Source organism: Pogona vitticeps, chromosome 2 (genome assembly GCF_051106095.1).
Source record: "Pogona vitticeps strain Pit_001003342236 chromosome 2, PviZW2.1, whole genome shotgun sequence".
NCBI lineage: Eukaryota > Metazoa > Chordata > Lepidosauria > Squamata > Agamidae > Pogona > Pogona vitticeps.
Genome location: NC_135784.1, coordinates 198011647 through 198256927, shown reverse-complemented (window position 1 = coordinate 198256927; position 245281 = coordinate 198011647). Strand labels below are relative to the sequence as shown.

At 42.5% G+C, this 245281-nt stretch overlaps 1 protein-coding gene and 1 long non-coding RNA gene across 3 annotated transcripts; one reads left to right on the top strand and one right to left on the bottom strand.

Moving 5' to 3' along the window:
- Positions 1 to 63210: 63210 nt before the first annotated feature.
- SHB (SH2 domain containing adaptor protein B) lies at positions 63211 to 238882 on the top strand. The gene is made up of 6 exons (XM_072991910.2): positions 63211 to 64607; positions 138866 to 138983; positions 183479 to 183694; positions 205010 to 205184; positions 207774 to 207893; positions 236660 to 238882. The coding sequence occupies exons 1-6, from the start codon at positions 63828 to 63830 to the stop codon at positions 236841 to 236843; spliced, it is 1593 nt and encodes a 530-aa protein (XP_072848011.2). The 5' UTR covers positions 63211 to 63827; the 3' UTR covers positions 236844 to 238882.
- Positions 66146 to 91461, bottom strand: LOC144586497 (uncharacterized). Of its 2 annotated transcripts, XR_013541354.1 has the most exons (3): positions 85521 to 91453; positions 84963 to 85162; positions 66146 to 83635 (listed from the first exon to the last, which is right to left on the bottom strand). It is a non-coding gene; the product is annotated as an uncharacterized LOC144586497 (long non-coding RNA). The 2 variants fall into 2 exon arrangements; XR_013541353.1 differs by having other exon boundaries at positions 84963 to 91461.
- Positions 238883 to 245281: the final 6399 nt, after the last annotated feature.

Sequence of the window (245281 nt, the reverse complement as noted above, 5' to 3'; positions counted from 1 at the left end):
GCAACCAAGGGGACCCTTGCCAAGTGGCTTGTGTAGATTTTTATGATGCGTTAACTACCTTTGTCACTTACAAAGAAGATCTGCTCCGTGAACAACCACGAAAGGTCAAACTCTGTTTTGATAGATTTGTCAAGCAGAGTTGCACCGTTCAAACCAAGTTCTGGCACCAAGTATTAATGCCCCACTGAGCATCAGACCCAGCTATTGATTAGACAGAAAAGAATGGCAAAGCTTCCAGAGATATTTCACAGGCATTTACCCTTTCGAACAGACAGATAACAGAGCTGGCAAGCTGAACAAATTAATAATTTCTACTTTTACATAACTGGAGGGGAGGGGGAAGTACCAAAACCAAGCAGAATCAATAAACGGGTGGAGAGAGTCCTGGAATGGTAGAATGAACTGTACCACTATAGACTTGGGGTGGAATAGTCATCTTAAAAAGAAAGCCATGCACATTAAACGGGGGAAAGCAACTTCGTTGGGTCCTGGGGCTGATTTTCTGCCCGTAGGGCCCTCTGGGAGCTGTATTGGCCACTACAAAAGCTTTAAAAGAGGGACAAAGTCCCCTCTGTTAAGGGGACAGAGTTCAGGTCCAGTTTTGAAACACTGATTTTTTTTTTGTGCCCAAAAATATAAAAAAAATGGGGGTGGGGAAGCATAGTGATTCAACTGTTGTTTCTGCAGGTGGTGAGGCAAGGTCTTTGCTTCTTTTGGGCTTTTATTTTTTGAGTAGGGGGGGCTATTAGTACCAAAAACATACCATTGAGCGGCTGTGTGGGGTTCCAGCCTGCACTTTTCTTACCTCTGACATAAAACAAGGCTTCCTGCAAGTGAAAAATAGCAGTACACTGAACAAGGAAAAGACAAGAGTTACAAACATTCTCCCTGATGTTTATGGGCGATGGTTCTATAGTGCATTTCAATGAGAATGAATATTCAAATACACAATATGGTCCACCTGCTGTCTTAAGCAGAGCAGCCCCCTCTGTTGTCTTAGTCTTCTACACAGGTAGCACTGGTTTCCAAGGGGGGTGCAGAGAGAGAGAGGAGGCAACTTTATTTTGTCAATATTTTGCATTTGAAGAATTGGTGAGTCCAGATAAAATGTCCAGAGTATTTTCCCACATGATCTTCTTCATTACGGAGTCTGCTCCATGTTGCACCTGTATGTCTTTGTAACAGTGGCTCCTCTTCCTCAAGATGGCTTCTGCCATCGTAGGCCACAGGGTCACCTCATAGGATGCATTCCACCTGATAATGTTTACAGATGCTTTCAAGCAGCTGTGGCAAGCACTTTCATTTGGCATGGTGGGGCGGCTGCCACAAGCAAGAAGTGCTGAGGGAAGGAGAGCAGACACAGCTTTGCATGTTTCATGGCTTGTTCCGTACCTGTGAGGTATCTTGCTGTCCTCAGATGCAGTGAAGAGGTTCAAACACCCGGCCAATCGGCGTCTAGGAACTGAAAAGCAAGAAAAGGCAGGACTGGGTGGGGTGCCATCCTGTCCTTCACCTGAGGCAGCCAAACCCTTATGCCTGCCCTGAATGCAGCTGCTGTTCTTTCTTAGAAATTAGCATTCCTGTTTTTATTACAGCTGGTCCTGTCACCTTATTGTATCATGTTGGCATGCTGGTTTCCCATTAGATGTAAGGCAAAGTGTCAGAGCAGAACATGCACAAAATATTTAGGAAACTAAGCTCAGCAGTACGAGTGCGTGATTTCTGAATTTCTTTCAACTTGTTCCCCCGAAATGTATTCAGTGTGGTCCACTAAATGGTAATCCACTTCCACTGCATGTGGCATTTCTTTCCATGAGAACATTGGCCTCCCCCAGCTTGAATAACCACACATGCCTTTCTCAAGACAAGTAGCCGATGCAGAGGATAAAGGAAGGGACACTGAACTCTCTGAGATACTGTGGTTTGGGGCTGTTGAGTAATTTCTGTTCACTAATAACTTCAACAGTACAACTATGCATTGCTTCCAGACAGGACAGAACCAGGTACAAGACATAACCCTCACCTCTGCATGGAGTTTTGATTGGTTGCTTTCTTACAAAGCTTTAAAAAAATATTCTTTACAGATCTGACTTTGGGTGGCACCAGTCCTTATCTCAGCAAACACATGCTCCCAGCCTCACGCTTGATGTTTCCTAGGATGATGGAAATGCATGGGGGAAGGGTCTTACAGGAAGACACAGTGGATGGGAGTGGATGCTTAAGTTGTCCTGTACCCACTGGTTCTTCCTTGCAAATGCCTTTAGGCTCACTTTCTGCTCAGATGGGGGCGGGATTTGAAGGGAGGAAGCTAATTAAGAAATCCTCAGGGGTGAAACTGTGGGTGGGTGAGGATTAAGAAGCAGCTGTTGCTGGTATGAGACCCTGTCTTGTTTCCTTTTGCCTCTCCCCTTCCCAAACTCTCCACACTAGCCAATCAGTTGCATCCTTTTAAAGCTAGGTAAGTGGCACCATTGGCATGAGTGCATGGTAGATAATAGGCCTATAATTCTTCATAGCCACCCACTAGGTAGCATCAGTGAGTTGATGAGAGATAAAGGGTGAAGACAGATGTAACAGGACAGTTTGGAAAGCAACTGTGCCACATACAATTTAAAGGCGAATTTTCCTGTCCCAGGGCAAACACTGAAAAAAACGGTTCCACGTCTTTTTTCAGAGTGATTCATTTCAGCAAGGGAAGGCTTTGTTTTGGACAGGCTGACTGATTAGTGTCTGTGACATGACCCCCTTCCCCATTTCCATAGTGCTGTATGAAGGGCTTATATTTTTCTTAAATAATCAATAGATCAATATATAAGGCTGCATTACCCACTTACCTAGGAGTAAGCCCCGTTGGATGCATTGGGGCTTATGTCTAAGTCACTATGCACAGCCTCATACTGTACTCTAAATCACAAAAGGTACAGTTGTAATATTTTAAAGAGGCAAACCATCCACTGAAGCAAGGGGATGACTTGACAGATGAACCAGCATTCAGTTCACTTGTTACTATTTATGTCTGTCATGTCAGCTGCAAAGCTGGAAGATCTTGTGACAACATCAGTTTCAACTCTGCACCTATCTTTACCCAGAGGTGCTATTGAGGAACAAGTACACATGGACTGAAATCCAGCTGCAACTTGGTCCCCTCCCGAAAAGGTTCACATAAGCAGAAGAGGGGAGCATTTGTTGTTGGACTACAACTTCCATTATCCTTTACTAACGGGCCTGCAGGCTCAGGCTGATGGGAACTGCAACTGAAAAATATCTGGAAGGCCACCAGTTTCTCCCATCCTGGACACAGACAGGATCTGTCAACAGCAAGGGTGCTCAGCTCTTGAACTTTGAATATTAGTGCAGAAGGTAAGAATATTAGTAAGTACATCCCTTGCTGAATCTCCCTATTTTGCACAGCCTTTGCTCTTTTGCACCTGGGGATCCTATTGGTAGCACCCACGTGGTAAGGATAAGCACTGACTAGCTTTTCTTAATAATGTCAGATAACACTGACATTATTAAAGCCAGTCCTAATTCTCTCTGTTACTTTTGCGAGATTAGTTTGACTGAAACATACCCGTCTCTGCCTTTTAACCTTGGGAAAAATTGAATGGGCTTCCACCTCAAGATTTCTTCCAAGAATACTGATACCCATGAACAGCGGCCATCTTAGTCAAATGCCGTTAAGCTTCGAAGGAAGTTGTGTATAGGACTGCAGCCAATCAATAGAGTCATTTTCTGCAGTCCATCTCAGAGTGTGTGATACCTTTGCATAAAAATCAAAAATAACAGCATTGTTTACACATTCATTGTATGTGTGTGTGTGTGTGTGTGTGTGTGTGTGTACACACACAATGAATGTGTATACACACACACACACACACACACACACACACACAGAATGTGTATATATAGTGACTATATATATATATAGTCCAAAATGCACAATCTTGAATATGGACTATTTCAAACCTTAATTTGGAATGCAAGCAAACTTCAGCTTCTTCCTTCCTATGCCTGTAAGAGAAAAAGAGGTCTCTGTGTGTATGTGTGCTGTTCCTAATCCAGTTAACTGTTTTAATGGATTGGTTTTAGGTTCCCCCCTCTTCTTTACAGACAATAGGATAAAGCCCCAGTTTTACCACCAGTTACTTGTAAATGTGTTTCAAGTTCTCCAGTAAACCTGGGAGGTTCTAGAATGCCGCTGCCACGGCTGTGTAACACACCACAAAGTGTTACTTATTAAAACAGGGGTGTATCCTTATTAACTAAGTTCCTTGTTACATGATTTTAAAACACACACACACACAACAATGAAATCGAGTGAGAACAATGCACGTTTTCTTCCGCTTTCTTTATTGTTGTCAAAAGCCTAGAAAGTTTAAAGTTAATGCTTTCAAAATTATAGCTCTTGATCTCAGGGTCACTGCATGTTTGGTCTTGGATGGTTAGGCTGTTGCAATGATGCTGGCAGAAAGAAAAGAAAAGAAAAGCGAAACAATAATGTCACTAAAATGTGGGAGGATAGAACATGTTGGAGAAACGTTTGGGCCTGCTTTAGGATGGCAGGAGAGAGGAGAGAGAAAGGGAAGGTTCCTGCCCTGGGTTTTCACAAGCAAAATTATAGGGAAGACCTTCAGGAGCACAGACTCAGGATTAGAATCTTGATCCCATTTGAGGCTTGGCTTTACTCACTGACAAATCACATGGAAAGACTTGTTTCTCACAAACAATCGATGAAAGCACTGACTGTGCATTTTGTCTTATCCGTCTGCTTCTATAAGGGCTAGAGACTTTAAAATAATAATCATAATAAAATATTAGAATCCAGGTCTGATGATAATCCAAATGGGAGCCAGATAGCACCTCTGAAATCTAGGGGAAATCCAGCTAAATGGGTAATATGCTGACCCTAATTAAGCAAGGTGAAATCATATTTTCACCTCATTGATCTTCAAAGGCATTAGCAGTATGCAGTATTAGGAACTCTGTAATAATCTCTTTGGCTTCCATCTTGACAAGAAATTGATACCTGATAATTCATGGATCCTATTCTTGAAACTAAAGCTCTCCTCTCTTTCTCAAGGCGGCTGGGGAAATCAAGCCAATACCTCACGTTTGTGTGTGAGTTCAGCTGTTGAAACAACAGCCTTGGTGTTCACCTGGAGGAGGGTTGGGGAATGAGACCTTTGGCCACTGAAGGAACAAGGAGAAAAGCTGGCCTTTTTCTAGAACAATTAGGTATGAATTGAATGACTCAGGAGTAGACATGGGGGTATTCGTATTCGCAGTTCTACCAGTGGCTCCGCAGCGCGCGATCCACTCGCCATTCCTGGCAGGAGACGAGAGGACAAGCCTCGCTGCAAAGTCGAAGAGTGGCGAGCTGATCGTGGTAGAATTGCGTGGTCTGTGTCCGCGTCAGATTGGTGAGTGGACTCTCCGGCCCCATGGGGCTGGACCCTCATTAACGCCACCAGTGCAGGTGTATTCAAATTCGTATATACCCCCATCTCTACTCAGGAGTACTGAAGGAGAAGGAAGTTCAGAAGAGGAAGAAGGAGAACCACATCAGCCATGATGTGACAAAGGGATGTTTCCAGACTCTGAGAAAGCGGGTGGCTTTGAGTAGTGACCAGATAGGCGGGATAGAAATAGAACGAACGAACGAACGAACGAACGAACGAACAAACAAACAAACAAACAAACAAACAAACAAACAAATAAACAAATAAATAAATAAATAAATAAATAAATAAATAGTGGTTGGGAAGGAAAACCAGGCAGACCCCTGGGGACGGGCTTTCCCATCCTCGAACAGGGGCCTTTCGATGTCATCGGGTTGCCTTTCCCATTGACCCTCATGACTGGATGTGCTTGCCAAACTGACGAGAATCGCCATATGAAATTGTGTGTCCCACAAATCATTGGTAATTCCAATTCAGCCACAGGAATGTTGTGTCAGAGTGAGAATTGAAGGATAGGAAGACAAAAGGCAGTAATTTCTATTTTCTTGGATCCTAGGGTTGGCATCAACACATGACATGGCTGAGTAAGTACCAATGTGCCACACTGGTACGTTGGTACCAATGTTATGGCAGAGTAATCATGGCTGAACAATGCCAGAACATCTTTTTTAAAAAAAGGAAAGCATAAGGACTTAGCACTAAGCAGAGAAGGCAGCAAATGAGACAGCTTTTCCCTACCCACATGTTTCAGCATCACTCTTAATGTGTTATCCACCCTCTTTCCAAATGGCAGGCCACTATTTGAAAGCAGCATTTCTTTTAAAGATGCACTGTCCAGGACATTGAAGCCTTTTTTCTTCTTTGCCTCAGCTCCTGCTCTTGCTGTTGCAGATGAACTTTGTCAGCGACTGTGGCAACTCTCTCGGGTAGGAAATGCCAAAATGGTCTCCCGCACTTGCAGACTGGCAGGGCAGAAGGTCTAATTCCCCTTTAGAAAGAAAAGGAAGGGTAGACATTCTTTTAGGGGGATTCCCACTACATTGTGGCAATGTGGTTCTGCTGGTGGCAGCAACAGGCAGAAGCAGCAGGAGCTGTATAAAGAGCTGGTGGGGGGGCACACATACAGTCTGGAAGCTATGTGTTGCTCATACAGCTTGTTTGAAAAGCTGCTTAGACCAAATCTGGCTTAAAGATTAAGAACAATGGAGAGAGAGAGCAGCCATCAACACTCCTCATTTAGATTGTGTACACCTGAGCAGGCAATACGTACTCTTCATAACAATCTCCCTTGCTACCTTCAAAGGTATTGTGGGTTGTTCTTGATGTTGTTTAAATTAGGGGTCTCCAGCCTCTGGTCCGCAACCTGGCACCGGTTCATGGCCTTATGTAGGTGCGGGCCATGGACACAGATCTCCTGCCTCCGCGAGCACCCCCCCATGAGTGAGTGCCCATGCCCCTGGGCAAGTGTGCCATGCCCTGTGTGCATGCACATCAGCGTGCTATGCCCACCTGCGAGCGTGTCATGCTCCTGCATGAGTATGCCACACCCCCACGCACACGCCCCCCCCAACCGGTCTGTGGTTGGGAAAAGGTTGGGGACCACTACATGATAGAAGTTTTCAATTTGCAGCTAGACCTATAAACCAACATGTTTACCCTGTTTTGTCCCCCTTTTTTGAGAGCTAGATGTCAGGGGTTTGATTCCTCACAGCACTTCCTGGGTCAAGAGCCAGCCTGTGTGGCCTTGGCAGTGGCGTAGCAGTGACTGGGGGCTAATTTAAAATTTAAGTACTAATAAATTTAAAAATAGCCCACCCTGCCCCTCACAGAGAAAATCTCCCAATGTTCGAACTCCGAGCTCCCCTTTGCCCCAATCCCTGCTGCCAGCGATCAGAAGAGCATCTTCCCCATTTGGCTGGGTGGCACCACGTCACCATCTTTAAACATTCCTAGGGCTATCACTCCGCCGCCAACTCCGTCATCATCTTCACAGCAGCTGGTGTGCTCAGTTCCCTCCTGTCTCCTGAGGTATTGCTATCGGGCATGGAGAAAGTTCTGTGGGCTCCGCATGCTTGACCATTGCCCAGCTGCCACCTCCACGCTGAATGGCACAAGACTTGGGAGCTGCCCATTTGGCCTGACTGCCTACCTTGCCTTTGGGATCCTAATTTTATGGCCACCACCACCAGCAAAAGCAATGGATGGGAGCGGTGCGGTAAAGGGCTCAGTACTGGACTGGTGGAAGGGACTCCGGGAGTGCTAACGGTCCACAGATGAGGGGGTGCAATACTTGCCTTGCCCCAGGTGCGGGCAACCCATGCTACCTTGGGCAAGCTTTACTGTCCCAGGGCATCCCCAAAGAAGGGAATGGTGGACCACTTCTGAATATTCTCCACCTGGAAAACCCTGGAAAGCGTAACCATAAATGTCGAATTGGCTTGCTGGCAAATAATAGTTATTATCCACGCTACTATCCCCATCCCAACCAGGAAGTTTACTGTGGAGGATGAGCGGCCGCAGAAGCATTTAGGAGATGGAGGGCACCATGCCAGGGGTTCCCTCATGCCCCACATCAGCTGTGCTGCATTCCACTATACCTACCTCTGAACTAGCACATCTTCAGCTATCACCACCACCATCATTGCCATTTTTTTTAAAAGGAGCTTCTGATAAAACCTATATTACGTCTGAGCTAGCTGTTCCACACAGTCTGGCATCTCCAACTTCATTTTTTTTAAGCAGTGCTTAGTGCCCAGGTATTCTAAATATAAATCTGAAATCATTTTTCAATACTTTTGAACTGTGGTTAAGATACAGCCTTTAATAATTCAACCTACTTTACTGCATGCCAGGAAATGGTCTGCCAGGTGCTAAATTTAGTTAATGAGTTAATTAATCAAGTTACAGTTACATCTTAGATTTAGAACAATTTATACACCATCCTGTCCCTCAGGCTCAGAACTGAAATTGCACTGTATTTTCACACAAGAGAGGAAGAGATAAAATATTCTAGAATCTAAGTGTAAAGACCAGCCAAAAGTAAGTGCTGGGTGTCAGGAGAGGAGATTTAAGTGTGCTTTGGCACAGAAATCAATGGTGCTTTGAAAAAAAAAGTGTGAATCACCTTGAGAGGGCTGAAAATAAATAAATAAAAGTAAGTGTTTAACTTTAGATTCTGTCTGATACCTACTATTCAAAGCAGCCCATTCTTACCATCAAATACTAAATATCTGAAACAAAAGACGAAACACACACATCCACAAAAAGCCTACAGTTTGAAAGCAGAAACAAAAAGCAACCTACAGTATTGTGTTTTTGCAACAGTAAATGTATGGTAGTGAAAATGGAGGGTTGTCTAGTGTGGAGAGGAGTGGAAGTTCATCACATAACGTCCAACTACAATGCAATGACCAGATATCATTAATAATCCCATCTTTCCTGCAAAAAATACTTATGGCAATACATGTAACTAATTAACTCTAGGATACCCAGTGTGGTGTAGTGGATAGAGTGTTATACTAGGATTCAGGAGACTTGGGGTTAAATCTGTACTGAGCCATGGAAACTCACTGGGGGTGTGGAACTGGTAAAACCGCTCCTTAAATATCTCACTGATCTTGAGAGTCCTACAGTACAGTGGACCCTCTACTTAAGGAATTAATCCGTATTGGAATGGTGGCTGCAAGTTGAAAAGTCTGTAAGTCGAATCTCCATTGACCTACAATGCACTGAAAACCGATTAATCCCATAACCAGTGGTTTTTATTCTATTTTTATTCCATTTTGGTTTTTTTCTGGTCTGTAAGTCGATTCTCTGGCTGCAAGTCGAATCTAAATTTTGCAGCCAGCCTTTAGCATTCTAAGTACAGTACCGCACTAAACTGGCTGTCAAAGAATGCTCAGATTTTGAGGTTTTCCCTAGATGTTGCCATGTTTGCATACAAGTGTCGGGGGAGGGACACTGGTGTGTTGGAGTTCTGTTCATCCATTAAGAAAGGTATATGCACATAGCAACCCGCAAATCATCTTGATAGTCTTCATTGCATTTTAATTGTTTTTGGGCAGAAAGATTTGGTTCCCCCCCCCCGTATGAATATGCAATACGAATATGCATACGAATATGCAATGCCTTACTTGCAGCCTGAGATGTTACAGTGCAGCAAAGTTAAATTCTTGTGAACATATATGATCTAGGCCTCCATCTTCATTGTCATGTTTCAGAAGGGGAATTATTTTTTCATTGTAGCTGAGCCTTCAAGTATTCATCTTTCAAGATGGAGAATAGGATCACAGTCAAGTTCCTCCTCTGGAGTGGAAGAGATTTAAAAAAAAAAAAAAAGCACACCCACAACTTAAAATTGTATGCAAACACTTTTATTGATGAGCTCTATCTAGGTGCCAAGTTGTTCCTTTTGTGGGAGAAAGAGAGAGCTTAATTTGAAAATAGCTCATTCAGTACCTAGCCTTTCCACATGACTAACTTCACGCTTCATCTTTCCTCTCGTATATGAGATTTTATGTTTCCAAGGGCTAAATCGGAATGCAAGCTGCAAAGAAAATCAAATTGTTGTCTCAAGGAAAGGTGCATGTATAATAGCTTAGAGTCTTTATTGATGGCATGCGCATTCTGTGTCTCGCTTCAGACTCTCAAGTCTTCTCAGATAATTTATTGGGCTTCTTGTGTTTGCAGATGTGAAATATATTAACGCCTCCCAGAAACAATCCTTTTAAACAATCTCATAGGGAAGGAAAACGAAGGCACTGAATCTCGATTGGCTTCACAAGAAAAGGACAACAGTGAGTTATGTCCAAATGAACAAAGACAGGCTCGGCGCCTCATCTTTCCCCTTTTCACACAAGTCCTTGAATGTCAGTCCAGGAAGGCTCTACAAAACACAGAAAAAGTTGGTAACAAACCCAGTTCTAAAATTAAAAATACGGGGTTTAACTGTCCCCACGATGATAACATTTAAAAGGAGGTCAGCGCTTTCTGAGTCAGCTTCACTGTGTGTATAAAGTAAGAATGTGCATTTGGATTTGGAAGTATTGAGAATTCATTCAACAATGCCATAAATGTATAGTTCTGAATATATTGGAATCTAAATTTGAGAGTTCCGAATATCTGTAATAATAATTCCTAACATTTGGAATCCTTCTTCCTCCTACACATTAGAAAGCAAAAGGCTAGGTTTCTGCTTGCTAGAGGAAAACGTTCTCAGGCATCCGGGAGTGATTTTGTCTGAATGAAACTTAAAAACACTGAGGGTGTGTGTGGGGGGCAGAGAAAGTGAAGCCTCCCAAAGGGGGGGGGCTAACCCCTGCCCCTCCAGCTGCATTTTGCCCCACCAGTTGCTGGAACTAGTAGCGATGACAAGTTATGAATCCCTGATATGAACATAAAGTAAAAAACTGGAGCTCCCAAAAAGTCATCGGGAAGCATTTTCAACAGTGGCTGAGTGGATGCACAGCAAGACGGTGCTCAAGTGTGGGAAAATTGGGGCCATCTGTCCAACAGTAGCAGGCTCAGCCACCTGAAGACTCAGCACAGGGCGTTGCTGGTGGCAAATGAAGTGGGTACTGTGGCGATAAATGGCTTCCTTATTTTAAAGGGTAAGAGTCCTCAGAGGGCAGAGATTGAACCACCAGCCCAGGGAAGCACAGAGGTAGATGGGCAAATAGCAAGAGGTGGGAGGCAGCAAATGTCAGACCCACATCTTAAGAATAAATTCCAGGCTACTCTGGAGGAGCTTGGAAAGGTGCAGGAAAAGACCTTCTGCAAACGTAAAAATTCCAGGATTACTTGTCACCTAGGGAAGATGGTAACTCTGGATGACCAGCCATTGTCTCTGGTGCATAAGATTCATTTCTGCAGGTTATGACAGAACTGGCACACCATTACCAATTGTTATCTGAAATGATCCTTAGCTGCAGGGTGGTGCCAGATTTATATTGGGTTGCCAGGCAACTGGCACAGCAGCAATTGGCCAGGGCACAGGTGGTACATTTTACAAGTGACACCTGGGGCAGCCAGGGTGCAAAACATGCCTCTCTCTCCCTGACAGGACGCTGGGGGAAGGTGGAGGCATCAAGGCAAAGGGCAGCACACAAGGACAGGATACAGGTAGGCCCTGCTGAATGTGATTATGATGGAGGGTAGCCACATAGCTCATCGCCTTCAAGAGGCTCTGAGAGACATGCTGCAGCTGTGGAGTCTAGCTCCAGAAAGGCAAGGTCTGTTGCTCATGCTGGAAAGATGAAAGGGGTGCAGTGTATGGACCACACTCGACCTAGTAGCTCAGAGTGCTTTGCAGAGAGTGGGTCACATGCATGCTTAATATAGCTGAGTGGGCCAGAAAGGTGGCAGGGCATTTCCACCACAGTGCCCAGGGCAGTGAAGTGTTGCAGAAGAGGCAAGAAACATTGGGATTGCAACTGCACCACCTAATCCAGGATAGGTCTGGCAACTTGATGGAACTCCACTTTTCACCTGCTTGAAAGAGTGCTGGAGCAGCAAAGGGCACTCCATGACTTGGCCCTGGAGACTTCCATTGGGTTGGCTGCTCCTCTGAGCAGAAAAGAGTGGGGCATTATGGGCCAAGTGGTCTCTCTCCTCCAAAGGTTTGAGAGCACAACACGAGTCCTTCGGGAGGAGACATCCATCCTTCGCCAAGTGATCCCAATATTCCAGGGCTTGGTTGGCATGATGGAGGGCATTAATGAGGGGACAGTCTTGGTGGGTGGGGGATTGATTCCATAAAGGGAGAACAGCATTTTTTTTTTCTGGTCTGAAGTGGCGGACCCGGCCAGCAAGCTGAAGGACCTGCTCCGCTACAGGTTTGCCTCCTTGGGGAAGAAGGAGGAGTATGTTCTAGCAACCCTCTTGGGTCCCCAAATTAAACAGCAACTAATGGATATTAAGCAGCAGGGGGGAAAAGTAAAAAGGTAAAGGTTCCCCTTGACATTTTCAGTCCAGTCGTGTCCGACTCTAGGGGGCGGCGCTCATCCCGTTTTCAAGCCGTAGAGCCAGCGCTTGTCCAAAGACAGTTTCCATTGCCACGTGGCTAGCGTGACTAGGGAACGCCGTTTTACCTTCCCACTGAGGTGGTACCTATTTATCTACTCGCATTTGCATGCTTTCGAACCGCTAGGTTGGCGAGACGCTGGGACAAAGTGACAGGAGCTCACGCCGTCGCGTGGATTTGATCTTACGACTGCTGGTCTTCTGACCCTGCAGCACAGGCTTCTGCGGTTTAGCCCACACTGCCACCACGTCCCTCATGAAAAAGAGTAGGGGTGTGCAATGCCACCCAACTTTCCACCAGATGCTGCAGTGGCTAGTGAAGAAGGTCTGGCTAACACGGAGAGCAGGAAGAACCTAGCAGCGTTCATGGCACTCCAAACAGCTGTACCAGCAGTTGTGTTCTAGAGTTGAAATCCCTCACCCCTGCAACGACAGAGCAAGCTTTCTGTGACAATGTGTTGACAAGCATGGCAGAGGCCTGTCCTACATAGACCCAACCCCAGAGGAAGGACATGGCAGAGGCAGAGGAAGAGGCTTCCTTGCAGGAGCCCTGTAAGCCAAAAGAGACCGAACCCTTGTCTTGGTGGGTTGAGAAAGAGTCTGTTTGGAGAGGTCCACCCAAGGTGACTGCGGGACTGCTGTCTCACCCACCAAGTAGTGTGCCCAGTGAGAGAGTGGTCTCTCAGGCAAGGGACACTGTCAGCCCATACTGCTCACTCCTGGAACCCGGATCTGTAGCTAAATCTTTTTATTTCTTCTTTCCTTATCTTACCCATCTTGGTAATTTTTTTTCTTAAATTAATTGTTTTAATTAATATAGTAACTGTAATATAGTAACTGTTTTTAATTATTATATATATTTTATATTGATTTTTATGTTGTAAGCCGCCCCGAGTAGACATGGTCTAGAGGGGCGGGGTATAAATTAATTAATTAATTAATTAATTAATTAATTAATTAAATACATACATACATACATACATACATACAGTGGTGCCTCGCTTAACGAGCGCACCGTTTAACGAAGAATCCGTATAGCGATCCCTTTTTGGGGATCGCTATACGGATCAGCCCCAATCGCCGCACTCGCTTTGCGACGATTGGGGCCTCCGGCGGCCATTTTGGAGCCGCCGAACAGCTGATCGGCGGCTCCAAAATGGCCGCCGCATGACCCGAAATGGCCCCTATCAGTGTTTTCGCGCCCTCCCCTTGCTTACGGAGGTCGCGAAAATGCTGCGGGGGGGGCATTTCGGGCCATCCGCGACCATTTTGGAGCCGCCGATCAGCTGATCGGCGGCTCCAAAATGGCCGCCGGAGCGAAAACATCGCTGGAGGGGTAAGTTTCCACGCTTATTGGAACGCATTAAACTAAGTTTAATGCGTTCCAATAGGCTTTGCTTACCCGCACAGCGATGTTTTCGTATAGCGAAGGGTAATACATACATACATACATACATACATACATACATACATACATACATACATACATACATACATACATACATAAAAACCTATTTTCCGTAAGGTCAACCCACCATTACTGGACTTCCCTACGTCCCCTTTAAGTAAGAGAGAACGACACACTTTGCTCATAGTACTAGGCCTGCCCTGCTTCAGTCCGCTGCCCCCTCCTTCTGCCCCTTTCATTCTTCCAGCTGCTACTTCCAAGTTTGCGCTCACTCACTCAACTGTGTTCTGTCTCGTGCTGTAGGCACAATTCTCACCCACCACAGGCCATTTGCTGCTCTCGTCTGCCTGCCAATGCTGCCCAAGGTGTTTGCCTGTTCCTTAGTGCAACCTGTCCTCTGCTTTTCCAATGCTGCTGCTGGCGTTTCCTGCTGCCATTCCCATTGTTCAGGGTCCAATCAGTGTGCCCATTACAGTCATTTCCTAATGCCTAGGCACTGCTGGCTGTTGGTGTGCTACCTTTTTTTTTGGGGGGGGTACAATCCCTGGGAAGGTGTCTGTGAACCCTGCCAGCCCTGTCCACACTTGCAAGGGGCAGCCCTCTTCCATTCTTTGGTCCACAAAAGCACAACACAGAACAATCATCCTCACCAGGATTTACTGTAACATGGCTGGGGAGAAACAACTAGGTTAGGGCCCTTGGTCCTGGTTACCTTTACTAGTCCACAGTCTGTGCTCTTTGTTGCCCCGTGGTTCCCTTCGCCTTGAGGAGCTTAAGTCCCTTCGTGAGTCCAGTTCCCATCGCTAGGCTCCTGGCTAGTCCCATTGTTGAGGCCCCAGGGCTTGGGCTTCTCCACTTTTTGCGGCCTGGTTGTCCACCATGGGGGCAGATATGTAGAGATCCTCACTCCATAAACCCGTGCCTGCCCCAGCTTCTTAGTCCTCTCTTCTTCCTGCTCTTCCCAGCGCTCATGCTGCCGCTTCCTCCACCTGCATCAGCGCTGGGTCGGCAGGGGCTCTCCTGACCTAAGTTCAGTTTTTCCCCTCCTCATTCCACAGTAGGAATGAGGGTTTGGGGTTCTCATGTCTTTCTTCATCTCCATTGGGAACCTGAAGCTGAACCACCACCACCACTTTCAGGGGTCTTCCTTATAAACATAGTCTCCCACTCCCCTAAGGCAGTGGTCCCCAACCTTGGGCCTCCAGATGTTCTTGGACTTCAACTCGCAGAAATCCTGGCCAGCAGAGGTGATGGCGAAGGCTTCTGGGAGTTGTAGTTCAATAACATCTGGAGGCCCAAGGTTGGGGACCACTGCCCTAAGGGTTCTGTTCCTGGGGAGTCCTCTGCCCAGAATGTCTCAAACCACTTCTTTCAGGCGTCCCCTCAAGCTCCTTCACTGAGGTCTTCCTCTCCTTCCCCAGTGGACTCCAGTTCCCTTTCCCCAGGTTCCTCCACTGTGCCCTTCACTATTTCCCCTGGAGCCTCTGGTTTCTTCTCCTCAGACAGCCTCTTCCCTAGATGACTTCTGTGAGGTTTCTCCCTCCACTGGTGGCAAGGCAGTTCTTACAACCACCATCTGCTGGGGGTAGGTCACTTCCCTCTTTTCCTCTAGGGGTCATCCTCAGAGCCAATACTGCCATAAGGGCCTCGGTGTGGGTCCCTCTCTTGCAAGAGGGTTGGTTCTCAGTGCCGCCTTCTCCCTGCTCGGCATGGTGGGACACTCCATGAGCCATTGTTGTGGATAGGGCAGGAGACACAGGCCCTGGCTCACAGACAGTGGTGTCCATAGTCCTGTCCTCTTCACAGTGTCAAGGGACACAGGGAAATCCTTTTAAAAACCAGAACACAGAGTGCTGTCCTCTGAAGATGCCGGCCACAGAGACTGGCGAAACGTTAGGAAGAACAACCTTCAGAACATGGCCAAAGAGCCCGAAAAACCCACAACAACCCTTTTAAAAAGCTTTACTTGTTTGTGCTTTTTAAAGGGGGTGGGAAATAATGATTACATAGTATTCACATTGACTGTAAGAAAGTTCCAGATATCTCGAAATTCCAAATATTTAGCAAGCCAAATTCCAAATCTGAAGGACTGTAATTCAGAATCTAAATTCCCTAGTAGAAAGCACTTGATGCATGTAATGTTTTCTGTATTGTTTGGTAATGCTTTAATTTTAGGCCTATCTACATTGTATGGGCAGGGAGGGGTAGGCCAAACATGAAATCAGATTGTATGAATTTGTAACACAGGAAGCTGCGTTGAATCAGATCCAGGCCATTGAGTTGTGAAGTTTAACAATATGTCCACTACTTGAAAGAGATTTTCTGGGGCTTCAGACGGGAGATGCTATCGATTGAACCTAGAACCATCTACATGAGAAGCACATGGTGCACCACATAGGTATAGGCTTTCCCATAACATAACACCCATTTCTCCTCAAAAGCAAACAGAAATGTTCTTGGAGATCGCTCCCACTTCCCCCAGGGTTTCATTTGGAGGATATTTTTTTTCTCCCCCTATTCATGTGGACATATATGGGACATTACAACTTCATAGGTGAGGTATTGTATGCTGAATTTAAAGGAAATTCCAGGTTTAAATGTACCTGCGAGTCTGAAATGTTCAGTATGTTTTTTCACTCTCATGAAAGCTCACTTCTCCTTCTTCAGCAGCCCATTTCAATTTTTTACATTTTTGCATTAGAATACTGATAGGGGGTTAATTAAGGCTGCCAGGTCTTAATGGCTTAACACAGCCAAGAATTATTTCACAGTTCTAAAACTCCATGGGATACCAATGCGCTGACAAATGCTTCATTTTTCTCCCTTAAGGGATATGTGCTTACAGCATCTATACCATAACCCTTCCCCCCTCCCAGTTTTTATTCATTTTTAATAGGAATAGGGGTTGGAGTGTGGATACAGAGGAATAAGGAAGGGATGAGTAAGGATGGGGAAATGGTAAAATACAAGACAGCAAAAGAGTATTCTTACATCTGCTTACTTAATTGTGCTAAAAAGGGAAATCACATAAGTAAACAATTTAACAATTTTCTAGAATATGTATAGTTTCTACTCTCTCCATTCCTTTGGACCTTCTCGTACTTCTTTTATCTATACTTTCCAATCCATATTTCAGATCCAGTTATAAATCCGTTCCCATATTAAGTCCTTTTCGAGATGATCTTTCATTTAGTGCTTCTGTTAGTACATCCATCTCAGCAACTTCCAGTATCTTTTCTATCAGTTCCTCCAGAGACGATACCTCTTCTTTCTTCCAATATTTTCCATATAATAACCTCGCTGCTGTAATTACATGTATTATCAAATATGTCATTTCTTTATCTACAATTTCAGTCATAATATTCAATAGAAACAATTTCAGTTTAAATTGTATCACATAAGATAAGATTTTTTGTAACATTTCATGTATTGATCTCCAATAATTTTTTTGCTTCCCTGCATGTCCACCAGATATGATAAAGAGTACCCTCCTGAGTTATACATTTCCCTCATTTGTTGGAGGTATTTCCATACATTTTAGATAACTTAGTTGGAGTCATGCACCATCTATAAAACAACTTATGCTATATATTTTTTTCTTTAAAATTTACTGAATTTGTAAGTTTAGTATTCTTCTGTCAAATTTGTGCCCATTGTTCTAAGTCAATATTATGACCAACATTTTGTGCCCATTTTATCATGGGCCTTTCACCACTTGGCCTTCCATTTTCAAATTTAAGAGATATTCATACATTATTTTAATTATTTTATCATTTATACCATATCCCAAGTAAGAAATCTTTGGGCACGAGCAGGATATGCACTTCCTTTTTTAAAAACTTGAAAGCTACATTTCTGTACCCCATTTTCAAGTGTTCCACATTATCATGTATTCTCAAAGGTTTTCACGGCTGGGATCCGATGGTTGTTGTAGTTTTTTCGGGCTGTTTGGCCATGTTCTGGAGGTTTTTTCTTCCCAATGTTTCTCCAGTTCTAATTCCTGTCCTCTGAAGATGCCAGCCACAGAGATTGGTGAAACGTTAGGAAGAAAAACCTCCAGAACATGACCAAACAGTCTGAAAAACCTACAACAACCATCGTTCCACATTATCCTTTGCCATTTGTTTTCATCTTTATCCAAGTATTATCCTAACAGAATATTCTTACATTTAAGGCATATTTGAAGGCTGGGGGGGGGGACAGTGGGACTGCTATCATTCTTCAGTAGTGTTAGCTACTATGCGTATTCCATCACCTAGTATTAATCTGTAACATTATTAATACCACTCTACAGTAGGATTACTTGCAGTCTTTAAGAGTGAGACAACATGGACACAGGTGTTCAGAGGGCACTTATTCCTCAAATGTATTATTAGACAGGTGCACTACATTGTAGTCCTATGTACTGTTTATGCAGTCTATGTTCAGTGTACTTCCTTCCAACATCCTCTCCTTCAAACCAATTCCTTCAGATGCCCTTAATTGAGGTGTGCCTCCTGGCCAAAAATCATAACATTCATATATGAGTTCAGCAAGACTTGTTAGGAGAGGCAAGGTAAACTCATTTTGCAGTTAGATCACATGAACCAGGAATAGGTAGAAGAGAGATTTAGTTCTAGGGCTAAATATCTGGGTAACCGAAGTAGAGCAGCAAGATTTTAACTCCCAGTTGTTTAATAAGGCAATAACTCTCCCTTTTTCTCTCTGTGCCTCTCACACACACAACACACATTGAATTATCCTGCTCTGTTTAACAGAGCCTGTCAGGAATGGAAGGGACAGTGAGCTCTGTTTAGTTCTGCTATTGAATACATGGGGTTACAACACTTTAATTCTGATCGCTGGATGTGTTTTGCATCAGCCTCCTGTTGGTGAATCTCGAGATGCTTGTAAAAAGAACAGTCTAGATTCTGTGGCAAGCCTGAACTCTGCCCTTTCCTAATAAAAGATCCCAGGCCTGGATATTGGTCAATTTCATCATCATCATCATCTTAGAACTGCAAAGCTGGAAGGGACCCTGTGGATCATCAAGTCCAGCGCATGTGAAGGAAGCAACTTTCCAACCAGATGTTTTTGGAGTTCTTATAATCTCCATAATATGTTTACCATTTCCATGCCTTGGGAGGCAAAATGGATAGTCTCCAGTCACCACAAGGGAAGGTACCACCCCCCACCCCCCGTCTCCTCAGTTCTTCTCATCGTCTGGTTGCTGGTTTGTGTGTTACGTGCAGTATAAGGCATGCTTTAAGGAATCAGGAAATTGCCACCTGGGAGATATGGAGCTTCATGTTGTGCCAGTGTGGCCCCTCTGGATTACAACTCTATGCAATATAGCGGATAGTAAGGAATTATGGGATTTGTGGTGTAACAACATCCAGAATTCAATAATTGAAAACCCCAGTTTATCTTCTATCTGTGCCCCCCCCCCAGATGTTGAGGAACTACTACTCCTATTATCACTCAACATCTACAAGAGTGGTTTGGATAGAACTGGACTTCAATGACATTGCATCAAATCTATTTTTTGTTTGTTTTGCTGTGTACTGTTCTTGTAGAGCCCCTAATTCACCAAGAGAGTGTAATTTACTATTAGAATGTATGCTTCACATGTTTGAGGGCCGAAAACTGAACCATAACATCTTACGTTTTAAGAGCACTTGCTAGAAGCCATCTCTAGTACATGCCTTTTCCATGCAAAAGAGTTTTTTTATGACCTCTCTAATTAAAAGGACAGGGTAGATGATGAAAAGAAAGGCATTAGCCAGAGACTTTGTTGAGGCCTCACCAATCCAATGTGCTGTATGAAACAATGGTCTGACTCACTGTCAAGCAACCTCTCAAATTCATTCCAGGCCACTTTTAACTTACGCGGCCAGTTTCCATCCAGCAGAAGGGGTATGTTTCCATCTGTCACAATTAGAGCTAGCGGCAGATTTATGTCTGCCGATGCCACCATGACGGGAAGTTTTCTCATGGGCATCCCAACATCTTTATCTATGCCTTGGCTCCTTCTTGACAAGCCAGTTTCGTCTAGTTAGAAGCACACCTGGAACATATGGTTTATTATACCCTGCCTCAGAAAGAAATAATGCCACAGCTCCAGGATCTATAGGTCCATCCAGATCACAACCCCATAACTTACCTTCTCATTCTCTGAGGCACAGGATGATATATATGAGAGGTGACCAATCAACCACAGGCAGTACAGAGTCAAGATGCATGACGTCTGACTCTGTAACACAAGAGTGCTCACAAACACCTGAAATGGCCCTTTTACACCTCATCTGTTGTGTCCTGCTTGCTGTTGATAGGGAGTTCTTCTACTGGGATCCTTAAAAACATAAGAGATCTTTCGGATCAGTCGAAAGGCATCTCTTGACCAATATTTTGTTACCCACAATGGCCACCAAAAATGCCCATTGAAAACCCACAAGTGAGACATGAGAGCAGCAGCATCTTCCTGGTCTTGTTCTCCAGCAAATCTTGGACATCAGGACATTGTATCAAGCAGAGACTCCCAGCCTTCAGTAACCACAGTGTTCTTGGACTGTAATTCCACAAGCCTTCACCACCAGCTGTTCTGGCTGAGGTTTCTGGGAATTGCAGCCCAAGAACACCTGGGTTCCCTAAGGCTGGGTACCACTAGTATAGAGTCATGATGATGAGTAACCATCGACAACCTTATCCCCTATAAATTTGACCACTCCTCTGTTGGTAGCCATTCTATAATTTAACCATGTACTTGTGAACAAGGAGTGTCTAGTATCCTCTGTCTCAGTTCAGAATTCCTGGTTCCCAGCCTCAAGAGCACCGGCAGCCCACGATTAAACCAGGGACATGGGGCCATCCCTCAGTAGCGGGATAGGGCACTCAAGGGCTTGGACCACGGGCTGCCACCATTACCACCACCTATCTGTTGCCGACTGATCCCATAAGGCATTTCAAAATGCTTCTCCTGGTCCTGTTTTCCATCACAGAAAGTATATCATTCTGCTGGGGAATCTTGAGTAAGTTCCTACTCGCTCTGCAATATTTTAATGGTGCCCTTAAATTTCACTTGCTCGAGCACCTATCATTCGGGTTTGGCTCCTGGGCAAATGGCAGAGGTCGGGTTATTTTAGGCTTGGCAAGCCCACATGGACAAGAATATCGCTTGCCAATTTCAGGGGGCTGTTTTTAATAATGCTGTTCTCTGCAGTGCCTGAAGAGGACTACATACGCAGGAAAAGATGCTATTAGATAACCCGTAATTAGAAGAAGAAAACCCTGAAGGGTATTTATGTGAGAGTGTCACGACAGAAGCAGCTCCTGAAGTTAGCAAATTAGCTTGTTTTGTTTTGTAATTGATCAACAGGAGATTATTATATATGTTGTTTCATCTATTTCATATCATGCCTGTACTGACTCTCTCCCAGCACAGAGACCCACAATGGTTCACAAATGATTAAAAACCAGATACAAGTAAGACCACAATAAGTCACAGTATTTATAACAAAAAAAACTTAAACATACAATAGTTCCCAAAAAACTACAGATTTAAAAACAGTTTGGCATGCACCCACAGCAGTACAATGTGCATAATCCTGCAGTCAAATCCCTTTCTCATCGATCCAGTTCAGTTGCTAAAAGACTGCCTCAAGGGAATGTCTTTGCCATGCTAGTGAAACATCAGCAGATAAGGGGCAAACCTGGCCTCCCAAGGGACCGCATCCCATTCCCAGTTGGCAGCCACTGAAAAGGCCCTTCCTCGGGTTCTTGCCAGATATGAGGTGGTAAAACTGGGCAGGGTGCCTTCCATGGAGATCTGAAAACTGGGTTGGGTCATAGGGGGAGATGCAGTCCTTCAAATTGTTTGAGCTCAACTCATATAGCACATCGGTCACAACCACACTTTAAACTGGAGCTGAAAACAGATTGGCAGCCAGTGGACCTGTTGTAATGGGAGATACAAAGACAAGATTCCTTTGAAGTCTGTTCCTCAACACAAAGTATGCCTGAAGTGTGTTTCTTCAACACTAATATGTTTTCAGCTCTAATGATGGGCTCACGGTAGAGTTGCAGGTAGCTAAATCCCAACCGTGGGGGTCAAATTCCATGGGATGCTAAACATGTTGCAAGAATGGATTTGTAAAGTGTGACTCGGGGTGGAAAACAGGATCAGGGCTGTAGTGTATTGTGAAGATGATAGCCCTTCCTTCTTCATACAGTGGACCCTCGACTTACCGACAGCTCCACTTACAGACTTTTTGAGTTACAGACTTCTCTGGCTGCAAAATTTAGATTCGACTTGCAGCCGGAGAATCGACCTACAGACCGGAAAAAACCCAAAATGGAACAAAAACGTTGGGTTACGGATTAATCGGTTTTCAATGCATTGTAGGTCAATGGAGCCTTTTCGACCTCCAGCCACCATTCCAATACGGAGTAATTCCGTAAGTCGAGGGTCCACTGTAATCTGAAGGCACAGCCAGTTGCTCCTGCCCCCAGTAGGAAGGCTCCTGTGGATGCGAGTTGGAACCCTGCCTCTAGTGGCTGAACTGGCCGTGGGAGGTTTTCATCAGGACCACAGAAAAAGAGGAAGAAAAAAAGTTACTCCCAACTCCAGCTCCATTACAATCCTGATCCCACCCCCAAAACTCTAACCTAACATGTAAAAGCCGGCCTTACAACCGCAAATGATAAGGGAAGCGTAGTCCTCAGATGATCAGCTTCCTGATCCAAGAGCTGGAGCCTTTGATGGGGTTGGTGGGTGTGCTATAGCTCAGCCTTTCTCAAGCTGGAGTCCACCAGATGTGTTGGAATGCAGCTCTCATCATCCTCAGCCAGCTGGATCCAGACATGGTCCAGACATATCAGACAACCTCTCTCATCATCCCAGCTACTGCAGGGTGGGATCCAGGTGGCAGAACGCTGCACTAATCCCTTGAATTGTAATGCTTAAAGACTGGGAGAGGATATGGTCTGTGGAACTAGCCTCCAGACCTGCCAGGGTTGCCCAGCCCCCGTTTTAGATTAAACATAGAGGCACATTTCTCACATTCTCAAGACACACTCATGTGCTTTAGCACAGAGTTTGGGAATTGCTCCATTGTTGTGAGCATAGTTTCTGCAGGCCAAATTGTCCATGGAAGTAGAACCCTGTTGTCTTCAACTGGTGACATGACCTTGATCAGTCTGAACTCAGAGTCCATCTTTCTTTTTTGCAGCCCGACTGGGTTTGCAGAGCTCAGAAAGAAACTCCAAGGAGCAAACATTTCGCTTTGCATGCCAGCATCAGCACCTCTCATGCACATCAAATGTCAGCCTTGAACACACCCACATAAGCAGCCTCTGTTGAGTAAGAGAGCTGCCATACTTCCATTTCTACATCACCACCTAGGAGGAAGGCAAGGCAGGGAGTGAAAATCTACACACCCTCATTTGAAATCTTTAGTAACATCCTCTGCTGAAAGTAGTGAGGAATGGTTACTATTTTCTGACCTCAGAGCTGAACAAGCCGCTTCCTGGGTGAGCTCCGTAGCCTTCTTCCCTGACTGTTAATCAAATTTGACAAGTTAATTTCCAGGCGATGACAGATTGCAACACAAGCTCAGCTCCCTCAGAGTATGAGTTAGTTTCTTCTTCAGATGTGCCACTTATCTATGATGCCAGTATTTAGCCCTGTTTCGTACCTGACCTCGGCTCAGAAATATGACATGGGATGGGTTATGACAGGCTTTCTGGGACAGATCAGCAGAAGATTTCCAGAGGAGCAGCTGGGTTAGTCTGCTACGGCAAAAACAACTTTGTGCCATATTAAAGACAAGGTTTATTTGGCACATAGTTTTGTGGAGTGTAGTTCGTGAAATCTAAAATTTGAAACCATAAAAGTTACCTCAAAAGCTTATGACAAGTAAAACCTGTCAATTTTTAAGATGCCACAAGATTCATTGTTGCTCTCACCACATCTGTGGAAAGGAGTTCACAGCTGTTCTGTCTAATGTGGTGGACATAAAATAACTGCCTGAAGACCTTGCTTTGCTTAAAGTGGACAGAGCCCTTCTGAAAGAGAGTGGGACCAGGAGCACATTGAAATTCAGTGGGAGGCCTCGGGACAGTCACTCCTTTGCAGCTTGACCTGCCTCACAGAGCTATTGCAAGAATTAAGAGAGGAGGAAGAGAGTGAGGTATGCTGACCTGCACACATTGGATAAAAGGTAGGACACAATTTCATCTAACAGCAAATAACTAATAATGTAAACACCTGACTAGGAAGACCTCAAATGCCCTCAAACCCAGCTGGGCCATATTGCAGCTGGAGCACCAAAGTAAACATTATGTACGGGCTGAGATATATAATATCATTGTCCTGGAGCCATTTTGGAAAACAGAAAAGCTTGCCAGGACTGGAGAAGAGGTGAGGAGTTGACTTACTATCTATTGCATAGAAAGTCATTTTTACAATCATATTACCAATGGTTGTTGTGGGTTTTTCAGGCTCTTTGGCCGTGGTCTGAAGGTTGTTCTTCTTGACGTTTCGCCAGTCTCTGTGGCCGGCATCTTCAGAGGACTGGAGTAGGAACTCTGTCCATGCCAAAGAGCCCGAAAAACCCACAACAACCATTAGATCCCGGCCATGAAAGCCTTTGCGAATACATATTACCAATGCTTAAGAATAGTTGCTATTATAGTTACTGTTTTAAAAAAGAAACTGTTTGCTTCCCAGTACTCAAAAGTAATTAAATCAGTTATTGGTACTTTTTTAAAAAAAGGACATGCGAATACTATCATTTGTGGTACAAAACACCTGCTCGTCTCTCATCACCTCGTTGCCTCAAGACCCATTAGGAGAGCAAACGCAGAAGCGGAAAGCACAGCACAAGCCAGCACTTGAACTAGGTGTTACTACACCCTCACCATGTAGTAAGGCCACACTGCTCTAACTAAAAGTGGGTGGGTGGGAGTTCAGACAGATCACAAAAAGAGAAGTTATCCATTTCTTTATATAGGTTATGCCATAATGTAGTGCAATTATATCTTAGTTACTAGAACAAGTTACTAAATACAAGAAACATGTTTTTTATGAGTTGTTACTTGCAAGTTCTGATTTTGTCTCACCTTGATTGTGTTAGCATTGCAGATGCCCTTGCAGCCCACCTCCCACGTTAAATTTATTGGGCTTCTCCCTTTCTTGCCTATTGGAAGCAAGAGAGAAAGTATTCAGCAATTATCTTACCCTACCTTTATAAGGAAAATAAAAAATTAAAATTAAAAAGGGCAACTTCTGAAGAGATCCTCTCCTATCATGCTGAAGCACAGTGAATGTACACTCATGGACACACCACTCTATCTATATGAGACAACCCCCCCCCCTCTCTCTCTCTCTCTCTCTCTCTCTCTATCTATCTATCTATCTATCTATCTATCTATCTATCTATCTATCTATCTATCTATCTATCTATCTATCTATCTATCTATCTATCCTTAAGTGCTTGTGCACTTCAATGGGACTAATGAAACAGACATCTTTACCTTTTTTGTTTTCAGTATAATCAGATGCGCAGCTCATTGTTCGATGTCATAGCAGGGAAGAATGAACCCAGCAAGGTGAAGGGCCATCTTTCACACCTGCCAGTCATATGAGAGCCTCACACCCAAGTGTTTAACTGAAAATGTCCCCTCATGCTTTTTCAGTGGCTCAACCAAAATAAATAAATAAATAAATAAATAAATAAATAAATAAATAAATAAATGAATGAATGAATGAATGAATGAATGAATGAATAAATAAATAAATAAATAAATAAATAAATAAATAAATAAATAAATAAATAAATAAATAAATAAATAAATAAATTGGGGGTGGGTGGCGTGCCCTCAAAATCTGGCAAAATTGCCCCACGCCTCCAAAAGGACACCGGGGGAACAAGAGAGGAGGATACCAGAAGTGTTGGGGAATCCCTAGTTTCATAGGGAGGCGTTGCAGAAGCTTTTAATATTCTCCTCCACCCCACCCCAACCCCCGCCACCCCATTTCAGCTAATGGCAAAGTACCAGTCTTGTGCCAGTAGTGAAAGAATAAAGAGCTGGATGGGTGGGGAATCCTTCTTGCTAATATTGTGCAACTTGAGACTTCCCTTGCTCAGACGGATCCGGTTGTGTACGCAACCATTTATCACAGCATGGAGCAATGGCTGTCATCCTTTTTATCAGCAAGGAATCGAAGAATGTTCAGGCCGTGTTTTGTCTTGTACTATTACTTGCTACTTATCTTTATGCAAAGATCTTTCATCCTGAACATAACTTGTCTACATCTGGAATGTAAGCTTATCTATGGTGCTAACCTACAACGATCGGATACCATTAACTGGAGCCCATGGTTTCCTCCAAAGGAAGCTGAGAACTAATGTTTCACTGAGGGCACAGAGAAGTCTCTGCCAGAGGTCCCTTGCTCCCTTGCCCCCTTTCTCATGGAACTACACTTCTCAAGACTTCTTGAGGAGACCAAACAGTTAACCTGACCAAAGAGTGGTGGTGTCAGGATGGACATGAGGACCGTACTTGTGACTGGATTACCAAAGTTCCCAGACCTGTGGGCACCTCTGAGGAACTTTGAATGCACAGCAATCCAAGCTCTTCTGTCACCTTAACTGAGAGAGAGTGTGCCACCCTCCTTTCGCCCTCCCATTTCTTTGATGCCCACCAGCCAGGCAAAAAAGCTAGCCCCTTGACCTCCTTTACTTTAAAAAAAGGGGGGGCATTCCTCTGCCATCACAGGAAGAGTGTGGTGGATGGCAACACGCATACGCCCCAAGCAAGGAGGAGAAACCACCACCACCATCCCACTCTACCTCCTGCCACCTTAAAAAAAAAGGAGGCAGTGATGTAGGAGGACATTGGAAGCAAGTAGGTTGGTGGGTGACAGCGGAAAACTAGCTATTTTTTCCACCTGCTTCTTTTAGAACCAGTTATTTCTTTAATCAGTGCCTTGTTCCACGACTCCATGGAGTCCAGATATTTGGGAAGCGTGGGGGAAATTTTCTTCATTACCTCTCTCCTAGTGCTTTGGTTCTAAGAACCCTCAAACCGGCCATTGAAAAATAGCCATAACACCAGCTCTTATTTTTGAATATTGTCTTTTAATGATATGAGCTGCTTTGGGTCCTTTTAAAGGAGAAAAACAGTTTTGAAATATTTTAAATTAAACAAACAAACAAACAAATAATACAGTGGAATGTACTTCGGTTTTCACTTAAACCCTGAGGACTAGCAGTTAGAATCATATGCAAATTATTGTCTGGCAGGGGAACCACATACAAAATGGTAGTAAGTAGGTGGAGCTAACTTCTATGGCCCCAGGGATCCTACACTGAGATGGTTCTTATACATAATTAAATATCTATATCTAACTTATCACAGATCAGGGATTCTTACAGACTAATTGGGGATGGGGGAATCTTTGTTATTATCATTAAACAGTTGCTATTTGTCCACGAATCTACCTGTAGGTCTGGCTCTATAATCCGTTCACTTTTATGCTAAGGTCTGGTGGAGGTGTATTACCATGTTTGACTGAAAGTCCTTACTGATATCTTGATCAAAGATTCTGGAGCAAGTTATAAACATGTTCAGTGGAACACCATGCTAACCCTGTGCATGAAAATCTACAAGAGAGCAGGGTACATGGGGCTGTATTTGGGCTTGAGTGTACTGCCATTTGTTTTTCCTTTGCATATATAGGCTCAGTGTCTATATAGGGCTCCTGTGTCATAGGCATGCTCTATGTCACAATAGCCTGATGTTGATTATCAAGTGTAAGGAGGCATCCTTGGAGACCAAGGCCAAGATCATCCACTTTATTGCATTCCTGATTACCATGTACCAGTGTGAAAGAGGCATATTTCCTCTTGCAAAATGAAGTTTTCAACCTCTTCTCCTTGAGGTAATTAATTTCATCCTACGTGTCTCACCTCATTCATTATGAGTTCCTGATATTTCCTGATTCTATTTTAAAGCTCATCTTGCCACGTAAATGGAGTTCTTGAAAACAGCTTTCCTCTCCTTTGCCATCTTAAATTATTTCTCATTAAGCCCATTTTCCCCATACAGATGCAATTAAGCACGTTAAGATATTTAGAGAATGCCAGATTTCTCCCACCCCACCAATTGCTTCTCCTTTTCAAAAACGTGACATGGTTCAGCCTAGATATTGAATGTCAAGATGATATCCTGATCTTTTTACTCTAATGTAAATCAGACTGTCAGGTTCTCGGCCAGGCCTTTTGTCCAGAGGCAATTCAGGTCAAAAAATCCAACGTACACTGTGTAGCCCACATTGTACTGCATTTGTACTGCAAATTAGACTGGGTTCAGAAGTTCACAGTGAAATTCAGGCCACGCAATGATAAGGTAGGGCTGCCAAGCTCAGTCAAAAGCTGGCAGAGCAGAACGCCACCAAAAACTGAAGAAAGTTTGAGGCAATATTCATAGAATGGTAAGGCCAGTTTGGAAGCATCCCTGTTCCCTACAGCACAAATGTAACTCTCTCCCTGTAACCATGAAGATCAGTTGCTGATACAGACATGTTCACATATTCTGTGAACTTTGCTTGTTACATTTTCATTTATTGGCCAAAATCCTATTGCACAACTATGTACACACAACTCAGGATTGCATGTGGAATGTTTGTGTTGGCGCCAAGGCGGAAGTGTTATACCCAAAGTACTGTACTGTCACCCACGCATTGCGCAACTGGTCAGTGCCAGGGATGTACAATGGATTGTGCAATTCCTTGTTGCTAGCCGTAATATTAGGCACATTTATGCTGGCATAACTTTATGTTACGGGGGACGTGGTGGCGCTGTGAGCTAAACCGCAGAAGCCTGTGCTGCAGGGTCAGAAGACCAAGCAGTCGTAAGATCGAATCCACGCGACGGAGTGAGCTCCCGTCGCTTGTCCAGCTCCCGCCAACCTAGCGGTTCGAAAGCATGCAAATGCGAGTAGATCAATAGGGACCACCTCGGTGGGAAGGTAACAGCGTTCCGTGTCTAAGTCGCACTGGCCATGTGACCACGGAAGATTGTCTTCGGACAAAATGCTGGCTCTATGGCTTGGAACGGGGATGAGCACCGCCCCCTAGAGTCGAACACGACTGGACAAAAATTGTCAAGGGGAACCTTTACCTTTAACTTTAACTTTATGTTACACCAGCATGAATAGGATACTGGCCAGTGTATTGAATCCACCCAGTATTAAAAGTTATTTGGATAGATTATAAACGGGGGGGGGGGGGGGAGGCTACAACCCAATGAATACAAAATATTAAACACACACAAACACCAAACAAACAAAAAGCCATATAGTCCTTATGTAAAATCGAAAAACGAGGATAGGAGATATATTTTGGCTTTTTCCTTTTTAATTGCTCTCTTTTATTTCTTTTCAATAAAGATATAGAAATTGTTAAATACTTTGTACAGTATATCTTGGTTTAATTATCAATCCAAACAGAGATTGCAGCCAAGAAATCAGCTGAAAATTGAGACCTGGAAGGACAGCAATGAAGGAATTAGAAAAGATCATTAAGGGTGTGTCACTGGAGACCAAGGCCAAGTTCATTCACATTCTTTTATTCCTATCCACAATGTATAGATGTGACAGGTGGACAGAAAAGAAAACTGACAGGAAAAAAAATTGATTGATTTTAAATCAATAAATCAAACCTGAACTTTCTCTGAATCAAGATGAAATCAAACCTGAACTTTCCCCAGAAGCAAAAATGATATCCTTACACTTGATAATCTTTCACTAGATAGATTATAAAAACTCTGGTGGGGTCTGCTACAAATCACATACAAAATATTTAAAAGTATGTGCCATAGTTCGGGCACATCAAGAGAAGGCAAGGCTGTGGTTCAGGAAGCAGCATCTGAACCATCCTAATCTGGCTGGCAGGCAAGTAAAAACCAAGCTGGCTCCCTCTGGCTTGGATGGAGTACGAGACAAGATTTGTCACCTAACCCAAAAGGGAAAGTGGTGAAAGAAGTGTGGGAAAAATCTGTATCTCTATAAAATGCAAAGGGGATGGGGGAGAGCCACGGGTTACCTGAGGGGAGAGAGGGAATGACCTGAAAGAGCCAATAGGGCAGTGATCAGGGAACAGGGATAAATTACCCTAAATGGGATAAAAATGAAAATCCTGGGGGTAATGAGGACACGACCCTAACCCCCTTCCCTCCTCCTCCTCATCCTCTGCCCAGAGTGAGGTCCCCAGCTGCCTGATTGCCCCCTTCCTACCCCCCCGTCTCCGGCCCAGCTGCAACCGAGCCACAGGAGATAGCAGCCAGCGACGGGCTCCGGCCAGTGGCATATGGCAGACGAGGCGACAGGGGTGGAGCTGGCCATAGCGGAGGGCAAGGCCGGGGAGAGTGGCCGGAGGGCCCCAGCCAGGAGGGGCCTCTCCTTCCACTGCCAGGAGAGGTGGATTGTGGCGGAGGGGGCGGGCGCTGGGACGACACCGATGGCCCACGCCCTGTCCCTGTTCCCATAGCAGCCCGTTGGGAGGCAGCAGCGCTAGGCCGGCCACGCAGCTCCCTTCAGCGGTGCCTCCGTGCTGGCCGGCCAGGCCTGGTAGAGCCTCTTGCCCTCCATGAGCCAGCTGTCACAGCGCTTCGATGGCGAGGCCCACTGGAGCCCTGATACCAAGGCCCGAAGTGGCCGCCCCACCGAGCAGCCGCCGGTGCTGATGTTGGAGCAGGAGGCGGCCCCTGGCGGGCGAGCCATCTGCTGCTCTTCGATGGCTGCCCAGAAGCCACCTGTCGGCGGAGAAAGGCAGCCACCCCTGCGGGGCCAAGGACTGAGCGCGGCCCTGTCAGGCGGCTGCAGAGGCGGTCCAGGCGCGGGCGGCGAGGCTTCAGCACTGGCGCTCGACTGGTTTAAATCAAGGGGGCAATGTTGGCGTATATAAATTTTTTAGGGGGTAAACGGTAAAAGAGTTCCCTGGCATCTGCAATAGGGAGTGATCAAGAAGGTAAGAGTGGGTGATACCTGTTATTAGACCAATAAAAATCAAATAAATTGCAAGCTTTCATGGAGAAAATCCCAATCTTTCAGGCTTAGCGCACCCTCTTTGTGGATAGGGCAGAAAAACGTATACACAAGAGTCCAAAAACTGGTGGTACATGTCTCTGTGAGAGTTGATGTAAGTCCCTTGAGGTTGGGCTCTCAAGCCACTCTGCAGTAAGGTTTGGAATTTTCTTAAATATAATTTTTATTAATTTCCAAACTATTAAAAAAACCAAAATAAACACACTAACAAATCGATTTAAAACTAAACAAAACCACATCTATGACCCATGTGTAATCCTTGACACTCAGGACTAGTTAACATTTATATTTTTAATCATATTTCATACCGCCCCATTTATCTCCAAAAATACATTGATTCTTCTCCGGGTGTATTCCCCTTGTGTTTCTGAAACACAGATATCAAAAATAAATTCCCTATATCTGTCAAATATTACATTTCAATATTCCTTTTCTAATTTTAGTTTTAAAAGTTAAATTTATCATTAATAGCCATATTCCACATTTCTTTAGATCATTCCTCTATATTAAAATCGGTCGTTATTTTTCCAATTCTTTGCAAATATCAGCCTTGCCACAGTAACCATAATAATAATTCATTTTCCTCTTTATTTAATTGACTATTATTAACCATATTCAACAAAGCAATCATTGGAAACATTTGTACATCAATGTCAATTCTTTCTGTAATCTCCTTAAATACCATTGACCGTTCCTTCTTTCTTGTTTCACAAGTCCACCACATATGTAAATAGGTGCCTTTTTCTTTTCCACATCTCCAGTACAAGGGCAACACTGTACATTGTTATTTAACATATTCAGTTTCACCAGTGTTAGATATAATCTCCATATAACTTTATAACAATTTGCTTTTACCCTTATGAATGTATTTTTAATTATTATTTTATTCCAATCTTCTGCTTTGGTTTCCTCTGTCAACTCTCCATGCCAAATTTCTTTTAAATCTATTGTTTTATATTCTGTCAGTATTAACATCCTATACACAGTATTACACTTACTATCCCCTTTCTATTTTTGATAGTTCGTACTTCCTCTGTTTTTTCAATAATCCCTTCAAATATGCCTTCTCCTTTCTTTATTTTCCATTCTTTTGTCCAGTTGTCCAACTGAAATATATTTAACCATGAAACCCCCTCTCCTCTTGTTACAGCTCTTGTTTGCTTCCTGCTATTTGTTTTTTTTAGCCAATCCTTTATTCTAATAATTCCCTTATCAATTAGCACCTTCTTTAAATTCCTTTTAAGATCTGGGAAGTTCTTTAATTCAACCACCTGCGTCAAAGGAGAAATTAATAAACTCAATACTCCTCTGTAACTTTTCCAACTTTCTAATATACTCCTCGAAAAGGAGTTATTAATACTCTTAATCACATCCCTAATATTTCTCTAAAAATATATATTCTCCATAGTTTCCTCTCTTTTGTAAAATTCATAATCCCTCCAAATTACGTTTTTCTTTTTTGCTATAATAACTGGAACATGTCTCAACTGATATGCCATGTAATATAGTTTAATATTGGGTATACCTAACCCTCCTTCTTTTTGGGATATATACCATAACTTTTTATTAATTCTTGCTCTCTTATTTCCATTACAATACATATTAATCATTATTTGCCATTCTCTTAAGTGCTTTTCCGTAGGTTTTATAGGTAACATCCAAAATTTTAAAAAAATGAATACTTTTCATTTTACATAACAATCTTCCAAATGAAGAAATATTTAATTTCCGAAATTCCTTTATCTGCTCTTTAATCTGTTTTCTTACGTTATCAAAATTCAATTTAACGATATCCTGTATATTCTATGTAATATTTATCCCTAAATATTTAATCATATTTTTCAACCAACCCTCAAAACTAACTTTCATCGTTGCCTTCTCCTCATTGGCATGATTTAACAATGTACATTCTGATCTATCCCAATTTTTACACCCCTCTCCTAGGACCAAAAGGCTGCCAATTATTCTGTGATTGTCTCTCCCACCCCACGCACCATACAGCTTGCTTTGAAACTCTGGTTTCTTTTTAGCTGTAGGGATGAGGAAAACAGCACAAAAGCAGAGCAGCCTTTAGCACAACTTTGCGGTTATAATTTGGTTTATTCACCAGGAAGTAATAGCCAACCTAGAGACATCTTTGTAAAAATTCCCCTCCAGCTCTCTCCCGCTGGGCCCAGAGATATTCTCCTTGTCTGTTTTCTCCTACTTTATTTTGAGTTGCTTCCTCCAGTGTTTCATGCCATCCTGCTCCTGGAGAGTGTGAGGAGAAAATGCCATTTTTGTGAAGTCCCTGCATTGAATTTGTGTTAGATTTCAACCTGAAAAGGCTCACAGTATGTATACAAACTGCTTTTGGGGGTTCTCATTCCAGATCTTTTTAATCCAGGATTCTGAGCTCTCCATCCCATCTCGCTGGTGAAACTGAACTCTCAGCAGGCAAAAATTATCACAGTGGTATGATTAAATTATATACATATCTTTTTTCTGAGGGGGGGAGGAAGCCCCCAAAAACAGAGAAGTTGAGTCAGTGTGGTAATGAATATAAACTGCAGAGAAAGAAAACAATCCATTTCCATTAGTAATACTTGTCACCAAGAAGGAATTTTATGCCATGAGAATGATGATAAATTGCATTATTATTGTGGTGCTCACTGCAGAGTGCTACTTTTTTCAACAGAGAACTTCAAAAGCAATCTTCCCAGGGTGTCACAATTAACACTACACTGCTGTCTCTTGACTGCATTGTTTGGAAGGGGGTACTCATGTAAGCTGTATGCGTTGGCAGTGCCATAACTATTCATTTCTAAGATCAGGACCCCCCTCTCGATCTTCTCTCTCCCACACACAGAGCAAGAGAGAGAGAGAGAGAGAGAGAGAGAGAGAGAGAGAGAGAGAGAATGGGAACAACTTTAAAATATGGATGCTTTGAAGTACTGCAGCTTACATTTTACATTCACGATGCTCAGATAGACTGCGGCTTCCTGGAAGCTACTATGCAGTGTTCTGGCCCTGCTAAATACCTCATGTGTTCTTCTCCCTCACAACTTGCATTCAGCTGTGTGCTGGATGTCCGCTTGCACACTGCCAGAATAGAAAAACTATGTGTTTTTGGTTTTTAAAGGACAAAAGAATATGCAAATTTGCAAAAAGTTTGCATATGCCGACGTATGCATATAGGTGATGTGCATTTGGAAATAATTATTGTCACTTAAATGGAAATGAACTACATTTCACCATAGTAACTGGAAAGTAGGGCACCGAGTTGCAATATTTAAGGTGTTTGTAGTCCTCTTTGCACAGTTCAAAGCAGCTTACGGTGATGATTAATAAAACAGATAAAATATTATACAGTAAAACAAGTGGAAGTACAGGGGGTGGGGGTGGAAACCCAAACTAGCCAGATGAATAAAACCCACAATGAAACAGGTAATACTTTATAACACCTTCTAGAAGACGTAGGGAAGGTGTGCCTCGGGGGAAATAACTCTACAGGCATGGAGCAATTGAGGTAAGGGCTGCTTTTAGCTGTGACAGTTGTGGCACACAGAGTAGATCATAAGGCAGCAAATGCTATGTTCTGTGTCAAACCATCTACCCCCTCTCTATATATTGTTCTCTTCTGTGACTGAACATTCCATGCTTCACTAGAATATTTTCTTTGAGAGCTGAAATGGAATATGCCTGGCTTGGCTAGGAGTTACTTTGCTCTGTGATGTCATAACCCAGTAACCTTGTGCATGTCTAAGAGCATCGTGATGTTCCTGGGTGCTATGCATGGACATTGAAGTCAGCCATGGAGGGGCTCTGGGTAGTGGCACGATCAAGGCCGGGCTCCGAGACTGATGTTCAACAGAACTAGCAGGAGGGCTCCCAAGGACAACATGCCTAGTTTAACGGGCTTTCGAGTGAGTGAAATAATATATGTTATTACCATATTAACTAAAGGAGGAATAAAAAAAAACTTTATACCCATTGTCTTCAGTTCCCAAACACCACCACTTACAGGGAGGGCCATTTTGAAAAACGTGGGGCCTACAGCAAGGGTGGAGAACATTTGCCTTTCCAGTTACTGTCCTCTTACAGAACCAGATAACCCAGGTAGCATGGCCAATGGTAAATAATTATGGGAGTTGTAGTCTAAAACCTGTGCTGAGCCAAAAGTCCCCAACCACCGGTCTACATGAAGAGCTTTAAAAGATAGCCTGATACCTTGAAGTGAGTGTCCATGAATACCAGAAGCTAAGCTTGGTTTACCACGGCTGTATGTGTTTGTGTCTTCTTATATCTAGAACAAGATGTGCTGTGGCTTTTTGTCATTCCCAAGTCTTCTAGTTCATTTTAAAGCCTCTCAATAGGGATGCATTGCCTTATGCAAGGCAAAGACAACTTTGCTTCAGGCTTACACAAATACTGTATAAGAGTCAGGTAATACTTTTTATTGGGCCACTAAAAATAAAATCAAACAAACTGCAAGCTTTTCTGGAGAAAATTCCACTTCAACAAGCCAGGCATCATCGCTTCATGGATAGTGCAGAAAAATCAGAGTCCCAAAAATTCAGGAAGATGTCTGTGCCAAGTCCATTTCTGTGAGGTGAATTCAGACTCAGATTGCAAACATCATTTGAGGGGTGTGGTCTCAAGCACTATCCCTTGAGCATGGTTGGAATTCTCTCTCTCTCTCTCTCTCTCTCTCTCTCTCTCTCTCTCTCTCTCTCACACACACACACACACACACACACACACACACACACACACACACACACACACACACACACACACTTTGCCAGCTTACAAAACAAGTTTCTTTTTGGCTGTCAGGGCTGGACAACACAGAGACACAGCAACCTCGATTAGAAGGTTGGGGCTATAATTTGATTTATTCACCAGGTAGAAGAAGTTAATTACAGCCGAATTAAAGTTAAATTAATAGTTTTGCCTTCAATTAACAGTTTTGCTTCAAGCTGTTATTCTGAGTTCTTCTCCTGCTGCTGCTAACTACAAAGGGTAGTGGAAATGCCCTGTCATTTCCTAAGTTGACAATGACATTAATGTTTTGTTATTGATGCTTTATTTGCTTATGTTTTTCATTATTCATGCTTTTTACTGGACATGAAACTGTTCTGATTTTTCTTCAAGAAGACTGTATGTTTAATTATCTCACTGACTTTGTTGTGAATCCCTTTGAATATATTGTTTATGGGAAGGCCAGGCAGTATACAAATTGATTATGAAAGTTTACTATTATTCTCCGGCTCCTCATGCCCAATCTTGAAAACATGCTTAATTATTCCATGCTGAAAATGAAACATTAATGATTTAACATCACTTTAGGTAAAGGTAAAGGTTCCCCTTGACATTTCCAGTCCAGTCGTGTCTGACTCTAGGGGGCGGTGCTCATCCCGTTTTCAAACCATAGAGCCAGCGCTTGTCTGAAGACAGTTTCCATTGCCATGTGGCCAGCGTGACTAGGGAACGCCGTTTTACCTTCCCACCGAGGTCATACCTATTTATCTACTCGCATTTGCATGCTTTCGAACTGCTAGGTTGGCGAGGAGCTGGGACAAAGCGACGGGAGCTCACTCCGTCGCATGGATTCAATCTTACGACTGCTAGTCTTTTGACCCTGCAGCACAGGCTTCTGTGGTTTAGCCCAAAGCGCCACCACGTCCCTCCTAACATCATTTTAATCATGGCAATACACTGTGTAGTCTTGGATGCTCATTTGGTTGCTCCTGTCCAGGCTGCCATTACCACACATAGGGAGGCTTCTTGGGAGGGGGGGAAATCTTTGTGACGTGAGAGCTCTTGATGAGTTCTCAGGTGGCATCCCTTCCCTTCAGCTATGTGGTAGTGAATTCCCATGCTAGGAAAATCCACAAACTTTGCTATGGTAAGTGAATTGTCGGAATCACCTTAAAACAGCCATCCCTTGTCTGGTGCTTCCTCTCAAGGGTAGAGAGCAAGTCCCATCAACCCCAGAGAGTATGGCTAATGTTGTCTGGGGACAGAATTTCATGACTTGGTATGAAGAAGATAATGCCTATGGAGATTTCTTAAGTTTAATTTCCCCCTAAAATTTACGCCTTTCACATAACTGTGCAACAGGATTTTGGCCTGTAATTCTTGGAATTAGTTAAAATACTCTGAGACGTCCTCTAAAAAGACTGTGGTGGTTCCCCCCCCCCCGATGTTGAAAAAGCTTAGTGAGCTTAGGTTTTCCAATGTGTGAAAATGCTAAAGGCAAAAAGAATGCTAATAACAGTATCCTTCCCAGCTGTAGGAATTAATTAGGCAAAGACACTGCAGAATTCCTTTGTATTGGATCCTCCAAAGGTTTCTTAAACCTGAATCCTCTACTGAGGCGAATTGCAGTGATGTTAGAAATTCAAGACATGAGTGCTACAGTTTATGATAAATGTCTGTGTAAGTGGGCTGGAGAAACTTTAATTGCCCTGTGGAAATATATTCAAGGATGCTCTCCAGATTCCTGTTTCCTCCTCCACCTTTTGGCCTGAAACATTGCACTGGTGAATGTAATGGGCAAAGAGAGTAGATCTGGGAAAAGAAGGGGTGCAAAGGAGTGCAGAGGAGCATAAAAGATAGGCTGAGCTTGACAAACATTTTTAACAGGAACACCCTCTATGCTAAGGCAAACTCTATTTTCAAATGTACAGATAGCGGCTCTTCTGTTTTAGTGGTTCTCCACGTTTGGCCCTCCAGAATTTCAGCTGCCAGGAATCCAGTCAGCATGCTGAATAATCAGGTATTCTGCGAGCGGACCTCCAAAGTATCTGGAGGGCCAAAGATGGAGAACCTCTGCTCTGTTCGAAAGGGCGCTCTGTTTTTTTAAAATCCCTCAATAAGACCATGAGCAGCAGCAGACTTTCTGTAATACAGACGCCACATTTTTCCTTGATATGTGCAGGTACAGGTAAATGTTGGGTGGACTCTTGACTCGATCTTCCTTTCTCATTGTATTGTCAGTGTTAAGATACGAGCTTTGTAGCCCAACATCTCTGGAGAGCACCACGGTTCGAGAAGACTGCCTGAGGGTGAGAACTAAGTCCATGGTATGATGTGAGAAGCATAGCCTCAAGACAGTGTGAGGCTATTTTGGCAATGAATGTGCATATTTTTAAAAAGGCAAATATCAGCTGTACAGGTGTGGAAGTGAGCGGTAGAATGGGCAGGACGGCAGCAAGGGGGGAAAGGGGACTTAATCCTTCTTTTTTCCATTTGTGGTCCCAATTAAAATTGCTCCCTTGAAGCTGCTATTGACTTTAGGCGGGGATCCTAAAGTTTTGAATTGATTTTGAATCTGAGTATGTAGTTTTGTTGGAAATAATTTTGTTGAAAGCATTGCAGAAAACTGCAATGCCTATTTCAAGTAAGAACACAATGAAAATGTTTTTTTTTTTAAAAAAAAAAAAATCTGTATCATAGGACAAATCAGTGATTTAGGTATTTGCCTGTGGAGCCAGAGGTTGGGAGGTCGATTCTCCATGTTGCCTCCTGAGAGTAGAGGCAGCCAGTGTGGCCTTGGGCAAGCTGCACAATCTGACAGTACCCCTAAAAGAAGGGGATGTAAACCACTTCTCCACCTGGAAAGTCCTCAAAAAGGCTCACCATCAGTCAGAACTGACTTGACAGCACATGATGATGATGATGATGATGATGATGATGATGATGATGATGATGATGATGATGATGATGATGATGATGATTACACAGCTTAGGGGAGAAAAAAGCTTTTTTTAAAAAACTGTAACAGTTGGCTCACCACTCCTGGGATTAGGCAGGATGACAAGCCTCCTTGCCAGGTCGAAGAGTGGCTCGCCAATTGCGAGCTCCAGAGTGATAGGAAGGATCACGGAGCCAACAGCAGCCGCGGAATTGTGAGTGGGCAGTCTGGCCCTATGGGGCTGGACCCTCGTTATCGCCACCTGTGTGAGAGTATTCACATACAAATACAAATACCCCCCATCTCTAGTTTTCAATATTCTTGAACTTTTCTGCATAGAAGCAATACAGATGAATAAAGCTGGTTGAAATAAACAGATACTGCCTAGAATCATTCCAGCAGTGAAACTACTTATTTTACCTTGATACCTAGTTGACCCTTTATATGACTGGAAATAGATATCTGTTTTCCTACTGGGATTAACCCTTTTCCAGGGGTAAATGCCCACGGTGGGAACACAGGTGTCTCATTTTTCCTAGACATCTAGAAAGGTCTATAGAGCTCTTAGGAAGGTGTTCAGGCATCCGACTTCTGACAAACATGCAGAGAATCATGGCAGGGGCACCTTACATGTGTACAGTACCAGGAAAGGAATGGAGGAAATGCGATACTTTGGCTTCTGTTATAAACAAGGCCTCAGCCAATTAAAAAAAACTTTTCAAAGCTCTATGAAACCAGCTCTACAGGGCCAGCCCTAAGATTAGGTAACGTGGGACCATTCTTTCATGTGGCAGATACTGGAGGTATCAACAGGATGTTGAAAGAGAGTTGTGTGCCCCGTAACCTGCTTTGTGCCACCTGAGTGAGGATGGTGGCTACCCGTGCAGTGAATGATTCTGTCCCATTGGAAAAAAAATTCAGCTGCTCATCCATTTGACTTTTGTACACAGAATGAGAGTGACACTACAGTATTTTGTTCTCCTCCAGCAGCAAAATATCATGGGCTAATCTTCAGGCTTTATCCTACTACTTTTATTCTGCGACAAGCGTCTAGACATGCATGGCCTAGGTTCTTTAGCAAGTTTACTAATTTTATGCTGGCATACTTCACAGAACCATCAAATAAAAGAGCATCACTATTCCTGGATTAGACTTTTCTGGACTACAGTTACAGAACTGTGTGAAGGAAAATGTATACTCTTTATGCACACAGTCCTAGTGTCTTAAGAAATAAGCTAAGGAGGAACTCTCCCCCTCCCCCCCATTATTGAGAGAGTTATAGGTGGAATTTATACAGGGAGTACCACATAAACATGAAAATTCCTACCTTTCTCCAGGGTCATATGTGCTCTAGGCTTTGCATATGTGGGACGGATTCCTTCTGCCCTATTTCAGCTGGCTTTCTAACATTGTCTACCCTAACATTGTACCTTACAACTCCCATTGCCATGGGGGAAGGTGGCAGTGGTGGGTTGTAGACCAGCAAATTTGGAGGCCATCAGGCTGGAGAAGGCTGTGATGTTGCCCACTCCTTTGAAAGAGTTAAGTCTAGCAGTGGGGGGGGGGGGGAAATGAACCTGTGGTTACAATTTATTTCGCCTTCTGATAAAGTTCCTCGCATGCAGCCATTAAGGAAATGAAGTAACTCTGGAGTGGGAGTTTAAAAGTCCTCAGAGGGATTAGGAGGCCGGTTAAGAGATTGGAAGGAAACGGTGGGAATAAATGGCCCAGCCTCCTCCTCAGATAGGAAGGAGACTCGTAATGAGCTGAACTGCCTATGGGATCAGATTGAGGAATGCTGATGCTCAGAAACACTAATAACCTGTTCGACTGAATGAGTAGTGAGCTGGCAAATTTTTGCTGATGATGTGAAATTATCTAGGTTGCTTTAAATGGAGGAGATTTTTGAGGAAATCCCAAGAGGAACTAAATAACACAACTAGGCAACTTTGACAACAGGAGGGAAAGGAACTCTTGGCGACAGGAAATGCATGCTGGTACTGTATCTCGGCAGGACTCACAATTATTTTCCCAGGAGGGGAGAGAAGATATTGTCAACTGTGTGCGCATAGCAAGGCCAAGCCAAAACCATTTCATCTGGTTTGGACGTTGCTGATGAAAAACTCTTCCTATTATTTAACCCCTGATTGAACAGAATGTTTTTGGAGGCTGTATAGAAGAAGGATGCTAGAAAAGCAATTTGGTCCCTGCTAATCCATTTCGTTTTTGGCAACCCCTGCAGCCCCAGTTTGTCAGGATATGGGCCTCTGAGACCAAAAGACCATGACAGGGTATCGAGCTCATAGGATTACTGGAGGTGAGAAGACAGAGCATTTATAATGAATCAATTTGCCATAGCAGCATGACATTGGAAAGACAAAAACAATCCCATACAGAAAAAAGTGGAATACACAATCCACACATATCTATATATAGATCGGCCAAAGAAGTACATGTAAATAATAATAGCTTTCACTGAAATTGTAGAAACATTATTGATTTTTAGAATAATCATTACCTGTCCTACCAGGTGATATATTCAGGCTTTATCAGTACCCTACTGTGATTATCCTCTTCTTGGATACACATCTTGAAGGGGTGAGAGGATTTGAGTGTGTCAGAGAAGCCAAGAGCAATGTCCTGTTTCCCGCAAGTCCTTCTGTCTTTCCTTCTTGCCATAAAGGACAGGAAAGCTGGAATTGCTGCGTCATGGATTTGATGTGGTAGCGTGAGGAACTGTCCACCTGGAGACACTTTTAGTCTGAGTAACTTACAGCCAAAGGGGACCCAGTTGAGTGGCTGACCTCTTCTTCGTTCCAGGGGCTTTTTGTCTATCCAGTCTGTAGCCGGCTCAAGGTTGACTCAGCCTTCTATCCTTCCGAGGTCGGTAAAATGAGTACCCAGCTTGCTGGGGGGGGGGCAATGTGTAGCCTGCATAATTAACTTGTAAACCGCCCAGAGAGTGCTTGAAACACTATGGGGCGGTATATAAACAGCACACTTTGCTTTGCTTTTGCTTTTAAACTTGGCCAGCATTCAGATCAAAATGCCAAACAGTTGCATTGCTGCAAATTCATAGTCAGATGGCAAAGCGTCTGCTAATTCTGACAGGATGCACATGAAAGGGGCTGGGGATACTTAATGTAATGCCAGAGAAGATCATGAAACAAATTTTGGCTTGATATTTGTTGAATGAGCTATTTCTTCCCCTTCTTAAATCCCCCTGTAGTATTTTCTGGACTGTCTTCAGAAGACTGCACTATTTGGTCGTTCTTCTCTTGGCCCAATTTTGGAAATGTTACAAAGGCTTAAAAAGAAAGTCTATATGGAGTTAGCTCACTTAGGTAAAAGCAGAAATCCAAGAACGAAATCCACCTGCTAGTAGCAGCTGGATTAGACCCACTGCAGGATCTCGACCTGTTAAATCAAATTTATGAAAATCCTATTGAGTCAGTTGTTTGGATTTGCCTCCTCCCAGTTCTTAAGCAAGGCTACAAATTCTCTTGCAACATTAGTTTTGAAATCATCTGAATGGAAAAATGAAGCCTGTCTACTTGTACATTTCCCTGCCTGTCCATACGACTCCATTGGCTGTGCACCTTAACAGGAACATGGCATTCAGAGTTCAATGCAATACACCAATTCAGTTTTATTACTGGGAAGCAGTTGGCTGCAAATAATTAGCAGGTTGTGTTGTGATTGGTGTGGCGTAGCTTTGAGCAGTCACTGCAATACAAAAATTTGTAATTATACATTAAGATCAAATGTCATTTGCTTATCATCTCACAAGCAGATAGCACATCTCTGTGCTATACATTGCTAATGTTGGAACAATTCACAAGCCCAGGCCACCCTCGCAATCACCATCTTGACAGTGTTACTGGAGCTGAGGAAGGCATGCTGTTTTCCATTTTCAGTTTTTGAGCAGGGATGACACATCAGAACCTGAAGGATGTTTTCCCCTGATGCTCCCATTTATGAAGTCTCTCTCTGCAGATGTTTTTCCTCTCTCACCTCTATCTCTGGAGCATGCTTAATATTTATTTGTTTATTATTCATTTACTTATTCATTGTAACCACTATGCAATTCCTTGCTTTCTGTGGTTTTCTGGGTTTTTTTATGAATTTACGGTTTGTGTTGTGTGCCTTGCTTGCACATACTCCTCCACTGACTAAATAGTATTTAAGCAGTATTTTTCATGTGTCTGAAATATGCATATTTTCTATCCACACATTTCAAATGTACCTATTCCCCCCCCTCACCCTGATGCATCTGCAGTCAACCTCTGGGGCAGAAAAATTACACCCATCCTGTTGGTCACTCACAGGAAATGTAGACTGTAAGAAGCCTGTCAAATCTTAGATTCTGAAACTGGATTCCTCACACATGAGGCAGCCTCACTTTCTCCCATCCATTCTTTTCCAGGTTCTATGGCCCATTTTCCTTCCCTGCTTGCTGTAAGTAAAGAACAGGAAGACTGAAAAAAGAGAGTAGGTGACCGTGCAGGCTAAAATAAAAGGAAGGTAGATAATTGTGGCACAATCTCCTTTTCAAACATATCTAGGAAATTTAAAGAAAATCGTCACATTATTTAAGCTTCCGTCTGGCAAATCTAAGATTCTATGGGTGCTGTTAATACAATGAACCCACATCTTCAAGACTCTCAAAATATTTTGCCTACACTTGAGACACGTCTTCCCCAAAAAGAAACAGCTGCCACACAGTACAGTTTCACTTTATTGAGCTGTGTTTTCATGATTTTTTTACAAAAAGGCTGTTGGGTACAAATCATTTATTCAAACAGGCTGTCTAGGTGTTTGGACTAAACAGGCCTTCTTGAGAAACATATGGATACTTAACTCTGTTTTTTTCTCATTCTATGCTGTCAAGTAGCCCTTGACCTATGGTGACCCAATGAAAGATTGATCTCCAAAATGCCTTGTCCTCAACAGCCCTTCTCAGCTCCTCTAAACTCAAGCCTGTGCCTTCCTTTAGGGAGTCAGTCCATCTTATACTCGGTCTTCCTCTTTTCCTGTTGCCTTCAACCTTTCCTTGTTATTGTTGTTGTTTTCAGAGAATCCTGCTTCTCATGATGTGCCCAAAGTAGGACAGCTTCAGTTTCAATATTCTTTCCTCCAGAGCTAGTTCAGGCTCAATTGATCTAGGAGTGTCTGTCATCTGAAGATGCCGGCCACAGAGACTGGCGAAACGTTAGGAAGAACAATCTTCAGAACACGGCCAAAGAGCCCGAAAAACCCACAACAACCAAACGATCTAGGACTCACTTGATTGTTTTTTTGGCCATCTAGCGTATCCATAAAGCTCTCCTCCAAAATCAGTTGTTTTTTCCCCCCTTTCAACGTTCTTCACTGTCCAGCTTTTGCCCCCGTACATGCTGATTGGAAATACAAGTGTGTGGATGATGCTGGTCTTGGTCCCCCTTGGACACATTCTTACATTTGATGATCTTTTCTAATTCCTTCATTGCTGCCCTTCCTAGACTCAGTCTTTCTCTGGTTTCTTGACTGCAATCTCCCTAAGCAGAGGTACAGAAAGCAAGCAGCATTCATGAGCTACTATGAATCTTCTCAGTTCTTAGGCAGCCCTGCCAATTAAGGGTCTTATTACAGCTGTGGGCCTCTTTGCATTTAGTATGAGCAGTAGCACCTCTCATGATAGTTTCTTGTGCCTGTTTTCCTTCCTGTAATAAAAGGGGCTCAGCTTTCTCTTTTACTGTGTTCCTGCTTATTGCACGGAAGTGCAATCGTGTGAGCTGGGAAGCCCTTTCAAATCACACCCTTCTCAGGAATTCATTAAGTACCTTCACTTTCATTCTCTCCCCTTCAGCCTCCCCAGAAAGCCATCCCCATATATTTTACTCCCTGAGCAAATAGCGTCCTAGCCAGTCCAGACAGACACATAGTAGCTTTGTCCAGCCATGTTATTATGGCACCAAAGGCAGAAAATCCCCAAAGCACTTCTTTTTTTCCCCTTGGTAGAAATATGTAACAATAATAAATTAAATAATTAAACACTGCTGCCTTTTCACGAGGCCCAGAATCAGCGAGTCTTGTGGTAGAGTCAGGCCTACATTCCCAGAAGCAGTAGATTCATGGTAGTGACAAACTGACTATGGTTCTTTCCAGAATTACTGAGACTGTATCTGTGAAAAACATATTAATTCATACATAATGGGTATAAAATCATATTTTTATTAGCTATGCTAGGTATATTATTCTTAGCTATGTTTATTGTTTAATAAAAACAATAGCAGGTTCAGTTCAGTGTCTCTTCTGAGACAACATGGATTTCTTCCCAGCTGTAGAAAGGCATGTGGCACTCCTCTTTCCCTGTGGAGAAAGAGGAGTGCCCTGCTTCCAGGCAAGCCAACAGAGGCCTCCTGGAGAGTCAGGTAAAGGAGATCCAAAACCTGAGTCCAAGAGAAGTCTGAAGCTGAGCCAGTCCAACAATCACTGGAACTGGCAGTTCAACAAGAAACACAAAACAAAAGATGTTGTGGGTACCGTAAAGACTAACTGCTGTATTTCAGCAGGAAACACAAAACAGGCTAAAGTCAGTCCACAACAAAGATTAAGCAACACAGATAGCAAGACCAGCCAGAAGAGACCTTGGCTTCAGGAATACACCTACCCAGTCTGATCTTAAGGTATCTACATTTCTGGAGCCCCACCCAGAGCTCATATGCAGACATTTTACACAGCTGACAAAGGAACTCAGCTGTAGGGCCTGGGTCTCTCTAGGAGCAAAAAAATTTCCCTCAATGTGGGGGGTTTCCTACTCCTGAGGAGGCTTCTTCTCCAACACAGTTTCCCTGTAGCCAAGCATTTCACCGGGAGGCTTCAAGGCAGGCTTATTCCTTCATCTTGTTATGTTCCTGGGGAACAGGAGGCTATCGAGCGTCCACCTCTGATTCAGGCACAAAGTTGTCTTCTTCTGAAGGGTTTAGCCTCTTGGTTCCCTTCCCCCCCCCCCCAAGAGCCCAGGCGTGTGGAATCTAGCCTTTCCTCCCCATGTCTGGTTCTAGTTCATCCTTTTGAGGACTCATCTAGCTCAGCTCTGATGGGAGCACGGTGATTTTTGCCCATTTCCCTGCCTCCCACAACCCTTCGTGCCACTCCCCACACTGGTTTGGAAAAGTCTCCTGAGTTGCCTTCCCGAGCAGCATTTCAGAGAGCACTAAGGAGCTGGAGCAGAGTTCAGCTCAAGGGAGTTCAGCCAGCATCTTTCAAAGCACCCACATGCGAAAACGATGTCTGATTCATTTCGTACGAATTATTTCTCTTGCTGGTTTCCCACTAATCAAGGACAAAAGCATTTGCTCCCTGCATGTATGGGAATATCCAAACTGCAGCGCTAAATGGGAAAAATAAGGCATAATACGGAACTTCCCCACAGTTCAAAAAATCTGATTTTTTTACACAAGACTTCCACTGGCTGTGTGCAAACCCAAGCATCATGCTATTTTTAGGGATTAAGTCAAGGTATTTGGACATGCTGTCTTGGTGTACGTAATTAGACATTCTAAATTCTTCCTGCATTCTCTCTTGCATGAAGGTAGAGCTGGGGCTCCAATTGATTAACCTTGACTGTGGACTGTAAACATAGTTCCTTTTTTCATCTATTTAGTCAATGTTGCATTGAAAACTGAGATAGATAAACCATTCTCAGCCTTTTCCTGTTTCTTCTCCCATCTCTGGTGCTAGCAGTGAATGGGGAGCACTACAGAGTGCATTAAAAAGGCAAGTGCAGTAAAAAAATATTGGTTGCCGTGATTAGGGAGAAAGAGCACCCTGTGCAGAGTATATAGTGTGCAATTTAGGATCAGTGTGCATTTTTCACTAAAGTAAGCATGCAAAGCATCAGTCTGAATTGGGACCATTATAAATGGATGGATAAGAATGTAAATTTTTCCCCTACCTGTTTTAACATCAGAATTACTTCCTATGCAGAGACAAAAGGGATCTGTTGGTTTGAGCAAGGTTGGAGATAAGTGGGTTCGCCTACTCCAGTGTTTGGGAAGTTTGCATTTTGAGCCAACAGAAGAATTCTGAGAATTATCAGAAAGCAATTTTTCTAAGATCTGATTTCGAACCAATAAAAGAAGGATAAAGCACAACTGTGGAAATAGGCAAACATATTTCAGATGTCCTTAGACTAAAACTCCCAGAAGGCTTCACCACTAGCTGAGCTGGCCAGGATTTCTGGAAGCTGCAGTCCAAGAACATCTGGGGACCCAAGGTTGGGAACCACTGCTTTACAGAGAGGGAAGGATTGGGGAGAAGCTGTGTCCAGGAATGTAATAGACGTCGTATGCTTAATTAATTTCAGGATTCTATTGGTGTTCATATATAAAGATTGCATAGCATGCTGTGGCTGACTGACAAGATACCAGGATGCATCACGAATCCTCACTGAATCAATAGGCCCATTCAAGGGTTGTTTACTACTCTAAGGAACTGGATTTCAAACAATATGGCTTGATAGCTCTTTTCTTTTCCAAAGAAAGGTAGGAGATTCAGGATGGAAAGGGAGGTTTTAAAAAAGGGGGACAAGACAGAACACTAAGACCAACAGCACCTGCCATAGATTTATTTCTATTTATACGATTAAAGTATAAGACTGGGAAAAGGGGAGCAGAGGATTAGAATCCAAGCTCTTTGGAAGAGCTGTCAGCTCTCTGATAGTGCCTGTTTAACCAGACTAACCCTGGATTACACAACTTGGCTCTTGTGTACCCAACGCTGGCATGAACTTCATGCTACCATATAATTATGTGACTGTCATGTTCAGCCTAATGTTTGGTTGGTACAGACATGATTTGCAAGAGGAGAAGGGAGAATAGCTTTTGCAAATACGAATTCAATGTAAGTCATCCGTGTGCTCCATCATCATTAAAACCAATTTTCTCACCTCAAAAAAAATCACAGGGGCTGCTGAAAATACCTCTGATGGTTGAGCAACCCCAGGTCACAAAACAAAACAGAACAAACCCCTGCTATGAACACAGACTCGTAGAATTATGGCGACGGAAAAGACACCTAGGGTAAGCAAGTCCAATCTCCTGCCAAAGCAAGAAATCCATAGCTAAAGTAACTTGGCTGGTGACCATCTAAGTTCCATTGAAAAATCTCTAAAGGAGGTGAATCCACCATCTTCTGAGGCAGTCCATTCCATTATCAGATAGCTCTTACTTTCAGGAAGTTCTTGTTATTTCAGTCCATTTGTTCTGGTCCTACCCTCTAGAGCCAGAAGACAAGTTTGCTCCATCCTCTGTGTGTGTGGCAGCCCTTCAAATATCTGAAGGCAGCTATTGTATGACCCCTCTGTCTTTGCTCCTCCGAGCTAAATATGCCTAAACTCCCTCAACAAGAGCTTGATTTCCAGAACTTTTACCATTTTGGCCAGCATCTTCTGGACATGCTACATCATGTCAATATCCTTCTGAAACGGTGGGGGTGTGAAAACAGTATTCCAACTGAAGTCTAGCTGAAGCAGAATAGAGTGACACTGTTGACTTCCCTTGGTCTGCACACTACTGTTGAGATAGTTTAATGAGCCTTATACTTCCCAAGACCATCATATACTGTTGACTCATCTTTAGCTTATCATCAGCTAAGATCCTTTTCAGCCATTATCCTTTTCATCTTCCATGAGCATAATAGAAAGTATGTATGTTCATGTGACCATCTTTGCATTTTCTGATTTTGTTAAAAGGTCAGTTGTCTATGTAGTCCATTCCCAGTGAAGTGCCATCCTGTTTCATACGGATCTCAGTAAAAATGTTTGCTTGCTTGCTTGCTTGCTTGCTTGCCTGCCTGTCTGTTTAAAGGATTTCTTGGTTGTCCTTTAGCCAAAAAGAGAAGGCTTCCTACAGTATATGGCTTTCTATGATAAATAGTATGGGAGTCCCTGCATTTACACTTACAATCTAAATTTAAGCTGACATAGAAGGAAGAAGGAATGGAAAGAAAAAAGCAAATTCAAATGAGAATTGTTCTTCTAAGGACCACCTAAATGGACTCAGTTCAAGGAGCCTCCAGTTACTGGTCTGGTAAGTTGCTGCTAAGTGACAGTTTGTGGGGTAAGGCAGTTGAACTTCCAGAGCTGGTAGAACTGAATGGTCCAGTTCTCTCTCATCTGCTCCGTAGCTTGTAGGTATTAGTGCTATTCAGACAGATCTGTGAAGTTTAACAAGTGAAGTTGATAACTGTTCACACAGTGTAACACATACAGTATATTAACGTGATTTTCTATGTGGCTTTCAAGTACCTCTTTGATGTTGAAAACATCTGTTACTGAACCCACTACTAATTTCTGCCACCAAAGAGCCATTATTCCACAGTAATAGTAGTGGGCATCCTTCAGTCTCGAGAGACTGTGGTAACGTGCTCTGAACAGAGGTCTTGGAACAGCGTCTAGCATGGCTGAGAAGGCCAATTTGAGAGTGACAATCCCTTCCACACTGAAGACAAATACAATCTGTCCCTTGTCCAGCTCCCTGGTTTTGCTGGTTTCGGGACTGCCTCTTTGCCTCAGCCTGCTGAACAAGGGTCTCTTCAAATTGGGAGAGGCCATGATGCACCGCCTGCCTCCAGACTGAACGCTCAGATGTCAAGGTTTCCCATCTGTTGAGGTCCATTCCTAAGGCCTTCAGATCCCGCTTGCAGATATCCTTGTCTCACAGCTGTGGTCTCCCCCTGGGACGCTTTCCCTGCACTAATTCTCCGTACAGAATATTTTCTGGAATCCGACCGTCAGCCAGATGAGAGGGAAAATGTGGGACAACAAACAGCAGAGAGGAGCTTGGGTGGAAAGCTGTCTGAGGCCCAAGCTAGTGTATGCCGTGGTATTTAAGAATTCTTCTTGGGAGCCATCTTACCAACTCTCCTTTTTAAATTGAGTGTTTATAACACAAGAAAAATCAGATGATATGTGTATCGCCTCAAATGTTCCGCAGCGTGAAATAAAATGATTAAGGAAAAATGACTTTCACATTAATCTTCATTTTTGCTAACATAATTACTGCTTTTGTTCTCCAGTGACTCATGGCACTATACTTCACTGGCAGTTATGGTCCTGGTTGCCTGAACTGATGCACAAGCGAGTCACAGCTTTCTGGCCAGGGGAAGAAGAAAGGTGGGAAGTATTTGCAACTTTCAGTGATTAAAACTGAGCCTTCTGGTTGCAAAGGACAGGCAGTGCTCTTCAAAAGCCAGATGAGATGCAGCTTGTAGCAGTTACACAACTTAAAAAAAAAACGTCTTTTATATTCTGCAAGTTCCTCCAGGGAAGGTGTGGTGAGAGGCAGGCGATACTTAAGTCTAACACAAAATAATGCCACTTGTCTGTAATTAGCCTTTAAAAAGCATTAAAGACTGTTCCAAAACACAGAGACAGAAAGCATATAATGTGTCTTGCATAGCACTTGAGAGAGTTTCAGGATCGTGCACGGCTGGACAACTTGTGGCCCATCAAGTCAAACAGAAACCTCTCAATGTGGCTAGAGACAATATCTTGCCTCAAGCACACATGCCTGGGACTATCATTCGAGGGGGTTGTCAAACATCTAGCAGACCATAATAAGTGTCTGCTGGGGGTCTATAGTTGACTTAATGAGTAACATATTGTGGACACCTGGTACTCTGCTCATGTTGTGTATACATAGCAAGTAGGAGTAATGCTGTAGCTGAAGTAAGAAGCCCTTGGTTCAAGTGTCCATCTCAGCCATAAACTTAGTGGTAGCATTAAATGAACCAATACTGATGAGTGGGAAGGTGCAGTGGTGCCTCCAAAGTCTACATGGCATTCATGAGGAGCTGCAGAGGCTTAGTTAGACCTTTGACTGAGATTTGCTCTGAGCTGCTCTTAAATTATATATTTTTTCCTTGTGTTCAGTAAGACCTGGGTCTGGGAGCCATCACTATTTTAATTATCTCACAGCCCAGGGCCACTGTGGGAAATTTAAATGGCAATGACTTTTAGACCTAGCTAGTCATTGGCCTTTGGCACACATTTGCTGCTTTGCTATCACAAAGTAAGCCCAAAAGTAGATGAAGCTTTGGCCTAGAGGAGGGAGCTGTGACCAATGGACCCCCCTCAGACCTGGAGCCAGCCCTGACTATGGTGATACGTGGACGGGTGAAGACTGCTACATGAAGTGCTTTCAACAGCTGAAATGTGATATGTAAGTATATTACAGTATGACCTGGCAGCAAGGAAGAGCCCCCCCCCCAAGGAAGCTGAATCAATAAAACTGTTTTTCCTTTCATCTAGGAAAGGAACAATCAGGGTGAATCCCTTCTATTCATTCTTTAAAGTGCAAAAGAGATTAACTCTTTGTTTCTTTGGGTGTGATCAAACCAGCGGTAATGAGAAAATTAAGTATGTTCTCAAATCTCTCCCATTGTAGCTGATGAGGTCTTAAAATGTTTGCCTGGATTGCACCCTTTGTGACTCACCAGCTTTTTTTGGTTTTGTTTTGTTAGTATTACAGTAACCCCTAGAAGTTTCAGCAGGCATCATCACTGTTCTGCCCTGGCAGGGAGCACTCCATTAGCTGCTCTTGTCCTCTTCATTGAAATGCAGTTTGAGTTGAATGGGGATTATGGGTGGATACAAAAAAGAATGGTCTTCCCTTTGGTGCTACAGCAATTGTTTGATGTTCACACTTTGACACTTCAGCAAATGTTTGGATTAAGTATGGTATTCCTGTTTAACACCCTAGCTGAGGATGTTGTAGGGGGGAGTCATTCTTTAGATGCCGGGCTATTCTTAGTTCTCACCTTGTTAACTTTCAAAAGGGTCGTTCTCTGCTGCAGCAAAGAGAGCCCAGTGGTCTTTAAAGACTAACAGTTATTGTGGAATAAGCTTTCATAAGCTAAAACCCACTTAATTAGAAGCATAACAAGTTCCTTCCATTTACCTAAACACTGTCTGTATATAAATATAAATACATGTCTTCTTCTTTAATAGTAAACCTCTCATCACAAGGCAATGCTGTAAATATCTACTCAGGCCATGGCATTCAGTGGATCTGAACCACTGCTTGGAAGATTTATTTCTTGGTCTATAAAAAACAGAATTCCTCAGCCAGCATGGCTAATGCCGTAGTAATTGGGAGTCCAAAACAGAAATGTTCCTTAACTCCACGCTCTCCTCTGAACTGAAGATGAATAGAAATTATTCCAAGGAAATGTAAATTCAATTCCAGCCAAAGCTTCTGACCAAGAGTAGTCCAGCTGCAAAAGGCCAAAATCAGTACAGTATTAGGAAAATACTTTTATTAGGTCAATTATTTGCTGAATGGTCAAAATTCTACTGGTAATTTACACTTTTATAAGGGAAGTCATATAAGTCTTGGTAGCAACGCATGCTGGTAGCATTTTCTGGGTCTGAGTCCAGTTGCATAATTGGGTACATGCTGAGAAATGCAAGGAGCACTTTGTTAATGAGCAGCAATTTGCTGCCAAGACTTACGCAATTTCCTTTTACACATGTGTAAATCATTAAGAGGATTCTGGCCACAAACAGAGTGTGTGCCATCAAGTTAATTCTCCCTTAAGGTGACCCTCTTGAGGGTAGCAGAGTTACAAAGGGATGAAGTGAACACAGTTCAAAAGCAAACGTGACAATGAGAATGTGATTCAATAGCCAACGATTCATAGATCTATCAAAGAAATGTTTCTTATAGACCTGTGAAACACTGCTGGCAAGTCTCAACCAAGCTAGAAATCCATGAACAGAGGCTACCCTATAAAATCTGTGATACCCTTGATGGAACCTGCAAGAGGGGTTTCATTTCTTCCATCTCATCTCACTGTGGGGGAAGCGGAGGCAAAAGATAAGAGAAGCCACTCTCCTCATTGAATTGCTTTGAATATTCCCAGGTCCAAAATTACAAGGTACTTCCTTCAATGGTTTACACCTCCATAGACTACAGCTTAGTCCTCCAGAAGAGTAGCTATATTCAAAGACCATGAGGTGGATTCACACCTGCACTCTGAAGTGGGGCATCCAGGGCCTCAACTGTACCACCTCAGTGTTTGCAGCCGTTCTCAGAGCTTTGCAGTGTGCCATAGCAGGTGTACTTAGATGCTGCAAGAGAATGTATGTGCTGTGACAGAACAGTCCGCGCTTGATGAGAAACAAATGCGATCATCCACAGCTCATGTGCACCTGAAGTACTTACACAGGAGGCTGCTTGTTATATCACTGCAAGATCCATTACAGTGGCCTTGCGTACTTCAAAACATCTTCAGGGACTGCCGGGCTGATAGCATTTTTTGCAAAATACTGTTGGATCTCCGTTCCAACAATTAGGCTTTGGCTATTATGCTTATGCTTGAATCAAGAGCTAAATTGTCATTTGGCAAATAGGTTGACTAATGGGATTTTAAAAACAACAACCCAGAGTAACTCCCAAACTTCATATTGTCATATACATTAAGAAGTCCAGAATGACCCTCCCTGAGTACAACCTCACTCCCACCACCACCACCCTTGTAAGTATCTGTTTTTTGGGGAGAAAAGAAGAAGTCAAGAACACAGTGACTTAACCAGGAAACATGTGGCATTTTCTAAGGACATGTGATTCTACTTTGTTACTACATCAGAACGATCCCAGCACACTGAATACAGACATACCACAGAACTACCAGGCATCAAGGCTGATGACTGAAAACTGGTAACGACAGTGCAATAAATCATGCAGAGACACCGTAGCCAGACTCACTTGTGGACAATGACTTCATGCTGACAAGAGCCTTTGATTACTTAACTGTATATCTTCCAGCATCTAATTTTTTTTCTCTTAGGCTACACTAATATGCCTTGACGCACAGTATACTAATCAAATGCAGAAGCAGATTTATTAGAAATTATATCTGGCTATATATAGCTCTTCATCCAGGGCTAACGTTAAAAGCAGTAATAACTTACAACATGTAATTAAATTCCACATAATGCATTCTGTTTTTCCTAAAGAGAGATGCATACTTTAAATTTTTAAAAAGATTTTGAAAAAGAATTTTTTAAAAAATCAGTCTTCTTTTGCAACACCTGGGTAGAATACAACAAGATATTGTAACAAAATTAGTAATCTATAATTAGAGTTATACTACTTTTAATGGGGTACTGTTTGCCATAGTGCCTATAAACTCTGTGCAAGTTCAAAAAGAAAAAGCTCAACATTACTTTAATGATCTATGGGACATGGGTGGCACTGCGGGTTAAACTGCTGAGCCAGTGGGCCTGTTCATCAGAAGATGAGCAGTTTGCATGATGGGGTGAGCTCCTGTTGCTTGTCCCAGCTTCCGCCAACCTAGCACTTGTAAAGCATGCAAATGCAAGTAGATGAATAGGTACCACGTTGGTGGGAAGGTAACAGCATTCCACGTCTAGTCATGCCAGCCCCGTGACCATGGAAATGTCTATGGACAAATGCTGGCTCTTTGACTTACAAACAGTGACAAGCACCGGCCCCCAGAGTCAGATGAGACTGGCCTTAATTGTCAAGGGGAACCTTTACCTTTACCTACTTTGATGAACTAATGTTTCATGTATTTAATATATGGTGGTACATCAATGGATTTCAGATATGGATTTTAATTTAGAAGGCTTTTACAGTTATTGCATGCTGTTTTCTGTCAATCTAGATTACATATACAAACAATATGTTTTTCCCCAATAAGAGCTTTTGGCTTTATAAAGTAAAGTTTATTAACTCATACATACAAACCTTGAAGGCCTTCGTTCGTTCATTCATTTAGTCGTTTAGTCGTGTCCGATTCTTCGTGACCCATGGACCACAGCACACCAGGCCCTCCTATCTTCCACTGCCTCCCAGAGTTGGGTCAAATTCATGTTGGTAGCTTCGATGACAGTGTCCAACCATCTCATCCTCTGTCATCCCCTTCTCCTCTTGCCCTCACACTTTCCTAACATCAAGGACTTTTCCAAGGAGTCTTCTCTTCTCATGAGATGGCCAAAGTACTGGAGCCTCAGCTTCAGGATCTGTCCTTCCAGTGAGCACTCAGGGTTGATTTCCTTCAGAATTGATAGGTTTGTTCTCCTTGCAGTCCATGGGACTCTCAAGAGCCTCCTCCAGCACCACAATTCAAAGGCATCAATTCATCGGCGGTCTGCTTTCTTTATGGTCCAGCTCTCACTTCCATACATCACCACAGGAAAAACCATAGCTTTGACTATTCGGACTTTTGTTGGCAAGGTGATGTCTCTGCTTGTTAAGATGCTGTTGAGGTTTGTCATCACTTTCCTCCCAAGAAACAGGCATCTTTTAATTTCGTGGCTGCTGTCTCCATCTGCAGTGATCATGGAGCCCAAGAAAGTGAAATCTGTCACTGCCTCCATATCTTCCCCTTCTATTTCCCAGGAGGTGATGGGACCAGTGGCCATAATCTTAGTTTTTTGGATGTTGAGTTTCAGGCCGTTTTTTGCACTCACCCTCATTACTAGGTTCTTTAATTCCTCCTCACTTTCTGCCAGCAGAGTGGTATCATCTGCATATCGGAGGTTGTTGATATTTCTTCCAGCAATCTTAATTCCGGCTTGGGATTCCTCTAGTTCAGCCTTCCGCATGATGTATTCCGCATATGAGTTAAATAAGCTGGGGGACAATATACAGCATTGTCGTACTCCTTTCCCAATTTTGAACCAATCAGTTGTTCCATATCCAGTTCTAACTGTTGCTTCCTGTCCCACATTTAGGTTTCTCAGGAGATAGATAAGGTGGTCAGGCACTCCCATTTCTTTAAGGACTTGCCATAGTTTGCTGTGGTCCACACAGTCAAAGGCTTTTGCATAGTCAATGAAGCAGAAGTAGATGTTTCTCTGGAACTCTCTGGCTTTCTCCATAATCCAGCGCATGTTAGCAATTTGGTCTCTAGTTCCTCTGCCTCTTCGGAATCCAGCTTGTACTTCTGGGAGTTCTCGGTCCACATACTGCTGAAGCCTACCTTGTAGGATTTTGAGCATAACCTTGCTAGTGTGTGAAATGAGTGCAATTGTACGGTAGTTGGAGCATTCTTTGACACTGCCTTTCTTTGGGATTGGGATGTAGACTGATCTTTTCCAATCCTCTGGCCACTGTTGAGTTTTCCAAACTTGCTGGCATATTGAATGTAGCACCTTAACAGCATCATCTTTTAAGATTTTAAATAGTTCAACTGGAATGGCATCACCTCCACTGGCCTTGTTGTTAGCCAGGCTTTCTAAGGCCCACTTGACTTCACTCTCCAGGATGTCTGGCTCAAGGTCAGCAACTACATTGTCTGGGTTGTCTGGGATATCCAAATCTTTCTGATATAATTCCTCTGTGTATTCTTGCCACCTCTTCTTGATGTCTTCTGCTTCTGCTAGGTCCCTTCCATTTTTTTCCTTTATCATGTCCATCTTTGCACGAAATGTTCCTCTAATATCTCCAATTTTCCTGAACAGATCTCTGGTTTTTCCTTTTCTGTTATTTTCCTCTATTTCTTTGCATTGTTCATTTAAGAAGGCCCTCTTGTCTCTCCTTGCTATTCTTTGGAAGTCTGCATTCAGTTTTCTGTAACTTTCCCTATCTCCCTTGCATTTTGTTTCCCTTCTCCTCTCTGCTATTTCTAAGGCCTTGTTGGACAGCCACTTCGCTTTCTTTCATTTTCTTTTCTTTGGGATGGTTTTTGTTGCTGCCTCCTGTACAATGTTACGAGCCTCCATCCATAGTTCTTCAGGCACTCTGTCCACCAAATCTACAGTAGTTCCTTAAATCTGTTCTTCACTTCCACTGTGTATTCATAAGGGATTTGGTTTAGATTATACATACCTGAGTAGCCCAGTGGTTTTTCCTACTCTTTTCAGTTTAAGCTTGAATTTTGCTATGAGAAGCTGATGATCAGAGCCACAGTCAGCTCCAGGTCTTATTTTTGCTGACTGTATAGAGCTTCTCCATCTTTGGCTGCAGAGAATATAATCAATCTGATTTCGATATTGCCCATCTGGTGATTTCCACGTATAGAGTCGCCTCTTGTGTTGTTGGAAAAGAGTGTTTGTGATGTCCAGCTTGTTCTCTTGACAAAACTCTATTACCCTTTGCCCTGATTCGTTCTGAACTCCAAGGCCAAACTTCCCTGTTGTTCCTTTTATCTCTTGGCTCCCTACTTTAGCATTCCAGTCCCCTAGAATGAGAAGAACATCTTTCTTCTGCCTTGGATATTCGTATTGACATCATTCTATCATTTTTGAGATTGTATCCCATTACAGCTTTTCCCACTCTTTTGTTGACTATGAAGGCTACTCCATTCCTTCTACAGGATTCTTGCCCACAATAGTAGATATGATAATCATCTGAGCTGAATTTGCCCTTTCCTGTCCATTTTAGTTCACTGATGCCCAGGATGTCGATGTTTATTCTTGCCATCTCCTGTTTGACCACATCCAGCTTCTTAAGGTTCATGGATTTTCCATTCCAGGTTCCTATGCAGTATTTTTCTTTGCAGCATTGGACTTTCCTTTCACTTCCAGGCACGTCCACAGCTGAGTGTCCTTTTGGCTTTGGCCCAACCACTTCATTAGCTCTGGAACTACTTGTACTTGTCCTCCACTCTTCCTCAGTAGCATGTTGGACGCCTTCCGACCTGAGGGGCCCATCTTCCAGCGTCATATCTTTTAGCCTTTTGTTTCTGATCATGGGGCGTTCTTGGCAAAGATACTGGAGTGGCATTGCCAGTTCCTACTCCAGGTGGATTGCGTTTAGTCGGAACTCTCCACTATGACTGTCAGTCTTGGGTGTCCCTGCACGGCATATAGCCCATAGCTTCTCTGAGTTACTCAAGCCCCTTCGCCACGACAAGGCAGCAATCCGTGAAGGGGCTTGAAGGCCTAATGTAGTGTAAAACAAATTTTCAGGAAGACTTGAGGCTGCAATCCTTATACCTGGAAGTCCTACTATGACTGTTCTGTGAGGCTGATCTTGAAGAAAAAGACATTGCATTAAACAGGAAAGAACACTGGAAATTTCAGCTACTGCAGATTTAACTCAATTACTTATTTACTGATTAGACAGAAAGCAAAATGCATTCTCCCCATCCCACTAAACCTCAATATATTTATTTTTCCAATTTAAGCAGTCCCTACATGCACACTTTATGACACAAGTGGATGTGCAAGGATTTCTAATTTACAGTGGTTCTATAACAGCAACAGCCAAAATGGTATTTTAAAATCCAAAATAGGACATTCGAATTTGTGATCTATAATGATGTGGAAAGACATCTACTTGTATATGCAGATTATCAACCAATATGGTTTATGCGGTGCAAAGGTAGTCAGCTTCACTTTCTGAGCCAACATTTTGCATCTGAGCCCACCCTCACTACTATTTTGTACTTGGTTGTGGCTGTCTGGGGTGTGTGTGAATAGATGGCATCAATCCAAATGTTTTCCTTTCCTTCTTTATGCAATGTCTTATATCCAGAATGTTCTTGATTATTCTCCTGCATCAAAAAGCTTTGTTCCACATCCCATTTTCCTATAAAGTAACTGGCTAGAATCTGGAGCAAGGTCTTCTCTGTAACTATGTTTGAACTTCTGCATCTAGGGAGGTACACCAAACCTACTGGGGTTACCCCGTTAAGAGTTTTGATTGATTGATTGATTGATTGATTGATTGATTGATTGATTGATTGAATGTGATTTATCTGTTTATTTTAACTAAATTAGCATGTGCTATCTCTTTCTTTAAAAAAGTCACAAACAATGCATTCTAGAGCAAAGCTACCCTTTCTGTCCCTCCACATCCAGGCACTCCATGATTGTAGACGCAGAATCAAGCATCTCTACAAAACTCCTCCTAGTGGCCAAGGTAAGCATGACCGTGATTACAGCGTACATCTCACAGATACAGGTAACCTTTCCAACGACTGGATTGTCTGGTAAACCTACAGGTGAGAAGTGTTAGGTTTTTGAGATAGTGGTCCAAAAATTAACTTTCCCCATCTTTGGACAAACCAAGATGTATTCCCCTGCAGCAGAGGAAACAGCTTGATTTATTCAGAGCTTGCTTTTTAGCTACACTGGATCCCAACAGGTTACTGGGAACACAACAGTGTCTGGTCAGAAGCTGACAAAATTCACATCCAAATCCTCCATTACTCTCCAAATGCCCATCCAACCAATGACCCACAAATCAGCTTCCAACACCAAGCCACCCGGAGGTGGGGTGGGGGTGGCTTTCCCAGAGCCACCACTACATCTAATGAGGCTCCAAGGGAAAAGGAAGATCTCCTTCTCCCTACTTTTTTTTCGGTCCAGCATTACTGAAGCAGAAGCACAGTAGAAAGGTGCAATCTATAAGATAGCCATATTGTGAATCTCTCTGCCTCAGCTCTGTATTTCTGGCGGCTGCCAGCTGGGATGAGGAAGCACACAAAGTCCTGAACTCAAGAGAGAAAGCAGGTAATCCTGAATGTGATGATGGAAAGCTTACTTGGGAGGTGGGATGGGAGTATTTTCATTGCCACTTTTGTGGTGCGCTGATTGTGTAGCTGAGCCCCAGCAACGCACATAAAACATCTGAAAACAATCACTGCCCACAGTCCTGCAATGTATTCTAGGTTTTGCACTGACACAAAACTGTTTCTGTTCTTTGTATTAAAATAATTCTTTTTCGAGATTTGGTTGTATTTTCTTATATAAAAGAAAGAGCAGTTCCGACACGTTAAGGACTAGCCAGTTTTATTGTGGCATAGTGATGCATGTGATGAAGCAGACTTTACACTACAGAAGCTTATGCTTTAACAAAACCAGTTGTTTTTCTCAAGACTCTTAAAGCTGCCAAGCTGTTATGCCAGCACCACTCATACAGCCCTGTGCATTTGTGCTGCACTGAGTGGGACCTAAGCGCAGTGCAGATGGCCAGAGAGCATAACTATCTATTTCTTGTTGTTTAGTCATTTAGTTGTGTCCGACTCTTTGTGACCCCATGGACCAGAGCACTCCAGGCCCTCCTGTCTTCCACTGCCTCCCGGGGTTTGGTCAAATTCATGCTGGTAGCTTCGATGACACTGTCCAACCAACTCATCCTCTGTTGTCCTCTTCTCCTCATGACTTCACACTTTCCTAACATCAGCGTCTTTTCCAGGGAGTCTTCTCTTCTCATGAGATGGCCAAAGTATTCTCACCATCTGCAGTGATCATGGAGCCCAAGAAAATGAAATCTGTCACTGCCTCCATATCTTCCCCTTCTATTTGCCAATCTATAGCCAAAAGCTATTTGTATGAACTTATTCAAAGTAAGACAAATTGTGTTACCCACAGCACCATGATCCAGAATCCAAGTGGAAAGGTCTTTTATTAGCAACTGCTAATTAGTTCACATTGTGATCTCTTATTACCTATTTTAATACTCCATTTACATTGTGGCCCTTGTGCATACACTTCTTGGGTAGGATCTGTGCCCTCTATTTCTGCAGGGGATGGATATAAAAAAATACCCAAAGCATATTTGGATCTTAGACTCAAAAGAGCACAACTCCTGAGCAAACAATACCTTGGAGAAACATAGGTTGGAATACCACTCATGCAGCTGTAGTTCTAAGAGGTCACTCTTTGCTGCTCAAGGCCAGAATCCTGTTGGGAAAATCAACACATGGGAAGGCAGTCATGCAAGAGGTTCCTCTCTTTGGTGGGGCATTCATCATGTCATCAGTTAAGCTATTGGTTGCACAACCAATTCCATGACCAGTGCTCAGTCATACATTGGACTTCAGCCAAAGAAAGGAACTGCTTTCATGATTACTCTTCCATGCACAGTTTCTCCCAAAATGATTCTAGCCCAAGAGTTTGGAATGGATTGTGGCACAGTTCACATCCTTTCCCCAGACTCTTTGTATCTATATTGGGTTCTCATTTGTTTTATAGCCGTGCTGCTTTCACTTTGGCTTTAAACATGTATGCCTTTTTGGTTTTCAGTTGTGTTTCATGAAGTCTTAATGCTGCCTTAGCACACCATGGAGGAGCATTATCTCAGCAGCATGAGCTTCATTCCATCAAGAAGAGCTCTCGATCATTTCATTGTCAGGGACAGAGAAGCCCCGGGGAATGATGGGAAGGAAAAAGAGGCAGCTCCGATTGAGGTGACATTAACCCTAAAAGGCAAACAACATTGTTAGAGATGCTGCAGTGCATTGTATGTGTGAGAGGAAAAAGCAATCTGAAAAGCGGCATGACAGAGTTTGAATGACAGAGGTCTGAACATCCATAAAAAGTGAGCCCATATGGAATTATCACTGAGTAAAACTCAGTGTGCTTTTCAAGATACTGGCCAGAATCAGGCTGCAAAAGAAAAGGAGGAAAGGTCATCTGCAAATGAAATAGGAGGTGTCTATTAGGATCCAAAAAGCATTCTTATAAAGGTGGGGGGGATAGGAAAAGTGAGAGGTAGCATCTGGAAATCCATTTAAGTGTCTTTCTTGTCTGCAAATTATTATTCCACTTCTGGATCTGTTTTTTTGACAACTGTTCCACTGATCTTTTTTTTCCTTTTCATTCTCATCTTCCTTCCCTTCCCACCTATCTTGTTTCTACCAATGGGACATGAGTAGAGTTTCTTTTAAGCCTGGCTGTCTGCAGTCTTCTCCCTCCCATCAGAGTCCATCCCTGAAAAGCTCTACAGGCCCCTTTGCTGTTCAGTTTCATCCCCCGGTTCAATGGCCATTGCAGATGGAACTGTCACTTCCCAGCCAAATTTGATTTGCTGTCATTCCTTTAGGAGTGCCACTCTGAGGGATGATTAATGCCATCTGCCAGGTGTATGTCAGTGGGTCCTGCTGAACATGAAGAGTGAAAAAGAGATAATGTATCCCTAAAGCTAGAGAGAGAGAGAGAGAGAGAGAGAGAGAGAGAGAGAGAGAGAGATGTAGCGGAAAACTGCGTTTGGACAGCTGTGATTGTGTGTTTACAGAGCTCCTTGCTGCTTTTCTCTTTATAAATCCTGAAAAACACCAATGTAAGTACAGCAGGTATGTCTGTAAAAGGGTTATGTTTCTGTTTTTGCTATCCTGGGCAAATTATAATGGGGAGAGTCACAGCTCAGTGGCAGGGTATGTACTCTGCAGGCAGAAGCTCCCATGTTCATTCTTTGGCGTCCTTGGTTACAGTTGGGAAAACTGCTTTCTGAGAACCCTGGAGGCTCACAGATGAATCCTGAGGATAACTGAACCAGCAGCCTGGCTCAATATGAGGCATGTTCCCCGTGTTCTGAATGTTCTGTGGATGCCCATGTTCTCCTTAACTGGATAAACTAACGTAAGAACATACTGTACTGAAGACCAAGCAGTCACTGGAATAATGGCAATTCCTTGTTTATTCTAAATGAACTGTCATCTTTTTCCTTATGGCTATGCCTGTGGTTTGTAGATCAGGAGGGTATTAAGTCCTGCACATTTCACAGGACATCCATTCACAGTAGGCTGCTTCTTGAACCTTCAACCATGGCCTGGAGTCAGGCTGGGTTTATGTAGAAAAGGCAAATGTCACGTCACATGCATTTTTCGTGACAGTTTACTGTACACACCGATTCGCATCCCAGCTATCTTTTTGTTTTTACCACAACTTTGTGAAGTTGCCTGTTCGCTGTGACCCCCCATTTCACAGACAGAAGATGGGATCACAGGCTGAGAGGAGGTTGCCCAAGGTGATGAGGGACCATTAGCCAGCCAGTCCCTCCAAAGCAAGGCTTGGTTCCCTTTCTGCTAACTTCACGGGAGGTCCAGAAGGGGCAAGAAAATGAAAATAAACCAGCCCTGTGACAGCTGCCCACACTTACAGGGAAGGAAGAATTACCTCAAGGAGCAGCGCAGGTGCCTGTTCGCTTGGTCAAAGTGGCACTTGCGTAGTTCGTGGTTCCCAGAGATGTGCAGTTCTGAGGTAACCGAAAGGGGTGGAAGATTAAAATCTGCCCTTTAGATCGCCTCCCTTTACCAGTGGCACAGAAAGGCACAGGATGTTTAACAGGTGCGGTGGCGGAACATCCCTCCTCCCGCAGGGCCGTCTACTGCGTTAAACGCCCCCAACTCGTGGGTGCAACCTGGCAAGTCTACCTTTCACACGTGCGCATCAGGAGCGGTAGAAAGGCTCGAGCGCTCACCGGGTGGGGTGGGGTGGGGAGGGTGACACAGGTGGCCTCTGTGTGCGTGTGTGTGAGAGAGAGATAACTGAACAGGCAAGACTCCTATCCTGTGCTGCTTCTCCGTCGCGAGTCTTTCCAGTTCGGGGACGGAGGCTCCGCCCGACAAAGACTGAGCGGCCGTCGGCGTGGGCGCGGGGCGCCGGCCCCCTTTTTTGGGGATCTGCTGGAAATCCCTCTCTCACAATAGCGACGGAGCAACGCGACTGCCGGGAGGCCAAGCGCACCCGCGCCGCTCATTGGTCCGGCCTCTTCCCATCCCCGCCGCCGTGAGGAGGGCGGAGGGACTCTCGGCGCACAGGCGCCTCCCCGCCGGTGCGACGGCTGAGCTCCAGCCCGGCTACCGGCAGCCAGCGAGCGAGCGAGCGAGCGCTGGAGAGGCGCGGGAGGCGGCGGCGGCGGCGAGCACTGGCAAAGCGTCTCCTCGGAAGCCTGGCTAGGGCAGCCCGGGCACGGCCGCCGAGAGGAGGGAAGGGAAGGGAAGGGCAGGGCGCCAGGGAGGAGCCGAAGCGCGGAGGAGGAGCTGCCGTCACCCCAAGCCTGCGTGCGTCAGGTCCTGCTGGCAACTCGGCAAAGTTCAGGGGAGGCAGGAAAGCGGCGCCTTTGAGCCGAGCCGAGCCGAGCTGACGAAGCCCGCCGGGAGGGTCGGCGGGAGAGAGAGGGCTTTTCCCCCGCGCGCCCGGCGAGCGCGCAAAAGCGCCTCGTGAGGAAAAGTTGGTGGCGGGGCAGGGGCGCCGGGTCCCATGGAGGGACTGGAGCGGCTGTGGCAGCCGTCCGAGGCGGAGGAGAGCCGAGGGAGCGCCCGGCGGTAGAGGAGGCGGCGGCGGCGGCGAAGCACCACCACCACCAGCAGCAGCAGCGCAGTCCGGCGGGTCTTCATGGGCGCCGGCGGAGCCCCTTAGGAGGCGGGCGGGCGGGCGGGCGCCCTCCTCCTCCTCCTCCTCCTCCTTCCTCCTCCTCGCGGCGCCGTCATGGCCAAATGGCTGAACAAGTACTTCAGCCTGGGGAATAACAAGACCAAGAGCCCCCCGCAGCCGCCCCGGCCGGACTATCGGGACAAGCGCAACGGGACGGCGGTAGCGGGAGGCGGAGGGCACCACAACCACAACCATCACCACCACCACCACCACCACCACACGTCGCCCTGCTTCCCCCGCCACGACACCAGCGACCTGCTCCGCGCCTACCGCGCGCAGAAGGAGCGCGACTTCGAGGACCCTTACAGCGGGCCCGGCTCGTCGCTGCGCAAGCTCCGGGCGCTCTGCCGCGCCGAGTACTGCGCGCCCGAGGAGCTGCTGGCCGAGCCCGGCGGCCCCAAGCCCTTCTCGTCCCCGTCCTGCTGCGGCGGCGGCAGCAGCAGCGGCAGCAGCAGCAGCACCGGCGGAGGCAGCAGTGGAGGCGGCGGCGGCAGCAACCACAGCAGCAGCAGCGCCGCCGCCTCGTCGTCCTCCTCCACTGTCACCTCGGTCGCCTCCGCGTCGCCTCAGCTCTTCCGCAGCCAGAGCGAGCGGCGAGCCGCCACCCCGCCGGAGAGCGCGGCCGTCAAGTACATCTCTCCCAAGCACCGGCTGATCAAAATAGAGAGCAACGAAGCCTGCAAAGCGGGTAGTGGCGCCGGCGCCGGCGGCGGCGGGCCCATCACCTGGAGCCCTCCGGGAAGCGCCGGGCCCGGTCAGAAGAAGCTCAACAAGTGCGCGGAGCCAGCGGAGGGCGGCGGCGGTGGCGGCGCCTCCTGCGCGAAGAAGGAGAAAGTAAGTCACCGGCCTGTGACACGTTTGCGCCAAGAGGGTTAAAAAGCCCCTCGGTCTGGTTCGCCCGAGCACGTGTGACCCTTGCCTGCACAGGTTCGCACGTGCGTGCCAGGCACTTGCTTCCTGGGCACTCTTTGGTGGCCGCTCGGGGGACCGATTTCCGTGTGTTTGAAAGGACTTGGGAGCAGGCGCCTGCGGTGTTGTCGATGATGGCTCATTCCCACGTGCGTGGCTAAGCGTTGGCTTGTCTGGTTGCAGGAAACCCAGTTCTGCTGGAAAGGGCTCTCTGTTCAATGAGGCATGAAAGTTCTCTCTCTGATATTAAATCACTGCAGATCAGTTGTCATCTGTAAATCTTCCCGTTTTAATCTTCTTTAATTTATTGTTGTGCTTGTGTGAATGAGGGCTGGTGTGTCTAGTAGATGGTATAGTGCCACCCACAGTTTAGTGGCCTTAGAGAAGACCCGGGATAGAGAATAGGCTGAGGGTGGAGCATGTACAGTATTGAGAAAGTCTTGTCCTGGCTGTCTTGTGACAATAGCAGGCAAACATCCTCCTGCAGACAAAATTATGAGTTTCTCAGGACCACTGCAGGAGACTTCCTTCCCTTCCCAGGGCATAGACCTTCTCTTTAACTATTAAATCTGAAACCATCCTTCTTTGCCAAATTATCTCTTGAGGTTTACCTTGTATTTTGTTCTCACAGCCATTTTGGGGGGGGGGGGAGAGACCATGACTCTCCCAGAGCCACCTTGTGAATGTCACCATTGAGTCAGGATTGGAACACAGGGCTTCCCATTCTAGTAATCACACTTTCTCTTTCTGCTAAGCTCCTCCCTCAAGATGAGTATGCTGATGTAAGTGCTGTAAAATGGGATGCAGCCAGGCTCCCATGATGGGATCTGAAATAAGATGGGATCTGAAATAAGAAACAGTTTCTTAATGTGGGTGCATGTTACTGACTGACTGACTGACTGACTGACTGACTGACTGATTGATTGCATTTATACCCCGCCCATCTAGTCAATTGACATATCCATACGTGTCCAGCTTCAGTGTGCATTACACAGCTTTCCAGATTTCACACTGTTTGCATGCAGTGTGTTGGAGCCTGGAAGGAAGTTATTTAGTAATACTCCTTCTGGCTAGGCTACTGCCCGTATTCATTTCTCACATCAGAGACTGAACATCAGCCTTTTTGTTTATTTTTGCCAAGGGACCTAGGTCATAAAGCAAAGCTGTGATACTTTTCTTCAGGCAGGTACAATGTCTGAGCTTGGGAACCAGAGCTGGACATTGCAGGCTTGTCAGCTCTTCCCTTTGATTAGCACCTCTGTTTTTTGTTTTTGTTTGTTTGTTTGTTTTTTGGTTGGACAAAATATAGGTGTGGCTAGTTTTAGGTGGGGATTGTTGGCTGAGTTACCTCTGAATTCAGAACTTTTCAGCCATATTGTTTAGAGTTGCTGGGTAATGCTCCCTCTTAAAGGCAGTCTAGTTTGGGACTAAAAAAAAAAGAGGGGAGAGGTCACTGTCCGATGTTTTTGCCCTTTTCTCTGCAGCAGAACAAATCCCTGGTGACTCAGCTGCTTTACAACAGGGCTGCTGAAAGCCAGCATGACTTGCTGCAATTGTGTCAAGAGTAGACAACAGATAGTGATTGTGTTTTCAGATCTATAAAAGAGAGAAGATATTTTAATCCCTCAGATAAAGCACTCGGGGAAACTGGGTTTGTTTGTGCTGCAGTTTAGCCTGAGTCATATGCAAAGTGCTCCTAACTGCTTGAGTCAGTACTGACACTGTGTTAAGGGATTTTTTTTTCAAAGGTGTGAACCTCCAGACATTTTAGGGATAGGTCTGCCTATCACATTATTGTGTATAATTTTTTTGCGTCAGCAGTCTGTTGAGAACAGAAGAGACGTGTTTCAATCAGTTCACATTTTATATTAGAGCAGCGTGTGCAATCTTTTGTAATGGCAAAGAAAGTCTTTGAATCTGAGACATCTTTGGAGGAGCAGGTTCATTATTGTAGCACCTGGTTCTTGAGAAACTCTGAATTTCTCAAACCATTCTTATATTTGAGGAGAAGAAGCTTTCATGGTCCAGTGGCCCCAGTGTGGTTTTTTTTTTTTTTTTTTTTGGTGATTATGAAATGGATAAATAAGTGTGTCACAATCTGGAGTTCTGGAAGGTTTCATCACTGGCTCACCAGGACCCAGAAAGCAATGTTAGGCAAAGACTTGTGTATATATCGTCTTCTTTTCCACTTTGTTAAAAAACAGACTTTCTGCCTCTGCACTGTTTCTGTAAATCTTCCCATTTTAATCTTTGTTAAATCCTATCCTTTCCACAGAGACTCAGCTGCTGAGAAACCGCTACATATTTGTCTTGGAACTCCAATGCCTTGCAGGAGGGGCTCTTTTTTGCAGGTGTGGGGATGGGAGGAGTTACAGTAGTTCTGCTTTCCCTGCTTAGTTCACGCAGTACGATGGCTAGGGTTTGTTGTACAAGAGGACCTCTTTAGGTGCAATCCTTAAAACTTTTCTGCAGGAGAAAAATCACATAAAATCTAGGTACAGTTATGCCAGTAAGATCGTTACAGAAACTCATACCTGAAAAACATAGATCTCTTGCATGTTGTTTTTTGACATTTGTTTTCACAATATAACCAATGTTTTACAGTACTTGAAGGTTTTTAATTCTGATTTAGAATTATTCACTGGGTTGTATTTAATTTTACCTTGAGTGTGGTCCTGAAAAAGAATAATTAACCTCAACATTTCCAGTATAACTCAGAAGTCTGTCTCATGCTCAGTATCTTTGTTCCTGCACGGATGTCCTCTCTCCTTTCTTTAATTAGGCCTGTTGAATCTCACCACCGCTTCATGAGCACTGAAAATGTGCCCTCTGTAGTTTGCTTAGTACTCCCCTGGGGCTGCGTGCAGCAGAAGCATTGCAAGGATTACTTGACAGTGAGCAAACAAGGTGTCCTTCGCCTAAGCAGGCTCCTCTTTTCTGATCTTCTCATTGAGAAACTTCCGATAAGCTTCCAAGGAACATAATGAGTCCCTAGAATATCACTGGGGGGCAGGGAAGGCTACCCTGTCATAACTCCCTTTGAATACTCCTTTTTTGTTTTCAAAGACAGCTTGCCTCATGGCATAGCCGAGACTTTCGGCCAAGATACAGGAGTTCCAACACTTTCTTAACGAATATAACTAACTTGTGCAGCATTTCAAACTTCTCTATCCAGACCGGGCATTTCTGCAAGACAATTGTGACATTTCTTTATTGCACTCTCATTACTGGTAGTTGTATAAGCTTTATTTAGGTGCCACCTGAGCGTAGGGTGCTTGCCCACCTGCATTGTAACCCCATTCCCCCTCTGTCATCACTTTCAGCATGTGACATCATCATCGTGAAGAGGCAGGAGGCTGCTTTGTAAGTGTAGGCTGCCCTCATGAGCCAGGAATCGAAGGGAATGGAGCAGCTTCCCTGTGCACACCATGTTCACGTAACGATTGAGGCAGGGCTTGAACACTCCCCTCAACCTGTGTGAGCTCCACATGCTTCAATAACGCCAGAACAAAGCTATAGACATTTCTACAAATTCATCATGCTAAAACTGGGCACATAGACTATATTATGCCGAGTCAAGCCATACCATATTATACTGAGATAGTTGGGCTTATTAACTAGCCCAGTGTTGGCTGTTCAGGGTAGCAACACTTTCTAAGGTGACAAGTGGATGTTTCCTTCCAGATCTGCTACCTGAAAACATTCCAGAGCAAGTTGAATTGTAGTCCCCATGGGACAAGCAATCTGGTGCTCTTGAGAGGTTCGTTTGAAACTCGCTGGAGCCCCAGATAGCGTGGGATTATGAGAACTGTCGAAGTATCTACAGGTCACTAGGTTCACTGCCTTCCCTCTTCACTGAGTGGTGGTTCATTCCTTGTTGCTTTCCTTCTCAGTCGTTTTCCAGTACTCTGTTGGTACCTTTGCACAGATGCTTTCAAAGCAGTTCAAGTAGATGTAAACATGTGGGCACGGTCACTTAATGGAATCCAGCAACCATGGAAGCTTGGGAGTTAGAGCAGATAAAGCATAGAGAAGCAGATGGCAACGCATCTCATAGAAATATGTGTAAATAGAATAGGAATAAATTCGGTTGCAAAGGTAAAGCAGAGATCAAAGTTGAAAGAACTGTCACCAGTTGCAACATATTTATTTTGCAGTGGGCAGGCACAATTTCAAAGCAAGCAAATGCTAGAGGCATAAGTAAAAAAGTATTTCTACATGTTTACCAAATGTTGCAATCATCTTTGGGTCTGTGGCACTGATGTCCTCTCTGTGGCCTGGAGGGATAATGTTCTTGCTTGAGCTGTGAATATGCTGGTGTGTTCAGAATGGGAGATCCAGATAGTTTTATTTTTGAGGATTTTTGCCTGTAGAGAAATTCTAGATCCAGTTGTTTCTGAGCCTTGGAAAACCTAGCCTTATGCAGATGCCTGTCACTGAGAACATTAGTACTTATTTGTTAGGTGTTGCAGCTTATCCTGCCTAATTGGCTTAGATCAGTGGTTCCCAACCTTGGGTCCCCAGATATTTTTGGACTACAATGCCCATAAATCCTGGCCAGCACAGCTGGTGATGCAGACATCTGAGAGTTTTAGTCCCAAGAACATCTGAGGACCCAAGACTGGGTTTTTAAGACCATTGACTTAGATGTTAAAAGGTCAGGACCTGCCCATTATTTTCATGGAATTCTGTACTTTTCTGCCTTGCGGTCTCAGATATCCAAGAACGTCCAGAGAGTTGTTTGCTATTTTTTGTTTTAGAAACTGCAAGTGGAAATAGAACGTACATCTGAATGTAGAAGTTATTATTCATCGCTTCTGAAATCTCTGGCTAGCTGGCATAACAGTTATTAATCCAAGTGCTGGTTATTACTAGTTTCCTGGCTGGGAAATTAAATTGAAATTGCACTATACAGGAGTTGGGTTTCAGGTAGTCATCCATGCCAAAAGAGCTTAATAATAATTGCTCTGTCAGGTCAATTCCAACTTAAAGCAACCCTTTCCAGGATTTTCTAGGCTTGTAGAAAATGCACAGAAGTAGTTTACCATTCCGTTCTTCTGGGGTTGTCCTGGGACTGTGCAGCTTGCCCACAGCTACATAGGCTAGCTCTTCTCCCAGGAGGAGCAGTGGGGAGTCGAACTCCCAACCTCTGGCTCTACAGCCAAATACCTAAACTGTGGGGCTGTTTCAGCCAGCTACTAAAAGAGCTACAGAATCCAAGTTGGGGGTTTTTTACGTCCTCAATCATTGCAGCATTCCGCTGCAGAGCTCTTTCAGTAAATTACAGTTTAGACTAGAAGACTTTAATAACAAAACATACAACTTCAGTCTAAAACCAGCAACCATACCCAGAAACCACAGCCAATTTTAGGGGGAAAAAAATATAAGCAAAGAGTGCACTAATCCATACATACTCAGAATTAGAGAACAAAGCTTTTGTAAAACTTCGGTGGAACAGGCTGGCAGATGTTCACTAAAGTAATGTTCCACAAGATAGGTTCCTGCTTTTAATAAATGGTGGTCTATAGAGGTGTATTTTGGTGTGTGTGTTGTTTTTTAGCTCTCACTCTGAGAATTCTCTAAGAAAATCACCAGGCAGAATTTTGGGAGTTCCAGCTCACAAGTACACACCTGCAGACACCTCCATTTCCATTCACTTAGAGCAGGGCCTGAGGCTTCATTGGCTTCTTAGTCTTTCACTCCCTGTTCTTACTTTTGGGAAAGGAAGAAAGAAAATGGCTGTGGTCCTTCCTAGATGTTTTTGGGGAAATGCCCTCTCTAGAGCCCAGTGGACAGGAAGTCAGTGACCCTGAGAATACTGGGAGTTGAAGCCTTGCTGGCAAGTAGGCTCTACAGGAAAAGAGGAAGACCAAATACAAGATGGAATGACTACCTAAAAGAGACCATGGTTCGAGTCCGCAAGAGCTGAGTTGGACAGTTGAGGACAGAACATTTTGGAGATTGCTCATTCATAGGCTTGCCATAAGTCAGAGGCACCTTGACAGCACACAGCAGCAACAACAGTTTAGATGACTTTAATAACTGCAAAACAAGCTTCTGTCTTCAAACAGGCCCCAGTTTCTCAAAATTGCAAACATCTTCCAAGAACGTGGTAGATGATGGGTCATTTTGCATTACAAGTCTAGGGTCATTTCACCCAGTAAAGTGTTGAAATGTCAGTCAGAATGACTGCCAGTGGTTTCCCTCATTGGCTAAATCCACTGAAAAGAATTAGTGCAATTTATCACAAAGCAGCTGAGCAGAACAGTGCCTGAAAGTTTTGCGTCGTATCCTGGGTTCTACAATTATTATTATTAATATTATTATTATTTATTTAATTTATACCCCGTCTATCTGGTCAGTGAGGACCACTCTAGGTGGCTAGGGGCTTATTCACCTGCCCACTAAGAAAAGTGAGGATGTGGGTTGGTCCATGGTCCAAACTGGCATCAGGTGGCATGTCTAGAATCCAGGCAAACCCTGGCCAGTTGGGGACTATGGCAGTTCTGTATTACTTCTGCCTGTTCAGCTGCTTTTCCCAAGTGAGTGGGCAGTGGCAGGAATGACTAGGAGGACAGGAAGAGCAACAGACTCCGTTCACCTTGCCCTGTTCCTGTGGCACTGATTGATGGAAGGACAAGGCAGGTGAATGGGCAGCAGTAGTAAGTAGGTGGGGCTTCTTGAGGAGTTCCTGCCCCACGGCATCTTGCCTGGAGTCATCACTGGAGATGGGGGAAGCAGGAAAGGAAACCAAATATAAGAGGCACATGTACTTTAAAAAGGAGGTAGTTGTGTTAACAAAAGAGTATTATAATAACCATGTCCCATTAAGTCAATTCTGACTTATGGTGACCCCTTTCAGGGTTTTCAGGTAGAGAAAACTCAGAAGTGGTTTAAAAGAGACCTTTCTTCTTGGGGTGCCTTGGGACTGTGCCGCTTACCCAGGGCTGTACAGGCTGACTCTTCTCCCAAGAGGCACACTGGAGAATCAAACTCCCAACCTCTGACTCCACAGCCAGATACCCAACCCACTGAGCTATTCCAGCCAAAAGAATAGAGAGTGATTATTACAAGTTTGTGGAGGGACTTTGTTGTTGTTGTTGTTGAAATAACTATTAGAAGGGAAGACACTGATGCCTGATGAGGCCCCAAGCTCTTCTACCTCCTACCGGGAGACCCCATGGTAGGAGTGGGAAAGCAAACCGTTTCATTTTTAATAGATACAGGGGCTACCGTGGTGGAGAATGTGGGCAAAAAGTCTTGCTTATTCTAAAATTGTGACTGTGCATCACCCGGTATCACCGTGTTTTTAAAAAGTTCACTGTTGAGTGAAAAAGAAAGGTTAATTTTGCACGGAACAGTAAAGGAAAGAAGAGAACATTAGAGGCCTTACGGGAATGTTGAACTCGCCACTCCACTCCCCCATGAGACAGTTAGTGGTCCAGTGGTTTGTGGGGACATCCCTCTTGTGCAAGCCCTGTTGAAATGATTGAAAAATGCACAAGTATATGTTGTGCTCTTGCACACGCCTCTTTCATTTCAGTTGTGCTTAAATAGAGGGTGGAAGTTGTTGTGAGCCAACTTGTGTAGAGGTGTATAACATAGTTGAATTTGATAGTGATCTATTTCTGTGATAATTTTAAGTCGATAAATGATGTTCTGCCATTTATCGCCTTGTTAGAATGAAGGATTAAAGATCTGATTAAATATTTATTGCTGTGCAGTCATGCACTTTTGAGTCATCGACTGGAAATGCTTACTGGAAATGGAAATATTAGTTCATACTGCAGGGTGTTTTTTTTTTTTAAAAAAAAAAAGCAAACACCTGATCGCATAGTCCTAGTCTGTATTTTAAAGCATGGATTCATTATTTGGATCCTGAAATTTTCATGCATTAGCAAAAGACAGGAACAGACCAGGCCTCCAGAGGAGAGCAGAGGAAATGTGGTCTGTATACCAGGACTGCTGAGGCAGTGGAGGAAAGGTCTGCCTGGGGTTCCGTAAGCCAGATCTTTGAGTTGAATGGTACAGAAAGTCACCTTATTACTTATACATGGTATGCTAAGCTATACGTGTATAGTTTATTTTTATGTATAGTATTATTTAGAGAAGAGAGAAGTATTTAATATTGTATAAAAACAATTTTGAATTTTTTTGGGGGGTGAGTCTGAGGGTTCTGCTGATCCCCAGTGGAAGAGAGCTGGTGCTAGCACAGTCTTCAGTGCTATACAGTGGACCCTCTACTTACAGAATTAATCCGTATTGGAACGGTGGCTGCAAGTCGAAAAGTCTGTAGGTCGAATCTCCATTGACCTACAATGCATTGAAAACCAATTAATCCCATAACTGGCAGTTTTTATTCTATTTTTGTTCCATTTTGGTTTTTTTCTGGTCTGTAAGTCGATTCTCCGGCTGCAAGTCGAATCTAAATTTTGCGGCCAGAGAAGTCTGTAACTCGAAATGTCTGTAAGTCTGTAAGTCGAGGGTCCACTGTAATAGCTTCTTGTGTTATTTTCACATCATGAATTACAAAGCTGATTTGGGGGTGCATTTTGTACTGCTAGCCCCAGGGTGCCAAAATTGCTGGTTACAGCTCTGCATGTTCCCAATTCCCAACAATAATTAAGAGATCAGAAGTACTCATTCTGTAGTTGGATTTATGTATTTGCTATCATTAAAAAGAATTAAATAAATCATACTCTCGTGCAGTGTGCCATTTGCAAAAGGTCATTTGCTCTGAAGGTAAGAGTTTAATTTCAGGTACTGGAATAATACAATTTGAATTTCTGAAAGCAAGTAGTAAAAGAAATCAGGAAACATGTTAATTTCCTATATTGATAAGAGGAACCCAGAAAATGGAAATAACTCCTCCACTTTGCAACAATCACCAGAACCCTCAAAGCACCTTTTCTACCCTTCTTCTTTACTTAGCAGTGGTAGAAGAGAGTGCTTTTTTACTTTCTCCTTTCCCCCCTTCACTCCTTTTCATCTCTCTTACACTTCAGGGCATCAGAACTTGCACCACCCTTGGTCTGCATTTAAGTTTTGATGTGCCTCATTAAAGACTTTTTGTAAATGGCCTCTGACGTTTGATTGGGTAACCACAGAATTCGTTCCTCTGGTAGGAAAATACAAAATAAATAGCATGCCTGAAGTTTGTAATACTGAATTTTGTCCACTTCTAAAAATCTTATAACTTTGTACATTTCTATTCTTAACTTTTTGTAAACAAAAATGTGTAACAATCTGTGTTTGGTTTTTTTTACATGTTCTGATGCATGACTTGATTGGATTTTTATGATTTTCACTGTTGTTTTTGTTATTGTTTGTCTGATTTTATCATTTGTTAAACTGCCAAGAATAGTTCATTGCCCTAATGGAGTGGCATATAAATTAATGAAATAATTTATGAAATATTGCCTTGTAACACTTAAGGCAGGAAAGAAGAGGAAAAGGGGAAGCTCTTTCTGTCCTGTTTTGCACCATTTTAATTGTCATAAACATTGCTTGTGAGTGAAGGAAAGGGTGGAGAGCCTCCTTTGGAGACAGGGAGGACCAACGGGGACATAATGCGGGGGTGGGGTGGGGAATCCTTCCCTGACTCAGATTTTTATCTGAGCCAGACGACCATCCAGTGGACATTGGTTGGTCTCCTTTTTAAAGTCTAGCTATTAAGAGCTACTGAAATTTGTCCTTAGCTAGGCTCAGGGAAATTCAGGGATATCGGTAATTAGAATTATAAGTACAGTACAGGAATGTCTACCCAATTCAAATGCACATGAACATTGTTTGATTTCATATCTTGTGGTAGTAAACAAGTGATATTGTGACTGAATGTGTGCACTAACGGCAGTGGGAAGTATGATCATTATGTTTATGATGAGTGATCTGTGACAACAGCTCACTTGTGCATTTATGTGCATCACTTGATCACTCATCACAGTTCTGATTGTATCTCACCCCTGCTGTTGGTTTGTCTTTGTGTTGTTTCACATACAAAAAGGCCTTTTGCAGGCTACTCTGGTGGCTACTAGGACACCGAGAAATACTCTGAGATGAAATTATTATTATTCATGTTACGCATGTGTACTTTCCTTTTCTTTGGGACATGTAATTGTTGATCTCCTATGTTGATTCTCATGAGTCAATTGGTTATTCTGTTTCTCCTCATCCAGACTTGGGGGATGGGACTGGAGAATATATGAAGTAATTTGTGTTGCCTTCCTGAGATTCTTCGAAGTATGAATGGTATGAAGGCCTTTTGGGAAGATAAAGCCATAATTGTAGTGAAGACCTGCCTAACTGTCATGATTGAGGCATACTGTAGCATTCCGTTTATATTAGCCTTAGTCAACCTGGAGACTTGTTAAATGTAAAGTTTAAGTTGTTTTCTGTCTGTTTGAGCCTTTAGACAGATCGAACAATAGAACTTTCCTTATTTTCCTGTTCAGAGACTTCTGATGATATTTCCCTTAACTTTTGTAGGAGTTGACTTCCTGATTCTTAGGTTTCACAAAGGAGAACTACAAAGTGTTCCTTCAGTTTTTATCAGCTTCCTTCCCATTTGTATCAGAGAGATCTTTTTAGCTTTTCTGAAGAGGCAGGGAGGTTCTGAGAAGCACTGCCAAAGAGCAGGTGGTGATAAAATATGTTCTAGGAATGCTTCCACAGAGGCGGGACCCGGCATGGTATTTCCTTAATCACTGTAAAAATCAGGAGTGCTGCGTAAGTCAGAGAGAGAACAAGGTACTGTATACCACTGTATGCACAATACATTGTGATTAGAATACTGTGCAATTTCTTTGTCAAGAAACACAGTTCACTTTGTTGTTGAACTGCATACTCTAGAGCAGGGCTGGTGGTGTGTTGTAAGTCTTCCGAGGTATAAAAGGTAAAAAAAAATCATTCATCCATATTTGTGTAAAATTATTGTTATTTATCAACATTTTAATGCCCATTTTCTTTCAAGGAACTTTCCTTGATTTTATATCTTTAACAACACTGAGAGGTAGATTAATGTAGGAGCTGATAATTGGCCAGGAATCAAGTGTTTCTAAGTTTGTTCATTGCCTGTTCTGCTTAAATATCTTCTATGTATAGTTTTAGAAGAGGTAGCTGCATTATTTTGTGCTAGCATATCAGGCAAAACCAAGAAGACAAAAACACTGTGGCACCTTAAAGACCGTATTTTAATGTGCGTTTTCATGGACAAGTCCATTTAGACATACTGTAGGAGTTTATTTTTCTTTTGTTTTTACCTGATACCTTTTGTGTGATCTATCCAGAATCTTTCTTCAGGGATATACTCCTGTCTCACTGTGCTGTATCAAATATTTGAAAGTTCTTTTATAGGGTACTCATTTCTGCCCTGTTACTTGAAAGGCAGATCCTGCAAGTGCTGAGACAGGCAAAATATCTTCCGTTTAGGAATATTTCTAGCTTAATTTAGCAGTGGAAAAATTCATACCAATTTTTCACTGTCAAGCAAATTGTAGCTGCACAGGTTTATGCAGTGGCCTGGAATAACCCCGTACCTTTTATACAGGTAAAGAATCTAAACTTGTTGAGAAATGAAGTTGTGCAAGAAAAGCAGGTATTAAATAAATTACATCAGAACATCTCAGACATTCAAGAAAGAGACCCCAAATGTACTCACTTACATGATCTCCCTGTAAATGCCTCAAGCGGAATGTAAATGTAAGATTTCAGTCATAGAATTGTTGTTTGTTGCCTGTTTTGGATAAAAATGTTTGGAATTTATGTTGATTACCTCATTCAAGATTCCCTCTAAGCTGGGTGCACACATCTCTGCCTCACTGCCCGCAGCTCTCTACCTCTTTCATGCAGCAATCGCGTTAGGTTCTGGTCACAGTGGAACCCTGCGCAGGGGTAGGAGTCACGCACAAATTCGCGTGGGAGCCCCACCCAGCGTAACTGAAAATTAGAGGATATTTTAATCTCATTACTACTATAATTGAATACTGCTCTGTACTGAGAATGATGCTGTGGACAGAAGTATCTCAAAAAGTCCAGGGGTGAGTTTTCATGGAATGAGAAATCATGTGGTCCCCGGATGTTCTTGGACTACAACTCCCAGAAATCCTGGCTAGCACAGCTAGTGCAATATAAAAGGCTATTGGAGGCATATGCCAGGAATACTAACATGACTCTGGCTTTGAGTGATATATTTTCTGTAATGTATATCTTAGCCCATAGTTTCTTCCTACATCAGAGCAGGTAAGGCTTGCCACTCCTGGCAGGAGGCAGGATGACAAGCCTCTCTGCTAGGTTGAAGAGGGCCTCACCGAACGCGATCTCTGGAGCCATTGGAAGGCTCTGTGGCGGTCACAGTAGCAGTATAATCATGAGTGGACCATCCGGCCCCATGAAGCCAAACCCTCATTATCTCCACCTGTGTGTGTGTGTGGGGAAATAGTCATACAGTATTCATATATATATACCCCCAGCTTTAGTGTAGACCCTAAGGCTATATGCACTCCTCCTAAGGCTGTTTTTCAACCCTGATCCCTCCAGATTCCTCTATCCCCCACCCCCGCAAGTAAAGCTTTGCCAGCAACAAATGATACCATTACTGCTATAGGAAGTCTCCAGGAGCTGGTATGTACCTTTTCACGAGGTCATTGTATCATTTAACATTTTTTTAAAAAAAATACATTTTTTTCTCAAACTACAAAGTGGACTTTTAAAAATCTGTACAAAAAGTTATTAAGGCTATACTTGTCTATTTAATGTCATTTGTTAATCCCTATCCTATAAGAAACAGATCTGAAAATAACTGTTCCCATAACCTGACTGGTCCAGCCCAGCTATATGTGATTTTAAATCTGCATATACTGTATATCCAAATATCTATATCTGTATCTTTATCTACTGGCCAATAACTACCTACCATGTGAAAAACAAATACCTAAAAGTAAAACTAAATACCACTCCTAATTCCCTGTGACCACCACCCTCCCAGGTCCATAGAACAAAGTGCCTGGCTTCTTAATAACGCCAGGGATAGCTTTAAGTGATGGAAATGTCCACAAACTACTTCGCTTGCCCCACTGCGGTCCAGTGGGTTGTTTCCTTCCTCTTTCTGTGAGCCTGACATCATATCCTGGACGGGAGGTTGCTCTTTGGTGATTGGTTCTGAGACTTCCAATTTGCCAAGTGATGTTTTCCATGGGGTGAAGGTGTCTCCTTTGTATAGAGGAAAACAGGAGGCTCCATGGGATGGTGCATAACTACCATGGATGACTGGGTGTTTTTGGTGGGCCTCCATGGGTTTGGGCCAGCTGTGAGTGGCTTAGGAAGGGGACCAGTGTTCCTTCTGGAGGTGCTAGCTCAGGGTCCCCACCCACTGAACTCAAACAGAAGGGAGAATGGGTCATTTCCTTGATAGATGTGGGATAAGACTGGGAGACCGACTGCTGGTTTTGAACTACAGTGGGGTCTCTACTTAAGAACGTCCCTACTTAAGAACAATCCAACTTAAGAACAGCTCCATTTGCTAAATTTTGCTTCTACTTGAGAACAGAAATCCAAGATAAGAACAGGAAAAAAAAATTTTCCTGCTCTTTTTTTAACCTTAGGTCATCTTAGGTTAAAAAAAATTCTCCCCCTAGTGGTAGAGTACGTATTAACCAGCTTTGCATTAGTTCCTATGGGAACTAATGCTTCAATGTACGAACGCACCTCTACATAACAAAAAAACAGCCAGAACGGATTAATTGGTTTTCAGTCCATTCCTATGGGAAATTTTGCTTCAACTTAAGAACGTTTCAACTTAAGAACACCATTCCAAAACCGATTAAGTTCTTAAGTAGAGGTTCCACTATAGTTTCTATGGACGGAAAAGAGCAGATACGGATTAAATGGTTTTCAATGCATTCCTATGGGAAATGCAGGTTCAACAGAACTTTTCAACTTGAGAACCACCTTCCAATACGGATTAAGTTCTTAAGTAGAGACCCCACTGTAGTATTGAGGATGCCATGGGTTTGGATGATGATTGGAATGACAGTTGTGGGTCTGATTTGGGGGCAGGGATCTTTGGGATTCGTGACAATGGAACTTAAGGGTCCTCCCGATTTTCTCATCACTGGGAGTGACTTTGCTGGAGTGGAGGTAGCCAGAGGGAGCAGTTTGTTCAGTGGTACTAGTGGGAGCTTGTCCTTCCCCAGTGAGTAGAAGACATCAGTAGATTCCATCACATGCTATGCCAGATGGCTCATATGGATTGGCTTGCCATTTTGTCCTCTTTCTTTTTCCCTCTGGTGCCAGATAAGGGGGCACTCACCTTTGCCTTCCTGCGGCTTTGAAGTTGAGCCTGCTTTTTCTCAGGATTTGGTTCCTCGGGATTTGTCTGAAGGGCAGCCACTTTCTTTGGCCCCACCACAGCATGCAGTGAGCTCTTCATCATCATCTTCTTATGGGTCACTCCTTTTGACAGCTTGCTTGGGGTGAGATCTTTTACAGCCTTCAGACTGTTTGTCTTGAGAACCTTTTTACATGGTTTCCCTTCATTTGGTGGAGTTTTTCTTTTCTTTGTCTTAGCAGACAGTTTATACTCAGAGGGAGTCCGTGATGTTTTTTTCTTGTGATAGTCTTGGGATGGAGGCATCTTTCCTGAATTGTGGCTCAGTTGAAGTTCCACTGGCGGGAGCAGATGCCTCAATGGCTTGGGGTTCAACCTCCCTGATGACCCAAACAATGTGGTTGCCAGACGCCGGTGGACATTGGGACAGCCTGTGCTGTGGGACCCCTTTCTGCCAATGGGGTGGGAGCCAAAGTGGTGTGGTTGTAGGATTAGAGGCTGGCCCGATCCAGGAAGGTGAGATGATGGCTCCGGTCTTGATCAGGAGGTCAGAGGGGTACCAGCTGTAAGCTTGGCACAGACAGTGAAGGGGGGGTACCCATACATTTGTCCCATGGCAGTTGGAGGAAGCCTTCCATAGGGGAAGGCCAAAGGCCGATGGCCTGTTCCCTCTCTGTAGAGGAAAGAGGGAACTACGGAGCTGGACAATGGCGTCCAGCCTTGATTCCAGCAAACTCCACATGGGTCTTTTGTTGCTGGGGGCAGGTAGACTATTGGGGGGGTGGTCTCCTAGCTGAGTGGAGAGACTGGTGTCTGGAGGCATCAACCAGTCCAAGGCCTTGGATGGAGTGCTTCTTCTGATGCTCTGAGGGGTTTCCTCCTGGTTCACAGTGGCCTCCCCTGGTGAGAGGCTGTCCTGTGGAAGGACTCGGCCTTCTTTTGGCTGCATCTTGGGCTTCTAGTCTGTAAGGGAAATGAATGGGAAACACTGCTCAGCCTTACCAGGAACAAGTTGCTATATTATGGCTCTCCCTTAGCCAGATGGTATTCTGAAATGTAACATTTTACTACCGTATGCTTCAGAAGGAGGAAGCATGGCTGTGGTCTGTTGTTTTTCTCTCACATCTTCACTTCATCCCTGCTGCTCTCTTGTTTTTCCTCTTATTCTTCAACACCTCAAGGTGACCAAGTGAGCTGTCTGCCCTTTCTCCAGCCCTGTTCTAGAAGCTTCTAAATTCTGGGGGGCAATTTTAAGAGATTTATTTTATTTTATTTCTATTAATATGTTCTCCTCAGGACCCAGTTGTCTAACATTTAATAAACATCTGCCCCTCCCCCTGCAATAAAAAGAGAGGGTCCCCTTGGGCACTGCTATTCTATGCATTTTCAATGCTGCTTTCTCTGGGGTTGAAGCTTTCGTCCCATTTTTGCTGGCTGTCAATCACTGCCAAAAAGCCCCTGGCTCCCCCTCCCCCCCTTTGGACCGAGCCTTGTGCTCCTTTAACAAGATGTGCCAGATGCTAGAGCTGGGACCATCAACCTGCTAAGCTCTACCAGTGAGCCACTAGCCCTCTGTGTGAGAGTGTGGGAGCGGGTTTCTGAAAGCAATCACATGCCCTCAACCACTAATAGCCCTGATTAGCAATCAACTGATTGACGCTGCACATGCTCTGCAATCAAGTTCAGCCTGACTGCCATGCATTTTCACTGCAAAACACTGCTTTTTGGGGAAGATGGTTCTGAGAGGCTGGCTTAACTTAGACAGCAGGAAAAGGGAATGGTTAGGGCCAGGAGCAGAAATGGGCATGAACTGTGCTTTGGCAGTTCGGCCCAGTTTGGCACGATGCCCACACAGATGTGCTGCAGGCGCCTTCACTTCCTTCCTCCGCCTCCTTTGTGCGTTTGCTCACTCACAGGTGGCAGCACACTTCCCTTCTTTGCCTCTTCCAATGGTCGCTCACTCAGACAAGGAGGTGGGGCAGGGAAGAAGAAGGTTGTGCCCATCTGTAGCCAGGAGCATAGGAACAAGTGCTGCTGTTGCCATGGAAACCCCAGGTTTCTGAGACGTTTGGATCCGAAATGGAGTCTAGAATAGAGGGCAGTTGGCTTTAGCTAGGAGGCCAAGTGTCCGTCAAGAGCCAAAGGGTAAATCCAACCTAAACAAGCAAACCAAAATAAGCCCCCGTATATGGTCTGCCTGGTGAAGAGTTTTCCAAAACTGAGGTCTGAAGGTTTGGTGTAGACACAAACACTTGTCTAGAGGAGCCCCAGGCCATGAGTCAGACAAATTTGAGTCAGGTGTCCCCTTACAAGCTTCAGAGGCCTCTTAATCCCATTTCTGCTCCCAGAACAAAGCACAGAGACCTGCACAAGCCACCTAGACATCCCTGTAGACAGGCCTTCCCTGAGAGCCAGGCTAATCCTTCGCCTCCCCATTTTCAGTGTTTTCTTCTTCTTTAGGAAAGTTTTGGTCCCAGGCCCCATGGCTTCTCAGTCAAACCTAAGTCTCATGGAAGAAATAGGCCTTAGGCCCATTGTCATTACAAGGAGGCAATGTTTTAATGGAAATTGCTGGATTGTGCACTGCAGCCATAGAGTTGTAAATGCCTTATCCCTCCCCCTCAGTTTCTTCCCTTCTATATCCACATCCACTTTCATGTGGATCTAACTTAGCCAAATACTTTATGGCTTTCCCAGCTATGTATCCATAGGTTCCCAGTTGGCTTCCCAGTGACCCTCTTGGAAAAATAAAGGAAAAAAAAAGAGAGATTAATTTCAACATCCAAATAGCATGGCAAATAAGTTGATTGGATAAGTCTTTTTCCCAGTCACTGAAGAGAGCACTTCCATCACTCCTAACTGAATAAATGTCTGGTAAGGAGCAGACAATGGAATGGCAATAATGCAGTGTTGTTTGTGACAGTTCCTATGGTAACCTATAGGTTGGTGGGGCAGGGACAAGGAACTTAAAAGGCCCTCTCCCAGAGTCTCAATCAAATGCACCTGTGAAGGCAGTGGGCCTAGAGAAAGGCCTCTCCACTACCATTCACAAAGCTACGCCACACAAGATAAAATCCCCAAAGCTGACTTCTTTTTTCATCAGTTAACCACTTCTCATACAAACTCAAGGCAATCGTCAGGGCTGTTTTTCAAAAAGTGTAAATGGTAGTGTGCAGAAGAGGGTATCCTGTGTGGACCATCTTGACTGATGCCATTGGTGTTGTCAACATTCAGGCTGCCCTTTGCTATGGAAAGCTTGACATCTTTTTTTCTGCCGGCAACATGGCACAATGTTGTGCAATATTTGGCCATTTTGTGGCTTTTTGAATTGTGGACACAGAAGCGCAATATCCCGCATTCATAAATCAGGGTCTTTTAAAAATGAGTGAATATGGATTATAGTCAGTGAATCCACTATTCTGTAGAAAACTAGCCCTTGTCTTAAAACTTCAGAATTCATTGGATAAAACCCAAGCAACTGAAGACTAGTGTGATATGACCTGTGGGTTAAGTTTCTCATGTTGACTCTCATCATGGCACATAGCACACCTGTATATGAGCAGAGGATACTTTCCCTAGTAGGTTGTGACACAGCATTGTGGGTATGGGTGTGCTGAAGGTGAGAACCAGTTAAGGATCTCATGAGACATATGAGACATGCCCAAACCTGTTTTGAAACAGCTCTTCAGAGCCTGTTTCTTCTCTGCTTGGAAGTCTTGATTGTGGAATGAGACAGCAATCTATTACCCACTCACCTGGGAGTAAGGTCCATCAACCTCAGTGAGACATACCTCTAAGTAAACATATATAAGATTGCTGTGGATGTATGACTGATTGAGATTCTCTAGGCTAGCTTCTCTCAATCTGGGTCTTCAGATGTGGATTATAATGTTATCTCTGCCCATCACCCATACTTGTGGGGCTGTACTTAGTTGAAGTCCAGAATATCTGGAGGGACCCAGGAGAGGGAGGTGTTCATGATTGTTTATGGCTGTTTTCTGATGCAAAGATGGAGGTCAAGAATCAGTAGTACCAGGAGAATTGGCATAAAATTGATTTAACACTGACAAAGCCAAAACAATAGATTTCCCTCTCTTGATAATTGAGGTTTTTCTCCCTTCAAACTCATATCAGTAATCTTATCCAAGGTTAGTATACTACAGTACTTTTGATTTTAAAAAAAAATCTATCTGAAGAATGCTTTCTCTCTCTGCCATCTGTGCAATTGGCCAGATATGCCATGAGCAGGAGGGGCTGTCTTCTCTTCTGTTAAGTAATTCCACTAATGTGTGAGGGGTTGGTAAGTAATGTGGAAGATGCTCTTAAAATGGCACATGGCAGCTGTTGTTTGACACAGCCTACGCATTCGGCTATAACCACTTGATTAATGTAGAATTTTTTGGTCCCCTTCCTTCTCCTTCAAGGTTTGAGGCATGTGCATATTTTCCTTGATCCATTTTCTGCCTGGACTCTTATGTTGTCAGCAGCTGGCCTGATTTAGCACTGCAGCCGTTAGTCTCTTCTTGAAAAGATGTGGTAATTTGGGACCGATGTCAGACTTTCTTTGGATGGCATTTGCTTTCTCTGATGTTTGCAATTTCTGGAACATCGTCTGTAGCTTTAAGTGGTCCTATATAAATAAATCAGAAGGGGGTATGTTTCCTGAAAGACTGGAATTTCAGATTATTTCCAAACAGTACATATCATGGAACAACAACACAGATGTCGCCCTTCTTATGCTATTTCTTTGTTATGACTGAGTTTTTGCTCTTCTTCTTCAGAAAACATCAAGCTTTTAAAATTAAACTTGTCATGAAATTATTACAAACCATCCCCTGTTTGTTTATTAGCAATTATTCCCTCCTCATTCTCCAAAAGAATTTAGGGCAATGTATTCACGAAAGCTTTCACGGCCGGGATCTAATGGTTGTTGTGGGGTTTTTGGGCTTTTTGGCCGTGTTCTGAAGGTTGTTCTTCCTAACGTTTTGCCAGTCTCTGTGGCCGGCATCTTCAGAGGACTGGAGTAACACTCCTGAAAAATGTTTTCTCTCCTGTCCTCTAAAGATGCCGACCACAGAGACTGGTGAAACGTTAGGAAGAACAACCTTCAGAACATGCCCAAAAAGCCCAAAAAACCCACAACAACCAATTTAGAGCAATTCAGGATGTGGTCAGACGGGGAAACAGATCACAGTTTGGATGACTTGCAGAACAGTCCAGTGCAGTCTTACTGCATACAGAGGAATGCAGTCCAGACTGACCCCAATCCATTCCCAAACTGAACTTTTTTGGTCAAGCTGTACGGCTGATACTTTTGAGGGCTGAACTAGAGCAGCTGCCCAGCAGATCAAATAATAGCTTTAAGGGAAGTCACTCCCATCAAAACAACATTTTCTGGTATGATCAGGTACTTCTCTTTGCAGCTGATCACACTCTTAGAAATGCTTTCAAACGATTCTCTTTTCCAGACAGGTACAGCCCTGGGCAAAGTGCGGCCTGCCAGATGTTCCTGAGCTGCAAATCCCAACATTCCTCACTGTGTGGGCTAGGCTCAACTCTCCTCACACTATTGGCTGTGTGGGCTAGGCCCAAATCTCCTCACTATTGGCTGTGTGGGCTAGGAATTATGGGAGTTGCAGTTCAGCAACATCTGGAGGGCCGCATTTTGCCCACTCTTGGGTTACAAGGTCAAGCAGTAGAACTGTATCATGTGTAGGCATATCAGATTGCGCCAAACATTATGAGAGATCCGTGGAGTTCAGAAGGCCACAAATGTGCTGTATATGGATGTGTTTTCTGTATAGTGGTGGAGAGAGGGGCTATTTCTGGCGAAAATCCTCCCTCCTAATGCCAGCTATCTTGATTCTTGTTTTCTCCATTCTGTATTTATGGAGGAGAATTAGCTGGAATACAGCAGCGAAGAGCTTGAGCGCACTGTTCCTCTCCTAAAAGTGTACCTTGCATACAGAGAACATATAATTCCATCTTCTTCGTGGCCTCTGTGAATGCAAACAGTTGGGTTGTTCTGTGCCTGCGCTGAATGTCTCAAGTTTCTAGAGCGTAAAGACACATGGCTAGTGGGATGTTCCCCCTTGGAGCGCATACGCCACCTATCCTAGGTCCCCTCAGTTCCTTTTTTCCGCTGTGTTGAACAGACCTGTTCGGAGAAATAGAACACTATATTGAATCATATCTCCTTTTTCAATCATCATCATTTCTACAATCGTTTTCTTTATTTGACGTTTCCCCCTGTGAGTTCTTTCCAGTTTTTCTCTACCCGCGTTTTGCCTTCCGCTCTTCCCCTCCTACAACCGTTTCCCCCTCCTATCCTTCCCACTCTTTAAGCCCCCCAGGCCTTTCAATCGGTGCATCATCTGTGCAAACAAGATCCTGCTGACGGGCCTGACCACTGTCTCTTTTGCCTTGGGGAACAACATCCTACCCATTCCTGTTCTACGTGTAAGAGGCTAACTAAACGAGCCCTTAAACTTCACCTCCAAAGATTGAGGTCTTACCTCTGGGAGAAATCTCTCAACCCATTTGTGGCCTCCATGGAGTCTGCTCAATCTCCAGACCCTCAAATAGAGCGGCAAAATCTATCCATGCCTGTTTCCAGCTCCGTGACTCCTTCTCACCATCCTAAGGAGAAGTCGAAGTCCACCTTGAAATTGAAATCAGCGTTGAAGACCTTGACTTGATCTCTAGATTCTTCAAAAAAAGAAGAAAGACAAATCGACATAACCCCCCCCCCCAAAAAAAAGACTTCAAAATTGATACAGCTTGGTCCACCACAACCAACTCTTCCATCTCCCATTCTGGAAGAATTGTCCAGAGAGGCTCCAGGCTCTACATCTGACAGAGATGACCCATCTCTACCTCCGGCCCAAGCTCCAGTCTCTACCGGTAGCCTGTCACCAAGTGTTGGCCTTTTTCTGGCTGGTGTGCATTCCAGCCAGGCCTCGGCCCTTTCGAGCCCTGCATAATCAGGGCCGGCAATTCCAATTGAGCTCTCTGGTTCCGACTTACCTCATCACTCTCCGAGAAAACATCGAGAGAAACGAAAGCATCTATCACCTCCTCAGTACGACCCACCACATAGGAAGTATTACTATTATCCTCAGTCATCTCAATACCAATTTCAAGATGATATAAGAGAAGGATATTACCAATACAACCCTTATATCGTTGAGGATCCTCAAGACCACTTATATTATGAGGAACCCAAATGGGTCCAATATACCTTACTGCACCCCCTCGATATTCACCATCACTTTCTCCATCTCCTCCTCGACAGCGACACCAATCTCGGTGCTCGATAGCTACTCATTTTGCTCTCCCATCTAAACCAACTTTAAAACGTCCTTTACCAATTGTGCAACATTCCCAATCTAAATGTTCCAAACATTCCTCCAAGAATCTTCCCCAAACAACATTGCAAGTCACTACTACTTATAAAGGTCCCCCTCCTGTGCCTACCAATACAGAGAGACAATCCATACATGTGGCTCCTATGGCACAGCCTCCTTCCATACAAGCATTGGTATCGAGACCTTGAGACCTATCTCTCTCTGCATCATCTTCATCAATTCAAGACCCGGCTTCTGATACATCACAAGAATCACCATCAAATTTACCAACACCAACCTCTGATGTCACTGAGAATCATCCACCATCTCCATCAGAGGACTTCACCTCTTACTCTCACCTTGTCATGAGAATGGCCAAATCGTTACAACTTGCAGTCGAGAAACCACCACCACCTAAATAAGACTTGGTCTTTGACAACATTAATCAAGATAAAATGCCTCCTCTCAGTTTGACACTCATTCTGGCCATGCTTGATCTAATCAAAGAATCCTGGGACAAACCTCCTTCATCCTTACAGATTTCCAGATGTACTGAAAACCATTACAAGACACACAGTCCCGATACCAATTTTCTCACCAAACATCCCACACCGAACTCAATAATAGCAGAGTCCAACCAGTTAAGAGCCCGGAACAAATCCTCTATTGCTGCTACAAACAGAGAAGGGAGAAAATTGGATATACTTGGCAGAAGACTTTATTCCCTTACTTTGTTCATAATGCGAATGTCAAACCACCAAGCCGCAATGGGAGTGTGCCATAGACAACTATGGAACAAAATTCTACCCATACTTGAAGCAGCTCCTGAATCAGTTAAATCAGAAGCCATCAATATCCATACTGAAGCTTCCACACTCGCTAAGCAACAAAGAATTGCATCTCACCATACCGCAGATACTGCATCTAAGGCTATGGACACCTCTATCGCCCTACAATGTCATGCATAACTTCGATCTGCTGGACTATCAGACGATACCAGATCTAGAACAGAAGATCTGCCATTTGATGGAGCTGAACTAGTCAACCAAAAAAGGGAAGAAGTAATGGAAAATCTTCACAAAATCCATAAAACAGCCCGGTTCTACTCAACCCAACAAACATACAAATATCAATGGCCACAACACCAATGACAACTATTCTATCAGCAATCATACCAACAATTTCAGCCATATCGACAATACAAACCCCAATAATCCAAAAGACCCTTTCAGGGACCTTCAACCTCGGCACTGTTGTCCTTTCAGAACCAGCAACAACAGTGCCGCTAACCCTTTCACCACCCTCAAAAGAAGGGTAAGCAATACCCATAAACTCCCTTTACCCTTTTTCCATCATCCAACTCGGTTCCAAATGAGACTAGGTCCATTCTTTACACATGGCAATCTATAACTAATGATCAGTCGGTTCTCAGTCTATATCATCAAACACGGTTACTTCATAGAATTTAAAACTTCTCCACCAATTGGAAAAATCAAAAATATCCCATATTCTACAACTTCAAGAAGTCTCTCTTCTTCTTCAAAAACAAGCCATAACCATGGTCCTTTCATCTGACTTGCACGATGGCTTCTACTCCAGATACTTTACAGTACCCAAAAAGGATGGAGGACTCTGTCCCATCCTCGATCTCAGAAATTTCAATAAATTCATTCGACCTCGACGCTTCAGAATGTTGACACTAGACACTAGCATTCCTCTCCATTCCCAGGGAGATTGGTTTGTTGTCATTGATCTCCAAGACACCTACTTTCATATCTATTCATCCAGATCACCACAAATTTCTTCGGTTCCAGTTCGACGACACCACATACCAGTTTTTCTCACTCCCATTCGGGATTTCCACAGCACTGAGAACCTTTACGAAATGCATGGCACCAGTCACCGCCTACCTTCGACTTCAATGTATCAATACTGTATATTCCCTTACATAGACAACTGGCTGATAGTTCAACCTCGTATCACGAAGCCGTCAGAGCTACCCATCTCAATCTCAACACACTTCGAGATCTGGGCCTCAAGGTGAATCTCACCAAATCACATCTTGAACCCTCTCAAGATGCCACCTACATCAGAGCCCATTTCGATTCACTGCAGGCCAGAGCCTTTCTTCCTCAAGAGAGAATCCTCAAACTAAAAAAGGCTATTCAACCCTTCTGACCTCTGGCCTCAGTATCAGCCCATCATATCCAACATCTTCTCGAACTCACGGCCTCAACAACTTCAGTCATACAACACGCTCGACTCAAAATGAGATCACTTCAATCGTGGTACCGGTTCCTATTTGACCCCATGACGGATCACCCATCTATGCATCTAACTGTAACACCCGAACTTGCATGTTAACTTACTTGGTGGACATTTCTCCCGAATCTCCTTGTCGGTCGACCCTTTTTGCCTCTTCAGCTGACTTACCACCGATGCCGGCCCATCCGGCTGGGGAGTACACTGTTTGCATCACAAGATTCATGGGCTATATGGACAAATCAAGAAAAAAACGTTACACATCAATAATCTTGAACTTTTAGCAATTATCAAGGCATTCCACACTTTCCTACCACTTATCGCAGGACACACAGTCCAACTTGTTATGGACAATACGACAGCTCTTTATGACATAAACAAACAAGGAGGCACACATTCTCTATCCCTCCTATACCTGACCGTCGAGCTCTGGGAATGGTGTTACCTCTACATCACATCTTCCCACTATCAATCCACATAGCCACAGAAGAGGACTCCCTCGCAGACTACCTCAGTCACTTGACATCGAGGACACACGAATCATCCCTAAAAGACACCATCTTCAGTCCCCTGTGCGACCATTGGGGCACTCCTATCATCGACATTTTTGCTTCTCGAGCAAATGCCAACATTACTGTTCTCGAGCCAATGTCGACAAGAACTCAATCGGAAAGGTTGCTGCAGAGGGGTAGGTCTCATCTTCAAGGCTATCATTGCAGAGTCATTAAAAACTACGTTTTCATGCTTCCTGGAATCAGCAGAAGCTCCGTGGAAGTATCCAGACCTTAAATAGAGGCCTCTGCTACTGCAACAAATCTGTGGCTGGAAGGGGGGTGAGGGGGATGGCCCAGAAGCATGTTCACTGTGAGTAGGCCCAAACTTCACTGGAGGTGTGGACTTTGCTCATGATGATCTGGGATATGATGATTTGGAGTTGGGGGAGGGACACCTGAGTCCACAATTACATGCCCCCAAAGTGGTGGAAAATGTTATGTTCCTGGTCCTCTGCAGTTACAAATGGCTTTTGATAGTTGTGCTTCCACTTTGGGAAGTTATACTTGCACAGTTCTGTCCAAGCCTTTTTGAGATACACTGGTAGAAGAGAGTGCATACCCAACAAAGAAGAAACCAAACCAAGCAGACAGTATGGATATTTAGCCACAGTGCCAGGCTGTTAGCTGGTCAAGGTTAGGCCGGTGAAGTACCAAGGTCTGGATTGTCCACCTACCAAAGAGATTAGTCCAGTTCAGCTTCTCACTCATTACAAAGAATTGGGCATCCTTCCTATCCTGTCAATGTGGGATTCTGAAGAAAGGCATTTGGGCTCCTGTTGACCAGTATTCTGAATGGTTGGCAACACAAAAGGGAATTTTATTGGCTTACTGTTGACCACCCCATGCCATGTCAAGGAAGGAAAAAAGTGGGGAAACAATTGCTGTCTCTTACAACAATCAGCCTTAGCAGTGATGACTTGTCTACATTGTAAACTTAAGCCATTTTCCTTTTACTTTGGCAGGAGCTGACTTCCTACAGGCAAGGCATTGTTTCTTTTCAAAGTCAGCTGAGCATCAATTGTTCTCTGCAAGGGTTTTACTTTCAGTTTCGTCAGAGTGTGCCAGATACTCAGAATATTAGTACAGTGCATCTCTACTTCCACAGAACCAGAGAGTTTTTTTATGAAGGTGTTGGGAAAAAGTTTGAAACTGGTTCATCCTTAGACTTCTGTATTGTTTATATGCCTCTATTAAAGAAATTTCTCAGCACTGTTTTATCATGTGCCATGATGTACTTATTAGCTTGGCAGTGTATAAGGTGGCACCATCGAACAGACCATAAAGGAACCTTTGCTTCCAAGTGGCAAAGCACATGGTTCTTTGCCTCACAGTACATTCTGGTCAAACCCTCAGATTTGTATGCTGACATTGTCTGGCTTTTCCTATGGCATGGCAGACATGAGCAAATCTCACAAAGCATAATGGACTGCAGTCTGAACTGCTGGATGTGCAGAGGGAAATGGTCTATATAATTTTCCCAAGTTCCCACTGACAAATTGCCCAGACTGAGAGAATGCTGCAGATATTGGATCTTTAGGCAGGTGCTTTCAAATCATCTGATTCCCTTTCTTCTCCTTGTTAGATATCATTGTGGTTTCTGACCAATTTTCTTCAATGAGATAAATTAAGTACAGAGTCAAAAACATGGAATTGACTTGTAATAACTTCAGAAAAAAGGTTTATTAACTACAGACTTTAGTTTCAGTTGTTGTTGTTTAGTCGTTAAATCGTGTCCGACTCTTCATGACCCCATGGACCACAGCACATCAGGCCCTTCTGTCTTCCACTACCTCCTGGAGTTTGGTCAAATTCATGTTGGTAGCTTTGATGACACTGTCCAACCATCTCGTCCTCTGTCGTCCCCTTCTCCTCTTGCCTTCACTTTCCCAACATCAGGGTCTTTTCCAGGGAGATTTTGCTTCTCACACAAACCACAGAAACATAACCCCCCCAGTCCAAACCCACCCTCCAAAACCCACACAGAAAAGTTTTTTTAAAAAAGGACTTACCAGTCCAAAGCCTGCCGGCGCTCCGCTGCCTCTGCGCAGCCGGGGGTGAGCGGCCAGACGCCTGGCCAGCTCTAGCCTCCCAGCACTCCGCTGCCTCTGGAGCTTTCAAAGGGCTTCTTCCGATGTCGGGGAAAGCCCTTTGAAACCTCTGAAGACACCGATTGCAGCGGCGAGGACCCCCAGGGAGGTCTCCCATGGTGTTGTGCAAGCCCTGGGAGACCTCCCTGGGGGTCCCCGCTGCCGCAATGGGCGGCTTCGGAGCTCTCTGAAGACAGAAAGGCAGGGAGAAAGGGCAGGAAAGTTCTCCCTGCCTTTTTGGCTTTGGAAGCAAGGCGGGCTGCCAGGGAGAAATCAGCTCCCTCCTTTCACCCGATGCTGAGTCCCCTTCAGCATCGGGTGAAAGGAGGGAGCCGATTTCTCCCGCCTGCCTGGCTTGCTTCTCGTTTGGAAAAGCAAGCCAGGCAGCCGGGGAGAAATCGGCTCCCTCCTTTCACCCGATGCTGAGCCCCCTTCGCGCCGGCTGAGCTCAGCCCAGCACGAAGGGGACTCAGCATCGGATGAAAGGGGTGTGTGATTTCTCCCCAGCTGCCCGGCTTGCTTCCGAAGCCAAAAAGGCAGGGAGAAAGCGCGGGAAGTTTGAACTTCCCGCCCTTTCTCCCTGCTTTTTTGGCTTTGGAGGTTTCAGAAGGCTTCCTCTGATGTCGGAGGAAGGCTTTTGAAAACTCCAAAGGCAGGGAGGAAGGGCAGGAAATTCAAATTTCCCGCCCTTTCTCCCTGCCTTTTGGGTTCGTAACCCGATCCGCGTTTGCAAGTAGGGTGTACTACTTGCGATGAGATCGGGTTCGTAACCCGAAATGTTTGTAATTAGGGCCGTTCGTAAGTCGAGGGCCCACTGTATCTGTTTGGAAAAATATGTTGATCCTAGGGGTGCATATCTTGTAGCATTTCAAAGTTCAGTTCTAGATTATGTGAAGTAATAAAGGAGAAGTCTAATTGGTGGTTCTGCAGTTTGTGGTACATGAACAGTTCACTCCCTGCAGAAAATGTGATCTCCTATCCTTTGCATATATTTAGGTAGCTAAACTCTGATCAAGCATGCATAGTTTCCTTGAGTTGTTTATTTTCATCGTCTCCCACAAATTGTTCTGGTGTGAGAAGGAATGCAGTTTCAAGTCCTACAACATTTTGCTCACATTCTACAGCCTTAGGTAAAAAAATCTCGTTTTTCTTTTCTTTTTCTTTTCATAGCTGTAATGATTTGCCTTTTTCTTAACATTAAGCATTTACCCCTGCGCATAAGAAGGCTGGATGCAAAGGAGGGATTGGGTTCCTATGCTCTGTAATGATTGTGTAATAGAAGGAAGTGGTGGTGGTGATTATAATTGTTCGTTATTTTTTGATAAGTTTGATATACTCTTGTATATTGCATCACACTGACTTTTTAAACTGATAAAATATTTGATATCCACTTCCTGATCAAGCTATTTTGGTATTAGAGAATTTTGTCAGAATTAGCCAGATTTCAACTGGGTGCTGTAAGCTCTGATGATGGCCAAAATACACAATGAGAGCTGCTAGGTATAATTGTCAATAATGGAAATGTTCTGTTTACAGCGGACAAGAATTTAAATTCATCATCTGGTAATGTTGTGTTGCATTTGAATTGGGCCATTTTGTAACATTGTTCTCAAATCTTAAAGCTAAAGTCCAACTCTTAAAGTATCGCACATCCCCTGCTACTATCTTTGAGCATGGACAGAGTTCCTACTCCAGTCCTCTGAAGATGCCGGCCACAGAGACTGGCGAAACATCAGGAAGAACAACCTTCAGAATACGGCCAAAGAACCCGAAAAACCCAACAAAAAGGAAGAAAGAAGGCCTAAAACTAAACACAGCCTGGCTTCCAATTCTGAAAAATACAGCCTGCAAAAGGTCAAGGAACTCTACCGAGCCACAGGAGCCAGGGATCATTGCACAAAAAAGACCAGCTAATGACACCCATCAATCACAATAACCCGTTATCACAACAAAAATATGCTGATCACCCTATCTCCTGACAATGGACTATGAAACATACAGGTATAATCACCATTTTCTAAATAGACTGATATTTTCAGTTACAGATTTGGATAAGCAGTGGTGACTTGGTGTTTGTGTTCTGTGGCAAGTTTTATTTTTTCTTAAGGGCTGTATAGTTGAGAGTTCATAGGTTGGTGATTCAGTCCATAAATTGGAGATCTGCAGAATGTACAATTTATGTTCTGAAGCAATCTTCAAAAAAAAAATTTAGTCAAACTGATGCTGGCATTTGTTCATCCCACTTATTTCCTCTTCTGCATCTTGTGGAGCCTACTAAAAACTTCTTGGAAAAATCTGGAATATCACAAACCACAGCAGATAATTTTAGCTTCCAGTATAATAAACTCAGTTTTAAAGATAGACATACATGCAGATAGCCATCTGCCCACTATTACCCCCGAATTAAGAGAAAGAAAGATCTTCTTTGGAAGAAAACAAGAAGTTGGTTACCGTATTTTCCCCTGTATAAAACGTCATTTTTCCCTAAAATAATTAGAGGAAAAATTGAAGATTGTTTTATACAGGAAGTAAGGAGGGCGGGTGCTTTCCCCCTCCACGTTTTGCAAAGAAATTGTAGGGGGAAAGCAATTCCTGCTTTGTCACTACTTTGCAAAAAGCTGTTTTCCCCCTACACTTTTTGCAATGAAAGTGTAGGGGCAAAGCAGGAATCCCTTTCCCCCTCCAGTTTTGTTGCAAAAAGTGTAGGGGCAAAGCAGCTTTTTGTAAAGAAAGTGGAGGGGGAAACACTTTCCTCGCAAGAAAGTGGAGGGGAAAAGCAGGATTCAAAGTGCTTTGATCCCTGCCTTCTCCCTCCACTTTCTTGCAAGGAAATAAATTTTGGGTTAGAAAAGTGGGGGGCATGTTATACATGGGGAGTCTTATACACGAAAAAAATATGGCATATATTATTTTCTTTTTAAAGATACAGCTGATTTAAACAAATGTTCAAGTTTCATATACTTCCAGAATAACCATGTGTACTAAATTGTTGCTATAACAATTAGAAACATATCTGCTTGCATTTACATAAAACCTATGCCATCCCAAACATAGTGCATTTTTCAGGTCATAAATGTATTGTGTTCTCTGGTGCTGCCAACTGTGTAACAGCTGAAGGAACTGGTTGTCAACTGACTTAACATTCACCATCAAGTACTAGAAGGTGACGGGAAAATCCCCAGAAAGTTAGAAGTGTGTAAGCCCATTAAAATAATCAAGCAAATCAGAGTCAGACATAATTGTTCGAAACCTTTCAGAAGAAAGGAAGCCACACCACCCTCCATGCCTAGAAGTTTTAAGCTGTTGTTGCCACACTTGTAATGAGATGGCTCTTTCTTTGCTTCCTCTGATCAGCATAATGGTACAGACAATCCAGCAAAATAGCTATCAGGTTCTCACTTGACTGTGCTGACACTTCAGCAAGAATACTCAGGAGGATATGAATTGGACTGCAACAGATTGCTGCAGAAATTTAATAAGCCTGCCTGTGGCCGTCAGTTAGATCCCTTTGGGGAGCTTCCAGGCAGGACGGGAAAGTGAAGGCCTCAGGTGTAGTAAAAGACACTACCCTATTGCAAAGGTTGAAGTAGGTTTCAGTTCTCAGACCACCAGCTTCTGTATGTGGGATGAATTATGACCCTGTCTTTTACCACAGGAAGCAAAATACTTTGGGCTGCAGAGATGTATATAATGATGTGGCTATACCTGCTGTTTTATTTTTAACCCTCTTTCCATCTCTTTCTCTCTTTTCAGCATACCCACACTTAAAATCTCATCTGGCTAGCGTTCCATGCTGCAGCCTCAAAAGTAGTCAGGCACGGTGCTCTCTGTTGTGCCTTTCCAGACCAGGCCTGGCAAAACTACCCCTAAACCCACAACTGATCTTTGTTTGCTTTGCAATCTTATATCAACTTGGTTACAAATTCAGTTATTCCAAAAACCTCCAGTTTATGAATGTGGGATAACATGCTTCTGTACCCACAGTTCAAAATGCCAGGAAATTACCTGATTGCTGCACAATATTATGCCTGCATTGTCAGCAGGAAAAAGGATGCCAAGCTTTGCATAGCAAAGGAAAGCCTGAATGTTGACAACACCAATGACAGCAGTCAAGATGATTTGCAGGATACCCTCTTCTTTTGAGGCTTTCCCTTACACAGTGTCACTTTGTGAATGGTAATAAGCACAAATGACTGGAGTAACCATTCTCTTTCAAGTTAAACAAGTTTTATCTTTTTAGTGTATTTGAACTGTTTTAATTTCTCAGACAGAAAATGTCACCAATGTCTGTGGAATAGGTAACAGTTTAACTTCTAAAAAAAAATAACTCAAAATCATTTTGCCCCAAGTTCCCCAAATTTGTCACACAGAAATAACAGACTGTCTCTTCTACATCTGTGCCAAATTTGTTGTGATCCAAAGTTCAGTTTCAAAGTTATAATTTTTTGTTCGGGGCTCTCCCATTTTTAGAATTGCTTTATGGAATACTGATTTGCTCTCTTGCGCAATAACAAATCCTGCACTCCCATGCAGCAGTAATATCTGAAGTTGTAGAGAAGCAATACTTAAGGAAACCACGTGGTCAACTTTCTATAATTTATCTTCCTCCTCCTGCCCCATCGTTCTTTAACATATCTACTAAAGTAATGAGCTGGCTGAGACTTAAACCTTTGACAGTCTGTCTGAAACTTGAGCCAGAAATCTCCCGCATGGGATCTCTCAGAAACGCAGTCAGTCTCTCTCTGTCTCTCTCCCTCCCCCCCCCCCCACTCCTAACCCTGCATATGCAGGGAGTTTCAACCCTGAAACTCATCTGTGGGGATTTGCTGCACCTGGCAGCTACATAGCGCTGTCCAAAGATGTGTAAAGCTTTAGCAATCTCATCAGACGTTAACACCAACAAATCCGGCTTAGACAGTTACTCTGCCAAATACTCTGTGGTATCTGCTAGTGCTGTCTGTGCGATTCGGCTTCAGGACGAAAGGAAACAGGGAGAGAAAATGGTGCAGAGTGAGGAGAGAGATATTTTCCAAATGCATCAGTGCATTAACTGCTTCTTGAAGTCTTGAAGTTTGAAAGAGGTTTGGAAAGTACCATAAAAGGAATTTCAGTCAGCTTGCCTGTTTAGGAAACCCACTGATGTAGTATAGAAGTTTTCTAAGCAACTTAGGACATTAGTTTCTCCTTCTTGGACAGCCCACTTCAAAGGCAAAAGAAGTGTGCTTACCTTGGTGTTAATGTTAATATTTTCTTTTTAAGTATTCTGCTTTATGTAAGTCCAAAATGTTGCTACAGTACAAATTGACAAACTCAGTAGTATTGTTTTACACAATGCCTTTTGCTCCACTGAGTCTTGTAGTCATGTTTTCTCAGGCACTCTTGCTTAGTATCTCCTTGTGCAGTAGCTGTTAGGCATTTCCAGTGGGCCAGTTTCATCTTGTATAGAACTTTTCATTCATTGGCATAAAATAAAGTTGGCCATACTGTAATTTGAAAACAAAACAATGTTGACCTTATTGCTCCTTAGCAGCAGGCACAGTACCATGGTTAATGTTGGAGAGGACTGGGTTTTCATCTTACTACTACAGTCTCCTTAATCATAATGTCTGTTTCTCAGGGATAAAAGCAGGTCAGTGCAGAAATGGAAATTGTCTTCATGCTGCTTGTATGATAGAACAGCTTATAAAGCTATGAAGATGACTTTTGCTTCATTGTCTTGTGACCTCCCAATCTGGTCTTGTTTATTTTGTTTGTATTTCACCTGTTTTTCCTCAATATTTTGTCCACACAACAATCAGTAAAGATGTAGGGGTGAGAGATAGTAGCTTACTACAGGATGTTCAAGTAGAAAAGGAATTAAACTTGGATTCCTCACATCCAGGCCCAACACTCTAGTTACAATATGATGTATTAATAAAATACTTGACATAATTCAAAATTATAGATGGAAGTTGATGTTGCCCAAGGCATCTCCCTCTTCCATTTCTTTGTTGCACCACCACAAATTAATGAGGCAGACAATGAACTCACATCCATGTAGTATTCTTGTACAAGAGGAACTCATATCCACGTAGTATTCTTGTAGTTGGGGAATGGATCAGACTAGAGATGGGGGTATTCATATATGAATATCCCTGCACAGGTTGCGTTAACAAGGGTCCAGCCCCATGGGGCTGGATGGTCCACTCACCGATCCGATGTGGACGGTGCGATTCTGCCAATGGATCTGTGGCACGTGATCTGCTCTCCACTCTTCAACCTTGCAGCATGGCTTGTCCTCTCGCCTCCTGCCAGGAATGGTAAGTGGATGTGGAGCCATTGGTAGAAATGTGCAGTCCACATCTGCGGCAGATCGGTGAGTGGACCTTCCGGCCTCGTTAACGGCACCTGTGCAGGGATATTCATATATATAAATACGAATACCCCCATCTCTAGATCAGACTGATGGCTGAGCCACTGTTCAGTTTGCTGCTATGTGTCTTGTTTGTGAATATGGGAGTGTGATGAATTCATTCAGTTCTTTAATTTCCCTTGTTAACATTAATTCTCCGTTCTTCTAAAATTTCTTGAAATGTATATTTGCATTTAGGGTGCAAGTCCACTGTTAAGAATAGCTTAGTTCTGATACCTTTGATCAAATTAACATTACTTTTAGTTCTCTTTTGATTTTCTACTTTCAGTCAGCAAAATTTTTACAAGGCAAGGAAGAGTTTGAATAAATTTTAAGAAGTCTGTTTTCTTTTTTCTTTTTTTCAAATTCTAACATTAAAGGGAAGATTTAGTTGGGGGCTTACCTAGATGAGCTGCTCGAAACTTGCTGGTTCTCTTTTGTAGTGGGCAGGATAATCTCAGATTCAAAGACAACATTGATTCCACACTTGAAAAGGTACTGGGTGAAGTTAAGCATGCCGATTCTACCCTGTCCCGGCTGTTGTGTGTTCCAGCAGATCAAAACAGAAGAGCTGCCACAGTTACCCTTTAGCATCTGTCACCCTTCTGCCTAATGGCAGAGCTAATCTTCAGATGTGCTAGTGTAATCTGGAAAGTGTTAAGTAAGAGTTAAATGTGACTTATTCTGTAAGTGGTCAGCTTGTGTTCTTTCCGTCTATCAAGCAGGTAACAAACAAACAATGTTTAGTACTTTTTCATGCTTCTGTCTCTTGGCACAGCCAACTAAAGAAGGCCATAAAGAGTCCTGAGAAAAGTGTATAGCATTGCTACTGTGTTTCCCCAAAAATAAGACAGGATCTTATATTAATTTTTGCTCAAAAAAATGCATTAGGACTTATTTTCAGGGGATGTTTTATGTTATAATCATGTCATCTTCTGGTTGCTGCACAGTGGTGGTGGGCGGGGTTTCACTTAATTGGGGCTTATTTTTGGGGTAGGGCTTATATTACGAGCATCCTGAAAAATCATACTAGGGCTTATTTTTAGGTTAGGTCTTATTTTGGGGGAAACGGTAATTCCCCCCCCCCATACTAAAGGAGGGTAGGGTAACTCCTTAGTTGTTTGCATATTTGTAACTGACATTGTCACACAGATGTTGTGTGACTCCCAGTTATGAGTAATTTTAAACCATTACAAGTTGCACAAGCTAAATTTTTTTGTTGGTTAAAGTTGGTTTCTCCAGTAAGTCCCATGCCACTGACACTACTCACAATTGCCTTTCAGTCAAAATGGGAAAGGCATCTGTCTGAGGAACTACTGACTCTGGGATGTTTTTTCTGGTTGTTTGATAGCTCTTGGCAACTTGAAAGCTGAACCCATCATTAAACATAAAATGTATGGGACATAAAATTATAACCTCATCTAAGTCTTGCTACCAAATTTCATTATCCTGGTAACAAGACAGGTCTCACAAGTGGACTGATTTTGCACAGCCTGTTCTCTGCTGAGAGATAACTGGTCGACTTTCCCAGTGGTGGTTATTTTTAAAAATTAAATGCTTCCCTCTCCCATCCTGTAGTTGTCATGGGTTCTTCAGGATGAAAGAAATTACTTGGGATGTGGGGCAGTGGGAGGACAAAATATTTAGCTTCCAAAAAAATTGCCAGAGTTGATGTCATCATCAGTCTTACACTGTAAAACCTAACATGAACAAAATTTCAGCCACTGTCATGGATATGTAGCATTGCATTGCATTATTTACTTCTGTGCTGGTCTTTGACTGTAATAAATTTTACTTTGCTTCGCCTGCCTTTATCCCTTTATAAAAGCTCTGCATGGAGAGACTGAATTGATGGTTAATATTTATCTCTGTATATATTACTAGAATTTCACAGTGGCTGATGGCAAAATAAATATGATAAAGACATAATTTTTTTAAATCAATAGCAAGTAGACGGAATAAAATGATATAGTAAGGGAAAACTTTAAACATCCTTTTCTCATAAATATGTTAGTTTACCTGGCAGAGCATTCAAAAGTAGAACCACCATTCCTGTTACAAAATACCTGTATGCTATACTGTACTAAAGCTTTAAAGTTGTGTCACCACATGCTGTAGCACTTCTTCAGGTGTCAACAAGCCCTCTGTGTTAATATAGATTATGGTTGTCTTTGATACTGACAAGAGCTCTTTTGTTTTTGATGGCCACTTGCAGGCCAATGTTGGAGTCATAATTACACTCATCTGGTGGTGTTTGTACCATCCCACATTGGTGCTTCTGGAATAAAAGGATCAACTGACAAATGTTGCCATTGCCCAAGGTACCCCCAAAAGTGTTCACATTCTTCTTCCAGCTCTGTCAGATATATGTTGGGATATACTTTGTACGAAAGAAATGCATAAAGACCGTTATCAGTAATGCTCCAAAATATGCTTCATGAGACTTGCAACTCAGAAACCTCATAGTCTGTACGGAAGTGCGGTACTAAACAAGCATGACCTCCAAACATCATCTACTGCTGTCAGAGAACAGGATGATAATAATAGTGGTGCTAAGTCATGTCTCAGTATCCTCCAATTATAGACGATCTAATGCAACCTATTCCTTTTATACCCTGGACAGTTTTTATTATCAAAAGATAAATTTTATAATCAGATACTTCAGTTACCGTAACAGTGTCTGGGGATATGCACTCAGTGATATCAAAAGAGAAACTGTGCTAAAATAGCCCTTACTCATGATAGCAAGGGGACGTGGTGGCACTGCGGGCTAAACCGCAGAAGCCTGTGCTGCAGGGTCAGAAGACCAAGCAGTTGTAAGATCAAATCCATGCGACGGAGTGAGCGCCCGTCACTTGTCCCAGCTCCCGCCAACCTAGCGGTTCGAAAGCATGCAAATGCAAGTACAGTAGATAAATAGGGACCACCTTGGTGGGAAGGTAACAGCGTTCCGTGTCTAAGTCGCACTGGCCATGTGACCACAGAAGATTGTCTTCGGACAAACGCTGGCTCTATGGCTTGGAAACGGGGTGAGCTCCGCCCCCTAGAGTCGAACACGACTGGACAAAAATTGTCAAGGGGAGCCTTTACCTTTACCATGATAGCAAATATCCTGCATCTTTCAACAACGGAGGATGACAACATGAGTATAATGAAACTTGATATTTACTAGTGAGCCTTATACATATAGTGTGTGAAGTCAGTCTTTGTCCCAATTCAAAACTCACAGACTGACTTCACGCACTATATGTATAAGGCTCACTAGCTGTATATGGCCAACTACTGATGGTTTGACCACTGATGGCAGTGGTCAAACCATCAGTAGTACTGTTCTGGAGGAGATACAGTTTTTTAAAAGTAGATCGGATGAAGTTTGGTATTATATTGGATGGAATCATATCAAACATTTGTCCAGTCCTAGAGTCCTGTGGTCATTTCACTGAAGCAGTGAAGAGATCATTCCGACTGTCCATATCCTGAGGGTGCAGGACCAACTATATCCAAGGCCTAATGTCAGAAAAAGTCATCCAAATGAATAATTATTTATGATCTATTTGAACAAAATTCTTGAGTGAAGAAACTTTTGGCTGGGCAGTGATTAATTTCTTAGGTCTGCAGGCTTGGATGACATCCACATAAAACATATAAAGCAATGTGGAAAAAAATAAAAAAGGTGGCTGCTTAATTACATTTAAAATTGTTTGAACTCTCTCAGGATTCCAAAAATTTGAAGAAAGGCACAAGTGATTACACTTTTGAAACCAAGTAAAGAACCCAGAAACCCAGTCTTTTCCCTGGAAAAGACCCTGATGTTGGGAGAGTGTGAAGGCAAGAGGAGAAGAGGATGACAGAGGATGAGATGGTTGGACAGTATCATCGAAACTACCAACATGAATTTGACCAAACTCTGGGAGGCAGTGGAAGACATGAGGGCCTGGCATGCTCTGGTCCATGAGGTCACGAAGAGTTGGACCCGACTTAACGACTAAACAACAACAAAAAGAATCCAGAAACCCAAAAACCTTAAGGCTAATCTCACTATTTTGACATCTTTATAAAGTCCTGGGAATAATGATTTTTAACCATCTAACAAAAGTAGTGAAACCACTCCTTATCCGACAACAGGCTAGCTTTAGACCTGGGCAGAATACACAGCATAGATCCTACTTGCAACATAATGGTTTATCCTAGGGAAATGTACTGATTCTGTTTTGTTTAACAGTAACACCAACAAACAGCCTCTTCCTTAAGGCATGAAAAGTTTGATTTGGGCAAATGATCCTCCATGTGCTGCTCAGTCAGATAGCTTTCAGATGGTACAACATCTAATAGAAGCATTGGAAAAACTTGATGGATCTTATGAGAGGAATCAGCTTAAGCACAACCTTATTAAGATTAAAAAAAATTCCTTCCATCTACGAAACAGGCAGGCATCCCAGAAACCTCAGGTTAACTGGAATGATGTTTTGCCTCCAGATACGTAGAACATACTTTGAATCATATGTTGACCTGTAGGAAACATGGCCAAAATATAAAACAAAAGGTCTTCACAAAGAACAGTACTTTTCAGAAGGTATCAGAAATCAGCAGGGATGCACAACCAAGACCTGCAGATTTAACCCTATGCTACTCTGCAGGCAAATACTTCAGCCCAGTGTGGTATAATTCAGTCCTTGCAAAACAGACATAGCACTCAATGAAAGCTTCAGAATCATTACTGTATGCCCGAAGCCAACCCCTATTGATAATTCTGTTACCTAGCAGGCATTGCACCCATACAAAGAGAAGTAGCAGCTAACAGAGAAAGAGTCAAAGCGTCTACATCAAAGGTGCATCCACTCTTTGGCTACCAAATCTCTCTCCCAGATTACATGGAAGGGGGAAAATTCAGAGTATCTGTGAATCTTGAAGGAACTGCTGAGAATGGAAGGGTTATAATATAGGAAGAAAGAACTGCCTACCTCTTAAAATAGATGGAACCAATTTAAAATATTTTCATGCAAGTAGCTGTGTTAATCTGTCTCACCACACTGTCAAAATTAAAGTGGAAAAAAAAGAAATGAAAAGAAGAGAGAGAGAGAGTAGAGCAAAAGGGGGAGAAAAGCAAATAGCTCTTCATTTTTCTCTTTTCGGTTTTTTCTCTTTCATTATTCCAACATATAAAATATTTTGTAGCATTAAGTTGCATCTCAGATTTTGACTATGAGAGATATAAGGATTGTTTTAACCATTGTCATCCCACATGGAGTTTCCATGGGGAAAAAAAATAGAATGGAGGGGGAATAGTTATTCCAGATTACCAACTATGTGTTGGGTCTATTGTTCCTAAAGAACACGGTGTCAAGGATGAGCCTTAGTTAGCTGAGTATCCAAAACAAAGGTGTAAGAGAGCTAATCTCATAGCATTCAGTTTCTAAAAACTGGAGTTAAAACATATAATGAGCTCTTATATTGTGAAGAATCAAATTGACCCCCAAATTTGTTCCGAAAACAGATTGAAATGCAGAACCTATACAGTCTATTCAGATTAACTGCATGCACCTCCCTCTTTCGGCATCCATCTCCATTATGTGTCTTTAATTCTCTCTACAGCTTGGAACACAATTGCAAGCTGAGAGAAAATCTCCAGTAAAACACCATACCTGTTATTTAAGATTGCAGTACAGACTTGAATGTGTACTGCTGCAACAAGCAAACTTGTTGTTTTGTGCCATCAGTCTGCTTCCACCTTCCATCAGGCTTATGAATTGTTTCTCGTTATATGTTCTCAAGTCATATGACCTCTAAAATATCTTATCATCCACAGCCCTGCTCAGGTCTTGAAAACCTAAGACTGTTTTATTAAGTCCGTCCACCTCATGTTAGGCCTTCCTTTTTCCTCCCACTGACTGCTACATTTCCTAGCACTGTTGCCTTTCTAGTGCCTGTCTTCCCATGATATGTCCAAAATATAATAGCCTCATTTTAGCTTCTGGTGAAAGCTAGGGCTTCATTTGATCTAGAATCACTTACTTGTATATTCTACACAAATAGAAATTGCTGCCTTTAGTTTCTTGGGAAACATTATTATAAGTCGTCTTCTTCTTTGGCCACTTTTGCTCTTGTTTTGGCACAGAACAGCCTCCATCTTCTTCCATTATGTTGTCTATTGAATACTGTGTTGGCTATTGTGGCAATCACCCTGCTTCGGCTCAGATAGAAGATTACAGTATTGGCATGTACCAATGTTGGGAGGCGGAGCCAGAGAAACTAGAAGGGAGGGGTGTGTCAGAGTCTAGAGAGTTCCGTCAGAGACAGGATTTGGAGAAGGAGTTTGGGGGGTTTGAGGCAGAGAGAGAGTGTGTGTTTAAGGAGTGATTAGTCAGAGTGTGACCTGTATTAATTAAGATAGAAGAGGTTAAAGTAAAATACTGAAGCGTTGTGTGATTTTAAGAATGTGCTTAAGAACTAGTCCTAAAACAACTTGTAATTAATAAACCTGTTTCTGTTTAAAAGTTTAGTACTGAATGGACCTCAGTCTTTCATAAGAAATATAGGTTGATAAAGAGATCAACTGGTGGCAGCGTGTTAAAGGGTGTGTTGGGATACTCGTGTGAGCTCTCTGTTTGGTGAAACAAGCAGGGGCCGCGGGGTAAACACCACAGCTATCCAGAAACATCAGTGTGTAAAACTGCTTGTTTAGATCTTAAGCATGTTTTTGCTGGAAGTAAATTGTTGGCACCATAAAATTCTGCTTCTGTTTCATTTCTGACTTCCAGGCCAAATTCCTCAACAAGATTTAGTTCTCCCTTAATTCCTTCTCATGCATTTTAGTCACCTGTGATTATCAGCACATCCTGTTTTGGTGTGTGATCAGTTCTTCTTTGTGGCCTCTGTGAATCACATCCTGGGTAATCCGCGCATGCGCAGAGCCTCTTTGGAAAATTCTAGAGCTTCTGCGGTAGAAAAAAAAACACATTAGTGTAGACCCGTCTCCCTTAGTATAAGTATCTTGGCTCCAAGACTCTCCCTTCAGTTTCTTTCAACCACCGCATTGAGAGCCTTGTATCGATCGCTTTGGTGAGTTTGTTCTTGATTCCTTTATTACTATTATTGAAAAAAGTTTTTTCTTTGTTGTTGCGGCCTTACGGACAAAGGCCCCCCCTTCCTTTTTTCCTTATTTTAATGACGCCTGTGGGCCCATTTAAACGTTATGTAGTCTGCGACAACAAGATCCCGCCTTCTGACAGCCATGCTAAATGTCTTTTCTGTCTTGGTGGTGTCCACCAAACTTTTTTGTGCTCTCACTGTAAGAATTTCAAATGCAGAGTTTTCTGCAGTCGTCTTTCTAGACTTAAGCTTTGGCTTTGGGAACAATCCCTCCAGCCTTACAAATTCTATGGCTCAGCCTGCCACTTCACAGACTAAGCCCATGGATAAAGCCATTTCAGAGACGGCAAAAGAGCACCCTTCTGACACGCCATCGCGCTCCGATGCCCTTTTGACACTAAGGGGCACAAAGCCAAACATTACATCGACATTAAATGGATGCCGAAACCATCAACATCAAAATGACCACCAAACAGAAGCCATCCACCGACGTGCCTTCGGCTCAAGAACCACCAAAGAAACCTAAATCTTCAAAGGCAAAATCCCTGAGGGTTACTTCCCCACAGCTCCCAGAATCTGGGGATCTGATATGCATGGTTTCACCCTTGGATAAATAAGTGTTTCCATCTCATCAACCTTATCCAACACAGTCACCAAAATGGGAGGAACAGGTGGACCAGTTCGCATCCTCCCAGGCTAGCCCTCAACAATCTGGCTCTCCCAGCAAGCCCTCCTTGTCTGCTTCTCCCGATGTGCAAGGAGTTGGAATGCAACCTGATACTGTGCCCTACTCTGTCCCAACAGGCCTACCACCTTGGCCTCCGATGCATTATCAAGGACACCAGCCATGCGAGTCTGGCAACATATCTTTGTGTGCAGCATCAACCCATGCTCACCACTTTCATTAGGTAGCCATTTTCCCTGATCAGTGCTCAACCGATAAGCCTGCCAAACTCTATCAACCGGTTGCTGTCCCTGGTTCGACGGCACTGCCACATCAGAGGCCTCACCCACGGCAACCCTCAATGTCGAAACGATCTTACCTTCATGAACCTCAAGAGATTCGTACAGCTTACCACCATCTGGCATCTAAAAAGCCCAGAACAGCTGATCATTACTTCTCGGCTCAGGGTGCATTTGCAGCTCCAGTGAAGCGTTACTTTCCTGCTCATCAGGAGGATTGGGATCGATCATCCTGCTCCTCATCACCGGCATCTATCTATTCCACAGCCATCCAGTGTGGCCCATCGACACTTACCATCTGAGCAACCTCCTCCATTTCGACACTATCAAGATAGTGGCTCCGATATTGATGATCCTCAATATTGACCACTGTTGTCAGTTCACGGATTCTCAACACGAAGTTCAACATTCCAAACAGTTCAACATTCCCCCGCAGGAGTTGGCAAATACTCCCGTGGCGACGCATTCATAGGCCGGTGGCCTAGGGACTCTTACTTACCTGTTTCCACCACTCCCACTCCTCCACAAAGTTGTAATTTGGCTTAAACAAGATAAGCCCAATGCAATTCTGATAGCTCCATGGTGGCCACGACAACCCTGGTTCCCAGTTCTCCATCAATTGTCATCAGACATCTATCACCTGGCCCGCCTACCTCCCCTCCTCATGCAGAATAAAAATCAAATTCTCAACCCAGACCTCCCTGCCCTTCATCTGGCAGCATGGAGGATTCTGCCTCCCTGATGAAAGTCCTCCATCAGGTGAAGAAACCCTCTACCAGGAGAGCTTACTTGTACAAATGGAAGAAATTCCAGTCTTTTACTGCAGCATCTGCACTACCATCGGTCAATCCCTCCCTTTCTACCATCCTTCATTTCTTACTTCATCTGAAAATCAAGAGCCTTTCCCTTTCCTCCTTGAGAGTTTATCTTGATGCAATAGTCTCTTATCAGCCACCAATCTCTTCAGCAGCGCAATTCTTCAAACACCCTACTCTGAAGTATTCCCTTAAGGGTCTGTCACACATGTACCCAGACGTGCGCCCACCCCCACCTCAATGGTCCTTGACAGTGGTACTGCAACAAGTTACTAAGGTTCCATTTGAGCCCTAAGCATCAGCTGATCTTAGACTGCTTGTCTTTAAGACAGCATTCCTCGTTGCTATTACATCTCATCGTGCCAGTGAACTTGCAGCCTTGCGGTCTGATTACCCTTATCTTCCGTTTTATCCAGATAAGGTTAAACTGTTGGTAGATATTTCTTTTCTACCCAAGGTTGTCTCCCAATTTCACCTATTCCAACGGTTGGTTCTCCCATCCTTTTTTCCATCTCCCTATTTCTCAGGAGAGAATCCTTCATACCTTAGATGTCAGAAGGGCTCTGACATTTTATTTAGCCCGCACGCAACCCTTTCGACATTCAGCCGGACGCTTCATCAGTTACCAACTCCCTACTAAGGGTCTTCAAGTGACCTCTCAGAGAATTTCTAAATGGGTTGCTTCTGCTATTCACCTGGTGTACCAGCTTGCTCGGCTGCCAGCTCCTCAAGTTATTCGCCCTCATTCTACTAGGGCAGTGGCAACATCTATGGCGTTTCTTCGTGGTGTTCCCCTTCCGGATGTCTTCGCCTCTGCCACGTGGTCACAGCCGTCCACATTCACATTCATCAAGCATTACAGATTGGAAGTTTGGCAAAAATCTGATGCAGCCTTTGGACGTACTGTGCTATCCTCTTACCTTGGCGTGACACCTTCCTCTGAGTAAGACAGCTTGTTAGTCACCCAGGGTGTGACTCACAGAGACCAAAAAGAAGAACGACAGGTTACTCACCTGTAATTGTAGTTCTTCGAGTGGACCTCTGTGATTCACACATCCCGACCTGACCTCCGCTCTGTCATGCCATGTAACTATTCTATGCAGTGGTTGACCTAACTGAAGGGAGAGTCTCGGCACCAAGGTACTTATACTAAGGGAGAGGGGTCTACACTAATGTAGATCTCTAGGATCTTCCGACGAGGCTCCGCACATGCGCGGATTACCCAGGGTGTGAATTACAGAGCTCCACTCGAAGAACTACAATTACAGGTGAGTTACTTGCTGTTTCCTTCTGGACACTGGCATGACAGTTTTCAGTTTCTCCTTCAGTGTTTCCAGTTAGATCAGAAACTTGAATGATGATTATGTTGATAGACTTTCCATGAAATCTATTATTATTCAGTCGCATATTGCATTATATTCCTTACCACTTCTGCATCTCATCTCACTGTTAGAGCCACACCATTTCTTCTTTTATTTCCAGAAGAAAAACACCTATCTGATATGATTAATTGATTTAATATGTCCTATTCCTGTCTTCTTTATTTGAGCCACTCCCAAGTTATAACAAAGCTTAAATGTTCCATTTCTTTATACTGTATTCGCGAAGGCTTTCACGGCCGGGATCTAATGGTTGTTCTGGGTTTTTCGGGGTCTTTGGCCATGTTCTGAAGGTTGTTCTTCCTAACGTTTTGCCAGTCTCTGAGGCCGGCATCTTCAGAGGAAAGCACTCTGGAGCACAGAGGAGCACAGAGTGCTGTCCTCTGAAGATGCCGGCCACAGAGGCTGGTGAAACGTTAGGAAGAACAACCTTCAGAATACGGCCAAAGAGCCCGAAAAACCCAGAACAACTGTTCCATTTCTTGTTTTGCAGTTTCAAGCTTATTTAGATTTGTACCCCTTGAATACCCTGATCCACAACCATGGTGTTTTATACAGCATAAGATCTTCATTTGGCCTCTCCACTGGTCAGCAAGTAGACATTCTTTCACCTTTTATTGGGTTGCTTCATTAGCAACAGCAGTATTCGTTCTTACCTTTTGCTTTTCTCCAGTAGCTGATTTGAGTACCTTCTGACCTTGGAGCCTTGTCTTCATGCACTTTCTCTTGTTTTGTTTTGGATTTTCTTTTCTAGCTATAAAATATTCGGAAGTGGTTTACTTTTGCCTTCTTGTGACCATAAAAATCTGCAGGTTTTCTTTTCCCTTCCCTTGGCCCCTATTATTTCCCCCCTCACTTTGTTCTTGGGATCTTTTCTTCTTCTGTCCTATCTTCATGGTCAGCTCAGGTTCATGCTTTCTTCCTCAATTCCATTCAGTCCTTCTTAGCTGAAGCTGGTTTCCTGTAGCCGTGTTATGAGGTGGCTGCTTTGTGACATCAAAGACTGCACTACGCCAATCTCTTCCCTTATTACTTTTTGTTCTTTCACTTAGATATGCTGACTGCTAAATATGAGATGTTTCATTTGGAGATGGGAGTTGGTCTGATGATGATGATGTCACAAAAGTATGGCTTTCCTCCTAGCAAGCCAAAGTCCTGGTTGCGTAATCATTGCATGAGAAGAAGAGCCAATTGAAAATGGCTTTCCTCCTCGGCGAAAGGTTGTAGGTCTTCCATATCTAACCTCCCTCATTTTCTTGGTTTGAAGGTAGAAGTGATTTGTATGTCCCTTCATTTTTTATGATGTGTAAAGGTAAAGGTTCCCCTTGACAATTTGTCCAGTGGTATCTGACTCTGGGGCACGGTGCTCATCCCCATCTCCAAGCTGTAGAGCCAGCGTTTGTCTGTAGACAGTTTCCGTGATCACGTGGCCAGCGCGACTAGACACAGAATGGCGTTACCTTCCCACTGTGGTGGTACCTATTTATCTACTCACACTTTACACATTGTGTACTGTCTTCTAAAAAAAAGTGGCCTGTATTCCACAAAGCCTTGAGCCACTAAAATACCATAGTATCTTTCTGTGGACATTTGAGGTGTAAGCCCTACAGTTACACAGCATGTAGGGTTTACATCTCGTATGCCCCGTCCAGTAATGTTTTTATTGTCAGCTTCATGAGGAGATTAACTGAATGCAGACTGGCGAAGGTGACTGGAGAATTCTGAGAGTTCTCATCCAAAAAGGCAACTTTTGCAAACTCCAAAGTAGCCTCTTCTATCTACAGCAGTGGTGTCGAACTGTGACCCTCCAGATGTTCTTGGCCTTCAACTCCCTGAAATCCTGGCCAGCAGAGGTGGTGGTGAAGGCTTCTGGGAGTTGAAGTCCAAGAACATCTGGAGGGCCACAGTTCGACACCACTGATCTACAGGAAGGTTTTCTGATCGCTTTTCTAAGGCACAGAGAGCTGTCCCCTTTCTATATATGGACACTATATGTAAAAGTCCATAAGCCAAGTGGCTAGAGCTGCCAGTCTTGTCCCTGCTCTCCTTCCTCAGGTACGTAGCTTTCACACACACAGAATACCTGGAGAAGGGTAAATAGTTGTTGCTGAATGCCTTGCTACCAGTATTACCTACCGTTCATGGTCCTTTTCGCTATGAATTGATAGCACACAATCTAAAAGAAGCCAAGTTTTTTAATCTGCCTTGTTAATAATGATACAGAAAAACTGTTTTCAAATGCTGCAGGGGGATCTCACCCACCCCAGGATATTAAAGCAATGCTTTTTAAAAGCAAATTTAGCAGAGGATGTTCTGAACTAGACACCTTCAAGAGGCAGCAAGCTGGGGAGAACATAATTCCTTTTCCTGCTTCCTGTGAAGTGCCAAATTGCCTTCACCACCTAGAACTTTTTAACAGAAGCCTGCTGATACATTTAGGGACAGGGTGAAAGGGTGCTCAGAAAGCATGGATAATGGGTAATGGCACCAAGATAGTTCAGCTATCCTTTCATTCAGATAATTAGAAGTATTTCAAAGGATAGACAATTTACCTCATTTCCAAATTGTCCTTTTGAGGGTGGCAGGATGATTTTAATCTGTATTAGTGGCTCTAAGAACACTTGAGTGAACTAATCCAGATTAAATGAAACATGTTAAACAAGGAAAGTGAAAACATCTGTGACAGAGTTACCATAAATATCTTCCAGAATGTCAAGAAAAATCTCTCCCTCTTCCATTCTGGGTGGTTAAGTATGTTAACGTATTTGCCTGGAAAGAGGTCTTGAAGAGAGCAGAGAAGAGTTATTGTTAGGCTAAAACTCCTATAATCTCTATATTGATTTAAATTCTCTCTCTCTCTCTCTCTCTCTCTCTCTCTCTCTCTCTCTCTCTCTCTCTCTGTTGATTTTTAAAAAACAGTACTGCTAATGGTAGGACCCAGAGGAGATAGTTTATTCACTGAGTCGCCATAAATTGGAAGTGACTCAGTGACACATAATAACAGGGGCTTCTTATTTGCTGTATCCTGGCTGCCCTTTATTGGGAACGTGGTGCTCTTAACAATGCCTAGACAGACTCCTTATGCGGAAAGTGCTTTTGGGTGGCTAAAAGTAGAGGGAATAAAGTAGTTACAGAGGACATCTAAATCTGTGGTCACACCAGCAAAATGTTTCTGAGTTACTTCTTATGAATGTTTGCCCTTTTTGGGGGGGAGTTTCAGACAATGCCTCCCTCTATGCTGTCTCTGCATCAAATCCAGCTTGTTGGGAGGCGACTACTGTACTACACTATATTTGTTCTGTGTTTCATTACGCAGTACAACTGACATTGCACTGAGTGTGTACTCCAAAACAGATTCATTTCCTATATATCTGCCATGCGGTCCCACCTCCCTCCCTCCCTGTCATTTGACTCCCTGAATTTTTTTATTGTTAATTTCCAAATGGGAATGATGGCGTGTTGGTATACTTCTTTCAAATACGGAACATCAGTTCCCTTACTATCTTTAGACCACTACTGCAGTGTGCTATGGGTTCTCTCCATAGAGGGTAACGAAGCATGGAAATAGGAAGAAATGGCCAAGATCAGTACGTGGTTAGCAAGAGCATTTTGCCAACACAGTGGTCTACCCACACATTTCTTTAGAGAAAGGCACAAGAAAAGGAAGGGGCTATGTCCCACTCGAAGGGTGTAGACAAACTACTGCATCTAATTCATCCAAAAAAGTGGAACAGTTTAAAAATGTATGAACCAGTACCACAGAATATATGCCACACGACTATAGTGCATGACTATACAGGAAGCAGAAGACATGAGAAAGAAGGGGACATTTCTCTTAGTGTGACCGCACCCTAACTTAACATATAGCTATCATATGAATTTGTCCCAATTTCCAAAAGAAAACAATGATGACTGGGTAAAAACAAGTTCCTAACTTTTGCACCTTCAGAGAGCCCTTGTTGCTGAAAAAAACGCTGTACATTTCAGAGAATTCTGGGAAGCATTTTTGGTCTGAAACTGAGATCAGTCGTACCGGTGGGTCTTTGCTGTCCTTCTGTGAGAACTGGGATGGCACCAGAAATAAAATCATTGCATTCTGTGCCAGTAAGTACTTGCTTTTTCGAACAGTATAACTGCCCTTTTCTGGAAGAGGATGGTGCCTTTCTATATATGGCACCTTGCTGCAGGATTATACCCTTCTGTGTTGTACAATTGCATATATGTACTTTCAGATTTGGAGAGAGTTTTTTTTTTCCACAGCTGTTAATTCAGCTACTGTGCCTGAATTTTTGAATGTTTATATTAGCTGGCATGTGTAATGCTGCAGATTTATTTTAGAAATGTGTATGTCTATTGCCAAAGCATCTGTGAGTCTTACAGAAAATTACAAAATAGAATAAGCTTGCGGCTCATGTACAGCTGCTGTAGCCATCAGTTCATTGGCATTATTAAAGATTTGTCAGAGCAGTTGTTCCACTAAAGAAGGTTTTTTAAAGAAACACTGGAGAAATATGTTGCTCTGGTTCTGTCTCTTGGGTAATTAAATGATTATTCACAAGGAAATTTGGTGGTCTGTAAGAGTGGTCAGGACAACCTCTGCTGATCATGATGAGTCCCGGGTTTCCTCATAGCAGAGGCACTTTTAGGGAGGGATAATCCCCAACTGTTGTTTCGGTTCAAAGATTGAAGCAAGCAAGAGATTTATTTTGAGTCAATGATTTCTGAGCCAAATGCTAGTACAGGTATGTGTAATGGTAACTTTATAGGGTTGGGTGCAGACCTGGTTGCAGCTGAGGTCAGTCAAAATGTTTGGATTTGTAGTGTTTTTGTGGTTTGCATCGTATGCACAATTTCTCCGTTTGGCAACATATATCCTCAGCACTTTCCTTGATCTTGTTGCACCCCACTTTTTGTTAACATATTATTGTTGTCATAATAAGGATACTAATATAATGCTATCTATCTCTGTTCATTGTGATTTAAGGAAATGCAAATTTATTTAAAAGTACAGTTGAAGCCCTGTGTGTTTTAATGAAAGGGGAGGAAAGGCTTGCCCCCCACTTTTCATGTCTTTCAGTGCAATTCTGTAATCTGCAGGCTTCTGTGTTGCAAATACTGTATGCCTGTAAATACCCCTGGTGGGTGCAGAGCTATTTCTCTCGCTCTCTAAATGCAGAAGCTAAGCTGTATTGCAAAAAAAAAGTGCTATGTGCAGAAAAGGCAGGAACTTGTTTGCATTTCACTGTGGAGAGATAGCAGAAGGAAGAAGGGAATAGACAAAGTTATTAAAAATAAATATGCAGAAATACAGTTTCTGGCATGTGGGCAAGAATTAAGAGGATGGTCTGAATCAGAGGTTGGAAAACTTACCTTTTTGGTTTGCTGCTTCCAGAATGCTTTAGTGGCCACACTGGATGGTGGATTCTGGGAACTGTTGTCTGAAAAAGTAACTTTCCAAGAGCCTCTGGTCAGAAAATTCATGATAGTGTAGCAAGCCTGTTGAACTAAAGCAAGCTTCCATTCAAACTGCCTGGAAAACTCTGTATAAGTCACTTTGATCTATGTGGAGGACAGGTAAAATTCAAATGTATTAAGTAAGGGACCATTATGTGATACCCAATATAGTATAGGGGACAGAGTTTCAGATGACCTGGGTTTGAATCCCCATTCATTTATGGAAGCTCATTGATAGGGTGACATTAGTAAAACCACTCCTTAAATATCTCACACACTTGGGAAGCTGTATTAAGGTTGCTGTAAGTTGGTTCTGACTTGATGGTATATGACATATGCCCAAGGGACTGTTGCCCTGGAATGGTCCACTGGGAACAGCCATCCTCTGCGGCCCTGTCTTATAGTAATGTTAAAAGGTTTACTTGAGGGAATACTCATAAAGCATTCTGAATACTTGGGGTGTTGCTGTCTAAGATAATAGTGAATACTACATCTAGACTATTTTTGTTGGCGTGCCCAATCTTGGCAGCCAAAGCTGATGCTTACTCAGGCAGTTATTCCACTGACATTCAGAAACCACTTGTAATTTCTGCATTTCTGGCAGAGGATGAAGAATCCACATTTTGTTTTGGAAAGTCTCAGCTTGTCGGGCCCTTAGGGGCTCCCATGGCATCTCACAGCTTGTTACTGCCCATCTCTAGGTATGACTCAGCATGCTCAGGTGGCACAGGAAGGAGATCTTCGGAGCTCAAGGCAGTGACATTTGCTGAGCTGGTACAGCTGCCTTTCAGACTTGAAAGTCATTTCCCCATGAAACACACTTTGCTGGATCTCTGCACAGAGTAATTTTGCATTTGTCAAAATATGGATTCATGGAAATAATGCAAAGGAAAAAAGGAAAGGGGGGGGCAAAATAAGTCTGATGCTGAATGTAAAATATGTAATGTGGAGACCACCAGAACACCTTTTTCAGAAACTATAGATATTAAACAGGGCAAGGACAGAAACTGATAAAATAAATAGCTGAACAGTTTTGGGCAGAATAGGTTATGCTAGCAAACTATTAAACAAGGAGAAATTTAAGAACTTTGTTGTCATGGGGTAGAAAGTATGACAGGTTTCTCTCTCACAGTGTTTTTAATCCTCTGGAACAGCAAAGAACTTCAAATAATGAGGACATGGAAATCTGAGTGCCATGCATTTCTTATTATCTCTTGATTGCATTCTGTTTCAGTTTAAAATGTGTGATAGATCTTGCCCTTTATATTCCTGTGAGTGGCACTCATCCAGTTTTCTGTTAAGAACTAGCTGAAAGCTCTGAACTAGGCCATCCTAAATGTTTTCCCACAAAAAGTTGTTTTGGCAAATATTCTAACCAATGGTTGTCCGTCATTCTGGAAGCTAATTAACTTTCCAAAGGGATGTTAAGGTTGCTTCAGCAAAAACAATGGGAAAAACCCCTCTGGCACCTTAAATACAACACAACCTCATGCTGTGTTACAATTGTTAATCTCTAATGTGCCATAGGACTCTGCTGTTGCCCAAGTGTTCTTGATTGACTATCTCCTGGAACTGTTTCTGCTTTAGTCACTACTTTTTTCCTGAATAGATGGGCATCCAACATCAATTTGCATGACTGGTAGACAATCTGAAGCCTCACCATTGGCTAGGCCTAGTATAACTATAGGAATCTGGTCTTCAGCCTTCACTGGTCACTAGAATTGTGTTTTCTCTAGCTGCCAAGTCCTAAACAGAGGCTAAGATCAGAGGCCTTATAATATGTAAGGTAAAAGTTCTGGACCTCAACTACAACTTCCCTGTGCTACAAAGAATCCGTATTATACCTGTACAGTGGTGCCTCGCTTAACGGGCACCCCGTTTAATGACGAACTCGCATAGCGATTAACTTTTTGCAATCGCTTTTGCGATCACTTTGCGATGTTCCCTATGGGGGAAAATCGCTTTGCGATGATCGGTACCCTGTTTCGCTTACCGATCATCGCAAAGCAATGGTTTTTTAACAGCTGATTGGTGGTTCCAAAATGGCTGCCGGGTAAAAAAAATGGCTGTTTTCTGGGACGGATTCCTCACTTACCGGGCAGCGAAAATGGCCGCCGTATAGAGGATGTTTGCTTAAAGATGAGTCTGAAGCCCATAGGAACGCATTGAAGGGGTTTCAATGCATTCCTATGGGCTTTTTAATATCACATAGCAATGAAATCGCTTTGCAGCGATTTTTGCTGCACCGATTATTGTCGTTATGTGAGGCACCACTGTATAGCCGAAAATTTCATGAATGTTTCAGTAGCACCCAACTAAGGAATAGAATTGGTTTTTTTTTTCTCCAGCTGGTGGGTGCTGAATAGAGAGGGGAGAATATGAATGCCCCCATCTGAAGTGCTGAATTTTGTTCACATAAATCAGAAAACTGCGATCTCCCACACCCAGATAGATATGCATGGGATATGGAAGAGATGGGATATCATTATAACACTTCACAGCACCGGGAAGTTATACAGCTCAGGCTTTCTGTCTGCCAAAGTGTACATGTAATCCTTCACTTTAACAGTTAAGAATGGTTTCATATGAACCTCACTGTGCCAGATATGCTGAGACAGGAAATTCTTACGGGATCTCCGACATGCATTTGCAAACTCTATATTGAATCAAAACTTGATGGGGAAGTTTATCTGTGGTTTCAGCTTTTGTTTTTAGCCACTAGAACCTGTAATCATTTTGCCCTCAGGAGTTTTTCTGCATCAGCCAGAACAAATTTGGTTTGTTTGATACAATCCTGGAAAAAGGTCTGAAAACAAGTGACTGCATACATATGGAACAGATTTACATAGGAAAAAAAATATCTAGCGGCACAAATGCTCTGCTTAGTGATTGAAAGCATAGATGTGTTTTCTGGCATAGTCAGCCAGAAATGTGGATTATATGTGAAGCCTTCTGTGTAATGAACTGCCCTAATCCACCTGCTATCCGGTAATTAATCATGATAGGATTATACCCAAACTAATGCCAAAGATTGGGGCAGCAACTACATTAGGAAGGTAACTTTATCCAGTTGCTAGATTTGAGAAATGCTAAGTGCTTAGTTTTTCAGTGAACGCAAACTCAACTGGTTCTGTAATTTACAGGTCCTCTGTCTGCTTCAAGCCAAGGAACCACAACCTGTAAGATGTGAATTCTCCCAGTAAAGGCCTTCTTGGGTAGCCTGCAACCAAGTGCATTTAGAGATGCTCACACTGAGGAACTGCAGGCAGGAAGGGCAGGATTGCTGAGTAATGCGAAACCATATGTGAAGTTTGAAAGCAGGGGTGGACAAAGAACAGCCTCCAGATATGACTGGACTGCAACTCTCAGCCTTCCTCACCATTGGCTAAACTGGCTGGTGTTCATGGGAGTAGTAGTCTTACTGCCATCATTCTGGAGGCCACATTTTGCCTGCCCCTTGTTTAGGGCAATTGCTAGTAAGTGGCTGCCTGTATCCATTCACAGTTCTAATTCTATACAGTTATAAATCAAGATCCCGGATTATCCCAGATGAAGAGATAAATCTCTGACACTGGAACAGTGATTTTTTTTAAAATGGCAATTACACTGAATGTTGGATTTCTCAGGTCAGACCCTTACTCTGAACTGTACCAGGTTGCCCGATGTTTCCCATGATGCCTTGGCTCAGATTATTGCTGCAAACAGGAATTTCAGCCTCAGCTGATAAAATGTGTGCACTTGGCAACAGGAGACAAAGGAGCCCAATTTTTAAAAACCAGAACTGGTAGCACCAGAATTAGGTTCATGTACATTTGTTTAAAGCAGTGTTTCCCAACCTTTCTCAAGTCACACCTGCCTTTTATAATAGCCAAGTAACCTGTCTCCTCCCCACCACCACCATATCTGCATAAAAAGGCATTTTAATGGAGTAAAGAAAACACATTAAAATAGATTTTTTTGGAATGTGATATATATTACTAGTGATGTAATAATACATAATTATGAGGGGGCTGCCTCTATCAGATAATATTTGAGAAGAAAAAATGAGTTTAGTTTACTTTTTTTGGGTGTGGAAACAACCCTCTTTTCATGTGTCTTTTTCCCGCCCACCCAGAAAGCCTCCTCATTGAAGAGCCCCTCCTCCTCAATCCCAAATAAACACCCCCTCCACATGCTCCACCCTGTGCCCCACTCCCTCCTTGATACTCCTCTCTCACCTTTTTGTCATCTTGCTTCCCCCTCCATGACTCAGGTGGGGCCCAGAGGCATCTCCCCTGTCTAAGTCCCCTCTCCATTCCCTGCACTGCAATCACAAATGAAAGGCACCACTAGGGCAACAACTTTTCAATCCTTCATCTGTCTGGAGTGTCAGCATTCTTGGTGTGCCCATGCACTTGCCTCATTCAGGCCCCTTTGAACTGGTCTGATGCTCCAGTCCGAAGGGCAGATGTCAGGCCCCCCCCCCGAGGTGAATGTAAAGGAGCAGAGAGAAACAAGCGAGAGCGGCTCTTTAGAGAGAGGGTAGGAGTGATGTGCATGCATGAAAGGAAAATCCACCCAAAGGGCTACAGAAATAACTAAGAACCCTAGGTTGCCTGCAATTCCACTTCGAATTAAAATTATCTTTCTGTTGGCCAAAAGGATTAAAATAAAAGAACATTGTGTACGCCATGTTCAATATAATAATTATAAAAATAATTGCAAGTAAAAATAGCCATTGTGGCATGTCCCCAAGAAAACGCTTTGCAACCTGCTTGGGAGTCCTGACCCACACGATGGGAACCCATGGACCTAAAGGATATGTGTGGGTGAGTGGGTGGGAATAGAATTGTTATTTACACTTGTATCCTGACGTTAGCTGGCTGGATGACTCAGTGATTGGGTACCTGACTGTGGAGCCGGCAGTCAATAATTTGATTCAACATTGTGCCTCCCGGGAGGCGAGCAAGCCTCTGTAATCTTAAGCAAGCTGCAGAGTCCTAGAGCACCCCCAGAAGAAGGGCATCATCAACCTTTTCTGAGTCATCTGGTCTAGAAAATCCCGGAAAGGGTCACCATAAATCAGAACCAACATAATAGTAGATCATTATTATCATTATCATCTTGACTTTCCTCCTAGGGGCTCAGTATAACATACCTGGAGAAGTTTACCTTTGTAAAAGCTGTGTCAGGTAGGTTTAGGCTAAGAAGAGGGTCAATGAACTGGGATAGGACAGCAAGTTTTATGGCCAAGAGAGGACTTTCTGTATAGAACCAGGCCTCCTTCTGGCTTCTGTAAAGTGCAAAGTGTACTGTTTAAATTTTGCACAGAGGCTATAGTAAAAGAAAAATCTCAGCAGAGACTAAACATTTGTGGGTGGCTGCCAAGTGTTGTAGCCTTGTAGTTTGTGGTTATAGAAATGTGCAGGAAAGGTGATAGCTGTTCTGAAAACATTAAAAAAAACTGGCTGTCAAAAGGCGTCTGTGTTTGATTATGTGTTTTCAGGCCAATTAGATTACCTTAAATGCTTCAAGCTTTATCTGCAAAAAAGAGATGGCAGAGATCCATCAGTCCAGGAATTGCTTAATTTGTTGCTGCAGCAACAACAAACCAAGGACGTGTTAATGAAGGTGTGTAACCTGGCTGTACACTAGAACTTTTGTAAGGCGAACTTTCTATTAAAATTCTGTACAAAGGCAAGTAGGCAGCTTTAAGATTCTTAGAAGAGGACCATCTTTTCAAATAGATTCTGTTCTGTGCATTTGTGTCCATGTATGATCAACTTTCATCTGTTTACAATTTTAAAAAAAACAGCTGGAAACTAATCCAGCACTAGACAGCTGGTTCACAGGTGCCTTTCATGACTGCTGTACGTTTTCAGTCTCATGTGTAAATGAGCCATCCCTTGTCAAATGGAAGGGACCTGACCCCTCAAATACTATAGTTCTCAAAGATAAGCTTCCAGACTGTGTAATGGAGGTTCTTCAGAACTGTGATCAGTTTCCACTTGTGTTGCTTTTAGGAAGAATGAAGAGAAACATCCTGGCAGGTCTCTTCTCAACGGCTATTGCCAGCGGGTCCCTCCCGGAGTCCTGGAAGCAGGCCATTGTTGCCCCTATATTCAAAAAAGGGGACCCCTGTCTCCCTGAGAATTACAGGCCAATCAGCCTTCTTTCAATAACAGGCAAGCTGTACGCCAACTATCTTTTGGTCCATCTTAACACTTGGATCACTGAGAATAACATCCTAGGTATTGAACAGATTGGGTTTAGACCAGGCCACTCCACCTTGGACCACTGTGCAGTCCTGTCTCATCTCGCTTACAAGTACTCCATAAAAACTAATTCAAAATTATTTGTAGCTTTCTTAGACTTAAAAGCGGCCTTTTGACAGCATTGACAGGCAGCTACTCTGGGTCAAGCTGGAGAAAACCAGAATCCCTTCCAATCTGATTAACCCCATCAGGCAACTGTATTCTAACACCTCCTGCAGGATAAGATGCTCTTGGGACGGCCTCCTTACAGAAGCGATCCCTACAAATAAGGGAGTCAAGCAAGGTTGCCCATTGGCCCCGACTTTATTCAACCTGTTCCTAAATGATCTGGCTCCAGAACTGTTAACCGTCGATGGTCATTTTCCAACCCTTGGAGACCGCAAGATCCCAGTCCTTTTATATGCCGATGACGCTGTACTTATTTCGCGCTCTCGGCTGGGCCTTAAAAGATTAATAAACAAATGTCTGGACTATTTATCCATTAACAAACTTCATTTAAATTATCTGAAATCAAAAATTCTTGTTTTCTCCAAGTCCCGCAAAATATACAAATGGACCTTTAATCGTCATTCAATTGAACAGGTGAGGACCTTCAAATATCTGGGATTACTATTCTCAGCTGACTTTTCCTGGGTGGGCCACCGTAATATGGCACATGCAACTGCCAAAACATCTTCAACGGCCATCTCCAGATTCTTCTATAACAAAGGGGGCCGCCTAATCCCGGCAGCCCTCAAAATATTCAATGCCAAATCCATTTCTCAAGCTTTGTACGGCATCCCTATTTGGATCAACGCCTATCACAAATCATTAGAAAATTTTCAATCAGTTTTCTTGAGAAGAATCATGGCCATGCCAAACTGCGTGCCGTATGAGGCGTTATGCCTCGAAACGGGACAACTCCCAGTAAAGGACGTTGCTTGGCACAGAACTTGCAAATATTGGCTAAGAATATACTTTGACCCCTCCCAAACAACCCTACTCTATCATCTTAAAAAAGATAGTTGCCCTCCTGCCGATGGCTGGCTAAGGAAGATTGAACAGATTGGTCTAGATCCGGAGTCCTTGGGTTCTCTCACGTTTCAGGCCGCCTTAAAAACCGTCAAACAAAGACTGGCTGACATTGATTCGCAAAACTTATTAAGCGCCGCAAACAGATCTTGCTCACCTCTGTTCTGGAAACTTCCCCTGGTAGTAGGCAGCCCACCGGCCTACATTTCCATACTGCATAATCCCGAAATCAGAAGGGCAATTTCGTTAGCCCGCTGTAATTCAATTCCCTCGGCGGTGCTAACAGGCCGATTTAATAATATCCCCTTCAATAACAGATTATGCCCCTGCATGATGAGTGTTGTAGAGACGCTACCCCACATCTTATTTCATTGCCCACTTCATTTGACCGCGAGGGACAAATTCCTCGCCTCCTTTCCACAACGAAAGCCCTGGCTTACTGACGAAGCATATTTTAGTTTTATTTTACAGCGGTCCGACGAGCACTTTTTGACTATCCTCGGCAAATTTTTGCTAGACATAATCCAAACTAATACAGAACGAGAATCTAATCCTAAGTTTTAGTGTTTTAGGGGCTGTCCCCACAAGTTGTACTTTGTACCCTTTGTATGTCTGTATGCGCTTTTTATGCCAATAAAGGTAAAGTAAGTAAGTAGGAAGAATGTGAGACCACATCTTTTAACACTAATACAGATTGGATGAAGTTCAGTAGTAAGTTGCAGCTAGAGTCAACCCATTGAATGAGACGATTTGCCAAATCCCCACTGCTTCAATGGGTGTTCTCTCATTGCGGCTTACTACTGGATCTCAGCCATTGTTTAATCTTCTGTGTGGCTTTTAACAGTACAGTACATTGAATTGATTTTTAACTATTTTTATTGTTAAAGTTTATTTGAGTGTAATAATATAAAGGCTAAATTTGTTTTATTTGTTTCTGTTTTAAAAAGTTTGTAAACGATGTTGAGTGCTGCTTTTTAATGGAAAGACCAGGTGTTTTTGACAGGGTATTTATGAAATTAATAGTAAATATCTGCTCATTCTGGAACACCAAGTCACAAAACCCTAGGAATATTTGAGAAGCATAACTATATACTGTATGACCAATCAGCAGGATAATTATCCATCCAGTATACCAGATTTTCTTAAATGTAATCTCATAGCCTCCAAATCTGAATATTTCTTCTCATTATCTAAATGATTCAAATCATTGTCAAGGGGGTTCTAATAAATGAGATTTAGGTGTACATGAGTACAGTGGCACCTCTTGCTTATTGGCATTAAAATGCATTCCATTTTTGTTGGCAGTATTTTGATGGCCTTTTCTTTGTCGTTTGAGAATGTGGTTTAGCTCACTGGTTCTTAACCTTGGGTTATTGAGGAGTTTTGGACTGCAACTCCCAGAAGCCTTCACCATTGGGAGTTGCAGTTCAAAAGCATCTGAGTAACAAAGGTTAAGAACTACTGGTTTAGCTAACGGACAAACTGGATTGGGATCAATGTCTCCATTAAATGTTCATGCTCTGTGCTGGCACATCAGACTGTCTAAATATTTGGAAATTCCCAGACACTCAATTAGATTGACATTTATGTTAGGTTATCGTTCTACTGTACTCATCCAAACACTCAGTGCAGGTTTCCTCACTTGCTGTTGCTCTTTACTGCGCAATTCCTATTCCCTGGTTTGGGCTAAATATCATTTACTACCTGTGCATGTTGGTTCACTTGATACCCTCTCAGGGCAAAAACATGCATCAAGGCTCCACTTCTTGTTGTAGTCTCCATAAAAAGCCGATAGTTTCCCTTCCTCGGTGTCTAAAAAAACAGCAGTTCCTAGTGAGCATTTCAAGTAAACCCGCTATCATCTCATTTGAAACACTACTGCTGATCCCATCCTCCACCTCTGAGCCTTTCCCATTTGCTTTCGTGATTGCTATGTATCTGTAAGAAGTGGGAAGGACAGTCTCTGCACATTTCCTGCAGAGGAAGTTGGTCATCACCAGAGCAATCCATACAATTCAGTGGATGGAGAATCATCAGTGGTAGTAAGTTCACATCATAGGGGTATCACCCTGAAATTTTGAGATGCGTCTGCTAATCTGTGCTTGTAATCACAATTTTCATTCCTATTACCTGTCCTGTCTACTGGGACTAAGATCTTTTGGAGACAGATACAAGTGGAGAGAATTGCTCCTGTGCATTCCCTCATTAAGCTGGCTGAATAGCTCATTGAGTTAGGTATCTGTCTGCAGAGCCAGAGACTGGGAGTTTGGTTCCCCACTGGGCTTCCCAGAGGAGCCAACCTGTGTGGCCTTGGGCAGGCTGCACAGTTCCAAGGTGCCCCCAGGAGAAGGGAAGGGTAAGCCACTTCTGAGTACTCTCTATGTAGAAAACCCTGAAAAGGGTCAGTGTACTCAGAATTGACTTGATGGGCACACTATTATTATTATTATTATTATTATTATTGTTGTTGTTGTTGTTGTTGTTGTTGTTGTTGTTGTTGTTGTTGTTGTTGTTGTTGTTGTTGTTCCCTCATTTAAAAGTAACATATGAATTCACCTTCTATAGTAAAAAGAGGATTAGCTCTGTTCTGCAGTTAAAAATCCATGACATGAGTTTAGCAATAACAAGCCAATTATCCAGTCATTAGTTCACTATTTCATAATAATGTCGTTTCTTAGTTTCCAAATATTCAGTACTTGCTTTTAGTGAAAACTGCACACCAAGACCCTTTGTGTATTTCAATCAAATATGTTGCTATTGTGTTGTTCATATGTAGAAATTATGAGAATATCCAAAGGAAAGGGTAGCATGACCTGACATCGATAATAATAAAAGATAGCCAGGATTCTGTTACATACATGTCCCAGTGTAACTCGAAGTACAACAAATGATGTTAAATAGGGGAACTATATCCCACAAGGAGTTCCATTGTGGTGCACAATCTCTTGTCAGTTAGATCCTACAGTTAGTTGCACAACACCGTGGAATGGCATAACTTAGTGTAATTCCACTAGAAACTTGTGTGTGTGTAAATTTATGCTACACAAAGGCCAATAGGATTTTAGCCCATATATGACTGTCAGAGCTATAGTTCCATAGCCATGAAACCCAAGCGCTTGAAGCTAGGTGTTCATACTAAGAGGGCACAAGGAGTGCGCCTTCAAAGGACTATTTGATTTTTTAAAAATGCACTCATTGATGTTTGTTTCAAATGTTTCAGCATACTGTATTTGAAGCCTACAATTTCATCTTGGCAGCAGACACCCCAACCTGTGCATAGCCATGCACTTAATACAGTTTGAAGTCCCAGGGGAAGTAGTCTGAGGAACAGTTATAGGACTGCAGCTCCCCTCTCCTGCGTAGCATCTCTCTGGAACATGAAATGATTAGACCCATTCCCTCAGGATTAATCTCTAGTAAAGACATGAATAGAGGGACCAGTGTCTGCAGCTTCATTGAGATGGGTGGCGCAATATGCCCAGCTCTGAGAACTATGCCATTTGGCTTGAAGACTTCAGTATGTCAGACTGCTGATTGCTTTTCCAACCCATGCAAAGCTGGGTACTTTCACTAATAAATGCATAATATAATTTAACTGTATGTTTCATATTGTAATACTGTATATGTGTCCTTGGACAGCATGCCAAAAAGAGACTAAACCAGGGGTATATTAATGCGATTACAGAGCTACTATGGGGGTGGAGCAAGGAAATGCTGTTCGCTTCCAGGACAGAACACCACCACAATGGATCCTTTGTATTCCACTTGGCATTTGTAAGGTTAACAAACCTTGGTCAGTGATTTGAATTGAGGAAAGGGAAAGTGGAAAGTGATATGAGACTGATGACATCAAAGGAGAAGGAAAGTTACAGCTGAATCCCTCAGTTAACCTCGAGATCTCTCTAGATTGCCTTAACCACTGAGGGACTAAGGAGAGCTCTAACAGAGTTTACCAAACAGTATATGTATCTCCTTGCAGCTGCTCCACCAGCTATTTCACAAAGCTGTAGGAAAAAAGGAAGACTTTGTATTCTGGAGTATTTGGCTTCGTTTACGAAACTTTACTGAAAAAAAATTACACTGTTGAAATCAAAGAGATATGTGGTTGTGGAAGTATGACTACTGAATGGATTTTGAGTGGACAGGTCATACAGATGGGGCACATATAGTCACTGCTGTTCCTCATTCATGGAAATGTGGTGTGGCTTTGTTTGTTTTTAGCAGGCATCTAGAAGTGCACAGATGTCAGGGACTTGGCAATGAAGCAGTTTGGCCTGGCTCTCCAAGGAGCACAGGGTGGGTTACTCAGTTACAGAGTGGGTCAGGGAATTCCGCACACTCCTATCATTTTCACATACTGTATATTACTCCCTGTAATACAGTACTGTGTTCTTGTGCTATTTGGTGGTTATGTTGTTACTGCTGAATTCCATTACTTCTATTGTGCATCAACTTTAATATGAAGCCTGGAGGGATCTGTTTATGCAGTAAATACATTTCTCGGCCCCAGAAATATGTGTGAAGAATAGAATTATGCCTAAGAACACAGTTGACCATCCCTGCTTTAATCTTCAAGAGCTACTTTAGAATGTGCTTGATCCATATCAGGCACATTATATGCACTGGTGAAAGATCTCAAACAACATTCCCTAAACAAAGCAAAGGAAATAATATGGACAGTGTTTGAAATGTTGATTAAAAAGTAGAATTGAATTTGCTAAATCTTTTTTGTCTGTGGAAGCAGGGGGGTGTCTGGTAGCCCTTTCAAAAAACAAACAAACCTGTTTATTTGAAAGGAAAAACAATTAATTAACAATGCCAAATTCTCTCTTTAGGTCTGAACTAGATATGACACAGGACATCCATGAACACAGTCTCTCATAGGACATGTGTATAAGATTATCTGTGTCACTTACAGCACACGTGACTGTACTGGCCCAGAATGTCCAGCTGGACAAAAATAACCTACTGTACATTCAGAGGGATATGTGCTAGTCAGCATCCAAACTAGATTGTGCTGTATCTGGTGCTGCCTTAAAGATAGTTTGGAAAATGAACTAGTTCAGAATTCCATTGCCAGAACAATAGCAGGGATGAGAAATTGTCATTGTGTAATGGCTGTAACTGCCAGTAGCCAGAATGCTGCTGGTGGTGTGCCTTTGTAAGCCCTGTTGTTTTTAGTAGAGTGATTTCGAGTTTGCATAACTGCAAATTGGAGATCACTGGAGTAGTCATAGAGCACTCTACCTGTCGAGCAGTAACACTGTGCCACTGCTAGTGAAACTGACCGGTGTGTCTCTGAACCCAGTTAAGATTCTTTATGTCTCATATGTCTAGGGCTCTAATATTTGACAGAATATGTCCTGTGTTGTGATACTGTCCATACCCCGAGTTCAAACACTTGAAGACTTTTCTCTCAGTAAACCTCTGAAGGTGATAGAGAGATACCTTTTTGGTTGTGGCCCTCTTTCTTTGGGGTCCTTTCTCCAGTGAGACCCACTTCGCCCCAACATTAGGTTTAAATACTTTGCTACTCCCATAGATTTGTCAGGCTGTGATTTTCTGATTTTTAAATTTTGTTGTTGTTGTGTGCTGTCAAATTAAAACCAATTTATAACAACCCTAACAGCTAAGGGAAATACTTCACGGCCAAGCAAAAATTTGAACCTAAGTTGCCTGACTCGTCCCCTATTACGCTATCCACTACACCTCACTGGTTATTGGCATCATACAAATGATTATTCCTGTGATATTTTTTATTTTTAGCCTTTTAGAAAGGAGAGGTGTATGTTTCTATTACAGCTACATTAGGCTGTTCAGTATTAGTTCCAATGAAGTAGACCCATTGAAATGAATGGAACTTGTTAGTCCCTACAGTTGAGTTTAGCTTGTTGTTTCTAATGTTATTTTTTCTCTAACTTTTGTAAGGACAGTGAATAACTAATGCAAATTACATTATAGGTCCTAGAACCATAAGCAAACTTTCCCCCTAGTAAACAGTGTGATACATCAGATAATACAGTGTGTTGGGTTTACAGCTGGGTAAATCTGGATACTGAAGACCTATACAGAAGGGATAAAAAGGACGACAGACTCCTTTGAAGAGGAATGCTATGATGAAGAACTTGCAGTTCTAGAAAGAGAAATGAAAGCTACTCTGAAAGCACTGTTGTTGTTGTTTAGTCGTTTAGTTGTGTCCGACTCTTCGTGACCCCATGGACCAGAGCACGCCAGGCCGTCCTGTCTTCCACTGCCTCCCGGAGCTGGGCCAAATTCATGTTGGTCGCTTCAATGACACTGTCCAACCATCTCATCCTCTGTCGTCCCCTTCTCCTCTTGCCCTCACACTTTCCTAACATCAGGGTCTTTTCCAGGGAGTCTTCTCTTCTCATGAGATGGCCAAAGTATTGGAGCCTCAGCTTCAGGATCTCTCCTTCCAGTGAGCACTCAGGGTTGATTTCCTTTAGAATTGATAGGTTTGTTCTCCTTGCAGTCCAGGGGACTCTCAAGAGCCTCCTCCAGCACCACAATTCAAAAGCATCAATTCTTCGGCAGTCAGCCTTCTTTATGGTCCAGCTCTCACTTCTGTACATCACTACAGGAAAAACCATAGCTTTGACTATTCGGACTTTTGTTGGCAAGGTGATGTCTCTGCTTTTTAAGATGCTGTCGAGGTTTGTCATCGCTTTCCTCCCAAGAAGAAGGCGTCTTTTAATTTCGGGGCTACCGTCACCATCTGCAGTGATCATGGAGCCCAAGAAAGTAAAATCTGTCACTACTTCCATATCTTCCCCTTCTATTTGCCAGGAGGTGATGGGACCAGTGGCCATGATCTTAGTTTTTTTGATGTTGAGCTTCAGACCATTTTTTGAGCTCTCCTCTTTCACCCTCATTACAAGGTTCCTTAATTCCTCCTCACTTTCTGCCATCAGAGTGGTATCATCTGCATATCAGAGGTTGTTGATAGTTCTTCCGGCAATCTTAATTCCGGCTTGGGATTCCTCTGGTCTGGCCTCTCGCTGAAAGCACTAGGAAGAAATAAGTCACCAATGGTAGATGGGATACCAATAGAACTGTTTCAAGCCACCGGGACTGAATCTGTCAAAATTGTAACAAGAATATACGAACAAATATGAAAAACACAACAATGCCCTGCAGACTGGAAACACTCAATATATTATACATTCCAGTCCTTAAGAAAGGAGATGTGAAGGAGTACAGTAACTACAGGACCATTACTTTACGTTCTCATGCAAGCAAAGTGGTGCTCAAGGTGTGGCAAAAAAAAGAAAAAGAAAAAAGAAAAAGAAGGAAGTCTTCTACCTTATATAGAGCAAGAAATGTCTGATGTTCAAGGAAAGTCTTCTCGTGTACCACCAATAGCGGTAAAGGCACTTGAAGGGCAATTTATAATTTAATTATGCAGGCTATGCAGTGCCCTCCCTCTCTCCAGTGAGCTCGGTACACAATTTAGTGACTTTGAAAGGATGAAAGGTTGAGTCAACCTTGAGCCAGACCTTGAACTTGAGGTCAAACTGAGGTCATGAGCAGAATCTTCACTGCAGAACTGCAGTTTAAACTGAGCAAGGAGGAAGAGGCACAAGAAGACCAGTTTATGCTTTACAAACTAAAGCAAAGTCTTGGACTGCTGAGAAATGTTGGATTGTTCTGAAAGTAATGGGCATGCCTCAGTACAGTACTTGGTTGTCCTGATACATGTATTGTGGACAAGAAGCTACTGTTAGGACAGAATAGGCAGAGTCAGAATGGTTTCCTATAGGCAAAGGTGTCAGAAAAGGGTGCATTTTATTTCCTTATCTGTTCAATCTGTATGCAGAACATACCATACAGAAAGCAGGACTGGATTCAAATGAATGAGGAGTGAAAATTGGTGGAATAAACATAAATAATTTAAAATATGCAGATGACACCAACTTACTGACAGAAAATAGCAAAGACTCGAAACAACTTTTAGGAGAAGTGAAAGAAAAAAGTACCAAAGCAGGGCTGCAGTTTCATGTTAAGAAGACAAAAATCATGACTATAGAAGAATTACACGGATGTAATGTTAACAATGAAGAAATTAGAAAAAGTGGAGATTTTGTATGCCATGGTTTAATCATCAGTCCAAACAGAGACTGCAGGCAAGAAATCAGAAGAAGACCAACACTAGGAAGGGTAGCAATGAAGGAATTAGAAAAGATCATCAAGGGTGTATTACTGGAGACCAAGACCAAGATCATTAACACTCTTGTATTTCTGATCACCATGTACTGTATGAGTGTGGACAGTAAAGAAAGCTGATGGGAAAAATAATTTTTTTCAAATATGGTGCTGGAAGAGAGCTTTGCAGACACCCTGTACTACCAGAAAGACAATCAAGTGGATCTTAGATCAAATCAAGCCTGAACTAGCTCTGGGAATTAAAATGTTGAAGCAGGCTGTCCTGCTTTGGGCACATCATGACAAGACAGGATTCTCTGGAAAAGATAATCATGCTGGGAAAGGTAGGAGACAGCAGAAAAAAAAAGAACAAATATGAAATGGACTGACTCCCTAAAAGAAACCACAAGCTTCAGTTTTTTGCCTGCTCATTGTTCACACTGTGTGCTTTCCCCCTCCACCTCCTCTAGCAGCCACCCACTCAAAGGCAGAGCATCCCTGCCCTGCCTCCTCAGCTGAGAAGATGGCTGCTGGAGTAGTCAAAGAAGGGAAGCATGCTTTGGACAGGAAATCATCACCAGGGTTAGATGGGATACCAATGGAATGCACAGAGTACCGATGAGTGCACAGAGGAGGAAGGAGATAGGAGTGCATGGTGCCCATGGACCGCCTTCATGGGCACTGTACTGAACTGGGCCGAACCATCGAACTGCGCTTCATACCCATCTCTAATTTAAACACTTGTTCAGATACAAAATTCATTGGACTTGAGGTATATCTTTATCTCTCTCTTCTGTCTCCCCTTTACTCAGTTTCTCTTGCTCTACAAACACACACACGCACATACACGCACAGCCTGACTGACATACATCACTAATAGCTTTGGAAATAAAATAAGGTAACCCTATGTGTATTGTTCTGTACTTCTTAGAAGAAACATGAGGTACTGACATGACACATAAACAATTTTGGGCTTTAAATCTAGTATTGAATTAGAATTTTTTAAAAAATCTCAGATTTGGATTTACAGAGAGCTGTATTAACTGATATATTACCAATAGAATACTTCTATGTAATTCAGCCCTAATCCTGTACCCCACCTTGTGCAAAACCTAGAAATGGTAGTTTTGTGAGCTTTCTGAGGTTTTGTTTGTTAGGGATTTCTTAGAGATCTTCTAATACCAGCTCCCAATTGTACCTTTTTTTAAGAGTAAGTACTCTGTCAAAAAGAAATATTTGACTGAACTGCTGCGTTTTAGTGCTATGCAACTAAATATTAAACTGGTTTACTTCCACTGTACACATGAGCTCAAAAAACTTTTGTCTAGCTGGCATAGTGTGGAAGGAAGACCCCAGTGTGCTCACCTCCCTGTTGTTCAGAATGGACCAGTTACATTATGGCATGACAGAAAGTTACCCATCTTGTACTGTTGTGAGTCTGTGTCACGTGTTGTCAAGTTTGACAGACTTATAGTGACCCTAATAGGGCTTTCAAGGTAAGTAAGATATTGAAGGATTAATTTTTATCGGTTCCGCCTCCTCCCCAGTGAATTTCCATGGCTGAGAGGAGATTCAAGCCCAGTCTCCTGAGTCCCAATCCATCACTCTCTCCACTATACCACACTGGATACACCACTCTGTACTGCGAGAAATTGCTGTCAGATCCAAGGGATGTTTTAGGAAATTGCTAGAAATCCAGCCTGAAACTCCCCAATTTATGGCAGCTTGAGTTGATTTGGGGCTTTGGCTTTCGAGGTCCATGCCAAACAAAACCCCGCAAAAAGTACTCTTTGCCAGAAAAGTGATGTCACTTTGTGCCCCCTCCTGCTCCTCCCAAAGCCTTCTGCTCTTTCCTAGGCTTTTATGTAAGTATGATAGGTTTTATGTTTATAAAAGCTTATAATTGGGCACATATGTTTCACACCCCAGCAAAGGGAATGATGTAGAGTGGTGATAAATTTCCAGCTAAAATGTTTCAGCAATTTTGTCTACTGCCTGACCCTTTTTGTTGCACGGAGCTACACTTTGGCTAATCCTTGGACAGGGAGTTGAACTATGTAATGATCCTTTTCTAGGAACCCAAATGCCTCATTATAGACTCAGTGCCATTAGACATTGATTTCCTTTCCTGTCCCCTCCCCTTACTTCCCTCACATGCTAAATGCTTCCATTTAAAACAAAGGGGTGGGAAGAACATCCCTCTGATTTAGAAAAAAAGTGTGGCCAAGATTCTTTTCCATACATTTCATACAGGCTTTTTTTAACCAATAGGATTTGTGAAATGCAGATATAGTAAAGAGTTGGGACAGGCTGAAGATGCATGTTGTCCAGCCTTCTGTCTCCTATTGTAGCAAACATAGTGGTTATAGCAGGGGTGGAGTATGTGTGACCCTTCCCATAGTGTTGCAGTGCAATTCCCATCAACCATAGCCAGCATAGCCAACGATAAGGAATGACAGGACGTACAGCCCAATGCCATCCTGGGGGATGCTTGTTCGCCATCCCTAGCTGGTGGAAAACCTAGAAGTTGAACCCCAGATCAAGGGTCCTTTGCTTTCCGTAGACAGCTGGTTGGTCACTGTGTGAGAAGAATGCTGAACTATATAGGACTGATCTATTACAGCTTTTCTTATGGTATCGTTCCAAGATATCCTGCCTCAGAAACCTGGATGTTGTACATCAAGACTGGTATCCACTGATATTTCCTCCATGAATTTGTCTAATCCTTTACAGCCATCTAAACTGGTGGCCTTCTTCATCAGATCTTGTGGCAGTGGGTTCTGTGGTATTCGTAAAGAACTACAGTACTTACTCTTCTCTGTCCTGGATCTTGCATCATTCAGCTTCACCAGATGTTGCTACTTTCTAATACCCATATACATGCTCTTTCTTTACCACATTTAAAAATAAATAAAACTCTTGTCAAAGCCTCCCTCCCTGTCCAGTTTCTCTTGGCAGGTGTCCAGAGTGGAGTGGAGCAAGAGGGTGCTTGCCCTCCTTGAAATCCTAAATTTATTTATTATTGTAAGGTAGTGTGAAAATTATGCTGAAAATCACAATACAGCTTTGTCCTTTTCTGTACTGATATCTTTCTTTCCCACTGTGCTGTGGCATCTATCTCTTACTTCAGTGCTCAGGTAACTCTCAAGTAAATCTTTCTCCTTTTCTTGTATATTTTGAATATTTGAAATTCTTCATTCTTTGTTTCATTTGCTTGTATTCATAATGTATATTCCAGATTTATATCCCAGTTCTCCATTCTAACAGAATGCTCATGACGGCTTACTGTATAATAAAAGGGATAGGGAAAACCCAAATAGAATGCACTTAAAAATTAACCATAGCAAAGCAAGAGCAACATTCCAGGGAGACCAAAAACCACCAAACAGAAGATAAACTGAAAATGCTTGCCCAAACAAGTAAATCTAAACTTGGCAACCAAAAATCACAAGAGACAGGTCAGCAGGAATCTTGCAAGCTAGGGAGTTTCAGGGCTTTTGCGGTGCTGTAGAGAAAGCTCTTTTCATTGTCTCTGTTAACCATGTTCCAGGTGGTAGTTAGAAGCAGAAAGGGCCTTTATAAGAATTCATTATTTCAGAAGGCTAGCAAAACCAAAATGAAACATGTACAGGAATATTCATGGCATTTAGCAAAACATAGTCTCAGACAAAAATGACATACAGAGCAGCAAATTTAGTAGTTTGCGGTTAAAATAATAAAATAAATCAAGTATATATTAACTGGGCCCTCGCTCCCAGGAAATGTGGAATACAAAATGTTGTGGAACTAATAATGCAATATATGTAATGGTTCTTGAATTATCTTAATATGCATAATTTGTGCTGGTTGCATAGTTCTCCTTTAATTTTTGCAAAGCACGTACCAGCTTGTCTAGATGTGTGACATTCTCACAGTCTATTTAACCATGACAGATAAGCACAGAACCCATGTTTCAAAGTAGTCTACTTATTATTTTAATACTTTGTATCCTACTTTTCCTTCCCAAAAAATCTAAAGCAGCGTGCTGTACAATAATTAAAGACAACAAAAAGGAGTTCAAGAAAACAAAACACAGTGCATGAAAAGGAAAATGTAAAGTATCAAATACTGTAGGAAATACACAACGAAACGAAACAAAACCAGTCAGTTCCACTGGAAAGCTAGCCTGATGAACAAAATGAAATCAGGGCTGGATTTCCCTGCAAAGAGTATTCCGTGTCAAGGGTACCATAACTGAAACGTTCTTCTTCCCTGTATTTACCTGCCATACTTTGGGTAGAATGGAAACTCAGAGCAGGACCTTATGATGTTGATCTAAGTACCTGGAAAGGAGTGTACAAAAGAAGCAACTGTTATGATTCTTAGGTCCCAGACGTTTGAAAGCTTTAATGGCAAGAACCAAAAGCTTGCACTGAGTCCAGAAACAGGTAAATGAAAAATTATTAAAGGACTGGGATGAAAAAAGGATTGGATCAATTGTCTGAACATTCCTTGGCAGTAATCTGCCACCACTGTTTTGACTGGGGCAGTTTCTAGCTGCTCTTGTCCTCCAAAGTACCTGCAATTGGAGATAAATAGCAGAAAGTGACTCTACCCCAGTCCAGCCATTACTTTGATATATGCAAGAAGAGGGGCATCTAGAGGTGAATGCTGGACTGGATGGACCTTTTTTCTTCCTTTAGATCTAGTATGGTACATGGGGAAAGCTCATATAGAAATACAACATTAAAATTCATCCACATGCACAAAAGACTTCTTTTGTCAGTACTCAAAACCTAACCCTTTTGGGGGAAAACTGTCAGCAAGTGTAAAAGAAACCATGTGTTAGCACAGACCAGTTCCTTTATCTAAGCTAAAAAATTCCAAATTGTAATTTAAACTGAAATAGCACTGAGGGCAGCTGGACACTCTTTTGGCAGCCATTGGGTTGTATATCTAATTCCAATTAAAATGCGGAGATGTATCTGCCTTTGAAACAGTCCAGGCTGCCATATTTGTCCAGATACTGGGATTAGTTGATTTTCTGCAGCGTTCTGTGTTTATGAGAGCTAAAGCTCTTGATTTATTTCAAATGTCGATCTTGGAATTTATGATGGATGTTTTCAGAACCACCTACTGCTCCAACTGTTTAATCATTCCTCTGGCTATAGACAGACAGTGCTGTTTGAAACATAGATGCTAGCTGGCTGGCTGGCTAGACTTGGAAACTCCTTGATCTATGATGACGAGCAAAAGGTCCAGTTGTATGAATTTATGATGCCCACAAATATTATTCATTTTGTTCAGTGGTTGGGGCCCCAGCAATCATTTGACCATTCCTGTACTGTCAATAGACTGGTCCTTTAGTAGCCCCTTGTTTGATGTCAAATAGAATCAAACATAATCTGGAACCAGTAAAACTATCTTCTAGGTAGTTGCCCACCTTTTTAATTTGTTTAATACTATCCTTTGATAGCAAAGAAATAGATGAAGGCTTGGAGCTACTGTCTCCAGGTCTACATGAGTCTTAGTGCGTATTAGACACAGGCACTTCGTATTCCTATCTAAGGATTTGACATATAGTGCCATGGTGGCCCAATTCTCGCCCCCAGAACTGGCTGATTCACTTGCCAGGCTCCGCATGGCACTCAGGTCCTTCTTCAGTGGCAACGTGACAATCCGAGCAGAAGCCCAGGTGGCCTTCCCCAACCTCCCTGTGCAGCTGACCACTTGTCCACTGAGCATGGAGACTATCCTTCTTGCCTCCACACCGAACGAGTTGGCTGTGCAGGGAGCCAGGGAGGAACTGGCCAGACTTCTGCCAGGATTGGCACACTGCCACCAAAGAATGACCCAAGCGCTACGTGGAGCCCAGTGGGTTGGCCTGTCAGTTGTGGAGGTGGGAAATTGGACCACAGCTGCTGCGGGTTGTATTTTGTATCCCTAACTACGAATACAAAGTGCCCATGTCTAGTACATATGTATTTGTATTATCTGCAGCATATACAAATATGTGTGCATCCTTTTATTCTCCCTGTCTCCTAGAGCACATGCCAACCCATCTTGTGGAATGAATACGTTTCAAAACTAACATTTGTATTTTATTGCTGCTATTAATTTTCATTTCATTTTAGACAAATATCGTAGCTGCTTGGGTTTTCTGTTCCCACCCACACGGCCACACTAATTTTTCTCTGAGATTGTAGGACAAAAGCCAAGCAGTATGGTTTGGTTTCTCCAAGGTCATCATATTTGTAGATACACTGTTAGCTACAAGCAGTAACTGATGTACAACAGTTCACGGTTCTAATCACATTGTAATAAGTCTGTATAGGATGCTACAGAACTTGGGCCATTGGATGACTGTATTTGCTGTTTTGGATTCAAATGTACAATTTGATTTCCAGGAATGTAATGTATTTGGGAATATTAATTCTACCCCTTGCAGTAAAGGTCAGCTATACATAGTACTGATTGGATGTCACCTGTGAGTGACACAGTTTTCCCTCCATATAGTCCTTTTACTATTCTTTTAGAAACTGTTTTCTTTTCTTTTTCACTTTTTAAATGAAAGTTCAAGTGGATTTTTCAAAAGAAGACAGACATCCTTTCTTGAGTACATGAAAAGAGTGCTATATTAGCACTTGAATCACTGAACAGTTATCATGCATTGCAGAATAGTAGGGTATGTAGAGGTGCTGGACTTAGTCCCCAGGGTATCATGAAGAGAAAGATCCACAGACTCTAGTATAAACTTTATTTCCTTCTCTAGTAGTTCTGGGCACGGATATGAATAAGCTGGGCAATTTTAGTCTGGCTGAAGTCTCTTTGTTGTTGTTTTTTAAAGCGCTGCACCACCAGCATTTCTCTAGTTTCTAAGTGTGCCGATCTCTCCTGCAGAAAACAAGAACAAAGCCATGCAGCATGACATATTTCTATTGCTTGGTCTGTAGCAAGGTTCAAAAACTTGACTTCAGGGATCTGCCAGAGGCATTACACTGACTGTTAATACAGTGCACCCAACTGTATCTGAGCTTGGTTTACACTTTTACCCTGAATCAAGGTACCCAAGCTTTGACCTTGCTTGGAGCCCAGCTGTCATTTGATGGCCAGAGACACTTGAGGCTTGACAATGGCTTTGTGACAGCCGGTGCATGGGAGCTGCTCTGCATCTTCCTTTTGTATGGGTGTAGGGTTGTGCACCATTTCTTGATTGTGCAGGACGTAAGTGCCATACATACAGTACACTTGCAAAGGACTCTTCCAGTACATTGCTAACCCACTTTTGTTTTGTTAATTGCCAACTGTGCCCATCATATTGAGTGTCCCTGAAAGGGACAAAAGAACAAACTCTCATTAAGTTTAAAGTGCTTTCTTTCCTGATTTGTTTGAAGACGTTTTGACATTTTCAAGCCTGATCCAGATACAGGAAGCTTGTGTGGTACTTTCTGCCTGTAATTTAAAAAGACAAATTGTTTCTTTTTTAAAAAAAAAATAAAACCAAATCCATGCGAATGACTAACATTGAATTAGGCCTGGAATACATTACATATGTGCTTAAATAAAATCAGCATTTGATATTATTCTGTTTGACAGATTTCTACATGTTTAATTTACTTTCTCATTTTCTTGCAAATGGGAAAGGAGAAATAAAAAAAATACATTACTCATCTTAGGCTTTTTTTTTTTTGCTCATATTTTCTTTTCCTCCGGCCCTCCCACCCTAGTCTCATGTCATTTTAGTGCTGTTATTTTTAGAGAAAGGCAACTATTACGGTGTCAGACCCTATATGGGGGGGGGGGGAACAGCGGGGCACCCGAGATACTTATCTATCAGCAGCTGACAGGGCATCATCAGAGAAGTAAATGGATGGTGTTTCAGCTGCAGGGCTTTTGCAGATAAAACCTGTCCTTGTTAGGAGGAGAAATTACTCCTGCCTGATGCACACTGTTGTCTTTGAGCGAAGCACCCCCAAGCCTCTGACACTGCTCTGACAGGGCTGCTGATTACAGCTTGGGCCTACATTAAGCAGAAGATACTATGCAGCTCATTCTCTCTCTCTTTCTCTCTCTTTCTGAGTGAACCATTAGAGCTGTAATAACAAGCCATTCATTACGCATATTTAGTGAGAGTGGGTGGAAAGTGAGGGGAGATGCCTCCCTACCAGCTTCATTTTGCACTTGTCATCTTTAGCTATTTGCATTTAATGAAGCCCTTGAATATGCCTTAAATTATACCTCAAATGATGGACAGAGTTAGCTTACACTTGAGTGGTCCAAAATAATAATAATAAAAAAATTCTGAAGATGAAATAGTAATTACTCTGGAATTGTCATCCTGTACCAGTAAGGAGGAGTTGCGAAAGCTCTTAAGAATGGTAAAAAAAAAAGTGTCTGGCAGGATCAGATAAAGGCCTACCAACCATAGCTTTATCCATGCCTTGTTTTTTCTTTCACGACCTCCCAGGACGTTATGCTTTCTCATCTCACCAGGTGAAAGAATCTCACTTTCAAAACTCGGTTGCCTAAGTCAGTGTTTTCCAGATCTTGTCTCTTTGGGAGGGTCTTTCCATACCAGCTAAGGAGCGCCTATGTATCTGCTGCGGCCATGCTCTACATTACAGAAGATTTATTTCCTTTTGTTTGTTACTGGCATTTATACAGTATTCTGCCAGTGACAATGTACATGCCTGCCTCCTCTGCACTATCATAAAAAGATCTATGAGGTCGGCCAGGCTAAGGAAGAGAGCGACTGGCTCAGGGTCAACCAGTGAGTTTCATGGCTCGTTGGGAAACTGAACCTGGATCTCCCAAGTCCCACTCGAAAACTCTTGACCATGGATAGGGAACATTGACCAGGCTTGTTTAGCATCCCATCACCTCCTGATGTGAAGTAAGTGTATGTATAGAACACATCTGTCCCCCACTCCCTGGTGCTGTGTGTTGAGGGAAGCAAGGTCAGCCAAGGAACTTGTCACCTTCTGCTGATCTTCTAAAGCAGGTGTCCTTGAAAATCACATTGAGAACCTTATTATTCTCTACAATGTATTTGGGCCTTGACGTCTAATACGTGAATATCAAAGTCTCCCAATCCAAGTCAGATGCAAAATGGCTCAGGGAGCAGAACCAATTATCTCCTGCTCTGCGACAAACCAAACACTGGACTGATGTGGATAAAAAGTTCTTTTTAACAAGAAGGGATGAGTAGCCCTTTCTGGTGTTGCAGTCAACCAGTTGAGGCCAGAAACCCTCTCATTCAATGTATCTTGATGTGCCTTCTGATTGCCCTTGTTCTAAAAGCCATTGCTCTTGGCTAACCTCTAAAAAAGCTATATGTGACAGCTTGTAGGATTAGCCAGCTGTGTCTGATGGGAAATAATCTGGAACATTTTCAGATTTAAATCTGTTGCCTAGACTACTCTAGTGGCTAAGCATGAATTAGAATTTTTATGTTTAAGATTGAATTTATTCAAATGATTTCTGTGCGAATGTGTTCAATTGTATGTGAATCAGAACTGAATCTAATTTATTATTTGGTCAAAATGTTTCTTCTTGCTTTCACTGGTGCATTCCACCATCACATTTCTAAAATCATATTGTAAAGTTCTGGTTTGCCTTGTTTTAAAGAATCAAAAGATTCATCTAGTGAAATAGGGTGTAATTTACAAAAACTCATGCTATAATCATTACTGTACTCTGAACTTTTCAGTGGAACTTTCTGTTTACTAAAGACTGTTTATCAACAGTCAATTCTGGTCCAATTTATCTAGACTCTTGCATCCGTTGTAAATGTGGCTGAGTTTAGTACTGTTCTGCTTTTTCGGTATGTGGCTGTATGAGGTGGTCAAAAAGGGCGAGATGCTCGAGAACTAGATTTCTTGGAGAGTCATAATGGGGCAAAACAAATGGAAATGAAGGCCCTGAGTAAGGATAGCAATAAAATATCTGTTCTTACTTGACTGAAGACTCCTTTTAAGAGTCCATTAGAAGAAAAGACACACACTGGCTGGTTCAGGACATGTGATGTTCTGCATGTTTTAAATAACTAGCTAGATCTGTTCAAAATAAGTCCATATAGTAACGGTTCTTACTTATTTCTTATTTCTTCTTCAGGTGCTAATAGCTGATGACTACTCTGACCCATTTGATGCCAAAAGTGAGGGCAGCAAAACAGGCAAGGGAGAAAACACTGGCTATATGGAACCATATGAAGCTCAGAGGATAATGACAGGTAATGATGTCTTTATTTTTCAGGTATAAAAATGTAATTTGCAGTGCTGTGAATATGGCGCTGGAGTCAGCATGGCTCTTATGCAACTTTTCTTCATTTATTTCATTGGAGTTTTACTTGAGAGCAACATTCAGGGCAATTAGACTATGTAGAAATCTGTCGACTTGTATAATTCATGCTCAGAGAAACCTTGATTGGCATACAAAAAAGTCAGAAATGATTAATCTCTCAGTTCTGCTTTTTTCTTTGTTTGAATTTTTTGAAGTCTGAAATTCTTTCCGTTCAATGTTTGAAGAAATTTGAGGATTTTTAAGGTCTGATCAAAAATGGCCCCACTGAATTCTTACCTGTCTCTGCTAACTAAATTCAGCAGCAGTACCCGGTATGAAGAGGATCATATAGTCCTTTCTTGCAGTGTAACTGCTGAAAGATGAAAAGTCTATCAGAAAAAGAGAGGTACCGTAATAACCACAATTGAGCAACACAGAAAAACTTTCTGCTGTACGCAGGAGTTGTCAGCCAGGCTTTTAAGAAGTAATGGTCATTCAAGGCCCAACACCTGCATGAACAAATGTATCACTTTTGGTTCTTTTTATACTTGAATGTTTAAAAGCCACAGTTCTTTCTGCCAGAATTATGGAGGAATTTTAAAATTTTGAAAAGTTGCCAGCCAAAGGAAATTATCAGCTATCCCTTGAATAGAATACTGAACAGTTGGGCAGCTTCTGACAGGTTTCCTTCTCCATGACCTCTCACAAGAAACGACTTTAGTAGCCGAGTTCCTTGCAAAGGTTCTCTCCTTCCAGGTTTCTAAAAATTAACCATATTGTCCTAAGCATCTCTTGTTGTGTTCTTTGTTACATTTCTTACATCTCTAGTTGTGTAACTATTATGCTTATGTCTATTTATTATTATTTTTATTAACTTTTCTATCTGTATGCTTTTAACGGTTACTTTGAATTGAACAGTTGGGCAGGATATCCTGGGCCCACTGAAGTACAGTATTTGCATTCAGCTCTCACCAATGCTTCCTGGTTTATGCCTCCTTGGACCCATGGTGTCCTGGAGCCACAGTTTGTAGCAGAGAATATGACATGATCATCCACCCCCTCCCAGATTCCATGTTCCTTCCAAGCTTGTGTGCAATCTTTACAGGGACTGGTAAACAAATGGATTTCCTCAGGAGTAATATATTGTTGCAAGCAATCTGTGTTGTAATGCAAAGTATTTGAGCATGGTAAAATCTTGAATGGGCACTTAGGGCTATAAGCATTACAAAACACCAGTTTCTCATATATTATATGGACTAATCTAACCTGCGTTTCTGCAGTTTCCGAGTTTGGGCATGGGAGGGGTGGTGCTAACTGGCGATGGGGACTGCCATTTATGAGCATCTGCACTTCCCAGACACCATTACTTGTGATGCAAACCAAAAGCTTTCGTAGATTAGGAATCATTAATTCGCCTCTTCTGGCCCTTTTCTGACCAGCTGGTGTAAGGAGGTGCCTTTAGTGAATCCTTCTGGTATCCTTCCATCTTTCTTCTTCTTTCTTTTAATTTTCTTTCTTTCTTCTTGTGATATCCTACAGATGAAATCCCTGATTACTATTGGGGTGGTGATACTATTTTGTGTTTTTGGACTGCAGTTCCCCGAATTCTCCAAGAATTCCACAGACAGAATTTGGGGAGCTGTAGCTCATAAACGTAAGTCTGCAGACCTCTAGATTTCACCCTGCTAGAGAAGGGCATTAGGGTTATTTATCTCCAATGCTACCCCGCTCCTGCCTTTTGTTGTAAATGTAAAAAAGAGTAAGAAGGCTGCAGCAGTGCTTCCCAGGAGCCATAGTTCTTTGGGAGGCTCATTTATAGAATCTTAACAGGCAACAATATTATGACTCCCAACGTCTTCTATACCCAGGAGGGTGTGGCTCTTTCCTACCATTCACGTGATTGGGGGAGGTGATTGACGTACAGCTTATATTTTATGTGCATGTAAAGACAACCAAATATCAGGCAATGTCCTCCATCCAGCAGGCAAAGATGAAAACCGTTAAAATGTCTGGTTTTTGTATATTTTATGTTATAATTTTGGATGAGAGGGGGAGAGGTGGAAGGACCTCCCATCTTTCCCAGTCCCCCCTGCCCCCCCGTTACCTGCTGCTAGCGCCAGAGCGCAGCCCTCGCCGGTGCAGCTGCTCTGCAATCCGCCATGCCCACCCAGCCCACGTGGAGCCCAGAAAGGCAGCATGAGCGAAGTGCCACCTGCCAAGCCAGGCAGCAGCAAGCAGCGCCTGAGCACATAGGGGGGAAGGTGAGCGCCCAGACTGTGTCTGTTCAAAGTCCCTTTCGGGGACTCCAACTCCCACACTCCCCAGCTTTGAACTTATGACCCTCGAGGGAGGGGAGGCTTCCTCATTCGTCTTTGCTTGGCGCCACTTTCTCCCTGCCTGTGCAGGAGCCTTGTTTGGGCATCCAGATTAGCAAGGTTGCCTCTGAGCCTGTGCAGAGTGTGAGCGGCCGGGGGATCCCACAGCCAGGATGGGTTGGGTTTGGGTTTATTTGCTTTGCTCCCAGTTGGAAGTACAATTTGAAGAATATTACCTGTGAACAGTTTTATACGTATGTGATTGCTAATGAAGATCTTCAGTGAAAAGTTGGCTCCTCTGAGAAATATGTTGTGTAATTAATAAAGATTATAAGGTAATAATTGTACAATTGGCTGTTTAAATAATGTTTTTTGGTATTTTGAAAAAAAGCCTCCATTGAATTTAGTTTTATTTTTTTAACATGATTGTTTCTTGGTCAGTTCGCTAAGAGACATTTATTTATTGTCAGCTATTGTAATAAAATTGTATTGATTGCGGGCTTAATCCAGAACTATTCAAATGAAACATTCAATATGTCCTCCTCTGTACTTTTTTTTTGTCTTTCTATGTCCTCCTTTTGGTACCCATGTATCTGGCAACCCTAATTCTTCATGCATTGGTAGTACAGTACGTATACATTTACATGATTTCCTTTAACAGCGAATAAATCTCAGTGGACCAGAATATTGTACAGAATGTAGCTCAGTGTAGAATCTTCCGGGTTTATTTGGGATTGGTTGGCTTGATTAGAGCTTTTCTGTGCCGTTTTGATCACATGGCACAAAATGTGAAAGAGAACACTGGTTTAGGCAAACAGAGCTTGTTGGTTTTTTGCTTACCTCTGGATCCCCAAGTTCCATTTTGGACAATAGCATTCCATCTGTTGGCATACACTGAGGTGGTCTGCTACAGTTAGGCTGTGTGTTATAAATTACACAAACAGACTTCTTTTATTACAATGCAGGTCTAGTTCTTCCTTAGTGGTAGGTTCTATAGATATGAATAGAAGTAATTTCCAAGTGAACATATTCTAGATTGTGAGTTTCATCTGGAGAAAGAAGTAATTTGAAGTAGCAAATATGATGTTTTCCTTTCCTTTCTCTGTTAACATGGAGAGTGTAATTATATGTTTCTCGTTTGTTCCTTGGTTCTCTTCCAGTCACAGTTCTTTATATGGTATTTATTGCACAGTGTGTATATTCGGAGTGCATACCCTCTGCAAGTGTATATTTGGGGGGTGTTATTGTGAACAGATTCTTGTTTAAGCCTAATGCAGCATCTCTTTCAGTATAGATAATGACATTTAATGACATGAACTTCTTTTTCTTCATAAATGCTAATTCTTGTTCTGAATGAAAGTTCCATAGAAAACACAAGGAATTACATGGTAACTGCATTGCTAATCATGATGCACATTAACAGACTAGTGAGACAAAACAATAGCTGTAAATATATTCCCAGTTTATGACATGGGTGCAAATTGGCTATGTCACTAATGTATTTGCAGGGTTGGGGGCTCCTCTGTATGCAGTGATTACACTGCTTAAAAGACCCGACGGGTGTTCAGAAACATGAGGAGCAACTGCAATTTCTACTCTGATTGTAAAGATGGAAGGTTCGTATGTTTCCCTAAGGGTAGACATGCATAATAGAGAACTTGTTGATACTGCAGTGCATACAGACACCACAGCTGCTTCTGCTTTCCTTTATAGAGAAGGACTGCAGTGCATCTTGGAGTAGAACATACAGTACTATCTGTCTAGATGGGATGGGCAAATGTTTGCCCTCCAGATGTTGTTGGCATGAAGCTTTCATCATCAGTCACTAGCATAGCCATGCTGAAGAATGCTAGGAGTTCCAGACTCAGCAACACTTGGGGAGGCACACTTTGCTCCCCTGGAGTTTAGAGATTCATAACATGTAAGGGAAAATGTTCTGTTACTGGTAGCTGGGGGAGCAACTATGGATATACTGCGCTCCATACAATCACCCTAATTCATGTGGAGCCTGTTATTTCAGCTGCATGCTTGCTATTACAGAAAGAGGGCTTCTTGAGCTGTAGCCAGTTTACAGAGTGTGACTGGTGAGTATTTGGATTGTTGGACTGTGAACTGAAGTATTAGTGAGCTATTTAAAAGAATTGTGTTATGTTTAACTGAGTTTGCACATCTCATTTTTGCATTGTCACTCTTGTAATTTTATTTCAAAAAGTGTTGTGATGTAGTGCCAAGGTTTTGCTGCTGTGTTAGTTAGTAAGATGATTAGTAATTCTTTAAAAATGTTTATGTAATGAAAATGGCAACTGAATCCTCTTATGATCAGCTTAAATTGTAGAAGAGTAACAAAACCTATCCTGCCTGGAGGGGAAAAAAATAGTAGGCAGTGCTCCCTGAATGCAAGCCTCTATCTAGAGAAGTGCACTATATGACCAGGAGAAAATAAAAAGAATGCGGAGACAGTATACTGAAGACCTATACAGAAGAGATAAAAGGATGACAGACCCCTTTGACAAGGAATCACATGATGAAGAACCTGCAGTTCTAGAAAGTGAAGTGAAAGCAGCTCTGAAAACAATAGGAAAAATAAATCACCATAGATGAAATACAAATAGAACTATTTCAAGCCACTGACTGAATCTGTAAAAATTCTAACAAGAGTATGCCAACAAATATGGAAAACAAAAGAATAGTCCACAGACTAGCAATATTCAATATACATTCCAATCCCCAAGAAAGGAGATGCCAAGGAGTGCAGTAAGCATAGGACCATTGCTGTATTTTCCCATGCAAGCACAGTGATGCTCAAGGTGTTGCAACAAAAGCTTTCACCTTCTATGGAATGAGAAATACCTAATGTTCAAATTGGATTTTGAAAATAAAGAGGATCTTGAGATCATATTGCAAATATTAACTGGGAACTAGAGCGTATCGAAGAATTTCAGAAGAAGATCAGTCTAATCTTTATAGAGTACAGCAAAGCCATTGATTATGTGAATGTTGAGAAACTGGATTGTTTTGAAAGAAATGGGTGTGCCTTGACACTTGATTGTCCTGGTGCATAATTTCTATTATGGGCAAAAAGATATTATTAGGTCAGAATATGGAGAGACAGAATGGTTTTGAATAGGCAAAAGTTTCAAACAAGGATGTACTTTATCTTTTTATCGGTTCAATTTGTACGCAGAACATATCATACAGAAAGCCAGACTAGATTCAGGTGAAAATTGGTGGGGGGAAAAGATCAATAAGTTAAGATATGTGAATGACACTATCATACTGGTACTGTAGAAAGCAGTAATGACTTGAAATGATTTCTAGGAAAAATGAGAGAAGAAAATGCCAAAACAGACTGCAGTTGAATATTAAGATAAAAATCGTGGCTACAGAAGAAATACACAATTTTAGCACTGGCAATGAATACATTGAAATGGATTTTTTATACATTGGTTCAATAATCAATCCAAAAGGAGACTACTGCTAGTAAAACATAAAAGGACTGAGGACGTCATCACATAATGGAATTGTTCCCTCCTTATACCCAAATTAGACCATAGCATAAATTTGAGGCCACATGGCACACGGCCGTTAGTGGTTCATGCTACTGGCTAGCAGTGTAAGTGTGGTTCAGTTCCCACCCTCCAAAAGGCTTGTTGGTTTTTGTTTGTTTTTTGTACTGGTGGTGTTTCAATATATCCTTTAGCAGTATGACGTGTGTACAAGCCTATCGAAACTTTTTTGAAGCAGATTCACCAGGGAAGGCGGCCGTCATAATGGCCGCACAGCTGCCCTTCTATATATATGATATATATTATATTAAAATTATGCATCTAGAGTATCAACACATTGGTAAACTTGCATCATAAGCTTCAGAAGAATTGGTAGGTGTATCTTCCTTCCAGCTACTGTCTAGCAAGTGACACAACCCTGGGTGGGGGAATGCTGGGTCTCATTGAGTGCAATGCATTGCTTCCAGATGTGCCGGCGCAACAGAAGAAATTCTACCCATCAGAAAGCAGTGCCTGACATAATGATGTATTGTTTTAAGTTAAGGGGTTGTAGTGCCCCATAAAATGAGAGAAAATAAATTGGCAACATGGCGTCGCCAGCAATAATGATTCAAATGGAAGAAAATGAATTGATAACGTTAAATGACACTGGGACATTCATCCAGATATATACACCACGTGGCCACCATGCATTACAACAAAGCTATGGAAAGTATTTTTAGAAATGGGGAGCATTTCCCTAGTGTGACTGCGGCCTGAGACTAGGAAGGGCAGCAATAAAGGAATTAAAAAAGATTATTAAGTATATGCCACTGGAGACTAAAACCAAGATTATCCACACTGTTCTATTTCCTATTACCATGTATGGATGGGAAAGCTGGACAGTAAAGATGATTTGTTTGAAATATACTGCTGGATGAGAGCTTTGTGGACACCCTATACTGCCAGAAAGACAGACAAGTGGGTCCTAGATCAAATTAAGTCTAAATTGTCTCAGGGAGCAAAAAAGATGAAACTGAGGCTGACTTTGGCTCATCAGGAAAAGGCAGGATACTCTGGAAAAGACAATTACAGTGGTGCCTCGCTTAACGTTTGCTTCGTTTAACGTTTTTTTCGCTTAACGTTTATTTTTTCAGAGGCAGATTGTGCTTCGTATAACGTTTTTCCCTATGGGCGATTTTCGCATAGCGTTTTTGGGACCATGCTTCGCTTAACGTTTTTGGTTTTAGGTCCCCTGCTTCGCTTAACGTTTTTTTTGTTTTCAATTTAAAAAGTGTCTTAGAAGGGTCCAAAACGGTTCTAAATGCTTGGATTCGTTAGAGGACCCCTTAAGTCATGTGCAAACCTGATTTGGCTTTGATCTGACGTTTCGTTAATTTTTTGTGAATTTTTGTTTTTTGGCCCATAGGAACCAATGGACCTGTCAAAATCTGACAGCTCCATGCTTTCCTATGGGGGAGAAAACAATTTACAAAAAATTAACGAAAGTTCAGATCAATGCCAAATCAGGTTTGCACACAACTTAGGGGGTCCTCTAACGAACCCAAGAATTTAGAACAGTTGCTGAGTCTTCATTAATTTTTTGTGAATTTTTTCTTCCCCCATAGGAATTAATGGAGCTGTCAGATTTTGACAGCTGTCAAAAGTTGGGGGAAAAAAATTCACCATTAATTAACGAAAAGTCAGATCAAAGCCAAATTAACTTTTGCATCCGTTTTAGAGGGTGCAGAAGCTAATCCAAGCATTTAAAACCATTTTGACCCTTTTATGACACACTTAATTTTGCAAAAATTGACTTCGCAAAGCCATTGAAACCTATTGAGTCAGCTACAATACATTCCAATGGAGGATACATTGTATCGTTTAACGATGTTTCCTATGGGTTTTTTCGCTTAAGGTCGGCAATCCGTGCCTATTGGAACGGATTAACCGGTTTCCAATGCATCTCTATGGGAAATATTGTTTCGCATAAAGTTTTTTTCGCATAAGGTTTTTTTTTTTGGAACCAATTAAAAACGTTATGCGAGGCACCACTGTATGCAAGGAAAGGAAGGCAGCAGGAAAAGAAGGCTGAATAAGAGATGAATTGTTCCCTAAAGGAAGCCACAGGCTGGAGTTTAAAAGAGCCGAGCAACGCTGCTGAGGATAGGACATTTTTGAGATTGCTTATTCATAAATCAGAGCCAACTTGACAACAGGTAACAACATAAACAACAACAACCAGTTTAAATTGTAAAGCAATAATGAAATCTCTCTTGACTTGACAAAAAACAAATGGTAAACTGCTCTCCCTGGATGGGAACCTCTGTCTAGGAAAGACAACTCAACCTTTCTCAGGGTGGGGACATCATTTCCAGGGTCCATGAATTCCTAGAGCCAGCTCTGCTGAACAGAACACCACAAACAAGCTAAATTGAAGTGCTGCTTTGTAATGCTGAAATTGGTGCACAGGGTACGGATATGCAATTATGACAAGAAACTATCACTCTCATTGCCTTCACCTGTGGTTTTTTTTTAAAAAAAGGAAATGTTTTTAATTGGTTCAATCATTTTCATTAATCAAGGGCAATAAAGTAAAATTCAAGATCATGTCTTTAGCTCAAGTTTCATGGCTTGCCCTGAAGAGGAATGCAAAGTGTTTAGAGTCTGGGATTTCCTCTCCTTTGCACACTTCTTCTTCCTCCCCCCCCCCTTCAGCTCATTGTAGAGTTTTAATAGCAATCAAGAAAGGGAAATCCCCAGATTTACATGTTTCTTTTTGATGTTCCTTCCAGTTTGTTCCTTCCAGCAGGCAGTCTCTCTTGATCTGATGGGCTGGAGCCCAGGTGTTGTGGGTGAACTTTACACCCCCTTACACCGGTTAACATACTGTATAGGATACTGTCTAAAACACGGAAGTTAAAGTCTGCCTTTCATAAGGATTCTAACGCTTGCTAAACTTTGTAATAGTCCACTAAGTCCTTCAGTGTAATCATGAAAACACTTATTATACATTATACAGAAGGCAGCCTTCCTCTGTGGCCCTGATCTACAGATTGTGCTGGAGGATGACTTTCAGGAAGGTAGAGGGAGGAGAGGAGACAACCTTCCTGTAGCCTCACTCCAGTGCTGCCACTGACTTGCATAAAGCTGTTCTGCTACCAAACACTTCATTCCTTCACTATGTTCATTTTCGCCTCTAGCCTAGGAAGTGCCGGCCAGGTACCATGCATATATGCCAGTTGTTGCCCAGAGGCTTCTAGCTGCTGACTTTTATTTTTGTTAAACAAATCCGGTTTTCTGCCAGCTGCAAACACAAGGTACACCTTTGTAAAATCATGCTTTAATTTCTCATTTACAGTGGTGCCCCACATAGCGAGGTTAATCCGTTCCGGATTAACCTTCGCTATGCGGAATCGTCGCTAAACGGGTAGGGAAAATGTATTGAAACGCATTAAACTTAGTTTAATGCATTCCAATACCTTTCTTACTTACCCGTTCAGCGAGGATTCCAATTACCGGCAGCCATTTTCGCGCTCTCGCTAAGAGAGGGCACGGCGTGAAAACGGCTGCCGGCAGCCATTTCCGGGCTTCCGACGGCCATTTTGGAGCCGCCGAACAGCTGTTCGGCGGCTCCAAAATGGCAGCCGCAATACCCGATCTTCGCAATGCGGGTTTTCCCCATTGCGAAGATCGGGCATGTGTCCATATAGCGATCCCGAAAAAGGGATCGCCATACGGAAACATCGCTATACGGTGCACTTGTTAAGCGAGGCACCACTGTATTTGATACTGTTTTTGGACAAGCCTTACTGTTCTGGTTGCCCTCTGTAAACTAGTAAAGATAGTGTAGGGGAAAAAATGATATTTTAAAGTTTTGACTTACTTTGACTGTTCTTGCATGTTTTAGCGGGAAATATTCCAAGGACAAGCAGGTGAAGTAGCATATGGTAGTGGAAATTCATTTCCGTGATTTCCAGATGGCTGTTTTCAATACAGTGGTGCCCCGCATAGCGACGTTAATGCGTTCTGGATTAATCGTCGCTATGTGGAAACATCGATAAATGGAACGGAAAAACCCATAGGAACGCATTAAACTAAGTTCCTATGGGGCCCAAACTCACCGTTCAGCGAAGATCCTCCATAGCGCCGCCATTTTCGCGCCCTCGGTAAGTGAGGAAACCGCGCGAAAATGGTTGCGGCGGCCATTTTGGGCACCCGGCAGCCATTTTGGAATCGCCAATCAGCTGTTTAAAAAACATCGCAATGCGAAGATCGGTAAGCGAAATGCTTACCGATCATCGCAATGCGATGTTTTGCCTATTAAAACATCGCAATGCGATCACATTAGCGATCTAAAAAATAGATCGCTATGCGGATTCGTCGTTAAACGGTGAGCTCGTTATGCGAGGCACCACTGTATCTACATGGGAAATAAGAACCCATCAAATAAATTCTGATCCTGTAGAGGTCAAATCAGATGTGGTAGGCAGTGGTGACCTGTCGCCCTTAGGGACCTACTGGACTAAGGAGCGAGTTCCAAGAAGGAAAGGCAGAGCCAGTAGGACATGAGATCTTTAGGACTGTACACATTCACTTTTCTCAAGAGGGCCCTCAAGGCAAAGAAGGAGTGGATCTGTTTTAAGAGGCCACATTTGGACCTGCAGTCTAGTCTGAGCATGGCATTATCATAGGTCCTCTAGGGTCTTGGATGAGGGAGAATGTGGGAGTTGGTGATAGCTTGTGGTTACCTCCTCCCCAGCTAATCACACATTACAAACAGACCTGGATTAAAGTTCTGAATGGATGAAGGTTAACAAGAGAGAAAGTTGTAAGTGGTAGGTAATACAAATTTTAAAAAATTAATAATGAAGTCACCCAAAATTAAATAAATTGAGGAGGTAATGCTCAAATATAGCCCATTCCATGTAATCATTTCCCCAGCAAACATTTTCATTCCCGCCCCCCTTTTTCTGGCTTTTGGCTGTGACAGACTCATTAATGTTATCATATTCAGGGATTTTTACACATTGATTCTAAGTGCTCAGGAGGGATTAGGGAATGGGATGCTGTTGAGTTACACTGGATCAGAGGATATTTTCTAAGAAGACAGAAGACATCTTCTCTGCTTTAGTCACTCAACATTAGTGACAAATGCAGTTTCAACATCTGGGAAACACTCCATCACACTGGATTAGAAGATAACATGGTGCATCCACATGGATTTATTTTCATCATTTTTCTCTCAGGATCTGAGATGAAAGTAAACTCAAACAGGTTGCTGAAATTCTTTAGTAAATTTTACTAACAGGACAGCTCATCTGTGTTAAGAGATCATCGTGCATTCTGACCAATTATCTTCAATGAGCTAAATTAAGTACAGAGTCAAAAACATGGAGTTAACGTGTAATAACTTTAGGTTTATTAACTACAGACTTTAGTACTTCAGTAGCAAAGGTCAAAATATAGCATTTGAATTAAAAACAAAGAAGGTTATTTGTACAGTGGTGCCTCGCATAACGAGTGCACCGTTTAACGACGAATCCACATAGCGATCTATTTTTTGCAATCGCTAATGCGATCGCATTGCAATGTTTAGATAGGGAAAACATCGCATTGCGATGATTGGTAGGCGTTTCGCTTACCGATCTTCACATTGCAATGTTTTTAGAACAGCTGATCGCGGTTCCAAAATGGCAGTCAGGTAACCAAAATGGCCACCACAAGCATTTTTGCGCGCTGCCCTCGCTTACCGAGGCGGCGAAAATGGCGGTGCTATGGAGGATCTTCGCTCAACTGTGAGTTTTCGCCCTATATTAATCCGGAACGGATTAATGTCGCTATGCGGGGCACCACTGTATTCTCAAAGGCTTTCATGGCCGCGATCTGATGGTTGTTGTAGGTTCTTCAGGCTATTTGGCCATGTTCTGAAGGTTGTTCTTCCTAATGTTTTGCCAGTGTCTCTGGCCAGCATCTTCAGAGGACAGGAGTGAGAACTCTGTCTGTGCTCTGGTGCAGTTCTGTGGGATAGCTGAGTATTTACAGCTGTGGGATCAGCTTTTGTCCTTTTCAGAAGATTGAGTGATTATGATGATCAGCGTGGTTTTTGTTTGTTTTTTGTTTGTGTTTTGTTTGTGTTTTGGTGGGTGTCATTTGTCTTACATATTCCAGGCAAGTTCTTTAGTTTTGATTAATGTTTCTAAACTGGGTAAACCACCCCCTAAAGCTGGATGGCATGGATGCCAGTGTGGATGGAGAGAGCGAGCAATCAGATAGCATATGCTCAGGCAATCTCCATCTTGGAAAAGGCCCTTCTTCAAGGAAGAAGGCACACAAGAGGAGGGGCAGGAAGTGACCAATTCACAATAGTGCTCCAATAGCAGGGGAGAACTGAGTGATTGACAGAATCACCCACTGCATACTGGGACACAGTTGATCTGCATACTCCAACAGTCTGGTGTTTTGGACTGATTCTTACACAGCGAAGTGAATATGAACTATTCAGCAAAAGATTCACCAGGACACCAAAGGACTTACCAATAACTATGTGGGCTCTAACTCAGTATTTCATTCTTTTCAGTTTGTCAGTGATTCTAAATAATGAATTATCTCTTACAGGCCTTCTTGCTGAGCCATTATGGTGTGCCTTCTCCCTTTTGTAGTGTTTGGCTATTCATGCTCCTATTGCTTAGCAGTCTTTTATTTTACAGATCATTTATTTTATAGAGCAGTGGACAGGGCAGTTTGGACCACTTTAAAGGCTTTAAGACAGCATTGGCAGGGGCTGTAAAGAAAAGAAGGTTCTCTTGTGTTATAATCTCCCTGTCTGTCTCAGAAATGCTGGAAATTCTATGGAGATATGCAAGCTTGTACCAAATCTACTCTACCTATACAGTGGTGCCTCGCATTACGATGTTAATTCGTTCCAGCGAAATTGCTGTAGAACAAAAACGTCGTAATGTGAAAATTAAAAACCCATTGAATAGCATTAAACCCCGTTTAATGCGTTCCAGTGGGCTAAAAACTCAGCGAAGATCCTCCATAGGGCGTCCATTTTCGGTGGCTGTCTTGTGAGGAATCCGTCCCAGAAAACAGCGGGGAGCAATTTTATTTACCCAGTGGCAATTTTGAAACCGCCTATCAGCTGTAGGAAAATCGTCGTTTTGCGAAGAATCGGTTCCCGAAGCAGGGAACCAATCATCACAAAGCAAAAAAAGCCTATTCAGACCATCATTTTGCGATTGCAAAAGTATCATCGTAATGCGGTTTCATTGTAATACGGGGTAATTGTAAAGCGGGGCATGGCTGTATTTGGTTTGAAGCTATCACTGGGGGCTACCTTTGAGGCTGATGCGGAAACTTCAGATGGTCCAGAATGAGGCAGCCAGGCTTCTTAGTGGGGTGAGAAAACACCAACATATCTCCCCCACTCTGGTTGTTTTGCACTGGTTGCCCGCCCGTTTCCGTGTTGACTTCAAAGTGTTAATGATTACATATAAAGCCCTAAACGGTTTGGGACCTCAATATCTGGCAGATCATCTTCTCCCACCCAGATCTACCCAAATCACCTGACATAGCCAGCAGGGACGGCTGAGGGGTCTGACGCCGAGGGAGGCCCGGAAGGAAAAAACAAGAAACCGGGCCTTCTCAGCGGTGGCCCCTTGGCTGTGGAACACTCTCCCTAACAAAATTCGTCTGGCACCCTCGCTGGGCATTTTCAAAAGCCAGTTGAAAACTTGGCTATTGAAGCAGGCCTTCCCTTCAGTCAATTAAGTGATTTTTATTTCTTATTTTTTCTTTTGAGCTATGCCATCTTGGAACTGTTTACTTTAAATTAATTAATTGTTAAAATTGTAAACTTATGATTTATATTTTATATTTTATATTGCTTTGTTTTTACCTATGTAATAATTGTGTATATTTTAAATTGTTTTTATTGTATATGTTGTGAGCCACCCAGAGTAGACTATGTCTAGATGGGCAGCATATAAATGCAATAAATAAATAAATAAATAAATAAAATGTCACTGTGTCTTTTGGAATAAATTTCTATGTCATTGGATGGAACAGAATTTGGAAACGCCAGTGGGTCTGCTGGATTTTAAGAGTTACAGTGGTGCCTCGCTTAATGATTTTAATTGGTTCCAAAAAATCCATCGCTATGGGAAAACATTGCTAAGCGAAACCCGTTTTCCCATAGAGATGCATTGAAAACCGGATAATCCGTTCCAATGGGAACGGATTGCCATCCTTAAGCGAAAATCACCATAGGAAACATCGCTAAGCGAAACGCGGTTCCCCCATTGGAATGCATTTAAACCTTTTCAATGCATTTCAATGGGGGAGAAAAAAATCACCAAAAATTCAAAAAGAGTCAGAACGAAGCCAGATTTGGTTAACAAAGGGTTAATTAAGTGCACTAATGATTTCAAGCACTCTAAACCCTTTTAAAACAATTTAACACCTTTTAAAAATAGCGAAAATGGAGCTGTCAAAAACATCGCTATGCGAAACAGGGGGATCTAAACTGTCATCGCTAAGCGAAGCAAGGGCCCGAACATCGCTATGTGAAATTCCCCCATTGGAAATATCGCTAAACGGAGCGCAAGATCGCTCTTAAAACCTCATAGCTAAGCGAATACATTGTTAAACGAGGCAATCGCTAAGCAAGGCACCACTGTATAGTCCAAAAAAAGGAGCCCGTCATACTTCATGTTGGCCTGTAACACTTTTTCTAAAGTTGTAGCACATAAAACACCTTCCTATAATAGAAATACAGTGGTGCCTCGCATAGCGAGGTTAATCCGTTCCGGATTAACCTTCGCTATGCTGAAGCATCGCTGAACGGGGCAGAGATTTCCATTGGAACGCATTAAACATGGTTTAATGCGTTCCAAATGGGCCAAATACTCACCGTTCAGCGATGCTTCAGGATGGCCGGCAGCGCGCGGCCATTTTGGGCCATTTCCAGGCTTCCGGCGGCCATTTTGGCCGCCGAACAGCTGATCGTCGGAGTTCGTTTTGCGAAGATCGGTAAGCGAAACACTTACCGGTCTTCGCAAAGCGAATTTTCCCCTATTGGAAAAACGTTGAGCGATCGCATTAGCGATCCGAAAAAACGGATCGCTATGCGGTTTCATCGTTATACGGTGCGCTCGTTAAGCGAGGCACCACTGTATATACTGTATTTTTCCATGTATAAGACGATACTTTTGTCTAAAATCTTTAGACTAAAAATTGAGGGTCATCTTATACATGGAAGCAAGCTGAGGAGAGAACAAAAAGAAGTGGAAGGGGAAACAGGGATCATAGTGATCCTGCAACGCTTTGATCCTTTTCCCCCTACACTTGCTGAGCCCCACTTAGATTTCTTAATTTTGAATTAGTAAAGTGGGGAGGCATCTTATACATGGGCCATCTTATTCCGTCTCCTCTCCCTTTCAATGTAATTCAACAGAAAGGATTGCATGTGAATTTAACCTGCTGATGTTTTCAGATTTCAGCAAAAGTGCTAATATTTAACTGGATAAAAATTCTCAAATTAAAGTTTGAACAAATGAAGCTTCTTCAAAGCATATGTCTGCATACAAGCAAATACAAAAGCGGTGCATAAAAGAGGGAAAATAATGTTAATGTCTCTATTGATTTCTGTAGAACTAGATAGCCTGCTGTTTAATTATGTCACAGCAGCACTTAGGCAATAGCCTTGATAAGATTATTTAATGGGTTGAACAGCAGGGCAGAACAATAAAACTGATTTTTCATTTGTCTTATTATGGTCAGCTAATCTTTGGTTAAGACTGCACAAAATTCTCCTTGGGCCATAGGCTTCTAAATGTGTTCAGCGATCCTGTTCTTGCTAAATTTATGCCCTTTACTTTATTCCAGATTTGCTTTTAGTTTTTCCCCTGGGGATGAAAAGTTTAATGGATATGGTGCTTTGAAGACTCTTCTAATGCATTTTTCAGGCTCTGCCAACAATGGGATGTTAGCTTAGGCCATGTCATGGGATCTGTCTCCAGCCCTCCAGGGAGATAAAACATCCATGAAATGGGAAGAATTACAATGCTTTTGCTAAAAGTCCAGATGTAAAATTACCACGTCTATTATTAATGAAACACTTAACAATATGGTTGTCCTGGGGTAGCTATGACATGATATTTATTATTGGTCCAGAGAAGGTCTGAACAGGACAGCTGGGTAACCTCAGTAATTTTTAATGGAGAAAAGTCATTTGTATAATCATTCTTCCTCCCAGAATATACCTAATTTTCCTCTACATGAAGGTGCTCAGCATACAAGCAGGTGCAACTTCATTAGCACATCTACTGTACTGCTAAAGAAATCTTCAGCCTGCCTCCTTAAACAGGGTCCTTCCCAGCCAGCAGATAAGCTGCAGCCTCTCACTGGAGACAGATCTGTGGGTGGTTATGGCTCTTATTTCAGAAGGTGAGCTGAAGTTTTTGCTGCAAGCTTTTCCATACAATTAAGTGCCTAAAAACCTGTGTTTCTCATGAACATGAGAAAAGCTGATGAGCTCACTATCTGGCCATTCTTGTGAAGAGAGGAGTCAGCATTAAGACAATTTTAATATAAATTTTACGGTCAAGAATTGCTTTTTTGCAAGGCTCTTGGCTCTGATACCCAAGCCAACTTAAACACGGTGCTGTTTCATAGGATAGCAAAATTGTGTTCATGCTATAAAGAGCTTGCTAAACTGTTGGCATGAGTTGTGTTGCACCATGAGAGGAGAGCTCTAGTTAGTCATTCTATTAATTTATCAAGCTCTTTCATATAATGGGAGTTTCCTGGGCTGTCAAAGTGCCCATGTACATGCTCTAAACCAGTGTTTACCACCTTTACATTTACCCATTATTTCCTCTTTTCACACATTGCAAGCTTTCTCATCCTTCGCTTCTTCCAAAAATCAGGTGAATCTTAACAAGAATGATGTGTTCATCTGGTATTTCAAAGCTGTAAAGATGCCAAGTCATAATGATTTTCCCAGCATAAGACATTATACTTCCCTTCCTCCTTCCAGTTTACAGCAGTGTTCTATGCCAGGATGTGTTTTTACCCTCAGAAGGCTGAATTGTGCTTTTGGCATTCCTTCTATTTTTAAATAATATCTTAAAACATAACATAATGGTAAGGCCAATGAAATCTGCCGTTGTGGGAATCAAAGTCCCCAGCTTTATGCCAGTACAGAAAAAAAATGATGAGCTCATTGTTTGGGCTTTTTCGAGGAGATCAAAGAGTTGAGTCAAGACCAAGACAATTTTAAAATAAATTTCATGGTGGAGATTTTTGTGAGCCTCTTAATTTTGATAACGTAAGCAAATTTAAACAGAGTGCTGCTTCATAGAATACCAAAATAGTGTCCATGCCATAAACAGCATACTAAACTGTTGATATGAGTTATATCATGTCATGGAATGCAAGCAGTAGTTAATCACGTTACTAATCTGTCAAGCCTTTGCTTATAATCAGAGTCTCTTGGGTTGCCCATTTAGCATGCTTTAAACCCAGTGGTTCACGCCCTTTATCCAGTGATTTGGATTTCATTTTCTGGAAACCCCAGCTAGAATGGCCAGTTGCATCATATTATGGGATTTGATGTCCAAACAACTGGCATGCCAGAGACTAAGAACAACTCCTCTGGAAATTTCATTTGAAGAGCAGTACTGTAGTACAAGAATTTTTTAGTCTTATTTTCTCTGTTGCTACAGACCTGGGATATTTTGACTGTCAAATATGAGGAAAGAAGCAATTCTGTAAATCAAGCCAGCCAGCCAGTCAGTTAGACAGTCAATCAGTCAGTCAGCAAGGCAATACTTTTCATTCACATCAGTGGTGCCCAACCTTGGGCCTCCAGATGTTCTTGGACTTCAACTCCCAGAAATCCTGGCTAGCAGAGGTAGTGGTGAAGGCTTCTGGGAGGCCCAAGGTTGGGGACCACTGATTTACATTGTACAGCACTTTACCTGTATCTGAATAATCCTGAAACAGCTTTGTAAGGTAGGGCGGTATTATTCTGCCTGTGATTGTGGCATAGAGATAGAATATTCATTTGGCTGTCTGTTGACCTGATGGCTGAAGTAAGATTTAAGCCAGTGGCATTATTCACGATTTTGGACTTGCAGTGCCTACAGTAGCTTTCAGATTCGTCCTGTACTCTTAACAGCAGGATAAAAGATGGCCTGAAAATGGAAGGGTGGTAAAGAACTATTGCTATATGTAAATGTGTTTGTGACATGGCCCTTGCCAAAAGGCTAACACAAGAAATCTGAAGAGCGGATATGAATGATTTTGATATTGTACGGCTGCTATTTATTTTAATTATGAAACAGAAGAGAGAAAATTGATTACTTCCAAGTTCACATGGAGCTTCATCAGACAACCAATTTTATACAGTAATTATTCCTCCTGAAAGGTGATGGCCCATTCCAGGAAGACAATGGATTTTTCTGTTACTGGTATAACTGCATTTCTTTATTTGTCAGCACAAGACATATAGCTCTATTATATTGCTTCACTCTATAATAAAGCTTAACTTTAAAAAAAAAAAAGAAGTCCATGCCATACTCAAACTGCACTGATGTCTGGTCAGAGAACAAGCCTACAACAATTGGTTGGCCTGAAGATCTTTGGAGAAGTACCAGGGATATTTTAGCTGGAGAGGCAAGGAGTCATTCCGGCTGTTGGCATCTCCATTTCCTGAATCATTAACCTTAAAACCTGCCTGAAATCAGAGCATTTTTGGCCTCGATCTTGTTGCATCTTGAATGCTTGCTGAGATTTGGCAGTTTCCTTCACAGCTGTGATACAAAATGGGTTCACTTTTGAACTCACTCCAGGACATTTCCATTTGTGGTAACTGTGGGTGCTGCCTAGACAGCAACTGCTTCCTGTTCTTCAGGTTTGGTGGTGTAACAGACAGCCAGAAAAGTGTGGAGCCTGTCCAGGAAAGGAGAACACTTTTTTTTTTCTTGCAGCTAATCTTGTCTGGACATCTGTATGAAATACTTGAATTGCAAACCTTGCAGTTTAGGGGCTGCATGAGTTACCTGTTTAGGTCTAGTTTCTTTTTTCAGGCATTGAAAATCAGAGGGAGTGCAACATCAACCTTTGCAGTTGACAGGCAGTATGAAGCCTCTAAGTTTGCTAGGTCCAAAATATATATTAGGAGCCGGGGTTTTGGCCTTTGTACCGTTGATACCTACTGAACTTCAGGGTAAAGCTACTCATGCTTGGACTTAAACAAGTGACCTGGATTAAAGGACATGCCCTTGGCTGGTTTGTATTCTCACACAGCCACAAGGTTTGATAGTGTAGTTTTGATAGTGTAGGTCTACCAGAATTCTAAAACCCTATATACTGGGGTGCTGGGAATAAGCAAAGGAGTATGCTTGACCTCACAAATGAGTCATTTAAATGTACTTTGATCTGACATGCAGGTTCTTATCTTAATTCTAGCAGTGGAATTGGCCCTATTCACAGACATCATTTTCCTTCTCCTTTGGAGTGTTAGAAGCAGCAACTCTTGTGAGCGGCAGCAGCAGAAGAAGAAGCAGCTCCTTCTCAAGAGCTGAATTTCACACATCCTGGGAGTGAAGGAGGACTGGCCTTCCCATGATCCTGTAGCAACTTGAGGCAAGCGTCTTTGAGTGCCAGCTCCTTTTGTAACTAGTTTTTGTTTGAGCATGTTGTGTCATGCATGATAGTAAATAAGGATGTTTCAACCCACAGTGACTCAGTCCTTGCAAAATCCTTAATCCTTTTTCCGCACAGGTGGCTTGCCAATCTATAGGTTTTTGCATCATGCCTGGTAAAGAGGAGAAAGAAAGAAGGTGACACTGAATGGGAACCCATCTTTCATGTTCTTCCTGGACCCATTTTCAGCAACCAAAATGCTGCTCACCAACAATATGCCATGCTGTGTATTCTATGCCTCATTTTAAAGCCTGAATACTCTGTATTCATAGAATACAGAGTATTCAGGCTTTAAAATGAGGCACTTAGAACCTAGAAATCTGTGATCCCTGGATGATTTCATGACCAGAATCATCATGTTGACCAGTTTGCTTGCTAGAAGTATTTGCATTTTAGATATCAGGCATACCAGATGCCAGTTTAGAGAGGATGGGCAATAGCCACCTAGATCCCTTTGTGAAGGGTTAAAGTGGGACGCTTGCCTATCATGTATGATTCTCTCCCTAAATTGGTCTGCCAGTAAGACAACTTGCTGACTAGAGCTGTATCAGGATACCTTTCAATCTGAATGCTCCCATTGCCAATTTTAATCTTCAAATTACCTGTAGATCTAAAGAGGCAGCATAAATAGAAGTTCTAAGCTCATGGATTTATCACCACCATCTCCACCAATTTTGGTCCATTGATTTGCAGTTCAGATTTTGGATGACTTGAATGTTGCATGGTATCAAGGGGAGAGATGTAAGAAATCTGTACTTGTATAATTACATTGCCAGCATTTCTCCTTTTGTGCAAGTAGGGCATGGGTGAACAATTGTGGTCCTCTAGATGATTTTGGCCTACAGCTCCCATCAACATTAGCCAGCATAGCCAAGGGCAATGGTTTTTGGAACTTGTAATTACCCCCCCCCAAAAAAAATCTGTAGAGCCATTTTTGTTAGAGAGGTGCCATTTGGTGCAGGTAGATGTGTTTTGAGCTCCAGCTCCCAGAATTCTCAAAGAATTCCTCACAGCAGAATTCTGGGATTTCCAGCCTATAGAACAGTGGAGGCAAACCTTTTTCTGCTCGAGTGCCCAAAATGAGGAGGTGGGGAAGAAACCAGTGGCCACCCGGAAGACCAGAACCAGAAAGGAAGTGGCAGTTTCAGGGGGAATCATGGGGACGGACAGGAAGTTAAAGGGGGAATCATGGGGACGGACAGGAAGTTAAAGGACCCAGAACACAAAGAGAAAGGGGGAATACCAGCTGCAGCCACTTCAAAAGGTTTGTTTCCACAACGGTGGGTGGGTGGGCTGCCCACTCACATGCCAGAAGAAAGGGCTTCGCGTGCCAGATGTGGCACGCGTGCCATAGGTTCGCCATCACTGCTATAAAACCATACCTGCAAAAAACTATATTTTGCTTACTTGGATCAAGGCCTAATTCCTCAGCAGCTGGATGACATGGAGGTCTCAGTTCATACTGAAGTGTTTCCTGGGTTGAAGCTGCTGCAACGCTTTCTGAGAGTGATGTCTCATTGTGGTCAAAGGTGTCTGTAGGTATGGTTCTTCTGCCCTGGGAAATCCTAGCAGAATTCTGGGAATTGTGGTTCAAGAAAAAAGGGGGGGAAAACCCTACCAACAACAAATGGCACATCCTGCCTATCCCTGAAATGAGGAATAGTTGATGTGTGAATGTGTACTTGACTCTGAGGCCATAACTACACATTACTTTCAAAAGGTACATAACAGAAGCGACCCTGAGAAGATTTGCAATGCTGAGGGATGGTATGGTTGTCCAACCCTTTCCTTGCCTATCACTGTTGCAGTTGCTTTTCCTGTGAGGGTTTCCAAATATACATTTCAAGAATACATTTAAGGTGTTTGTAGCATGGAAGCAGCTCTGTGAGAAGGGCATATACTCTGTGTCAAGCATAGTTATAACATGGGTAAGAAACACATGATTGCTGTATTGGGAGAGTTACACCCCCCAAAAAAGATTCAGAGATACCTCTAATTCTGCTCTAACATGTGTCACAGGTGTTACCAACAGAAAAAGTGATGGAACAAAAAAGTGTGAAGCTCTCTTCAGAGCAGCTGAAATAAAACAGTCCCAGCCTGCAGGCTCATAATTTAAAGAAAAAAAGACCAGAGACAAAATGCATAGTGAGGATCAGGAGGGAGAAAGAATGGAAAAGGCAGACTCAGACACTTAATTTTCATCTGCAACGTTCAACAGGTACTAGTTAACTGTTGCTGCCGCTTCCCATGGATAGTACCAATAGTAGCGGTTGAGAGTCGGACCGCACAGAGTTTGTGGGGGGAATATGCTTTCAAATGGGGCTGTATCCAGGCATGATGAAGAGAGAAGACTATTGCTACTTCTCCCTCAAAGAGGTTTTTTTTCTTTTAACTTCAAGACTGAAATAACAGATGATCTAATTTCTTTTTAATAGGAGCTAGTGGTTTATTAATTAAGGCTGACAGTGTTAAGCTAATACCAGTTTTACAGTCATTAAAACACTTGAGATGTAGGCTAATAAGGATGGGGTTGACAATTTGTATATACCAACCATTAGTATACAGTGGTGCCTCACATTCCTATGGGCTTTTTAATATCACATAGCAACGAAATCACTTTGCAGCGATTTTTGCTGCACTGATTATCGTCGCTATGCGAGGCACCACTGTATTGGGGAAAGGAATCTCAAGGGTCTGGTGTCCTGCTGTATTCGCCTCAGAAAATCAACAGCAAAAACACTCTGGAGCTGACCAGAACTATTAACTAATCTAGAACTTTGTTTCCCACTCTGGGCAGTTGCCTGGAAAATCTGCAAGAAGGGCATGAGAGCAATACTTCTCTGTGTTGTTTGCCGAGCACTAGGTATTTCAAGATAGGCTTACATCAACACAGAGATCCAATTTGCCCTTCTTGTTTGTAGAGGGGTAAGGGATAAATGATGTCCTTATTCAGCTCAGATGCTCAGCAGGTATTAAACATTCAGGCTGATAAATGCTTAGCCTAATATTTTTATTTGTATTATCCAATGCTTTCACCTTACTTTAGAATGCTAGCCCTTGATGGCAGAACTGTAACTAGCCATTTTGGCACCTGGGGCAAGTAGCACCGCCCTTCCACCACCACCACCATCAAGAAGGAAGAGGAGGAGAATGTGTGTCTCCCTCCCCCCTGCCAAAAAAAATAAAGGAAATGTTCATGCTTTCAAAAAAAGAAAAGTGAATAAAACTAGAAGGTATAACTATTTGTTTTCCTAACATATGCCAGTAGACCATTTCTAGATGCTGTTGCCCTCTGAATTTTAGCAACCTGATTGTCCTGCCCTAGTTACAGAAAACAAAAACTATGAATTATTTGTTGTTGTTGTTTAGTCGTTAAGTCGTGTCCGACTCTTCGTGACCCCATGGACCAGAGCACGCCAGGCCCTCCTGTCTTCCACTGCCTCCCAGAGTTTGGTCAGATTCATGTTGGTTGCTTCGATGACACTGCCCAACCATCTCGTCCTCTGTCGTCCCCTTCTCCTCTTGCCGTCACACTTTCCCAACATCAGGGCCTTTTCCAGGGTGTCTTCTCTTCTCATGAGATGGCCAAAGTATTGGGGCCTCAGCTTCAGGATCTGTACTGCATGCAATTATATTCCCCCTTTCTAAGCTTACCTTTTTACCTCTTACTTTAGAAATGTGGAATTAAAAACTGACCCTTCCAAAAAAAAAAAAAAAAAAGGTTTCAACTGGATCATCCCAGCTGGAATACTGTAATGTGCTCATTGTGGGGCTGCCTGTGGAAAGTGTTTGGAAACTTCAGTGGATCCAAAACACAACAGCCAGATTGCTAACTGGGGCTGGTTATGGGGATCACATAACCCCTCTGTTACAGCAGCTCCACTGTCTGCCAATCTGTTTCTGGGCACAATTGAAAATGCTGGCTCTAACCTATAAAGCTCTAAACAGCTTGGATCGAAACTATCTCAGAGACTATGTCTCCCTTTATGGGCCTGCCCAGGTATCAGCAGATCACTTTCTCTCAGTCCCACCACCTTCACAGGTGTTTTTGGTGGGGACACAGCAGGGGGTGTTCTCTGTGGCTGCTCTCAGACATTGGAGCTCCCTCCCACAGGAGGCCAGCCTGGCCCCATCTTTGCTGTCCGTCCACAAGCAGGCAAAGATCTTTCTCTTCAGGCAAGCTTTCCCTCAGTAACTGGCTGCCTGGGTGGGATTTTAAAATGGATTCATATGCATTACTGCTTTGAATGTGATTTTGGTGTTGCTTTGTTGCCATGTTTTAGTGTGGTATCTGTTTGATTCTTTTAAGTACTTGTATCCTTACTGTTTTTAGCTTTAAATATTGTATCTTTAAATGATGTGAGCTTCCTTGGGTCTTTTTTAAGAAGAAAGGTATAGTAAAAATATTTTAAATAAAATAAAATATTATTCCCTAGCTATTACAAAAGGTAAAGGTTATTAAACAAAACGATTCCTTCCTTCCTTTTCTTTTTGTCTCCACCTTTTATAGAGCTGGTATGATTATCATAATTAAAGAGCTATTTCCATGCAAGCCGTCTCTGCTTCTTTTAGTTAGAGCCACAAAAGGTGATGCCATGGAGAAGGATCTGGCAGGACACTGCATCTGGCCACCTAATGGAAATGTGGCTGCCCTTGTCAGCTCAGAAGAGTTAATGTCATGTGAGTTGACAGGTGCTGCAAGATGCTGCAGTTTTTCATTGTAGACAAGGGCAGAGAGGGAGGGAAAGCTTGTGCCCTTCTGGGCATGCCTGTCAACAATAAGATTGCATTGTTTAGGAATCCACATTGCAGCTAAAGGGTAGCAGCTATGTCCCCACATGCCATAAAAAGACCATTTCAGGGCAGCAGTCAGTAAGGTTCAGTCCTACAAACCGTATCTTCTCCAAAATTTGAGGGTAGAGGATGAGGAAATCAAATTAAAACAATCGCATAGCGCAAATGTGTAGCGCAGGAGATGCTTGAGAAATATCTCGAGCTTTTCTGAAGAAACTTCTTTGTCTCGCCAAGATATAGGAATATGTGCAACCAACTGGAAAGAATCCTCTCTTGCACAGTCCAGAGACTATCATTAGGTTTGATATCTATATTGTATTTTCCTTTGGTGGTGACACTGCTCAGCTGAAGTTTTGTGATATTGTAGAGTGTTTCATTAAAAAAATGGAACATTTTAGAGATTCAACTAGCAATGTATACAAGTAAAATTTGTGTTAAAATGTGGGTGTTTCCCCCCCCCCCATACACATAGAAATGCGCTCAGATTTTCATGAGAAATAAAATACTTGCACCTGATGTAGCATCAGGACAAGATAGAATTAACATCAGGACAGAAAACAACCAGAGTGAAAATGAGCTTGGCAGAATTGGTCATCCCAAGCCTCATGTCTTATTGATCCCTTAGGAGCAGCACAGTCAGTTTAAAAATATACCATACTTTGTCACATGATCCCTTCCTCAATTTGCTATCTCTGTCACCTTCATCCTGCTCTGCCTTCCCTGCTGTTTTGCCTCAGCTTACCTCCCTGATTTTGTCTAGACCGTCACCAGGGTTTAGGAAAGTTACTTTTTGGACTACAGCTCTTTGTGCGAAAGGGACCATGTTGAAGGATCCTGTAAATTATACTTTATGTGTTGGAAATTCAGAATCTGGATATAATTCATAAGTTTCAAGGAGAGCAAGTTTCTTGATTTTAAAATAGATGTGTCCCGCTAATTTTTTTTAAATCACATTGTGCTAAAATAACTTTGCAAAGGGCAAAGAAGGTGCAGTTTCACTTGAACTAAGACTGCAGTCACTGTCATCATGTTACATGGATTAACACCCATTGAGCTTAGTGGCACTTGTATCTGAGTAACTGTGGAGGGGTATGGGTTGTAACACACTGCTTTGAGGGAGACTGTCACCTTTTTAATGCTTTTACCATCCTCAGCATGCTGTTTTGAGGGTAGTTGCATTTAATTTTGCTTCTTGTCTTACCAAAGACCAGATATCAAAGGATTCAAACAGAAAATGAGATTTTTTTAAAAAAATGAATAAACTGCTTCTATGTCCAGGCATGTATATTACATGTCCAGGTGTACAGACATGTGCCTATATGTTAATAATGTATCAATTGTATGTAATTTGGCAGAGGTTTTTCTTTTCTCTTCTCTTTGAATATTCTGTTTTCTTAGAGATACTGGCTTAAGCTGTCAGTTGACATAAGCTCATTTAGTTTCTGTGTTCTGAGGGGAAAACTAAAGATAGTTTTAGGATGTGCTGTCAGGAATGCAATACATCTACATTACTGCTGTATAGATAAGGCCTACCAGACACCATATGTCTATGTTCTGTGCTGTGATAACAGAAAAGTAGGTGTCACTTTATCTTCCTCTTGAATATTCTTTTAGCCTTCCATCTAAGTTTGATTGATCATTTTCTTGTCTTTCATCAGGCCAGGACTAGGAAACCAGCCTCTAGACCATGGATATAGTTAAGACATTCTTTTCCCAATGGGAAGTGGAAACCCAGTTGAAGAAAACCTTGTCAATTGACTGTATAAATTATTACTCAATTAATTGGACACTCACTCTGAATAAAAATAATTACTGGTTTTTTAGATTCAGCATGCATATTTCATAACAGATACTGCTTTAGAGGAAAGAAGTCCCACTGCTGTTCTCTGTGAGTGCTTGTATTAAAAATGGCAATGTACTGTTAATTCCTTCAATAAAAATTTTGAATGTATAAGTCCCACCCCCCATAGACATAGAGCCCTAAGCACTTAGATTTTTCTCTGCAGGTACCATGTCTACCTGTTGTGGAGGGGAAACAGCAACTACATTGCTGATCATGATGCCCTTTTGCACAACTAGCATGTGAAAGGGACAGTTGAACTCTAGGTACTGTGTGTGTACTGTGTGTGGACACACACACACACTCTCTCACACACACACACACACACACACACACACACAAGTGATGCATACGTATTTTGGGGCATTACCAAAAAGACATAAATCAAAGAATATAAAACTAGTATCGGTCAATAGAGAGAAAACATGTTCTGCGGTTCACAAGAGCTGAAGGTGAACAAAAGGTAGTTGCATAGATATATGGTTTTTTTTTCTATGACCATGCTTCGCAAGACTTCCCCCCCCCCCAAGACCAATGCCTCGCAAGATGATTTTCGCGGAACAAATTAAAATCATCTTGCGAGGCACCACTTATTGTCTGTGTCTGTGTGTGTGTGTGTGCGTGCGCGCGGGGGGGACTAGTGATATACAGAGTAGGTGCGCACATGCATCAATGTACAGTGGTGCCTCGCTAGACAGTTACCCCGCATGACAGTTTTTTCACTAGACATTGACTTTTTGCGATCACTATAGTGATTCGCAAAACAGTGATTCCTAGTATGGGGGAATTTCACTGGACCATGTTTGGTGCCTGCTTCACAAACCGATTTTCGCTAGACAACGATTTTGACAGCTCCCTCCGTGCTCGCAAAATGGGTGTTTTCGGGACCTAAGCTTCACAAGACAGCTATTTAAACAGCTGATCGGCGGTTCGCAAAGCGGCTTTCCTATGGCCAATCTTCACTAGACAACGATGATTCTTCCCCATTGGAACAAATTAAACAGGTTTCAATGCATTCCAATGGGGAAATGCTTTTCACTAGACAATGGTTTCGCTAAACAGCGATTTCAGTGGAACAGATTATCATCGTCTAGCGAGGCACCACTGTATATGGACAGCCATATATCTGTATACAGAAATATATAATCGATATATTCACATGCAAACATATATTTACACAGAGTTCCATTCTGGGAGCATTAGAGAGGTGAGCATAATTCGCAGTATAAACTGAGAACTAAAGGAGATGGTTGAATGAGAATGGCCATTGTTTGTTAAAACTCTTCAACAGACAACCTGAATGATAAAGCCAAACCTGAAGCAGCTGGTAGTCTTAACAGTTGAGTCAGAGAGCAAAGCAGGAGGCAGAAGAAAATCAGGTTTTGTAGCAGTTTTCGCAATACATGGCAAAGCTTTGCTTGCAAAAGTGTGGGCTGGATGCTCAAACTATCAATTATGGAATCAAGGCCAAGACTGAGGGAAGAAACTCTTTGCAAGGAATGTATGCTCTTTTAGTGTGGAGGATATTATTTTTCATGTTCGGTGGTGAACCATGTACTTATGGCAAACTATATAAAGCAAGCAACTACAACATATGCAAAAAGTCCACTGCTTTATGATAATGCTGCCTTTTGAAGCATATAGTACTTTCTCTCTCATCCAGATACAATGGCCATGCTGGGTGGGGATCATGGGAGATGTCGTGGATCACATCTGCACCGTATTGGGGGAATCTCATGCAAGATGTGGAAGGAGCTATCCAAATCTCCTGCTTTTCACCTCCTGCTCTTAAGATTCAAAAATAGTTATGAACTTCCCCTGTGAGTTATTTTTCCGATATTTCTTCTGTCACCGATGTTTCATACTGCCACTGCAGGCTTATCGTTTTAGGTTTGGGTCCTCAGATGTTTTTGCACTAAAACACCTAGAAGCCTTCACCACTATCTGTGCTGGCCAGGATTTGGGAACCATTGTTTTAGGTGATGCCTAGAATAATATACAGGGTGTGCTCAGAACTGTCCCACAACTTCAGATTGTCCTTCAAAAGTTGTGGGTGGGAGTGGCCGACCTCAGTTCTGCTCTCTTCAATTTATGTGAGTACTTGGTTGATATAGAAAGAGGATTATTATTTTTTGATAGATCTGAGAGGACCAACAAGAAAATGGCCATTGGAGTACTTCAAAGAAAGAATCCTTCTGTGTTTATGTCAGTCTTTTCCTTCTGTGTATGTGCATACAGTAAGTGAGAGAAACACAGCGGTTTCATACAGACAACCCAGAAGTTTCTGCTGTTGAGCAATGTTCCAATCTCCCTGTGTTTGGTTTTCATAGATAGAAATGTGTCTACCTGGATACATAGATAGGTGGTTCTGTGCTAACAGCAGTGGTTCCCAATGGGATTTTGAACCCCATTTTAAGGTACTGCTTCCTAGCTTCACACCTTAGTTCTCACACATGGTAGTTCAGGAGTGGGGAATGGTTGGCTCTCCAGATGTTGTTCAGCTGAAGTTCCCCCATCTGTGCTAATCAATAGTAAAGTTTTATGGGAGATGAAGCCCCATATCATTTTGAACACAACATGTTCCCTAGAGGGAACATCCCTGTCATAGTGAGGACCTCTTGTTTTTCAGCTGATTTGACTTCTGAGGTCATTGAGAACCCTGCTTAAATATAATAATTTTGTGAAGTTAAATTGTCAAGGGTAAGAGCAAGGTTTTCTCAGTTGCTTCCCTGCTTTTGTAGAATTACCTGCTCCAAGAAATTAAGTGGAATTTTCACCCTTCATCCTCTTTAGATGCCTTCAAAAAGCCCAGAAACACATTGGAAGGAATGGAGGGAGGCCTAGATCTTGTGGCTGCTGAGTTTAACGATTAACACATTTAATACTTAGTTTGCTTTATTACATAGGATTGTTTATAATTTGTTTCAGCAGCTGCTGCAAGCTGCTGTGTGCAAGTGCTGGAAAGGTAAGATAGAAATTAGTCAAGTCTGCTGCAACAGCCAGGCCCCCTCGCACAATGATACACTTCCTCTGGGGAAAATTCCCGACCCCAGTTTTCTAAATTGAGTCTTGCCAGCTCATAGAATAGAGGAGTAAAATCAGACTAGCCAAGGAAGGAGGTCTTAAGAGCTGGAGAAGGGGAGGAAGAGAGAGAGCTAGCTGCCTGCCCTACAAACAAAGCCCAAGGATGCCACCTCGCAGGAGTAGCATGAACGCAGTGGCATATAGTGATCACACAGAAGGGATGGAGTTCATTGGTTGTGCAATAAAAGACCTGAAATAGGGACCTGAGTGGAAAAAAAAGGAGAAAGGGGCACCCCCCCAAAATTTATCTAAGCTCATAGTGTGGTTTTCAAAAGATGTAGGCCAAGTTCTTTTAGAGCTAATATGTAGTGATGACTGTGGGGTTTTTTGTTTTGTTTTGTTTTGCTCAGTTCAAATGTGGTTGCTGACTGAAGGATGAAAAACAGCCAAGCAATGCTGTTGATGCTATCTCATGAAACATGAAACCAGACAATTGCCTTTTCTTTAAGAACAATAGAATTTTAAAAAAATTGTTCTGGTGTTAAATCTTTCTATTGCATAAATGTTTCCATATATTTGTAGCCTGTTTCTCTGTCATAAATTATGATAGCAGATAACTGGGGTTGCTCCCTAAAATAAATGTCACAAAATGGAAACCTGGCATGGGGAGAGGCAAGAGGCATTTAGAACAGTAAAATACAGCAAGCCTGGTAAGCAAGAATCAGAAAGAATCTCACTCATTGACAGTTAGTTGAAGGCCACTCTTCTCTCATTAGGGCTGTAAAATTGGGTTATACACTAGAGTCTGTAGGGGAAACTCATGAGGAAATCATACTCCATACAAAAAGAAATATCTGTCTAATACATAATGGCTTCTCAGGGAAAAAAAGTGGGCTAAAATGCTTCTCCACAGCCTAACAGTTTTGTGTGTGAGTGTGTTTTGTATGTATGAGAGAGAACACACCATCATGCTATCCAAAATTGCAATTTGATATGGGATTAGAATAAGGAGGAAGCCTCTCCCCCCAAATGTTAGTATGAGATGCCCCCTTTGCTCAAAGCACAAACTGATTGCTGACTTGTAGAGCCCGAACGTAAGTGGCATAACCATAGTGAGAGTTAACTCTATATTCCTGATGCCAAACCATTCTGAGATTATGAAGAGGCTTCACAGGAGCTTTGGGACTGGGGAGCCTGAAGAGTAGGATGGCTGAAATGAATGGAGCAGAATAAGTAGCAGGCTGAGAAACAGTTTATCTGCACCAGACAAGATGTAGTAGCTGAGCAGGGAGACTCGTGCTCCTGCCCCCTTGCCAAGGAGGCTGGGCTGTGGCAGCCAAGCTACTGCTGCAATTGGGGCGCAGAGCATGACACCGGCCATGTGCACCACACACTGCATGGTAAGTGGTGCAGTGGGGTCTGGGGGCCAAGCTGGCCACCTGTGCCAGCGGGCTTCGTATATGAATACTAAGCCCCCATCTCTATTTACATATAACCACTAGACTACAGATCCCATAATTCCACTAGCTCAGTGGTTCCCAACCCTAGTTCCCCAGAAGTTCTTGAACAACAGCTTCCAGAAATCCTGGCCAGCACAGCTAGTAGTGAAGGCTTCTGAGGTTTTAGTCCAAGAACATCTGGGGACCACCGGTGCTGTCGCAGTTGGAATGGAATCAAACGGCCATAAATGTGTGGGGTAGATACTCACAGAAAAAAATTTGAAAACCCAAAGGACAGTTACTAGTACTGACAAAAGTTGTAATCTGATGTGAAAATGTATTTTTGAGAGGACATCTAAGGGAAGCCGGGCAGGTGGGAGTGGCAAGACAAAAGCAGTGGTGGCTTAGTAAAGAAATGGGAGAATGTGCCATGTTGGGTTGGGGATAACAGAAACCACAGGGATAGATGTTGCTTAGCAAGTGACAAGAACACCCCAGAGGAAGAGAGGTGCTTGAAGTCCAAGCCAGTCCAAGCAAGTAGATGGAAGTATAATTTGAGTGCCCATGTTAGATGAGTTATTCTTGAATTTAGGAGTGGGTGGTTTTTCTTGTATTTGAAAAAGCTTGTAAACCATTCTGCCATACCCGTCTAGTTCTGAGACAGACCTATGGCTTTATTTCCTGTATTGTAAAGTAACAATTACAAGAAGTGAGTAAAGACACAAAAGATCCACTACCAGAAAAATCCTGTAAGCAAGCTATCTGGAGGTAACAATGACCAGACACAATCAAGCAGCCCTCTTCTGAGGGTGCTATCTTCACTACTCTGAACTGTGTATTCCACCCTCAGTGGGATGGGACATGGGAAGGAAAAGAAGTTCTCGTAAGGTGACTGAAGAAGAGGGCACTACCTTTCTGCAGCACAGAGTGGATAGAGCTGTAGGTACTAGATAGGAAAAATGAAAACTCTGTACCAAGCTGAACCAAATGTTCTCATCTTTAGGACTTCTGCATAAATCTGATCCCCTGCCCTGCCCCAGAAGGATAGGGAGGGAACAGAGCCTCATGGTACTGCAGTGGTTAAACTGCAGTAATGCAGCCAAACTGCTCATGACCCAGGTTCAATCCCAGGTAGCCAGCTTAGTCTTTCATCCTTTTGAGGTTGGTAAATTGAGTATCTAGCTCACTGGGGACAGGGGGGGGGGGCAGGAAATGTGTAGCCTGCATGATTTAAGTTGTAAATTGCCCAAAGAGTGCTTTAAGCACTATGGAGTGTTATGTAAGCAGTACATTTTGCCTTTGACACCTAGAAATTCTGCTCAGTCTTATCTCTGACTTCAAATATCACATTGACTAAATCTTTTTCAAGCTTACTTTTGATTACATGAGAGCTAAAATATGCTTGTTTTACTTATTTATGACATTTATAAATTGTTCTTCAAGTAAGAAAAATATCCTGAGCAGTATGGAAACAAAATATCCAGATACCCAGAAGAAAAAGAAAAGAGCAAAAGAAAAAGAAGAAAATATTTAAACTGCTAAAACACTGATGTCATTAAATTATGGCTTTTAATGGAGGTCAGTCATTTCTGAAGTCAGTTCAGAATACAGTACTAAAATTCAGTACCCACAGCCAACTTTTAGTATTTGTATATATACAGTTTTTAGCTTTACATGATGCAAGCCACCTTTAATTCTGAAGGAAAAAGATGGGGTAAAAATATTTTAAATAAATAAATAAATGAAAGTCCAGAGGATAGTAATCGGCTGCAGCCCCAGGCCTCTAGCAGCGACACTGGTCCGATCATTTTTGCCCTTTAAATAATAAACTGCAGAATTAGAATCACCAGAACAACATAATCCAAGCTATACAACATTTTGGGGATAATGTATTCACGAAGGCTTTCATGGCCGGGATCTAATAGTTGTTGTGGGTTTTTCGGGCTCTTTGGCCGTGTTCTGAAGGTTGTTCTTCCTAACGTTTCGCCAGTCTCTGTGGCCGGCATCTTCAGAGGACAGTAGCAGCATGCTGTACTCTGGTCCTCTGCTACTCCTGTCCTCTGAAGATGCCGGCCACAGAGACTGGCGAAACGTTAGGAAGAACAACCTTCAGAACACGGCCAAAGAGCCCGAAAAACCCACAACAACCATTTTGGGGATAAGCTGTACATCACTTTAAACCAGGGCACATTTATTGGAGAGGCACATGGCCAGGTCAGGCCAGTGGTCCCTCTAGGTCCAGATCCTGTCCTGTACACAGGGTGAAAGGATTTATTCTAAGAAGCCTTTGTGTACTGTTTGAAAGCAACCGCCCACTCCTGCTGTTGCCCTTCCTTCTCCCTTACTCAAAGCTGGTACCTAATACTGTAGTTTACTTCCTCTAGGCACAAAGATAGATATGCCAACCTAAGAAACAAGATTCCAAAAATTACCCATCTACATTTATATCATATTGTATGGTAAAACAACACATTCACTCCTGCTCCTCTGTAATATTCCTCCCGCTATCCTCCCCCTTCCATTCCTCTGTTTGTTAATTATGTTACGTACATTAGTAGCTTGGAAAAAATGAGGGTGGGGCCTCTCTTCTACTGGAGCTAATGTTGTAATGAAGCTGTTATAGACTCTGATATATGCGGGTGCAGAAAAAGTCTTAACCTGTGCCAGTTTTCACCAAGACGAACATATTGTTTTAAATTGATTTTTACTGTGCATCATTCTCACCCCCTTAATGTGGACCATTGTAGCCCATCAGTAAGTCTTCTGTCTAGGTTGTTGCTTGCTACTGTGCTGTTGAAAACCCTTGAAAATCCTAGCACATAGGTAGAAAACCATTTAGAGTAAAATCTCAGGCTCTATGAAGCTCCGCCTCAGCTTCCCCTCCCCAACCTGCGCCTTCAAATGTGTTCCACCGCAGCTCTCAGAATCCCTATGTTTGTTTACTTGTTACCTTCGTAACCTGTGTTTACTCAAACCAGCGCAACTGTCTGTCTCTTCTTTTTCCGTTTGGAGGAGGGAAACTGGGGAGTGGCACTTGTTCCTTTCATGGATTCAAAAGTGAAAGCAGAACAAGGAAAACAGAAAGAGCAATATATCAGAGCATGAGTCACAGAGGTGGCATGAGAAGGGCAGTAAAAGGGGGGGGGGATAAGAAGGCAGGTAGCAAAGCCTTGAGCCGGAAAGTGCTAAATACTAGACCTGGATGCTGGATGTTGTCCAGCCCTGACCAGGTTTAGCCATGCGGCTTTTCAAAGAAAGTGAAGCAATGCACTTTCAACCGCTTGCAGCATGAGCACTGTGTCTTCAAACACAGCGGGTTTTTTGGGCCATGTACTCTCTGTTGTATTAACACAGCTCTTGGGACACGTGACACATTTAAATTTTGTCCCTACTGCAGTGTTCATTCATTGCCCTCTTGGTCTGGTACCAAGTTCTTATGAATTTTTTTTTTTTAAAAAATCCTTAGACAGTTTCCTCCCTGAAGGCTGTAGGAAATATTGTCACAGAGTTTCCACCGCATGGCAGGTTTCCTTTTTTGCTTTGCACGAGAAGGTGAGCCAAGTTCTCACATCGAGGAAATGAAGAAAATATCCTTGCCATTTGTACAGGGAAGTGACTCTTATCTAAGTAATCCAACTGGAATATTTTTCTACCTTCTCAAAAAGTCATGTGATAAGGCACTCAATTAGGACATTGAGTGTTAATTCAGGTTAAGACTCAGCTAGATTTCTGTCTAGCTGAGAAACCAGCATGGGACTCCTTAAATCTGTGTTTAGTTTTCACTGTGGCTAATGTTTATGTTGTAGTACCCAGTGCAGTGTAGCAGACAAAGTGCCGGACTAGGACTCTGGAGAACAGAGTTCAAATCCCTGCTCAGCCATGAAAATTTACTGGAGGAGTGGAATTGGTGGAACTCCTCCTTAAAAATCTCACTTACCTTGAAAGCTCTGTTAGAGTCCCTGTAACTCGGCTCAGACTTCACAGCACATAACAACGACAACAACATTTATGTCTGTATATTTCTTAATTGTGATTAAAATTTAAGGCAGGCCTTGAGAGAGAGAAAGATATAATTGAGTCCGTCACGGCAGTTAAGAGAGAGCCAGTGTGAGTCACCTCTGTACCTGCCTTGGGGAGCTGACAGGAGTTTATTTCAAAGGACCAGGTGACCAGTGTGTGAAACCCATCTATCTCTTTGATGAATCAAACTCCCTGTCAAGCAGTACTTCGTGTGCTACACCCTATTGATCTGCCACAGGTTGTTATTCATTGTTTAATTTTCAAAATGAAAATTTTGGCCCCCACATGCACTCTGCAGATGATTAAAGATGTTTTATGGACAGGAAGGGCTCAGATATTAATGCAGTCAATGGTATCTTTGATGAGTTCCCTGGTGTATGGTTTTTCCAAGGACATATTTATGTATGAATGGAGCGCGTTTCAAATTTCATAGTATGCAGGGGTAGAACATATCAAAAGGTGGAGTTTCTTTGGCCAGAAAATACAACTTGACTTGATGTTGATCTTTTGATCTGCCTCTGAAAGTATGCTTTGCTCCAGGCCAAGATAAAACACTTTTTCCTAAAATCATTAGAGGAAAAATTCAGGGTTGTCTTATACACGGAAGGAGGCAGAGGTGGAGGAGCAGCTGCTCTCAGTCGCCTCTCGCAGCTGCCCATTGACTGCTGCTGCCTCGAGATCACCTCCTCCAGCACCACTCATGCGCTCCCTTCAGACAGGGGACAAGGCAGTGACGTGAGCTGGAGGTGAGCCCCGGTACTGGTGCTGGAGGAGGCGACTGGACAGCAGCAGTCAATGGGTAGCCGCAAGGGGGTGGCCCAGTGCGGCTGCTCCTCTGCCTCCACCTGCTGCCGCTGCTGCCACCCGATCATCTCCTCCGGCATCAGTGCCAGGGCTCACCTCACATCACTGCCTTGTCCCCTGCCCGAAGGGAGCCCGTGAGTGGTGCTGGAGGAGGCGATAGGGCAGCGGCAGGAGGCGGAGACCCAGCTGCTCTGGGCCGCCCCTCGCAGCTGCCTATTAACTGCTCCTCCGCCTCCAGCAAGTGTCAAAATTGAGGGTCGTCTTATACATTGGTGGGTTGTATACACAGAAAAAATACGGTAATCTTTAAGGTACTACAACCCCCCTTTCACACACACACTTTTGTTTTGTTTTCTATTTCTTGTTGAAATAGTTGCACAGATTAATAGAATGAAGTCTGGCTAGTGCAGTAGGACCCCCAGATCTGCTGGGGATTGGTTCTAAGCCCCCTCCATGGATACTGGTCCAGATAAATAGATAGAGCAGGTGGTGATTGGTTATGTGGCAAGATATATGGTATTTTAATGATTTGATTGTGTACAATGAATATCTGAAGAACATCTGTGATTATGATTAAATTTGATACACTTCAATAAATAAGTACTGTTGTCAGTTACCAGACAAGTGTTTGACTAAAGTCTTTTACATTGTGGATAAACGAAATCCACTGGTGGCAGTGAGGGAAAGAGAAGACTGAACCCTTTGTGAAGACACAACACCTAGGTGCATCAAAGGAGGGAATGTCACAATTGGTGTCAGCTGGTGGAATCATCTAGCGCGAGCTCTTTGTTTGGTGAAACAAGCACGGGCCACATGACAAACGTCACAGTTGCACTCTATCTCATCATATGCCAGTGTTAAATTATGTATTTTTATATCTTTCTTAACATCAGTCAGTGTGGAAAGTGATTTCTGTTCTGAAGAGAATACATTCCAAAGTCTGAGAAAACATTCCTAACACCCAGGAAAGCACTGCCGCCACATGTGTGTTAGGCAGAAGCGTTTTTCCTGAAGGTCTTAACATCCAGACAGGTTTATAAATAAGACTGGCAGTCTTATAAACTGCCAGGTCCCAAGCCATTCAGGGCTTTAAAGGTTAAAATTGGGCCTGGTAAGCAGTTGGCAGATCTTTTAGTGCCAGGGTCATATGATTATGATACCATGTACCCGTTAGCAACCTGGCTGCTGTATATTACACTAGTTGAAGATCCCAGACCCTCTTCAAAGGTAGCTCCTTGTACAACACATTGCAATAGTCACAATGGGATGTAAATAAGTCATGGGTATCTGTCACAAAGTCAAGTCAAACCAGAGAAGATCACAGCTGGAGCCGTAGGTGAAGTTGTACAAAGGCACTTGTTATCCCTACTGCCACATGGGTATCCAAAGGCAGTGCACAGTCAAGGAGCAGTCCCAGATGACAATGTTTTGTTGTGTCAAGGAATTTACATGTATTCTTCTTTCTACACACAACCAGTGACGCCAGCACCTATCACTGAGCACTCTGTTAGTTATAGGTAATGTTGGGAAGAGGGGGTGGGGAGAGAACCTGAAAATAGCCAGTTCTCATAGCTAGACAGCAAGTGCATCTCTCACAGAGTCCTACCTGCATTTACTCGCTGTCATTCTCTCTCTGTTTGCAAAGACCCCTGTTGGAATGTTGACCAAAATAGCAATTCCACATTTTAACATTGACGTTCAGAGCTTTAGCTGTGGAGATTTCCCCCCCCCCCTCAGGTTTGAGGACAGTCGCTCTATTTTAGCCAGTCAGAAACTTCCTTGCTTGCCTGTTCTTGAAACGTCTGGAGCACAGAAGCTTAATTTCCAACACGTTATCAACATTGTCAGATCAGGTTAAACAAAAGCTCTTTCAACAAAGATTTTTTAAAAACACACGAACAAACAGAAAGCCAGCAAATAACCGCAATAGGAGAGCAGGCTAGCAATGTGACTTTAACTTTGAATCTGCAGACAAAATATGCAGAACCGTTTGTCTTACTTATCACTGATCTATCGGGGTCAGTACTCTTTGGAGTCTGTCACAGGGTTGAATCAGGCCAGATTTGTCATGGCACAGTTGATTAGTCCTCTGGTTAATGTATGTCTGTATTTAATTACTCTATATCAATGAAGCATGCAAAGCTTCCCACGTGGTCACTTCGGAGCTGAATGCTTGCATACCTGCTTTGCCTTCATAGAGGTTGCAGATTCTTTGCATGTACATGCTGCCTAAGAGTACAACTAAAGAGCCCGTCCCTAGGGGAGGGGGGATTATCATTTATGGGTGGAATACAAGTCATAATGGTGGGACAGGATGTGCATGGAGGGGAGGGCTTCAATATGGCAAAGATACTGCGATATGATTTTGCCTGCTTTCGTATAACTGGAGACGCTCAGTGTTCCCCTTTGTTATCTGTGCCGTTGTGAGCTACAACAGTAACCCAGCAGCAACATTTCCTGGTAAAAACTAAAAGGGTCCAAGCAGGTCCCTGGTACACAGCTAGAAAGGGGAGAAACCTTTTTGCCTTGGCAATCTATCCTAGTTCCAAATATCATATTCAGGTAACTAGATGATGTTCTGTACATGGACAGAACTGTTCCTGAAGTTTTAGTGGTGCTCCAACTGCCAAATGGATCTTCGATGGAGTCAGCTGGGAGACATGAGACAACCACTCCAGATAGCAGATGATTAGGGGTAGCACCAGCAGAACTAGTGTGGTGTAGTGGATGGAATGACAGGGTAGGACTCAGAGGATACCTGGGATCAAATCCTTGCTTGGCCATGAAAACGTACTTGAGGTGGTACTGGTGAAACTGCTTCTTAAATATTTCACACACCTTGAAAAATAAAATTGTTATAGAGTTGCCATAAGTCAGATGTGACTTGATTGCGAATAACGCACTAGGAACACTCAGACAACTTATTTTTTTAGACTCTCGCTTCCATCCAACATTCACCATGATTGCTTAGGGAGTCTGGGACTTGAAATTTAATGCACTAGTCATACAGTTACTGTGTTCTTTGGCCTCTCTTCTTCTTCTTCTTCTTCTTCTTTTGGAATATAATGTGTATTGAAATTTTCTTGTCTGTGGCCCATTGTTTCTTTTCCATATTTCTTTGCATATTCTTTCAGGATTTTGATAGATCCAGTCTCTCTCGTTTGAAATAGCATTACAGTAGGACCTCCATGTGCACAATAACCAATCCTCCACAGATGCAGTGGTCCTGCTCTATTGGTATCCCACATACTCCTGGTGATCTATGTCTTCCAGTTGCTATAATTGTGTCTGCACTGGCTGCCTGTATGCTTCCGGGCCATGTTCAGTGTGCTTATGCTAACATTTAAAGCCCTTAACGGTTTAGGTCTTTGCTACCTGTCAGAGTGCCTCTCCCACAAAACATCTACTTGTTCCACCTGTACCTCATAACGGGGATGTTGCAGGTGGCATCCTTGAGGGAGCCCCCAAAATTTGCCACTCAAAACTTGGCTTTCTCTGTGGTCACTCCATCACTTTGGAACTCGCTTCCACCTGAGGGATAATTATCCCCATCCCTCCTTGGTTTTAGGATACAAGTTAAAACTTGGCTTTTCTCACAAGCCTTCTGTGGCTTTACCCCAGAGTAATCTTGCTGATGAATGGGGCTTTTTCTCTCTCTCAGTTTATGAACCTGCCTTGTTTTTCTGCCTTATATTATCATATTTAATTTTTAAAATATTTTATAGTCTTTATTTTTTTAATTAGTTATTTTATCTTTTGTTATGTTTCCCATTTACTGATTATGTGGGTATTGGGGTTGTTTGTATTGTGTTATTATGATTTGTTTTCTGCCCAGCATAGTGACTATGGTGGGATTAAATAAATAAGTAAGTAAGAACAGCTTTCGCATTACTTATTATGAACTTTGCTAGTTCTTCATCAAAGGATTCTTTTTAGAATGAATTTTTCATCCTTGCATCTCTTCTGTATAGAAAGCCTCATGGCAAAGTGGTTAAACTGCTGTACTGCAGCCAAAACTGTGTTTACAAACTTGGGTTCAATCCTAGGTAGCCGGCTCGAGGTTCACTCAGCCTTCCACCCTTCTGAGATCTGTAAAATGAATATCCAGTCTCTGGAGGGGGGCAATGTGTAGCCTGCATAACTTGTAAACTGCCCAGAGAGAGGTTTAAACACTGTGGGGCGGTATATAAGCAGTGCATTTTCTGTATAATTCATTAGTGCATTCTTTCAATCTTTTTCATATTTTGCCCTGATAATCAATATATTCCCCTGTTAATCTTTCAGCACCACTATTCTTGATCCATATTTCAATCCATCTGAGATTTTATGACCTTGCATTTTATAGTTGTCTTTATTGTTTTATCTGTGTTGTTCAGAGAACAACCCTGGATGGCTTAATATTGACCTAGTAACCAAATAAGGGAATAAATGTGACTAGGCAAGCAGAGCAGCCACAAATTCCTACCTTGGGTTTAATCTTGAGACTTAGCTAACTTTGTGGCAGTGCCAGTGGTGCTGCATTACTGGAATTTTGGGGGGATGGTTAGAGTGCAAGAAGTTTCCCATTCCTGGTTTTGTGTATCTTGAAACAGAAGGGATTATTTCACATCCTCTGTACTGAATGAGAGATAAATCCTAAAATATGTAACTCCAAGAGTTCCCTTTAAAACCTAACAAAGATTCCCTTCGCCCCTTTGTTTTTTCTTTATTCCTATACAGCTTTGGAGAGTCTTTACTTTTTTCTAAGATGGAACATTAGTCTAACAGGAGACTCTGTCTGAACTGTGAAGGTGTTTTTTTTTACAAATTCTTACTATGCAAAAGAAAAATCATAGGGCTTCAGTTATGAACTCATTGTAATCACTAGTTTCTGCCAGTTAAAATAAAGCTGCCATTCTGTGCCTATATACTGGTGGTACATACTAGGGGGTAGTAACCTCTTAATTATTTGGGGTTTACTTTCAAGTAGCCATGTATGGACTTGTATGGGTCTGTCCGTATCAGCAACAACAACCAAAATAATAATAATACTGTAATAACAGGGAGAGTAAAACTGTGTTGTTCTGGGTTTGGCCCTCACTCACAACTTGCATGTAACACTGAGCTATGAGTTTACTGTTTATGGCTAAACCTTATGCTCAGATTAGTTTAAACTCTTGTTAGTGAGTACCTCAGGGTCATTCACTCCTTTTTGATCCTTGCTTGTTTGAACTTAATCGAGTTGAACCAGAATCCTCTGTCTTTCAATATGATGGAGATCTCTGCTTAGGTTAAAGTCAAAAGCAAAAGCTTTCAAAGGGGAAGAATAGGAGGACCTGAATTCAGGGCTGTTCACTGTTTTCATTCTCCTTCATGGTCTTCTTGCATTAAGGCATTTGCTTCCCTAAAGGTGCCCAAACCTTCTTGCAGTTAATTTGTTTAAACAGCTTATATCTATTAGTTTTACAAAGCTGACCATGTGCTTACTTGTAAATTGGACACTCACTTGCCTGCATTTTAATCATAGTGGAGTGGCAACTGAATCTGGTAAACTATAATGCCAGTCACTGCTAAAGCTTACCATTTAGTACCCATGCCACATCAGGATACAGTTGGAGGTTGGAAACCTGCATCTGTAAGGCCTGTTGTCCAATCATGGACCAAACAGACCTGCAGTTGGACTGGAAGCCCCTGGTTCAAATCTCCGCTCAGTCACGAAACCGTGAATGACCTTGAGCAAGTTCATGCAGGCCAGTGCAGTCCTATCCATGTGTACTCGGAGCTCACGGAGGGCTGAGCTCAGTGAGTTCCATTCTGCTCAGTGAGGGCTACTCCTCGGTAAGTGGATATAGGATTGTTGCCTAAATGCGACAAAAATGTCCATCTGGATTCTACACTTCCCTCTTGAGTGACCTGTTAATCACATTTTATTTGACATTTGAAAATCTGAATCACCTGTACTGTTGCTGAACGTAGATTACCTTAATAAGTGTGATTCTGCACAACAAGAAGCATTTTCTTCATCAGAATTAAAAGATCAAAGGATAATATTAATAATCACAAATCCGGGGCATTATAATGTAATCTTCAAAGAGAGCTTCTGATGGTCTCTGTGAAGCCTTTTGTTCAGAACACTCTCTTGATTGCTTCTTGCTTCCCTCCACCTCTCTCCCTCTCTGCACCCCTCCCTCTTGCTCTCTTTCGAATTAATACCCCTGTGGCCCTATAATCCCTGAAGCCAGACTCACAAGTCTGTAGAGTTAACACATGTTATGATTCCTTGGTCATTCCAAGGTGCGTTTTAAAGCTTACAGCAGTAGGAGCAATTACGGCTTTCATGATGAAAAGTGCCCCAGTTTTGCTTCTTATGTATAGCTGATGCTTAGGTATTCTGGTCCAGGCAGAGCTGTCAAAATCCATCATGTTAGCACTGTGCTTATAGCACAGCTTATGAAAGGAGAAGTGTGTTTTGATTTAACTTTCGAGGAAACCCCTTTCCCTTTACTACTATTCAATAAAACTGAAACTCAGAATGAGTTAAAGGTGTTTTAATATTTATGGATGTAGAAAGAAGCCTTATTCAGACATGGTGCTTAAAACATAGTCATGATTTCCTTAAGTTGTGGTTAAGTATTTATTCTAAATGCACAAACTATGCACAAGGCAAGGAGTGGCTAAACAGTGCAAAGACAGGCTATGGGTCAAACTATATTAACCATGATTAAGCATTTGTTCTGTACCTCAGATTTTGTTGGACTTCTTTACCCAGAAGCCCTAGCCAGTGTTCAGGGATTCTGGGAATTACAGGTCAACAACAGCTGGGGACCCCAGTTTGAGAATCATTGATGTGCACCAAGGCTGAAATCCTGTTGACATAACTACACCTGCAGAAGGGTGATGATGTCACCAGCAAGGGGAGATTTTCAAGATCTGTCCCTTCTCTATTATGACTTGTCAGACCTGAGAATAATCTGTTACATCTCATTGAAGCCATAGAAGCCACAGAAGGGAAGGAGGAAGTCTTTCATTAAGCAAAAGCACTGTTGCTAGGTGGCATTACCAGCAGGGGGAGGTTTTAGTTATTTAAAGAATTCCACCTTCCATTCTGCAGTGTCCACAGATTCACAAGTCAGATAAGCCATGGGAGAGAAGTGACAAATCTTTAATTTCTAAAAATCTCTCTTGCTGATAACATCATTACTATTCCAAAGATGTGGTTAGACTGCAGGATTTCAGCCAACAATACCCATAATTAAATTGGTTTTCTGACATCTCCAGTGTTTCTTCTGTTTACAAGCACTGGTTTCCAAACTTGTGTCCCTAGATGTCCTTGGACTACGATTCCCAGAACTCCTGGCCAGCACGTTGGTGACAAAGGCTTCTGGGAGTTTTGGTCCAAGAACATCTGGGGACCCAGGGTTGGAAACTATTGGTTTTACAGCATGATAGAAACAGGCCCTCCAGTTATCTCCCTACCCACATTACCTGAGAGTAGGTATGTACTGAGCATACTAAGCCATTTTTTTGTAAAACGCCAGTAACAGTAACCTGTCACATGAAACTCTAAGCCCTCCTGCCCATAAATTCATCGATAACCTATTAAAAATTGTGACTTCAAAGCAAATTGTTGACATGTCCAGTCTGCTTTAGATTTGAAGGCAACAGGCCTAAAATCATGGAAACAACTGACAATCTGATGCAGGTCCTTGGAACCTGACTTACTTTTCTAGCACTGGTTTGTGTGGTTTTTCACCAGTTAATAAATATATTCGTCACCAGAACACAGAATTTATTCATTATATGTTCTGCATCATTTGTTAGTTCTTAGCAATGCTTCTAAGTCATTCTTTTAATTCTTCTGACATTAACAGCTTGAGTAAAAATATACCTTTTATGTTACTTGCACTCATTATTTGGAGGATAATTCATGGGAGTGGCCATTCTGAGTCATTTTAATTGATTTTTTCAAAATTCAGAAATAACGCGTCACTAACGTCCATCAATGATTCATAATAGCAAAGTAATTTTCAAATTAATAGCATTGATCTAAACATTACCAAGTTATGGTCTTAGCCAATATTGACCACTCAAAGCTTATTTTCATATGTGCTTTTTAGAAATTGAGAGCACTGTAATCACTCAGTGAATAGTTTGTGTTGAGTTTTAATTTCTCTTTAATTTTAACTTGCATTCTCCTTTTCCTCAGTTAAATATTTGCCTTTGTTGTTGGTTGCTACCCAAGTTATATATAAAAAAAGTCTAAATTTCAGTTAATCTTCGAGTTTATTGGATCTGAGTTTAGCTTTCTGGCTAGATACATAGATGGCAATATAGGTTGAGGCCAGAATAGCTGTGCTGCCATTCCCAACATTACCTGCCAATGTGTGACTGACAGGAATTTGCAAAGCAACAACTGGACAGCAGGACTTTGCACAGTCTGTTTTAAACAAATCGTCTCATGCAGACTTGGAGAACTTGTTATGAACTATTCAAAACACAATCAACTATGTATGTTAACCCTCCAGAGCATTCTAGACTGCCAATTTTTGATGCCAAAATAGGAGGGTGGTAACATACCAGCAGGTAGTACAGTATATGACCAGTCACCTACATTTAGGCTTGTTGTTAAACTATCACTATGATCATGGCAGCATTTCTTTTGTGTTCTCATCTATACTGATATATTGAGTGGTTTATATTGCCACCCGGCAAATAAGGGAAAAATAAAATATTAATGTTGAAAGCATTCTAGTAAACTGTTTTTAAGGCATTGATCTGTTCCTTGGCCAGGGGGTCTTTACTGTGTGTACACTCATTTTTTTTTCGTGTTTTTTTCCTGTTCAAGAGGCAAATTAAATCAGGAAACATATGAGCAACTTACCATTTTCAAACTATTGTTTGTGTTGTTTTAATGTTTGTATTCACCCCCTTTTCAGTATATTGTGTTTGATTCTCTCCCCCTCCCTCCCTCTCTTCCTTTTGCATGCTGCTATAAGCAGACAAATTAACCTAATTATTTTTCATTCCAACAGAATTCCAGAGGCAAGATAGCGTGAAGCCCCAGCAAAAAGACATTCAGTTGTACGACACGCCTTACGAACCTGAAGGCAACGGCATGGAGTCAGATTCAGAAAGCATAGTGAGTCAGCGCTTGCGAGAAAGCAAGTTGCCACAGGATGATGATAGACCTGCGGATGAATATGACCAGCCATGGGAGTGGAACAAGGTCACCATTCCAGCCTTAGCAGGTGAGGGGTGTGTGTGTGTGTGTGTGTGTGTGTGTGTGTGTGTGTGTGTGTGTGTGTGAGAGAGAGAGAGAGAGAGAGAGAGAGAGAGAGAGAGAGAGAGAGAGAGAGAGAGAGAGAGAGAGAGAGAGAGAGAGAGAATATGAAAGTAGAATATATCTAGAATGTGGCAAAAGAATGTTACTGGTTTCCAGCATAAGTAGCTGTAATTGGACGTACATGGTTCTTAACTAAGGTAGCTAAAGCTGCAGCTAGATAGCCAAATTGAAATGGGCTGGATCAGGCTAAACAACGTTGCACAGAGTCATAGTATGCCATTTGGTGCAATCCTTGTGTGTGAATGCAAGGATTATACCAAATGGCATGCCACTCCTCTGTGCAGTATGCCATTTGGTGTGGTTTTAGTCAGGAAGCCAGACCACACTTCAGGCAACCCTATGTGGCCCTTCCTCTCTAAAGAGGAAGAAAAAGAAAAGAAAATATAGTAAGTATAACGAAACAACAAAAAAAAGTTTCTACGTCTTGTCTCTTCCTCCTTTAGAAAGGAAGATTTCAATTTTTTAAAAAAAGTCTCAAAGACAAGGTGCATCAGCATTAACATACAGGGTGCTGTCTGCACAGACGGGCTGATTTGCAATTACAGTGGTGCCTCACTTAACGAGGATAATCTGTTCCAGCGAAATCGCTGTAGAGCGAAGTCTTCATTAAGTGAAATAAAAAATCCCATTGAAACGCATTGAAAACCCGTTCAATGCGTTCCAGTGGGCTGAAACCTCACAGTCCAGTGAAGATCCTCCATAGGGGCGGCCATTTTCGGTGCCTGTAAAGCAAGGAATCCATCCAAAAACACAGCGGGGAGCCATTTTACCCAGCAGGCAGCCATTTTGAAGCCGCGGATCAGCTGTTTTAAAAACATTGTCTAGTGAAAAATCATTTTCCGAAGCAGGAAAGCGAATTTTGCCTATTAAAACATTGTTTTGCGATCACAAAAGCGATCGCAAAACAGTCATCGTACAGTATAGCGGTTTTGTCTTTTAACGAGGCAATCGTTAAGCGAGGCACCACTGTATACGTACTGTCTGGTCACCAGGAAAAAGAGTGAACCACCCCATTCTCAGAATGGACCAAACCACAGGAGAAATCCCATCGAGTCACAATGAAACTTTAGTATCCAGAAGGCCATGTGCTATGTGATGGAGATGCCAAGCTTCAGGCCAGAGCAGTAGGCACGTATATGTAGAAACCTATGTGTGCTTCATCACAGGTTGCTGGATTTAGGGCTGGCTCCAATTTTAGTCCCAGCCCCAGCTGAGGTTTCTCATGGCAACTACGGCTTTGTATAAGAAACTGTTTTTCCTGTTAAATTTCTTACAACACCTCGGAGACCACAATATAACATACCTATGTGGGGTTCTTGGGCACTGTGGAAAATTTAATATAGAGAAATTTAATGGGGGGGGGGCAACCCTTAGAAATTTTCAGAGCAGTTTTCCATACCTCTATCACTACGAGCCACAGTGCTTCCTGGGAGATGCAAGGGTTCATAAGAGGGGTTGTCGCACCGCCCATTAGGCTCTATAGAGGGCTTTTCCTGAAGAACTACCCCTCCCATGTAATCTTGTGAATCCTAGGGGGCACCAACTCAGTCTCCTTTGTTGTGAAAGGAGATATGTGGCAATGGAGGCCTACCTGTAGGTATGGAAAGTTGCTCTGTAAAGTGGTATTTGACTGTATATCCCATAATTCTTCTTGGGGGAATTTTGGCCAATTCTGGAAGTACAGTTTTAAAAAAAGGTCCATAAGTACCACTCCTAATGAACATATCAGAGAAAATGAGGGTTAGTTTGCTTATTTAATATCAGTTTTATAAACTTCACAACAGTGGTTCAAGTTGGCAGGTAATCTTCATGTGGAGCCAATTTATGGGCCATTCTAATAAGCTGTAACACATCCAGTCCCATTTCTTGTGATAAATGTCTGGGTCAGTTCAGGTTTCCCATTATCCAGTGTATTTTGAAGTATACTTAAGAGGCCTTGAGACTGAAGAGGCTGCGGCAGGAAAGTATAGACAAAAGGGAAGGCTCCTGTTGTCAGCCAGAAGACGAGACCACCCTGTGTAAAAGCTCAAGAGCAATCCTTCAGTTTATCAAGGAAGCAAGCAATCTGTTGCTATCCAGTTGGCATTCCCTCATTGTGTAAGTTACAATGGCCTTCCCCTCTCCCCCCCCCCCGACACTCAGATTTCATATTTTTGTGTGATAAGGCAGGGTGGGAGAGATTTTCTGCAACCATTGTTAAAGACTGGAAATGTTCCTTTTGGACTGCAATTCCGAGAGAACACTGGAAATTGTAGGCCAAACCACCACCTTCCCAAGCTCTGGACTTACACAACTCAGCATACAATAGATAAGAGATACGAAGATTTCTCAACTTCTGGCAGTTCACCTCTAAAAGTCACACCATTTGTGCAACTGCAATAGGATTTCATCCACCACGGCATAAATTCTCTTTCAGATTCCCATGGGTATCATACCCAGGTGCCCTCTGTTTCATGAGGTGGACATCCAGCAACTTTAGCTGCTCCATCCCCAGCAGGCTGCACACTTACAGGATTAAGAGCGAGCTCTTATATGACAGGATCTTGGGTGTCTCATCGCTCTGCTGGGGAGACACAGAAGGCTCACACCCAGCACATTCCATATCTGAATACTATCATGACACAGTAAACGAGGCCCAAAAGAAGAATGTGATGATAGTAGGTTGTGCTACAGCTTGGACGTGTTCTTCTTCTTTTGGACTGCAACTCCCAGAATCCTAGGTAGGGGATGTGGCTGGGGGCTTCTGGGGGTTGTTGTTTTACAAGTAACTTTTACAAGTGCTGTCCTCTGAAGATGCCGGCCACAGAGACTGGCGAAACGTTAGGAAGAACAACCCTCAGAACACGGCCAAAGAGCCCGAAAAACCCACAACAACCAATTTTTCTAAACTCTGCATTATGCATGCTGCTTCCTTCTTTGTCCTCTGCCATGGAATTTGAGTCACTTTAAGACACTCGGAGCTTTTGAATTTTATTGTCCATTTTTTTACCTGTAAAGAGAATAAAAGCCACACAGCAGAAGCTATGAAGCAGGCATGTAAAACGAGTTGTTCTCCCCTGGTTTGATGTAGCATGAGAAAAGAGGGCTGTGGGTGCTGTTTTTCCCTGAAGGTATTGCTAATCTGTGGATAAGCCTTCAGGGAGAATGTTACTCCATTTCCTTTCACTGGAAATAAATGCTGTGATTATTCATAACTGTGTAACCGGATGCCGGAATGATCCCTTATCACTAATTGAATTCCTGGCACAAGTGCAGCGAGGCTGTTGCTGAGAGGGAGGGAGGGAGGAAAAGAGAAGACAGAGAAAGAGACCAGGTTCCCTAACCAGCCTTCTGGCAGAGGATTGTCGTCTGGTGTGATACGTAATTTAGGGTGTAATCAGTGTGGAGAACTCTGTGCGTCAGAAATTGCGCTTCTGCATACCGTAATGTAACTTTCGTCCTATGTGAAACTGCAGCTTTGAAGATAATGAGCAATATGTATCAACTTTATGTTTCTCTCTCTCTCTCTTTCTGTCTTAATTCTTTCTACTGGTTTTTAACTTAATTGAAAATCCAAATTAGCAGTTCTGCTGCACCCAATTTGTACTGAGTATTAAACAGGTATCAAACACTTCAGCTCATAGGCATGGAATGGAATATTCCAGAGGCTGGAATTTCTCTCTCATTGTTTTTAAAATAGGAAACAGCAACTTGTGACATGCTAATGTTACTCATTATTTAACAGTTCACTTTTAAGCAAGTTAATTTTTAGTTACTTCTTTTAAAAAATGGGGAAAATGCAAAGACAAACAATTACCTCAACAAAAACAAAGTCCTATCAAATAGCGCAGAAAAACAATATTATAGGAGAAACTAGTAAATATTACACATTATATCCCTAAATGCCAAAACAACATTACGAGTTATGTTCCTTTTTAAAAGTAATGATGTTGGAAACATTTCAAGAAGGTACAGCTAGTGCTGTTCCTTGTAATGCCTCCCTTCCAACCTCTGGGATATTACAGGCTTTTTCTGTGTTTAAAGTTTCATTGATTATAGATGAGGAGAGACTAGGCAACCTCTAATTCTGATTGCACAGAAGTCATCTTCCTTTCACCTTCAACGTTTCAGCCAGTGAGTGCAAGGACAAATAGATGATTAACAAGCAATTGAGACTTTCTGTTTTTAATCAGTGCCAGCCCATATGTATTTAGTTGTTTGAAATGGAATCCACATGGTGTGTATCTTTCCTTTTGCTGTTAGGACTAACATTTACTCCATCCAGAGATGAATTCACTTTTCTATACATCCTTTCTACCTTTTATGATGCTGCCTGAAAAAAAATTGCTTCACTTTCGTTCTATTACAGGGGCAGTTCTGTTTGTTATAACTTTTATATATATATTGTACTAGGCATTTCAATTTCTCCTTATGCATCAAGATATAGTTTTTTAACTTGCATAAAATAAGTTGTGGGATATTTTTTGGCCCCCATAGAATTTTCAGTATATGATAGCTAGGATTATAATTGGCATGAGAGTTCCCCAATCCCACTGAGCGATGGAGCAAAACCAGGACACTCTATCAGGGAAGAAGACTGTTCCTGGAGTCAAAAGTAAAGCCTTGATAGATGAGTAATGAATCTGTTAAAATCAGTAATGACAGATGGCAGGCAAAAGAAAAAGAGTCGGAAATCTAAATGCAATTTTTCAGCTGTTTCCACATTGGTACAAAATGAAATATTACCATAATACCCATAAAAAGTTTTTAAAGAACAACAAAAGAAAAAAAAGTCATTTATTCCTTAAGATCCAAGAAACCAAAATTAGGGATGCTGAAATATCAAGACTGGGATATGATTATCTGCTCAGGAGCAGGGAAGATGGAAAAAATGTACCAAAGATACAGCTCTACTGAAATACCAGTAGAACTATTATCAAGTAACAAGACTGTCTCTATCAAAATCCTAACAAGAATATGCCAACAAATGTAGAAAACAAAGCAGTGGCCCACAACCTGGAAATGTTCCATATGTATTATATTCTCCAGGAAAGGAAATGTGAAATATCACAGTGGTTATAGAGTCATTGCATTTATTTCCCATGCAAGCAAATAATGCTCATGTTTTCACAACGGAATATGCCAGATGTTCACACTGGATTTAGAAAAGTAAGAAGCAGTAGATATAATGCTGTAAATATGCATTGGCTTCAGGTGTGTACCAGAGAATTTAAGAAGAAAATATTTTTGTGCTTCATACATTACAGTAAAGCCTTGATTGTGTGGATCATGAACTGCTATGGATCATGGTAAAAGCAATAGTTGTGCCACAACATTTGATTATCCTGATGTGTAGCTTGAGGGCACTTCATCAACAGGGCAAGGGAGTGGCCCCTGAAATTTGGGAGTAAAGTAAGGTAGAGCAAAAGCGCCAGGATGAGGTGCTTTGCTCCATCTTCAGAGATCAGAATGCTGCAAAACAAGTCATGATCTAGATCAGAGGATCCTAACCTTGGGCCTCCAAATATTATTTGACTACAACTCCCAGAATCTGACCACTGATCATGTACACTAGGGTTTCTGGAGTTGGGGGTTAAGTTTGAGAACCATTGATTGGGATTGTTTGCATTTACCAATTGTAGAGTTACTGTACTTGTTTTGTTTATGCTCCTGGATAGAAGACTTACCACTGCGCTTGCACAAGTACCGTATTTGCCGGTGTATAAGGCGACTGGGAGTATAAGATGGCCCCCCAACATTCCCACTCAGAATGTAGAGTTTGTTATATACTTGCTGTATAAGACTACCCCCTCTTCCACATGCGTGATTCTGCTTTGGCTGCATCATGGGGAGAGTTCCTTTTGCCCCTTTTGGTTCCTTTTCGGAGGTGGCAGCCATTTTGGAGAGGCAGCAGCCATGTGGTCGCATCTCAAAATGGGTGTTGCCTCTCTGCTGTTTCGACAGTCAGCTGTTCGGCGCTAGAGTCAGGCTGTTCCCAGGCTAGGAGCGGGGCTCTACTGGGTCTTACTACCAGGTAAGTGACTTCGCTGGGAGAGAGGGAGGGTTTGCTAGACATGCACCCGGTGTACAAGATGACCCCCCCCCACTTGGAGGCATGTTTTTCAGGGCCAAAAAGTCATCTTGTACGGCGGCAAATACAGTACTTTACCTTTGCCAGTAAATTTAAAGTGACATGGGGAGATAAGCTAGGGAACAGAATGAGGCACTACATCCTTCTCTCATGTCAGGCATTATGATGACTTTTGTTGTTCTTGTAACTGTGATGAGTAGACACTTGCATCTGCCCAAGTGACTATAAAGCCTAGCTGCTCAATAAGAGGGAGATACAGACATGTTGCTGTTTGTCAGGTAGGTACAGGATGGCCCTGTTAACTGTGGGACCTAAATGGAATTGTAGTCTATAGAATCAGTGTACCTCTAGAGTGCTAGAGAAAGGTCTCCTTGATGCCCCCCTGCCTATGAGATTCTCAGAGGCATCTGGCTATGCAAGATTAGAAACAGAATGGTGGATGAAATGGAACTGATTCAGCAGCACCTGATTGTTCAGTTTTTCCTCCATGCAGGCAGCATACAGTTAAAACAAACGACATAAAAACAAATGTAGAACAAGTGCTATATAACCGCATGATTAATCTCAATCTATGAACTATAGAGTGGAGCTGCCTTTGTGTCTAATTCAAAAGTTGTAGCCACTGCAAAATGCGGCAGCTAGGCGGAGCGCCCAAATGGTGCACAAGGAACACCTGTGTTGAAAACAGCACTGGCTGCCTGCCTGCTAGCTACCAAGCCATGTTCAAAGTTCTGAGATGACCAAGAAATCTGGGGGGGAGGGGGGAACCCTTTCCCTCTTACATGCCCAGGTGACCCCTGAGATCTTTAGTGGAGATCTTATTGGTCATTCTGCAAATAAGGAACTACTACCTCAGAACATCGTCAGTGGGTCACTATCTGAAGATGCTTCCCTATATGAAAAGACTAGTCAATTTGGAGTGGCTGTTCAGAACATACGTGTTTATGCAGAACTTCACCGCTTGATGATAATGACTCTGGCTTATTATTACTGGAGTGTTAAATTTATTATCTTTTTTAAATGTTAGTAAAGCCATCTACTGTATATTGCTTCTGCTTTAGCAGAGGTCTATTTTTTGTGGAATTCATATCCTATTTTATCAACTGGTATGCAACTACTGGGGACGTGGTGGCGCTCTGGGGACATGGTGGTGCTGCGGGCTAAACCGCAGAAGCCTCTGTGTTGCAGGGTCAGAAGACCAGCAGTCGTAAGATCGAATCCACGCGACGGAGTGAGCGCCCGTCGCATGTCCCAGCTCCCGCCAACCTAGCGGTTTGAAAGCATGCAAATGCGAGTAAATAAATAGGGACCACCTCAGTGGGAAGGTAACAGCGTTCCGTGTTTAAGTCGCACTGGCCATGTAACCACGGAAGTTTGTCTTCGGACAAACGCTGGCTCTATGGCTTGGAAACGGGGATGATCACCACCCCCTAGAGTCGAACACGACTGGACAAAAATTATCAAGCGGAACCTTTGCCTTTACGCAACTACTACAACACACACACGCGCACACACACACATAAACTAGCAGCAAAAAACAGGGCAGTAGTGAAATACTAAGGTGAGGCAAATTTCAAATTCAGATGAAAATGAATAGGGCTTTGATGGATTATCCCAGGAGAGAGTTCCACAGTTACAGCACTTTGGCCAAAAAGGATCTGCACGTTGCTACCTGCCAGCTGAGATGGGCCTGTGAACAGGGCTTTGAGAGATGGCAAAACGGCTTGGAGTAGAGGCAAACTCAAAGACGAACACAGTCTGACCTGTAATCGTTTTAAGTAGTCTCTACTCTGCTTAAGCTCCAGCTGCCCTCTCAAGCCTTCCCATCCTGTCTTCAAACATTGACCTTAGTGTTAGATTAATTGCATTAATGTGCAGTTTTTAAACTGCATACTGAAGGCAGCACTCAAGAATAGGAAACTAGCAATAAAAGGAATTTTTCCTCACTGAGCATCTTTCACAACAATCAAGACTGGAGGGCTTATTTGATAGCCGCTGTACACAACTTAAAAAGCATTTCAAAATGTATTCTGTCATAAATTTTATCAAATAAAACTTTTTTTCATAGGAGTTATGTGTTCATCACACTGGGCAATAGGTTTGATTTTTTTTTCCCAAATCTGTTAATCTGAATTGATGTATTTCTTGTTCTAATGCATTGTTTTACTAAGAGCTGCACAGTAGACATGCTAAAACGTACTCTTTTTGATAGTTTTCCAAATATGGTGAATGCTTGAGCTGCTGCTGCTTTTGCTTGCTTCCCACACAGGTGTGTGGTGATTATGTGCAATCCAGACATAAATTTTTCATTTAGAGGCACCATTTTGAAAGACAGAACAGTGGTTCACCTGTCTGTCTGACACTGAAACAGAAATCTGAATAGTTTATGTGTGATTTTAGTAATAGCAAATGTCTTCAGCCAGAGGGCAAATTCATATGTTAGCAAATATCCTCAAGTAATGAATAGAATGGGTGAATTCCCATGGCCCTTGGAGCTATGTGCTTTCTTGCAAAGGATACGTGGAAAGCTTTAAAATGTGTTTTTATGATCCTTTGTTTACAATTTCAATAAATAAACCATGGGTGGTCAATATCTGACGAGGGCACTCCCAGGTAGGAGCAATAGGACTTAAGAACCTTGGCTGAAGGACCTCATCCATTTGCTTCCATATCACCATCCTGCTTAGAAAAGGGGGGAAAGGAAAATCAATAACCATTTATTTTAGCTCATAACTGAGTATGTGAGAATAGTGCTTAGCTGCAGTGAAGAGTTCTCATAATGGAAGTACATTTTTGGATTTTATTATTTGGAAATCAGACTTTCGATTCTCAAATGGATAAATAAATTGCTTCTATTTTATTGCTAAATGTTTATTTATTATACTTACATCCTATTCTTCCTTCCGTGATGCTCAAAATGGCCTGTTTGTGACAGTCTATTTTTAATTTTTTTTTTCATTGTCTAGAAAAATGCTGACAGGATGCATTTTTATTTCTGTTACTGGATAAAGTTAGAAGATATTTCATTTCAGTTTTCCCTATTGAAATTCTATGTTGACCGTACCAAACTAAGTCCTATAAAAGTCTTTTCACACTTTGAACCAGTAATTCTGGACCCGTGTGCTGGCTATTGTATGCTAATAGGTCACAAGGGAACTGATACTGTACTGATCATAATTGAATTAAGTTTACTATGAGCTCAAAACACTGTACATCCACAGAGAGGAGGCTGCCTTTTGTAGCTCTAGGAGCCATTGCTTTGGCCTTTTTTCTCAGATCTGAACAGGGCTCCAGTAACAAGGGGTCATTCTGCTCTGCCTCTGTACTGGTTATGATGGGAGCATTTCACTGTTCCTGATAGGGAATTAGAAAAGGGCTGCTGTTGCATCTCTTCATGTGTTTTGGATTTACCTTTTTAAATTAATTTATTTATTTATTTATTTATTTATTTATTTATTTATTTATTTATTTATTTATTTATTTACAAGGAATGTTCGGAACAGTGAGACACAAAAACATTGCAGACAAAAGCTCTTAAGTGGCTATAAAAATAAGCCAATAATATCTCCAGTTTTTGTCCAAAAGATTTACGCTTCAACTATCAGAAGCTTAATAAAGATGTTTTTAATTTACCCTATATTTGATAGGCTTTCTCAGCAAAACCTATGAAAGTAATACTGTAATGTTATCCTTGATTAAGTTCATGTTAGTATTTGCCATTTAGATTGCAAGCCTACTAGGGATTCCTGTGTTGGAGTAAGTTCCATTGAACTCCGTGAGATCTGTTTCATAGTAAATAGGCAAAGAACTGCAGTGTTAAACTTGTGATTTCCTTGCCTTCCTCGCACACACAAATTAGTGAAGTTTCCTGTTTGTCTTCTCATACGTTAAATAATTGCTTGCAGCTTTTAATTACTTGCAGGTTGTTGTAAATGAATTAGATTCTGTCAGTAGTGTTTGGCTGCCTGATTTGTCTAAACACAAATATTCTTTTAAGGGATTATGCGCACGTCTTCCACAATGATAGGCAACATTAAAAGTACTGCTATTTAACAGAATAAATACATGAAGTGTAATTAAATTTTATGAACCATTTGAGCAGGCTAATTCTTTGCAGCACCTTTTGCTTCTCCATTATTATTCTGTGAGCTTTTGAACATTTTAATTTACATGAATCATTTTTTGTAATTATACCATTCATGTAGCGCCATTTAAGGTCCAACTCATATAAGGCTTCCTGCAGGCATATGGCATCACTCCTACCAAACCATAAAGTTATACTATTGAGTTCTGGTCATTTAGTATTTTAATAAAGGTTAATATAACAAATCCTGTACATGCACCAAATTAAATCTCTCTTCTCCTGCCCCTCCTCCCATCTTTTGCCTTCTCTTTGCCAATGGGGAATGTCCAGATCTTGTCCTAAATATGCTTTATGGAGGTTCCACATCCAGCCTCCCAGGGTTTTTTTTTCTAATTTTATTTTTATTTTTTTGTAAAGACTTCCCTCAAAAACCCCACCCTCACTAATTATCCCCTCAGCTCAGTGGGGATTCTTTCTTGCAGCAGTGGCATGCGGGGTTATTTTGTGAGAAACAAAGATGAATCAATGGCTTCAAGCCCTGCATTGCTGAAAGTCTCACTGGGATCCATGGAAGGATTTTTGAAAGCAATGGAAAACCAATGTTGGCTGTGCTCCTTCCGCATACTGCTTGGCAAGGATGTGGACTCCTGTTGCAGGACTCATTGTCAAGTTGAACTTAAGTCGCACCGGTGACTCCACTCGGGGTTTTGTTTCAGTGACTCGGACTCTACTCGCAGTTGAGAACCCACTTATCCCTCTCTCTTTTTTTCTGGGGAAATGAGTTTGTTTTTAATAGGGACTCAGACTGGGGTCTCGGGACTTGGTACCAAGGACACGGACCCAAAGACTTGCCAACATCCCTGCTGCTTAGTTCGACTTACTGTTTGCATGTTGGACTTCGTATTTGCCTAAGGATCTATTTGAGTTGCACAGATTTCCCTCCCCTGTTGCAGTGCAAGGGTTAGTGTGATTTTTAAAAATGCATTTTCAAGAGTGTGTTTGCTCCCCTGAAATGACATTTGCCAAACGTGCCTTGACTGTGTGTACTTAACTACTCTTACACATAGAGAGCCTTGCCAGGATGGTACGAGCAGCACTGATTCCATCCAAGTCTTTCTTGAATGTATTCGCGAAGGCTTTCACGGCTGGGATGTAATGGTTGTTGTGGGTTTTTCGGGCTCTTTGAATCTTTCTTGAATTTTACTCCTTTTGAGATCTCCTCAGAATTAAGGAAGCATTTCAGTAGAGAAAGTGGCATGCATAAATAGTATAATAAATATTTTAGAGTCTGCCTAAGCTTTCTGAAAGAAATCCATATATTTCTACTTCCCTCTCTCAGTTAAGTCAATGGGCTTTTCCAGGAAACAACACAAATTCTTAGGACTACTGAATGTTTTCTCTTTGATTGTCTCACAGTGATGAAATAACTGAGAAAATGTCTGTGTAAATAACTGGACAAAGTTCAGCAGCCAAAAATATGCCCAGTCTTATATCTGCTGTTGAAGTTTCTGTGCTGAAAATAGTTTCTCATAGTTGCATGCAAACACAGTGCTGCGGTTGTTGTTTCGTTTTATCCCTTGCTGTGATATTTAGATATTACTTTTCCTCACCTTTGCTTTCCTCCTGTATTCATGTGCTGCCAGTATGGATGCTCTTCTCCTTCATAAACACAGAATGTAGAGAATGGCTCTCTTTAATTTGTAAACTATTTTTAAAACATTTATTTATTTATTTATTTAATTTATATGCCGCCCACACTACCCAAAGGTCTCTGGGCGGCTTACAGCATTTAAAATACAATAAAAATATGTACAATTAAAATACAATTAAAATATATATAAAATTGCCATCAGACCCACAGTTAATATTATTTCAGTTAAAAGCCTTCTGGAACAGGAAGGTTTTGACCTGGCGCCGAAATGTCATCAGTGTCGGCGCCAGACGAATCTCAGTCGGGAGGGCATTCCATAGTCTGGGGGCAGCTGCCGAGAAGGCCCTTTGTCTACAAGCCATCCCTCTTACCTCCTTGAGGGATGGCTCTTTCAAAAGGGCCCCCTGGCTAGATCTTAACTGCCGGGTAGGCTCATATGGAAGGAGGCGGTCCTTCAGGTATCCAGGGCCCAAGCCGTTTAGGGCTTTATATGTCAAAACAAGCACTTTGAATTGGGCCCGGGCAGCAACTGGTAGCCAATGTAACTTGTGCAGAATCGGCTTGATATGGTCCCTGGCGGCCACACCACTCACCAGCCGCGCCGCTCGATTCTGAACCAGTTGCAGTCGCCGGACCGTCTTCAAAGGCAGCCCCACGTAAAGCGCATTGCAGTAATCTATACGGGATGTTACCAGTGCATGTGTAACTGTCATGAGACTCCGCTCGTCCAGGTAGGGCCGTAGCTGGTATAGTTTCCGCAGCTGGAGGAAGGCGCCCCTGGCCACCGAGTCCACCTGGGCTTCCAGTGTTAGACTGGGGTCCAGGAGCACCCCCAAGCTGCGGACCCTGTCCCTTAGGGGGAGTGTAACCCCATTCAGGGCAGGGAGATGGCCCTCCAGCCTGTCTGGCAAAGCACCCACTAACAGCACTTCCGTCTTGTCTGGATTGAGTTTCAATTTATTGACCCTCATCCAGTCCATTATCAGGTCCAGACACGAGTTCAGCACAGAAACCGCCTCACCTGGATTGGTGGAAAACAAGAGGTAGAGCTGAGTGTCGTCAGCATATTGCTGACTCCTCAGCCCAAACCTCCTGATGACCTCTCCCAGCGGTTTCATGTAGATGTTAAACAGCATGGGGGACAGTATCGAGCCCTGAGGAACCCCATGACATGAATGCCATGGGGCAGAGCAACTGTCCCCCAGCACCACCCTCTGGACACGGTCAGCCAGGAAGGAGCGGAACCACCGTAAAACAGTGCCCCCAACTCCCAACCCAGCCAGCCTATCCAGAAGGACACCATGGTCGATGGTGTCAAAAGCCGCTGAGAGGTCCAGGAGTATCAACAGGGTCACACTCCCCCTGTCTCTCTCCCGGCAAAGGTCATCATACAGGGCGACCAAGGCAGTCTCTGTACCAAAACCCGGCCTGAAACCCGATTGAAATGGATCCAGAAAATCCGTTTCATCCAGCAGCGCCTGGAGTTGCCCAGCCACAACCCGCTCCAACACTTTGCCCAAATAAGGGAGGTTCGCTACTGGTCGGTAGTTCGCCACCAGCCTTGGGTCCAGGTTTGGCTTTTTAAGGAGTGGTCGAATTACCGCCTCTTTCAAGGTGGTAGGGACCACTCCCTCTCTCAAAGAGGTGTTCACGGCCTCCTGGACCCAGGTGCGAACCCCCCTGGCTGATCTTCTAATTAGCCAGGATGGGCAAGGGTCGAGCGGAGTTGTGGTAGAACGGACAGATCCAAGCACCCTGTCCACATCCTCAGGTCTCAACAATTGAAACTCATCCATTAATACCTGACCAAAGCACGGTGCGCCGGACACATCCTCTGATTCTGCAGTAACTGTGGAGTCCAACCCACTGCGAATCTGAGCGATTTTTTCCTCAAAATGGATGGCAAACTCATCACAGCGAGCTGATGAGCAGTCCAGGACCTCCACCGGATTTCCCGGTTGAAGAAGATCCTGGACCACCCGAAACAGCTCAGCTGGGCGACATTCTGAGGAAGCAATACGGCTGGAGAAATATTGCCGTTTCGCCAGCCGTATTGCCACGAAATAGGCCCGATAGTGGGCTCTAAGTCGTGTTCGGTCGGACTCCCAGCGGGATTTCCTCCACCTGCGCTCCAGCCGTCTCCCCTCTCGCTTCATCGCCCGCAGTTCAGAAGTATACCAAGGGGCTGTCTGGGCTCGGCGAGCAGGGAGAGGGCGCTTAGGCGCAATCGTGTCAACGGCCCGGGTCATCTCCTTATTCCATAGGGTGACCTGAGCTTCGACAGGAGCGCCGACCATATCAGACGGATAATCCCCCAGAGCATTCAGGAATCCATCTGGATCCATTAGTCTCCGAGGGCGGATCATCTTAATCGATCCCCCACCCTTGCAGAGGGAAGAAGAAGCTAATAGACTAAACTTGACCAGGAAGTGGTCTGACCATGACAATGGGGTCACAACCAACCCCTCCACATCCAAACCACCATCTTCCAGTCCCGTTGAGAAAACCAGGTCCAAGGTATGGCCCTTCTCATGCGTTGGGCTGATGACACATTGAGACAGTCCCATGGTTGTCATGGTGGCCATGAAGTCCTGAGCTGCCCCAGTCAAGGGAGCCTCGGCGTGAATGTTGAGGTCCCCCAGCACCAACAGCCTGGGAGTCCTCAACACCAGGTCCGAGACTAGCTCCGTCAGCTCAGGCAGGGAGACTGTTGGTACGCAGCAGGGTGGGCGGTACACCAACAGAATCCCTAACCTGTCTCACGAGCCCAACACTCAATACAGGCCCTCGAGACCTCCTCTCAAAGGGATAGGAAGTCTGGTCAAGGAGATAGAACTCCTATAGACTATAGCAACTCCCCCTCCCCGACCCTCCGAGCGACCTTGGTGCTGGACCGAGTACCCAGGTGGACACAGCTGGGAGAGGGAAACACCACCCTCCTCTCCCACCCAGGTCTCAGTAATGCACGCCAGGTCAGCCCCCTCATCCAGAATTACATCATGGATGAGGGCAGTTTTATTTTGTACTGACCTGGCGTTCATCAACAGCACCGTGTGGCTCGAGGGTTTGCTGATATGGTCGCCTGATACCATCTGGTTGGGAGTAGGACTAGAAGAGAGGATAGATGTAAGATATCTAACTTCTCTTCTCCTACGCGGGCATGTTCTACCCCCACCGCCATTCCTTCCCCTACCCAGCACCACCTCAATGGCTGCCCCCTCCAACGCCCTCCCCCCTTCCTGTTCCATTAGATCCGCTGTGGGTCTCTTCTTAATTGATGGCAATTAAAAACAATTTAAAAAAAACATTTAAAACATATATAAAATAAAACATTTCTAAAGCCCCTTCTCTCCCCCCCACCAAGTCATGTGGCTTATGTTGAGAGGAATGAGGCAGCCTGGAGCAGCAGGACCTGGTCCTGCAGACACAGAGGGGGCCGAGCAGCTCTTCTGGAAAAGGGGGCTGGCGTCCAGCAGGGGCCCAACCACAGTCCACTGCCTCTCACCCAGTGGCTGTGGCCGGCCGATGGTCCCTGGTTTCCTCCTCACGCAGGCACGCTGGTCTGGTCAGGTCCCAAAAGCAGCTCTGGCTAAGAGCTCTCTCTCTCCCTCGGCCAGGTGGCTGGTGTTCAAAGGGGATGAGGCAGCCGGAGCAGCAGGACCTGGTCCTGCAGACACAGAGGGGGCCGAGCAGCTCTTCTGGAAAAGAGGCTTCCTCCTCACGCAGGCACGCTGGTCTCTTTATTTATCTAAATATTATTTGTGCTTCCACTTTTTAATCCAGATAAACCTCCAACATGCTTTAAATTCATTACAAACATGAATTGTAAAAAAACATAAAGGCAGTAACAAATTTAAAAGAAGAAACAGGTAAAATTAGAATGACAGAAGTTTTATTCAGGGGCTGTCCTGAACAAATGTAAATCTACGAGGGGGTGCTGATAAGTATTGAGCCTTTCCCAGAAAAAAAAATAGAGTTGGAAGCTATAAATTTGCAGGGTGTATTGGCCAATTTGTCTGTATTCAATGGTGCAAAAATCAACTACCTCCAGAAAAGTTCAGTGTCGAAGAGCATAGGACCATAATCAAGTTCCTGTTTCTCCAAGGGAAAGGTGCAAAGCAGATCCATGATGAAATGTCACAAACTATGGGTGACGGTGGCCCTTCATATGCAACAGTTAAACGTTGGATTGTCAATTTTAAAACTGGCCATTTCGGTGTTGAAAGTGAGAAACCCAGTGGAAGGCCTATTTCTGTCTCTGTGCCTGCAAATGTGAAAGCCATCCATGACATGATCATGGAGGACCACCGAATACGAGCCAAAAGTATTGCTATATATCTGAGAATATATCTGAGAGAGATGGTGCCATTATCCACAACGACTTGGAAATGAGAAAGCTGGCAGCAAAGTGGATCCCCAAACTTTTGACAACCAAACAAAAGAGGAAACATGTGGAGTCATCAGTGGCTGTTTAGGAACATTTGGCACGAAATGAGTCAGATTTCCTGGGCAAACTGGTAACTGATGATGAGACATGGATCTACTTTTATGATCCTGAGACAAAGGAACAGTCTAAGGCAGGGGTCTCAAACATGCGGCCCAGGGGCCATTTGTGGCCCGCCGGATGATAGTTTGAGGCCCCCGCCTTGCCTGCCCCCGCAAAGTGCCCATGCGTCCTCTGCTGTCAAGAGTCAAAAAAGCTGGCAGGCTGCAGTTCCAGATGGAGGGTACAAGAGGCACTGTCTTGGGGAAGAGCCAGCGAGTGAGGCGTGCTGCCGGCCCTTTTCCCCAAGCGCCCGAGCTGCCAACGAGTGATGCCTGAGAGCGGAGCTCGCTCCCAGCCTTTCCTCAAAGAGCGCCTCCAACAGTGCCGCCAACAGCAGCTGCCGCTGCCACCTCTTCCAGGGAAGCGGCTCTCTGGCTCTCTTTCTCTCTCTGCACCCAGTGGTGCTTCCTCCTCCTCTTCATCCTGCTTTGGCTCTGGAGGCTGCGTGGGCTCTCCTCACAAAGTTTGCTCCTCTGTCGTGGTGGGGGTAGCTGCTGCTGCTGAGTGCGCCATTTTTTAAGGGGGGCCCTCAGAGGAAGGTTGCTGGGCCTCCGTGTGTGTGTGTGTGTGTGTGTGTGTTTGTGCATGCGCACACATGCATGTGCACCTGTGGGGGGCCCGCCACGTTATGTTTGATTTTGTGGGTACTGATAGGAGCTTTTCTTGTCTGGCAAGGCAATTCTGTGAGGGTTTTTAAAAAAGTATGTCGTGTGTGTCCCCCCGCCCCTCCGACTAGGCAGTCACCGGCGCTCCCTCCCTTCTCCACTTCATCCTCCTGCTGCTGCTGGTGGTGGTAGTAGTGAAGCAGGAGCCGGAGGGGGTTGTGGCTGGTGACGAGGGCTTGCGTCCCTCCTCCTTTTCCTCCTCGAAGCCCCAGCCGGGCTAAGGAAATTCCTGGGCGGCTTCCTCGGACTCTTGTTCCACTTGGCGGAAAATCTGATGCAACCCAGCCTCACCCAGACTCTGCCTCCAGCGGCCCCCCAGGTAAATTGAGTTTGAGACCCCTGGTCTAAGGAATTGAGGCACAGTGGTTCCCCCAGGCCAAAGACGTTCCGAGTGTAAAGGTCGGTGCAGAAGCAAATGGCAACAGTTTTTTTGGATAAGAAGGGAGTTCTGCTGGTGGACTACCTCGAACCAATGCAAAATATTAGTGTGCTTTATTGACGAAGCTGAGACAAAACATCAAGGAAAAACATCGAGGAAAGCGCTCCAAAGGTGTCATCCTGTTGCATGACAGCGCCTCATCACACACTGCAGGTGAAACAATGGCCAAACTGATGACCTTAGGCTTTCAAGTGATGTTCCATCCACCCTATTCTCCCGACCTGGCTCCTTCTAACTATTATCTGTTCCCCAAACTCAAAAAACACCTAAAGGGATAACAAGTTGGGTGTGTTCTGAAGGAAACTAATGCTGCAAATGAGTGGCTACACCAGCAGTCGGAAGAATTTTATTTGCAGGGACTTAAGAAGCTGCAGGACAGATGTCACAAGTGCATTGACCTCCTGGGGGAATATGTAGAATAGTGTGGCAGTTACAGCTTCCTAGCTCATTTTTTTCTGGGAAAGACTCAATACTTATCAGCACCCCCTCATACACAAGTGGTAGGGACAGCGGCCTACATATGAAGCCAAAACTGTAGAGGTATTTTTACATTACACACAATGAACCAAAGAGGTCTTGGTAATTGAATTAGGCTATAAATGCTTAAAGCGGGCTGGATAGTTCAGTGAGTTAAGCATCTGGCTGCAGTTCAAGAGATTGGAGCCAGCTTGTGTGGCCTTGGGCAAGCTGCACAGCTCAGGATGGCCCCAAAAGAAAGGAATGATAAACCACTTCTGAGTGCTTACCTGTTGGTACAGAAGAACTTTTATTGACCTACAATTTGAGTACCCCGTACCTTAGAAAACCCCCAGAAGAGTTGCCATAAATCAGAATTTGATAGCACACAGTTATTTATAAATGCTTTTAAACAGTCTCTGACTCTATTTTGAAATTTCCAGGCATAAAACGCAGAAGGAAGGAAGGAAGGAAGGAAGGAAGGAAGGAAGGAAGGAAGGAAGGAAGGAAGGAAGGAAGGAAGGAAGGAAGGAAGGAACAAGAGACTATACTTAAAGCAGACTTGCCCCTCATCCTATCAGTGTTCACAACCCATTTATGAACTGTTGGGAATGATGAGAAATAGAAATATTAATGAAGTCTTCCACTTACCAGTACGTTTAGTAGCTACATCAAAGGTTTCCTAAGGGTCAAGTACCATCCCCCAAATGGTTAGATACAGTAAACTATAAGACACAAACCACATTTATATTTTTGCATCTATTATGTTCCCTTTCTTTTTGAAGCAATATGTGGAGTTAGGATTTTTTTAAAAAGTTCTTACATGTAGTATTTCTGACTGTAAACTTTCCACATCTGCATATGAATAATATCTCATTACTCTTTATTCACTCTGGACTTCTCAAACAGTTGGATCTGAGTTGATCTTTAGGCACATTCAGGTAGAAGCTTGTATTGACATTTCAAATTTAGAGTCCGAATGTCAATTTGACCTGCAAATTTTAGGAACCATTGAACCCTGACAGTTCTCATATTTTATCCTAAATTAGTAGCGATGTAGTTCTGTGAATAAATGTGTTAGAATGACTTCTAATCCAAAGATTGCTTGTCTTCTTTCAAAAGTTATCCTTGGGATCCCTTTCATGGCTTTTCTGAGGGAAAAAAATATTTTTTGAAATGGCCACTTGAATTGATACCATTGCCTTGTTCATTGACCTTGCAGCTCTTATCACCTTCAGCCAGCATCAGTAATAGTCAGGAAAAAGGAGGATTGTAGTTCAGCATATCAGAAGGGCATTACTTTGAGAAAGGTTGGAATGTATGATCTTGGCGGGCGGCCTTTCTACCTGCTTACTTGGTCTAAGCCTTTCCCAGGGGCTCTGCCTACCTATGATATCTTCAGAAATGGTAACTCATTGAGGCACAGGAGCTTGGAAATAATACACTCCTTTCAAGCGTTATTTTGAAAAGATCACATGTATTAGTCTGCTCGTTCTCTTCTTCCGTTCAAAAGTGATTTCAGCATTAATGCATTAAGACTAACGTGTTATTTCCTAACTCAGGTTGTGGCCCTGACCATAATCAAGATTCAGCAGTAACCAGGTGTGGCTACTAGTGGCTCAGGAGGATCACAGTCAGAGGAGAGTAGATGAAAGCCATGGATATTAGAGGGCACATTTGTTGCCTGAAGGCATATCTCTCATTCTGCATAATGGTAGAGTTGGTTCCAGTAATGTAATGGAAGCACAGCTCACAGGGTCAAAGCCTGAGGACTTCCTGAATAGCAGGGATTGGCACTTGATCCCTGCCGGAGGCTCCTCTGTTTCCAGTGAGCTTAGTTGCAGTCATCATGATGGCTGGGACAGACACTGTTTCATACCCTCTCCATTGTAATATAAGCTTGTTCACTTTGTCCCAGCTCCTGCCAACCTAGCGGTTCGAAAGCACGCAAATGCAAGTAGATAAATAGGGACCACCTTGGTGGGAAGGTAACAGCGTTCTGTGTCTAAGGCGCACTGGCCATGTGACCACGGAAGATTGGCTTCGGACAAAACGCTGGCTCTATGGCTTGGAAATGGGGATGAGCACCGCCCCCTAGAGTCGAACACGACTGGACAAAAATTGTCAAGGGGAACTTTGCCTTATATGGAAAATCATAAGATAGCTGCTCATTTGTTGATAAGGAATAATACAGCTGCCTGCATTTTTGAACTCTCCTTGTGAGGTGCAGCTGAGGAGATTCTCTCTATGAGCAGCTGTACTTCCAACAACCATTACACCACTGGCTTTGTGTGTCAGAAGTGTTAGCCTTGCATAAGAAAGAAAGTAACTGAAGGCTTATTTGAGCCTAAAGTACTCATCCTTGGAGGAGGCTGCCTGCTAACTTTGCGTGATTCACTTTCTGTCCTGACCTTCTTTGTATCATGATACCAGGATGGTGAAGAGCAGACTGTGTTGCATTTCTGCAGAAATGTAGTTCATGCAAGAGGCACACACAGAACAGTCACTTACTCTGATATTGGTCTCTTTAGTACATGAGTGGTCTGTGCTCTTTCCAACATATAAATAAACAATTTCTAGTAGAAATGCTGGATTGCTGTTCAGGGTAAAGCTGGATTGCTGTTCTTTTTCAAGACTGCTTGTAACATATCTGTGTTGCAATCCTCAAAGCCTTTCTCCAGTTGAAGACAAAAAAGAATCCAGATGTCTACACAGAAAGAGTATCCTAGCAATCCTCTTACTTGTCTCAGTTAGTTATTAGTGAAGACATTGGGAATGGCAATAAAAACTGTCATTGGCTTATACTGTGGCTACTGCTATTTGGAAAGGTCTCTGCATGTGGCTGTTTGAGGACTTGGGAGATGTGATGGGAAACCATAAAAATCAACCCACACCCAGCCCTGAGTGCCTGTGAGAGGAAGGCAGCAGAACACTATCCGTCTATTAAAATTTGTTTGGGAAATTAATTTCCACCTAAAACTGTAATTAGTATAAGGAGCCAGTCAGAAACTATTTCCATGATTTTCATTTGTTTATTGTCTATCAAATGCTAGCATGATACGTTTCTGCAAAAGCTGTAGAGCAATCTTCACTGAAGGACTTGCAGCACTGCAATGATGTATTTAACATTTTGCATTCATCAACATGTGTAAATATGGGGTTGGGAACAACGCATGCCCTATTAAGGAATTTAGATGGGCAACATTTAATGCCGTTTTAGATGTAAGGAACCTGATTCACTGTTATTTAAAACTGTTCTGCGTTTGTCTTGATTTGAAGGTAACTGCTTTATCTGAACCTTTTTTTCAGCCCAGTTTAATGGAGGAGAAATGAGGCAGTCTTCCCCTTCTCCATCTTCAAGTGATCGCCGCCGACAGCTCCGGGCACCAGGGGGAGGCTTCAAACCCATCAAGCATGGTAGCCCTGAATTCTGTGGAATCCTGGGGGAAAGAGTGGATCCAACTATCCCACTTGAAAAACAAATGTAAGTTAAGCCGAAATTTTCAGTTTGGGTTGGGTGGATAAGGAAGGCCATGAAAGCTATGTTTGGAAGATGTTGCAGGGTTCCTAAACAGGTTTGAGGTGCTATGTCAGTATTGCACATTTCTTCTGTACTTTTTATTGTTCTCAATAAATCTGCATTTGGTTATAATTATCCTGTAAAAGGACTATTTCATACATTATGCGGTTGTAAATTCAAGTTTACCAGTGTGCACACACAGTAGAGAGGTTGCTGAGTATAGCAATGTGATGTATGCTTGCAGATATATTTGTCATAGTCACAGCTTTCGAAGGGTACACATAGCAATCTTTTACATGTACACCTAGCAAATGTAGCATGTGACATGGCCCATGGAATATCCTCTGACTGTAATATAAAGGCTTTAATATAATACTCATGGAATGGGTATTATCAACTTTAACAGAATCATTAAAGCTGCAAAACCTTTCATTTTGGAGTGTATGAAGGCAACATGAGGGCAAAAATACAAAGGACAGGAGACGTTCTGGGGACTTTGCACAGTCAGAATATCAGTATGTTTATCAAATGGATGAATTATGAGAAGACAAAATCCTAAATGCATATACCTGCTGGTGGACCTGTGATCATAAAGGAGAAGAATTTAATTGCTTTTTAAATGTGATGTTTATATAGCGTTTTTAAATTTCTTATTTCTTGCAAGTTGCCTTAGGTCCCCTATGGGGAGAAAGGCAGCATATAAATAATTTAAGTAAATAAATAAATAAATAAAACTAATGAAACTTCACTACAGTTGCAGCAGTGAAATAGGTGAAGAGTTATTAGCAAAGATATTTAAAACAAGATGGCAGCTATGCTTTTGTTTATGTCTATAGAACAGCCATTTGGAGGACAGTGTACAAAGTGATTGAAAAAAAAGAGGCTAGAGTGCTTTTTCCATTGAGGAAAGACTGCAGTGTTTGGTCCTTTTATGTTTAGAAAAAAGGCAAACAAAATGGAATAGGATGGAAGTGTAGAAGATAGATGGAGAGAGATTTTCTTCCTTTTCCTGTTAGAACACAGAGTCATTCAGTGAAGTTGATTGACAATATATTCAGAGCTGGTAATATTTCTGGAAAGATAATTAGCAGGTGGAATTCATTGACATAAGACAGCACTAGCTTAGATGGATCTTAACAATTCCTAGAGAATAGTCACTAAGAGTTATTAGCTATTATTGGTAAGAAGAACCTCCATATACTGTACAAGCATAATATAGTTCTGAACAAGAGGTACTGGGAAATAAACAAGGATGATTATTGCCTTGAGGCCTGCTTCTGAGCACCCACAGGATTCTGTCCACCTGTTGAGTTAAGTGGACCTTGGTTTGCTTCAGTCAAGATGGACACTAAGTCCAACAAAAATATAAGGGCGGTCACTGTCTGTCCCAACCAAGAACATCCTTGAATTCTAGAAATCCGTAGTTTCCTGCAGAATTTTCCATTCTCAGCATATATGTAGGATTAAAAAACTGTACAGTGGTGCCTCGATTGATGAGGATAATCCGTTCCGTTGAAATCACTGTTAAGCAAAATCCTTGTGAAGCGAAATTAAAAAACCCATTGAAATGCATTGAAAACCGGTTCAGTGCATCCCAATGGGCTAAATACCTCAGCGTCCAGCGAAGATTCTCCATAGGGTGGCCATTTTCCGGTGCCTGTAAAGCGAGGAATCCGTCCTAAAGCACAGTGGGGAGCCATTTTGCACAGCGGGTGGCCATTTTAGAGCCGCCAATCAGCTGTTTTAAAATCGTTATCTAGCAAAAAATCAGTTCCTGAAGTAGGGAACCGATCATCGTTAAGCGATTTTCCCCGTAGGGACATCGTTTTGTGATTGCAGTAGCGATCGCAAAAACTTCATCAAAAACCGTTTTCTTTGTTTAATGAGGTAATCATTAAGCGAGGCACCACTGTAATAGCATGGTTGGGCAAAGAAGAACATATTGGCTGCATGCAACTCCCTCAACAGACCCCTTTGTGGCCTCACTGGGGAATAAATTTTGCCTTCCTCCCCCATGAAAAAGTACACTCCAGATTATTTAATTTAAATTAATTGAAAACTTCCTGTCGTTCCTCCTTTCAGGATCTGAGGCTCGCTTTTGTCCAGGGGAAATCTTTGGGAACATCAGGGTTTCAGGAGAGCATTTAATAGCCAAAAACTGTTGCCAGATTGCCATCCCCAAGATCAGGACTGCCAAGGATCATCCAGTGGCAATTTTTAGCTATTAAAACTTTCTCCCCAGGAAAGAAAAGAAGCTCCCCTGAAGCTCCCAAAAGTTTTCCCAGGGCAAAAAAGAGCCCTAGGGAGATCTGGGAGGGGAGAGGAAATGTTCAATTATTTTAAATTAAATACTCCATTTGCCAGATGATGATATCATCCAGTTTATGCAATGCAGATTATGCCAAATGAATTCTAGCTATTGTATCTTCTACTTGTTTGGATTTTTGAATTGCCTTTAGAGCATTAGGAGTGTTATATCTTGAGCTGATTTGTAAATTTAAGGCAAATTTATCTTTACTCTCCACTGATTGGTGGCTTTTGTCTCTTTTGTAGCTGGTATCATGGAGCAATCAGTCGGACAGATGCAGAAAACCTCTTGCGGTTGTGTAAAGAATGTAGCTATCTTGTGAGGAACAGTCAAACCAGCAAGCACGACTATTCACTTTCATTAAAGTAAGTACACTGCTTTTCTAAAAGCAACAACTTTCTAAAACTGACTTATTAAGGAGAGTTTTTTGGTGCCATAACAGCAAACAAAAAACATTCTTTTATGTTGACAATAGAAAGAGCTACCCATGCCCCTTAGGAATTTTAGAATTCCAAGCGTCAGACTGCATCGCTTTGAATGACAGTTCCTAGATTTGGCTGTAATGCTCCAGGGACGTGCACAGATTTTTTAGTGTTTGTCTAGCCCCTTTTAACAAAATTCTCTTTATCTCTCCTAGCTGCTGATTAAATTGTTTCTACTTTTCTTTCTCCCCCCCCCCATAGCATTTAATAAACCCATTGTTTTTCTAGCTTCTTCCCTCCTCCTCCCCCCCCCAACATCAATAGAACACCCGCTCTATAATGATTCAGGACAAAGAGATTGCACTATATGTCTTGCGATGAACTGAAATCTTAAACAGTATTTGCATTGAGAGATAAACTGCCATGTAAATTTTCATTTTTTTAAAGCAGAGGATAAAGATTATAATTATATAAATGTATGTAATAAATGGAACATACTAATAAATAGAAAGCCTACTTACTTGGAATTTCCATGTAACCATATGAAGAATTAGACTGCACAAGAAATATAAATATAGAGCTCCTGTATTAAAATAATATACAGTGGTGCCTCGCTTAGCGATTGCTTCGTTTAACGATGTATTCGCTTAGTGATGGGGTTTTTGGAGCGATTCTGCACTCCATTTAACAATGTTTCTTATGGGGAAAATTCACATAGCGATGTTTTGGACCTTGCCTCGCTTAGCGATGACAGTTTTAGGTGCCCTGTTTCGCTTAGCGATGTTCCGTTTTCGCTATTTTTAAAGTGTCTTAAAAGGTTCAAAAACAGTTTTAAATGTTTGGGATCGTTAGTGCACCTTCTAAAATGTGTGCAAACTTAATTTGTCTTTGTTCTGACTCTTCGTTAATTTTTGGTGAATTTTTCCCCCATTGAAATGCATTGAACCTAAGTTTGACAGCTGTCAAACCTGCAGTTCAATGCTTTCCAATGGGGGAGGAATTCACCAAAAATTAACGAAGAGTCAGAAACTGTTTTAAATGGTTGGATTCGTTAGAGCACCTTGTAAAATGTGTGCAAACTTAATTTGGCTTTGTTCTGACTCTCCGTTAATTTTTGGTGAATTCCCCCCCCCATTAGAAAGCATTGAAGTGCCCGTTTGACAGCTGTCAAAATCGGGTTCAATGCATTCCAATGGGGGAGAAAAAAAATTCACCAAAAATTAACGAAGAGTCAGAACAAAGCCAAATTAAGTTTGCACACGTTTTAGAAGGTGCACTAACGATCCCAGGCATTTAAAACCATTTTTGAACCTTTCAAGACACACTTAAAATTGCAAAAACGGACATCGCAAAACCATTGGAATGCATTGAATAGGCTTCAGTGCATTCCAATGGGGGATACATTGTTTCGCTTAGTGATGTTTCCTATGGCCATTTTCGCTTAAGGACGGTAATCCATTCCCATTGGAACGGATCAACCGGTTTTCAATGCATCTCCATGGGAAATGGTGTTTCGCTTAGCGATGTTTTCCCATAGCGATGTTTTTTTTAACCAATTAACATTGTTAAGCGAGGCACCACTGTATGTAACATTTTTACGTATCATGTGAATTTTAGAAAAGGGAACATTTCATTGTACTTATTTATCAGAAATCTAATCTGTTCTGAATTCTAGAAAATCCTAATTTAGGTTGCTCCATTAATAAGTTTCAGCCCTTCGTAGTCTCAGGATGGCTCACTCTTGTTGAGAATCAGTACAAAATGTGCTGGGTGGTCTTTAAGCTAAAGAGCAAATGTTACTTCAACTAGACTATGTATAGCTAACATGTCATGCAATATTACAATGCATATACACAGAGGTTTGCTGTCACACAAACACATGTGCTAATCAAGCACTCTATTATTACTTTAAAAGTAACCAGATTTTTAAGAAGAAAACAAGAATGTCTTCTTCTTATTGACATTTTCTATTAGAACTCTTATTAGAATTTGACCCAACTCCGGGAGGCAGTGGAAGTCGGGAGAGCCTGGCGTGCTCTGGTCCATGGGGTCACGAAGAGTCGGACATTACTAAATGACTAATCAACAACATTAGAACTCTACTAGAACCTTTATCAGAGCAGTGGAGAAAAACCTAGATACTGTAACTCCATTTGTAAACAGAAAGCTCTGAGACCATGCTCTAACTCTGCCTTTGAAGCAGAGACAAATCTCTCTAAATGTCCAGAGCAGGCTACATTTATATTATTTTGCAAGCTAGGTTTGGTTAGCATTGAGTGTTGACATAAACTTTCATTAGTCTTCAGGCAAGAAGCTTTTCTGGCGTTGAAAAAAAAAACCTTTGAAACTCATCACTTTTTACTAAGGTTCTCTTTGCTGGTTTACTTTCAGGAGTTGAGAACTTAATACACACTTAGATAAAATTCATGGCAACTACTAGTTGTATATCTTCACATTTAAAATAATTGATTATGCAGGAAAAGTGGTTGGGACACCTATGTCAATTGTTTTTATGTAGAAGATTTCAGGTGAGACTCCCATTTCCTGATGAAAGCATCACAGGGAGCAGAGCAAGGGCAGTCCTCAGCCAGAGACCCAGGACAACTCTTACCAGATAGGAAGGGCAATAAGAGACGGAGGAATGGTCTGCCTATCATATTCATGTAAAAGGGACCCAATTGACTACAACGCTTTTAAAGCCTAGTAACGGTTTAATTGGGGAGCTAAGAGTCTGATCATATTTCAGACAAAAATTATATTCCATAAAAATACATATTCCTAGTAGTCAAGATAACTATTTTGCAACATTACAAATAATGTAGTAGCTGAACTCGGAATATCAGGATGTTGATAGTTGAAGCAACATAGAAGCAGATGCTTGATACTGGGAGGGAAATTCAAGCACATTTTAAATGGTTATTTCGAATTATTCGGGGGACTAACCTAAATGAGCAACAGAAAGAGGGGGAAACATAGTAGTACAGAGAGGTTGACCAAGTAAAAATATTAAGCAACCCCCTTTTCAGTGCAGAGTCTCACATTCTGCTACTTTTTCATTCCCTTCTTTCTCCTTCTTTCATTGGTTTTTTTAAAATCTTCATTGGAGTAATTACAGTGGTGCCTCGCTAGACAGTTACCCCGCATGACAGTTTTTTCACTAGACATTGACTTTTTGCAATCGCTATAGTGATTCGCAAAACAGTGATTTCTATGGGGGAATTTCGCTGGACCATGTTTGGTCCCTGCTTTGCAAACCAATTTTCGCTAGACAACTATTTTGACAGCTTCCTCCGTGGTCGCAAAGCGGGTGTTTTCAGGACCTAAGCTTCGCAAGACAGCTATTTAAACAGCTGATCGGCGGTTCGCAAAGTGGCTTTCCTATGGCCAATCTTCGCTAGACAACAACGATTCTTCCCCATTGGAACGCATTAAACAGGTTTCAATGCATTCGAATGGGGAAATGCTTTTTGCTAGACAATGATTTCGCTAAACAGTGATTTCAGTGGAGCGGATCATCATCGTCTAGCGAGGCACCACTGTATTTGGATGTGTCATTGATAGTCAAAAATTGGAAAACAGAGCTCTGGAAGGCAGAGGTGGTCCCAGGTCAGGGCTCTGAGATATGCAGCAGTCTCCGCTGCTACACAAGAATGCTGGACATGCTACCTTTTAAGATTTACATTAATCTGTCACTTCCATCAATTTTTAGAAGAGTACATTCTGTCATCACACTGATTTTTCAGAATAACTAATCTGACATGATTGTTTGTATCAGGAACTGTTTAGTCATATAAAGATTCCATTCCAACTGCACTGATGTTACATCAGGACATTTTTAAGATGATTCAAAATGTAGCAGTATTATTTTTTGAGTGGAGCTCTCCCAAATAACAAATGATAATCCTACACCTCTGAGATGCAGTAATAATCACCTACTTCGTAAAGTGGCTGGAAGGTCAAACAAATTAATGACTGTAAAACTGATATGGTCTCTGTATGTGATGTTGTTCTTGTTGTTATTGGTTTACATGATATTTGTACTCATTGTTTTGGAAGTCAGTTACGAATATCTTTCTGATAGTAAATAGGGCCAGACCCTCTAGTGTCAGAAACAGGCTTCATTATGGTTGTTGTGGGTTTTTCGGGCTCTTTGGCCATGTTCTGAAGGTTGTTCTTCCTAAGGTTTCGCCAGTCTCTGTGGCCGGCATCTTCAGAGGACAGCACAGAGACTGGCGAAACGTTAGGAAGAACAACCCTCAGAAGATGGCCAAAGAGCCCGAAAAACCCACAGCAACCATTAGATCCCGGCCATGAAAGCCTTCGCGAATAGGCTTCATTATGTTTCTTTTAGCTCAACAAGTAATTTTCAGTTTGTTTTAATATTTAAAATATAGTTTCAAATAGGGGGGGGACTCCCACTTCTCATTTGGATGCTTAGCCAATAGACGTTGTCCTTAGTGTTAAGCCATAGTTTCCAAAATCTGAAAAGAACATAAAGAATTATTTGTCTTCTCAAGTTAGCTCATGTATCTGTCTCTTTTTATATAGTGGGGGTGGGGAGAGAAGATTTATATGTCTACATGATTATTACATATCATGGTGATAATTAAATGTTACAAAATGTGAGTTGCCATAAGGTATGAGAGGGATCTATTGTGCTCTCTTCCTGCTGATTTAAGCCACAATCCATGATTTAGAGCCAAACTGTGTAATCAGAAGAATCATATGGTTCAATTTTTCTGGAACTGCATCATTTGAATCTATAGATGAGTGTAGCCTGTTTAGAAGTTCTCTCACTTTGAAACATTCTCTGCCTGTAGCATCACAAACAGAAGGCTTACGCACTAGAATGTATTTGTATTTTTTAATGTGTTTTAATATTGAGAAGCATTCAACATTCCCTCCCACACCTAGAAGTCTCACCTGGTTCTGTCCCAGGGAAAGTACACCATATGGTCCTGCTGTTTGTGTACCTGAACTTTAAGTTTCTGACTTTGAATGAAAACAGCAACTGTAAGATGGTGGAGCCAGTAGTCATTGTATAATATTATCAAGAGCATATTTAAATAATCTTTTTCCTCAGGGTTCAATATTTGAAGGCTGTTGAATCACAACTGTTTCCTTCCACTCTGTTTGCATCACTTGCTTTCCATGCTTACCACTTCTGACCTTCTCCTTCTTCCAAACAGTTGGAGGGGAAGCGTCATGGACAGCTGGGAGGAGGCACAGAATATAAAATGGGAGTGTGCTCGAGAGATCTTGTGCCCCCGCAGAGGGCAGTAGGTCAACTGGCTTGTTGTGACTTTTGCAGGCTGGTCGGTCTCAGTGACGCCTCTGCCTTTCATGAAGGTGCAGAGTGTATGTACTGTCAGGGTTACTCTTGCTGGGACTGTCTGCATGAAATGGCTTCGTAATTCCATGGTTGTGCTTTCCAGAGTTGTCACTTTTTATTTTCTCGAGCGGTCTGCTTCCGTCATTCTTTCAGCCGAAGACTGAAACAAAGTGCAATATACTTGTTTGAGTTTACTTTTTCTCTTCCTCTGTGACGAAATTTCCTCGGTCCTTGGCAGCAGGCCAGCATCTGACTTCATTGTCCCGAATGTTGTTCATGCAAGTCTGTATAATCTTAAACAAATTGTGTTAATCATATTCTCTTCTTTCTTCATTTCTCCCTCCCTGAGTGAAGACTTTGTGATACTGTTTTCCATTTTCAGTAGAAGTCTGTCCTCATAGTCTCAGGTGGTAATAGTCTTTCAATAGAAAGGAATTTGAACTGCATTACATGGTTGATATATTTTGTTCAGTTAGACCACTATGTCCCCTATCTAGGTATTAACCTGTTTGTGTGGGAGCCCTGCTGGGCTGAAATGTAATGAACAAATTATTCAAATTAATCAATCAATAAATGTCAGCATTATTTTTTTAAAAAAATTAAGGACAGACTCTAGGGTTGTACAGAGCTTCTTATGACCTAAGCCAGTGGTTCCCAACCTTGGGTCCCCAGATGTTCTTGCTCTAAATCTCCCAGAAGCCTTAACCACTAGCTGTGCTCTCCAGGATTTCTGGGAATTGTAGTTCAAGAACATCTTGGGACCTAAGGTTGGGAATCACTTACCTAAGCCAAAAACAGTTCACCAGCTGTTTACAGCCTGACAAATGTTGGACAATCCCTCCTTTCCCCCAGTTCTGGTCAGGCATGAAGACCAAAAGGCCTGTTGATTCTCCTGGGCTGTTGTACACATGTCACTCGCTGCTTTTGGCAGGTTGAGTCAGAAGTTTTATAGTCTTGTTAAGCTTTAGCCCATAGCTAAATAGTTGCAGGTTTGAAGTGCTGGCAAACTCTTTTGTAAAAACAAAAAGTTTATCTTTCAGAGCAAAATAAAGAGTAAGTTATTTTTATTGGGCTGTTAGTTTGGCCGGTGGGGGGGGGAGCAATTCTGATTTTCCCACCTGGTTTCTGTGGGGTCCTGAGAGGTGACATTTTTGGGGAGGGTAGTTTTAAACCACTTTAGGGGTTTTGGACCTCCAGAAAACATGAATAAGGGAACACGAAATAAATGACTTGCAAGAAGTTTTCCCTTTGATGTAAAACAAAATGGCCAGTACACAAAAAATAAGAAAATGAAAGAGACATCGACCTGGAAAAAAACTGAAATTGACCAACTATGAATGTTCTTACCATGCATATCTTTATTGCTGAGCAAGTGGAATGTCAGTAGGTTTCAAAGATGTAGTAAGAGGCATTGGTTGTGTTTTAGACTGATAGAGTTGCAAAGTGCAAGGTGGACTGCCTTAAGAGGCATGCATATGCCATATGGACAAGGTGTGTTCCGCCACCCCTCCTATTTGACATTTTGGTGGATTTTAGCTTGTGCAGTGCTAGAAGTTGTGTTTCCTATGAAGGTCTGTGAAATTATTTTCTGTTGGATTTGTGAGGCAGAATGTGTGGGCCACACCCACTCTCTCCCAAGGCACTTCACACAATACAGGCAAGAAGCTGGTTTACACCTGGAAGACAGGGTATCTGATTTACCTCATTTTCCTTTGTGTCTGGGGCTACCAGTGACTTTTATAAGGAAGGGAGGGGGAATGTCAACTTACACATGAGGGATACCATTTCAAAGGTGGTGTATTCTGTCACTCCATTCCTGATGGCTGGGCAATCTAGACCAACCCCAACAAAGTGAACAAAGAAATATTGCACCACCTTTCAGGAGACCGTTGTAATATGCATGCATCTCTCCATCCACACGTAATCAAGATCATAATAGCCATAAACACATGGAGCCTAAACCCAATGCGTACGCAGCCATACTTTAACCCAGTGGTTCTTAACCTTGGGTTACTCTGGTGTTTTTGAACTGCAACTCCCAGAAACCCCAGCCAGCACAGCTGGTGGTGAAGGCTTCTGGGAGTTGCAGTCCAAAAACACCTGAGTAACCCAAGGTTAAGAATCACTGCTTTAACCCACTGAATTTAGTTTGCCTATCCTTTAACAAGCTGTGGATTGCACCGTGTACGTAGTTTAGTTATCTGCTTTGAATTTGTCTTGTACCTGGATTCCTAGAAAGGGATTCCTACCAACTGTGCTGCAGGATTGTGAATATCTCCTTCTGTAGTGGGGAGATTAACTGTTTTCATAAGAGCATTGCTCAATATACCTAAAAAGCCAGGTGAACAGGGCTCAAAGTACAGTACAGTGGTGCCCCGTATAGTGGCGGGGCACCACTATACGGAATCATCGCTAAACGGGTAGGGGAAAGGTACTGGAACGCATTAAACTTCGTTTAATGCGTTCCAATACCTTCGTTACTTACCCGTTCAGCGAGGATTCCAGGTGCCGGCAGCCATTTTCGCGCCTTCGCTAAGCGAGGGCAGGGCGCGAAAACGGCTGCCGGCAGCCATTTCCGGGCTTCCGGCGGCCATTTTGGAACCGCCGATCAGCTGTTCGGCGGCTCCAAAATGGCCGCCGCAATACCCGATCTTCGCAATGCGGGTTTTCCCCATTGCGAAGATCGGGTATGTTTCCGTATAGCGATCCCGAAAAAGGGATCGCTATACGGAAACATCGCTATACGGTGCACTCGTTAAGCGAGGCACCACTGTACTCTGTAGCACCATTCTCAAGTCTGGTTCTGTTTCAACATGTGTCCATGTTTGTGCTTATATCTTGGCTTTTTCAGAGAATATCTCCCAAGTGTAGAACCCCTATAATGATGTGAGGTCTAACTTCATTTTAACTGCAAACTACTCTTGATCACTCTTGTCCCCCCCCCCCCAACCCTTTGTCTTTGTTGCACTTGAGACTATAACTCTTTGGGAATTGATTCCCTCTTGCCTTGCTTATGAAGCACTGGAAAATAAACATGTGCTCTAAAACACTGTGTCAAATAAATAAATAGTAAGGCTTGTTGGTATTCATTGGGGTTGCAGACAGATTTATGATTCCATATTAAGCAGTTAAAGCTCTAATTGTGGTGGTAATGGCGAAATAATCTGACTGATGCTGACAGATAAGACTTTCTAAATAATAGACATCAGGAATTACATCAGCAGTTTTCTAAAAGTTTTAAGATAATATTACTGTTTGTTCATTTTGTTTAAAACATTTTTGCCCACAGGGTGCACCTGTTATAATTAATCTCTGCCTGCCAACAGTTCATAGTTGCGTACTTGAACTTGGTACCTATAGCAGAATTTTTCAATTTTTCCATATTTCTTAAGAAAATACCCATGGATCTGTCTTCTGAACATTGTTTTCTGCTAAAGCAGTAACTGTTAGTAACCCTCCAGCTTTAGGCAGGCCTTGTAAGGTGGTAAGAGAAGTGTGAGAACTGGATAGAGGGAAGTCTTAGCTGTGGTTGTGACATCCAAGTGTTTGTTGCACACATAAATATTCCCCCCTGTACAAAACCAAGAATTCTCCTGTAGTTTATAATTTCCTAAAAGTATAATACAGCTGAACAGCCTTCTCTTCTTCTTTCTCTTCCTCCTCCTTCCTTCAGGGTAGAGTGAGTTACTGTCAGTGCCAGACAATAGAGGCTGACAGTAGAGGTTTAGCAAATCTGAAGGGCTTTTGATGGGGGTGGGTGGGGTGTTTATAGGCAAACAGGGTACACATGTGCTCTCCCATCCACCATTGTTGATATTTCCTGCCCACAATGTTGCTTTTGGTTCACTTGCTCTGGGACAACCAAGCTAAGAAGCTTAGTGTGCTGATTCATAAAGCTATGAAAAACATCTTGAGTGCATGCCATGGACTGTTTGAAGGATCATATGGTTTTTTGTTGTTGTTGTTGGGAGGGGTTGTGCTATAGTATATTAGTATCTTGCTACTGCGTTTCCCCAAAAATAAGTCAGGGTCTTATATTAATTTTTGCTCCAGAAAATGCATTAGGACTTATTTTCAGGGGATGGCGTGTTTTTTTTTCATATACAACAATTTACATTTATTCAAATACAGTCATGTTATCTTCTTTTGGTTGCTGCACAATGGGGGAGGGCGGGGTTTCACTTAACTTCTTTTGGGCATAGGGCTTATATTATGAGCATCCTGAAAAATCATACTAGGGCTTATTTTATTTTCAGGGAAACAGGATAAGCAGTCACAGTACTTTACTACTACTACTACTACTACTACTACTACTACTACAAAGACAAATTTGCCATGTGATTTCCTGAACCTGGCATTCAAACAACAGGAATGGAACCTGAGTCATTTTTAAAATGAGGACTAAAAGTGAAGACACATAGAGGAACCTTGTTAGAATTTGGATACTTGTACTGTAACTAAATAACAAGGTCTCTGATAATAAATCAACATCTCTTTTTTGTTGTCCCCAAGTGTGACGAGAAAGATCTATTACAATTTCTGCTGCAGTCTTCTTAATGACAGTCATTAAAACAATCCTGACTTGGCTTCTCCAGAAACACGGCAGGTTTCAGGAGTCATACCAAATTAGGTATTTTCTATTTTGGTGGAAGCCTTATCTGTGGGCAGCTTCTCATTGGGGTGCCTTTTTCTTTTCCAGCTGACAAGTTGGTTGTTTTGGCTTTAGGCATGTAGCGTCAGCTGTGGCAATTTCAAGATGTGCTGTTCATCAGTACAGTCCATGCTTTCCCTTTTGATTTATGTAGTGAGAAGAGAGATTCTCTCCCCCCCCCCCACTCCCAAATGGCAGACACATTTTGTTCTGTTTATATACACATGGCTATAAATCTTGATTTGTAGCTTCTGATGTCTAGAGAACAAGAAAACAAGATTTTCTTCATTAAAACAATCTACTTTAAGCTGACAGAAGCCTTTGGGGTAATAAATAATCAGGGTTCCTGGAAGGAATTGCAGGTTTCCACTTTGTTTGCAATGCATGAAGTAGATAATAGAACTGCAAGATAAACTTAACATTGGCAAGGTCAGAGAGCATTGCTGAGCTATCTGACTTTGACCTCCTTGTACAGCACAGGTCAATTGCATTTCCTTCTGTCATTCCGCTGTATCTGGCTGGCGAAGCTGAATTCTGCTAAAGTAATCTTCTAGCAAGGCATGCCGGTTTCATTTCTGAAGGAAGACTTGCATGCTCTTGGGAAAGTCCACATCTTTTCCCTCACCTGGCTATTTTGCGGTCCTTTTGTATCAAAAGAATTTTGTTTCCTTGGCAGAAATTCTGAGTGGCAGTGAGAGAAAGGAAAGTACTGTATGTTACAGTATCTACTTGTGTGGAACACATCCTAACAATCTAGCTCATTAAAGTCAATTATTTTTGGGGAGCAGAGGATGTTAAAGGCCAGTGGTAGACTACTGTGTGATGTTGGGTTCTGGCATTACTTTGGTAACACCAATAGACTGCTTGTGTGAACAGGGCCTGCTTGTGTAAGTCAGCTGCTGGCATAAATTAACTGACTTAACTAATGAAATAGTAATGCTAACTCTCCAGAGCAGAGCCTATGAAGCAGAAATAGTTGAAGAACTCTTTGGCCAACTTCTATTTAAAACCCTACTCAGGAAACGACTGTGATTTAACACTGCTTTTTCACCTGTGGAAATGCCCTTCTGCCTGCTTCTTGGAATCAGTAGTAGAATTCTGGTAATGAGTAAATCAATCCTGTTGAGTAGGAGTGAGCTTCCTGACCACATTCCAGGGATGGAAAAGGATGTGTGAGTGAATATTTTCCAAAACGGTAACTAAGATAGAAGAGCCCATTTGTTCTCCCCTCACATCTGCTGCTTCTGTGACTTTCTCTGGCTGTCTAGGAAATGGACGGAATAATAACGCTCGTGTGCTGCTATTTTGAAAAAGCAGGCAAATCCTTGCCATTTGCAGGAAGCCAGCGTTTCAAATAGAGCACCAGAGTGCGAATTGTTTAAAGAGATTACCCACCCATGTCCCTTTACTCATCTAAGCTGATTTACAATAAAGAATATTGCCCTGCTTCACCAGAGCAAGATTTGTTTATAACAAAATTGTGCCATAATTGGAAGACCAAAAAAAAAAAATCTCCCCATCTGTTACTCACCAAAAATTACTGACTGAGTAGAACTATGGAAAGCAGGGACTAGTAGGGAGAGTTTAAAAGCCTGGTGGAATCATATACTGTAATTGTACCTTGAACAGGTTGTTGTTTTGCTTTGCTTTGCTTGAAAGTAAGAGTAATAATGTTTTGCATAAATAAATAATGAACATTGGAAATTCTGTCAGTGTGGAAGAAGCAGTGGCAAAGTATCGCACAAAATATCGTCAGAGGGAATGTATCCTTGGAAACATCAGAGCTAGGAATGTTACCTTGGTTGGCGGGCTGTGTTTCTTATTGGGCCGATAAAAAATAGTGTAGACTTGATGCACCACACAGAGAAGGATTTCCACATAACTTTGAAGGATCATACACTATTACAGCCTATCGGTACCATTGTTATAGCAATGCAGTGGCCTGTCAGCTCATGCAGTCTATTAGAACAAGTTCCCAAAGGGACAGTTTATTGAATTGCTTCTCAGTGTCATCTAGTCAAGTGTCACAGTTTGTGGTTCTTTAAGCGTCAATAGATTTCTTTTTTGTAGGATAATTTCACCCAGATAGGAATGCCATCAATAGATGCAGCATGTTGGAATGTTCATAGATGCTCTTCATATTTTAATTAATACATTTCTGAAGGTGGCAATTATTTGTGGAGTGGGCAGTTTTCCCTTTGTGAGAAGAAACAGAAGTTGGCTTGTCACATTTACCAAATTAAAATTATCATATTACAATATTTGATAGATTAGATATGGCAACAACTATGTAGTAGAAAACACATGTGCCATGACCTGCTTCTGAATTAGACTTTTGGACTTTCCTTTTCTTTCTTTCTTTTTTTTTTACACTCCAAAATAATTGCATTTATAATGCCCAACAGAAAGAACTTCCCACCTTTATAGAAGGCCACTAGCCCTATCCTTGCAGGATACACTAATTCTTTCTGATTGGAAAGAAGCCATCCAAAAGCAGTGACTCAGTTAGAGATGCAACAGCTATCCTCCTCTATAGAGGAATACTTTGGATCTTGCACTTAATTATTTTATTTCTTGGGACATGCTACTATGTCATCTAACACAATTTTTGGATTATCAGTTTGCTATTTATAAGCATTTATCATATTTCTGAACGTAGCATCTGAAACAATGTGTAAAGCATATGCTGCCTTAGAGATAAGGTTTGAAACTGAAAAGTTATGGGTTCAGATCTCAGTCATGACCTTTCTGGCTTTGGGCAATCATTATAGTGTGGGAGATAGCTGCCCATTAGTGTTTTCCTTTGTTCTTGTTACTGCAATATAGGCAGTCAGTTTAGGGAGACAACATATGTACACCATATTACCCTGTTTCCCCGAAAATAAGCCCTAACCTGAAAATAAGCCCTACTATGATTTTTCAGGATGCTCGTAATATAAGCCGTACCCAAAAAATAAGTCCCAGTTAAGTGAAACTCCGCCCTCCACCATTGTGCAGCAACCAGAAGATGACATGACTGTAAAATAAAACATCCCCTGAAAATAAGCCCTAATGTGTTTTTGGGAGCAAAAATTAATATAAGACTCTGCCTTATTTTCAGGGGAAAAACACGGTATCACTTGCATTAGTAATCTGTATTCATTGTTTTTGTGTTATATGTGATTTTTGTTTTTGGATTTTCAGATATCAAGCAATTCTCCTTAAGCCTACATTTTTCCCTAGGAAAATGAAATAAAAAATCTCAACATAATAGCATTTAATGGTGCAGATCTGTCTTTTGGATCTATCCATTAAAAGGAGAAGGGCGAAAAATGAAGGTAGATATATTCCCTTGATATTACTTAAAAGGAAAAACCAGTTATTCACAAATGTATCCATCTATGGGGATATGCCCCTCTCTATTAAGGACAAGGAAAGTACTGTAGCTCCTGTTCATAAATTGTTGATGGCTTGTGTTGTATTTTAATAACGAATGAAAAGCAAATTAGTTCAGAGAGTAAGTTAAATTTCAGAACCATGTTTCTAAAAGCCAGGCTACACAAACCTGTAATTAATACAGGCGCATTGTGTTCTAAATAATAAAACACAGAGCTTTGTTGTATGTTGGTACATAAATCAATTGCATTTAGAGAGCAAGCACAAAGATGGAGATTTAATTTAGAGGGGGGTGGAATTCACCCTGTGGAAATGGGTTGTCTAGAAATTGATAGAATACTAGCCCTGAGAGGTTTTGCTATCTGAGGACCAAATTACAAAGAGATGAAGCTGACCTTTGTAAATTGCATTTTCTGTATTGCCTTAAGTGTTTCTGAAGCCAAGGGTTCTTTGCATATGAATTCCTTTTTAAGTGTGCTGTCTTTTCCGCTTTTGTTCATTAAAGTACCGATAGCATTTCCTTTGATTAATCTGGTTAGTAGTTTTTGATTTTGTTTTTTTTGGGGGGGGGGAGTTGTTGGGGTTTTTTTGTAATTGCTGGATCACTTAGAACTCACCTAGCTCCCTGGGCTGACAACTACCTGGGATAATCCAAATCAGAATGGAAGCTGCCCCACAGGAAGCAAAGCACTGAACCACTCTCTGGGATGATGAATCCATCTTAGACATGAAATAGTTTATGTTGGGAAAGGGACCAGCACAGGATTGCTATGTATCCTCAGCAGCTGAAGCATAGGATGAAACTTTAGGGCCAAAAAGGGAGTTCAGCATGGCCTTTCGAAGACAAAATGGCTGACAGATATCCAGTTAGTTCATAACCCATGTTGAAAAATCTTCATTATGAGTGAAATTCTGTAGGAAAATTTTAAGCATTTGAGGTGCTGTTGTATATTTCTCAACAAGGGTGGCAATGATCCTGCAACGTCTTGATGCTGGAACAATATTAACTGTTCCTTAGAAATTCACAAAACACTTTCTGTCTGGTTAGAAAGAGTTAAGAGTCCTGAAAGCCCTGCATTTCCAGATTTCCTCAAGGAGCACTCTCCTTAGATTCACACTTTTTCAGTTCAGCAGTTGAAGGAGTTTCCAGAGTTATGAGGAACCTCTCTATGCAGCTTCCCCAAGGAACACATGCTGCCAGCTGACGCACTGGCCGAATTTCAATTCATTTTGAAGCACAGGCTTAAACCCTACCCTTAGCCAACTAGCATGCTTCGCAGCAGCTCCCAATAAAACTAACCTTCCATCATAAACCATGGAACTGAAGTGCATGTAACCTTTCAGTCTATAAATCCTTGCAGCTAAGTTGCTGTATAAGGAAGGCAACCAACTGATCAGAAAATAAAGCCTTGCCTTTTGGTTCTTCATGCTTTTCGGCTAGTTTCCAAAGAGTTGAAAAGCAAGACGTTTTCCATCCCCTTTCTCTCAGCCAGAATGTTATTATTACTGGGGGTTGTTTAACTATAGCTGTGACATTTTAAACACACCTAAAAGTTTGGTTGGAATCTTGTTTGCCTTTGCATAATGTTTTGCATATGTAAATTTGCTGGGCGCTACTCCCAGGAAACACAGACTGCACAATTCGATCACATAGTTGATCACATGGTTCCTGTTGTAACCAGTTACAGCTACCAATTGCATGATGTCAAGTTAACACAAGCATAGTTACCGAATAGGATTCCAGCAATGGTGCCATTAGCTTTCATGGCCCAGTGCCTACATTGTCAGGGAATGGTGTGGTCTTTTGAGTGGATAAGTATATGCCACACCAGTTAAGAAGAGCTGCCAGGAGTAAAGTGTTGTGATTGTCTTGCCATGTTTGTATGTATACTAAATGAGTTCCAAAGGCCAAGCAAAGCAAAACTTTATTGCGCAGAGAACAAACAAAATGCAGATCCTTTCAAAAACCATAAAAGGTTCAGGACATGGATGTGGTCCAATCCTAGTTAGTGATGAATTGGTGCAAAGTATGATACATATACATACCTGGGGAAAAAGCGACTGTGTTGCATACAAGCTGCCCACTCCCAGATCTATAGACCCCACCGACAGTATAAAAAAGCTTGTTAAGAGGAACATGTGCTCTTCACTGTTTTCTACCTCCACATCTGCCAAAAAGCTTTCCAAGATTCTGCTCTTAGGTGTCCTAAAGATGCCTTGGCAGTAAATGTTGATACTAGATTTTTTTAAAGAGCATTCAACTCCGTGTACGGCTTCTACATCAATAAAAAGCTACATATGAAAGCTCCAGAATAGTTTGAGACTCTGTTACTTCCTTTTTTAGAAAAACAAGAGAAAAGCTCTGTCCATGTTCCAGGAAGATTGTTTTCTCAAAATAAAAGATGATATCCCAGGAGCTAACTCGCTTGTCTTTGTACAGTATCAATTGACTGCGAGTTTCTCCTCTTCACAAAGATTGGCTTTGAGTTTATGAACTTTCTCACTGCTGTGCTAGAAAACCTTCATCATCTCCTCTCCCCATTTCTAATACAGTTCAGATATTTTTAAGAAATGGGGAAGGGACCATATTTGAGCAATGTGAATTCTTTAGTGAATGCCTGCAGCATAGCTACAGTCAGAACATCTTTGTTAAGACACCACAGCAGTTGCTTCTCAGTTGTGTTTGAACCTTGTCAATGCATTGTGAAAGCTGTAGTTCACTCTGTCTCATATTTATCCTGTTTGGTAACATTCATTATATCTGGGGTGGGAGTCCTTTAGTATCAGCCTCCTTTCAGGCAACTCAATCTCTGTGTGGGAAGAGAGTTGTCCTTGGTTGTTCAAAACCAAGAGGTAAGCTTAGGCTTAAAGGTACTTTTTATCCAGTGTTTACTCCCTCTCAGTTATCTCGGTTTTTTCATTGATCTCAGATAGGCTTAGCTCAGTTTCTATCTTAGTCTGCTGGTATGGGATGAGGGGAAAGTGGAGGGCAGGTCCTTTGTGCCCTACCTGTGGGCTACCCAGAGAAAGCCACCCAGTTTGAGTATAACACTAGGCAGAATGGACCTTTGGTCTGATCCAGCAAAGCTGATCTTACATTCTCACATTAGAATGCATTATAGTTTCAGGTGTCTGTTACACAGTGTAGCATGACAGTGGCTTGTTGGCTTAGCAAACTTTATCTGGGTGGTTTTATTTTATTTGTTAGATATAGATTCTCCTTTAACTTTTCTGAGACACTGAAGAATCAGAGTGAATTTGATTTAAATCAGATTGCTTTATATCACAATTTAAATGTAAAAAACTCAGACTTTTGATGATTTATTTTAATTTTGTGATTTAAATAAGTGGGATTTAAATCACTGATTTTTATCCACCCTGTTAAAGATTATAACAACTTTCTACGAAGGTCTAAAAGAAACAGATATATCCATGAACCGACAGACAGCTGGTTAGAATATTTGTCCAGCCGGTACTTTGTGTTATTTGTTGGGATTGGCATTAGGGTCTCAGCGAGGTCCTTCCCCATTATCTGTTAGCTCTCCTGTTTTCTTAAAATATACAGTGTCTGGTGCTGAACCTGGGTTCCAGGATGTGTCCAAAAGTACATTTGCATTTGACACTTCCCCAAAGGCAAGTTCAACCAAGTTATCATGCTGCATGAAGGAATACCCCAGTACATGCCCAGTGAAACCTGATTGCTCCATATGGCTGGGGAAACCAGTACAGTGGTGCCTCGCTTGACGACGATAATGTGTTCTGTTAAAATCGCTGTTAAGCGAAATTTAAAAACCCATTGAAATGCATTGAAAACCGTTCAGTGCATTCCAGTGGGTGAGATACCTCATCGTGCAAAGATCCTCCATAGGGTGGCCATTTTCTGGTGCCTGTATAGCGAGGAATCCATCCTGAAAACAGCGCGGAACCATTTTGCACAGCGGGCGGCCATTTTGAAACCTGACAATCAGCTGTTTTTAGATCATCGTAATGCAAAGAATCGGTTCCTGAAGTAGGGAACCAATCGTCATGAAGCAAATTTTCCCCATAGGAACATTGTTCTGTGAGCGCAATAGCGATTGCAAAAAACCCATCGTAAAGTGGATTAGTCATTTAACAAGGTAATCGTTAAGCGAGGCACCACTGTAATAGGCATGTACGTTTTCTGTAGTTTATCTTCTATGGACTGCCATCTCAAAACTTCCTGAATTGAATGAATGCTGTAGATCCTGGAGCAATTTGGAAAATCATGACCCATTGGTTAACAGAAAAAGCCAGGCTGGAAGTCAAATAAGGCCATGCTTCCCTTGCAACACCCTTTATCCATAATACCAGGGATTCTGGTGACCATATAAACATTTCAACGTGAATAGGTGCAGCTCAGGTAGACACTAATCGTATTCCTCAATATGTATCCATGGATCCCTTAATAAGAAAATGTCATCCATGAAGTATTATCTCATTGAGAATTTTGTGTTGTGTCAAATGTTGAACATAACTTTGTTTTCCTCCATGGAGGGACCTGTATAAAAGGTCTTGTGTCAGGATGCACGCAGGGTGAAAATCCACAAGTGCTGGCTATTGTTCTCAGATCTGATCTTTGTCTTGACTTGATTTTCCAATGTAACTTTTTCCCTAGAGTATTCCTCTGCAGAGATGGGAGGAAAACCTAATAGTCTGGATCCTAACTAGGAGTCTGTGAGCAGAAGCAAAAATAAGTCAGGAAAAGAAGGAGAATGAGTTTTTGATCATTTCCCCTTCCCCTTGTCTCAGATTTTTTTTCAGGGTATAAAGAATGCAAGAGGGAATTGGTGAAATTGTGCCCTCCCCACTTCCACTGCTGGAACTCTCCTCGGGAAAGTTGCTGCTAACAAGAACAAACTCAGGATCGCAGACTGTGTTGGAAAGCAGTCTGTAAAATACCAGAAGGCTTTAAGTTATTGGCAGCCAGTGTCTACTTGGATGCCATACACAGCGCCATTTGTTTGGACTCCAAAAGATTTGAAAAGTAATCATTGTTCCCCTGAGATGTGCAGTCTTTGCCCAGATGAGAGTGCCTGACATCTCTTGCAAATAAACATTTCATTAGGAGGGCTTTTGTTTAAAGCATAGTCCGGAGCCCACCTAGCATGTAAGCAGAAGTGACAGGGGCCCCTGCTGTTTTGCAGGCTGGCTTTCTGCCGAGTGCCCTGTCATTTGATGCTGTCCACCAGGTTTCTCCCATCTTTTGTCCCTCTTTTCAAAGCAACTGATTAAAACCAGGATCCTTACACAAAGCAGCCGACACAGTGCTTTCGCTTTCCCACTTGTTGGGGGACTGGGGAGATGCTCAGAGAAGCATGATGTCAACTGGAACTAGAGGAGAAGTGCTGTTAATTGCTCTGTGAAGATAATAGTTGTCAGATAGAAAACAAAATACAGCTCAAAATTTGGCTCTTGGAAAGAACTCAACGTTTGGCTCTTGGAAAGAACCCACAGCGCACTTCATAACCCTCCTCCCTCTACCAAAAAAAGGAGCAGCTTGCAGAGCTTTCCAGATGGAGGATCCTGCTTACCAAGCACTTAATTTTGTGTTCAATATTTACAACATTATTTTGTCACCCACTTCCTCAGAAGGAAGGCTGCATCTGCTTGGATTATGGCCTCCTCTGACAGTGTCCCACTAAAATTATACTACAACTTTTTTTACTTCTCTACTCTTGATTAGAACAGGCAAAAGGGAGCAAGCAGGAAATGTCTTCAATAATACCTTAGCTAAGATGATCAGGCATGAATTTCCCTCTGGCAATTTTTTTTTTGCCACTCATATATTTGATGTAAACTGATATATTTAATGTAGCAAATCTACTCCCAAGGGTATAGAGACGTCCTTCTATTATGCAGAGCAATGTAGTTGCCCTGAGCAACAATTGTTGGGATTGGGCAGCAAATGCTAGAGGAAAAGGCCGCAGCCTCACACCCTTTGGTGGTGGTGGTGGTGGTGGGGACCTCAGAAATTAGCCTCTATAAAGGCCAAGGTGGAAGATACTCTCCCACTAGCAGTGTTGAAGAACTAGCCAACTACAAGCACCCATAACTAACTAACTAAAAGTACCAAAGGTCTTTGTTTTCTTACATGAACGTTATTAGAAATAATGACAGATTGCCAACATATAGCCAGGCATTCAGTTTGAACCTGTGAAGCTACTTGGATACAGAGCAATAAAAATAATAATCATATAATGATGTGCTGTCAAGTCAATTCTGATTTATAGCGACGCTTTTCAGAGTTCTCCAGGTAGTGAGTAAACAGAAGTGGTTTTCCATTCCTTTCTTCGAGGAGCACTCTGGGACTGCAGCTTGCCCAAGGACACACTGGGTGGCTCTACTTGCAGGAGGCATAGTGTGGAAAAGTCACAGTGCTGTAAAGCCAAAGATTGGGAGTTCAATTCCCCACTGTGCCTCCAGGGGAAAGAGCCAGCCTGTGTGGCCGTGGGCAAGCTGCACAGTCCCAGAGCTGCCCCCAGAAGAGGGCAATGGTAAACCACTTCTAAGTACTGTTTACCTGGAAAATCCTGAAAAGAGTTGCCCAGAATTGACTTGACAGCACATGATTATAAAGTTGATGATACAGACCAAAGATCTTCCATTTCCTATTCTGTAGTATACAGTGGTGCCTCGCACAGCGAGGTTAATCCGTTCTGGATTAACCCTCACTGTGTGAAAGCATCGTTGAACGGAACGTAAAATGCCATTGGAACGCATTAAACATGGTTTAATGCGTTCCAATTCAGCCGAATACTCACCGTTCAGCGATGCTTCTTAATGGCCGGCAGCCATTTTCGCGCCCTCCCCTCGCTTAACAAGGGCGCAAAAACATTGCGCGTGGCCATTTTGGGGCTTCCGGCGGCCATTTTGTAGCCGCGGAACAGCTGATCGGCGGGTCGCAAAGCGAAGGTCGGTAAGCGAACCGCTTACCAACCTTCACTCTGCGATTTTCCCCCTATCTAGGCACCATTTTGCGATCACAAAAACGGCATCGTTGCGCGGATTCGTCGCTCTACGGAGCGACCGTTGTGCGAGGCACCACTGTACTTTGAATGCTTAAGGCACAGGAGAGCAACTTCATAACATTTCTAAATTAACTGTAGAAACAAATAATAAGGGAAATGTGTAGGTAGGTTTTTAAGAGAGTAATGAGGGTGGTAAAAGAAGAAATATGCTGGTTGTGTCTAAGATTATATATATATATGTAATTGTCACTACACAATGTATTTACAGTAGGTTCTACCAGAGGTCACTCTGGCATTTTGATTTCGTCTTCTATTCATTTGTCCAGTGAGTTTTATTTGTCAGATGAAAATTTGGCCCTTGAACTCAGTTGCCCTGACAGTCACCCAAAAGCCAAAGCCAAAATCTAGTTGCATTTTGCAACAACAGCAAATCAGTAAAGGTGACCTCTAGGTTCTACAAAGTCTGGCAAATGAACTTAAATTCTGCCTTAGCTGTCAACACCATACGCTGAAAGTTCTTTCATCCTTTTAAAAAATGAGCTCACATTTACTGCTTCTTTTTTTCCAGGTAAGAGAGTTCCTTGCCATTTAAGTTAATTGGAAGCTATTCTGCTGGGGAACTCAGCCGTGTTCTCATGCTAAACACAGAATTTTACTGAGCAGTAGGAGAGCTGTAAATTCCAGGAAATAAATGGATTGGTCAAATAGAAATGTCAGCCTGTTTGAGAGAGGAGGATGAGAATGAGTCAGGATAGCCTCCTGATTTCCGTCATTCTTTTCTCAAGATAGAGATCCATCATCTAGCAAATAGTCCATGTGCTGCAACAGTAGATGTGATTGAGAAATAAAAGCAAAGGAAACAAGGAGACCACTCATCTCATCATTTTGACTTGCAGAAAGATGTGGGGTTGTTTGTCTGTTTGGTCTTTGTCTTTTGGTTTATGCTTCTTATTCATAGTGATATGAGATGTTCAAAGCTGCTGTCAGCATGGATGGTAAAACAGACCCTGGACACCAATGCCACCATTTAACACTACATAGGGCCAACCATGCTGGACATCTTTAAATGCCAGAAAGAAAGCAGCCTCCTTGTGCTATTAGTGAGAGCCAATAGTTGGAAAGGTTTGCTATTGAACAACAGCTTCTAGAACCTCCCAGCCAGGATGACCACACCTTCTGTATAGCACATTCAAGCTTTTGGAAAACATTATATACAGTGGTGGTTGTAGGTTTTTCGGGCTGTTTGGCCGTGTTCTGAAGGTTGTTCTTCCTAACATTTTGCCAGTCTCTGTGGCCGGCATCTTCAGAGGACTGGAGTAGGAACTCTGTCTGTGCCCTGGAGTTCTGACTCCTGTCCTCTGAAGATGCCGGCCACGGAGACTGGCGAAATGGCAGGAAGAACAACCTTCAGAACACGACCAAACAGCCTGAAAAACCTACAACAACCATTAGATCCCGGCCATGAAAGCCTTTGAAAATACATTATATACAGTATTTTTTTAAAAAAACCAGCCTTGTAAAGTAGGCTAATTCTGTTGTCCCTTTAATGCATTTGGGGGAGATCAAGTCGTGAGCCCTGTGGCATACTTTTTGTCATTTTTGTGAGTTCATGGCAGAGGTGAAGCTTGTAATAAGCACATCCCAGATCTCACTTTCAAATTTTGATAATCATGAGGCATGAGATGAGTCTGCTCAAAAATGCAGCCCTTTCCTGAGTCCTCTCAGCAGTCTTTATGATGGTTGTTGTGGGTTTTTCAGGCTTTTTGGCCGTGTTCTGAAGGTTGTTCTTCCTGCCGTTTCGCCAGTCTCTGTGGCTGGCATCTTCAGAGGACTGGAGTAGGAACTCTGTCCATGCTCTGTTGATGTTTGTCGGAATGGCTTTTGTCTTTTTTCAGGAGATACTGTAATCAGCATGTTTTGTTGTGATAAGGGAGGGGGTAGAGGGAGAGATTATCTGTCACTGTGATTGATAGGTGTCGTTATGATGGTTGGTCATTCTTGCTTATGTTGTCTTCCTGTTCCACCTGCAGCATCAGGGGTGGATCAGAGGCTAGGAAATAACACATGTATATCAAACAAAGGGTGGTTCGTGATCCAAGGAGGAATACCTCTCCCTGAAATGACTCAGACTTTGCATCTGACTAAATGTAACGGGAAGAATCTTGTCACAGGGTGGCTGCAGGCCTGCCCTGTCCTACCATTAGGCTAAATGAGACAGCAGCTTCTTGTTACAGTTTGTGTGCATCATGAAAGGTGAACAAAGCTTAGTTTGTGATTATTGTCAGTAATTGTTGTGTGTGAGAGATGGGAGAAGGGCTTATGTCTGTTTTTTCCTACCCAGGTGACATGGATAGTAGATAGTCTTTTGAATTTGTCTGATGGTTAAATCAACAGAATGGTGCAGTTTTTTCACTGTCCAGGAATTTGCAGTTGCTGTTACCTTTCTCCTTAAGGGTAATCAGCAGGACTGGTTGCCATCTTAATGATCAGTGCTTAGGATCCCAATCCCATATTTACTGGTGCTCAGAGACTGTGATTTTTGAGGAGTGCCAGGTTGGAGTTGTCCAAAGAAGTCTTTGAACATGATAGGAATGAACATCGGCCACTTCAGAGATAGGGTTTGGTAGAGAGAGAAAAAACCAGTTTTGCTCTGATTGGGGGTGACAAGATCCTTTCTACTTTTTAAGATGAAGTGAACCTGACAATGCACCAGATTCCAAGTAATAGGGTTGTAATCACTGGGCACTTGCTCTGCCTCCAGTTGCATAAATGTTACATGGGAGTGTTTTAAAGTCATTTTCTCATGAACAAGAAGGCAATTTAACATAACTATTACCCTGTGCTCTTCATGAAAAATGCATTAAGCAATTACAACTGGAAGTAAGAGGTCTTAGGAAGCAACACACTGCTGTAGGCGATATGTCCCAACAGCTGCAAAAGAGTGCAATGTATTATTAAATGCCTTGATTATTAGGAAGGAGATGGTTCACATTAATGTCTGGGGGAGGGTGTGCTGTCTGTCTCTCTGTCTATCTAGGTAAGAATGTTTTGATGATTCTTGTGAATGAAAATAATTATTTTTCTTTTTGTGGGATAGGGTTGTGTCTTTGCCTTGGTTGGAACACCCATTGTGCAGCTTGATAGTATGAATTGTGCAGATTGCTTGTTCAGAAATCCCCTCTGATTGTGGCTTGGTCCTTCCGTGTTGGGGTATCGGGAGAGTTGTGAGTGACACATGCTGTTCTCAAAAACCTTTGAGTGGTGCTTTGTTCCCTGCCAGTCCAGCTTACAGGACTTTACTTAAATCCCGAGTTGACAACGCTGTCAGCTGGACGCTCATATCTGGGAAATTTAAAGGATGAAAAAGAGGCAGTCACGCTCTCCGGGCTTTTGGATTATACAATGTTACATGAGAAAACCCCACATTGTGCCGTTCTCTATATCATTTTCCAATGGTAGCAACTTCTAGGTACACTTCATTGTCAATGCCTTGACTCACTGCTGCTACTAGTGTGCCATAGTGTGGTTGGGTGAAATAACTATTGGAGATCAGCAGTTATGGGTTGCCTTATGACATATGTTCAGCGTCATTCAGCCAGTTTCTGAGTGAGAGCATTTACTATATTAATGCCACCGATCATGGGGACTCACATCCAGATACAAATGTTTCTGGGCCATTTCATATCCACTGGTGTCTAGCGCATTGTGCACATTGAAGAATGAGCTATGGTCGCTCGCAGCAGCCTCTTGAACACACTTCACTGTTTTGTGTTTTTCGCACATAACATTTATAGGTATATGTTTTAAAAGTCTAAGGCTTAAACTGCGCAATGAAAGGAGAGGTAATTCGAACTTCATGCTTTAGTTGCAGCATTATAGTGTTGAATCTGCTTTGCATGTAAAAAAAACAGCACCTCCTTGCACATATAAATTAGTACATCAAATAGAGAGAGTTGCTTTTTGATTGATACCACATAAAGACTGAAGTAATAAAAGTTTTTTTAAAAAAAATTCTACCACTTCATTCTACTTGACATTATAGATTGGGTGCTAAAGCATGATGTTTCATTTTGTGTACACTTGCACATGCCAGGAAATGGTGGAAGATATGTGTTAGCCTCGGGGTGGAACAGTCAGGAACTATCTGGGCAGGTGGACAGAAGTTTTACAAGACACACATTGAAGTTCCAGTTGATTGTACTATTATCACAAAAATACATGTCCTGGCCATGTTCTGGAAAAACATATAGGCTGCCATTTTAATGGACAGTTAAAAGCAGACATAATGGCAGACTGAGAATTATTTCTTCTGCTTGTTGGTCTTATTGGCAGCTGAACATTTCCAAGGAACTCAGTGACCCTTGTAGGAATATCTGGGACTGAGAAATCAACATTATTTATCTGGAAAATATTATTGCCTGGCCTTCTGGATTGAGTAAGCCAGACTGAACTAAAATCCTCCCTCATTTTTTGTGCATTTTACATTGGATATTAATGCCTCCTCTAGCTTTCCCCCACTCCTTTCCTCCTCCTGTACATTTCCAGTACAGTTCCCGATGTCTTTTTTTCTGGCTCTTTTGTTCTGATACAGATATCTGTAGGCCCAAGTCATTCTCCTCACATGATTGCTTGGCCGAGCCAAATACTTCTGGATCTAACCTGAAGAGAACAGAGACTTCGTATCATGTGAAAGTACATTTGTCAAGACAGCAGATCTTATCAGGCTTGATGAGTTGACAAGCTTGAAAACTCTTGTTTCCAGTTATTTTCTGACTGTTTCAGCAAAACTCTTCCAGGACTGTATTATTTTAAAGTATATCCAAGGGATTATGTGCTTGAGTTTGTCTGTACACATACACACAGTTCCTGTACACTGAAAACTTGCATGTTGAGTAGAAGATGAGGGGTGACTCTTCTGACATGCTGGCTTTGCATGGTTAGGGAATTTTTTTATAGGTATCATTCAAGCACATAATTCTCCTGCTTGTATGGTGAACTATCCAAGAGCCTTTGAGTGGGCAAGGATCACTTGAGAAGCCCACAGATTTCCAACCTATTTTACTTCTGAACTGATCTCCAGAGGCAAGTGTATGGTAATAGGATGTATATGTTGTCATGACTCTTTTCCAGTTATTCATCAGTCTCTGTTTTAACTGCCAAAACAAGAGGAGATTTCATCATTTTCTTTAGTCATTCTTTCTGAACCACTAAGACTTGTTGCAGCTTTGCTCTTATCTCATCATGTGGGCTGCTTCCTCTCTGCCAGGGATGCTTGCCTTGACTCCTTTTCTGTCCCGTTCTCCCACGGACATCTCTGTTTAATCTCTTGCGTCAAATAGGTACTCTGCTCCAGGTTATCATTAAGCTGCTGCTAGGTTTTGCCTGGGAAACACAACAGGCTTTATAATTTCTTTTAATCCTCTAGGCCCAGTTTTAATGGAGAATGTTTTGCTTTAATTGAATTTTGAATATCCAGAAAAAGCCTTAAAATGCTTTCTGCAGGCTTCCAGACCAAGCCCACCTGTGTTAGCCTTTGGTGAAGCATTGGTGGTCCAGTGGGGAAACTAGATCTCTTCCACTTTTCCAAAATGTCTTTTCCTGGTAGCCCAGGAGTGTTTGGATGTAATCCAAGTGACTATTTTACAAGCCTGTTTTAATTAGCAGTTTCCCGTTAAAAGTTATCAGGTCATTCATTTGACTACTCATCTTTCAGCATATCTCTTTAAAGCAAATGTTGACTCACAGCTGTGCACACCTACTGCTTCTGTAAAAATATCCAGCTGCAATAAAGTTCAGGTGGTTCAACATATGATGTAGGCTGAACAATTAGCTTTTAAAAGCAGAAAGTATTGGGGGGGGGCCAAAATCTTCCTTTTTCAGCTCCATCGTGTGTAGTTTTTCTATGGCTGGCTGTAGAAGGCAAATGAGTTGGGCTCTGGGCTTGGCGTCATGAAGGGAAACTAGACAGAGTGACAGGAGGTCTCTTGTGATAGAAGCTGTGCTGTTTGAGGTGCCTTTCTCGTCTTCGGCATGAGCATCACAGGCGACAGGTGCATATGGCAAAGCAGAGAAGGTTAGCAATTGGAATTGCTGGCTTGCAGCCTCGAGGCACTGATAGCTTCTACAGCACGCCTCAACAGCCTGTAGTAATTTGCCACGAAGAAATACTGGAGTTGAGTATTGTTGAAGATGAGCAAGCATAACAAAGGAGTACGAAAAAGAAAGAAAAAATCCACCAGGTTTTATTTCTTAGGTTGAGTGCTGGGTGAAGATTGTTGCAACACAGATTGCTGCTTGCGAGAAGATCCTGGTCAGAATTCCATTCATTTATCTGAAAGCCGCTAGTAAGAAAACACAGGGGTGTTGAGATGAAGGGGAAATAGTTTTTCACCCATTCTCCATGTATGAATGAAAATGGAATCCGGGGGCCTGCAAGAGGTCTTGATGAGTCTGCTAGTTCCATGCATCACTGCATTTGATAAGGATCCCTAAAAGCAAGGCTAGGTGTTACAGCAGATATGGGACTGGCACTGAAATACTGTACATCTCCCTGTGCCAAGCTCTGAATTCATCTTAACATCTAGTTGCACCCCGTGGTCTGATGTCATAGCGTGCATTGAGTGAGAACACATGTTTCTGGGAGGTGAGGAAGACATTGAATCAGCAGTATTATTTTCTGTGGCAATCCAATGTCTTCCCCACCATGCAGATCTGGCCTTTAAAACCTTGCTGTTTGCAATGCACATGGAGCTTACTGCCTCTTCAGAGCTTTGGTATCCTTCCTCTGTCTTTACAAACTTTACAAGAACTTTTCCAATGCCTTTTTTTGTTTTTTTGTCACAAGCCATTTCGATGTCTCTGCTAGCGTTCCATCCAGCTCTTGAACATTAACCCTGTTTTATAGGGGCTAATGCCCAGATTGTTCTTTAGTTCAATCTGGAAGTAGCGTTGCCAATAATCCACCAAAGTTACTGACTCTGAAGTATTTATTCTTTCCGCAGCAGTTTGCAGTGTGTCTTTGACAGCCACTCTCTGACATATCTGTCATGGCGAAATCCTAGCAGGACTGCCCTCTGCTCTAGTCTTGAATTAATATGCACCTATTTTTCAATCCCAATAATTTAGTGGCAGATCCTTAAACCATTTATTAGTATGGAAAAAACATAATGAACTGAAAGAACAGAACAATGTATCTGCTCATAATAAAGTATTTAGAGATGTCACCCTTGGCTTAAAGGAAATCGTTTAGAGAGCAATTATGTTTCAAAAGAGAATTATTCTTGTAAAGAATTGAAATTTAAATCAAGATTTTTTAAGCTTGCCAGAACTGTAATTACAGTGCCTGCAGTGATTTCTACTCTACAGAGAAGGGTCATTTCATCACAAAATTGCCTCAACAAATCTGAATAATGTGAGCCTGAAATTTGCTTCAGCCTTTTCATGGGAAACATTCAGTTTAAAAAATAAAATTCTCAGGCAATTTCAGAGGGGATAAAAGAGTTATTCTTGACTTAAAGTGGTCTCTCCATGTGCTTATGAAATGCAGAATGGAATATCTCTGCCTGCTGTATCCCAATCCCCCCAACCCCCCCCCCCCACAACAGAACAGGGAGATCACCCTGCATTACACACCCATTGTCTCATTGAATGTGTTGCATTTTGATAACACCTTTCTGTTTGGAAGGGTGGACTAAGGCTTCAGCCATGGCTTATTTTCCTTTAACTGTGGTTAAGAATTTAATGTACAGGATCTCCTTCCATCCTCACAAATTAGCATCACCAGCTAAATGCAGACGTCATTGTCTGGATGGCTGGTAGCGCTTCTTTGTAACATCTGAAACAAATGGTAGATTAATTTAGTTCACTGTCATTTAACTGTGGCTAAGAATATGTGAAAATTTTAAAATATTTGTTAATGAGTACCATATGTGTGTGTATTTATAACACCACTTTTATTCATATATTATGTGCGTGCATACAGATACACAAACGCACACACAGACACAAGTTTAACAGTTTAGCAATAGTAGAATAATGCTTACTCTCTGTTCTGCTGCGGTTGCTTGTATCACCAACCTACAGCCGGTGTGTGCCAGCCTTCATGATTAAATCCATCTTGTCTTTTCATTAGTTGTTCTCTCTCTTTTTTTCAAGTAAATTTGGTAGTAGTGGCAAATGGACAGAGCCACTGTTTTTTTCTATAAGTCTGCATCTTTTTCTGCACTTAAATTAGGTATCTCGTCCGTCTCCCTTCAACCATCACTAAGTTCCTGAAAGGACATCTTTAACAACTCCGTTTGCTTTGACTTTGCAACAGTTGTTTTACATGGCATGTTTTCATGCTTCTTTTCTCTTTCCACAGGAGCAACCAAGGGTTTATGCACATGAAGTTGACGAAAACCAAAGAGAAATACATTTTGGGCCAGAATAGCCCTCCCTTTGAAAGTGTGCCAGAAGTGATCCACTACTACACGGCAAAAAAACTCCCAATAAAAGGAGCTGAACATTTGTCACTCCTTTATCCTGTGGCTGTCCGGACCTTATAATTGCTCTGACCCATGCTCCTTCCTGTGGATTGGAGGTGAGGGGTGAAGCGGCAGCAGAAAGTGCATCGGCAGTCTCTTCCGCCAAGTTGATTGGAGCAGAAGAGATGCCCAGTTCTGCCTTTCAGAAGATGCAGACTGAGGTTTAGTAGTAAGAACAGAATCATTGCACTACTTTGCATGTCCCTGTGTGAAAATGTTGGTTATTTATATGAAAGGAGATGGCATTCAGAAATGGAAGAAATGCCGCATCTTCTCGGACTCTCCCACCACCTACGCACACACGCACCCTGCGAATGGAAAAATCTGCCAAATCCAAAGAATGGCCTTCCAACGTCTCTGCCTCTGACCAAGAGCCTGTCCTCCTCTTACCTGTGGAGGATCAGGGGTCAGGATAATCTTCCATGTGCCCAAATAGAGTCTGCAAATGGCCAACAAACTCTGTCATGTGAGGCTAAAAGGCACCTGGCCCATTGCCCTTGCTCAGCACAGAAGACCTGGGAACTTTGTGTTATGCACCCATTCCAAAATTTATATTGACTTTTTTCATGCACATTTTAATTCAACCTGAGGATCCCGCCCTCCTTTTTGGTCACAATGATGATGTAATTTGAATTTCATTTTGCAATGTCAAAAAGTATTCAATTATTTATGAATAGGGTATGTACTTAAATAGTGGTTTAATATATATATATATTTTTATCCCCTTCTCTCCTTTTTTTGGTACAATAGTAAAGCTCAAAGGGTTTTCTGTGCTGATTCCTAGATTTAAAAGGCAGCAAGCCAGTTCCGTTTTCTGTTGTGTGTGTACAGTGTCAGTGAAGTTGGTTCAGTGATTTGTGGGGAGGGTGTGGGATCCGTGTGGTGAGGGTTGATGTTTACATGACCAGATTTCAGACCTAACAAGGCTTCTTCAGGGCAGGCTTCCTCAAGCTGAAGACAGCACCTGTGCAGATAGTTCTCCCTGCGTAGATAGATATCCAGTGGGCTAGAGTGTTTTACCTCAGGGACGTGAGGCAAGCACAGAAAGAACAGCTGTCTTCTGCTTCTCCAGCAGAGGTGAACAATAGGTCATGCAGGAAAATGTAAGCCAGGGCTACTTTTTGCTTCCCTCTCATGCAAGAGGGAAAAGCCTATCATGCACAAAGGTATGGTTAGCAATTGTTCTGCTCCTGCCTTCTTAACAAGCTGGAATAACTGCAATCAAAGGCTCTCTTGCCCTTGACCACATAACTGCAGTTGGGCTTCTACCTCACCGGTGAAGTGTAGGTCCCTGCTTCCTCTTTGGCTAGCTCTTGGGTGTGTGAGGATTTTGTGCCTCCTGGGCCAAAAACTTGGCCAAATCTAAAGGAAGGGCAGCTGAAACCAGTGCCCACCATCAGGTTCCTTTCTCCCTTTTACTAGCCTCCAAAATAACTATTCCCGTGACCTGACATGATTATGGTGTTTTCCTATCAGCAGCATCCAGTGACGTAGATCATCATGAGGAAAATGTGCACCATAACATTGTGAGAGGGCAGTTAGTTGTACTCAACCTCAGCACTGGGCTGTTGTTTTCAACGGTGGACACAATTTTACTTCTGCTCAACGGCCTACTGTGACAAGGGGATCCCAATGAAGCCTGACCCTGTGTCCCAACTTTACTCTCTCCGCAACACTGTGTGTGCATTTCTCTGTTAGAGATCTGTGTCAAGATTCAGACTATGAATCTTTCACTCTTGGTTTGGTTCTACATTTGCAATAAGGCTGTGAAATTAACCCACTGTTTTTTGCTGGGCTGTTTTTCAAACATACAACTTCATTTATGTGCTGGTTTAAAAAGTGTAATGGAATAATCATTACTCCAATGCCTATGTAAAATAACTGCTTCGTTGTACTGTACAATGTGAAAAGAAGTCCTCAGATGATCTGGACTTATAAATAGTATCTTTGTTGCCTGATTCATTTTAGCCTCATGCAGACCAGTATTTAATCTGGTACTAATTCCAGCATTGTGATTTACCTGTTTGAGGACAAAAAATAAATAAATCTGTAAAAACGAATGTTGAATCTCCTGCCGCTAATTACATGGAATGGTCAAACTAATTCTGCATGCCAAGTGTTTCTCTGTTGTTGTTTGGGTTTTTAACAAATATGTAGGGGTTTCTCCCTAAATGAAGTAAAAGAACAATCATTTTTTAAAAAACAAAAGCAAAAGTAAACAGTTGAGTTCCTTCTTTAATTTTTTTTGCCAGTTTCTGCCATAGAATGTATCATTGCTTTTTCCACAGGTGACTCCAGGATCTCCTGTGACCCACACTTCAACCATGGGTTGTAGACTTCTTGCCCTTTCACAACAAGTGGTATGGACAACAGGAGGTTATGGCTCACCTTGCCAGGTGCAGGATAACCTGCCTATGGTATGAGCTGGTTCTTATGTCTGCCCAGCCTAATATTGCACCTGCCATCTGTTCTCTGGCCTCGTAAACAGGAGGTGATCCTTCCCACAAGCACTGCCCAAGCATAGTATCAATATGTACCATAGTGACCACCACTTAACAAATATACATTCCCAAACTGACTTCATGCACCAAAACATTTTGAGAATTGCACTATGTTTAGTTACTTTGTATTTAGCAAAAATGTACATAACCAGACATCAACAATGGAAGTTTCTCCTGGGGGCCATGCAGGAGCATTTTCATAATCTAAATTGCTTACAACCCCTGGCTAGAGCGAAACAATTACTATTCAGCACCACAGATATGGAAGAAGTTTGTTGCTACTAATGCTTGCTGCTCTTCAAAACTTCATCTGAAAACCAAGTGTTTACATAGCCAACAAGTTATCTCTCTTATGTCTGAGGAAGTGGACTTGTTCATGAAAGCTCGCATTAAAATATCAGTTAGTCTTTAAGGTGCCATCATGGCGTTGCCTTTTTAAATTTGCTCTTTTATTTTTATTTTGTGTTGACTATAAGTCATTTGGTGCAAATCTTTCCTGTGTGCCACTGTTGTTTTTAGGGAGTGCATCTCATCCTCCTTTGTTACAGCAATCCATATGAAAATGCTTCCTTTTGCTGAACCTCAGAAAATATTTAGGTAAGAAATCTTGCCACACGGCCACTAATAGTAGGCATGTGGTGAAGGTCATTTTTAGGCAGAACTGGACAATCAGTAGTAGATATTTCTGGACATTATGAGTTCAGAGTTTAAGGAAAGACCTGCACTTACTCAGGTGCCTCTATTATGACTTGGTAATGCTTTTGGCATCAGGCTGTGACTTCTGTGATCTGGTAGTTGTCTAAATGCAAGAAAACTTTAGGTTAAAAGAGGGTTTTGCAACTATAATCCCTCCGCTTAAACTCTGCATTAGTACAGTTTCTCAGAACTACTTCCTGGACTACTATCACACCATTCTTGTTTCTTAATTATGTAGTTTTGCCCTTAAATTTATAGCTTTGCAGGAGGACTTGCCGCAGAACAGCTGCTACGAGTCACTGTCACTTCACAGTAATAATGAACTTCCATTTAAGAAGATCCAAGAAAAGCAATGCTAGGACTGTAAAAAAAAAATGATTCCTCAGAACCCTGACAATATCCACACTGCTGATCATTCCAGTTGTCTGCTGGAGTGCCACCTTCTTTTTTTGGACAGAACTAATGAGAGTAGTTTTTTTTAAAAAAAAAGGTATTTACAGTATATACCAATATCTGTAATTACTTGTTAAAAAATGAATTGACACAATCACTATTCCACTTATCATTAACGAAAGACCTCAGTACATTTTTGTGGTTCCTCAGATATGCCATCAGCATTGTTTCAAGAGAAGAGATCATTGGAAGTTACGTTTCGAAGTCAGAGTAAAACCAGCTAAACTCAACTGCAGCTGCCTTGGGGAAATTATATGGGATTATCCCCACTTCAGCTTTTAAATTGGTATGAATCACCTCCCACATCAAAACTTGTCAGCTCAGACTGATGTCTAGTCATTTTTTCCGAGATGATCAATTTCAAGATGCTCAAATCAGATGAGTTTCCACGTCTCAAAATTCACAAAGGACACCTTTTTGAGAATTCACAAAGATCATATTCCACAAGTATTCCTATGAGCAACGATGTCAAAATGTCTCATTACCAAGGATTCTTTGATATATTGTGTTGGGCTTTTTCCTCCTTGTATATGAGTAAATAAGTAAGTGTTGCAGTCAAGAACTGGAGGCCATTTTTCAGTACCTGGGATTCTTCCAGATCAGCTCCATCTGATCACATTGCACTGTCCCTTCAGAATCTGCTAAAACAGGGCAGGGTCAGAATTCTTAGCAAAACTCCTGCTATGGTTCTCTACAGTATAAATGAAGGGAGGTCGGCTCCTGGGGTGCCACTAGTCAAACAGTTTTGGTACAAGTTAGGTATGGATTGCCTGTGTATATAAACTGCAGGGGGAGCATTTGGAAGTGGGGGTGAAGAAATCCCAATGTAGAATTAGATACTTCATTTATTGGTGACAATGCTTTTAAGTCTTGGTTCATTTGGTAGAACAGTGCACTACTGTGTTTCTCAAAACAGAAGCCGGCTGATCCAGGCAAGGGCCTAAATATTGCTGCCTTCTGTAATTCAGGTTCATAGAATCATAGAAAAGTGAAGTTGGAAGGGGTCTACAAGGCCATCAGGTTCACACAAAATCATTTCCTCATTGATGATGGAAAACCACCATCTCAGTTTTTGCTACTGTTCTTTCCTACCAAGGATCTTAGGACCCGAATGTTGATACGTTCGGCTTATTGTACCTCTGCCCCAGCTGCGCACTCCTAACCCTAGCTGTGAACATGGGGCTATTCTACTCAGAGATCTGGTTTCTCTTTCAGATCCATTCTCTGTAGTTTCCAATAAGTTAGTCACACCTGTAAGCCTGTCTTGTTGCAACTAAAGTTCAGAGGATGTCAATGAAAAGAACACCTTCTTAGTACACCATGGCTTATATTGCACACACACACACACACATACATATACATCATATGCTGTGACACAGTCTTCCATAACTCAGCACCCTCCAGGTTTGTTAGCCAACAATTCCCATCATCCCAAGCTACAGCTTTTTATGTAAGGGACTTAATAAGAGTTCCCATTGACTTTAGCATGGGTTGGCCTTCTCCAAAGTAAAGGAGTATATCTTTTAATATGTATAAACCGAGGAGTGTGGGTAGGTTGAGTGGGAGTGTTTATGCTCATCCTAAAAAAGGTAAACCAATGGGTTTTAGGTGTTGGGTTTTATTTATTTTTAATAGAGAGGATATGTCAGGTTTGAAGAACAACCACATCATAAGTCAAACTTGCCTGTTCTTTTGCACTGTGATGTATCTTTTTTTATTTAAGTGGTTGTGTGATTATCATTTTCCCCATTTTCAAAGTTTTCCTCTTTACACACACACACAAACACACACACACACACACACACAGAGTGTTACAGTGACTTGTGTTGTTGCTTATGGCTGAGAGAATGAGCAGTAATTGTGCCTGTGTAATGCATTAAAAGTTTATTTTAAATAAAATTATAAACCTCTCCCTTTTCTTCCTCTCATTGTGGCAGCTTCCTCTCTGTCAGAGTGTATTCATATTTTTTTTCTGGAGCAGCTAACAATTGAATCTATTCTTCTGCACTGGGTTTTCAAAGGCTGGCATGTAAGCAAGCCATAGGCAGTGGAAGTGAGAAAGGAGGCTGTGGATTTTGTTTAATAACTTCTGTGCCAGACATCTCAGCCTGCCTATTCTATCGTCTGCCAGAGAGAGTTGCTTAATTTCTCTCTAGCAACTCATCCCTAAACAAAAGCTTTTGACAAGCCATGCACATTGACTAATTTTTTTTTATCTGAAGGCTTGGCAAGTCAATTAGCCCGTTTGAAGACAAAAAAAAAAAAAAACAGGGAAGGCACCAAGCTAGGAAAATGCTCAAGTAATAAAAGCTAGCAACAATAGATCCGTCTTCCTCAGTCAGGGAGGTAGGAGACAGTCTCTTGACATTGCAGTGTTCCTTGAGTTGAGGAAACTCTTAAGAGACTGTGGTTGACATTCCTAAACAGGCAAGTCACTTCTCCCCACTTGCCTTGGAAAGGAAAGGAGAATTCAAGTTCTTCGCAATTACAGTATAGAGAAGTAGATTAGGGATCCACTAAAACTACTAATTTTTTGTGTGCGGCTTTGGCAGTGTCAAAAACAACACCACTTTTTTCTGTGATTTGTTGGCATTCCTTGAGAAAATTAGTGCCTTTGTTGAAATATGTTGCTTGGACCCATCACAGACCATCACATCCAATGACAGCACAAACCCAAGTCTATGTAATTGTAGAACTGGGTGGGGAAAGTGTGACTGAGAAGTAACCCCCACTCTCTAAGGCAGTGTGTCCCAACCAGATGTTTGCTGAGAGGTTGTGGGTCATCTTACATGTGTTGTAGCTCTTGTTAAATAATTTCTTCCTTGACTTTTCACAACAGGATATTAAAGTTAGTTTATATGTCGAAGAAACAGGTCTGGAGGGGGGGGAGAAGCCTCTATTTTCTGAGAAGGGATTACTTTAACTCATTAAACTGCCTTTTATGCAAAAATGGAGGGGGTCACAGGCTACTTGGCTATTATGAAAGGGGATCATAACTCAAAAAAGATTGGGAACCACTGCGCTAAGGGGGACCAGGAAGATGTCATTTAAGGTGCCATGTTTTCAGCCACTTTCACTTTTTACAGATTCATGCATGGCTTCTCCACCCCCCCCCCACACACACACACCAAAACCCAAAGTGACTTCCAGTTAGTTCTGCTTTTGGAAAAAAAACGCTCCCCCAGGTCCAGAGCAGATCTGGAGGGAGGAAGCATGACAGCATGAGGAGGCTTTTTCAAGCATTGTTTTCAAGTGGTAGCATTGGGTACAGGCTACAAAGTCAAAAAGAGGGACATGAACAGTCTCCAGATTGCAGGAAGTTGCAAAAACTTTTGGTACTGTAAAGCCCACCACATGGATGAGCTATTCAGGTAGGTACTGCCACAATAAAATATTTCAATACAATTGTGGTTATTGTTAGCTGCAAACTGAACTTGCAGGCAACTGGTTATCCCAAGTATCTATTTCAAAAATGCAACCGACACGTTCAGCAGAGTCTGGAGTGAGAATCACAATACAGGTGGGAAGTAGCACTGTCCTCTCCCAATATTCCTGCCCTCTGCTCTCTGTTCATTGATCCATTGTTGTTTAGTTGTTAAGTCAAGTCAGATTCTTCGTGACCCCATGGACCAGAGCACACCAGGCCCTCCTGTCTTCCACTGCCTCCCAGAGTTGGGTTAAATTCATGTTGGTAGCTTCAATGACACTGTCCATCCATCTCGATCTCTGTCGTCCCCTTCTCCTCTTGCCTTCTCACTTTGCCAACTTCAGGGTCTTTTCCAAGGAGTCTTCTCTTCTCATGAGATGGCCAAAGTATTGGAGCCTCCGCTTCAGGATCTGTCCTTCCAGTGAGCACTCAGGGTTGATTTCCTTCAGAATGGATAGGTTTGTTCTCTTTGCAGCCCAGGGGACTCTCAAGAGTCTCCTTGAGCACCACAATCAAAAGCATCAATTCTTTGATGGTCAGCCTTCTTTATGGTCCAGCTCTCACTTCCATACATCGCTATCATTGATCCATTACCAATCCAGAAAAAGGCCTTTTCTTTTGTTCCATGACTGCTATGTTGGGTCAGGGGCCCTTGGGGAAGTTTTGAAAATCAAGGAACAGTACACTACCTATGTGCCTCTTGGTACTGTTGAAAGCTAAGTGAGATGGCACCAGAAGCCTGTTTCCGCATATTCTTTGGGTGATACTGTTCTCCAGTCCCTTCTGCATTTTCCATTCCATTCGTCTAGACCCTTGTTCCAAAGGTGGATCCCCAAATGTTGTTGGAGTACAATTCCCGGAGTCCCTTGCCTTTGGCCATGCTAGGTAGAAGGTTTGCAGGCTCAGGTTTGGAAATCACTGTGGCAATAGAAGTACAGCGCAGAGTTAAGGAAAATTGCCTTTCTACTCTACAGTGGGCCATGCTGGCTGGAATATTTTGGGAGTTGAAGAGCAAAACAATCAAGTTTTCCAATCTCCAGTACAGTTCCCATCCATTCAATATACACAATAGCTTGTGATCCTGAATAAGGATGGGATTTTCAGATTTTCCGGACAACACGTCCAATAATTCTCCATTCTGGGAGGCCTAGCATACAGGCACCTTGCAAATACCTGAATGGGTTCTACCTGGGAGAAAGGCCTAAATTGGAAAGATGTGAGGCTTAGCTAGGGCAAGCTCCACCCAAGGTTCCTGTTCAGAAAGAAAGCTCCCAGCTAGTACAGGAGCAGAAAAAGAAGCTTGAGTGGAGCTTGGTCTAGGTAGAATTCCCAGAATAGAGAATTATGATCTTTGTAGTTCAGCAAATTTGAAAATTACCTCC

Bases quoted from the DNA above. Each gene is read 5' to 3' on its own strand.
- SHB (XM_072991910.2), top strand. From the start codon at position 63,828: ATGGCCAAATGGCTGAACAAGTACTTCAGCCTGGGGAATAACAAGACC. The intron at 138,984-183,478 runs GTAATGATGTCT...TCATTCCAACAG, and splicing joins AGCTCAGAGGATAATGACAG to AATTCCAGAGGCAAGATAGC. The intron at 205,185-207,773 runs GTAAGTTAAGCC...TCTCTTTTGTAG, and splicing joins ATCCCACTTGAAAAACAAAT to CTGGTATCATGGAGCAATCA.